General features: G+C 44.5%; 1 long non-coding RNA gene across 1 annotated transcript; it reads left to right on the plus strand.

Moving 5' to 3' along the window:
* The first annotated feature begins 44673 nt into the window (after window positions 1-44673).
* LOC147707038 (uncharacterized) lies at window positions 44674-186651 on the plus strand. The gene is made up of 3 exons (XR_015296437.1): window positions 44674-44813; window positions 62698-62841; window positions 185925-186651. It is a non-coding gene; the product is annotated as an uncharacterized LOC147707038 (long non-coding RNA).
* Window positions 186652-288358: the final 101707 nt, after the last annotated feature.

Genomic DNA, 288358 nt, shown 5'->3' on the forward strand with positions numbered 1-288358 from the left:
GTTTGACACTTTTACCCTGGCTGGACACACTGTAAAGTCTGACTCAGTGGAGGTTAGGGTTCCCCTAGTGACCCTACGTCAATTCCTGCCTGTCTCGCTTGATGCAGCCATACAGGAAATAAGTAGATGCAAATCAGGATCACCGGATGACCCCTGCCCACCAAAGCTATGGAGTTTGATGGCGGTTTCAATTGCACCCACTCTCCAACATATCTGGAATATGTCCATCTCTACGGGAGTGTTCCAGGAGAGTTGGAAACATGCCACCATCATTCCACTGAGAAAAAAGCCGAACGGTGCTCCTGAGGACTTAAGAAATCTTCGTCCTATCTCACTTCTGGCGGCACCAGGCAAAATGTTAGAGAAACTAATTCAACGGCAACTAAACAAATTCACAGATGATAACAATATTCTACATGAAACTCAATCGGGTTTTAGACCCGGTTTCAGCACCGAGACCGCCCTGATCGAAGTCAGTCAGGTGGTCACTGGATTCAGGGGCATCAGCTATGCTGGTGCTCCTGGATCTGTCGGCCCCCTTTAATACTGTAGACCACGGCAGGCTACTACAGCGACTGGCGGGGATCGGCCTCCAAGATCAGGCGCTCGGGTGGATTCACTCGTATCTGTCCAATAGATCTCAGAAGGTGGCTTTAGGCGCCTTTTCTTCTAAACCTAGGAGACTGAACTGCGGGGTCCCACAGGGGTCGGCCCTCAGCCCGCTGCTTTTTAACATCTATCTAGCCCCGCTGTTTACGTTGATTGCCAATTGGGGAGTCACTGCAATTTCTTATGCTGACGACACCCAATTGGTCTTCCCGTACTCCGAGGTATTGGAGGTAGCCTTTGCCAATTTCAAGGGGTGCCTTCGTGATGTGGCGAGTTGGATGAACACAAATAAACTGAAATTGAATGCGGGAAAAACGGAGGTAATCTTTTTTGGGAAAGGCGCCCGCCCTCCTGCTGAGCTTTGGTGGCCTGCTGAGATGGGTACAGCACCTCTCCCCAGCACAAAGGCAAACAACCTGGGGGTCATGTGGGACGATTGTCTATCCTTTTCTCCCCACATACAGCAGGTTGTTGGTGGCTGTCTAAGCAAATTAAGGAACTTACGGAAATTTCTTCTACTGCTCCCAGTCGGATGCCGTAAAACGGTCATCCATGCCATGGTCACCTCTAGGCTTGACTATGCCAACGGCCTCTACTTAGGCCTTCCGAAATTTCTGTTGCAACGGCTGCAAATTGTTCAAAATACGGCTGTAAGACTGATAAAGCACGTTCCTTTCAAACACCACATCTCTCCACATCTACGCATGCTACGGTGGCTGCCAGTGGCTAGCCGGATAAAATTCAAGGCTCTCACTCTGGCTTATAAAGCCTTACACGGAACCTGCCCGAACTATCTAAAAACTTGCCTGCCTAGATATTTTCAGGCGAGACTCCTACGCTCCAATCGCCTAGTTCAACTACTAGTTTCTCGAGTTAGAAGGGCACGCTTGGGCGGGAGGATCTTTGCCGCAAGCACTGCACTTCTTTGGAACACTCTGCCGCCCAGAATACAGCTGGCACCCTCTGAAACCAGCTTTAGGAGATTGCTGAAGACCTGGCTTTTTACGCAATAATCACAACTCTATCACTCTGGTTCTTGCCGCACACCTAGCGCCGGTACACTTCCTTGGGAGGTAACCGCTCGCGCTTTACAAGACACTGTATTAAATGAAGCACTGCACCGCTACTTCTGGCCTTTCAGCACCAGGTCTGCAGACATGCAATATGTTGTTCTTAATGTGTGATTCATGCAGAGCACATTACTGTATAGCTGACATACATTACATACTGTATTAAGTACAGTATTGTCCTCCTAGAGTTGGCTAGCAAGGCATGCATGCGAACTGGACACTGTATTGTTCTAGACAGGCATGGTTTATACTTCTATACTGCAGTGGATTGTACAATACCTTGCACTTCTCTCCCTCCATGGATAAAACAAGCTGTTTTAGTTACACTAAATCCTCCTCTTTGAGAGAGGAATTATCAATGATTAATCCAATGCATTACAAGAACACGGAATCAATTTGAAACATACCCAGTGCCTTTCCCATTGAAAACAATAGCAAATAATTAGTATGCACCATTCATGCTTGAGGCTTTACTTGAGGTCAGGTAGTACAGCTCCGCCATTGCGAAACATGTCTCTTATACTGTGAAGAATAAGGAGTGAGCTAAAAAGAAGCACTGGCAAAGCCAATTGGTGTCACCTTTATAATGTATGTGCAAAACTGTTGGATTTTACAATATTTGTCTATAAGGTATTGTTCAAAATATACATGTAAATATTTTAAAATACTGTAGGAAAAGCAAACACATCCCATGCTATCTCAAAGCTGTAGTTTGAATGAATTGTTTTCAATATTTATAAATTGCATGGTGTATTTTGCAAATGCCTTTCACTCAGGAAACTCTAACAGAATTTAAAAAAGAATAAGGAAGTGTCAGGATGTAAAGGAAATTGCTTCCCAAGGCCTAATATACTTTCCACAGCATTCAACCATTTGCTCCTCTACACTAGCCCCTTGATCGGATTTAGGAGCCTCCAGGTGAAGTGTTATGCTAGGTACAGCTCCGACCTCAGAGACCAGCTGAGTGAGGGCAGATGATGGCCCATCTCCTATCACCATGAAAGCCTTTGTGTGCCAAAGGTTTTGCTTAGTGGAATGCATGAGATAAAAAACACAACCCTTTCAGCCATTTCCGAGCAGAAACTTGTTTTACAGTTAAGCTGGGGGGGGGGGGGGATTGGAGCGCAACATAGCAAGGGGGAGTTTATTTGAGAGTTGAAGCAGCACAAGAGGGATAAAGCTAGCAAACACATGCAGTCTCATGAGGTCCTGCATGAAAAAGAATAAAGTAGTACCTTAAATGTGAGTAGAGAAAGGAAACAAGCGAGCCAATCAAAAGGATTAAAAGAGACTATGCTCCAGAGGAGGGTAAACTACAATAGAAAGACGAGCCATCAAATGAGAAGCAATCAAATAAGACTGAAAATAAAGCCACCCAATGGTAAACAATGGGCGAGCTGTAAGCCCACTGTACTCTCAATAGATCTTTCAAACCAATCAGCTTGCGCTGTCTGGTTTGCTCCATCTAATACAAGATTCTAGAGTATGTGATGTCACAGGGTGGGAGGGCATTGCCAGATCATAGCATGCCATTTACCACTGAGGTTTGTGTGATGTCCTTGACCACCGGACCAGGAAGCAGACACTTGTAATTTTAGTGATGTCAGCTTAGTTCTAATAGGCAAACCAGGACCCTCTGAAGTCTTTCTAACTGCTGCAACATGCGCACTGTGATTTCAGTGTAGCGCCAAAATAAGCTGATTATTTTAGAAGGAAACTAGGGAAGAGAACACAACTATACACAACTATCTGAAGCTGCCATATCATAGGCTGCTTACCCTTTCAGCACAACTATTGTTGGAGAGAATGTGGCTGTTAGAAATGGGATTCCGAATTGGCTAAGGTTTGCACGGAAGTCAGGCCGGGACCACCACTCTAGTCAGGATAAGGGAGTTACACTCCTAAAATAACCCCTGCTCACCCCCTAGGTAGCTTGGCACGAGCAGTCAGGCTTATCTTAGAGGCAGTGTATAAAGTATTTGCACATAACGAACAGTAACACAGTGTAAGCACTACCAACGGACACCACATGAGTTTATAAAATATTTAATATTTGTATATACTCAAACAAGACCAAATACAATAAAAATCCACAATACAGTACTTTAAAAATAGTTGTGTTGCAAAATGTCTTTCACTTGCAAAGTTACGTTGAAAACACAGTTCGTACGAGTCTGTAACTCAGTCTGAGTCTTCCGTGATGCTAAAAAAAACAGAGTCTCACAGTTCTAGCTGACCGCATCGGGCCAGCAACAGCGGGACAGACTCGTTTACAGTACCTTTCTTAGGGCGGCTCACACGGAGGTGTGAGTAGGTCTTGGCATCCGTCATGTTTGCGATACAAAGTGGCAGCGGTGTCCCTCGATGCGGTGCAAGCAGCGGCTCGGTGACAATCATCCAGACGGGGTCGGTGAGACCAAGAAGGGCGGTGCAGGGCGAGATGGTGCTCGATGTGGTGTTGGCAAGTTGCGGTGCAGGTGACAGAGCCGGTTGGCGGGTATTGGTGCCAGCTGAGCCGTACAGCTATACGTGACGAGGCGGTCATGGGTGTCGAGCCAGCAGCGACTGTGTCGGTGAGCCCAGGCCAGCGAAGTGAAGCGAGGTGATGCAGGATGGGGTGCCCCTCGATGCGGTGCGAGCAGCGGCTCAGTGATGATCATCCAGGACAACATCGGTGAGACCAAGGTGGTCGGTGCAGGGTGAGAGGGTGCTTCGATGCGGTGCCTTCAGGACACAAGGCCAGCGGCGAAGTCGGTTGACAGAGTTGGTCGCGGTTCCCTCTCCTCTGTGGCAAATGAAACAACGGTTCCAGAAGCGGTACCCAGAGGGTGGTGAAGTCTTTGTAGTCCCTGAGACTTCTTAACAGGAGGCCAACTCGGTTTCAGACCCTTGGAGATACTCAGCACAAGTAGAGAAAGTTCAGTCCAGTCCTTTCAATGCCCAAGGCAGAAGCAGCAGCTGCAGGTCAACTCAACAAAGCAACAACACAGCAAAGGGGCAGTACTCCTCCTGGCAGCTCTTCCAGCTCTTCTTCTTGGCATGTACCTTGATTCCAGCGAGATCTAAAGCCTTGAGGTTTGGGTCCCAATATTCATACCAGCAAATCCTTCGTCCTCTGAAGGCAGAGGGGCCTGGACCCAGTCCAAACCAGTTTGGGGTGCGTCCTGACAGGGGCATCTTCTTCCATTGTCAGTGTGGTCCAGGGTCCTCAGATACACCACAGGAGGTGGAGCCAGCATTGTGGAAGGTGAACCCAGCCCTATTCAGACCTAGGCACTACTCCTCCCACTCATCTATGTGTAGATGTGCCTATTCAGCCTGGCTGATTCACCCTGTCTCCCCGGCCCTGTCACTCACAAACCAGACAGCAAACACACATGCTAGCAGAGGCAGGCTGGATGATTAGGTCAGAAAATAGTTACTTTCTAAAAGTGATATTTTCAAGTTCAAGTTCAGGGATTTATATAGCGCACTACTCACCCAGAGGGTCTCAAGGCGCTTGGGGAGGGGGGTTCAATTTTTGTCGAATAGCCAGGTTTTAAGTTCTTTTCTGAAGGAGATGTGGTTTTGAGTAAGGCGGAGGTGAGTGGGGAGTGAGTTCCAGGTTGTGGAAGCCAGGAAGGAGAAGAATCTGCCACCCATGGTGGATTTTCGGATGCGCGGGACTGCGGCGAGGGCTTGATTGGACGATCTAAGTTGGCGGGTGGGTGTGTAGAAGGACAGTCGAGTGTTGAGGCATGCGGGTCCTAGTTTGTAGAGGGCCTTGTGTGCGTGGGTGAGAAGACGGAATGTAATTCTCTTGTTGACGGGAAGCCAGTGGAGGTCTTTTAGGTGTCCGGTGATGTGATCTTGGCGAGGGATGTCCAATATGAGTCTCGCTGATGCGTTTTGGATGCGTTGGAGTTTTTTCTGTAATTTTGCTGTGATTCCGGCGTATAGTGTGTTACCATAATCCAGTCGACTCGTGACCAGTGCGTGGGTGACAGTCTTTCTTGTTTCGAGGGGAATCCAGCGGAAGATCTTTTTGAGAATACGAAGTACATTGAAGCAGGAGGAAGAGACTGCATTGACTTGTCTGGACATCGAGAGAGAGGAGTCTAGGATGAAGCCCAGGTTGCATGCGTGGTCTGTGGGTGTGGGTGCTGTGCCCAGAGCGGATGGCTACCAAGAGTCGTCCCAGGCAGAGGGGGAGGATCCTAGGATGAGCACCTCCGTTTTGTCTGAGTTGAGTTTTAGGCGGCTATGTTTCATCCACTCGGCTACTTCTTTCATGCCTTCGTGAAGATTGGTTTTGGCGGTGTTAGGGTCTTTGGTGAGGGAAAGGATTAACTGGGTGTCGTCGGCGTAAGAGATGATTTTAAGGTTGTGTTGACGCGCGATGGAGGCGAGTGGACTCATGTAGACGTTGAAGAGGGTGGGACTGAGTGATGATCCTTGTGGTACTCCACAGATGACTTCAGTGGCCTCTGAGTTGAATGGGGGAAGTCGGACTCTTTGAGTTCTCCCGGCGAGGAATGAGACGATCCAGTCCAAGGCTTTTCCTTGTACGCCGATGTTGCTGAGGCGTTGAATAAGGGTGCTGTGGCAGACTGTGTCGAAGGCGGCGGAGAAGTCGAGTAGGATGAGGGCCACTGTTTCTCCGTTGTCCAGTAGCGTTCGGATGTCGTCTGTAGCTGCGATGAGGGCGGTTTCGGTGGTGTGTTTGGCTCGGAAGCCGGACTGTGAGGGGTCGAGGGAGTTGTTGGATTCAAGGAAGGCGGCGAGCTGGCTGTTGACGGCTTTCTCAATGACTTTGGCGGGGAAGGGGAGGAGGGATATGGGTCGGTAGTTTTTAAGTTTAGAGGGGTCTGCTGTGGGTTTCTTCAAGAGGGCGCTGAGTTCGGCGTGTTTCCAGCTTTCTGGGAAGGTGGCAGAGTTGAACGAGCAGTTGATGACATCACGGAGATGGGGTGCGATGATGGAGTCAGCTTTGTTGAAGATGTGGTGGGGGCAGGGGTCGGTTGGCGAGCCAGAGTGGATTGAGTTCATTAGGCGGATGGTGTCTTCGGTGGTGATTGGGATCCAGGTGCTGAGGTTGTTAGTTGGCGGTGTAGGATCTGAGGGGGGTGGGGAGGGTTGTTCGCAGGGAGTGTTCTCGAAGCTGTTGTGAATGTCGGCAATTTTGTTGTAGAAGAAGGATGATAACGCATCGCAGAGGTCTTGGGAGGGAGTGATGTCGTTAGATGCTGCGGCAGGGTTGGTGAATTCTTTGACAATGTTGAAAAGTTCCTTGCTGTTGTGGTCGTTGTTGTCGAGACGATCCTTGAAAGCTGATTTCTTGGTGGATCGAATCAGTTGGTGGTGTTTGCGGGTGGCCGCCTTGAGGGTGGCCATGTTGTCGGTGGTTGGGTTTTTTCTCCATGTTTTCTCTAGGGTGCGGCATAGCTTCTTGGATTTTTTAAGGTCATCATTGAACCAGGGGGCCTTTTTGCTTCCTGAATTGATCTGGTGCTTTTTCAGGGGTGCTAATTCGTCAGCGCTGTGGGTGATCCATTGCTTGAGGTTGTTGGCCGCTTGGTTTGGGTCCAATGAGAGGGTGGGAGGGTTTTGGTTGAGTGATGTGAGGGGTTGGTCGGAGGTGATTTTGTTCCAGTTTCTCCGAGGAATAGGTTGTGGGCAGTTGTGGGTCAAGGTGGTTTTGTAGCTGAAGTGAACACAGCTGTGGTCCGTCCAATGGAGAGCTGTGGTGCGGTCGAAGGAAATGTGCTTGCTGGAGGTGAAGATAGGGTCGAGCGTGTGCCCGGCTACATGGGTGGGGGTGTCCACAAGTTGTTTGAGTCCGAGATTGGCCAGGTTGTCCAGAAGGGAGTTGGTGTTGCTGTCGTGTTTGTTTTCAAGGTGGAAGTTGAGGTCTCCTAATAGAATGTAGTTCTCGGAGGCGAGGGCATGTGGGCTGACTAAGTCATGATGTCATCGCTGAATTGAGTGCGGGTTCCTGGAGGCCTGTAGATGAGGGTGCCTCTAAGTGTGGTCCTAGGGTCGGTGTGGATCTGGAAGTGGAGATGTTCGGCGGTTGCAAGATTATCGTCGATGCTGGTCGTGATTTTGATGGTGTTCCTGTGGATGATGGTGATGCCTCCTCCTGTTTGGTTGGTGCGGTCTTTTTCGGATGATCTTGTAAGCGTCCGGTATGGCTATAGCGATGTCGGGTGCTGATGATGTGTTCATCCAAGTTTCTGTAAGGAAGGCGATGTCCGGTGATGCAGTGTCGAGTAGGTCCCAGAGTTCAGTGGCGTGTCTGTGGATCGAGCGGGTGTTTAGCAGGATGCACTTCAGGTGGTTAGAGTCGGAGCTATGTTTGGAGGAAGTGGATTTGGTGAGGGTCCTGGAGCAGGTGAACTTGCAGGTGTGACAGGCGAATAGGCCGTGGGTCCATCCTGGGGTGGCTTCGCAGCATTGTGGTGTGCGTCCGGGGTTGAGGGCGAAGAGAGTTGTGGCATCATATGTGAATCTAGTGGGCTGGGTACGGTGGGGTCCAGGGGGTCTGGCGCTGGGCGCGGTCCAGGCGCGGACGGGCGTAGACGGGCTTACCTTTGGCGCACCTTCGGCACGACCGCAGCGCGTGGACGCTGCGCGTAGGTCCATATGTCTTAAATGGAGAGTGGAGGGGGGCGGATCGTGGGAAGGGCAGCTGGGAGGCGGGAGCGAGGTGGCGGGGCGGTGTGGGACGGCCCAGCAAACAAAATGGCAGCAACAATAACAAAAGCTGCAGGGCAGGGCGAGATAGGGCTAAAGTAGTATCAATAATGGAGCGCTATGGGGGAGAATAATGCAGCAGTGGCAGGCGGTTCAAAGCGCAATAGTAAGCTAAGAGGCGCTACGAAATTTGACAGCAGATAGAATAAAATGCACTCAACAGTCAATATTTTACGAAGCAATGCGAAGCCCAGCAGTGCGCAAATGAGCTACAGAGGCTAGCGGTACGAAGGGTGCTTGGTAGAGTCAGAGCGCTATCAGTCAGTCAGCAGTCAATGATCACTCAGCAAATGTAAATGCAGTCAGCTGCACTAAGCAATCAATAATACACAGAGCAATACAATGCGCAAATGAGCAACAGAGCCTAGCAATACAATGCGCAAATGAGCAACAGAGGCTAGAGGTAGAAGGAGCACATTGTAGAGTAAAAGCGCTACGCTACTATACCGGGTGAGGAGGCGGTGATGGGAGCGACCACAGATTGTTAAAACCAACTTCACTAAAAGATGCATTTTATCATTCTGAGTTCAGGCACACTAAACGAATTTCTACCATGTTCTCTGAGTCAGTTAGGATCATAGGATTGATGAGTACAGGCCTCAGCAAAGCCTGTAAATGCAAAGGGTTCGCCCTTTTGTGCACGGAGTCCTTAGACTATACAAAGAAATTGGCACAGAAACTGGAAATACAAAGACATAGTTTAATAAACCTTTAAAGGTGGTACTACAGCCCACACAACACTCTACAGTATTGTACGAGGTAGCACAAAGAACTCAGACACACAGTCCCCTTTTATACACAAAGAAGGGGCTCATAAGTAGGCGGATACAACTCAAGACGTGATTTACAACCATATATGGACATTTCTTGAACATGATCGATACATGGGTGGAGTTAAAGGTTCTTGAGACCCTCCGAAATACACTTCCTATCTACGCTAATCAGAGACAGATGTGTCTCCTACTGAGCATGCGCTAGACGCACAAAGAACTATTTATAGCTTGTTGCTGGGCAAACTTCAGAGGTGACTAGCAGTGAGGTAGGACTCACCTCATGTCGAGCACATGGCAATGTATGGCATACAAGATGGAGGCCAGAAAACAAAATGGAGTCTGGCCGTATTTAAAGTACGAGCGGGAAAACTAGCAGAAAGACACAATACCATGTCTTCAGCTAATGCTTATTACTATCGCTATTTTATTTACAACAGACGACCCTTTCAGCATTTGCTGAAGACATTCGGTTTTCTTGGATAATCTAAATACTCATCGTTTATATCGATGCTCATCATTTCGGCTATCTCTTTAGTTATAGTTTTCTGATGGACAGCCTCAGCAATGGATTGTTTATTAGGCACACAAAATGAAACACATAAAGAACATATCATTGGACTACATTGGATACATACACAGCACGTAAACATGATTGCAATAACTATGCAAAGTCCAGTAGAACTTTCCAACCCCATGTGGATATCAGAGTCCAGAACCAACCTGAGAACGTCCAAGTCCCATTTTCAACATGTATATCAGCTGCAATCTTATGCAGTTTATTGATGGCTTTGTACACAGAAGGAGTATGGTCGGGGATGAAAACACAACAACTACTTCCAATAATTCTACAAGCCACGACTCTATCTGCTAACATCACATCCAGCACCATCCTGTTTTGCAACGCAACAATCCTAGTAATTTGTAGCTCTTCGGTAAGATTGCCAAGGGCTGCGGCAGTTTGATTAGTAACAGCTTCTACTACTCTCGTTAATCGTCGTATCTTTCTACTATTCAGAGCAGCTCCCACGAAGAAAAACAATCCTAAATTAAAATCTATATGTTGCTGCAAACTGGTGTCTGTCTGATCTATGTCATCAACAGACAAGGTTCATTTGTATCTGTTTACGGTCACATTATTCAGTAATTTCAAATGTTTATGATACGATGCAGGTGCCAAGAATACAGGTGGTAGTAAAAATTATACATAACATACTCCAGACCATCCAGCTGGTAATTGATAATAGCCTCTATTTCCACATACAAGGTAAGTATTATGAGAGGCAAGAAATGTACTGTTGTTTAACCCATCAATATTCAATACAACAATACAATCACTAACACCTACAGGAATATGGCCTACACTTTGTACACATAAATCTGCTTGTGCTTGGGCTACTGATATTACAAATTTTTCGTTTCCGACAGTGTCTCTAATGTTCGTAAAAATATAAGGAGTTGAATCATTGTCCGGTCGATATTCTTCCCACTCCCATATAGTTCCATTGGCTTGTGGCTAGCCTTCCTTATCTTGATGGCATTCTTTATTCAGTCTGGAAAGCAATCTACCCACTGTGGGTTTTCTCGTATCAAAAAGCAAAGTATACCACACTCGACAAGAGCCATTATGAGAGAAAGGGGAGAGGTATGAATGGTGTTCCCCCTTTCTTTTGGTGTGCCGGCATCATCCCACATATCCAACAATTCGTGGCATTAGTAGCAACGTGGGTATGATGCAGCATCTGAATGAAAGTGTTATTCAAATATGACTGTCGATGCTTCAACTCTTGATATGGGAGTCTATAGAAGAAATGCTCATCTGGGACTGGAGTAGAAACAACATATAATTCACAGGCAGGAACTTTATCCTCTACAAACCACGTGATTGTAGCAACAACTGCTACAGCAGCGATGAATCCTACAGAACAAAAAATCTTCTTCTTATCCATTCGAACAAATGTACAAATAGTATCTTCCTGAAACTAAAGTGTTGTCAGAAGTCTTCCCCCTAGGTAGCCGTTGATTTCTTCACCAGCGGGCCAAGACAGGTGTCACTACACTAATGCAGGGCTGACCCCCCCCTTGCCTCATCGGCTCTCCGTTTCACTGACCTAGGGACCGTTCTGACAACTTCTCACACAATTGCAGGTTCTTTCCTTGGTCGCAGATTATATCTTCTTGATCCAGGGATTGTCAGGTCTGGGAAGAACTCCTCAGATTCGTCAGGTACCACAGCGCGGCCTCTCTCCGCAGTCAGGATTTGTCGATGGTCGGTTAATACAGCAGGCTCCACCAGGCCAGGTTGCACCTTCCAACAATGAATGGAATGGGATTTTCTGGTTAGTGACCCGCACGCTGTTCTTGTGGTGAGAAGGACTTGCTCAGGACCGCACCACCTCTGCTCTAGACTGCTCGACCTCTCAAAGGACTTCACAAGGACGAAGTCACCAGGCCGGAGGTTATGGCCTTCTCCTGTGGACAGGTCCGGGAGTGCTTCTCGAACCTGTTGATGAATGGAAACCAAACTATCAGTTAATTGTGCCAAATAGTCATTCATTAAAACACAAGGTACATCGTACACTGAACTTGGTTTGGGCACCCCCCCATATGTTCATGGGGCACCCAAATACAATCTCTTAGGGCGTAAGGCCCGTACGAGAGTGCGGTACTGATCTGATAGACAATAATGCCAAAGGCAAGGCATCTGGCAAAGTCAGAGAAGTAAAGGCCTGTATTTTCGCTATCTTGAGTTTCAGCGTGCCATTGTACTTTTCCAACAAACCTGCTGATTGCGGGTAGAACACTGCATGGAACTTCTGCGTTATCCCCAATCCTTTCAGGACATACTTAACAACGTCCACTACAAAATGAGGCCCGTTGTCACTCCACCACAATCTGCAAACACCATATTGAGGAAAGAATTCCTTCTATAGCACCTTGGCAGTAGTCATTGCAGTATTGTTCTTCGTAGGGTATGCTTTAATCCATTTGCTGAATTCAAAAACCACAACCAGGACATATTTTAGATTATTACAGCGTTCCAGCTGAATATAATCCATTTGCAATACTTCAAAAGGCGCAGTAGGTGTTGCAAATCCTCCTGCTGGAGTTCGTGTCCCTTTTCCTGGATTGTACTTAAGACAAATCATGCAGGTCTGTACTACTCTCTTAGCCGTGCTAGCAATCTCTGGATTCTCCCAAACTTGCGTAAGCAATTTCACAATTGCCGAAGCTCCAACATGTGCTAGCCCATGTGCCATTTGAACCATAGGTTGTACAAAGGCTGTGGGTAACTTCCTCTTATCCATCTGCTTATTCCTCCAACAACCTTCATCATCCAATTCTCCATCCTTGGACCATTGCTCCGGTTCTTTATCGGAAGCGGTCCTTTGTATCTCTAGCACCTCTTTCCTAGCATCGTGCCACCGCTCAGCTTGTGACTTCACAACATACATCGGAGTGGAGTCAAGCTGCATCGCAGTTTCACGTGCTACTCGGTCTACAAAAGCATTTCCTTGTCCCACTTTATCTGTCACTTTCTTGAGTGCGCTACATTTCACTATAGCTATCTTCTTTGGATAGGTCAATGCAGTCAAGAGGTTATGTACTAATTCTCCATACATTATCTCTGCTCCATGTGATGTCAAAAAGCCCCTTTCCTTCCAGAGCAGGCCGAAGTCATGCGCTACTCCGAAAGCATAGCGGCTGTCCGTATAGACATTCACGAATAATCCTGCACTAAGCTCACACGCTCGTGTCAACGCTATTAGTTCTGCTGCTTGAGCTCATTTCTGCGGTATGCGTGCTGTCTCCCCTATTGTGTTTAGTGTAGTAATTGCATATGCTGCTGAGGTAGTCCCATCTGGTAACTTCAAGCAAGACCCATCCACCCACAGCTCTCAATCCACATCTGTAAAGGGCGTATCTTGCAAATCAATACGACCCTTTGTCTGTTCCTCTGTCACAAAGAAACAGTCATGTGTCTCTTGCGCCTCAGGCCGAGACACCGGAAAGGGCAACAACGTGGCTGGGTTTAGTGTCACACATCTCTTCAGTGTAATATGAGGAGCCAACAGCGTTAGCTCGTATCCTGTTAGACGAGCACTAGTTAGATGCTGCGTCTTTGCTTGATTCAAAAGGGCATCAACAGCATGGGGGGCCAACACCAACAGCTTATGAGATAACACAATCCCCTCACTCTGACGTATTGACACAGCTGTTGCTGCAACTGAGCGAAGACAACCAGGCAGTGCTCAAGCAACAGGATCAAGCACTGCCGAGAAATATGCACAAGGGCGCTGTTTGTCACTGTGCATCTGCACTAACACTGATAATGCATATCAATCTCTCTCATGTACGTACAATGTAAAAGGCTTCGTGTAATCAGGGGTACCTAACACTGGTGCTGAACAAAGAGCCTGGCGTAATTGTTGAAAAGCATTCTCACACTCATTTGTCTAGGGAAGGGGAACTGGAGTATCCTTTGTCAAAAGTGCTAACAGTGATTTAACTATGTGTGAAAACCCTAATATCCACTGTCTACAAACGGAAGTGAGACCCAAGAAAGCTCGGACATCTTTCTGCGTGGAGGGTGTTGGTGTATCCAAAATTGCTTGAATACTATCAGGTGTAAGTACACGCCCCTCCTTAGACAAAAGGTGACCTAAGTAGGTTACCTTTAGTCTACAATATTGCAATTTCTTTTTCGATACTGTGTGATTGTGCGATGCCAAGAACGCAAGCAAAGACAATGTACACTCCTCACATTGTTTGGGGGTATCGGCTGCCAACAAAATATCATCAACATTTTGTGTAAGCGCCACACCTTCAGGCAGAATGAAAGAATCCAATTGTTGTTTCAACGCTTGGCTATAAATGCTGGGACTCTCAGTATAGCCTTGAGGAACTCTACAAAATCTGTACGATCTATTATTCAAAGTGAATCCGAAAAGATATCGGCTGTCAGGATGAATAGGGATCGAAAAGAAAGTGTTTTTCAAGTCTATAACAGAGAACGTGGTCGCAGTTGGCGGGACCAGAGTAAGAAGTGTCATAATGTCAGAAACCACTGGGTATTGAGGTATCACTATCTTATTGACCTCCCTCAGATCGATAATAAATCAAGAGTTTCTAGTGTCAGTGTCTTTCTTCAAAATCGGTAATATAGGACTGTTACACACATTGTATAGAACTTCTTCAACAACCCCTACTTTAATTAGATCCTGCACTGTCTGTGTAAGCGCTTCCTCCCCCTCCTGTGAGATTCGATACTGAGGCAGGCGTGGCAACACAGCTCCCTCCTTTACACTAATGTGTACCGGGGGATGATCATCTGTCCCACATCAGTATCTGAAGTAGCCCACAAGGTACGAGGTAAAGAGGCCAATGCAGTATCTTCTTTAATCGTACACACTCTCTCCATTGTCGGATAGTTGTCATTCAAAATAACACGTACTCCCTCAGGGGAGCATCGTATTGTGGCCTGGAAATGCTTGAGCATATTTAAACCCACAATATTATCAGGCGTGTTTGGGGAGAGCAAAAATGGACATGGTGCAACAAACTTATCTATATGAAGTGCAAGAGGTTGTGATAGTGGGCTAAGAGAAGGTGTTCCATCGAACCCTCTAGATGTAATTGTTAAGCCAGACAGGGGAGCCCTCGGAACCAATTCTTTAGACAAAGCGCTATGAGTAGCTCCTGTATCAACCAGGAACCGATCAGTAGAACCCAAAACATGTGCTGTAACATAAGGACCCCTCTGATCTACTGGCACTTCGACTGATTCCTTACCCCATCCTACGCAATCCTATGCATACTGTGAATCGTGATGTTCAGGAGGTGCATACTCAGACATTTGACATTGATTCCGTCGATCAAAGACATTAGACCCATCTTGCTGTCGCATACCAGAGTCAAACCTAGCACGATCATTCGTGTTGCCCCTAGGGCCTGAAGAACTTTCCCTATTCCTCATCGGTCCCTGCCCCCACTCTTGCCGCTGTGCGCGCAGCAATGGACACTCTTTCGCCCAATGGCCTCTCTGCCTACAATATGCACATTGATCCCGGGCCACATCAGGTTGGCCCAAGGAAGAACCAGAAAAATCTTGACCGCCCCTTTCAGTACCTCTACGAGGCGGCCCATACACTTGCGCTAACATAACCTTCGTTTTTAAATCCTTAGATTTCTTTTCTTCATTACCCTTCGCTTCTAGTTCCTGACGCTCATAATACTGAGCCATCGTCAGGAGGGATGCCGGTGACGAAGTCGTCCAGGAGCTTTCACTCGCTTTCAATCGGGCTGCCACTCCTGGCAATAAATTTGAAACATACTTATCAACAAAAAGATGTTGGCCCGTGTCGTCCGTAAGCGACTGGCCGCTAAAATCATGAAAAGTTTCCTCGAATCGTGTAAAGAAATCTGAGACCGATTCATCTACCTTCTGTTTACACGATGCTAACATAGTCCAATCAATCTTTTTAGGGGGAATAATCGTTTTTAGTTTAGTCAAAATGGCAGCAGGAAGATCTAAAATTGTCTGGGGCGGTTTTTGTGCAGGCTTCCTGCCTCTATCCTCATCTTCAAGATCCGCCCATTTGTCCTTAAAAATTACAAGATCGTCTACTCTCCGCACACATCTCCACATATCTTGAGGCAATATAAGTCCGAAAAACAAATCAATATCGGCCAGGGTCATAGTACAGGAATTTAGGGCCCCCTCAACTTCCTCATAAAAGGCGGCAGGATTCTTTCGTGGATCAGGTGCCATAACATCCACTCTATTCCAAGGAGTATAAACCCAATTATCGATAAAATACCCTTTAGCATCAGGAGACCCTCTATCCGAACTAGTACCCGCTCCTTTAGGAGGAACGTACAAAGGCGCTGCCTCCCGCATCGGTTTAACATGCACTGCATCGATCTTATAGGAATAAAAGATGGATGACTGCTTCCCGCCGCCACTCAGATTCGTTTTCTCATCTTCCACCTTCCTTTTTCGCGCCTCATCCCGTAGCCGACACATCTCATCCCGCAACGCAAACAGCCGTCGGACCGCATCAGGCACCTGAGAAGGAAGAAGAAGACCTTTACGCAAATCTTTAGAATCAGCCACCACATCATTTGGTTCAAGAACATCGGAATATTTCCGAAAAGCTGTAACAACTTCATCAGAAAGAGTCTCGGCAAAGTATAATTTCTCCCTATCCTGCCATCCTTCAAGATACTGCATTAGCTCAGAAAGAGAAACAGTAGCTTTGATAACCCGATAAGCCATCTTTCGGAGGTCAGCCATACGATTGGCCGATAATATGGACCGCGTATCCACCTTCTCTGCGGGCGATCCAGAATCCTGACCTCCTCCTCTCGGAGCGGACGGACCAGAGTACGGGGGCAGAGAGCGATCTAATAACAAAAAATCATCATCACGTTTATTAAGGACAGGATAAAGAGGCTGTCGAACAGCATACTGGCCAGATACCTGCAACCGACGTTCTTTTTCCTGTTTTTCTACTAACTCCTTTGCTTCACACTTTTTCGACTCTTGTGCTCCCTCACGCTCACTCTTTCGTTGCTCTTTCTCAATCAGTGCCTGCTCACGCTTCTCATGCTCGCGCACCTCTTTCACCCACATACGTATACATTCAAACATGTCTTGCCTCACTTGTCGCTTACACATACACTGCTCCACATACTCAACTTTCTGCAAATCAAACGATCCATACAGAGACCACCGTAACTCAGGATCCTTTTTGGTATATTTCCTCCATAGCGTGCTGTACATTACAGGGGAAAGACCAAATTAAACGTACATATTCGGCGTCCCTCCCGGGGGAGCCGGCTGTGATTCCTCAAGTCTTAACCGGTCACTTCCAAAACAGCAGCACCACTTAGGGAGTGCGCCGAAAACAGGCATGTCAAAAATAGTGCAGAATATGCAATATTATAATTAAAATGGCACTTAAAACATTGCGCCGCTCAAATCCAAAGTTCAGGAGAAATATCTCCACATTGCCAGTCTATATGTGTTGCAACGCATATATCCCAAATTCAAACCAAACATATGACTAGTCACTTCAAACAAACAAATTAGTCACGGCAAGCGTATCCTAAAACTGCCTTGCCAATCAAGACTACCAAAAGCTTGCAGCAAGTACCGTACAATGGTTCTTACCAATCAAGAGCGTCCAGATTCCAACTGCCAAGTTCCAAATTCGCCCAAACGGCCACTACGCGGCAAACCGACAGAAGAGGTCTCAGTCGAGGACCGGCGCCACCCAGATGGTCAGATCGGAAGGGAAGGAAGAACACCTCGGGATGTCAGGACTAAAGGCGCCGCTGGCAGTGATCACGTCCCCGGCAAGGTTCCAATCCTTCGTCACGACCAATCCTTCGAGCATCCGAGTCGCCAATGAGCCCCACGTGACGGGTGCCAATTGATGAGTACAGGCCTCAGCAAGGCCTGCGAATGCAAAGGGTTCGTCCTTCTTGTATAGCCCTCAGACTATACAAAGAAATTGGCACGGAAACTGGAAATACAAAGACCTAGTTTTATAAACCTTTAAAGGTGGTTCACAGCCCACACAACACTCTACAGTATTGTACAAGGTAGCACAAAGAACTCAGACACACAAAGAAGGGGCTCATAAGTAGGCGGATACAACTCAAGACGTGATTTACAACCATATATGGACATTTCTTGAACATGATCGATACATGGGTGGAGTTAAAGGTTCTTGAGACCCGCCGAAATACACATTCCTATCTACGCTAATCAGAGACAGATGTGACTCCTGCTGAGCATGTGCTAGACCCACAAAGAACTATTTATAGCTTGTTGCTGGGCAAACTTCAGAGGTGACTAGCAGTGAGGTAGGACTCGCCTCATGTCGAGCACATGGCAATGTATGGCATACAAGATGGAGGCCAGAAAACAAAATGGAGTCTGGCCGTATTTAAAGTACGAGCAGGAAAACTAGCAGATAGACACAATAGCATGTCTTCAGCTAATGCCTAATACTATCGCTGTTTTATTTACAACAGGATGTAATGATCAAACTGCCCAGCCTGGCCTATGGAGAACAGGTAGCCTTGCAATAGGGAAAAACGAAGTAGGCTGTAGGCTGTAATTCACTACCAGGATATGCCACAGACACTAGGGCATGTCCTGCCTTTTACCTACAATGCACCCTGCCCATCGGGGTATGTTGGGCCTACCATAGGGGTGACTCATATGTAGTAAAGGGAAGGTTTCGGGACTTGCGAGTGTGTGCACTCGCCAAGTCGGCACAGCAGCCCTAGGTGGCGCACAGGCTCTGCGCTGGCAGATCAAAGTTACATTTTGCTGGCTCTTTACGTGGGTGGCACAATCCAGTGCTGCAGCCCACCGACAGCATTTGATATATAGGCCCTGGCACTCGCAGTGCACTTTACTAGCATCTGACACATAGATCAAATAAGCCAAACTTGGAAATACCAATCCATAACACATTTTATACAGGAGCATTTGCACGTTACCACTGGATAGGAGTGTGAAAAGTGCAGAGAGTCAATACACCAGCAAAAACAGAGTCAAAACCGGGAGGTCAGAAAGTAAAAAAAAAAGGGGGAAACATACCAAAAGATGCCAAGTCTAACAGTGGCCTAACGGCTAGAGAGGTCTACCTCGAAGCTAGGGAACCGGGTTCGAGCCTCAGCAAGGACACTCAACATTCTTTGATTCTGGACAAATCACTTAATCTCCCCGGGCCTAACAAAAATGAATGTGTCAGTCTGTACTGTAGCTGGTGCTTATGTAAACCGCTTTGATACCTTGGGTTTGCGCCATATAAAACAAAAACAGTTTACTTGGTGGGCTTACCTTTCACTGTGTACTGATCAAGTCTAAAGTGTAATCTCTTCACATGTTGCCCTTCGGTATACGACAGTATTCTGCTGTTTCACCCCATTATTATTCACAATTAAAATTTTAATTTCGGCTAATGAGCACCCTCCGTCTTCGGCATGCGTTGCGTTAAGGCTGTAATATCACCTGAATGCAACACAGAGGTTTTATCAAGCAATTAAAAAAGCATTGACGTACATCAATCATTAGAGAAGTCTTGATTTACCGAAGCGTCTCATTTAAAGCATGACCGATCCCTTTTAACCTTCTATTAATGGAGGTGAAATTATGTATTAATTTATAGAATGAAGCAACCTTGCACGACAGAAAAATAGATAATTAATATTGGAGTTCTAATAGGAATTTGCATACCGGCAATTGAGAAGGATTTAATAAGGCAGAATGTTAAAAGTCAAAATAAAAGTAGAGCAGTGGGTATTTTCTAACTAGTAAGAAAAATAAATAGTAATTTCGACAAGAGAATTCTAATATGCGAGTAAATCACCTATTTGGGGATTCATGGTCTCTGGGTAGAAATATCATACACATAAAACACTCTTTGAAATGCAGTCAGAGTGCTTATGGTTTGTGAAGAACCTTTCCATTTTTAACCCATAACCAAGACTAATTTTTAACAAACATTTCACCCCACCCGGTCACAACTATGACTCCTTTCATACATTGCTCCATGACCGATGAGTGTCAGTGGCAGGCCAAGTGCTAAGGGTGGGGGGTAACCTATTTTGTTCTGAGAAATATGCATAATTATTGTGACAATACAGATATGACTTATTAGATTTGTCAGCCTTGTAAACTGTATTTTTATTGCAGATATATAGTAAACATACAGACAGTTATTTCGAGTGTCTCATCAATTAGCAATGACCTACACCAGTTGTAAAACAAGTTTTACACAGCCGTGTAACCCGCATCCCGGAGGTCGGGCGGCAATAGCTAGTAAACACCGGACCAGGAAATCGTACAAGGAAACAGTGACATCTGCTCGACAGAACGATCTGGTATATGCTTTTCCGTTTCTCCCCCACCCCTGACCCCAACAAAGAACTGGCCCTACTGCCCAAATGAATTTCTTTTTAACCAAACAGATCATTATTGAGTCTGTGTAGCACCTCGCAGTCACGCTTCATACGTTCCTCCATCGCGCTGATGCTCAATAATGCAGCGTCTCAACATCCCCAACCAAGAAAGCCCTATCCATCTCTCCTACCACCCCCCCTACCCCCACCCCCCCTTGTCAGTGTGCCCTCTACTGTCTCTCTCGTGACATACTATAGACCTCCATAAGAAAGCGGGCGACTCCTCCTGAGCTTCTCCAAGTTCGGCCCCCCAGCCAAGCGGGAGTCCAGGCGCTGCCCCAATCCGCGCACGTTACCCCTTCCATCCTCCATCTCGTTCGGCCCATGCCGTCAATCTCGCCTGCTGCAGGTTACGCGGTCTAGCATGCCACATCCTCAACCAATGTCCCCGCTCTCTCCCCCTCTGTCGCCCCCTCCTGGCTCGCCGGCACGTCAACCTCATCATCCCCATCAGCTTCTGACAGTGCCTGTAGGTCCACCACTAGCGCGCTCCATGCCCTGGCCGCATCTAGCGCTTTATCAGTAGCGGCGCGTCTGGCTAATTGTAATCTAAGTGTCCCTTCACTAGTCGCCCATTGCTGGAAACACTCCCGCCACCTCAGGAAGCTGGGTCCCCCCCTAGATTTCCAGTGCAGTGAGAGCTCCCTTTTGGCCAGGATTAACCCCAGGTCAAAGAACTTACTGGTAATTTTCGTGGCTGGAGTATGTGGAAACCAGAGTAAGAGGCAGGCCCCCATGTCCGTATCGATCTGTCGTTCCGTAACCTCATTCAAGCAAAACATAACATCAGCCCAGTATGTGCCAAGCCCCGCGCATGCCCAGAACATATGCCCAAAATCAGCGCCCTCCGTATTGCAGCGAGGACATACCGAGTGCGCGCCTCCAAAGACCCGTTGGATCTTGGCCAGCGTCCAATGTCAGCCTTAGGGTGGTTTTACCTCAAATTTTTTGCCTTCTCCCCTGTTGTTTTGTTGAATTCATTTTTGTTGGCCTTAGCCTTATGTGCACTTTACCACTACTAACCAGTGCTAACGTGCTCACTCTAAAACCTGTAACATTGTCTTACTCCTAATTGGTGTCTTTTATTTATTTATAAGTCCCGAGTGAAGAGATATACCATATACCCATGGCTAGTAAATTAAATGCTGCTAGTGGGGCTGCAGCACATATTATGACACCCACTTGCGTAGCCCCTTAAAACATGTCACAGGCCTGCCATTGCAGCCTGTGTGCAGTTTTAAACTGCTAAATCAACCTGGCAAAATAAACTTTTTGTCAGGCCAAAACCTTCTTTTTTAATAACATATAAGTCGGGTAGGCCCTAAACAGCCCATAGGGCAGGGCGCATTGTATTTAAAAAGTTGGACATGCATTTCTAAGATTTACCTGTCCTAGCAGCGAAAAACTCATAATTTGATTTCCACTACTGTGAGGCCTACCGCTCCAATAGGATAACATTGGGTTACCTTGGTACATTTACTGATTGATAACTTTTGTTTAGGAGCAGGTGTTCTAAGGAATTCTAATTTAAAATCCTCATAAATGATAAAGTTGGATTTTGAGTCACAATTCTGAAAATGCCACTTTAAAAAAGTTATCATTTTGTGCCTGCAGCCTATTTCCTGGGCCATATGACTAGGTGTAGTTAGCAGTGGCCTTTTTGTATTTCTCCCAGACTGTCACACAATACAGGGACTGGAGGTTGGCAGAATGGGCCATCTAAATAGGATGAGAGGAGCAGAAATGTGCACAGCCCCAATTGTACTTCAAAGACACTGCCTCAGCCCACACACAAAGAGCTTCACACCAGCCTTTAGCACCCCAGACATCCCGGTACCAGGCCAGGAAGAGAATATATTCCTTCACAGTTGGCCATAACTTTTGACTCTTTGATCTTTTGGGTGCTATTTTTCTCTTTTAATTTAAAAATTCATAACTCTTCTATAGATTTAGTTTTTTGTCATTTTGGTGTCAAATTATTGATTACATTTTACTTTATTTTTCTACATTAATGTGAGAAAATATTTCCCAACTAGATATTTTATACTCTAACTAGTCTTCCACATGCAAAACTAATGTTACATTTCATGTTCTTCTCCTACCCAATGTTAACCACCAACAACATCACTCCTTCACAGGACTTTGGCAGCAGCCTCTCTGACTTCTTCCACAACGAAATGCTCAAGCGGTACAGTAACTTCGAGCCTCAACCTACCACAGAAGACCTCATCGGTCAACTTCCCATCACCACCAATAATGTATATCAACTAATGAACTGGAGCCCCCTCACCACAGAAGACACCTTCAGAATTATAAAGACCATCTGTACAGGGCTCCCACTCACCCTTGCCCCCTCCACATCTACAACCTGGGAACAACACTGATCAGCGTCGCCATCATAAATGCCTTCATTCTTAACGGAACCTTTCCAGATAACTGGAAACTACAGACCCATCCCGGTCCTACCATACCGGTCCATAGTCATAGAAAAAGTGATCAACAAGCCACTCTCCTCCCTTCTAGAACAGCACCACTTCCTGGACATCACTCAGTCAAGGTTCTGCAGCAAATACAGCACAGAACCGGCCCTCTTGGCATCAACAAAATGACATCCGGACAATCATGGACAGAGGGGCAAACCCACACTATCATCCCTTCCGAACCCTCAGCAGCTTTCAACTCTCTATACCACTGTACCCTCATCACCAGACTCCATGACTCAGGAGTCCAAGAGTCAGACTCCCCGCTACACCTCTGAACCCAAGAAACTTGAAACGGAGTCTCTCAAAGATCTTAAATCAACCAAACCCTTTCCACAGTGTAAATGGCACCTATCCCTCACATCCTAAGAGCCTGTGACATCAACATAGTCTCCGACAGCACACAGTTTATCCTCCCATCACCGGCTAGAACAATCCCCCCAGGACCAACTTCATCTCCTGCATGCCCACTGGCCTACTGGATGAGAGAGAGCTGCCTAAAACTCCACACAGGCAAAATGGAGATCCTGATCTTTGGAAACAAGCACTCCCCCTGGGATTGCCCCCTGGTTGCCAGCCAATCTGGACCTATATGACAAACGCACAGTGAATAAACAGGAAAAAGCAGTGACCTCATCCTGCTTCTTCCTTCTCAGAATTCTTTGCAAGATTTTCATACGGCTCCCCATATACTCAGGACACACACAGGCCCTCTAACCAACAGACTAGACTATGCAAAGCTCTGTAAGTTGGCATCTCCTACCAGCTCACTCAAATACTCTAGACCCAAAACACTGCTGTCAGACTTTCCCTACACATCCCCAGAAGCACTCACATCACTCCCTACTTCAGAGAACTACACTGGCTACCCAACCAGGAACAATGCCAGTTCAAGCTGCTCGTCCATGCCTGCAAGACCCTCGGCAACACCTGACCTGCATACCTCAACAACCGTCTTCAACTCTACCAACCAACCTGCAGCTACACTCAGCCTCACACACCCTTGCACGTGTCTCCAGCATCTGCAGAAGCAAGTCAGAAGGTCGGTCCTTCTCCTACATCATGCCCAAGACATTGAATAAACTTTCTCAATACATCATGATGCACACTTTGCTACTCAACTTTTTTTCAACTAGGAACAATGGGGCTCATGCATCAAACTCCCGTTTTGCGTTTCCAAATTTGCGAATTTTACCGAATCGCAAATATGGATTCGCAAAACGGGATGCATCATGGAAAGTGCAAAATATTTCCGATTCGGTAAAATTCGCAATTTTTACCGACTCGCAAATATTTTGTGACTTCAAAATTGCGAATTCGCAATTCCCATTGATTCCTATGGGCCAAAAGGCCCATAGGAATCAATGGAAATTGCGAATGGCACTTAGAAAATTTCATGGGTGCAGGGGGGGGTCCAAAGGACCCCCCCCTGCACCCCCGAAATGTAATTTGAAATGGATGTTTCACACACACATGTCCTAAGGACATGTGTGTCTGTAACATGACATCGTTTAAAATGTAAATTAGTACATTTTAAACATTTTTCGCAATTTACCACGAGGTTCAACCTCGTGGTAATTTGCACTTCCAAACCTTGTTCTCGCAATTTCATTTCTGAATGATGCATTGCATTTAAGGAATCGCAAATTTGCGATTCCTTAAATGCATTCGCATTCTGGAAAGTCGCAAAATCAGCGAATTCCATTCAGAAATGATGATGCATCTGAAAAAGCACTTTTGCATTCGCAAACGGCCGATTTTAAGGAATCGCACCGTTTGCGAATGCAAAAGTGCTTGATGCATGTGGGCCAATGTCCGACCTACAATCCTCCTCCAGCGCCTGGATACCCTCACGGGTGATAAGTTGCGCTATACAAATCGACCTAACATAACATATGTGAAATAATAAAAAATGTGTTAATTTTACGTCAAATTAAATCCAGAAACTCTATGAGATTACACTGGAGTAACAAATATTTCACAGAAACTCAGTGTACATTGCTTGTATGATGCAAATAGATAAGAACTGAAGAATATCTAACGTTTATCAGTAGCAGCACGCTGGAGTGCAAGAGAGTGATGGTCTATCGGCAGGAGTGTAAGAGAATGCCAGCCTATTGCAAGGAGTGTAAACATGTGAAGGCCCATTAGTGGGAGCACAGAAAGTGACAACCTACCAGCAGTATTAAAAGTAGACCCTCGTATTTGTCACAAAGTACTCCATGGATACTACATCTCGCACTGCATTGAATAGAGAAATATTTTGACCTGCATAATAATAGCAGGTTTTAAAAGCATATAACTCAGAGGTACTCATTTTATCAAATTCTCAGATTTGATCATCAACATTGTGGTACTTTGCTGTATTGTTGAGCTTATATACGTCATAGTAACCTATAAATATAGTACAGAGGATGTGGTGTTAACTAAAAATGATGTACTGACATTTGTCAATCCTTAAGGGACCCATATTAAGCTTCCGGCTCGGAGGTGGGTATTTAGCCATGGCTGAAATCTCCACCTCTGGGCCGGAAGCTCCACCTCCAAGCCGCAAGCTCCGCCTCCAGCCCAGAATCTCCGCCTCCGGGCCGTAAGCTCCGCCCCTACACCGGAAACTCCGCCTCTGGCCCGAAATTTCCGGCCCGAGTGCGGACGAAAAGTTAGTAGTCTTAAATCTATTCTGTGAATACCGAAAGTATTAAGTTCATTCTGTGAATCCCGAAAGTAGTAAGTTCACTCGGTGAATCATGAAAGTACTAAGTGCATTCTGTGAATACCAAATAGTAGTAAGTTTAGGATTTAGTCTTAAGTTCGTTCTGTGAATCGGGCCCCTATATGTTTGGCAGCCCTTTTGCCGCTTTTGAACGTGTTACTATATGGCTTTATTCTCATGGATAGACTGCTGGTGCATTTTCGCATGAGAACTGTCTGACTTTCACACATTTAGCTGTACACTGTGCTCCTCGTCTGCACAGCGTGTTCAAGGTCGAAAAACAATGTATGCTGTTCATTCACTTTGGTCAGTCCCACACAGATAGAAACAACATAGAACACAGCTGCACTCCTGAAAGTTGAGTGCTTTTAATATGGCATTGCATGCATGAATAGGCACTTGGAGAGATTCATTCCAATGAAGAAGAGCTGTGCTTGTCCTGAGATGTGATTCCTTGCATCTAGACATGGGGTCCCCCTGACAAAGCCCAGAGATCTTCTATATTTATAATAAACTAGCTAAGAGCACGGGGAGGGTAGTAAGGCGTTGTAGCCCTGTTTCCACTGTCATTATAATATGGTTTACCCTTTTGTGCTTTATGGAATTGTAACCATGCTGATTATATTGTTTTTATGCATTGTGCTGCTAGTATTGGCTTGTGTACTGCATTATAGAGCATGTTAGTTAAGATAAACATTTTAAACTGTACAGTGTCTCTGTTTATCATTTTGTGGACAAGTATGAGTGTTTGAACGAAAGATTGTTCTTCTTCCAGCGATTCCTGAGAGTACGGAGTGACATGCTCTAGGATGTCTACTCATTGGTAGCTTTGCTGTAGTATGGAGAACGAATGATACACTATAGCTAGTTGGATTGGGGTTCTGGACACTGAGGTGGGTTTTCTGGTCCACCACTGCACACCGAGGTCCTGGTTTCCTGCATATAGTTCTTTGGATGTGCAGAATCCCTGCAACATGGTGCACTCAACGTTTGGTCTGGTTCTTATTTACGAGGCACTCAAGTGGTATTGGTGCTTGTCCACAATACAGTTGCTTCTGTTTTCTGGTAAACTGCATAACCTACCTATATTGATGTTTCTATAGGTTTTTTCAAGCTTGATATAATTAAACGGTTTTCTTTTGAATTACTACCTTATATTGTACTGCTACGCATTAAGTTGTTTTTCTTTCTTAGTCCTTATAGCTGATGTTGATATTGCGGCACATAGCCACGCACCTCTCAGTCGTCATTTGCACGCATATGGACCTCCAGACGCAGGTATCAAACTTATTTTTGTGGTTGGAGCTGATCCAGCTTTCCACTTTGAGGTGTTTTATTCTTGGGTAACCTTTCCAGCAGTGAATGGAGATGATAACTTGTTCCATGTATACACTCCCACTGCAACACCTTATGTATATCGGCCTTATAGAACTCTTGAAGTTCCGATTTCAGCATGGCAACACTGTATTTGGTTTAATGGCGCCCTGCCCCACACAGTGACTCCAGTCCGTTTAGGACCTTTATCAATTCCAGGTGCCATTTGGCCAGTTATGGCCGGATACACACCACATCAACGTTATTTGGCAGTAACAGTAGCAGACCTGCATGTCTTGCATGCCTCCTTGATTGAGGTGCACAGGGCTCTAGTACAATGCGCCTAATGCAATCTCCAGGTGGGAGCACCTTGGCCTGCTTCACAACCAGCTGGACCTTGCGGACTAACTATTAGTCCTGTCATGGTTAATTTGGTTATGGGCAAGTGTCCACAGAATAAGGATGATTTACCGTATTGGCTTGCAGAGAAATTTGACCAGCTGAAAGCGGTATTTCTGAATTCAACTCCTGTGGAAAAGCACAGGATTTTAACTATTAGTTTGCAGAAAGACCTAATACCCAAAGTAGGTGATTGTGAAAATTGGGGTAAAGTGTTTGCAACAGTATATGCGAAATGTTTTGGCACACCTTCTATGACAGTGCTCCCCTCCATGATTAAACGTGTTCAAGATGAGCACGGACCGGAGGCGGCTGTGGAGTTGGTGATGAGGTTAGTTAGAGTGTGCGACGTAGTTGCTGATCTAATCCTTGCTAATGTCAAGGGAGATACAGTTAACTTTCAAGTGTCTAATGCCTTACGCCTTGTCCCGGAAGAAGAGAAACCCCGCAAATTACCAAACATCATTGCAGATGCCTATAAGACAATTGGCCGCAATAGTTTGGGTGTTAAGCCTTTTGCTAGAATACCAGCACAACAGCAAAGACAGACGGTGCAGTCTGCAAAAGACGACCATCCAACATTTCCTAAGAAAAATTGGAAAAATAAAAAGCAGGGGAAGCAACAACAGAAACAAGGGTTGCATGCAGCGTCACCAATACCTGAGTCTTCTGAGCGTACTTATGATTTGCGCAACCACGAGAGATTTAGGTCTCCTGACAGATTTCAGGATCCTGATCAGCATTCTCCTCGTTATTTACAGGACACATCAGGCTCACAGGCTGATGGCAGGAAACGCCAGGAGCGTGGAAGAGGTTGAGGTGCCCCGCAAGGACGTGAACAACCTCATCAGACTGACGGAAAAGGGTAAGAGGACGATTTTACTTTTCAGCGGCTACAGGTTCAGAAAAAGAAAATTGCTGCTTTGACAGCGAGATATGCCACAGACGGCTCCAGAACCTAACATGGGCAGTAACGCTGCTAGCGGAGGTTACCAAAGTGCAGCAAGCACTGCGTCCATTTCTGGAGGGACAGCAACGGAAACATTCATCAAAGTTAAAAAGGCTGACACCCGAGTGGCTCCCTCCGACAGATTATATGATATGGTCCTTATGATTGAAGGTGACATACAGCGGTTAATTAAAGGGATTTGTTGGTAAAATCTGACTTCTTCCTATGTAATGTAATGTAAATATGTTTTTATAAAGCGCGGCTATCACTCCAAGGAGCATCTTGGCGCTGAAAGACCAGAAAAGATTAAAGGTCTGGCCAGGCTGATATCATTAGTAGGCCAGGGTACTCATATTAAAGCTCTACAGCACGTATCAGGAAGGCTAAATATCTAAGTCTTCAATGATTTCCTAAACTCTGATTCCAAGACCATAGCACGGAGATGTGGAGGGAGTTTATTCCATGACTTGGGTCCTAGAACCACCAGGGATTTCCCTCCCTTCGAGATGAGTCTGAAGGTGGGGATGGCCAACAAATTTGCATTAGAGGATCTAAGGTTGCGTGATAGATGGTAGCGCAGGAACCTCTTTTGTAGGTCCTTTGGTCCTCGTAAGTGAAAGGCCCTAAAGGTGATCACTAGGACTTTGAACAATACCCGTTTGTGAATTGGTAGCCAGTGAAGAGTGTCCAATGCAGCTGAAGCCGAAGATTTCCTAGGCCACTTCAGCACAAGCCGTACCCTTTGCAACTTATGTATGACTACCTTGTTTGTTCCAGCATACAGACTGTTGCAATAGTCGAGTCTTGATGCTATAAGGGCGACCGCTACCATTTTCCTGGCTGATAGTGGGAGCAAATCAAAAAATTTCCTTAAGCCCTTTATAACATTAAAACAGGTACCTGCTACTGCCAAAGCCTGTTGTTTAAAAGAGAGGGAGGCGTCAAACTTAATGCCTAGGTTTCGTGCTGCATTAATCGTGTTTGGAGGCACCTCCGCATCTTCAGGCCACCATTGTTTGGGCACAAAGTAATTTTGTGGGCCCAACGGCAAGATTTCAGTTTTTCCAGCGTTACATTTCAAGTTTAAGTTTAAGTTTAATAGTTTATAAAGCGCTCACCTCAACCTGGGGCATCGCAGCGCTATCCAGAAAAGACAACCTACCTAAAGGGGATGATACGAAAATACTCCAAGTTTAAAATAAATAGGCTTTCAACTGTTTCCTAAAACCGTTGTAGCTAGTTGTTGTACGTAGTCCAAGCGGAAGTTGGTTCCAGTACTTTGGGGCCAGGTATAAGAAGGCTTTGCCTCCCGTCCTGACCAGTCGGATGCAGGGGGTCTGTAGCAAATGCTGAGTTGTGGATCTCAGGTGCCTACTTGGAATATATTTCTGTATTTTATTCCGTAGGTACACTGGGCCAATCTCATTGACTGCCTTGAAAGTCAGGCAACAGATCTTAAAGAATGACCTTTTTTTTACTGTCAGCTAGTGAAGTTTCCTAAAAAGCGGCGCTCAGGGGGAACCCGTCGGTTGGTTAAGGATCATTCTAGCGGCGGTATTCTGCACCACCTGTAGCTTGGCAAGAAGCGTCTCCCTGACTTCCGCTAGTATGGCATTCCCGTAGTCCAATCATGAGGTGACCATTGCTTGAACTAGGGGTCTCCGATGGTGGAGCGGAATGTAAGGTAATATTTTCCTCACAAGTCGGAGGGCATAATAACATGAGCTTGTTATTGCCGAGACTTGGGCTTTCATGTTTAGGGCTTGATCCAGCTTTTGTCCCAGACTTTTCACTGTCCCTTTAGGTGATGGTGCTGTCCCTAGCTCTTGTGGCCCCTATTCATATGACCAGACAGAGTGATGTAGTGAAACACAATATAAAATCTGATGATTGGGATGTACATGCCATACAAGCTTTGTTTTCAGATTTTAAATATTATGCTGCATTTGATGCTGAAGATTTGTATTTAAATACTGCAAATTAATGCTGATTTATTTTGCTACCAGCATTATGGCCATCATTACCTGCATAAAGCTAATACATTTAGACATTTTCCTGGTCCATTGGAAGGTAGCTCAAAAACGTTTATGAAATAATTTACATATTTTACAGATTTTGAACAATCCAAACCAGAATCATTTTATTTAAAATTAAATGTTGCATCCAATCCTAAAGTGATGCTCACCCACACCAACTTAGTGTATTCCCAATCCTTTATTAATGAGTTGTCACTGGGTGGCTATGATCTGTTGAAGACCACAGTAGATCTTAAATCTGTGTGGGGTTCTAGATCCTGGCAGGTGTAGGGCACTGAAGCTTTACATCCTGCGTGCCTCATCCTGACTCAAATTTTGTTTTTGAATGAATCGGTCTATCAGACTACGTGTTTTGGAATGGCTAGTTCAAAGCAAATGACATTCCTGCTCTGGCTTTATATCTGAACTGGACCAATCATACTGATTATTCCATTGACAACTTGCAATCCTTGTTTCAAAATGTTACTTTTAATATTTCTGCTTTTGACCCCCTAGGTTGGTTGGCTTGGCAGACCAGCTCAGATGCTTGCCAACTCCGTTTCCATGACAAGGCCCCTGGCTATACAAAGGATAGGCCTGATCCAGCTTTTTCTAACTCCCATTCAGTTACTACCTACTCTGTTGGTAAATTATGTTGAAACTGGTTAAAACAGTCGACACTGTTGTCAGTAAAACAACATTTGTTGCTATTATCAGGTGATATTGATTTGACAGATTTTATAAAGAGGCCTGCTGGGGCTAGATGGAAACGATTTATTTACGCAACCTATAATGAAATATAGCACCGTCTCAAATTGAGGCAGCTTCCCGTTTAAGGGCCATAGACCAGGCTAATTTAGAAAAAGCCCTTGCTGTCATTGATAATAGTATTAACACACTTTCTTCCCGCATTTACACATTGGACAGTATTGTTTCATCTGTTGTTGACATGGTACAAGATGTTGTGTCTGTTTTGTATCATGGACAGAAGCAATTGCATTCAGTAATACAGTTTGCATTGACATTACAAACTCTTAAAATGGGGAAAGTTCCTTGGGATTATTTTAACGCGTCATCTTTGTTTTTGCCTTTTAACTTAACAGACAAACAGTGATTTATGTCCATGAAAGATGCTACAATAATGCTTTTACATATTGAAAAATTAGAACCTTTGCCTTTTTCTGTGGCCGAAACTGAAGCAGCTATCTGGCTCATACATGGGGTGATAACCTTACCATTTCCTTTGTTTAAATTTAGCTCCTGCATGAAACATTACCCCCTAGGCCGCTATGAACCCTTAGGCAGTGCTTTCCTTCATGAGGTGTGGTCATTACCATTCGCTTACAGATGCTTGCGGGATGACTAAGAAGTTTACCTAACTGGGGAATCATGCGACTCAACCATAGGTCATTCTCTGATTTGCAAAAATATACAGTTGGACGGAGCCTGTAACCTTACGGCCTGAATCTCGCATGCATTCTGAAAGGTATTCCAGTACCAGTTATTACACCTACATTCACTCTGCTTGCAAACAGCAGTTATCTGCTTTTAAATAAGGAGGAATGCTGCGGTATGCTTACTGGCATCCCTTACATTGCAACAGTTTCGCAACGTGTAGTTTGCTGTGAAAATTTACTGTTTATGCCCCCACACGGGAGACTCGATAACTCGGTCTTGGCTTTCATTCCGACCTTGAGGGCAGACTTCGATAAGTTGAGCAGAATTAGAGCATTGTTATCCCAAAAAGAAGTTTCTCTCACATCTGCACGTGAGACATTTGTCCTTCATGTGGTTAATACCTGATCAGAGTTACAAGCCCTTCTTAATACCGACCTCCCACTGCATTTTGGTGCTTTGATTCATACCATTTTCAATGCCTCGCATACTACCGGCTTGGCCCATTATTTAAAAGTTGTGGGCTCTGGCCTTGTTACTACTTTCCAAACTATGGGGGTCATTAGGATGGCGGACGGACCTGCGTCCATCCGCCACCCCCGAGGAAGAGGGACCGTCTGCATGGGCCGCGGCAGTCCCTCCATGCAATTTAGGATGTGACCGCCACCCTGGCGGTCACATCCTGTTCCTTTAACCTTGCGGCGGGTGCAGCTTGAAGCAGCACCCGTCGCAAGGTTAAAAATGCATGTTTAACATTTACATGCACAAAGCGGCAGGCTGCTGCTTTGTGCATGTGAATGCTGGGGGTACCATAGGTACCCCCCATGTGAACCCCCCACCCCGACACCCTGGAGGCCCGCAACGGGCCCTCAAACACCAAAGACCATGTGCTTTTCCACGGCGGAAAACCCGCCGTGGAAAAGCATGTTTCCGCATGAATTCTAATATGGTTGGCGGTGTCTGATAGACACCGCCACCATATTAGAGCTTTTTCGCCACGGGACCGCGGCGGAAAAGCGGTGGACGGTCTTCACGTCCGCAGATGACCCCCCTGCCATCCTAATCTGGCGGGGGGTCTTTGCAATCACCGCAGCGGTGAATCCGCATCCTCCGGGCCGGCGGTGGCTTCCGCCGGCCCAGAGGATGCAGATTCACCGCAATCCTAATCGGCCCCTATATTTGGTGTGATACCTGCATTTATTCATTCTATTTATTCCAGCATCTTCGGTCAGTTGCCACTATTACTTGCCTTAGCTGCTGGAGAACTGCTGTTAATTTGCCTGCTGTACAGTGGCTGCTTTTCCTATGGCTCCACCCAGCCAAGACCGGCTGCAGATGCTTCGTAGCCATATGCGTGAATGCTATAGTACTTTGCCCCTGGCCACACTCAGCGTGGCTTACAGATTGTCCTTTTATTTTTGCATATTAAACATGCGTGCAACCTGTCTTCACCTGCTTGGAATGTTCATTTGAATGGGCATTGGACCTTTGCCTCTCCAATACGGTGTCTCCTGCCCCGGACTTTGATCTCCTGATGAGTCCCTTAGTGTCCCATAAGCAGGAGTATTCCGGTGTTGGGATTATGGCCTGCGCAGCTGCACTTGGAGTTTTGGCACAGTGGGATATCTGTGCAGCGGGACAGGATTTCCTACAATGAAGTTATATCGAGTATCATGTAGGTTGTCTACTGATGGTGCTGGAGGCACCTCTTATTGGGGAACATGTTTGTTCTTTCAGTTTGGTGAGTGGATGGCGTCTCTTTTATCTGACTACAACAATGTCTTCCTCTTGGAGGCTGTTGCGACTTACTGCTCATACACTTTGATGGATTAACCTGGCTAGCACCGATCATCTGCAGGATTTTATTTTTGTTTCTTTCTTTTCTCTCTTTCCTCTTTGTTGATATTTTGTATATGTCAACCTTATTGAAAGAAAAAAGATTTTTTTTTTCGTCCCAAATTTGTTATGCCGGAATCTCAAATTACTTAAAAGATCGATGCTCTAACTTCTTACTCAGACTTCTTGAACTCTGTGTTCTCCATAAACCTCTGTCCAATGGCCTGACCAGGGGAGGGTGTAGTAAGGTCATGAAATTAACTGCAGACATTGCTAAGTTAGCATTAGTTAGTATATGCTTGGCAGCCATTTTGCCGCTTGTGCACGCTTATTGGTGGAGGAGTGTGGCTCAATTGTTAGAGCGGCAGACCCTGATGCAGAGTTCTGGTCCGGGACCAGGGTTCAATTCCCGCCTCGGCGGGTGTTGGGCTCATAATTCCTCGGACCTGATTTCTCGCCTTGGTGCCTATTCTAATCATGGGTCCCACGCTGCAACTCTGGGCAATAGCTTGCTTAACCTCCACACCGGCCCCAACAGCGCTGTGGATGGCTGGCTTCACCCTGGGGGTGCCCAGGAGTGGACACTTCACAGGGAAAGCCAGGAGGGGTTCCACAGCGGTATGAGTAATAGCGCCAGGAAACCGCTTGGTGACAGTGCGCTCTACAAATACCTTGACATTTACATTTAACTAAATGGCTTTATTCTCGTGGAAAGACTGCTGGTGCACTTTCGCATGAGAGCTGTCTGCCTTTCACACATTTAGCTGTACACTGTGCTCCTCGTCTGCAAGGTCGAAAAATAATGTTATTATTATTATTATGTTTCTTATATAGCGCCTGAATCGACCCCCGAAGGGGTATCTCCGCGCTTGCCTAGGGAACCCGTCCTGGCTTTTCCCTGTGAGATAGCCCCTACAGGGCATCCCCAAGGTGAAAGCCAGGCATCCCACCGCGGGGGGCCGTTGTGGAGATTAAGCAAGCTTAATGCCCAGAGTTGCAGAGTGTGAACCCATGATTAGGTCAGGCACCGAAGCGAGAATTATCGAGTCCATGGACATTTGAGCTCAAGACCCTGCCGCGTCGGGAATTGAACCCTGGTCCCGGGTCTGACCTCTGCTTCAGGGTCTGCCTGCTCTAACCAGTGAGCCACACTTGTCACCACAGCCACACTTCTCCTGTATGCTGTTGATTCACTTTGGTCAGTCCCGCGCCCATAGACACAACGTAGAACACAGCTGCACTCCTAAAAGTTGGGTGCTTTTAATATACCATTGCATGCATGAAAAGGCACTTGGAGAGATTCATTCCAACGAAGAAGAGCTGTGCTTGTTCTGAAATGTGATTCCTTGCATCTAGACTTCGACGTATGGGGCCGCCCTGACAAAGCCCAGAGGTCTTCTATAATTATAATAAACTAGCTTAGAGCACCTGGAGGGTGGTAAGGCACTGTAACCCTGTTTCCATTGTTATTATAATATGGTTTCACCTTTTGTGCTTTATGTGATTGGAACCATGCTGATGATATTGTTTTTATGCATTTTGCTGCTAGTTTTGGCTTGTGTATTGCATTATAGAGCACGTTAGTTAAAATAAACATTTTAAACTATACTGCGTCTCTGTTTACTTATGTAGTGGGCAAGTATGAATGTTTGAACGAAAGAGTGTTCTTCTTCCCACGATTCCTGAGAGGGACGGAGTGATATGTTCTAGGATGTCTAATCCTTGGTAGCTTCGCTGTAGTACGGAGAACGAATGAGACACTAAAGCTAGCCGGATTGGGGTCTGGGCACCGAGGTGGCTTTTCTGGTACACCGCTGCACACCCAGGTTCTGGTTTCCTGCGCATAGTTCTGTGTATGTGCAGAATCCCTGCAACAGTTTTAATGAACACATTACATAATTATTTTATCGTTTTAAATAAAATCACATTCTACATATGTAAGGATGAATTCTGTCCAGTTATCTTAACTGTCTGAGCTATTTAAAATGTCAAAGCACACATTATGAAAGTCGAATTTCATTTTTATAGTGAGTACACCTTCTACTAAATGAGGCTGGATTAATTATCACAATCAGTATGGTAAATGTCTCGAAACCTACAGTGAATGCACTCTTTAATAATGATGTCAAGTGCAACATTCACATTAGTTCGATAAGCTGTACAAAAAACATGTGCCAAGCGCACTTTCATACTGTGTGTCTGTTAAGTATCTGTGACGTATAAAGGGTGGCCAACATTTGTGCTGCACTACCTTCCATACGTGTCCCTGTTGTGTATTCCCAACATATGGTGTCTGAGTGCTGTTAGGATTCACTATATGCTATACAATATCTCAAAGCAGAGGCGAAAGCACCCTATCATGTATGCTGCTGAAGTTTCTTGCTGTGCTTGACATTTATTTTATTGATGTATTGTTTAAAAGCCCTTCGGTGACATGTGCTGTCTCAATGTACAGGGTCATTGTATACTGAGAGCAAAGTGGACTGACTGTATTAATAGTCACAGCATTCCATCTTTCTTCGTGGCCTCACTTTGCCTTCGCTGGCACAATTTTTCTGCTTGACTTGCAGTCACAAAAGCATAAGTACCGGGAACAAATTTACATCATCAATTGTCATTTACAAAATGTAACCTCTAGGTATGACAAAGTTAAACAAAAAAAGTGGTAGGGAAATGCATGGAATTATTTTTAAGGGCACGTGAAGATGTATGCAGGATGAGTTAGCCTTTCTTTTTATGAATGAACAAGTGTCCTTGGGAACCGAAAGGGCAGCCATTCATGTGTTGCAAAGATTAACAAAACACAGTCGTATGAGCTGCAAACAACTTATCAATCAATCATCTCTCCTTTTCAAATGCCTGCTCTTAATATATCAGCTCCTTCAATCCGCACTCCTCTACTGAAGCCTGCAAATATGGAATGAGGATGGGTGACATCACAGTTCCAAAGTTGCCTTACAACTCTCTCTTTTCCCCTGTATTGCATTGCATTGCATTGTATTGTATTGTATTGTATTGTATTGTATTGCATTGCATTGCATTGCATTGAACTACATTGCATTGTGTTGTATTGTATTAAACAGCAGCATTCATATTGCGCCTACTACCCCTATGTGGGGCATTGCAGAGCTTGCCTACATGGGCAGCATGCATCACTGTGTAGGTTGTGTAACTGAAAGAGTATTGCCTTTGTGGTTTTCATCCTATGTGGGCAGTGTCTCCATGCCGTGCATGATGGCCATCGAGGTGTGGTTATCACGTGATGGGAAGCAGCATGTAGTAGTATGGTGTATAAAGAGGCATGAGCGACAGACACACAGTTTATGGTATTCTGCAGACTGGCGTCATTGAGCAGCTCTGCAGGACACCTTGATGGTATTTTTTATGATCATAATCTACTTATGAGATATTTTCTTTAAAAGGTTATAGTCCTTAACAGGCATAGGTTGGAGAGAGGAATGGCACAGAGACCTGTGGGGATGGGCTCTGAAACTATCATTTCATATCTGATTGTGTTTGTGAAATGTAAAGAAGAAGTCATAGTATGTAGCTAATTGGGACCTGCAGTGGTGGACTGTATTAAAGCCCTGTGGTTGGCCATCAGTAAGTAGCTGATTTCATCATTTATTCCACGCCTGTTCAGTTGGTGGCAGCTGGTTTTGGGCTTGTACAGTACTGGGTGATATGTTTTATGTGAGTGTAAGACAACTAAGCAGTATTAGCGAGTTATTATGCAGCCAGCAAGAACTACAGTTAGCTGCTTACTGGTTACTGTTATGGTATCAGTGTGTGCCAAAAGGATTATATATAAGTTGACATTGCAATATAAATTACAATATAATACCAGGTTATCGGTAGGTCAGCCCATCATAATTTACATTAATCTTGAACGTAGTGTGCTAGTTGGACTGTTCCCCAACTATGGACTGTAGACTCTGCTTAAAGGTGAGTTTACCATTCCAGGGTCTATCCCAGGGTTGCTGCATGATGTAGTCCTTCATCGTTGCTGTTTTCCACAATATACTGCATGTTCTTTAAATATGCCAGCCTTTTCAATATTATAGGCCAAATGTTTTCACACTATATCATGAGAACTTGTCCAGAAAGACGAGGTTTAATAAATTATATCAATCTAATCAGTAGGTAGAGAGTGCAAATGTGACTCAGGTAAAACAAGTGCAAACTGTCTATTTTGCATTGTAATTGGATCTCAGAGGACCACGAAGAAGTATGCGTGAACCCGAAAAGAAGCATTGGGGGTGAAAAGCAACAACAAAGTGTTTGGGGAGAAAGCTGTTTTAGACACTCACAAAAATTTGTCCCTGGAAACATATGTTTACGTATGCTTATTTATTTTTTATAGTTTTATATAGCATGAGCGTGACTCTATGGTATTGGAGTGCTTTACATGAGCACCAGTTACATTATACAAGGACACATTCAATTTAGTTAGGTACAGGGAGATAAAGTGATTTGCCCAGAATCACAGGATGTTGAACCAACGCCGAGACTTGAACCTGCTTCCCCAATTCCAAAGTCTGCAACTCTGGCCATTATGCAACATCCTCTATTAATGATGGTGAATAATGAATATTGCAGTACCAAACTGCTAGTTTTGTTGTTTGGTTACCCTTCGGTCAAAATGACATGGGCATTCCTTATAAAATGTATCATAAAAGCCCACCTAAGTACCTGTCTGAATATATGCAACTACATCTAATCCAATGTGCAATCACTCTACTGATGTACATCCAGGGGACCAAGTGTAGATTTGTTGAAGCAAATATACTTTTGAAATAACAAAAAACATTTTAATGTACAACTGCATCAAAGAATGAATATTTAGACCAATAAATGTGCATGTTAAAAACTCAAATGTGCATTTGCAGGGTAACCGCACATCACAACTTAATGTAGCAAGTAAACCAACCATATTAGAATCTTTATTTATTCATCAAAACAATACTGTATGTACAATATATTTTCTCTACTAAACAATCCTAAAAATAATACATACTGGGGGGATCAGTGAAACAATATTGATGTAAAAAATATCGAGTTACAAAAATATCGAGGTAAAAATATAGAATACCAAAATATCGACCTCCTATCTCCAGACATGTAAGTACAAAAATATCGAATCAAAAATATCGATGTAAAAAATATAGTTAGTCAAAATATCGAATTTGTTATTAAATTAATAAAAAAATAATTAAATAATAAATATAATTAACTTAAACATACTTAAACTACCTAAATAACCTTAAAATTAATAATTAATTAAAATAATAATTTTTTACAAATTAATTTGTTAATATATATATATATATAAACATAATATTAATAAAATATTTACAATATTTTTACCGTAGGATAGCGAAAGTGTAAAATTTACTATAACCACTCCATTAAATGCAACAGTAGAGAAAGCGTTGGATAGCGTAGGGGTTAAAATAAGTGGGCCTCATTTATGAGGCCTTGCGTCAGTTTTGCGCTTCCGATGCGTCACTTTTTGTGACGCATCGGCGGCGTAAAACATGCATCCGCTTGCGCACTATTTACAAAGTGACGCATCTAAGCAGATGCGTCACTTTGTAAACCCCTGCGGTACATTATACCTGCGTAAGGTATAATGTATGCAGAGGGGGTGTTCCCCCGCAAAAAGCCTTGTAGAAACAGCGCAGTGAAATCTATGAGATTTCACTGCGTCACTTCTAGGACGCTGTTGCGTCAAAATCTTGCGCCTGCCTCACAGCAGGCGTAAGACTACCTCAGGCCCTTTCACATGGGTGTTGCCCCATGTGAAAGGACGCATTGCTGGAGTTGCGTCACTTTTGTGCTTACAGATACGTCAGAAATACTGACGTATCTGTTACTCCTTGCGACATGATGCGTCATACATTAAATATGACGCATCAAGTATGTCGCAAGGAGTGCGCACTGAGAAGTGACGCATCGCTGCTTTCACGCAGCGATGCATCATTTCTCATAAATGAAGCCCACTATTCTCACTCCAGAGAGTGCAACAGTAGGGAAAGCGTTGGATAGCGGAGGGGTAAAAATTACTATTCCCACTCAACAGAGTGCAACAGTAGGGAAAGCGTTGGATAGCGTAGGGGTAAAAATTACTATTCCCACTCCAAAGAGTGCAACAGTAGGGAAAGCATTGGATAGCGTAGCGGTAAAAATTACTATTCCCACTCCAGAAAGTGCAACAGTAGGGAAAGCGTTGGATAGCGGGAGGGTTACAATTACTATTCCCACTCCAGAGAGTGCAACAGTAGAGAAAACGTCGGATAGCGTAGGGGTAAAAATTACTATTCCCACTCCAGAGAGTGCAACAGTCTAGAAAGCGTTGGATAGCGTAGGGGTAAAAATTACTATTCCCACTCCAGAGAGTGCAACAGTAGGGAAAGTGTTGGATAGCGTAGGGGTAAAAATTACTATTCCCAGTCCAAAGACTGCAACAGTAGGCAAAGCGTTGGATAGCGGGAGGGTTACAATTACTATTCCCACTCCAGAGAGTGCAACAGTAGGGAAAGCGTTGGATAGCGTAGGAGTAAAAATTACTATTCCCACTCCAGAGATTGCAACAGTATAGAAAGTGTTGGATAGCGTAGGGGTAAAAATTACTATTCCCACTCTAAAGAGTGAAACAGTAGGGAAAGTTTTGGATAGCGTAGGGGTAAAAATTACTATTCCCACTCCAGAAAGTGCAACAGTAGGGAAAGCGTTGGATAGCAGGAGGGTTAAAATTACTATTCCCACTCCAGAGAGTGCAACAGTAGGGAAAGTGTTGGATAGCGTAGGAGTAAAAATTACTATTCCCACTCCAGTGAGTGCAACTTTAGGGAAATCGTTGGATAGCGTAGGGGTAAAAATTACTATTCCCACTCCAAAGAGTGCAACAGTGGGGAAAGCGTTGGATAGCATAGGGGTAAAAATTACTATTCCCACTCCAATGAGTGCAACAGTAGGGAAAGCATTGGATAGCAGGAGATTTAAAATTCCTATTTCCACTCCAAAGAGTGCAACAGTAGGGAAAGCGTTGGACAGCGTAGGGGTAAAAATTACTATTCACACTCCAGAGAGTGCAACAGTAGAGAAAGTAAATACGTCATATATGAATAAAAATAAATTAAATATTAATAGCAAATACAAATTAATTAACAATAATTATCAATTTTATATAATATAATAATTAATAAATAAAAAATGCCAAAAAAATAATTATTACAAATAATTACCTAATATTACAAATTATTTACCAATTATCAATTAATTAATTAACAATAAAAAATGTATTAATAATTACAACAAAACAAAACCAAATAATAAATAACAATATTTATTTATTCACATTTAAATTACTTCCCACCCTATTCCCCTATAAACCCACAACCCACTACAGAAAAAAAAAAAAATTAATATAATTAACAATTAAACTTTTAACTAAAATTATTTATCAATTATATTTTAATTAATTACCAATTAAAAATGTATATATCAATTAATTCCAAATAAATACCAAAAAATAAATTTTAAATGTAATTAATTATAATTAATTTACTTCCCACCCTATTCCCCTATAAACCCACAACCCGCTACAGAAAAAAACATTATTAAAATTAACATAAGTATCAATTAATCAATTAATTAAAATAATTAACAATTATATTTTTATTAATTACCAATTAATTATCATTTAACTATTAATTCTAAATAAATACTATTACGCAGAAATTAAATACCATGAAATTAATTAATTATAATAATTTATAAAACAAAATATACACTTTTCACACATATACTAAAATAAAAAATACTTTAAAAAATGATTATTAACTTACTTACCTCAAATTCGATATTTTTGTTGTCTATATTCTGTCATTCTATATTTCTGCTGTCTATATTCTCTCATTCTATATTTTTGTTTTCTATATTCTGTCATTCTATATTTTTGTTTTCTATATTCTGTCATTCTATATGTTTGCTGTCTATATTCTGTCCATTCGATATTTTGTCCATTCTATATTTTTTGATTCAATATTTATGCTATTCTATTCAATATTTTTGTAGTCTATATTCTGTCCATTCGATATTGTGTCCATTCTATATTTTAAACTCGATATTATTGTAACTCGATATTAAAAACTCGATATTTTAACTGTATACCATACTGGGGTTATGCAAATGTGTACTGTGTGCTACAGCTCTGTAATGTATTTCATGCATGGTCTTCAACTGGAGATATGGATGCAATACCTGCAAAATTCAATAATTAAAAATATATTTCAAAATTACTGACATACATTAGTGAAGTTGTGTTTGAAAAAAACCAATAGTGCTATACCAAATTCTTAACATATTCAGTAAGATCACCAGCATTCCATTACATGACTATCTGCATTACTTTTATTTTCCAGGTGACTAGCTGCATTACTTTTATTTTCCAGGCGTTTTCAAGGGATTATAGCCTGTTATTTTTATGTGCGACATATTTTCATTTTATAGTATTTACCTGTTGGAACTTTACCCACTTCACTTCCCTATTGACTGATATGTATCATTACAAAATGCACACAGTACACCCATGTCACATATGCACATGTCGTGGACATAAAGCACAAATGTCAATGCTCAGTGCCTTTACAAATTGTATACAAAGTGTGGCCAAACATTGGAGTAATTGTCTGGATGTTAATCTTTTCACAATGTTAGTGACAGGGTTAACTTACATTGAAATGTTTGTTTTTCCAATGACATGCATAGAGCAGCTTAAGATTGTAGAACTTTCTCCTGCATGTGTTCCATTTTGTTCTCAACGTGAATTCCTTGTTATCCTTTCGCTTGAAAATTGCACTTCTATGCCACATCCATGCCTTGGAATTTCAACCCCCAAAGAAAACCTTAAGAAACTGACCCTCTCCAGACAATAAACAATGCCAAATATCAAACTCCAAGTGAATAATTGCATGGTTGGGAATGTTCAGCATCATCGGAAGTCTAGAAATTGACCTATTTCAAGCCATTTAAGCAACTGGTGTGAGACCACCTCTAGGTGATACCTAAAAGAGAGTATGATTTTGGCTTTGACTATCAGAGAAAATGGATTCAGTGGTAAGACTTAACAATTTGGCATAAAGCCATTAAATTCCTAAGACAGGTTTGATACTTTTACTTAAACCGGTGCATTCATATTTATAGATAACCCAGAACCATGTGCCATATCATGAGCTAATTCTCAGTGCACAGACATTGACCTATTACTGAGTGATCGGTGCCTCACTATGAAATGTTCACATCACAGAAAGTACCACTACCGTCCTCCATAATTGTTATGTTTTCATTTGCAGTTTTTAAACAGACGACTTGTGACTTGGGTCTAGTTAGTTTGCAGGCCAAAGACTGTATCAGGGGCCAACATTTTAGAGGCACTGAAAGTGATAAATCTAGGGGAACACCTTGGATTTCACACAGATTGTACTATTTGTTTGTCTTTTTTTAGAAATTATTACTTTGGCTGCGAACACTACAATTGACATATTATAATGGACTTGAAAGGAGAGTATCACACTAGCTGTGGCCTCAAGGATTCCCACTGATTCATTCGATGAGGTATGTTTTCATAGTCAGTCAGGTGTGCAGCGCTTGCATTGATGTGGAGGACTTTGATCCTGAAAGTTCCATGTTTGCTGTGGAGAGTAATTGTAGGCCTGGTGCAGTCCAAGGGACCCCTTAGTCTTGTGTGGTTAGCAGTGACTTTATGAAGGGTTGGCATGGCAGAGTGCACAATGGGAGAGTGGGCTCTTGTGCTGGGAGTCTCTCTTGTGCCCTCTAAGTGTATGCAGTACCCTACTCTGGTCTTAAGGATTCTTGCAGCTTTACCTACCAAGGTACATCTCAGTTGGTGGCTGAGTGGCGAGGCTTGCAATGATACAGAGGACTCTGGTCTTGAGAGTCCCTCATTCGCCAATGGGGGTGCACTCTTCACTCACACTCAGGTCTCAAAGATTCACAGTTGTATGTGCTCCATATGCACATTTGTAGTATTCTGATTATATGGGTATTGAAATTCAGCATATGCATTGTTACCACTTTAATGCACACATTTATCATATGCATCAGTTGTAATTCCTCACGATAAATCCTACCTATGACATAATCATGGTGGTGACGATATTACCTTGCAGATTTTTGCAGGACAATTATGGTCTACTTTAAATAAGGGCAGTGGTGCTCAAAAGAATATATGTAGTGTGTTTGTGTGCAAGCGAAGGCTGCAGCGCCTACATACACCAGGCGTGTATGCATGTCTGGCATTTGCAGAATTTGTAGATTTCTGATTCTATTGTGTTTGCATAAATTCCATACATAACGACAACATTTGAATTTCAACTGCTTCTCGCTAACTGGAAAATCAGAGGAAGCAGGGTTGACCCCCCACTGATCGATTCCGTAGGTCAATCCCACTTAGAACCTTTCAATTTTGGCCGCATGTTGTTGCTTTTCTGGGGTGGATAGTCATCATAAAATTAGAGGTGTCTAAACCCATCATTTCCGAAAGACTATGGGCCACATCAGAGGGAGTGCTGTGAGGCGGTGGGGTGGGGGAGGGGCAGGATGCTGGGGTAGTGGACTTGAACATACGACAGAATGGAGTAAAGTGAATAAATAAAACAATTTACCTTGCATTCGCTGCATCGCCGAGTTGGCGATACAGCGAGCGCAAGGTCAATAGGTAATAGTATTTCATTTGTTCCTAAAAGCCCATAAGTGCGAATGGTTTTGCATTACCTAATTTGCGATTACCTAATTGGCAATCGCAAATTAAGTAATGTAATACCAAGGGTGCCCGGGGGCTAAGGCCCCTCTGAAGCACCCCCCAAAACAAAATGTGCACATGTAAAGTGCACAGATGCCCTTTGTGCACTACATGGCACTTTGAAATATAGATTTTTGTGCATTATTAATAATTTGCACATGGTTAATTACCACTCTGCAAGGTTACGAGGTATCCATATTCGGAAAAACACGTGAAGTCGGCCGGTAATTCTGGCACATGCACGTTATTCCCCATTTCTGGCAATGAACTTGTGATGTTGTTCACTGGGGTGGAGATACTGGGTGAAACTAGTAACTCCTGGACCAGCATCCCCAGTAACTGACTGTCTAGTAAGGGTCCCTATGATCTGAATGTGTTATATTTACAATTATATAAACCTCCAGGGGGCAGAGAGCCAGCGATAAGGACTTGCAGGGAGCTCCGGCCGTGAGGGCAACGACGGCGGAGCTAACTCCCGACTCACAAGCGCCGTGAGGGAAACGGTAGTGAACTCCATCCCCCAGGTGCCCCAGCAAACACAGGCGCACCGGTGATGCGACAGCCTGCGCCTGGAGACGCTACTTCACAGCGGAACACCTCCCGTCCCTCGGAACGCGCGCTGGCGGCGCCAGGCTAAGCCCGGGCAAAGGGTGGGCCATCTGTGGCCGTCCTGGGCAGGACGAGGCTGGGCTGGGCCACCCCTCTAAACCCTATCAGAAGGTGAGTGTCATCGCAATACCATGGGGAAACGTACATTATTAACTGGCCCCAACCTCCACCTGTGCCCACCATCGAAAGCATGCTTGAGGAAGCAGTTAATATGGTCACAACTGAGATCGAGCTAACGGAAAGAAGACTCTCTATGAGCCTACCTGCACCCAGTCGGCATTCACTGGGCGAAGTAGAACAGACTAATACATCCATCCCTTTTCCGCTGTCTCCAGAAGTTCTGATTACCACCCTTAGACAGCAAGACATTTTTTCCTAGGGCCCTGAGATTGAGCCTGAAACTACTGAAACTCCTGATGCCGATACAGTTAACATAGCATGTCAACTGGGGCCCAATGCCAATGCCAACAGTGGGACTAGTCCAGGGATACAACAACAGTGGGGGGCAAGAGGAAGAGAGGAGTAACCCAACCTACCAATTGCAAAAGGAAACAGCCGGTTCGCTCAAAAACCCAACCTACCCCGCAAAGTATGTGGAAGCAAGGCCCTAGCGCTGCTACAACGGGTAAAACACAGTTAGCACTGAATAATACTGTGGACTTGACAGTTGCAGATGGCATCAATTCAGTCCACACACAAACTGACCATATGATTACATGCATACATGGCAGGCAGGGGGATTCTCCAATTGATTCAATAATGGACTCTGTTTATGACTGATTAAAAACATTAATTGATAAACAATTTAATGCTTTGTTTAAACGGCTAGACGGATTGGAAAATCTGGTTAAAAAACCAGAGACTAACAGAAGTAATGTTACTATTGCTAAAAAAATCGTGGGGGGCAATAATCAGTTAGGAGTATCCAACCAGGGCATATCACAGGCGAGTGGTACATGTATAGCCCCAATTGTTAATACTGCTTGTGGTTTTAACAATTGGGGCTATACAATTGTTAAATACTGCTTGTGGTGGGGCGTGACCAGAGGAACATGGCGGTAGGCTGACGCCGGCCATGGGAGCTCCGGTCCGGTCAAGCAATTTTCACCGCGTAAAGCAGCCTTCGAGTATTCACCAACGGTAAGATGATTAAAACCATCATCCATCAAGATCAGAGGGGGTTCATCCCTGATAGGCAACTCAATGAGTTAACTTTTCAAGCTATCGCAGCGATAGATGTTGCAGTTAGCAAGACGCCCCCCTGACTTTGGCAGCGATCAATGCCGCTAAGGCATTCAATCAAGTCGATTGGTTATACTTGTGGAAGGCCCTGGCTGGTTTTGGTTTTCCAAACAACTTCATAACAGCAATAAGATCTTTATATTGCTCACCACGTGCAATTTTTTTTTTTAATGGTTCCCTTACCAACTGGGTAACTATCGCTCGTGAGACCAGACAGGGCTGCCCTTTATCGCCTTTGTTGTTCAATTTATATATTGAGCCTTTTGTTTGTTTGCTTAGATCCGATTTGGTATTTAAACCTTTTAAGATAGCTGATTTGGAGTTAAAATTTGCATTATACGCTGACGACCTACTTATGTTCACTCCAAACCCGGGAGATACCATCCCCAGATTAGTAAATCTTGCTGAGGAGTTTGGAGAGGTCTCGGGATATACCATCAATAGAGATAAAACCGAGGTCATAGAGGGGAATCAGGAAAAAGGGACAGCGGCAGCAAAGACAAAAATTAGGTATCTAGGGGTTTATTTGGCCCAAAAAATCGAAGATATTTCAAAAATAAATCTAGATAGAGTCTCAAAGCATGTTTGTGCCCTCCTTCAAAGATGGTCATCTCTCCCCTTAAACATCTTTGGGAGAGTAAATTTAATTAAAATGATCATCCTACCGAAAATAACGTTTTTATTTAATTCTATCCCCCTATCATTCCAACTACCATCCATCAAAAAACTACAGGGCAAACTGGGATCTTTTATTTGGAGCTCTAAATCACCAAGAATAGCTTGGAAAAAGCTCAGGAGGACCCTAAAAGCAGGAGGGCTGGCCCTTCCAGATCTACTTGTCTATTACCACGCTTTTCACTTTAAAAACTTTAGACCACTTGCTGGCAAAACTGATGCATTGTCTTTAGGGTTATTATTTAAAGTACTTTTACAAGACATACCACAGGGTGAAGCTTACTTTCTTTTTAAGTATGGGGACCCAAAGTTTAAAAAAAAAGTCAGGCTCAAGATTTTAGGGGCTGCCTTAAGAAACTGGGTATTTATTAGGCAGCGACTGGATATTCCTTACTATGCAACGCAGGCCCCCATTTGGGAGTCCCCAGGAACCCCTACCTGTCTCGACGACCAGCTATCTTGGCCCTTGAGGATGGCAGGGTTAGAATGTTGGGGGGATCTACAGGAGGACTCGCAGCTCCTAAGCTGGGAGGCCTTATCCAGTTTAACCAGAGGTACACTTACCAGATTTAAATATTACCAGCTGTCTGGATGGTGGTCAATGAGATCATGGAATCTTAATAATCCCAATCCAAAATTCGATCTAATCTTTAAGAGTGGCAGGTGGAAAAATCAAATCTCATATTGGTATACAGCTATGTTAGATGTTGATAATATCACTGTGTCAGAGATACAAAAACTTTGAAACAAAGCATTAAATCCTGACAGCGAAATCATGAAAGACCTGTGAACTGATTCTTTTACCATCCTGCAGGAAACGGTTAAGCCCGCCTCATTGAAGCGTAACCATCTTTATACCATGTACAGAGCATATGTAACTCCTAAAAAATTTGCTAAGTTTTCTGACATAGAATACTATTGCCCAAGATGCAGATTCCCTGGTGCAGACGATGTACATGTGTTTGCTGTTTGCCCCGAGATAAGAGACTATTGGGTCAAGATCCAGGATTTTTTGAAAGATGTTCTTCAGTCACAGCTGGAAATTACTACTAGAACCGTTCTCTTTGGTCTGAGTCATGGCTATAATGTCAATGTCCCTCACACAAGATTTATTTTCTATGTTATGTTACTTGCAAGGCACAAAATATGCAGAGCATGGAAGGATCCAATCCCTCCTACTTTTTCGAACTGCCTAAAACACATTATTCTGACCAGTAAATCTGACATGGCATGCGACCCCACAAGTTCTGTTAAAATCTGGGCGCCCCTTGTGGCATGGCAAGATAGGTGAAAGTGGAAAAAGTCTTCCTATGATTTATCCTGGGCCCTGTTGGTCTACCTTATCTCCCAAGTAACCCAGGGTGCCAGCTAAAGCGTGAACTGGAGTGGAATGGGAAAGCAGTGGCAACCTGAGGGACCAGGCATGTTCCGTTACGATATTGGTCTCTAACATCAGGACTGGAACAGATTGACCAAATCGGAAGGAATAGCCTAGTTTCCCTTCAGGAATCTCCAGATTGGTATATGAGGAAAACCCCCAAAAAATAAAAAATACTGCTTGTGGTAAGGGCAGCAATCTAAAGGATATCCACCCCCGAAATCTAACCCAAGTATGATGCCCACTCCAAATGTAGTAACAGTCGGTGATGGGTCAAGCAGTAATAGTAATAGTCAGCCACAGATTCCGGTGTCAGCTTCTTCCGCATTACCTGTTTGTGTGCCCATAGGTGAAAGAACTGCCCCTAAAGATATTCCTAATATGGCCAAAGATGTCCTTAAATTACCCCCAGAAGCCAGTCCTTACGTTGTAATTCTAGTTGGCGTCCCTCCCTTGAAGAGAGACCAATCAGAATCTTGGGAACAACTTAAAAACAAGAGTAGTGATTGGCTAACAAAATATAAAGGCTTAGGGATGGAGCACGCCAATGATATCTTAATGGTGCGACGTGTAGGCTGGGGGGGTCTTCTGAAAAAAATATCCCCGGTGATTGCATAATCATAAATTTTAGACACCCCCTTTTGGTGAAATGGATATTGCAAACACAAGTCAACTATAACACAGTCCCAACCCATATACAATCTTTACCATTGGGCTTTTTCTATAAACCCCCATTTGGACCACATATTCCTACTATACCTATATGGAACACTCAGAATAGGTTCACTGATTTTCCTTATCCAGAGGGCCCTCGTAATCTTTTCACGCCAACTTGGAACCTACAGAACCGGTTTGCCCTGCTGTCTAGCTTAGAGAGTCAGGACTGACTATCGAACCACCAATTTCCTACTATATCCGAACAAGCAGATCCTGTATTATTATGTATAGATCCTAGCAAACCCACAACTCTAGATCTAAACCTAAATGTTTTAGGCTGGAATATAGCAGGATTAGGATCTAAATTGAATTGCATAGAGTGGGTTGACTTGGTTAGCACCTATGACATTCTGATGTTTCAGGAGACGTGGTGTACTAATGAATTGTTCCTGGAAGGGTTTGTGTGTCATAACTGTATTGTAGATAGACCAAAATTAGGCCGACCATGCCGGGGGTTATCAACGTGGTTAAAAATATTGGCAAAGGGCAGCATAAAACCTGTAACAACAAACAATGCAAATTTCCAAGCCATTATCTACACACGGAGGCGTCGATATGTTTCATTAATTTTTATAATAATGATTTTATGTCACTACAAAAAAGAAATTTTATTAAATTGTTCGAATTTATTGATGGATTGAATGATGAACAGAGGTATGGTAAAATAGATGGCATACTCTTAGCTGGAGACTTTAATGCCCGAATGTCTAGTGATATTGAGAACACTTTTATCACCCCAGTTGGTGTAACCTCATGCAGAAGAGGGGAAGAACTTTGTAATTTTCTATCACCCCGAAATATGATTAATGTCATAGAAAAAGCTGGTGTACACCCAACTGAGGGGTCGCTGCCTACCTATAGAGGACACGGATGCTCATCGATCATAGATTATGTTTTTATATCATCTTCATTGGAATTTGTTTTGGGTAAAAGCTTAGGTTTTATGCACTAGTCAAGGTGACCATAATCCTATTTTAACTACTATTAGACTTTGTTCTAAATTTATTACTGAAAGGGAAATCAGGGCTAAAAATCTGGTGATATCTACGGACAAGCTCAGGTTGATATGGATGGGGATAGACAATAAAGCCCTACTTGAACGTACGATAAGGACGTATCCCTCACTTGTAGATATATCTTTGTCAAGCAGCTCCACAGGCGGGGAGATTATTGAGGCTTTTAGTGGTCTTTGCATTGGTATTAAACATATAATCTCCAAACCTACCACTAACATAAGCAATACTCCCAGGTGGTTTGATAGCTCTTGTTCACAGGCCAATAGAGATCTGCGCGAAGCATTAGCGGCTTCACCCAGGGATGTAACTCTAGTAAGATTATTAAAAGCCTGCTACAAGAAAGCCACTAAAACACGCTCAGATGAGATACTGAAAGCACGTTGGGACAATCTAGCTAGGGCTGCTTCCCTAAAGGACACAGATGGTTTCTGGAAGGAAGTTAAAAGCATGAAGTCCATGGATACAAATATCACCCCCATAAGCTGTAATATATCTAATGAGCTATGGGAGGAGCACTTTGCTTGAATTTACACCGCTTCTTTAATAACTACCAGCAACAATATTTGTTCCCAAGTCCTAAAGGTCATCATAACAATATCTGAAGTTGAAGAGGCCTTACATCAAAGCTTAGGGAATAAAGCACCAGGTCTAGACAAGTTATCTATTGATAGTATTAAACAAGAACCAGACTTTTGGGCTCCCCTTTTATGCAATGTTTTTAACAACTTGACTAATGCAACCATCTGGAGCACTTGGTCGACTAGTATTATCGTGGCCATTTTTAAAAAAGGGGACAGTTCCAACCCCAGCTGCTACCGCCCTATTTCTTTGATTGACAACACCCTGAAGATCCTGGGTAGGGTCGTTTTTAACAGAATCAGGCTTTGGGCGGAAGATAACAAAATTTTGAAATGTTGCCAGCTAGGCTTTAGAAGTACTGTTGGAACTGTTGAACAGTGCTTAAATTTGAATCTTATTTTGGGGAAATACACGGTTGCAAAAAAAGTTCCACTTTAATTAGGTTTTATGGATTTGTCCTCAGCATTTGATTTTGTTAACAGATCACGTTTATGGTAAATTCTTTTAAATTATGGGTTGGATGAGGCACTGGTTTGTTTTTTGGCCTATTTGCACAGGGACCTGAAGGCACAGGAGAGGATAAGTAATGACGGGGAAGTTTCTAGGGACATCACCATTGGCCGAGGGGTCAGACAAGGTTATGTTCTGGCCCCTCTGCTTTTTATTCTTTACATTAATTAATTACATAACTCCCTGTCAAAAATGTCTAGTGATGTTCCCAAAATCAACCATAAATTATTACCCGTGCTTTTATACGCAGATGATGCTATCCTTATGGGTCGCACGCCCAATGCACTTCGCACTTTAGTCAAGGGATTTGTGTCCTTTATGGCTGATCTCGATTTGTGTACAAATTTTAAAAAATCGTATATAATGAGCTGCTAGCCGAAAAAACATTGTATTAAATTAATTTCAGTGGGCAATGAATTGTTGACATGCACCAGCACTTTTTCCTATCTGGGCTTAGTCTTTTCAGAATCTGGCTCATGGAAAGCCCACACGGCCCATGCAAGAAGTAAATTTACTAAAGCAATAAATTCCATTTTCAGTCTTCGGCAACCAAGACAATCTGAGGTTGTGGTACCGTTGATTCAGATTTATAAATCGCAATGTGTACCAACTGCCACCTATGGGGCCGAAGTCTGGGGGCATACAAATTGTAGTGGGATTCAAATCGAAGAGAACAGATTCTGTAGCAAAATCCTTGGTGCGCTAATATCATCTCCTAATTATATATGCCACAAGGAATTGAACTTACAATATGTGGAGGATTTCATCAGCTATTTTTTGGGGGAAAATATGGCAGAATCCAGCGGCAACCTTAACTAGAGAAATAATTACAGATTGCCTCAAGTGTGACTAAAGCGGCTGCATACCCTGGTTAGCTGTTGTAAGAAACATTTTAGCTAGTGTGGACATGGAGCATATCTTTCGATGTCCTTTAGTGGCGGAAGGAATAAACATAAGATCAGTCAGGGGGGCATTTTACGACCTGTATCGCAAAGAAAGACAAGATACTGAGCATCTTAAACCATCTATTGCTAGATACATGCCCCTTTTGGAGATTCCTAGTACCCAACATCATATGCCACAACAATACCTTAGAAAGGATATGGGGAGATTGAAAAGGAGCCTACTCTATCGCCTCAGGGACGGAAGCATCAAATACTCACTTTGCTTCCCAATAGGTTTCAACAAAAATTTAGAGCAATTGACCTGTCCTTGTGGCACTGGTAGCAAACAAACTCTATTACACTTTTTACTTTTTTGTAACTTTTATGTAAGATATACCAAATGGTTCCTCGCCCTACATTTCAAAATTCGGACTATCATGGACTTTGAATTTGCATATTTTGAAATATTAAAGCTAGGAAATAACGATCTGATTTTTAGAGTAAGTTCATTCCTCCAAGCTGCAGTACGCTCCAGCGCTTCAATGAATGAATCCTAATGTGGTATGCACTTTTTATCTTGTTTTTATATATTTTTAATCATTAGTGAAGGTTGTATAATATTCTTAGGGACGCATTTGGAAGATATTTTTGTTTTGTTGAATATCTATGTATTATCCATGTAAATTATTGTTGACGTTGCACAGATCTACCTAAAATAATTTGCACAAATCGTTCTTGACTCTCATTTTGCACAAAGCCATCTATGCTCCTAGTTCTTAGGCCCATCGAACCCCTCTTATTGTGTTTTTATTCCTGTATTGTGTATTTGTGTCAGATGATACTGTATATTTATTTATTGTAATATTTTATTGTATCTGTTTTGGTGGTGACGAACTGTACTTTTATGGATATTCTCATCTGAATAAAGATTATTCATTCATTCATAAACCTTTACATCTAAAAGTAGCTTTACATGTTGGATTTAGGCTGCTCTATGAATACAGAGAGCCAAATAGAAAGTGTATAAAATAGCCTTGCGAAAGAAAGCCCTGTATTTATCTTGCAGCAGTGATATTGACACCTTAATTTACATTTTTAGGCTGGGCAAAGAATGAAATTGGATTGTTATTATTTCTTTTTTTTAAATCAATTCCGCATCCCTCATGAATATATGTGGATCAGAGAATATGTTTATGAAAGACGACACATTCAATATTATCGGCCTGGCTGCTGCTGGGAGCCTTGGAATTCGCTTTCAAACCGTGAAGCTAAATGTTAAGATTGTACGGGCTCCTTTGGGGGAGGAATTGGGTACAGGGATGAAATCCTGAGCGGCGAATATGGTAGTTAATGAATAATTGTGCATTAAACTAAAGTAAAGTGCACGCAGTATGTATATATGCTTCAATGTATGTATATGTATAGATGGAAAGCAATAGAGCCCTGAATAAAATCAGAACCTCTCTCATATAAATCAGAATTATGTGCAATGTCCATAATTCTCATTCCGTTATGAGTGGTGTTTACGAAAGAATGTTTACATGCCTTAATACTGAATAGATCCAATTTACAGAATCACGGTACAGAAACTCAAGTCTGATTTAGAGAATGGTGGTCATTTATACTCGCCTGAAAAGCAGCGGGAATGTTATTGCTCCGGGAGTGTAATTGTGCAGCTTAAATTACCATTGGTCAAGTGGTAATACCTCCAGCAGAGAATACAGCGAAAATTACCACCATGGAGTATATTAGAGAATGGTGACACATATAATCCCCCAAAGCAGTAGTAAAATAACGTCCCAGATCAGTGCAACTTCCTCAGAGAACTCTCCCGACTGTGGTAATTTCTCCACTTGGATCATCCTCCGGTTAATATGTGGGGGAAACAATGTACCTCACTTGCACTTTTCTGAGAGCCAGGGGCCATATGTATCATCATGACCATTTGCGATTTCTAAATAGTGATTTTTATGGAAATCGCTATTTAGAAATCGCAAAATGGTATATATGTAGGAAATCGCTTCTTTTTAGCGATTCCCATTCATTTCTATGGGGCAGGAGGCCCATAGGAATGAAGGGGCAATTTGCGATTAGCAATTTGCTAATCGCAATTTAGGAATATTTTCAAGGGTGCAAGGGTGTCACAAGAACATCCTGCTGCACCTGTGAAAATGACATGTGCGTCAAATGGCACCTTTGGATTTTTAATAAATTGTTTTATTAAAAGAATTCGCAACTTACCACCAACTAGAAGTTGGTGGTAATTTGCGAATCCTTATGGGCATTTTTGCATCAATTTTCCTTTGATACATTGCACTTAAGGAATCGCACAATTTGCGATTCCTTAAGTGCAATCGCAAAATAAGGAATAGCAAATTTTGCGATTCCTTGTTTTGCTGCCAAATGTTTCATACATACCATTTAGCAAATTAGCATTCGCAAAGGCCGAAATTCTGCGAATTTCGGCCTTTGCGAATGCTAATTTGCTTGATACATATGGCCCAAAATGTTACCGCTGTTCTATACATCAGGATTTTGTTTGTGCTCTAAACGGTGAGGAGCACAGTTGTAATTCCCTGCCTAGAGGCATTAATGATGAATTAATGCACAATTTAAATCCAGCGTCTACTTTCTGCAGATGCTACGGGGGAGAGAGCGACCCCCAGAGTCTGTGCCTAACGACACATGCCTTGTGACTAATTCGTCATGATGGGCTGCGGGATAAACGATGAAGCATCGCAGTGACGCAAGGCCTCGAGGGATGATCCGTCCACATGGAAAAATACACTGCCAGAGAGCACCCGTTTATTACATGTCCGAGGGCACCCGAAGGGAAAAGTGAGACAACTCTCAGACGAATGGCAAGGGCCCCATGAATAATGAAAGGAACGGAGACTTAGTCGCTGTTACCCAGGGATGGAAGCTGAGAAAAGAGGACACTCCTGACATGTCACGTCTTCATGAACAATTCATCTGAAATCAAGTTCCCATGCAAATCTGAATCTCTCTAGCTCCTTTAAAAAAAATGTCAACACTAGTTTCACTGTAACTCACTGGAGGAAGGCGTGCAACCTATTTTATTTGGCCACGGTGTGTCTTGCAGCCTTACCTAGGAATGCAGCAAAATGTCTCTGATCTCAGCCGCCCATTCACGTACTTGCATCCTTCTGGCGTTTAATTATATTCTCATCAAGCCTATTTTTATACCTTAAGTTTATGGTTTGGTCTTTCATAATACAGAGGGGATGCCTGCATCTGGATGGCACATACCCACTTGGACATACCAACATCTGGTCCGCTTATAATGGTTTTTATTCATATTTTACTATGATACAAATGACTTACATCTGGGCGCTACTGGTAAAGACAGAAGACTTTGATCTCGATTACGAGTTTGGTGGTAAAACCACTAACCTTGCACACAGGGTAAATATTGATTCCGTTGGGTTCGGTTAATAACACGTGTTAAATACCACCGATTATGAGTTTTTAGTACTGTATACCACAGAATTGTTATTTGACCCATGTGTTATATATAGAATGGTTGTTATTTAGTGCATGTGGTAACTACTGCCCTCAATAAATGGCACATGTACAAAATATCAGGAAGTGCCCCTTTTTAGGCATTGGAAGTTCCTGGAGTAAAGAAATGAATTCCTAGAGAACAAAAGCAGCCAGAGTAACACATAAAAGAATCGTAGGAAACACAGAAAGTACACAAACAACTCCTTCTTGTGTGAGAGTGTGAAGCAGTGCCAGACTGGGAACAGCAACCAGCCCTGGTTGGTTTGCTAGCAAGAAGCACTGCTCCTGATTTTGTTACAGGGGGCCAATATTGCAGCACTGCTGCAAAATCGACCTCCAGTGACAAAGGCGGCCCCCATGGGCAGAAAACCGGCACCGCCCCTCTGGCCCACCGGGGAAATGCCCGGCCCAGCCCTGGATTGAAGGAATTCATTTTCAGGCAAAGAGAATGCGCTGCCATCTTCTGATATCACTTGTTCATCACAAGCAGCAACCTTCTACACTTTTCCATCATAGACCCAGGCAGGAAAAGGAAGTACAAATGTATGGATGCTGCATTGGAGGTCTTTGCGAAGGAGGTGGTAAGACATCATGCTCATCTAATGTAGCATCTCATCCTAGAGATGCCACCAAAACATACCTATGGAAGGAGATATTGGACATAATAAACTGAATCAACATATCATCATTATGTTGAGAACATTAAAATTAAGTTCCAAACCTTGAAATTTTAGGTACTTAAGGGAGTTGTCAAGGACAAGCACTACAGCATGGCAACTGGTGAAATTTCTCTACCTCAAGCTGTGGGAACAAACAAATATGACCACCCTCAACATGTCTGACGTAGAACAAAAAAAGAAGGGCTCAGAGGTCAGAGAAATCCAAGGTAAGAGATATGAGAGTTGTATGGCAAGTACATATAGTTGTTAAAATATTAACTTGGCTTAGCTACAGATATTCAAATTGATGTGTGAATGTGATGTCATAGGCAGTGGCGTAGCAAGGTCAGGTGGTACCCAGTGCGGATAATTTCTTGCCACCCGCAGCTTAACAAAATGGCAAAAATATGTGTTTAAAAAACATAGTTTTGCCATTTTGTCACCCCCTCAGTGATGACACCCAGGGCGGCCCGCACCCACCGCACCCTTCTTCCTGCGCCACTTGTCATAGGAGCTAACAACTCTCTAATTGTACTGATGACATGTATTGAGATTGGACTACAACAATCATAATGCATGGTAATCTTAAAGATGAAGGGTAATCTTAAAGATGAAGGGTTGATTTGTCTGTGAGGCTGATGTCTTACTACAGTATAACTAATGTTGGTTCTTGTTAGACCTGGCATCCTTGTCATGGTTTCCCCGTATCTTTTTGCCTCTACCTCCTGTATTTTTGATGCTGTGCTGGATTTGGTTTTTGCTGGTTTATATGCTTTTGACACTCTGCCCCTGCTGATCAGTGTCAGAGTGTAAGTGCTCCCTGTGTAAATTGCTATTGTGATTCGATATACATGATTGACAAATTTGAATCACCAAGAAGTCCCTAGTAAAGTGCACTGGGTGTGCCAGGGCTGGTGATGACAAATGCTACTAGTGGGCCTGCAGCACTGATTGTGACACCCACATGATTAGCCCTAAAATGGTGTCTCGGGCCTGCCACCGCAGTACCTGTGTGCAGTCTGTGAACTGCCATGTCCTCCTGGTCAGTGCCCCCACTGACCTGACCAGACCTAACCCTTCCCTTTCTGTGCACATTGGTCACCCTTATGTAAGGCCCAGGGTACCCCCCTGGGCAGGGTGCAGTGTATGTGAAAGGTAGAGCATGTAATATTGTAGGTGACATGCTCTGGTAGTGAATGGCAGCCATTTTTGTTGTTTACTATTGTAAGGCTACCTTGCCCATAGGCGATCATGGGGAATGCTGGCTACAGTGGCTACCAGCATATCTTCCCATAGGAGCAAGGTAGGACATAAAAGTCTGGTATCCCTGAACTCAGAATGTATTAACACATCTTTTAGGAAAGGTGGTTTTTAACTCCTGTGTTTGAGAACAGCACTTTTAGAAAGTTGATGTTCTCTTGTCTGACCTTTCTTTGTGCCTTGGCCTGTTTGTGAATTGACTGTCTGGTTTGAGAGTGACAGAGGCTGGGGAGCCCCCAGGAGGCTCGCTGGGTGAGCCCTGGACTGAATGACTGCATTTGCAACTTGAGTGGTGGGAGGAGATGGCACCTGGGCCTGAATAGGGCTGTGCCTGCCTTCCATAATGCTGGCTCCACCTCCTGCTGGGCAGGTGACGACCCTGCGCCTCACTCCGAAAGGAAAGGAGAAGCCAGGAAAACAAAGTGCTCAAGGAACACCCAGAACTGGTTTAGACCGGGCTCAGGGCCCACGTGCACAAAGAGAACAAAGTCATTTAGGGGTACAGGACTCCTGACAACAGAAAATTAAATCATCCTGGAATCAAGAAGGAACCTCTGCCAAGGAGAAAGCTGAAATTGAAGAAGGAAGACTATCCTGCTGTTGCTCTGCTGGATTGACCTGCTGTTGCTTTTCTGCCAAGGAGAGGGGAAGGACTTTGCTTTGTGCTGTGTCCCCTTGCTTGAAGGAATCTCCAAGGGCCTGAGAAGAGCTGGCTCCCTGTTATGAAGTCCCAGGAACCAAAGGGTCTCACCCCAGCTTCCCTGAACTCTGCTGAGAGAGTTCTGTCCTTACTGGAGTGTGTGGCCCATGTGTGGTGCCTCTGGAAGTTGTACCTGTGTTGGGTAGCTGGAAACCAAGCTTTTAAAAACTTTCGCTTGCGGAGCGCATCCCCAACAGTGCGAGGGAATTCCCGCCGCTACGAAGGCCGAGATCGTCGCAGCGCCTGCTGCCAGAGCCATCGCATACTTCATTTGTGGGACGCACTAGACTGGTGCAGGAAGATTGCCATCGCTGCGAGTGTCGTCGCAGAGCCTGTCGTCGCTGGGTGAGATCGCCGCACCGCTTGCTTGCGGACCGCATCACGTCCCTGCGAGTATCATCGCAGAAGCCATCGCATCGAGGAGCTGTGAGAGAGTGATCACCGCTGGTCTGCGCATCGTCACCCCAGAGATCGTCGCAACTCCAAAGATCATCGCATCGTGCCTTTGCGAGAGAAAACTTCCTACCGAACCTACGCACCGGAATCCATACAAGTCTACCTTCCTCCCCATACAGACCGGATTTGTCGCAACACGCCTGCTGCTGCAGCAGGGTTGTCGCATCGCCTCCCCAGGGTCTCAGGAGCAACACATCGCTTGTTTTCCACAGCACCAGCTTCTGCTTTGGAACTTTGCCGCTTTTAAAAGGTACTGCTGGCAAAACGTGATGCAACTGTGAACTTTTCACTCAACTGTGGATTATTTTATCGCAACCTTAAGAACTCTTTTGCAACCATATTCCTGAACTGTGTATGTTGGATTTTTGTCATTTTGGTCTTGTGTCGTTTAGATTAAATACCTTTATTTTTCTAAACTGTTGTGGGGTCAGTTTATGGTGTTTGCACTGTGCTAATGTGAGTGTTGGTACAAATACTTTACACATTGCTTTTGGATAAGCCTGACTGCTTGTGAAAAGCTGCCAAGGGGGTGAGCAGAGGTTATCTAAGAAGTGTTTCCTCCTTACCCTGACTAGAAGCAAGGGTCCCTATTTGGACAGTGGTACCTACCTCTGCCAACTAGAGACCCCCATTTCTAACAGTTCTTGTCATTTGCCCATAAATAGTGTTCCTCATTTTACAGTTTCAGCACACTTGTTCCTGTCTACATGAGCCTCCCAGGTGTAAAGAAGTGTCGTCAATTGAGGCTAAGTTGTCATGAAATCCTGCTGCAGCATAGATGTTTGCTTTGCTGGCATTAGCTATGCGGGTATCCAAGGGGAACTGTATGCTGCTCACCCACTCTCTACAAATCATCCATCACTTAGATGTCTACATGTCATGCACCAATCTACTGTCAGTTTTGTGGTGTCTCTTTATAGGAATTCGAACTGGGCTGGCATTTTTGGGAAGGTAGGATGGCAGTGGACCCCTACGTTGGTCTCAAGAGTATCCATAATGATGAAAGTGTATTTTGTATGGGGCCCATATCGAGCCTGTTTATCCTTTAGATCCAAGCTGATGCATCTGATTTGTGTTTATGGGTTCCAGCCTTACTCATTTCAATCCTGGCTCTTATACTGTGTTGCTACATCATTTGAGGTAATTGATTGGCAGCCCAGATTCCATCCTCATTTTACATGGTTTGTTATTGCATGATATGGTGGCCTAGCAGTGCTACATTCATGGTGGTATACTGCAGAATAGAAGTATGAGCTTCTGCTATAAACACGTGAGAGTTTCATCTTTCAATGGCTGCTTATTTAGGTCTAGCCATGTGTACAGGTGTGTGTAAGATTTTCTTTTCTCAGCTCACAATGTATACATTGTGTTTGTTTTTTGTAGTGGGCTTAGATTTTTTTGTATTGTTTAATTTCTTTTCTTTCATTCCAATAACTTTCAGGAATTTTTACCCACTGATTTTGACGAGAGATATTTTAAGGTGATATTTTCCACTTGTTTTTATTGACCTGTCATACATGCAATTGGCTGTTATTTGACACATGTGTAATTTTCCACATGTGGTAAGTATCACATGGGTAAATTAGCAAATTCATTAAATAGTGCATGTGGACCTCACACATATGGTTTTTAGCACATGTGTTAAATAACACATGCAGTTTTCAGCTTCTGATCAGGCAAACTGTTAAAGTCATGTGTTATTTACCCTTGCATAACCACTACGCCGAACCGGAATAAGGGGCTTTTTGAATGGCTGTGAGACAGAGAACGTCACGCAGGGTCTTTGGGGAAAGAAGGCACAGACTTCAAGACAGAGAATAGAACGGTGCTCAGATATAGCAAGAGTGTAAAATGCCAGAAAGAGTACTGCAGATTGGCATACTGTACATATGTGCACTGCTGTTTTCTGCCAAAAAAGGTCAGAGATGTTTGAAAGACTCATAGTCGGAGGTTTCAAGTTTACCGGGTCCAGGCATGGGCAGCCCATGCTGTCCAGAAGTTTTCATTGCATTCAGGAAATTGTAGTCCTGGTTTTGTAATGAGCCACACTGGACTACAAATCACAGAAAGCAAATAAAAAAACATGTACTGGGTGAGTTATGCAACAGGGGGCATGGCTATCAAAGGTGCAGCAGATGCCGTGGCACAAAAGCTCAAGAGTTTGAGGGGCCCACTGGACCACTACCAAAATAAGGCACAGGAGACCCTATTCCTTGCTTGCATTAGTGCCCATGAAACATTTGCTATACTTCTGTACTCAAGCATGGAACTGGGAAACATGAGAGGTCTGCACAGTCGGTGATTTCAAAGATTTGACCCGGTTAACATTGAAATATTGGGGCGTGGCTTAGCGCCCGGCGCGGACGGCAGCTCTGATGTGAGTGCTCCGCACCGGACGGGAGATTCGTCTACTTTCTCCTTACCCAGCCGCACTTCGGGAGAAGGCTTCTAGAACGGAACATGAGGGACGTGTGCCAGCTCTGCCTTTAGAGCGCATTTTGGCATTTTCCCCTCTTTTTCGGCGAGTTGCTGTGCGGCCGGGCTCCCGGTCGGCCGCGACCGCCATTTTGTCTACACAACGCGCGTCTGACGCGCTATCGGTTCCCGAGCCTGCTGCCTTCCTGGGATGCCCTGTGCCTGCAAACATGCTCGTGGTGAGCTAATTTCGTTACTCCTCTTCTTTGAATGCTCCTGACTTGCTTATTCTTGCTTCCACAAGCTATTTTTTAAATATTACAATTTTGGCGGCCATTTTGCATTTAGTGAGCTCTCTCCACACAGTTCACCTACGGAAGGACTCTATGTCTCCTCATTGACAGGCATACCATACCTCTTCTGCACCTTCTTTGTTTGGGCTTCAACCCGCTTCTTCAGTTTATTCGCGCTAATTGAGCATTTGCTTCAATGGACATCCATTTCAGTCATTTATCACCTAACTGAATGCTGTGCTTTACCTATTGGACTTCCGGCTCTCTACACTTTGCCACCTTTTTCTCTTTTGCCATAATGCTCATCCTGCGCTGTCTCTTTTATTCTCACATAAGGCCTTTTGACCGAGGAATATGAACTTTCTTATGTGACTGTCTCTGACACATAATCACTATTATTTGCATTTGAGGCACGCTATATCCAGGCTGCTGGATTTTTCCTTTGCTTCCTATTCAGTGGTGGTTCCCATCATATGGAAAAAAGTACAACTGGTCGTGTTTCCAAACCTCCACGGCGCGTCTTCATCAAAAACTCGAAAGTCTTCTCTGCATTGGCACGCTTAGAAGCCTCTCAGGAAACTGTTCTCCAAATGTCGCAGTCTAGTGCAGAACGCCCTGTGCAGCCTCCGGGGAAAACTACAACAAAGCGTCTTAAAAAGGATCCTCAACCACCGACGGGCTCTACCTCAGCGTTATCTATGGAATTACTGTTGGAAGAGATGCGCGCTCTATGACCTTTCATGGAGGAAACTAACTCCAAGCTGCAGATCCTCACAGATAATTGGACACAAATAGATGCAAGAGTGACGACTGTGGAGTGCACCGTATCTTACCTCCAGGAATCATCCTCGAAGGTGACACATATGCAGTCGTAGATCTCCTCTCTTCAGAAGCAAGTTGAGGAGCTTGAAAATCGTAATCGCCGCAACAATCTTCGAATCTACGGCCTGGCGGAGAATTGTGAGGGGAATGACCCTGTTGCTTTCTTCAAATCTTTCCTGCCTAAGCTTCTGCACCTACCTGAAGGTACCACGCTCAATATTCAGCGAGCGCACAGGCTTGGTCGTATATCTTCTCCTGCTTCTCCTTCTCCAAAACCAAGAGGTGTCATCATGTACTTCCTGGAATACACCGATCTTCTTAAGGTCCTCTCAGCAGCCCGTGCTTCCCCTCGCCTCACGTGGTCAGGATCTACCCTCTTCTTCGCGCAGGATTACGCCAAAGCTACAGCCAGCCGTCGTAAAGCTTTCCTGGATATGCGACCGGAGTTTCGCTCTCTTGGCGCTAGATATGGCCTTTTCCACCCTTGTCTTTTCAGAGTCACCTATAATAACAAAACAACGACCTTCGAGGATCCTGTTCGTCTCCGGAGCTTTCTGAACGCATGTCAAACGCCGGATATGGATCTCTCCAGCTCCTCATCAGCTTTTCCTCCATGACTCTCATAACTTGGTGTGGATTAATATATCAACACATTCAGTGTCGATGTCATCTTTGCTCGTGTTTGTTCTGCTGATATACCCCTTATGTATGTAATCCTTCTCGCTTTTATCTGATCTCCTATAGTTCCATATGTTGCTCTTCTGTTTTTATGTTTCTGTTTCATGTTTTGTTCTTCCTATAGCATTTCCCATTGTCTTTTTTTTTCCTCATGTTGTTTCTCATATTATCTCTTCTCCCCTACAGGTTTTACAGTTCACTGTTGTCTCCCCTTCGGTTTGAAGGTTCATTTGCATCGGTTGTCCTGCCTCCTCCAGTTGGCGCTCCCCCCTCAGCTTTTTCTCCTCGTCTCTTCTCCCTTTTGATCATCCCTCCCCAGTTTCATCCTCCGTAAGTATGTTTTCCTTCCTCCCCTCGTTGTCTGACACTTCCCTCATATCCTTAACCTTGGTTTTTTACCTTGCTCTCCTATGTTCCAAGGTGTCTTTTTTTTCTAGTTGCCATCAATTTTCCTGTTTTTCCCTTTATCATGTCCTTTTTTTTATCACCTGTACTCTTCCACTTTATCTACTTCCTCGATTGGTTTTCATCATCACTTTTTTCTTTTATATTTGCATTCTCCATTTATGCTCTTTCCTTCTCTTCTTCTCTGTCCTCTTCTCACCTTTTCCTCTAATTTCTACTATTCACTCATTCTGGGCTTGTTTTTTTGATCTCTTACTTCCTTTTTATTTATTCTTTCTTGCATTTTCAATACTCTTTCTGCTACCTTTCTTGCTCTCTCTTCTTCTCAGCCCTAAATTTTATATTTTGTTCCCTCTTTTTGATTCCCTAACACTTTTCTATTTTTTCTGCTTTTTTTCTTTTCTGGACTCTTATCTTGCTTTTTTCCTTTTTGTTCATTTCTTTTCATCTCTTCTAATATGTCCTTAAAAATAGTTACTTGGAATGTTAAGGGCATAAATTCTCCCATCAAACTGCAGAGAATTTTATCGCATTTGGCCCGTTTAAATGTTGATATTGCTTTTTTGCAAGAAACCCATTTGTCTGCTGAAGAATCTGTTAAACTGAAGAGAGGTTGGGTGGGTGATGTTTATTATTCTCAGGGGGATGGTAAACGTAATGGAGTAGCTATTTTATGTCACAAGAATTTATCACATTCATTGCTTGCTCAAGAATCAGATGATTCTGGTCGCTGGGCATATGTTAAACTATCTATTAAGAATGTTCCAATTTCACTTTTGAATGTCTATGCCCCTACTACTGGTGATCCTACCTTGTGGCATACCTTCTCTCACCATATCACCAGATTTATTGACGATAATTTTATCCTAGCGGGAGACTGCAATCAGCCTCTTGACCCCTTTTTAGACAGATACTCTAAGGCCCACTTTATTCCTAACAAATCCCATAAACTTTTCTCCCAAGCTATTTCTCAACACAAGCTCACTGATGCCTGGCGGTTGTGTAATCCAGATACGCGGGAATTCACCTTTTATTCTCCTTGTCACCATTCCCAATCCCGAATTGATTACATTTTTTTTACCCACAACATTGCCCAAACCCTTACTCGTGCAGAGATTGGTCCGATTCTACTTTCGGATCATGCCCTCACTTTGGTTCAACTTGACATTATTCCCAAATCAGTCGGACCCAAACGTTGGCGCTTCAATAACGCCCTTCTTCTAGACCTCAAGTTCACCGCTTCTTTCACTGCATTCTCAGATGAATTTTTCTTGCTTAATGATACTCCATCCATTCCCGAGCACACCATTTGGGATGCCTTTAAGGCTGCGGCAAGAGATTTTATAATTGGCTTTGTGGCAAAGAAGCGAAGAACTGCCCGTAAATTTACAACAGACCTTCTCCTAGATATTAAGAAATTGGAGCATTCTTATTTTACTTCCCGTTCGCAAGACAGTTTAACAGCCCTGGTTAATGCCAAAATGAAATTCAATAAGAAGTCTACGGAAGATGCGGCTTTATATCTGCTGAAATCAAGTGCAAAATTCTATGTAGGCAAAAATAAGGCTGGGAAAATTTTAGCTAACTATTTGAAAGTAAAACATAACAAGTTAAATATTGAATCAATCTATGACACACACTCTGTTCTCAAACATAAAGATGCAGATATTCTTGCCGAATTTTCTGCCTTTTACCACACTGTAGTATTTACTGTGTTGTGCCTCCCAGGCACCTGTAGTTAGAATCTCTGTGCTTGTATGTTCTATGCTTTGTGGTAGAATGTTGCCTTCTGGCAGTTGATAGCTGTCCCTGCCCCTTGTCGCTGTGCTTCTCCTAAGCTGAATAAACCTAGACTACAAGCTATCCTGTTGTGGTGCCTACTTCAATACTACACACACCTTATATACTTTTGAAACCCATCCCTCCTCTCAGTCTTTGGATCGTTTTTTCTCCACCATACAGAAGCCATCTCATTTTCCCCTTGATCTCTCTCATCTGGAGTTTAGCATTTCCCAACAGGAATTACTCACAGCACTTCAGAGTCTCCAAAAGGATAAGGCCCCTGGCCCGGGTGGCTTCACTGTTGAATTTTTCCTCCATTTTTCGAAGCTTCTCATTCCAAAATTGCACTCCCTCATTGATGCTTTCCTTACCTCAGGTGCCTCCTCAGGTTCCTTCTCTGACGCACACATTTATCTGATACCCAAGGAGGGGAAGGATCCTCAATACTGTAAAAATTATAGACCAATTTCTTTGGTTAACATTGATTACAAAATATTTGCAAAGTCTCTTGCGGCACGTCTTGACCTTCTTCTCCCTGATCGTTTGGGTGAGGAACAGTCAGGCTTCGTCAAGGGTCGTTTCATTACTGACAACACCAGATTATTATTTAATGTTTTAACTCAATCTCGTCATTCGCATCACTCTCTCGCAGCCATCGCCCTGGACGCTGAGAAGGCGTTTGATAGGGTTGAATGGACTTATCTATTCCATACACTCCAATGGTTTGGCTTTGGTCCTAAATTTATTTCCTTGATTTCCTTACTCAAACCCGCGTGCAGCAGTGTGTGCCAATGGTCAAATCTCCTCCTTTTTTGACCTAAAAAGAGGTGTCCGTCAAGGGTGCCCCTTATCTCCTTTTCTATTTAATTTAGCTTTAGAACCCTTCCTCTCCAAACTTCGTCAAAATCCTAATATACAGGGCTTTCAAATTTCAGGCTCCCAGGTTAAGTTGGCTGCCTATGCGGATGACATCCTTCTTTTTATTTCTAATCCCACTGATTCAATTCCCGCTTTCCTTGCTGAAGTGCATGACTATTCTCAAATATCGGGTTATAAACTTAATAATGATAAATGTGAGATCCTACCCCTGACAAAATTTATATTTAAATCTGACTTTGCCGCCTCACACTTTACATGGAAATCCTCCCATATTAAATACTTTGGCCTACACATTACTTCTTCCATTCCAGACACTGTCTACCTCGGTTTAGCCAAATGCACTCAAAAATTAGTGGATTTAATTCCCAAGTGGCACCCCCTTTATTTATCCTGGTGGGGACGTCTTGATACTATTAAATGATGTTATCTCCCATAGTCCTCTATACCATTTCTAATATTCCGGTGTCCATTCCCTCTAAAGTTTTTTAAAAAGATCACCTCTATTTTGACATCCTTTCTTTGGAATAAGAAAAAACCCAGAATGTCCCTTGCTCGACTGATTCGGCCTAAAGCAGAGGGCGGAGGTAACTTCCCAGATTTTCCTGCTTATCATAGGGCGTTTCTGTTACGACAAGCTTCCTTTTGGTTGCAAGATCCCAGTGGTTGATGTCCTCTTTGGACTAAATTCGAACGCCTTCTTCTCTCCCCCTTCTCTTTCTCTGAATATCTCTCCTTCTCACGCAAACCCTCTTCCATATCTACCCCCATTCACAAATTCACTACTAAACTGCTCCTTTCTTCCTCCCACCCTCCTCCCTCAACGCTTGCGGACTTTCTCTCTTCTACCATTTGGCATAATACCACCCTCCTTATTCACAACAAACCCTTCTTTTGGAAGACGTGGCATCACAAGGGGTTGCTATGGATCTCCCAACTCTTTTCTCAATCCTCTTTCTTACCTTTTGGTTTACCTGCCTCCTTCTCCCGTAACTATCACCTGCTCAGAGAAGCTGTTCTGGCAGTCTACACTCGACTGTCTCGGCTACCCTCCTCTCCCATTACTCCTAATTCCGCCACTTTATTTCATTCTTTTTTACGCACTAATCCTAAGGCCTCTTCCGTTTATGCATATCTTCACGCCACTGATTCTATTAGGCTTAAATCCAATGTAGAGGAATGCTGGGAGCAGGATCTCTCCACCTCTTGGCCAATCTCAGTATGGGATAAGATATGGAACAAAATCCGCAAATCATCGAGGGCAGCCACTTTGACGCAGTCCTTGTTTTTCATTTATAACAGACTTCTTTGTACACCCTTTGCCCTTCATAAACGTTTTCCAAATACCTCTCATACATGCTGGTCTTGCTCATCCTCGCAAGCAACATTATTTCACTTGTTATTCTCATGTACCTTTGATCATGATTTTTGGTTACAGGTTTGGGCTCAAATTAATGTAATATAGCATACATGCATTCCTTTTTCTAATGTTAACATTTTCTTAGGAAGCCTTTCCCCCTGTTGGGATGATGTTGAACTGAAACCTCAAATTATTGACTTGCTGTTGGCTGCTGCATTCCAGCAGATAACGGTAAACTGGAAAGACTTCTCCAAAATTTCTTTTAAGGCATGGTGGTTCAACTTTTGCCACAATCATAGACTCGATACTGCCTTTGTTTTCCCGGCTAACATGGCTATAAAACGTATGGACTTATGGTCTCCTATCACGCTTTATTTGGATTCTTGTGCTGCTCGCAAGTCTGATCTACTGCCTTCACAACAAGACGTTCTTAAGCCTCCCTAATTGCTCAATGCATTCCATTTTTCTTTTCTCCATTGTATTGCTTTTACATTTCTTTTAAGTACTTCCATGCTTTTATGATTACTGTATGTTATTCCTTCTCTTTTCTCTTTCTTTGAATCCTCATGTCCAGATTTTGCTTCTGTTACTACTCGCAATTTTATGCTTGCTTTATTTATCACAGTTTTTTTAATGTTTTATACTTTTACTGTATTCTGTGTTGACACCTTGTTGTTTCCCCTTTAATACCAAATAAAATTTTTCTTGAACTTAAAAAAACATTGAAATATTGAGCTAGCCTGCCTTTAGTCTTTACCAAACTTTTAACACATATTATAAAAAGATTTTAAAAAGTAGGGTACTGTAGGAATGTTATAGAAAATCAACATACAATGAGTGTCAGTCAGGTTCTCAAGTTCATAGTACTTTCACATTTATTGAGAAGGTGTTCGCCATGAGGGGCTGCATACTGGTTTGCTAACTTTAAGTTTCTGGTGTCTTTATTAACATTGGGATATATAGTTTATTTACAAATCCCAATTGTTGGACCTGACGTTCCTAGAATGGTTTTCCCCCAAACATTTTGCATTCGCCCCTCCATGTTTTGGAAAATTGTTTTTGTTGGCATTAGGACTCTGATCACTTCACTACTGCTAACCACTGTTAAAGTGCTTGTGCTGTTTCCCTAAACATGGTACAATGGGCCTATTCCTGATGGCACCTTTAATTTACTAGTACACCCCTAGTAAAGTGGTACTCTATGTACAAAGGACCTGTACATTAAAATGCTACTAATGCACCTGCAGCACTCATTGTGCCACCAACTAAAGTAGCAATTTAAAGCTTGTTGCAGGCCTGCCATTGTAGCCTTATCTTACAGTGCAGTTTTAAACTATCATTTCAACATGGCAAAAATAAAGCTTTTGTCATGCCTACACCTTCTTTTTTAATATCTATAAGCCGACTGCCCATATCACAGGATGCATTGAATTTAAAAAGTAGGACATGTGTTTTAAAGTTTTTTCCTTGTCCTGGTAGTGAAAAAACACAAAATATTTTTTTTTACTAATGTAAGACCTACTTCTATCATAGGTTAACATTGGGTTACCTCATTACATTTAAGAAGTGCTAACTTTTGATTGGGTACGTTAGATAAGGGTCAGTGCTTAGACAATATCAAATGTGAAGCAAAATTATTTCAAACAACTTATACAAAAAGTTCACCATAGTACTATTTCATATGTCGTATTTAATGAAATGGCAAAACCTGGAAAGTCACTGACATACATTTTATAATTTCAAATAGACGAATCAAAATGTGTTGAAAAGCAGTTGTGGGTTTGAAAAAGCCCAAATGCAAATATAACTTTCATATATCAAAGTTGTCTATCTCATATTCATATGTGAACGTGCTCATAGTGAGAGAGAGAAAAGTGGTAGGGTAGGATGGGAGTGATAAGGTAGTACGGGACTGGGTAAAGGTGGTGTCACCATAACACAATCACAAAATCAATAAGGTAAGACCTCTACAGTCTGTTCCGATCATTAGTTCCCTATTTGGCTTCACATATAGGATGGATAGCTCAACATATTTTGATCCTAAAATGTGAGACAGTGATAAAAAACAGTCAACGCCCAATAATATCAGGGTGTGGCTCCCTTCTCGAACCGTTGAGCAAATATGTGGATATTTTCTTCAAACCACTGGCCGAAACCACACCAACTTACTTACGAGACACCATGCAAGTTATAAATCTAATGGACCAAAGACCTTTTGATAAAGAAAAACAGCTACTGGTCACAATGGACATCGTCTCGTTGTATAAGAGTATACCACAAGCACATGCTCTGGAGTCCATGAGGAGAGCACTACTGAGGAGACCGCAACCCGAAGAAGTACCTACTGAATTCATTATAGACTTGTTAGAGATTGCAATGCTTAAGAATTTTTTCATATTTCAGAATCAATACTATATTCAGTGCAAAGGTGTGGTGATGGAGGCAGCCGTCGCCCAAGACTTGGCCATTCTGTTCATGGATGACTACGAACAGCATTGCATCCTTTCCCAGATTAATCCCTACCGGGGGTTATATTTGCATTTTCAAACCCACAACTGCTTTTCAACACATTTTGATTCATCTATTTGTAATTATAAAATGTATGTCAGTGACTTTCCAGGTTTTGCCATTTCATTAAATACGGCATATGAAATAGTACTATGGTGAACGTTTTGTATAAGTTGTTTGAAATAATTTTGCTTCACATTTGATATTGTCTAAACACTGATCCTTATCTAACGTACTTACATTCAGACCCAGGTCAGGTAGTTTTTCTGGGTACACCCCGTTGATACTCAACACAACTTTTGATTGGGAGCAGTAAGAAATATAATTTTGGACTCAAATGAATTGTAATTAAAAATCCGCTTTAATGGTAAAGTCGGAATTTTTAGAAAGCAAAAGACACACAAATAATGGACGGAATGTGGAACAAATCAAACATTCATCCCCAATCAAGAAATCTGGGCTAATTCCATTGTTCTTTTGCTCACCGTGCCACCCCAGTTTAGACCCAGCCATATAGGTTGAGTCCTATACTAATCTACTTAATGAGGTCATTAGTGAACACTTTGAACGTATCAGCTGTACAGTATCTTCCCCTGCGTGCCTATGGTCAGCCCTCAAGACAGTGGTACCCAGCAGGGTTTTTGCCACGGGGAAAGGTACAGGATGTGTACAGAGATTAGGAGATCACAGATTTGGAGACCCAGATTCCTAAGCTTGAGCAAAGTATTGATCCTCAGCTCAACAGGGCAAGGCTGTTTGCAGTCAGAGGGTGTTTGTGAGGTCATGAGTGGTAAACTGTTCTCTAATACAAAATTAGCCTGGACTTTATTCCATTATAAAATATACTAGTACAGGAGTAAAACTGGAAAGTTGATTTACTGGCTGGCCCAAAAGGAATCTAGCCCCTAGATAGTACCTCCCTTTTGGGCAGAGGATGCCACATGGTCACAGGTTATCTCTAGATCATAGCTTACTTCACAAAGTACTGCAAGCAATTTTAACAAGCCAAATATCCCTGCAGCTAGAACAGACATATCCCATCACACAAGACTTGGTGGTGTGTTCTTTTTCTATGGTGGAGCGTGTGGATCTCGATCTGATGTTAATCCCAGAAGTGATCCACAGACCTAACACTCCCTTCCCTTCTGGCAAGACTGTGGGCCCCAAAAGTTCTCCCCATCAGATTCTGTTAAAGGTTCTCCTCTTTCCTGGCTCCTCACTTACTGACTCTTTTTGTAGAAGTGAGATGGACAGGGCCATTGCCTGATGATCTTCAGAACGTGACAATCAACACAATCCTTAAGGCTAATAAACTGCCTGAAGAAAATGCTTCTTATAGGCTTATTTATTTGCTTATTATGGGGGGTAAAATCTTAGCCAAGATTTTGACCACAAGACATGTCACAATTATTCGACTCCCTATTTCAAAGGGACCAAAATGGGATTATGCCAGGAAGAAGTACAATGCACTGTCTTCATAGTCTCCAGGTGGCATTAGCCAACCTGGATGATTTACAAAACCAAGCTGCACTGCTCCTAATAAACTTTGAAAAAACAATCAATATGGTGCTTTGGTCATTCTTGAAACAGCTGCTGGATTGAATGAATACTGGCCCTAGATTCACGCCACTAGAGTCGGCCCTGTATTCCTCCCAGCGGGAAAAAGTCAGGGTGAATAGGGTTCTTTACACTTCCTTCCCTATTTAGTGTGGGACTTGTCAAGCTTGCCACGTGTCCCACTCCTCTTTGCCCTGGCTATCGAGTCATGGCAGAGTGGATCAGAATAGACACGCACATATCAGGCTTCCAGTGGCCCTGTGTTCAAGAAGATTGAGGGTCGCTTTACATGGGCAATATGTTCCGGTTTCTCCAACACCCACAGCACTCTTTTACAATCATGACACAGCTACTCCGAGTGTACAGGAACGCATCTGGACTTGTGGTTAATTGGGACAAATCTACATACGATCACTGTCTGAGAACAACACTTGGCATGGAAGTTTCACTACAAACGTGTACTGGTCTGGACTCTTGGACACTGCTGCCCCTTAATTTGCTAGGTAGATTATCTCTGCACAAAAGCTTCCTTTCTATTCTACAAAGCTATCTGTATATCCACCTGTTTTCTGTTTTCCAAGAGGTACAGTCCATCGCTTTGAGGTTTCTCTGGGCGAGGAACCTCCAGTGGATGTTTCTCATTAAATGTTCTATCCCAGTATTTGATGGTGGACTGGGAACCCCAGATCTTAAACTATACTATTGGGCCTCTCAGATGTTCCACATTACTGATTGTCTTTTGAGAGATAGGCATATGTCTGCTTGGTACCTGAAGATTGCAACATTTGAAAAAAACAAAAGTTTTTCGTCAAAAGTCAAAGTAGTAATGGAACTACTGGACAGAAATGAAATATCTCAGCTAAATAGATCCCTCAAACTTAACGCTCCCAACAATTTGTGGAAGATACGATCAGCATGGAAGGGGATATTGTAGAATTAGATGAAGATGACTGGAGAGATCATAGAATAGCAGCCCAGCCTTTGGCTACCCCGTCCAGCGTATGAGTGGTACAGTTCACTATTTTCACAGAGTATATTATAACCCACAGAGTCTTTGGCAAATGAGCAGGGCACCCCATCCCACTTGCACAAAATGTGGCTTATTTAGGGAAACCCTCTATTGGCTGGTTTGGGAATGTCAACAGGTAATAACCTGTTTGTAGCAAGTAAGCAACACCCTGGCATCAGTTCCCGACACTCCCGCTCTACTGGATCCAAACGTGGCCCTTTGAAGTTTTATGGATGGATAACTAAATTAAACCCTAAGTTAAAGGAGGGCTCATGGCAAGGAAATGAACAGCATTGACATTAATGCCTTTTGTAGTTCACTGGCGAACACTGTTCCCACTAATCAACCATCCGTCATCCTAAGTGAGGAAAACATCACTGCTTGGTTAACAGCAGCTAGTAACAAAATTGCCCGTATCAGGACAATAAAAACAGCCACGAGTCATGGGTCCCAGAGGTGGTTCTACTCTCAGCTGGATTACATCCTTCCTGGAGGATCGCTACCAGTCTGTTCGCCTCTCCCACTTTACCACACCTAACATGAATCACTGTTTGATACATTCTTCACTGTATATTGCACTGTATGTTTAAGTTTTTTTGCACTGTACATAATTGTTGGGCACATTGTTTCTTTGTAAACAAATCTTTATTGTGTATCGTGTGTATATACTGATAAGAGAAGGCAAGCAAGCCATGGCCTAGCTTGTTCAGTGACAGACATGAATGTTTTGTAAATCAAATATGAAAAAACAAGATAAATATAAATTAATATATCCCAAAGATAATTAAAAAATCGCTTGGGAAAGAATTATGCTTGTTTGATCTATGGTGTCAGAGGTAATTTGTTTTTCGTACATGTCTTAGGATTCCAGCCTCTGTCTAATCCGAAACTGAATCATTCCCAGGTTTTATCCCCAGAAACAGGCTGCATGCATTAAATGGCCAAGACATTAAGATGCCAACTTTCTAAAAGTGATATTTATAATTTCAAATCTGACTTCACCATTATAGAGTATTTGTCTTTACAATTCAAAAGATACCAAACATGAACTGGTCACCTGCCCCTATTTGGAATTTATCGCTTATTAAATGTAATCAGGTGGCTTCAATGCCAGGACTGACAGAGGGGTTATACAAAAAAGAATTCCATTCCACGAAGATACATACTCTCATCGAAAAAATAGATTCATATAGTAAGATATACAATTCTGGATTGTAGTGCATTGGACTCCCAAACACAAAAATAAACATATAAAATAAGATATTTACATTTACTTAATCAATCCCAAAAGTTCTTCTTGATTTCCATTCCTTCCTAAGGCATGTTAATAGAAAATACCTATGAGAATATTCACAACAAATCCTACCTAGATGACACTTATCACAATCAATCATTTTTATAATTTCGAATAAAATCCAATGGCAATTCACCAGTTCCCTATGAATAATCAAAACACTAAATAACATTATATATAATCTAGATGTGTAATTCATAAAGTTAAAACGTGATTCACTAGTTTCTCATACCTGTCTATATTTCACACAATTTGTGTCCTCATCACATCAATGCATGGCACATAGACTCCTTTCAATATGAAGTCAAATATATGAGTTCTTAAAAAAGTCAGTGTATGAATTTAAAATAATCCATAATTCACAATGCTCAAATACTGATGCAGCTATTGAACAACCCATATAGTTTACATCACTTTCAGAAAGTCAGTGTACTAATTTCAAAGTAATTTATAATTATTGAAATCCAACATGTTCTCAAATCACAGCCTTAATTATGGAAATTTAGGTTGTATCAGATGTTAAGCCAAACATGAATCCAACAATTAGTCCACAACATGTATTATGTTTATACATTTGAAAAGACAAGTATTATCTAAATTTTGTCGGCCCATGCCATCATGTCACATTCAGGCCAAAATATTCTGCATAGTATCAGCATACCAATTAAATCCATGGGGTATCCAAAACAGAAAGCCATATTAAACAAAATTGATATAAACTGCCCCATAATGAACCCCAAAAAATCCAGGCATTGTTTAAATGTTATAAACCCATACCATCATGGCGTGTTCAAAACAAACTGTACTGAAAATTATTTGCACAGTATTTGAATCAATGCTGCATCCAAAAACGGAATGCCATATTAGACACATGTAGAATAAACCATCCTGTAGGTTACCACTGATTGTTAGAGACACGTAATGCCATTTTGAACACATTCACCTTAACATGCTCTAATATGATCAAATTTAGATATTTAGACCCTACATACCAAATGGCCAGCACCCAATGCAGCATTTATTCAAACAACTAATCGTAACATATTCAAAGATAGTGTGCCATAATACACATTCTTGTTCATGTTAAAGCCATCTAAGACCTGACCTATTTCAAGAAAAAAATCCCTTGATGCTTCGGAATGTAGACCTCAATGTAGAGATAATAATATTCATATACACCAAATTAAACCATTTCATACCTCCATAGGAAGCCAAGTGGCGTATTACTTTGTCAATATGGCGTGCCTCATTAAACCTATGTACGCTCAAAACCAGAAACACTACAGCAGTGTCTTGGCCATCTTTAACTGGCATATAAAGCACTTTGTGCATCTAACAAAAGAACTTCTTTTTGACAAGTGTATCCATCTATTTGAAAAAACAAAAAAACTCAATAATATGTCGCCATCTTTATGGGGGGTCAAGATCTACTTTTCAATAATCCTACAGGCTATATAGTATGTCACCTTACCTTAACTACACTGGCTCCCCATCAAACAGAGAGCGCAGTTTAAGGGTCTATGTATTTCCCACAAGGCAATCTACGGTCAGGCACCCAATTATATAAAAGATCGCTTGGAGAAATATGTTCCTGGCCGGACTCTGCAATCATCTGAGGCCTGCAGGTTAGTTCACCCCAGGTACATCTCTAAATCGTCAGGTGGTAGAGCGTTCTCTGTTTTCCTCCCGCAGATCTGGAATGATCTGCCAGAGTACCTACGTAGGGAACCGACTCTGCTCACTTTGGGGAAGCTTTTAAAAACGTTCCTATTCAGAGAGGCGTTAACAACCGCGTAATTCCTGCCACCGACGCTGCCATTCTATTTCTGCCCTAGAGACTTGCTCACTCTTCTCAAGAAGTGCTTAGAGACCTGAAGGTGATTTGCGCTATATAAAAGTCATATAACATAACATAACATGTCAATCTAAAGAACTATGGACCATATTAACCCTTTAACCGCGGCAGAAATTCCGCCGCAGTGCAGGTGATTTATGGCGTGGGCGTGGTTCAGACGGCCCCCGGCCATCCTCCGCACACGCCCACCATGACGTCAGACAGCCAGCGGCCGTCCAACGCACGCAAGGGGTTAATAGATTTTAGGAATTTCCTACTTTGGATTCATACGGAATACCAATTAGGAAATCTCTATTCCAAAAGCACAAAAACGTACAAGTGATAAATAGCGATACCTAAAGGGTCGCAAATCAACCTACCTCACGAATATTAGTGAGGTAGGTCACAAGTTGCAACCCATGAGGAATTGTAGCCATCACAATGATGGTGGCTTGCTAGGGTCAGCACAGCACCATGTCTGGGACTCGTTTTTAAAAAAGCATTTTTTTTTTTTTTAAACGCAGCCCGTTTTTCTGAAAAGAAAAAGGGATACTTTTCACACAAAAAAAAATGCACCGTTTATGTTTCATTCATTTTTAGGAGCAGACACTGGTCCTTTAGACTACACCATGCTCTTGAAAAAATATTTCTTTCAACATCCAAAATGGGAAAGCGGTTCCGCAGGTACCCCTTCCCATTTGTGAATAAGTACCACCATCTTTGAGGTGTCAGTAAAAAAATTAATGTTTTGTGACCCTGATCTGGTCACAAAACATTCATACATAGCACTGCAGTTTGGTATTTAGAAGGGATGCCCCAAACATGTCCCTTCCAAATATAAATTTGCCAAAGACAAACTGCAATCAAGTATTGTTACCAAATCCCAATTTGTACTCCTTACATAAGAAAAAGCATTTAAGCAGTTGGAAATGGCCCAATTGTGTAAATTGAGCCATTTCCAACTGCAAAAATGCGTTTCTACATATGACCGAAAGGTTGTTGTCTCCATTAACAAACTCTACAGATCCCAAATGGCAAATCAATGTCGCATCACGTTGTTTCAGACATCATTACCTATCTCCACCTTTCGCATCACTGGGTATATAATCAATCTCATGAAAATAAAAAGGTTCTCGTCATTAGCAATGCAATTAAGGGTTGCAAACTGGTAAGTATTATCCTTGTTCCAACATACTCTTATATGTTCCTTAATTCAAAATCACAGCTGTCTGGTGGTGCTGACCACATAGATCTTATTAAAGCCAAAAATAATTACACAGACTACATATTTTAGTGCAACAGTTAATAAACTTTCTGATTTTATGAGGCAACAACAATCATATTTGAAACAAGAAATTCTATTTATACCAAATATACGTACAGAACACATGGTAAAGGTAAAAAAAACAGTTGATCTGGCTTTCCAGTTTTTATCAACATTTGACATTAACGGGATAAGGCTAAGACTTACTATCTCTTTAGAAGTGCGCCCTCTTCAGAGGTTTGTTAGGAAGCACATTTTCTAAACCTGGTCTAATTGAGAGTAGATCCCAAGGCTTACTGAGAATTTGATAGATTTGCTGACTCTTGGAGTAGTATGTCTTGATAAAAGCCAAATAGCCACCTTCATGTATAATCCTAATAGGATTCACCCTAGGAATTGCTTTCACCCTCTCTTTAGTCATCTGTAAATCCATTAGTTTATAACCCCTCTCTATAATTATTTTATTTTAAGCATGAGATCAAGGTTTTGTTCAAATTTCACCTCTTCACAACACATCCTCTGGATGCAGAGCATTTCTCCACACGGGATACCCATGACTGTGCTAACTAGATGAGCATAAGTAACTAACAGAATGCTATTGCAAGTTGTAGGTTTCCTAAAAGGAGTGCTCTCTTTTATGTTATCTGAGATATACAATACCAAGTCCTAAGATGGTATTTGTGTTTTAGGAAATGTCACACGGTTCCAACAAATGTAGTTAGACCATGGATTGTATAAACAAGACTTCATAATTCAGAAAGTGAGTCTTCTTATATTATCAGTAAATGTTCGTCCGGCTAGATCACAGTACCGCATATAAACTCTTAAACATACAGAGTTATAGATGGTGTTGGCCACCTCAAACATGACAACTCTTATTCCCAAGGACTTTGTGGAAACATGTCTAACCCTTTCATATATCACTTTTGCAGGCCCATGGTTTCACAAAGAGAACATGCAATAATACACTTTCAAATGTTTATTGAAAATATCTAATTCTTGTAATTAAAAGATGTACTGCAATTATTAGACAGATGAAGTATTGTTATACGCATTGTTAGTATAGTGAAAAATATGAATAATTTGACCGTGTTGATTATTGTTAATTTTACTCCTATCTATCACTAATACCCTTACAATAGCGAGAGCATAGTGAGAGTGCACTTCTACCAGATGAGTTAGAATGATCTAACCCCTTACCTTAATGTAATGTCTCTGGAAGCCAGCATCAGTACATTAACAAAGGCACTCCGTCTTAGGGCCTGATTACAATGCAGTTAAGAAGGCCTCCTAGCGGCATTTGCTCCATCTAAACCGGATCAGGAACGTGTCTTTCCTACCAAGGGCCAGAATATGATCTCATTAGGAAGGGATCTTGACGGGTACCCGAAGGTGTAAATCGGATTCGGGGCCTATGTTTCCAACTGAGTGGTCACCTGTTCCGAATGACCAAGTATGATGCGAACATCTCGTCTGCATCGACCGAATCATTTCCAGAACCCAATCCTGTCTGACGACCGACTCTTTCACAGACGAATCCTGCTGCACAATGGAGCCGGATTCCGACTGGGCGAGTACAATGCACTATCCGGTCAGCTGTATTGCCTTGGCCTGTGACGAAACGGCTGTCAGAATTGGACTTTTGGTGGCCATAGCAGGCCCCCTTCACCTGGAGCCCTTTGAATCGGTCACAGGGGGTGCCCATGGGTTCCCCCAATCCATGCATGCACAGTGTGGCGGGCAACATGGGGTGACCGCCACAGGGTGTACGCTTTTCCCCACTCACCACTTTTTGCTATGGGAGCCTTTGTACGCTTCGCTAAACGGACTCCCATAGAGTTCAATCGGAGTCGGAGCAAAACAAGTCTGTCAGCATAAAGCTTCATCGCACTCGTTCGTCGGACATGCACAGCGCGATTCACTTGGAAAGCCCTCCGGATCAGAGTCGTAGGGAGGGCTTTACTACAAGATCGTAATCTGGCCCCAAATTGGCAAGGTTTCTGACCGACCAATTACAGAGCAAGTTAGCATTAGGAATATCCTAACCTGAACCCCAGGGCATTCAGAATGAACGAGCCGTATGAAGCAGACTCGTACATCTCTACGGGCTATGTTTCTGAATGACCGATTATGATGCTGGATTCGGAGAGCCTTTACGAATCGTGCGGTCTGACTCGAATCAGCGGTCAGAATCAGACTTTGGGGCCCCATAGAGGGCCCCGCTGCACCCGGGGCCTTCCCAATCATGCATGTGGGGGTACCAATGGGTCCTCCCTTACCAGTCATGCATGATGTGGCAGTCACCAGGGGGTGCCCGCCACAGAGTGCCCGATATGCCCTAGCCACCCCTTTCTTCAAAAATAGGCTCCCATTAAAGTTAATGGGAGTCTGACCCAATCGTATCTGGTAGCATCCAGATGCATGGTAATCGGTCGGTGGGACTCTCCCGATCCGAGTCAGTCAGAAACCATTCCAAAACCAATTTGGTGGGAATGCTTTCTTGACCGCAACGTAATCTGGCCCATGGTGTGCAAGCCTACACATCTCTGCTTGAGCTGATAACTTCCTTTTTAGAAATAGTGTTGGGGCCTGCAGAGCTGCATCTCATTCACAGCTCTCTGCAGCATCCATGATAACTCGGGTGTGAAGTGCACCTCACCTGAATTAAAAAAGGGTGCTATTTAAATAATAAAATACTGGCCTTATCTCATTCATGAAGAGACGCAGGTCTGGGTAAAAGAGTTGTCTCCTACGAGCATAAAACAAAGCAAGGACCTTGCATCCAAAATGTGTACCTGATACTAACAGTGCAGACTACAGATCAACAATGTCTTACTATAATAAATGTGTACGTGTTCAAACCACCATTTTGGAAAGATGCTAAGATAAAAAGGAAAAAAATTTACAAAATGTAATCCTCATAACAAAAAGTAATGGTCAACTTCACATTATATCTGTTCCTATTTAAATATGCATGATAGGCCTTCATTTCAGTATAGAAACCTGCCCAGATAAAAGTGATGTCATCTATAATTTTCCCCCTTAGTGGATGTGTGGCACCCATTCTGGTGCCTCTCGGGAGTAGGCATGTAACCTCTCAAACCAACCCATACATAGGTTGGCATAAGAAGAAGCAAACCTGGAATCCTTAGCTGTGTCTTGAATCTGATGGTACCACTGTCCATCAAAAAGAAAGAAATTGTTGGTCAGAATTATCTCAACAGCTATAACAGTATATTGGTATGTTCAAACAAATAAGCTCATCACGTAGACAGGTGGCGCTCAAGAGCTATCATCATACTATACTCCTCATATCCATTGTCACAAAGCTCATCCGTTCCTAAACTAAGTCTTCAAACTTACATAGCAAATATATTGTGCCTCTTATGTAAGAGGGCACATTTACAGCAAAATGCTTTCAGAATGTATCTACAAATTCTGACAGATGTTCTGTGGGCTACTCTATTCTTGAAATGATCAGTTTTCCAGGTAGGAAAGCAGCTTTCTTGTGAATTTTGGGAAGCATATATAAACATGAACATCTATGTGACTCCGTTTTGTGATAGCTATATTCAGCCTCTGAGAGAAGACCAATTTCATGCCAATGATTTAGGCATGGGGTCTGCAAACTTGGGGCAGGGCCCACTAGAGGGGCCTTAAGTGATCCCAAGGGACGGGCCAGGATCTAGCCAAAAGCATCCTTAGCATGATAACAGTGCTTTGTTTTCAGCTGAAAAAAATGTGCACCAGTATGCTGCTCTGTAATAGGCCATAACTAACTACTTTTGTCACTTATACCCTGGCTGAGAGGAGGTGTGAAAACGGAAGGGACTTCAAATATTGTTCAAAACCACCCCTATTTCTCATAAACATACTGTGGATACTTTTACACATTAGCAAGGCCTGCCTGACCAGAATAGCATGTTTCGGTATCATATATCTGATTGCATTTTGAAAATGGTACCAGAATGTACCTGCAATGTTTGAGTCAAGACATATTTGAACATTGGCAGTTTAATAGCATAATGGTGAAAGGTTTTTAGGGGGGGCCGATGATTTTTATTTTGCTCTGCGGGGGCATGGCATTAAAATGTTTGAAGATAACTGACTTAGGCGAATATTGTTAATAGTAGTTGTTTGTTTCATTGGATTGTATTTCACCATTCTATAGCACTCAGTTTGTGCAAGCTGACGTAGTCCTTCATTGTAGTAGTCTGAACAATTAATAATCACAGCATTTTCCACCCTTGTCAGCTTCTTTGATTACTATTGAATCTTCAGAGCGAAACATTTGCAGGGCTTTGAATATTTTATTTGTAACATTTCTAGAGTTGGTTTTGTAATGTTTTGTTGACTCTATTCTACCCTCTAGTATGTAAAACTATTGTGCTACACATCTAGCAAAAAGCTCAGTTCCCTGAGATTTGGCATTTTGAGGAATAATAAACTATAAACACAGCTTCAAGCCACTGTCACATTGTAAATTTGGCAAAACGTCATGGGCATCCAGTAACTCTTCAATTCCATTACCATAGTCTTGATCCAACTATAGAAGACGTGTATTTATTTTTTATGTCAGAAACAGTCATATTAGACAATGGTACCCTTTCTTTTGTGTCATTAATTTGGCCTGAATTTGTAGCAATGAAACTTTGCAATTTGAGAATTTTGACAAATTTTAAAAGATCCACATTTACTTCAGAAAACATACATTCATTAGTTGGACAGAAAGTCAGTCTTTTATTCAATATATTAATTTCATTTGAATTTAAATCATAATCTGGCAGATTCACAATTAACTGTAGTCTCCAAAGTTTGGTCACCAGTGTTGTTGCCAGTTATTGTCTCTTTTTCAACTGGTTCTTCGGTCTGACTATGTTTGATTTTGTTTTTTCATATTCTTCCACCCCCTCTGATTTTTTTACCTTTGATTTTGATTGTAACTCGTCTCAAATCATTGATATTCCTCTAAAAAACTAGAGGAACCCACTGCACTAAAGTGACGATTGTCAGAGGTAGAAGGTGTAACTTCATCTATCGATTGCACATCTGACCCACTACCATTAACAGTTAATTTTCCTGCTTCATTCCCAGGAACTTGTTTTTGAATGGAAATGGTTTTATCATATTTTTTACAAAAGGAAAAACCCTGCCATTCCTATAACCATGAAAATCTCTAGTGATTTTTCTCATTTCACTTTCTTTAATAATAGCTTGATGTTTTTGAATTTCAATTTTTAAAATAGCATATTAATTTCAATAACTTCAGTTTTTCTATTTCCTTTTCAAATGTACGAATTCCCTATCTATCTTTAACAGAATTCCTATCAGCATGTTTGAATAGAATGTTCATCGTAAGAGTCGAACTGTTATAGAGATTCTCGTCCCATTCCTGTAATAAGTCACTAACTTAGCCATCAAAGTATAGGAAAGTCAAAATACATAATTCTTTAGCTATCTTCTTATTTTATAGATTTTGTTTGTGTTATCTCATTCCACCAAATGGAGAGTTCTTGTTTTTTTAATTTTTCCAGTTTGATACAGTTACTTTGCAACCCCTCACTAATAGTGTTTTTGAAATGTTATCTTTATTAATAACATTGGGAGTAATGCTGAAGAGGTCCTTAGCCATCTCCTCTCTATCATCGTCAAAGGAGGTCATGTTAAGATCTAGGGAGTGTGATCCTGCAGACTCCCGGCCATGAGTGGCACTGATTAATTGTCATTCTCAATGGGCGTGCTGTCCTCCTATTCCTATGATTCTCCTTTGCTAGTCTTATAACTTTTACCAATAGATCATTCTGATCGTCTGGTAACATTTGCTTCCTTTTTGCATGCGTGTGCATGATTTGTTACATGTATGATTGTTAGAAAATCAATCAACAGATTAAGAAAAAACAAATAACCCTGATGAGCTAAATTAAGAAGAATGTAAGGAACTGAGTCCTCCCTTATTGTAGGCGGAGCAGTTGAAAAATCAGCTTCCACCAACTTCTGAACATTTAGAAGCAGAAGATCTAAAATTCAGCCTCCTGGCCGAATAGTCACTCCAGGAGCATAGCAGCAACAATCCTGTGAAAAACAGCCCAACGGACCATGAGGTATTCAATTTTGAACTAGCCGCCCTTTGGTGGCATTTCCAGGGGCCAGTGGAAGAAAAACCAACTGTAGTGAGTGGTTTCTACAAAGTCCCCCGAGGGAGCCCATTTCTGCTTGGGCTCCCCAGAGGGCACCTGAAGGGACAACACATGATGCCACATGCCTGATTGCTAATGTACTCCAGGGAGGGCTAGTAATCCAGGGGGTAGAAGTGTCTAAGGAGTGTGATGATTCCAAGTCTCGGTTTCTTAGCTCCCCCAGTGAGGGCAGGTGTACCAAGGGCTTTGTGGAGTGCCAGCGCTGAAAGACAGCACTGCAAACTATATGTACGCTCCATAAGGCATTGGGGTTGAATTTCTAAAATTAGCATATTCTGCACATGGTGCCACAGAAGGGGCATTGCTTGAGGAAGCTGTGACCTGCTCTTCCTCACTACCCTGAGAGTCAAGTGCTAAAAAAAATACTTGGTTCCCAGGTGGGGGCTCTCCAATGTAGGTCCCCAGAGCTCTATTAGCAAAATACTCCAGATGTTACAAATTGGGGCCAGTAGCTCCATCTACCCTGGGACCCTCTAACCCAGATTCTATACCCTTTCTGATTAGAACCTACTCAGCACTGAATCTCAGAAAGCTGGAAGAGGAAAAGATGAACACCTTCATGTGCCAGGGACCTAATGTGGATATTGTTACTCCCTGGACACACCTTTCCCATTCCTTTTGCAACATCAACAACAACTAGCTCAATTCTCTTTTGCTCACATCATCAGCTCTGATCACACGCGCTCATAACTTGTTTTCTCTCATTGAATTGATTTGGTGGTGACTTTCACATCTGTTGGTGGCCATTCAGCACTGTTTGAGGTGGAGATAGGACTGAGCAAGATCACACATATCGAAGGCAAATATGTTGTTTACCGGATATGTGTCTGAACTCTGGAGGGAAAATATGATTTTTATTCATAGGTTTAGTCTCCATTAAGTCATTGTTTTTTTTTATTTTTCCACTTGCTCCTCTTATTTTTGCCCATTCTCTATCGTTATATGTTACCACCTGTCGTATTTGTCTATGGCATCATGTAATTTTTGAAAATGTATGTTTTCCAGTTTTCTTCTTCCCACCCATTTGCGTGTATCCAACCATAAAAAAATAGTTTTCTATCCCTTATTGTGTGTGTCCGTCTGTCAAACACTGTGAGTGTTGGCCCTGGCAACATGATGGGTGTAGCTGAAGAAGGTCACATGCACAGCAAGTTAATAGAAGGGACTGCACATCTTACCAGGTCTTTTTGAAAGGGTCTAACAGCTGGAAGTTGGACGCCCCCGGGCAGCAATCGCGCTCTATAAATCGACATACAAATACAAAATACAAAAGATGCCTCTCCATCTTCTGAGTCATCCTGCCTACTGATGGACACCTGTTATGCAACAATACTACCGCTACTAGATTGAGCCTGGGGGTTGAGTCATACTTCAACTGGAGGTAAAGGGTAGATGTAAGTGCTTATTTAAAACTCTTACTACCGTGTACATAATTACCACTGCACATGTTTAAATTAAACCTTTGGAGAGGAGTTATTTGCCATACATATTTTCAACAATTAAACAAGTTAGATTACCCACATCATGCATGTCAGTATATGATTTTGAGGAACACATAAAAATTATGGGTGGAATGCTTAAATTATTCTGATTATGGCTTGTTCCTATCTCAGGAGGCATGGCGGGCAACAAAACAATGGACTGGAGTGTGGCCCGCGTAATTACCAATGGCTGGGATAAATTGGAGCAAATCCACCCATTTCCTTCCAGGTCTGGCAACACAGCACATCTGTTGTCAATACTTATTGTTATCAATTTATGTATTTGTATTTGTCTTTGGCTCCACCCAGAGGAGTGCTGTTGACGGTTTGGTATTCCATTCCATCCTCAGGGAAGTACTTTGATTTCAATGCATGAGGGATTATTTTATATGTGAAAGTATACTTAATTATCACATTTTGTCATATTCAATTTTTTATCTCTTATATACCTTCTATATAAAAAACAATACCTTTTGCTAATTATCCCCAGTTTTGACAAAGCCACTGTCTGGCTGTTACATGATAAACAACATTCGTACATGCAGGACATGCACCTAGCATCTGTGCTTGCCTGTATTTCAATGGAGTATCACATACAAACCCAGACATATTGGTTTTGCCAAAGCTTCCTTGTTTATGTTAGTAAGACACCCAAAGCATCAGAGGCATGCTATTTAAAGTCAAGTGGGTGGGTAGCTGGTGGTTAAGTGGCACAAAGAGATGCTTGTTAGCAGAAACGTGGATGTATCTGACAGATGCATAGGGACCGAATGAGGGATGAAAAATTGGAATATAGACATAGAGAGACATATCCAATAGAGCTCAGGTGTCTGTGATATTAACATATCATGCTTCTAGTGTAAGTAGTTAAATTATTTCTGCTCTTTAGATGATTGCACATACATGTGTGATTGTACCTCATCATTTTTGCATTATAGGAATACTTCCACCATATGGAGGGTTTTATGGATACTTCCTCATATGTAAAGGTTAACATTGATAGGTTCTCCAGTATGTCCCGGTAGACTTCCAACTAGCAAGATGAATGCCTCTGGTTCTATGTCCAGACTCCACTCCCATAAAATCCCTCCTTGATTCAATTGATAGAAGTACTTCTGCACATGCAGGGAGTTATGCATGCATTGTTTGTAAATAACAGCTCCTGTGGAACTGTCTTATGGCATTTTTTCTTGGGTGCTTCTTGAGACTTCAGTGATGTGGAGACAGCAAGGCCTTCGTGATCATACAACAGCCACTAGTTACAATGCTGTTCGCAGTCGCAGGAGAATGGCTCCAAGTCAAAGGTTTTGGGATAAAGTAATGAATTAAAACAATTCACAGAAAACACAGGGCAGGTTGTGCTTTTCCCTGAGGAAACGGGAAAAAACCATTAAGCAAACTATAAAGAAACTTATGAATGCTTGATACCAAAGACAATCCACAGAGGGAGTCTTACTTGGGCATGGGGAAAACTACGACCTGTGTAGAAAGTGGTGAGGAGAGATCCTGCTCTACCCCAGTTGAGTTCTGGTGCCTGTCAAAAAAAGCACAGGAACAGTCTTTGAGTCCTAAGTTACATTGGATAACTAGGTTTCACAAGATCACCTTACGTCCCCCATGCTAACTTATTTTAGTGTAAGTAAACAGAAGGCAGGGTACCTTTTTAAGGTGTCCCTGGAGATTGTTTCCCTGCAATTTGTCATGCTTCCTCACTGTTGAAGGCCATCGATCTCTCTCCGAAGAAGCATGCTGCCTTGATTCAGCAGCTGGCCCCAGTTGACTCAAGTGGGGAAATGTACAACTTGAGCAACTGAAAAGCACATGTGGCAAAGCCTATAATGAAGCTTCCCTCCAGCTTTCTAGAACAACTTAAGTGCTTATGAAATGTAAAAAAATGAAGTCTTCAGTCCTGGAATTCAAGAGAATGTCTGATGTCATATATGTCAACGCATTTAACACTACCAAATTCAGAACCTAGAAATATCATTAAGTTCTGATTTAGTCTAAAACTTTGGAGCGGTGTGGGTCAAGTAGCTCAGAATTTGGGGCTCCATGATTGGAACTGTTGGAATAATGAATTGGGGCCCATAAGATACTTCTGAAACATTCTCATAGAATGACAGACATTCGATCCTTTTCAAGTTCTTTATTTCAATATTTAGTCAAAATACAATATGTGCCATCAATAAATAAGCAAAAACAATAATTCATGGACGGAATGCTGAATAATGTCAAACATTCACTCCAATACAGAGATCAAGACCTAAATCCATTGTTTTTCTGCTCACCACGCCATTCCAGTTTGGACATACCTATATTCAAATCAGTCTTGACCCTTCTCCCCATGAGGAGCAGGGTCTAGACTCATTTGCATATGTTCGGGTCCAAACTGGGGTGCCGTGGTGAGCAAAACAACAATGGATTAAACTCAGATCTTTGTGACTGGAGGTGAATGTTTGCATTGTTCAGCATTCCGTCCATCATTTGTTCTTTTTGCTATTGACACCCTAAGTGGGCAGGGTATGCCCAGATGATAAGCTAGCATGGCTGCTTAGGGGTGCAACTCCAATACCAGTCCCAGGGTGCTTATTTCCAGCCGAGTGAGAACCTGACTTGGCAGTTCAGGCTGGGCAGTTCCCATGAGAGGCAGGGTCATGACTGATGTGCATTTGGCTGGGTCCAAATTGGGGTGGAGGGCTGAGCAAAAAAACATTGGGTTAAACTCAGATCTTTGTGATTGGGGGTGAAGGTTTGCATTGTTCAGCATTCGTTCTTTTTGCTTTTGTTGCCCTACGTGGGAAGGGTTTGCCCAGACGTGGGACCCAGGCTCACTGTGCCACCGTATTCAAGCTAGAGTGGATGATGGGGGGTGATATCCTGAAACCAGTCCCAGGATGCTTGTTTGCGGTCCAGGGAGTACCTGGCTTGGCAGTTTGGGCTGGATTGTTCCCTTGGGAGCAGGGTCAGGATTCATTTGCACATGGCTGAGTCCAAACTGGGGTGGCTTGTTGAGCGAACCCAGATCTTTCTGACTGGGGGTGAATGTTTGCATTGTTCAGCATTCTGTCTATCATGTTTGTTCTTTGTGCTTTTGTTGCCCTAAGTTGGAACAGTATGCCCAGACATGAATTCCATGATCACTGTGCCACTGGGTTCAAGCTAGACTGGCTGATGAGGGCTGACACCCCAAAACTAGCCCCAGGATGTTGGTTTCTGGTTTAGGGAAGATCTGGCTTGGCAGGACTGTCCCCATGAGGGGTACGGTCAAGACTGATTTGCATATGGCTGGGTCCAAACTGCGGTGGCATGGTGAGCAAAAAAACTATGGATTAAACCACATCTTTGTGACTGGGTGTAAAAGTTTGCATTGTTCAGCATTTGTTCATTTTTGTTTTTGTTGCCCTAAGTGGGAAGGGTATGCCCAGACATGGGTCCCATGCTCACTGCCTACTGTATTCAAGCTAGACTGGCTGATGGGGGTGATACCCCAAAACAGGTCCCAGGATGCTTGTTTCCGGTCCAGGAAGGAAATGGCTTGGCAGTTTGGGCTGGAGTTTTTCCTTGGGGAGCAGGGTCAAGATTAACTTGCATATGACAGAGTTCAAAGTGGGGTTGGCATGGTGTGCCAAAAAAACCAATAGATTAAACCCAGATCTTTGTGACTTAAAGTGAATGTTTGCATTGTCAGGATTCAGTCCATAATTTGTTCTTTTTGCTTTGGTTGCCCTTAGTGGGAACAGTATGCCCAGACATGGGTTTCATGCTCGCTGCACAACTGGATTCAAGCTACACTGGCTGATGAGGGGTGACACCCCAAACCACCCCAGGATGTTTGTTTCTGGTTTAGAGAGGATCTGGCTTGGCAGTTTGGGCAGGACTGTTCCCATGAGGAGCAGGGTCAAAACTGATTTGCATATTGAATATGGCAGGTTCCAAACTGGGGTGGCATGGTGAGCAAACTATGCATTAAACCCAGATCTTTGAGACTGGGTGAATGTTTGCATTGTTCAGCATTCTGTCCATCATTTTTGTTCTTTTTACTTTTGTCCCCCTATATGGGAAGGGTATGCCCGGAGGTGGGTCCCATTCTCACTGCGCCACCTCATTCAAGCAAGCTCGGCTGATGAGGGGCGATACCCCGAAATCAATCCCAGGATGCTTGTGTCCGGCCCACAGAGGACCTGGTTTGGCAGTTTAGGCTGACTGTTCCCATGAAGAGCAGGGTCAAGACTGATTTGCATATGACTAGGTCCAAACTGGTGTGGCGTTGTGAGCAAACAATTGATGGATTAAACAGAGATCTTTGTGACTGGGGGTGAATGCTTGCATTGTTCAGCATTTCTTCAATCATTTGTTCTTTTTGCATCAGTAAATTAGCAGCAAAGCATATACATCATAAGTAAAATAACTCAATACAGTTCAATATGAAATATGTTATAAATTTACCTTCTAAGAATGGGAGTAGAGGCTTTTTCTTACAAGAGAAATGAACCCTCTCATATAGGACTTTAAACAGTTGGGTTCATACATTCGATGGGAATACATGATTCACTAAACTTGAGCAAATAGGAAACAGTTTTAAAGAAAAGATTTCAGATAGATAATATTCAGAGATTTTCCTATCAATACTCCATGGTTCGATTACTCTTACAGTCTTGGCTGTACAGTTTTGTTGATAAAATGTCAACGGAACTAGGATGAGCAGTTTGTCTTTGACTTGATACATTCATGAAGCTTTCTCTAGAAACACTTTTTGCTGGTTTGTGTGAAACTATTAGTGTTTATTTGGTAACTGAAATCGGTAATAAAATCATGTAACATAGTACGACATTTCAACAAGATGGAAGACAATGTAAGCAGGATCCAGCAAAAATTCTGCCACGTGCGCAGATCGGACGGCCCCCGGCCGTCCGACGCACACGCCCACTGTGACAGGAAGAGGTTAACATTAGTTCCAATTATAGCGCATAGTTTTTATTTGCAAGAAAATATGAACTTGAAAAAAGCAGGTACCAGCTCATCCCAAGCAACTGTGTGGTGCCCAATTTTCCTATTCACAATTCTGCGCTCCACTGCTGGAATCTCACCCTGACAACAACTAACTTGATGTATGCACGTCCTGGTCTAAGACCTGAGACTGGTTTCTTTCACCAAGTGCCACTTAACCTTGTCCTCTGATAGGTTTCCAAGCAATAAGTTGGCTTGTCTTCCCTTGTGGGGTGGCAAAGTGTACTCAGACTGATCCCTTTAGGTCCTCAGTGGGAAGCATCAAGAACCTGAAGGGTTCAGTGTTTATAAGTACAGTCCCAAAAACGGCCACTGATACTTCTCGGTCTTGCAAGAGCAGTAATCCTTGTGAGAATTGGGTCTTGGAGGACGTGGGAACCACATGAAGTCTGGGGATCCCCAGCTAGGAGGCTAATGTGCTTTAGTCTGAATCCGGGAGGGGCAGGGACTGCAAGAGATGTTTTAAAGTCAAGGAAATTAAAGAAATTGCTACAAGTCCATTGCTCGCATTTTGCTGGTGGGTGCCGCCACAGATTGCTACAGGGTAAGTGGAGATGGGGGAAGAAAGTTTGAACTACAAGCTGCTAGGGAGATGACTCGTGGCTTTGCTCCAGCACCCAGGACCCATTGTTTTATGACCCTCGTGCACAGGTATTTACAGTAGGCTTAAGCAAAGCATTTCTTTGTAAATTGCACTGCTTTTTCCTTCTGTAAAATTGGTAAATTTTACCTCTGAGCAAATAATTCATTTAAAGTTGGTGTAAATACATTTAGGAACAATATGTGTGCAACATATTTCTGCATTTAACTGTGCATGCCTGAATACACCAAGTTAATCTTACTTAAAGTTCCCATTAGTTTCATTCTAAGTTCTTCTATCCATGAATAACGTGCACCCCCTTTCATTTAAAGGCATATAAATGCATGGGAGTCTGCAGTGCCCTGGGGGAATATATCCATATAATTTGCTGAAACACATTCCTTACCGGCTCCTCTGCTCTGGCTGTTCATAACTGCTGCTTTGTCTCGTAGCGAGTTGGGATATGCCTTGGCAGACCTGCAGAGCTCACAGGAAAATAAATTAGAATTTCCATATCCTAGGTAGTTCTATTATTATAATGACAGAGGTGCAATGCAAAAAAGAAAGAATCAATTTCATAGTATGTAGCGTTCAATTTGAAATGTCGCTTTGCCAGCATGGTCCCTGCTTTCTGGACATTTCTAATATTGAACGTGCTGTGTCATGTGTCTGGAAAGCTAGGTGTCCTACAAGGCCCTTTATGTGTACAGGGACGATTTACTTTAGACATAGGCCTCTAATACAAATATTAAAAAAATGAAACTATTGTGCTTTTTACGTCAGTTCCTTGGAGGGATTTCACATACCTTGAACAGTGGAATATTTTCTGATGAAACTAAGATAACAGGATTAGCAAAGAACCAGGATATGCTTAACGTTAGATAATGATGAAGCACAATTTAAAAAATCATAATACACCGTGGGGGGGGAGGGGTTGGCTTGTGCCTGACGAAGATGGAGGATCCAACAGCGGAGCTTCAGTCTTAGGCAGAACTAAATTGTGGTTTCTGCAGGGGCGGCTCCTCCAATAGGGCAGATGAGGGTCGGCTCACTACTTTCTCGCAGTGCGAGAAGCAGAAACAAATGGCATTTTAAATACCATTTTATGTTTCTGCTTCTCGCACTGCAAGAAAGAAGAAGGGTATGCCTGGTTGGGGTCGGGCAGGTGGGCTGGTCGGGGAGGAGTGTCTTGCCCAATGCTGTGGGCTTTGGCTGTTTGGTCGGCCCTTTGGAGCCCACCAAACCAGTCATGCAGCCTACATAGAGAAAATGGCCTCCCGTCTGGGCGCCGTTCTCACCGATCACAGCGCTGCCATTGCAGCGTTGTGATTGGCTTAGGGGAGTGCAGGGAGCTGCCTTGTTTCTGTTCCTGATGGAGGCAGGAGAGGAGAAAAGCTGCAGGAAAACGTGAGAACCGGCCAGGAGCGGAGGCGGCATGGGTCCCGGTAAGGTACGTTTAAAAAAAAAAATGTAAATCCCTCCCGCGGAACCCTTGCGTGACAACCCCCACCCATGAGTCATACCGGCCGCAACTGGGTATCTGACCTAACTGAGAATTAATCACATTTGGAAAAGTCTGCCCACACGTTTGTGATGCTCCTGTGAAGAACGTGTGAATTTTAGAAGACGCTGGTTAACTGCAGCATGCAATTTATCGTACCTACACACCTGGCCCTCCATGTGTAGCTAAATCGCCCTTCAAAATGGTGCCAGCATTTCCTCAAAGTTTCCTGAGTCCACCACGTCATTCAGACATCCACTGTCTTTAAATGTCAGACTGATAACCTGTATGTAAATGAGACGCATCTAGAACAACCCTTGATATGTAAAGTTCTTTTCAAAATGGCGGCTGCAAGCACTATTAAAGCTTTATATAAGCCTCGCTAAAGCGTTTCTATCTGGTTTGAGCCACTTTTCCTTAAGGAGCTGTGTGTCTGCGTTTTACAACTTTGGCAATAAGACAGAGTTTGGAAGCGTACTGCCGGTAGCTTATGGAGCTGTAAAATAACTGATAAGACACAATACTAACAAAGATCTGCAAGATATGACAAAAGTGAAGGATAGCAGTGGCTTGCAGGGTCAAGGTGTATTGTTTGAGTCCGTTTATGAATATATGACTTTGCTCAGCTCACTGCAGGCTACATAACCCTGAGGCGCTTTACACTTTGTGCTTCTTACTGTTCTGTGTCACTGGTGAGGATACTGGTAAGGATGTGTTATCAAAAGAGACTAGCTTAAATATGACCAATATTGTTAGGACTCTGATTAGATTTGTCATGGGCACCTCGTTGGTGAGTTCATGAAGCCATCACCCACCAACCTGGTTGGTGGCATGCTTCATCATCGGGCCCACCCAGTGACACCTAATGTGTCCCGGGTGTGCTGCGACGCTTGATTACAGCGGAGCTGGTATTTTACTGAGAGTGCAGTGTGAGGTGTAAAGTGAAGTGTGAGTTAAAACGGCTTGGGGAGGGTCCCAGTACCCAAGGGTAAATTACATTTTAATAACTGGGCCCCCGTCAGCGGTTAAAATAAGGCTTGGGGATGTTTAAGGGAGGCGAGTTACTACCTCCTACATCCCTCAGTTGGTCGTCATGTTTCAGCCAGTGCCTTAAACTAAATCTGGCTTTCCTCAGGACCTTTTTAAAATAGAGTGTAGTGCAGGATAAAAAGGAGTGTAATCCAGGCTATGTGTTACACTCACTAAGGTGTTTCTCTAAGTGTGAGAGGGGATTCTCTTCTCATATATGCTTGTACTGACAACATTGAAGACATAGACAAAACATGTAAGAAGAGGAGAGTCAAATAGGCGTCTTCGCCACATAGTCATATACATAGAATGCCGAATCTACAGTACTCAGTGGGTAGACTACAGTCGGCAAAAGTGTTATGGCACTGGTGGTACCATTATTGTGATTATCGCAAATAATTGGGGGTGGTGTCGCTAAAACACGGGTATCACACATATGCATGAGATACAAAGTGTGATGGGGCGTAAGTAAACACTCTTACGCTTAGATTTTGCAGCCAATGCTTCCAGGAGTGAAGCGGTAAGGGGTTGACCCTGTAGGGAAATAATGTTGGCCACTGGGAGTTAGAGACCTGTAAGGAGGGAAAAGCGCCTACCCAGAGATTGTTGCTTGGAGGTTGTCATACTCACAGCTTTTCTGGTCAGAGCCTGCCTTGTACCTGTTGCACCGTCCTCGTACTCCGGTAGAAAGTGCTGGAGTTTCTTGTTTGTTGTTTGCTTGCTAATTGGATTAACTATCGGCAACTGTAGCTGGGAGTAAGAGTAGAAAGACTACCCCGGGCGTGTTCCTAGCTGTCTGCTCATGGGCGGTTGAAAGACACTAGTCTCTAGCACATGAGCGGTGCTGCTTGTGTCTATTGCGCATGAGCGGGGGTGAGACACTAGTTGGTGGAAAGACACTAGTCTCTTGCACATGTGCGGTGCTGCTTGTGTCTATTACGCATGAGCAGGGGTGAGACACTAGTTATTAGTGCAGGTGCGTGTGCGGGTCTAACACAGTAGAGTATGTGTTCTGTTGAAGTATGCAATCTGCCACTATCAATAGTGCGGGCATGGAGTTTCAAGGAGGTGCATTTAGCTCAGGCATAGTGTAATGAATCATCACAGGTTGCTGTAGGAGTGGAAGACTATGGCTGGGTATGGAAAAAAGTCACCATCCGATATGGGTTGGGCATGATTAGGGGTGGTAGCCTCAGCTGAGTTGGAGTTCATAGGTCAACTGGATTGAATGGGTACTAGTAAAGACCTCTGTATAGAGGTTTACGTCAGCATGTGACTGAGTTCCAAGGGATTGCATCGTTCAGGCCATTGATGTGTGAGGAAAGGCGATAGATCCAACGCTGTTCTTTGCTCATCAGTCTTCTTTCATTGTCTAATGCCTGCTCAGGGATTTATTTGATGACTGTCCCTGTGAGGTCATTGGGGGTATGGCCATGGGTGATGAAGTAGTTGGTTAATTTACTGATGTTTTTCTTACACCTAATGGTGCTTATTTACTCAGTGACCCTAGTGCGTATTTTGCGGGTGGTCATGCCGATATAGCGGAGTCCACAGGAGCAGGTGAGAAGGTAAATTACATTACGTGAATTACAGTTGGTGTGGCTGCGTTGTGTCCACACCTTGTTAGGTTCTAGGATTAGAGTTTTGGTGTGGGTGGTTAAGTGACACACACTGCAATCATTGCAGGGGTAGTGTCTAGTTACTTTTGGTAGGCCCCATACATTCAGAATGGTGTTCGGTTCTTGTGTGTTATGCGTTTTAGGACGGGTGTTAACTAGTTGGTCCTTCAAGTTATTGCTTCTTTTGTAAGCAAAACGCGGTATGTCCCACTGCCTCTGGCCAGAATTCAAGATCTTCCAGTTCTTCTTAATGAGTTTGGCTATCTCATTGGAGGCTGTGTTGTATGTAGTGACACAGATGATAGGTTGTTCCTGCTTCTCTTTAGCTGTGGTTTCAAGGAGGGCCTCTCTATTCTGGTTCCTGGCCCTCTTCCTGGTTTTGGAGATGATGGCTGGTGGGTAGCCCTGGGCCTCCAGTTTCTTGGATAGTTCAGTGGACTGTTTTTTATAGTCTGCTATATCACTGCAATTCCTGCGTATACGTAAGAATTGTCCGAAGGGAAGGTTCTCCCTTAGCGGGTGTGGGTGGAAGCTTGTGAAGTGGAGTAAAGAGTTTCTAGTCGTGGGTTTATAGTAGGTTGTCGTGGTGAGTCTGCCATCTTTGACTATTATATTTAGGTCAAGGAAAGCAAGTTGGTTTGCACTGATAGTGCTGGTGAACTTCAAGTATGGGTCCCTGCCGTTAAGCCAGATGAGAAGTTGATCCAGGGTTTTTTGTGGACCCTCCCATATCACAAGGATGTCGTCAATATAACAGCGCCATGCGAGGATGTGGTTGGCATAGGGGTTTGTGCTGTCAGCAATGTGCGTGCGTTCGAATTGGTGGATGTAAAGACCTGCTACGCTTGGGGCGAAAATGCTGCCCATGGATGTTCCATTGGTCTGGAGGTAGAGGGTTCCCTCATATTCAAAGTAATTTTCCTTTAGTGCCAGTGTGGCGCATTGGAGGATGAATCCTCTGGGGGTGTGGTAGGGCCATGGCGACTCCCTGAGGATGTCCCTGAGTACTTTTATTGTGGCTTCTTGGGGTAGGCTGATATAGAGGCTGTCAATATCCAGCCCTACAAGAAGTTGGGTCTCAGTGTTAAACTCCATGTTGTTGATCACTTGTAGTAAGTTTTTTGTGTCCTTGATATAGCTGGGCGTTTGTTGCACTAGCGGATTGAGAAAAAAGGCGCAGTAGAGTGACAGGGGCTCTAAGAGCGAATTGATACCAGACACTATGGGTCTGCCTGGTGGGGGGATTTTGCCCTTGTGTACCTTGGGTACAGTGAAGAAGTTTGGTATTTTGACTTTCTGGGGGCAGAGGTACTCTGCTTCTTGCTTGGAAATATGTTCAGCATGGCAGGCATTCTTTATTAGTGTCTGAATAGTGTTTTGAAGAGTGTCAGTGGGATCTTGTTCCAATCTTTTGTAATTTCTGGTGTCGCTTAACAGTCTGCGGCACTCCGTGTCATAATCTTTTTTGTCTAGAAGGACAATACCTCCCTCTTTGTCAGCTGGTTTAATTATGATTGAAGGATTGGTCTTGAGACGTTGGATGATGTCTCTTTCATCTTTGGATAGGTTGTTGAAATGATTAGTTGGACTAAGATTTTCAACGTCGTTGTAAACGGCCATCTCAAAAGTGCTGATCTCAGGGGGCACTTTGGATGGTGGCGGGTTGAAGGTGGATTTAGTCCTTAGGCTTGTGGCATTTGGGTTCTCATTGGTAGGTTGGTTGTCCGTTGTCAATTTCTCAAAAAAGGACTTCAGTTTGAGCTTGCGGAAGAACTCAGCCAGTTCCACGTGTAACTTGAATTTGTCAAGTCTGGATGTGGGGGCGAATGATAGGCCTTTTTCCAGTACTGCTTGTTCTTAGGGTGTCAGGGACGTGCTGGATAAGTTGAATACCAATGATGTTTGATTTGAGTCTGTTATTGTTTGCTGGTGCCCGGTTGGTCTTTCATTTTCTGGCGGGTGTTGGAGCTCAGTGGATTTTCCTCTTCGGCCCAGTGTACCTGCGGTTGTTGTTGGTTTTGTCTTCTCCTGTCTCTTGATCTTCGGCCCTGTCCTAAAAAAGGAATGTGGGGGCCAGGATTGCCCGGGAAGAGTGGCATTGGTCCCGGGGATACATGGGTGGGAATCCGAAATACGGGTTCTATATGGGGCCAAAATTATGGGGGGCTCCATAGTATTGTCCTTGTTGGACTCCTTGCCACTTGTTAGGCCACCGTTGGCCACGTCGGCCTCTGCCGCCTCGTTTGTATGAGCCAGTGCTTGAGCCACTGGAAGCGGAACTGTCATCAGCCGATGAGTCTGAAGCGTTCGGGGTCTTGGGTGGTGGGGTGGAGTCATCTTCAGAGTAGGGGTATGTTTTAGCGTAGCTAAATTTTTTAAGATCTTTGTCAAACTTCTTAATTTTTGCTTGTCTCAGATGCTCCTTGTATTCGTTCATTTCTCTGTTCTGATCATCGAGTTTCTTTTTGTAGGCGGTTATTGTAGCTTTAAAATGGCTTTCTGTTGCTTGGATCTCAATGACGATGGCGTCAGAGAGACGTTTGGTCGTCTTGATGATCAGTACCATCCAGTCCCTGGTACAGTGCCAGGCGATCTGGGCCCAGTCTTTTCGGAAGGTGGGGTCATCTAGGAAACTCCTGGGTGCATTAGTAACGATGAGGCCCCTTGGCGCTGTGTTGGTTCTTAAGTATTGGGCTAGGATCACTCCATGGAGGATGGTTCGTATTCTATTACGCTTTTTCTCGGTTAAGGTCTCCCAATCAGTGGTCTGGGCTATGGAGTTAGCAATATTGAAATCTGCTTGGAAGGAGGGGTCTGCGAGTATGTCACTCACATCATCCTCGCTGAAGGTGAGGCCATGGTTCTCCGCCATGGTCCTGGTTAGAACTCTTGCAGCTGTGCGCTGCCTAAGTATGCGCGTATCAAGAGAGAGAGAGAGGACTAGAAAGCTAGTCCGAGTCCCCGTAGTTTATATGTATTATCAAAAGAGACTAGCTTAAATATGACCAATATTGTTAGGACTCTGATTAGATTTGTCATGGGCGCCTCGTTGGTGAGTTCATGAAGCCCTCACCCACCAACCTGGTTGGTGGCATGCTTCATCATCGGGCCCACCCAGTGACACCTAATGTGTCCCGGGTGTGCTGCGAGGCCTGATTACAGCGGAGCTGGTATTTTACTGAGAGTGCAGTGTGAGGTGTGAAGTGAAGTGTGAGTTAAAACGGCTTGGCGAGGGTCCCAGTACCCGAGGGTAAATTAAATCTTAATAACTGGGCCCCCGTCAGCGGTTAAAATAAGGCTTGGGGATGTTTAAGGGAGGCGAGTTACTACCTCCTACATCCATCAGTTGGTCGACATGTTTCAGCCAGTGCCTTAAACTAAATCTGGCTTTCCTCAGGACCTTTTTAAAATAGAGTGTAGTGCAGGATAAAAAGGAGTGTAATCCAGGCTATGTGCTACACTCACTAAGTTGTTTCTCTAAGTGTGAGAGGGGATTCCCTTCTCATATATGCCTGTACCGACAACATTGAAGACATAGACAAAACATGTAAGAAGAGGAGAGTCAAATAGGCGTCTTTGCCACATAGTCATATACATAGAATGCCGAATCTACAGTGCTCAGTGGGTAGACTATAGTCTGCAAAAGTGTAATGGCACTGGTGGTACCATTATTGTGATTATCGCAAATAATTGGGGGTGGTGTCGCTAAAACACGGGTATCACACATATGCAAGAGATACAACGTGTGATGGGGCGTAAGTAAACACTCTAACGCTTAGATTTTGCAGCCAATACTTCCAGCAGTAAAGCGGTAAGGGGTTGACCTGTTAAAGCACGGTTTTTAAGGGTAAGTAAGATAGACACACACAAAGGCTTCAAGAGTGGGTCTTTATTGCCAATGAACTGCAGTTGAGACAATTTGCCAGTAGGACTGCAAAGAGATCTAGTTGTACAGAAAGGAAATCAGTCCTTATATACATTTTACAGAACCTGGACACATTAATCATTAATAACAACATCATGGTGTGAGCATTTCACAAATATGTCCACGTGTACATTTACCTTATACATGACGCACATGACCATGCTAATATTTAGCCAATCTCTTACGCTACTGCCTCCTGACCTAGAGCCTAAGTCTGTTATCTTGTTTTTGTCAAACATGCACTATTTGATGTAGTCAGCAGATGCTTGTGGTCTCTGCTTTCTACGCACAATTTCCACACATGATATTTGTCCTAAGCAAACACTTTACCCAAGCAGGGGCAGAGCAGATTGACAAGTCCCAGTTCAGAGAGCAAGTTCTAGGAATTAACTCTCTGAACCAGCTTCTGTAAACAGGTGAAGGCTAGTGAACCATTACACATTTTTGAGTTACAACAGAAGGGACACGTACTCTTTCATTTGCAATCCATTTGGTTTTAGCTGAATTTCAGACAATTTAGTTTAACCATCTGTGCATCATGGAGCTGCCTTTCATTATGATTAGTGGGCTCATATTATTTGCAAGCAGGTGAAACACAGAAATTAATGTAAAACTATGGTTCACTTTAATGTATCCCTTCATCAAAGTTCTAATTATTTTTTCATCTTTCACAAATGACCCTTTGAACCTTAGTTTAAAATAATTTCATCTTGAAGCATATCAATATTCAATAATTATATTGTCTATCCTTATCATTGTCAGAAATGTCTATGTGCATCAATTCAGTAGTGACTGTTTGCATCATTATTCTATCATTTTCCTTTGATCTCATCATTGGGCATTTTTTCAGCTGTCCTAATAGTTGACAGCACATTGGAAGGCAATTAATTAATAGACAACATCCTATTATTAATAGGAAAATTGTTATGAACGCCATTCCTATCTTCCAACCCCATGTGCTCAACCAGCTCCAAAGTGAACCTCCTATATCCCATGTGCCGGAATCCTTATGTGCTTCTACACCTATATGATGCAGTCTTTTTATTGCTTCCCTGACAGTAACAGAGGAGTCAGGGACATAGGTGCAACAGGACGCCCCTATAATTGCACAGACTCCTCCCCTCTCTGCTAGCATCATGTCAAGAATCATTCTATTTTGTAACAAAATTAATCTTACAGCTTGAAGCTCTACTGTAATATTTTCAAGTATACTTGTTGTTTCATTTATTGTTGCTTCTAGTAGTCTGGACAACCTACGTATATCCCTGGAATTTATAGCTGGACCAATCCATGGTATTACTCCTTTTAATATATCACCCGTTATTTCTGCTGCTGTATCTCTTTGATCCACACTTCTCCTGCCTCGCCGTGGTGCATGCCTTTGCATGTCCCTCCGTACTTCTTTTGCGTCTTTTATCGCTATAGCAGTTAGTACAAAACCTAGGTGACAACAACCATTCCAATCTGTTGGAAGCCATGTATAAGCCTTTTCTCTACAAATAAAATAAATTGAGTCACCTAGGTAAAGTGGAATGCTATTATTTCCGGACGTTATTTCAAATGTCATGTTACAATTTGTACTGTGGCCCACCTGATAGGTCCCATTACTTTTAATACCAATACTCCCTATTGCGTTGTGTTTTCTTAATTTTAACTTAAAAAATTGTATATTCTTATTTGCCTCTTTTGATGGGCCTGCTATCCCAGTGCTTGTATTCTGAGTTGGAAAGAGCGGAGTAAAGATGTCAGACAGGGGGAATGTTGCATTCTGTTCTATTACTTCTGTGCAGTTCCCCAGTGTCAGAATATCTGCCATATATTTGTTATATAATGTTCCTGCATGCGGAGCCATAGTTGTTCCTGCACCAGAAGTACATTTCTTTAAATTCTGCAAAACAGCTATTGTCTCTATTTTTGCTATTGTTATGTAAATGGCGTAACAGGATGCTGCAAAAGGCAATGGAACTTGAACCAGGGGCAAACTTTGGTCTACAGAAGCTGGGAATTGCAAACATATCCAGCAATTTCCCCTTGTTAATACCTTATTGGTATGATGCAACAACGTCACAAAGGAATTGTGGTGCATATCTTCTCTGTGGGCTATTTCCTCCGGTTGACAAAGTGTATGCAGGTATGGTAGCAGGGGGTGTTGGTGTTGGGACCAACTGTTCCATGGGATAGAACACATCCAATAGATATACAGTTATTAATGCTAGCAATAACAGACAGAATATCACCCCAGGTATGCACATTTTAGACTTGTACCATTTTTTCTCAATTTTTAGAGCTGTATATTCCCTATCCATACATATCTATTCCTATACTTTCTTTAATTAGATGTAGTGCTATTGATGACACTATGTTGTGAATTATCACAGTGAATCTTTACTATAATATAATCTAAACACACTAAAAGCATGAACACATATAAGGTGAGGCTGTAGTACACAATATATTGCGAACAGCTATTCGTTAATATTTCAGATGGCCTCTGAGAATTTCTTGGTACTTCCCGCCTCCCAAAGATATGCATGTAATTCTTGTAATGCACGACCCTTTGATCATGTATATCAATCGTTAGTGCAGCCACACTTAATTTTACAGGAGTGTCCACTGTACCTCACCCCAAAGGTAGCTTTCTAAAGCTGGCTGTCTTGATGACCTGGAAAAAGTAATTTGCTGGTTGCTGCAGCAGCACGGGTGCTCGCAGTGACAGAAGGACTCGCAAATACCTCCTGGATCAGTTCATCTACTAATTGCTGAAGTGGCATGGGCACTTTGCAGTGGCAGGAGGACCCGCAAATACCTCCTGGGTCAGTTCATCTATTCAATGCTGCAATGGCACACTCTTTGTTACTCAACTTTCTTTCTAGACTAATCATTCCCTGATGAATTGTTGTAGACTCTACTTGTTATGCAGACAGGCTATTACCCCTGGTGGTAGTGTGCAATATACCCTTTTTGAATTTTTTCTCAGTCTGAAAGTACTCTATTCAAAGCTTCTTGTAATGCTATACCATTTAAATCTCGCATTAATTGATATTCTAGCTGATCAAATACTTCCTGAAGGTAAATGAGTGCTTCTTCGTTGTTTTCTTCACCGCTATTCTCAAAGTCAAAGATTGTTGTCAAAATATCTGTTAGGATAATATCTAGTAGTAGTCCTTCATCTATTTCCTGTAGAAGATCAGTTACTGGAATTACTGACATTTCATTTCCTTCTTCTTTGTGGACCTCAAATTGTACCTTTATTCCTCTTTGATCAGTTCTGGTGTTGGCATGTGCTGCTGACCTGGGTCTTGGCTGGATGCAGTCTCAGGAGGTGCCCTCTTGATATGGCTGGTGTGGATCCAGGATTTGTTGTTGGTGCATTTTACTGCTGTCTTCGTGGCGAGCAGGACTTGCTGTGGACCCTTCCAGCAAGCTTGGAGACAGTTAGACCTCTAGAATGACTTGATGAGTATCCAGTCACCGGGCTTGAACTTCTGCCCCTTGACCTGCATTGGCTCTGGAAGGGTCCCCTTCACCTGCTGGTTGATAGAAGCAAGAGTACGTGTAAGTGACATGCAGTAATCATTCAACAATTCATTCGTCATCATAGGCAGAGCATTTTTGTCTGGAACTCCCCAAGCTACCATTGGCAACCCAGTGACTATTTCATGTGCACTGAGTTTTGTCTTGGCATTGGGTGTGCTCCTTGTGCTCATTAGGGCACTTGGTAAGGCATCCATCCAGGTCAATTTTGTGTCAGACCATACTTTCGCTATTTTGTTCTTTAATACGCCATTTTTCCTCTCTACTGTACCAGTAGCCTCTGGATGATAAGCACAGTGCAGTTTCTGCTGTATTCCCAGAGCCTTGCATATTAGTTTTATTATTTCATTACAGAAGTGGCTGCCATTGTCTGAAAATATTATTTTTGGGACCCCAAAACATGGGATCAACTCTTTTATCAGGCACATGGCTGTTGAGATGGTATTGTTATGTTTTACTGGATATGCCTCTATCCATTTTGAGTACATACACACTACCACCAGGATATACATATACTTATTTGTAGGTGGCATCTCCACATAGTCAATTTGCAGGGCTTCAAACGGCATTGTTGGTTTTTCAAAGTGGCCTTTAGGTACTGGAGCAGTCTTACCCACATTGTACTGTGCACATACCATACATGTTTGACATATCTCCTGTGCTGTTTTTCTTATGTTCTTGTTCACCCAGAATTTGTCCATACAATTTACTATGCCATCCCTGCATATGTGGGCCGGGCCAACATGGCCAAACACATGGAGTAGACCATTCTGTCTGGCAACATGTACTTCTCCTTGGTCTCATTCATCCAGCATCCTTAAACAAATGACCCATTCTTTGACCAACTCATCTGTTCCTCTGCTGTTGCTCCTTGTTGCATTAGTCTCACACCTTCAGTTGTTAGGTCTAGTGACTTCACTTCTAGAGGTACTTCTTGGGCTGTTAGTACTAATGCTGAATGACTTTGTGCTGTCTGTTTTGCTGTTGTATCAGCAAATGCATTTCCCTGGCCTACTTTGTCTGTAACCTTTTTGTGAGCACTGCATTTAACTATGGCCAATTTTTTTGGAAGTGCCAAGGAGTTAAGTAATTTGGTGATAAGCACTCTGTGCTGTATCTTTGTGCCTTGTGAGGTAATACAACCTCTTTCCTTTCAGAGTCTTCCAAAGGAATGTGCCACATTAAAGGCATATTGACTGACTGTGAATATGTTAACACACCTTCCTCAGATAATTCGTAAGCTTGTGTGAGTGTCACAAGTTCTGCTGCTTGTGCAGACAACTCAGGTATCTTACAGGACTCGACTACAGTTTTATTTGTTACAACTGCATAGACTGCTGATGTATTGTCTTCTTCTGTTCTAAGGCAGGACCCATCCACCCACAATTCTCCTTCAGCATCTGCATAGGGTGTATCAGTCATATCTATTCTACCCTTTGTTTGCTCCTCAGTTAACAGAATACAATCATGGTCTGAGTTCACTAAATCATCAGTGGGAACAGGTAACAGAGTGGCAGGGTTTAGAACATTACACTTGTGAAGTGTTACATGTGCTGCAAACAAACAGATCTCATATTGCATGAGCCTGGCATTTGTGAGGTGCTGAGTACGTGTCTTATGCAGTATCAGCTCCACAGCATGTGGAACATAGACATCGACTTCATGTCCCATTATTATGCTTTCTGCACGTTGTAGTGATAGAGCAGTTGCTGCAACCGAACGTATGCAGGAAGGTAAAGCCTTGGCTACAGTATCCAAGGTGGCAGAGAAATATGCGCATGGTCTTTTGTGGTCACCGAACTGCTGGCAAAGAACCCCAAGAGCACACCCGTCAGACTCATGAACATAGAGTTGGAAAGACTTAGAATAGTCAGGTAGGCCTAAAGCAGGAGCAGAGCAAAGAGCTTGCCGAATGGCACGGAAGCTTTTTTCATGTCCTGGGAACCACTGAAGGGGTTCGGGTGTGTCCTTGTGGGTCAGGGCCAATAAAGGTTTTGAAAGCAAGGAAAAGTTAGCAATCCAATGTCGACAATAACTGGCCATGCCTAGAAAGGCTCGCACCTGTTTTTGGGTGTGTAGCACTGGTGTCTGTAGAATCAATTTAATGCGCTTATCATCCAATCTTCTCTGCCCTTTCGACAGGATGTGTCCTAAATAGGACACCTCCTCTTGAACAAATGGTATTTTCTCTGGGGAAACCTTGTGACCACGTTCAGCTAGGAAATTTAACAAATTAACGGTGTCAGTTGTACATTGTGTCTCAGAGGTGCTACCAATCAGCAGGTCATCTATGTACTGTATTAGCACAGAATTGGGTGATATATTGAATGTGTCTAGTTCTCTTTTCAAGGCCTGATTGTAAATGCTTGGGCTCTCTGTGAACCCCTGTGGAACACGTTGAAAACAGTACGTTCTTCCATTTACAGAGAATGAAAAGAGGTACATGCTACCCTCATCTACTGGAATTGAGAAGAAGGCATTTTTTAAATCGACTACTGAAAAATATGCCATTTCTGGTGACAATGTTGACAATATTGATACTACATTTGGGACAACCGGGAACTGTGGCACCACTATTTTATTTATTTCTCTGAGATCAACTATGAATCTGTAATTCTTTTCATCAGTATTTCCATCTCCCTCTTTCAGGCCCAGTAGAATTGGGCTGTTGCAAGGACTGCCTGTTATTTATTTCACAATCCCTTCTTTTAGTAAGTCAGCTACTATATCCTGCAACCCCTTTAGACCTCTGGAGCTATTTTGTACTGTGGTATCCTTGGTAATTTCACATTCTGTTTGACTGTAATTGTTACAGGTGTGATGTTCATTCTCCCTTTGTCATTTTTATGTTTTGCCCAAATTCTCGAATCTATCTGTCCATTATTTGTGCTGGTATATTTTTTATTCCTATTGACATTAAACAGTTGTCTATTTCCTCTGTCATCGGCCCATCTACTTCTAAGAACACTCCATCTGCACTACATTTTATTGTTGCATTCATTTTTTTTAGCAAGTCCAATCCCAACAAATTAAATGCACATTTGTCTGATATTAGAAATAAATGGGTGTCCTGTATTGGGCCTATACTGTATTTTCAAGGGTGCCGAAATTGGACTTGTTACAGGTATGTTGGTGAATCCCACTGACTTATTTATTTGTCCCGAGAGAGGAACATCTGGAAACTTTTTCTTTGTCAAGGAGAAATTGGTGGCCCCAGTATCTATTAATAATTCCACAGGTGTACCTTCAATCTTTCCCCTTACATATGGTCCAGTGGGATCTACAGGGATTACCATCCTCTGTATTAACTCTCTCGGTCCTCCCTATCGAACATAGTAGTCCCACTCCCCTTGGGGCCCTTCTTGATAGATCCCATCATAAGGGTGATGCACCTGCATTTTTGGTATTTCTGCATTATCAAAGAAATTTGTGTTGGGGGGATACTGTGTTGGGTCAAGTTGTGAGTCATGTCCTTGTTGTTTATATCCAGTTCTTCCCATACTCCTTCCCCGGGCTCTTGATCTCCCCATCCCACCCCCTCTTTGTGACTGTTTGACGGGGTGTGTGCATTGAGCTCTCCAATGATCATGTTCCCCACAATTAAAGCATCCCTGTGTGTGTGTTTGTTCATTTGTGGTGGTATGCTGTGTTGGGGAAGCCGAAAATGGCCTTTGTGGGGCCCCACGGCCTCTTCCTCTCCCCCTGCCTCTTTGTCCTCGGCCGCTGTACTTGTTTGCCTGCTGAATCAAAACTTTTGTTTTTAACTCCTTTATTTTGTTATTTTTACTTTCCAAGTCCTTTTTCCCTAGCATCTCGTAATACTGTGCTAATTGCAAAATCTCTGTCAGAGGTTTGCATGACCAAGTAGGGTTGTAATCCCTTTCTTTATTGTAGGTTTTAAATTATTTACAAAACAGGAGACAAGTGTGCTTTGTGTTCCCTCTTTTGCACTGTCTAAACCACTTGAAGCTGTGAACACTTTCTGTATTCTAGCGAAAAACGCAGAGACACTTTCTTCAGTATCTTGTATACATCCATTTAGTTTTGACCAGTCAATTTGTTTTCTTGGTACCAGTATGTTTACTTTAGCCATTATTTTGGCGGGTAATTCTTTAATATCATCTGAAATATCCTCTCCTTGTTCCCTTTTTTCTGAAGTTATATTTTCCCATTTTATCTTTAAACATTCATCATCCTATCTCCTGATTTTTCCCCAAATGTCTGGTGGCAATATTACAGAAAACATTTGTTCTATGTCATCCAGGGTGAGAGTGCCAACTCTTAGTATTATTTCTGTCTGTCTATACCATTCTTCTCTGTCTTGTCTAATATCTGGAAACTGAAGTGCAAATCTGTGTAACTCAACGTTAGACCATGGTGTGTGCACTTTAATAGTAGTGTGTCCTGGCTGACCTTCTGGTACTTCTCTCAAAGGCATGGTATCATTAGGTGAAAGAACATAAGACTTGGATGGCTGTTGTAGTTCCCCCTCCTCTTTACTTTTCTTCAACCCTTCACATTTTCTTTCTACTATTATCTGTGCGTCCACCCATTCAGTTAATATCTGTAGTGCTTCTAATCTCTCTTTTTCTGTTGCCGCGGTGTCTTCTAGTACCGTTAGTAATTTGTTATGTATTTTATTAGGCACATTTTCAACACGTGGGTATCCCTCAGAAGAGGGACAAAACCTCTCCCAATTCTTAAATCTGTGAAACACCTTGTTGTCCAAATCTATCAAAGCAAAATGTTGAAATGCTGGTGTGTAATGTGCTGGGAATTCGCACCTTTCATTCAACCACAATGAGGACCCTTTCTTCATAACTTCATCTATCCATGCCTGTACCTCACTCTGTTCTTTCTGTGAAAGTACTAGTTGTGATCGCAGACCCCTTTTTTATATAAGGTTAGCAGATGTCTCTTTCTGTTTTATAGTAGTTGTGTATTTTTGTATCTGTGATGCGTTTTGTGATGTTTGTGGGCTATATGGAGGAGGAGTTGTTAATAATGCTTCTATTACAGGATCCTCTGTATCTTCCTGTTCTAAGGGAGCATTAGGTAGAGTGGGGTAAACATCTGGTATTGGTTTGTGAACTGTGAAGCATTTGTCTATTTCCATTTCTTTTTCCCTACAACTTGTTACACATCTTTCTTGTGCCTTCTCCCTATCATGTGCCATAGCTTTTCTTTTCGTTGTCCTAGGTTCCCTGTCCATCTATTAGCGGCATATGATCACCATGCATGAAATGCATCCCATTGTAATAAACGTACTTTCTTCCCTTTCTTTTCACGTTCCCTTAAACAATCTTCTAAATAAAGCATTTTAGCTCTATCAAACGTGCCATATTCTGGCCATTGTAAATCAGGATTTTTCCTGGTATAATGAGTCCATTGATCTAGATGAACATCTGTAGGATATCCTTTTTTTCGTGCCACATACCATGCTGGTGTACCGCGAGGAGGCGTCGGTTGAGTGACATCTAAGGCTGTCTTACGCCCTTTGGCGGTACTTAGAAATAGTTTACTGAGCATTTTATTTTATTTTATTTATTTACTTATTTTTATACTAGAAAAACACAGTTGTACAACCTATTTTACCATATGCATATATTTTTAGACGTCTTTCAGAGCTGAATGCATGGGCATGCTCTGTTTGGAGGCAACCACCCTCGGTCCCCCCTGAGGCAACCACCCACGGCTCCTCTTCTGTCCTTGGGATCTTCACGATCTTTCACAGACTGGACAGCCTTCCTCAGGCACCTATCTTAAAGGCGCCCATCTTAAAGGCGCCCTCAGACCTCCCCTAGGGACCCCTAAAGAATCCCAGTGTGTACCCTTTGAGGTATCAGAAAAACAACATTCAATTTATAAAATTGAGTTCAGTGCATTAAGCACTGCCTACCTGATCATCTGACCAGTAACGCCGTTGTATACATCCTTCTTGTTGTGGCAAAAATCACCTGATGGCTCGAAGGGAGCTGCTGGTGTCTGATGTCAAAGGCTTATCAACGAGAGCCTTTTCGTCTGGGCCTTGCAGGAAACCAGATCCAATTAGCAGCTGCGCAGCATACACCGAGACTGGAAGGCCCCCGAAGAGTCCTGAGACCGCAGTACTTTAACTCCTGCAGAGACCAACAGTCCCCAGCGAGTCAAGGCACCATCTGTTAAAGCACGGTTTTTAAGGGTAACTAAGATGGACACATACAAAGGCTTCAAGAGTGGCTTTTTTATTGCCAATGAACTGCAGTTGAGACAATTTGCCAGTAGGACTGCAAAGAGATCTAGTTGTACAGAAAGGAAATCAGTCCTTATATACATTTTACAGAACCTGGACACATTAATCATTAACAACAACATCATGGTGTGAGCATTTCACAAATATGTCCACGTGTACATTTACCTTATACATGACGCACATGACCATGCTAATATTTAGCCAATCTCTTACGCTACTGCCTCCTGACCTAGAGCCTAAGTCTGTTATCTTGTTTTTGTCAAACATGCACTATTTGATGTAGTTGGCAGATGCTCGTGGTATCTGCTTTCTACGCACAATTTCTACACACGATATTTGTCCTAAGCAAACATTTGACCCAAGCAGGGGCAGAGCAGATTGACACGTCCCAGTTCAGATAGCCAGTTCTAGGAATTAACTCTCTGAACCGGCTTCTGTAAACAGGTGAAGGCTAGTGAACCATTACACATGTTTGAGTTACAACAGAAGGGACACGTACTCTTTCATTTGCAATCCATTTGGTTTTAGCTGAATTTCAGACAATTTAGTTTAACAATCTGTGCATCATGGAACTGCCTTTCATTATGATTAGTGGGCTCATATTATTTGCAAGCAGGTGAAACACAGAAATTGATGTAAAACTATGGTTCACTTTAATGTATCCCTTCATTAAAGGGCTAATTAATTTTTCATCTATCACAAAAGGTGGAGAATGCAGGCATCTTTCACAGACCATGTAGGGAAATAATGTTGGCCACTGGGAGTTAGAGACCTGTAAGGAGGGAAAAGCGCTTATCCAGATATTGTTGCTTGGAGGTTGTCATACTCACAGCTTTTCTGGTCAGAGCCTGCCTTGTACCTGTTGCACCGTCCTCGTACTCCGGTAGAAAGAGTTGGAGTTTCTTGTTCGTTTTTATATGCTTGCTAATTGGATTAACTATCGGCATCTGTAGCTGGAGTAAGAGTAGAAAGACTACCCCGGGCGTGTTCCTAGCTGTCTGCTCATGGGCGGTGGAAAGAAACTAGTCTCTAGCACATGAGTGGTGCTGCTTGTGTCTATTGCGCATGAGTGGGGGTGGGACACTAGTTGGTGGAAAGACACTAGTCTCTAGCATATGTGCGGTGCTGCTTGTGTTATTGCGCATGAGCGGGGTGAGACACTAATTATTAGTGCAGGTGCGTCTGCGGGTCTAACACGGTAGAGTATGTGTTCTGTTGAAGTAGGCAATCTGCCACTATCAATAGTGAGGGCATGGAGTTTCAAGGAGGTGCATTTAGCTTGGGCATTGTGTAATGAATCATCGCAGGTTGCTGTAGGAGCGGGAGACTGTGGCTGGGTATGGCAACTAGTCACAACCCGATATGGGTTGGGCACGATTAGGGGTGGTAGCCTCAGTTGAGTTGGAGTTCATAGGTCAACTGGGTTGAATGGGTACTAGCAGTGGCGGTTTCTCTGTTAGGGCGTCGGGGCTCCGCCCCGTTACATATTCTACATTTACAAAGGGATTTGAAAACATTAATTTTAATAAATAAGTATGTGAATAATTCACAAAAACAGAACACGAGGGTGGCGGGGCACTGCCTGAGTAAGCAGCAATCTACCGCACTCACCACCATTACTGCCCCAGGTCCACTGTCACGTCACATGACTAATTGCTTGCTCCTTTGCTCCCTGGCGGCCGGGCCCAATAAAGCCTGCTATGTGTTTGCCGGGCCGACACCCTCACAGCCCTGAAGGCTGTGACGTCATCGGCTCGTCAAAAACATAGCTGGAAGGCCCAGTCTCCACCCCCTGATGGTGTGGAGGTTAAGTTAGCCCCGGGCATTTAAAATGCAAGCCCGGGATAACAAAACCTTCACGTCCATCAGAGAGTGGAGAGGAGAGTTCGTAACTGGTCACCACCCCTTTCCCACTCGTCAGAGGGTATGGTGGGAGGGACCCACCATGTGAGCAGTGGCCGGAAAGGGTGTGTCAGACTGTCAGCCAAGTTGAGTTGAGTCTGCACAGGCTCGATGCTTCCCGCGCGCGTGTCTGCATTTTGAAATGGCACTGTGGCAGCCATTGATTTTACACCCAAACTAAGGGTCGGACTCGGACCGGCAGACTGCATCGGTGAGCCGCAAGGAGGAAGGACTGGACTCACTGTGTGAACTCGGGTCAGTTCGCCAGGTAAAGGCCCAGGCGGGCACTTATTAACTTCGTTTATGGTGGAACATTTTAATGCATGTGTGCTGCTGTGATTCACCATCAAACTCTACTTTTTGTTTTGGTTCTTGGTTGCGCAGTATTTCGTTGGAACGCAGAGGCTTTGTGTTCCTAGATGTGAACTGTTTTGTTTACTGCAGAGAGCAGTTTTTATCATGACATTAATTTGCAGTTTGCACGGTAAATTGTCCCAAAGCCGGACCCCCAGCCAAAGAATACAGTGTGCAGCTGATAGCTAAGCTAAGGGGCGCTGGGCTCAGGTCTAAGTATGATGCGATCATTGTGATTGTTTCCCTGTGTTTAAAATTCTCGGGCCCATCAGACAATTGTTGTGTGCTGCGCTGCGTTCATAGCTGCCAACTTTTCAGATTGCTATGTGTGACATTTTGATAATTTCAGTGTAATTATGACCGACATTTCAATGACATTGAGTGACACTTTCTTACGTGCAAAATCAAGCAATGAAGACAAAAGAAACATTTAAATATCAGAAAGTACAACACCCATTTGAGCAATGAGAAACTCTTGTTAAACTAGTCATACTAATGTACATCTTTTACCCAGGCAGCATTAATTCGAGTCAAAATTACTAAATACTGCCCCTATATGCGAGGCCCCATACAGGAAGGTTTTTAAATTGCTATTACCCCTGTGATTGGGATTACTGCTTGATATATTATTTTACCAAATTCATATTGTGCATATATTTGTGGTTTCTATGCAAAGTATTTAGCTTTGTGTTCATTAAAGTGCCATTCCTTTTTTGAAGTAAAAGCACCGACTGCACTTTACAATTTATTGTCCATCTGATCGATGCAGTGATAGTCTTACAAACGGCTGGAGAGAGGGTAATACCATCTAATTCACCATTTTCCCTGTCTGCGCTAAGTCCTTGTAATATGTTTGAGCTGTTACTGATATTGCAAGGAGTGAAAATGTGCGGATTGAAAGAAAACTCTGCATAAGTTTTACTAACCAAACAATATTGCTGCCCTGTTATACTTTATCAGCGGCCAGACCAACCTCTTTTTCTAAGAGGAACGCTAACTAAGTAATTGTTAAACTCCTTCAAACTATGTGTGCAACAGTAAGCACAGTATGAGAAAAAAATAAACGCAGACGGTTTCTCGAGAAATGATTGGCTGATACTTGCTTGGGCGTCAAAACCATCCCAAAGACACTTCACAGCTCTCCACATAATGGAATCATTTCTTATTAGGCACATAAAAACTGTAAAATTCAAGGCGCAGCGAGCATACAATTATGTGCCCGTGAAAAAAAAAATGCTTTTCATTTGCAAGAGCAGACGTCGCATCAGCAGGCACATTCCAAACCACTTGCCAGGCAGCTGACTCTATTCGGTGGTCTTAAGGAGCACGAGACGGAAGAGTTACCTGGGGGCCTTAATCAATCAATCAATCAATCAGGAGTTTGGTAAAGCGCAACTACTCACCCGTAAGGGTCTCAAGGCGCAAGGGGTGGGGGGTGCAGGTTCCATTCCATCAAGGAGGGGGTCTGTCGAAGAGCCAGGTTTTGAGGTTTCTTGCGAAGATGGGGAGCAATGTTGTCTGTCTGAGGTGGAGCGGAAGGGCGTTCCATGCTTTGGCCGCGAGGAAGGAGAAGGAGCGGCCTCCCGATCTGGTCTTTCTGGTGCGGGGGACCTCGGCGTAGGACAGCTGGGCTGATCGTAGGGTCCTTTGGGGTGCGTGGAATTTAAGCCGGCTGTTCAGGTATGCTGGTCCGGTGCCGTGGAGGGCCTTGTGTGCGTGGGTGAGCATCTTAAAGGTGATTCTCGCCTCGACGGGGAGCCAGTGGAGTGTGCGCAGGTGCTGGGAGATGTGGCAGTGTTTTGGCAAGTTGAGGACCAGTCTTGCGGCGGCGTTCTGGATGTTCTGTAGCTTGCGGATGAGGTTTTTGTTTATTCCGGCGTAGAGTGCGTTGCCGTAGTTGAGTCTGCTGGTGACCAGGGCGTGAGTGACTGTCTTACGGTGTTCGAGGGGGATCCATTTGAAGGTCTTACGAAGGAGGCGGAGGGTGTGGAAGCAGGAAGATGAGACAGAGTTGATCTGGCGGTCCATTTTGAGCTCGGAGTCCAGGATGATTCCCAGGTTGCGTGCATGGTCTGTGGGGGTTTGCGGGTTTCCGAGGGCGGTGGGCCACCAGGTGTCGCTCCAGGCGTAGGGGTTTGGGCCCATGATGAGTAATTCTGTTTTGTTGGTGTTTAGTTGTAGGCAGCTGTTTTTCATCCATTTGGCGACGGCTTCCATGCCTTCTCGAAAGTTGCGTCTGGCGGTGTTGGGCTAGTTGGATAAGGAGAGGATGAGCTGGGTGTCGTCTGCGTATGACACGATGTTGAGTCCGTAGGTTCTGACGATGGGGGCAAGTGGAGGCATGTAGACGTTGAAGAGCGTCGGGCTGAGGGAGGAGCCCTGGGGGACTCCGCAAGTGGTAGGTGTGGGGTCTGAGAGGAAAGGGGGGAGTCTGACCCGTTGCGTCCTGCCGGAGAGGAAGGAGCAGATCCAGTCGAGGGCCTTGTCCTGGATTCCTGCGTCGTAGAGTCTGCGTATTAGAATGCGGTGGGAGACTGTGTCGAACGCCGCTGATAGGTCTCGGAGGATGAGGGCTACTGTTTCTCCTTTGTCCAGTAGGGTGCGGATGTCGTCTGTTGCGGCGAGGAGGGCGGTTTCCGTACTGTGGTTTTTTCTGAAGCTGGATTGGGAGGAGTCGAGGATGTTGTGTTCTTCAATGAATGTGGCGAGTTGGCTGTTGATGGCTTTCTCGATGACTTTTGCTGGGAAAGGGAGCAGGGAGATGGGTCTGTAGTTTTTGAGGTCGGTGGGGTCCGCTGAGGGTTTCTTCAGGAGGGGGTTGACCTCGGCGTGTTTCCAGTCGTCTGGGACGGAGGCGGTTGCCAGGGAGCAGTTGATGGTGTGGCAGAGCATGGGTGCGATGGTGTCAGCGGCTCTGTTGAAGATGTCGTGGGGGCGGGGGTCCGTGGGGGCCCCTGAGTGGATTGACTTAATTGTCTTCAGTGTGTCTTTGGTGGTGAGGGCTGTCCAGTCATCAATCGCTGGTTTCCGGGTGCCGGGGGTGGTTGGTGAGGGTTCAGTGTGTTGGTTGTCTTCGTCGAAGTTGTCGTAGATGCTCATGATTTTCTGGTGGAAAAAGGTGCTGAGTTTGCCGCAGAGGTCTTGTGAGGGAGGGATGTCGGTAGACTCGCTGGTGGGTTGGGCGAACTCCTTGATGATGCTGAAGAGTTCCTTGCTGTTGTGTGCGTGGGTGGAGATTCTGTCTTCAATCGCTTTTTTCCTCATTTCTCTGATGAGTTGATGGTGAGCGTTGGTGGCGGCTCTGAAGTTGTTGTGGGCTTCTGTGGATTTGGTGTTTCTCCAGGCCTTTTCGAGGCGGCGGCATGTGCGCCTGGACTCTCGAAGTTCGGTGGTAAACCATCTGGCTTTCTTGGCATGGGTATTGTTGTTTTTCTTGAGGGGGGCTATGGTGTTGGTGCTGTCCGAGATCCATCTATGCAGGGTTCGGGCTGCGGTGATCAATGGTGATCAATCAGGTCATATTGCAGAGAGTAAGCCACGAATCTTCGAAAACACAGAGACCTGAGTTTCCCAGCCAGTTCCTCTCTCAGCAATTATATTTGCGGCGCCGCCCTGGGGTCAAATTTACAGCAGTTTCTCAATCTCAGCTGCTCACATAGAGAAAGCTGAGCCACACGGACCTGACCTGGTGCGAGCCCAGGACCCCCGCCATGATGATATGCAGTAATGCCTCTGCCTAATTCCTTCAAAAACAAATTCCCCGCCTTCGGCACCAGGACATGACGTCACCCGGCGGGCGGCACCAGGTATGGCTTTATCTGACTGTGGCCCTCTGTTACGTTATTACCCTTTGTAGCCTTTGCGCAGCCGCACTACTGAGAGCCATGCAGCGCACATTTAGGATACATTGCAGCAGCCAGTGAGCTACACCAAGCTGGTACTGCAGGACTAAGGAGCAGCGCCTACTGCTTGCTGCCACACTCATGATATATTACCGTTTTAGGCAGGGCTTCGCTGACGCTCGGGTACTATGCAAATGCGTGATAATGCATTTCAGTGCGGTGATGCGGATCACCACACTGAAATGCGTTCGAATCACGCCTGGTGCGTGATACTTGGCAGGACTGTGCGCTGGATGCCGCCTGTGGGCACCTCTGCGCTCCTTCTGGCATTTCCACCGGGGCCTGGCCTTGTCTCCAGCTCTTGCTCCTCCTCCGATGTTGTTCCGGCCACTGGGTGGGTGCATACTGCAGAGCTTGAAAAGACACACCTGTGACCTGTTTGTTTCAAGTTGCGAGATGTTGTAAATCGTGAGCTGTTAGCTTCGTCCGTCCCACAGATGTGGAAACTAAATTGGGTCTATGCTGGTAATGGAAGAACTGGAAGGCACAGACACAATGACATTTGTAGCCAGTCAATACATTGTTAGCTGTAGCCTATATACTAATAAAAATGGTTAGGACAGCATGGCAACCAAAACAGACATATATATAGTATATAGTACTCTGCCACAAATGTGAACATGTCTGCCAAAATCTAAGTAAGTCCATTAATAATATGTTTGGCAGATGTTGCATCAGGCAAGGAAATGTGCAAACCTGATGGGGTTGGTAGTCAAAGTTCCCTCTATTTTTTGTTGCATGTTTCAACAGCACTCCAGCGGTCACACCATTTCCCTTTGTGTGCAAATCTGAGAGTGGCAGTGAGCCCCCTATTTCCACAAAGAAACCAGTCAAGCTACTGGCTCCTTGAGTGGGGTTTGCGACTGGAGGAGGAAAGTTTCTCACAAAGGTTTTCTCTGCTGGGAGTTTGTAAGTGATACAGATTGTCTTGAAGATGACATGTACCTTAGGTGGGAGCCACAGAACCTCCTTCGAATTCAGGGAGATGTGGTTGAGACTTGAGAGATGTGAAAGACAGGAGTTGATTGCACTAGTGACAAGACCCTGTTAGCTTCCTTAAAAACGTGTTCGCCTCACTGCAAAATATGTTGCACTGATTGTTGTTGTGGAGCAGCATGTTTTACTGATGCAGTGTGTGTTAGTGTGTTACTTGTATTTATTCTCTGATGTGGTGGATAACCTTGTGTGCTTCGGAGGCATAATTCACCTTGCAGTAAAATAATATTATTAGCGTCAATCAGCTTGTGAGGTTTGATGTGACACTCCAGAGCAAAGGTTAGAAGTTATTGTTGAGACGTATAAAGCATAATTTATTCATAGGATGCAAACGTTCTAAATCCGTTTTACATTGCTTCTGTTCTACTGCCTTCTTTTGAAAGATTCCACCACATTTGACTGTGAAGAACATTTGTACCTTTAATTATTAAAATAGAGAAAAGGAATTTGATTTGGCCGTGCAATACAAGAGGGTGGTTAATAGTTACCCCATTCTCTGAGTGAAGTTTTATTTCAGGCACACCCTTCCCTTTTGCCTTGAAAAACTCCTCCAATACCTCCACTTGTCAGTGGCATACCTCCTCCATCCAGTGCTTACATGAAGTGTAATTCACAATTTGGAGCAGCTAAAAGAACAACAAGGAGTGGGGCAATGATTACTTCCCTTCAGCTTTGGAAGTTATCTTGAATGGTGGAATGTGTGCCTCTTTACACGTGGGAGCTTTTGGACAAATTTTTTTTTTTTACTACACAGTCATGCATGCAAAAATGTAATTAGGTAGGATGTACATTCTGGCCCAGACATTTCCTTTAGCAATGCAGTAGTAAAGCTCATAGCACTTAACAAAGTACCCGTCAGCAAATATAAAAAACAACTTTAAATAATGGAAATAAACATTTATTTATAAAGCAATCAATAAGTCATATCTTGAGCTATCTAGTCTAGGGGATGAGTTACCTAAAACCGAATGTAACCTAATCAACACAAATGCATGAGCAACTGTAACCTATTCTTCAGGGGCGTGTAACACTAACCAATATGATATTCAATTCTATGTGAAAAAAGTAGGTATTTTACTCTGATGGGCTATCTTAATTGCCACTTTATCTCACGTAGGCACTGGCTAAGTAGACAGAGCCAACCTCTTTATGCAACATTGATAACAATAATTGTGGTTTATTGCAATTTAGAATGGTTTATTCATGAGGCCTTGGAACTGATGATAGTTTTAGGGGAGGCAGTGGCCTGTTTCTGTTCAGCACAGTGGCTTCCAAAAGTCTTGAAAATCCACCATTTGCCTACTAACTTTTCAAACTTTTCTCGGGGGGAGAACCCCCCCCGAACCCTCCTTAGGTGGTTCAGGCTCGCTCGCTGCGCTCGCTCGCACGGTGTGCTCCACCAATAATTTTACGCCTCACCACTTTCAAATATCACCAGCCGCCACTGGGTACTAGTAAAGACCTCTGTATAGAGGTTTACGTCAGCATCTGACTGAGTTCCAAGGGATCGCATTGTTCAGGCCATTGATGTGTGAGGAAAGGCGATAGATCCAACGCTGTTCTTAGCTCAGCTGTCTTCTTTCATTGTCTAATGCCTGCTCAGGGATTTGTTCCATGACTGTCCATGTGAGGTCATTAGGGGTATGGCCTTGGGTGATAAAGTGGTTGGTTAATTTACTGATGTTTTTCTTACACCTAATGGTGCTTCTGTGCTCAGTGCCCCTAGTGCGTATTTTGCGGGTGGTCATGCCGATATAGCGGAGACCACAGGAGCAGGTGAGAAGCTAAATCACATTACGTGAATTACAGTTGGTGTGGCTGCGTTGTGTCCACACCTTGTTAGGTTCTAGGGTTAGAGTTTTGGTGTGGGTGGTTAAGTGACACACACTGCAATCATTGCAGGGGTAGTGTCCAGTTACTTTTGGTAGGCCCCATGCATTCAGAATGGTGTTCGGTTCTTGTGTGTTATGCGTTTTAGGACGGGTGTTAACTAGTTGGTCCTTCAAGTCATTGCTTCTCTTGTAAGCAAAACACGGTATGTCCCACTGCCTCTGGCCAGAATTCAAGATCTTCCAGTTCTTCTTAATGAGTTTGGCTACCTCATTGGAGACTGTGCTGTACGTAGTGACGCAGGTGATAGGTTTTTCCTGCTCCTCTTTAGCTGTGGTTTCAAGGAGGTCCGCTCTATTCTGGTTCCTGGCCCTCATCCTGGTTTTGGAGATGATGGCTGGTGGGTAGCCCCGGGCCTCCAGTTTCTTGGATAGTTCAGCGGACTGTTTTTTATAGTCTGCTATATCACTGCAATTCCTGCGTATACGTAAGAATTGTCCGAAGGGAATGTTCTCCCTTAGTGGGCGTGGGTGGAAGCTTGTGAAGTGGAGTAAAGAGTTTTTGGCCGTGGGTTTGTAGTAGGTTGTTGTGGTGAGACTGCCATCTTTGACTGTTATATGTAGGTCCAGGAAAGCAAATTGGTTTGCACTGATAGTGCTGGTGAACTGCAAGATATGACAAAAGTGAAGGATAGCAGTGGCTTGCAGGGTCAAGGTGTATTGTTTGGGTCTGTTTATGAATATATGACATCGCTCAGCTCACTGCAGGCTACATCACTCTGTGGCGCTTTACACTTTGTGCTTCTTACTGTTCTGTGTCACTGGTGAGGATACTAGTAAGGATACATGAAGGCTAATATTGCTGTGCACCCCTAGAGTTTTTTCACTTGTTTTCGGGATTCATTACTATCTATGTATACTGAAGTCACTTTCTAAGCAATGCCTATTGGATATCAGTGCAATGTATACATGTTGGAAAGTAAGAACACATTGTTCAATTAGTAACAGATAAAGGTGTCTGCTAACTATATGGTCCAAGTGTCGATATTTAGTCACAAATTTTTTGGCATAATTACCAGCGCAATGTCTCGCTACATCAAAAGTAAGAGCCACAAGGGAATAAATTCTGTACAGTTTTGCACACGTTCTCAGGTGGTGTCTATGTTAAAGGCCTGCATGTATATACAAGGATCTACAAGTATTTACAGATGTCTGTAAATGTACCATTGAACTATCTTAACCTTGACTCAAAGTCTCGCATGTTTCAGCGACTGATGTGTCCAATGTTACCTGCTGCACACAGTCCAGGTGTTGTAGTGCAGTCTGCTTACCAGCGCCTGACGTAGGTTCACTTTTGCTGTTTTCTGGATTTGTCTTTTCTCCACAAGTGGCTAAGTACCTTATTGACGCACATTACAGATCCTGTTTACTCCTCCACTTTCCTGGTTAACGCCCTGTCTCTCAACATGGTTTGTTTGCATTTATAACATTGCAACCCTTCACATCAGATAATACCAACTTCCAAACAATAATACATTCTTCTCCGCAACCCACACTGCATGACAATGGCAGACTCTAGGAAGAAAGATCACAGTGCTGACTCACGAGGTTCAAAAGAGCATAAAGATCCCAAAAACCAGGACAAAAAAGAACAGAACAAGAGCAACCGTCAGCAGGGTCCCAAGTAAAAGGGAAACAAGACTTTGCAAATGGAACGGACATTATATTAGTAAACCTCAATGCTTTCCATGATTGTACTCAGTTAACTAAAGCAAATATTGAGTGCCTTCAAGTGGATTTGGGTGGCCTCAGGGACGGGATGTACGGGCACTAACTAACAGACTGCAAGAAACAGAATCTTCCATCAGCAAAGTTGAGGATAAACAGTGTTCTTTTACAAAATCATCGGAAATAATGTCCCAGAACATATCATCTCTAGAAAAAGAAATATCAGCCTTGGAGGATAGAAACAGGAGAGACAGCCTCTGAATGGTTGGTTTAGCAGAAATGTCGGAAGACTCTGCCAAATCTTGCATATCCTTCCTAGAAACATGGATTCTCCAGATCCTTGTTCGTACCTTTAACCATATATTTGAGATTGAACTGGCCCACAGGGACTCATAATTTGGCTCCTCTATCCCACAAAATGTACCAAGGGCACCCATCTTTAGACCTTTAAGGTACCAGCATACTGAAATGGTCCTTGACCGTATGAAAAAAGTCATATTTCTCACATGGAAAGAACAAACATTTGGTATCGCACAAGACTATGCAAAGCCTACAGTAGAGCGAAGAAAAAAGCTCCTAGCTCTTCACCAGTATCTGGGCTCTCTCAACATACCCTTCTCTTACATTGGCCCGGCGAAGCTGAAAATCCTATTTGAAGGTAGCCCACGTATTTTTGATGAACCAAGAAAACTGGAAACTTTCGTTCACCATATAATTGCTAATCAAATGTTACACTGACTGTTTTCTTAGTTGATATGTTATCCTTTTCTTCTATGTAATGTCTCTGCTGAGACAATTTCCTTTGTGTTCTATTCTATACTGACACCCATGGTATCACCAATATGTTGGATCTGTCAGCAGATTCAATATTGTAAAGTTCCACTTACCAATCCGTTTTATGTCAGCTACTCAGAAAAACCTATGTCTCCTCATAACCATGGGCGATCAAACATTAAATGTTCTTTCAACTTACCTCTACTGCTTTGGAACATTCTGTTTATTTCAAGTATACACATCCACAAGTGATTATCCATGCGTAATCATATATTATATATCATATGTGCTTAAGCTAACAATGTTATCACACCATATTATCAGTATTTTCAATGATCTTTTAGGACTTTCATCTCAGCATCCTTGAGTGTTTAAATAAAGTTTGGAATTACATCTCACTAAGGTTTGCTTCTTATGCCTAATATTTGCTCAACCTATGTTTGATATTGAGGTTCTGTGATCAACATTCTAGACATCATCACCCATGGTTTTAATTTTTGGATTACCATGTTCTGTAATGTTATCACATCAACACACTGTTGTTCATATCAACTTCATAGTTCTGCTCAGGCCCGATTTCAATGTCAGGCGGCTATGTTTTGCTCCAAGGCATTCATAGCCCCTGTTCTTGCTTTGAGGGTGGGTTCTCTTGGTTGGGGGTTGGTTGGGATTTTTGTGTGAAATTTTAAGGTATTGTTTTCTACAATGAAAGTTAGAAATAATTGCTTTATTTTCTTATGTGACGTTGTAATGCTATTTATACACAGGAATAAACTTTTCCTTCTCCTTTCTCTCCTCCATTTTCTATTCCCCTCACTCTCTTTGGAGTCCCCGTCCTTTTAGGAGATGAATACTCAATCTAGCCCAAACTTCAAATATGTCTCAGGTCCCTCTTAAGATTGTCTTTCTCAATACCAGGGCGTTAATTCATCCTTTCAAAAGGAAAAAGTTTCTAGACTATTGGCATAAATTGAAAAGTGATATGCTGCAGGAAACAAGAACAGGTCTAACTGAAGCCCAAAGCATGCAATATAATTGCATGTTTGAGTATGCTTGTTCTCCAGCTTATACCAAGAAAAATTGGGTTTTCACTTTCATTTTCGAAGCATGCAGATTGCCAACTTGATACTATTGCCCACGAAGACTAAGTTAGATGGCTCAAAATTTTCAAAATCAACAGAAACAACTCCTTCTTTTACATTGCAAACATCTATGCCCCAAGGATAAACAATACGAAATGTCAGACCTCTCTAGAGCAGAGACTTTTCAAAATCCCATCGAATAAAAAGCTCATCCTAGTAGGAGACTTTAATTTACGTTATACCACCACAGGTTATCACAGTATAGATATAGACCCACCTGTTCCCATACCTTGGTGCACAAACTTACTGAAGATAATTAACTTACCGACATATGGTGCCTTCACAACCCAACTGGTAGCAATTTTACACTTTATTCTCATACTCACAATTCCTTATCCAGAACAGATTATGTGGATATTCTCTAGAACGTGTGATAAACATTGCAAAATTAACATAACACAACTTTCAACATTACAGTCTATTGTGGGAAAATTATGCTGTGTTAACTAAGTATTCACAACACGGAGGCACCATGCGATAGACCCCTGACAATGCGTCGAAAATCTGCGATAAAGTCAACACGACGACGCAAAAATGCGAAACACAAACGCCCAAAAAGTTGCGATGAGGCCAATCGCGATACAAAAAGCAGGGAACACCAGCAGCAGACCTGCAAATGCCACGCCTCTGGCAGAAAAATGCACTACAAAAAACAACAAAAAGAACACAGCATAAACAATCACAAGTGCGTAGCAACATGGATGCACCTGGACCACGTGCAGAGGCCAAAGCGAACCCCACAGACCACCAGCAACAAACAACGGGGTCGGGGAAGGCCAAGGAGAAGAGGGAGAGGAAGCTGGGGTGCAGTCCGTAGGCAAACCAGAACAGCTTCACGGAGGTGACAGAACATTACCATCAACTGACCCACAATTGGACTATCGTGAATGCAGTTGGAGTGTCGAGGAGGTCAATGGAAGAGGCCAAGAGGCGCTAGCATGATGTGAAAACCAAACCAAGGACAAAACCACTGCCAACAGGAAGGCAGCAACGGCAACAGGAGGTGGGAGTCCTGCATCACAGGAGGAGCTGGAGGAAACGGGGGCCACAGTCATCAGTGTGGAGACGGTGCAAGGAGCCCAGACACAGCTCCAGAGGACCTGACACAACATCAACAGGGCGAGTAATGACCAGGGACTGGGGGGACGGGGAAGATGGCCACAATGGCACACATGCACAACGACGTGTGGCACACTGCACACCCACAATGACTTTGGATCATGTGTATGATCCCTGTGGCACACTGCAGCACACATACCGCAAAAACAGCACATCCACATTGACGACAATGTGGTACAATGTGCAACCCCAACACTGCAGAACAGAGGACACAACTTGGTCCATTCATGCGCAGAAACAGGCCAATCACATCTAACATTGCAGGAAACTGTGAGATGGAAATGTACACTTACAAGCTCACCTCCGTCATGTATTACAAATGTTCACTCTCCACCATCAAAATCCAGCACCTCTCAAACTGTCACAATGTACATTGCCATACAGTCTGCATGTAAACAAGAACAATGCACCAACATACATGTCAACACAATGTCAACATGCATCTCCCCTTCACATTGCAGAGGGACAAATAACACCTCAATAGAGCAGACCAGACAACTCATCAGTGATGCTGGAGCGGGCCATCACACCTACAACATTGTCGCCCTACAAAAGCTCATGGACATCCCAGGTAACCCACCACCAAGGCAGCTAAGCTAAGCCAAGCTACATAGAGGAGAACCCAGCCCTTGCACAGACCACACAGCAGGAAGCACCCGCAAGCACAGCTGGCTCACAGCATGTCCCCATTCTAATGCTAGGTGTCAGAATGCCAAAAGGAGGTGACCATACAGGTTCAGGTGGGGTCCGAACCCATGGAAGATGAACTAGATCACATACGTGGGTGTCTAATTCCCTTCAGGGACCACCTAAACCCCACAAAGGAGACACTATTACAGAGACACATTGTAACGACCGAATTTTCAGACCAGATAGAATCAGACTAGAACACCACTAACCCAGCCAAAATGTAGCCATCTCCCTCCTCAGGACCCATTTATCCAGGCACCTGGGTACCTACCTGAGGATGGGGAATTAGCAATATACAAGCTCATATCATCAAAAACACCACTAAATCTATAGGGTTACTAGGAATACTCACTGATTACTAAGGACGTCCATGCTCTACACCACACTCATACCTTATAGTCTCGCAGCAGCAGGGGCCCAGACTAGACTACCCTGAGGCAGTCCCGATTATCTACCATTACACACTGATAACCATCAGTGCTCACGAAGCCACAATCTTGTGGGTATATGCACTGTATCCTCCCAGTGCTCTCACTATTTCATACAGACACAAGCCACAATCCTGTGGGTATACACATTGACCACAGTCAATGCTCTCATTCATTACACACCGTATCCCCCCGGTGTTCTCGCAAGCCACAATCTGGTGGGTATAAAGCCGCTACACAACTACGATCACTTTCCAATGAATACCTTCAGCTCTCTCTCTCTCTGTTGGGAAGTTTCTCTCATACATCTAATATCTACTGGGGAAGTCTCATATGCAATTGTTATATTTTATGTGGTACGCAAGAATGGCCAAATCACAATACGCAAAGGTTATTATCAAATAGAAGTGCACCTCTACTCCCTTTTAATCCATCAGTTACCATTACAGTATCTGGCTAGAAGAAAGGTTAACTTTATTATAAATAATAACAGTTACACACTATATGCAAAGGTTATTCCCTGATTTAGGCGCTCCTTCTCCCTTTTGATCCATCAGTTACCATTACAGCATCTGGCTAGAAGAAAGGTTAGCTTTATCGTATGAACAACATCTGCACAGCTGTTCATTAAGAACTGGGGTTCCTTTATTCACTAATAACATCAACAATATAACACTACAATATCACACATAGCCTGAAAAGTAAAAGGGGAATAGACACATACACAGATCTGCGGGGTCACTTTATTATAATGGAGAGCTTTATTACTATAACACATCCACATATAACTGACAGGGACTGTAGATAGCTAAAAAGGGAACTGGATTCACACCGCTGAAAGAAAAGGGGTTAGCAATACAGGAGGGAATCTAGCCTAGGAAATAAAAGACAAGATTAATGTATATGGGCACTAATATAACAGGACAGATATCACCTGATTAGTATGAAGTCTTGTTCTAGCTGTCATCTGGGTTCCTCTCTCGTCTGTGCCTTGGCTCATCTTAGATTCTCCCCTGCACTCTTGAACACACATCTGCGCTGATCACTTTGCACTGGATTCCTCTCCCCCACGAACTGTCTTCACCTTCAAACTTCAGTCTAATGATATAGTTTCTGCCGCTCTGATAACCGTCTGCTTCACTAGCTTCTTCACTCTGTCTGATTATCCCAGTTCCAATGTCCAACTCACTCCAGCTGCTCCCACAGACTAATCCACAATATAACTTCAGTCTCTTCCAAAAGGCATCACTCCAGACTCCAGCTGTTAACTGCCTGCTCCAGCTGATCAAAACTACTTCTAATAAGTAACTGCTTCTGACTGCTTTCTTCAGCTCCAAAAATCATCTGACTTCTCTCTTCAGCTCCAAACACCATCTCACTTCTCTCTCCAGCTCCAACTGACTTCTCTCTCTGGTTCCAACTCACTGACTGACTTCTCTCATTCCAAGAACCAACTGACCGCTCTCTGTTCCAAACACCAACTGACACTCCTCCTCTTCTGCACTTCGCTAATATGGAATGCTCTCTCCTCATGGAAAGTTCCAGTCATCAGCCTGCCGCCCATCAGATCCCTGCACCACTCCGCGTCAAGGACACACACCCAGCCGGCCAGCCTTTTGTGGTGTCTTCGACACAAAGAATAATACAGTCTACCGATAAGGGCCGGCCCAGGCCGGTTCTCTCCAAGTGAACAACACCTCATAACTAAAACATCACCTTTACCCTGCAAGCATCTCAATCTGCAGAGGCAGGAAGCAAAATGGAGTCTCTCTAGTTCTGGGCCTTGTAGGCCCGAAAAGGATGAAATAACACTTAACTCTATCAGAGTACATACACAAACCATACCAATATGTAATATAAAGTCAGGACTACAGGATCCACCCTCTACTATAGGTAGGATGATGAAAGGACACATAATTATGTCAAAGCCAATAGGCAATAGATGGATTAGAGTCAAGAATAAGGGATCTGTCATCATATAAAGCAGCTATCCTCTAGTTTATGCTTCTAGGTCTGAAAAGAGGCCTAAAAGGACCAAAACAAGCTAAGAATAGGGATCTAGGGTGGTAGCAAGCTTAAAGTCACCATCACTCAGAAATAGAGCCAAAAACCCGGTCAGAACACACATGCATATTCCGATTTCCAGTACAGAACCACGTTCAGAGGCACGCAAAAATCATTCCGACACCCAAGCTGGCTCTGTGTACGACGGCCCAGTTCACTCCTCTTACGTATTGAGTGGGTGACAACAAAGCCACATGTCCAAGCTCTAACCCCCTGCCTGCAGTGACATGTCTGCATCCGCTGTACACAGCACAATGTAATATTGTAGCGCCCAGGGCCCTCATGCATACAACATGACCACAGGGACACACGCAGACAATATGTGGAACTGGCTAGGGGCACGTGCGCCCAGCCCCTTTAATGGCAGGACCACATGTACAGTGACGCCTGTGCTGGATGTGTGTGGGGTGAGTGTAAGCACCAGAATTACAGAGACAACTGCTGAGCAACATGGAGGTAGCCAGAGCAAGTCCAGAGGTCACCCAATATACAAACAGAAGTGTCCGTGAGTTGCATTCCACTGAGGTTGCGGCACTAGAGCTGAGCGCGTTCATGTGTACAAATTGTCTAGGATTGTGTCCCTTCAAGAGATACTTGATGTAGCTGCAGTGGGGTGTGTTACACCTGCATCATCTTCCTCATCGTCGTCTGAGGTCTCCCACACTGCCTGAGGTGACATTGCTGTGCAACCTCTCCACAGCACAAAACTCAATCATTAACGGTCCAAGGGTTGTGGTGCACTGAATCAGTGGCACCTGGAGTTCTGAGCAGGGTATCAGGCAGATTATGGCATCCATGATAGGTGTAAGCAACTCCGTTAGTCTGCCAGTACCACGGTTTTGTCTCTGGCAGATGGCGGTTGGAGGTGGTCCTGGCGATGGTGGCGTGTGCCTCCTGCGGTGATGCGACGCCAGGCCCGGTCAAGACTCGATTTGATGTGTGAGCCCTTGTGACCCCCAGGGCCACAGACACATGGCGTTGATGACCCCAAGGCCATTGTGTCAGAGACCATCCAATTTTAAATCAGACAGGGTCCCTGACCTGAGCTGCACAGAGTTAGTGGCCCCGGAAGTACAGCGTCTGGCACAGACACACCACCACAGGAGGGTGACTTGCGGTCCACTGAGGTAGGGCCATGCGGACTGAGCGGGTCCTCGACGATCTCCAAGGGGAATGTGGCGGAGGGTAATGGGGGACAGTGGAAGGTGCAAGATCCACCACCGTATCAGCTACGTGAGGATGAAAACGACTCCCTAGTCCATAGACTCACACGCCACCAAAGTTCAACCAGAGAGTGTCAATGAATGTCGGGCACAGACTTAGTGGCACTGGGGCTGATAGGGAGTGCAGTCTGTGATGATGCTGGTACAATAATATGTACTCCGCCATTGCTAAAGCAAGACTCAGTCCCAAATGTGTGACCTACTCGACGGCAATGTAGGCCAGAGGCAGCTGTCAGCAGTTTTTGATAGTGTTCGATCAGCTCAGTAACGATGATCCTTTTTTCCTCCTGACTGCAAAGCATCATCCTCTTACACCTCTCCTTGCCTGCAATGATATGTGCTCTGGCATTGAAAAATCGATACTCAGTTCCAATTGTGTGACCTACTCGAGCGCAGCATAGGCCGAGGGCAGTAGTCCACGTGGGCCCACAGACACGTGTTGTTGTAATGCTATGACAGACTTGGGGGCACCATATCGAAGGGAGTATAGTGATATAAACTCAGCCATAAATAATGTTCTCTGCCATGGTGTAATCTAGACTCAGTTCCAAATGTGTGACCTACTAGTCTGCTGTGTAGGCCGGTGGAGTACGTCAACGAGAATGGAGTACTGCGGGCCTGTGTTGCGGAGGCCGTGATGGTCTGAAGAGGCTGCCAAGGAGGCGGGCCTCGGGCTTGGAGCTTGCATTGGCACGTGGTGGGCATTGGCACACGCCGGTGTCGGCAGGTGGGCATTGAGGCCTGGGTGAGCAGGGGCGGGCAAGACTGGTGCCGGGGTGCAGCAGGTGCACAAGATCACTGCAACAGCGTCAGCCTTGTGGCGTGGTGAGAGGCGCCGTCTTGGCAGACACGTTGGGCATTCCGGAAGAGGACCATGCCCAGAGTTAGATGCCTTTTATTCACACCCCTACGCTGGCCTGGTGCATGCCCGGCCAGCACCCTTTGCTCACGCTTATGGGGGGGACGTAACTAGCTACATTACTGTGATCTTCCCCACTGGCTGGGGTGACTTGGTTGCGTCCACTGTCCACTACACTCCAAACACCAGCGGTGTGTGTCGACATGGATATGTTTGTGGTGTGCATACTGCAGTCTGGCCAGCACATCCACGCCACACTGGGCGTTGTGTACATTCTTATTCTTGTTCACTTGCCTGCTTCACACATGCCTTGGTCCCCACCTCTTCACACATTCTGCTAATGTGTGGCTGAGGTGCCATGCCGTTGATGGCTCATGTACATGGCTATCCCAGGTACGTTGTGCTGTCGTGTCTGGTGGGTGTGCATGTTGTTTGGCATGTTGTATGTGAGCTTGTGACATGTGCATTCCCAGTGTTGTGAGTTGCATGATTGTGGAGTTGAGGTGTGTAGTGTGTTCATTTATTATTTGCCAATGAGCAGTGCATTTCCGTGGGTGCCTTCTGGGTAGCGCTGGATGATGATGGACTGTTGGAAGATGTGGGGATCATACACACTGCCTGGGTGGTGGGCGATGACGTTGGTGGAGATTCCCCGGTGGTCCGCAATTGCCTGGTCATTAATGGAATACGTTCACTTTCTATTGCCACTATTGTGTGCAGTGTTGCCAGGAGGCACAAGTTGGACATGTGTGCAGTCAATTGCCCCATAAGACGTGTGGGAAGCCAGCTGTGGCGACAACTCCTTGCTTGGTCTCCAGCTGTTCCTCCGCAGTGTGGGGGATGTATAGATAGTGGGGTACCAAGCTGATGGTGTCATCCATGTCCGTTGTGAGGGACTTGGATTGGGCTGGCTGTGTGACTCCTCCGACTCAGGCGGTTGTTGGTTGGAGGGTACCAGAGGCCAACACGTGCAGCATGGCAAGCAGCTTGGTGGGATGTTGGTTGTCCGCAGTGTTGGTACCATCGGCCTGTGGACAGTGGTGGTCACGATGCGGAGGGTGGTTGTCCCTTTGAGACTGTAGTGGGCAATGTCATTCTCTGGTGTTGGGTCTGTGAGGTTGGTGTGTTTTCTGAGGGTCGCTGTCTTTGTCTGCGCTACCTCGATGTTGGTCAGGGTGGTGCTGGGGGGTGGCGGTGGGTGTTGTGGACCAGTTGGGGCTCCGAGCTGCATGATCTTTGGCTCCATGGCATCTGTTGTTCTTCTGGCATTGCTCTGTCCTGGGCTCCATTATTTTGGTGCAGGTTGCCGTCCGACTTTACATGTTAAGTAAATCATTTCCCTGGAAGACCGATTAACATTTGCTGCATTAACAACTAAATTCGCTCTCCAACCAATTGACCTTTAGAATTTTCTGCCCCTTAACGTTACTCTTAGGGGTTTTAAGAAACAACAGGAAGCAGACTGACTCAACTTCATTCCTTGGTATCTAAAACCCATATAGTGATCTATAAAATACTCAAGAAAACTTCTCCTATTGTCACAAACAATATCCAAATACCATGGGAAGTTTCATGCATTAAACATAATCTATACACCATACAACCATCGCAATGGCCAGATATATGGACATTTTGCCCCTAATCTTACAATGAAAATTGGACAACATGTACGGCTTCTGGACTCCAGAAAGGCTCTTTAAACATGGTCTCCTTCCTTCAGCGCTTGTTGTGTTGGCGCATTGCCAACACCCCTCAGGTGATGTAGAACATCTGTAATTCTACTGCAAACACATTACTCCCTTCTGGCAATCTATTCAAGTGACACTTACAAATATATTCAAAATACAATTTTCACTATCACACAACACAGTTTCCCCGGGTATACATTCAACATCAGACTCATATACACTAAACTTATTGTCATCTTGGGACTGTTTCCTTATTGACATTTTACTAGCAATGGGTATCAAAATGATCCTTGCGAAATGGGAAAATTAGGATAACATATCATACCACAAATGGGAGGCATGGGTATGTTTTTTCAGGAGTGCTGATAACCTTATACACAACCAACTATTTAACAAAAAGTCTTCTCATCTCACCAGACGCGGAATACGCCTTCCATTGCGGCCTGGGACTAATGGAGTCCGTTCCCCCGAGGACACGCAACTACAGATAAACAAGGTTTAATAGAACCTTCAGAATCAAACAACAGTGAGTAGAATTTGAACCACTCACATACCACACAAAAAGAGTGTGAGTATAACTTTTAATGTGTATTTGTCCTGACGAATGCTCCATAGACCCGGCTGGGCCAAGGGGAGCAGAAACATGTTGACAGTTTGTCTTTAAGTGACATACAAGGACCCAGTAACTTGGTCGAATTGTATACCCATATGTTATTTTTAACAGCATACCACATCCCCTCTAGAATAAAGTGAATTTTTGGTGTAGGTGTGTTTCTTAATATTAACCCTCCCATGTGGCTTCACCTTTTCTCTGGACACTACTGTGCTACTCCAGAGTTGACCTCAGGCTTGAGGTAGGCATACAGCACAATAGATGACCCAATGATAAATGCCATAACGTCTATGTGGGGCGGAGAATCAAGATAAACCGCATCACCTCAATACATAGCGTTTATGAGGGTTATCTACAAGACTGTGTGTAACGCAGTTACAAGTGTCTTAGTCCACTTATGATAAATAATACAGTTTCTGATAGGTCTGGAACTTCCCTTATGACATTAGCAGAAGAAAATGACAGTGGCCTTGGGACAGGCTTTTTTCTTATACGTCCAGCTCCTGCCACCCTATCTGTCTTCTTGTTTCAAGCTCATGATTCATGCCTTACTGGTTCCAAGAGACAGTGTTGGAGACCTGTCTTGCTGATGCAATGAAGTAATCATTAAGAGAAGAATCAAGATAAGTGAAAATCAGTGAGAGTGGCTAAAAGAGTGAGATTGTGTGTGAGACAGAGAGTGAGTGAGAAAGAGTTAGTGAGTATAAGTGTGAATGAGTGACTGAACGAGAGAAAATGAGTGAGAGCAAGAGAATAAGAAGGAGGGTGTGGTTGGGAGTGTGAGTGAGATTGAGTGAATGTGACAAAGTGAGTGAGTGAGTGAGTTAGTTTATGAATGTGGATGAGAATGCGTGACTGAAAAAGTGTCTTTGTAAGTGTGGGTGAGTGAAAGTGAGTGAATGTGAGTGACTATGTATGTTTGTGTATTGAAGCGAGAGTTTGTGGGAGGGAAGATGAGTGAGAATGGGAGTGAGAGAAAGTGAGGGTTGAGGGAGTGAGTTGGAGTGACTATGAGAGATTGAGTGTGTGTGCATGTGTGTGTGTGCGTGGGTATGTATATGAGTATAACCCACGCTGTGAGAACCGTACCTGCAGTGGGGGTAAACCCTGACAGAACCTTGGAGGCCATGGTGTACTCAGCGTAGTTTTCTGCTTATGGAGCCGCCCTTAGCAACAGAGGGCCCCTGATATGCTGTAATGAAAATTGTAAATTGATACTTGTATAGCGCACTACTCACCCGCAAGGGTCTCCAGGCGCTTGTACGAATACCGCTGTGGGACCCATCCTGGCTTTCCCTGTGAGGCGTCCACTCCTGGGCACCCCCAAGGTGGAGGCCAGGCATCCTTAACGTTGTGGGGGCCGTTGTGGAGATTAGGCAAGCTATTGCCCAGAGTTGCAGAGTGGGACTCCATGATTGGAATAGGCACCGAGGCGGGAATTATCAGGTCCATGGAATTTTTGAGCCCAAGACCCGCCGAGGCGGGGAATTGAACCCTGGTCCCGGGCTAGACCTCTGCATCAGGGTCTGCCGCTCTAATCATTGAGCCACACTTCTCCATTTCTGACAACATGCTATTGCTGGCAAACTGGAGGTAATTCTTAACCTCAAGTTGGGCAACCAAAGCTTTTGGAAGGAACCTTTGAGAAAATGCTGGTGCTGGTGTACTGAAGGAATTCTTTGACATTTGAAACACCCATGGTATATGGGTAGCTTCAATGTTAAGTTTCTGGTACTGACATATCACAAGTGATTTATGGCCTAAGGGGCACCCACGGCATATACGAGGAAACGTGACACAATGTTGACAATGGCACACTGGATATAATTCATAAGATATAGGACGACACCATGACAAATGTTGAGAAAATGGGGCAAACTCCTAGTAAGTGTTAGGCTTCATTGGCACTCTCTGAAAGTACTGTCATATTTCATAAACCCATTTAAAGTATATCGATTTGTATCAAGTTTAGCTGAAAATTGTGCTTTGAAGTGCACTATGTTATCCCATTTTTGTCACGTTCACTTCTTGACTAAGTCGAGCTTGCCCTCTTTCGTTCACTGGAATTCCTGGCAAGTGTATTCCACCACTTTCAAAGATAAAGCACCACTGTTTTAAATGTAGATTTTATCATGTGTAGCATTCACTATGTTATTCAAAAGTCACAGCTTTACTGGTGGTCTCTATCTTTTTGTAAATTCTCATTCACAAGAATATGTAGCCAATCCTGCATGCATAATTAACATAGAGATTAACTGTGGATGCAAACATGGCTTGACATTAGTGGAATTGTACGTTTAATAAAAATAACATACAAATCTCCATTGGAAAAGTATGCTTCCTTGTGGAGAAACCCCCTTCCTCTACACTCCCAATAATTATCAGGTGTTCCTAACCCCTTCCCATTGTGGAAAGAGATTTACTCCTACCTTTTGGCAGGAGCAAATCTCATAGAAAAGTATGTGAATACCCACAAACATATTAATCTGTTTTTGTGTACATAATGTCAATGTCGGTTCCCCTTTGGGGCTTCTATTCATGGGGCACCCACTCGCCAGCCGAAGGGATTAAATGTACTAAAAAAAACGTTTTTTTGAATTGCTCTTTAAACAGTTGTAAAGTTACGTTTTGTTAAAATCAAAAGTGCTCTTCGGGCTTTGGACGGAGAGGAGAATGGCAGCATAGCCGTTGAGCTCCCTCCTGAGTGGACCATATTCGGAATATAGCGGCCAAGCATACTCCATTTCACGACACCTGACCAATTCAGTGGGCATAGGAGAACCTAACGTGATGTTAATGCAGTATATAATGCTGGTTTAAAGGAGGAAGCTCATTTACTCAGTCCGTCTCTCGTCTAGAGCTCTTGGGCCTCATTTACGAAAAGCAGCGATGCACCACTTCTCAGTCCACTCAGTATAACTGACATATCTGTCAGTGCAAAAAGTGGCGCAATGCTGGAGTTGTGTCAGAAGCCTGAAGCAACTCCAGCAATGTTCCTTTCACATTTGTGAAAGGGCCTGTGAAAGGGCCTGTGTCACACTAACGCTTGCCGTGAGGCAGGGTAAGGTTTTGACGCATTGGCGTCCTAGAAGTGGCGCAGAGAAATCTCATAGATTTCGCTGCACCACTCCTACGACCCTTTTGTTGCGGGGGGAACATCCTCCCTGCATACATTATACCTGGCGCAGGTATAATGTAGCTGCAAAGAAAAGGGGCCCACTGGTACTATTGTGAAGTTCACCTGGACAGGGAAATACATAATGTAAATAGTCTATGGCAACTTCAAAACAATGAAATTCTCAGAACATATCAGAATAAAAGATAGTGACACTAGTGAGTGGAAAAATACGTAATTTATTCAAACTTCATGATAAATCTAGTCCTACAGAGACCGATATTTGTACAACATCCTAACTGCACTCATTCATCACACATTCATACTACACTCTGTTATTCATATTGATATACATGATATATTTGAAAATTAGTGCGGATCATAATTAGATCACAAATGATATAGCAAAACATTTCAATGAACATATGATTATTAGGGTGGTTTCCAATATATCTCGAATATGCGGGATAGACTACGGACCGCAAAACCCATAGCCACTCCACATATTAAAAGAACGATGTGGCCATTGTAAATAATACATCCCCCCAGATGCCGGAAAAGCACATACCATACTTAGGGTGCTTATAATGGATGCGTAGTATGAATGTGTAATGAATGAGTGCAGTTAGGATGTTGCACAGATGTCGGTCACTGTAGGACTAGATTTATCATGTGTTTTATATTTATTACAATAATCATGAAGTTTGAATAAATTACTTTTGTATTTTTCCAATAACTAGTGTCACTATCTTTTATTCTGATATGTTCTGAGAATTTCATTCTTTTGAAGTTGTCCTAGATTATTTACATTACATTACAGCAGGTATAATGTAGCGCAGAGGTTTACGAAGTGATGCATCTACCTAGATGCGTCACTTCGTAAACATGGCGCAACTGGTGGGTCACAAAAAGTGACACACCTGTGGCGCAAAAGTGACGCAGGGGCTCATAAATGAGCCCCCGTGCTTTTAAATGGCTACGCCAAATGCTTCCAAATGGTGACTACAGCCTCACAGTGCCCGGACTTCGAGCCATGGTTCTACATGAGCGAGTCCTCTGATTTCCATATAACAGTGTCCCTGGGAGCTCTGTGAGTTTTTAATTGCAATCCTACTTAGCAGCCCTTGATATTTCCTCAGCATTTATAGATATCCCGTTGCTGATCTGCTTGCTGGCTAAACGACACATGCTTGTGAGCTTTTGGCTGAATTTTATGTCTAATCCCTCCCAGGAGGGCTATTGCCCTCAAGCTTGCCAGCTGCTAACTGCACCCCCACCTTCCTTTTTCTGGTACAAATGAAAATACACCCTGTATGGTGCATAACAGCAGCAGCTCCTCTTTATTGCATATTGATATGCAAAATTCACAGATCATTATTTTAAAACATGCATTATATCAACATTGCCCAAATTATCTGTATATCAACAACAGTAGCCCTTAGTCTATAACAGCATCTTGTGACAGCGCCCTGAGCGAAATCTCTTTCCCAGCCATAGTCTAGGACCTCTCCTGCAGCTTCTAGGCTACGCCTTGCTGCCAAGTGTTGTGGACGGCCCTTGTGCCTGGCCCGGGCTGCAAGTGGTGTGTCCAACCTCTGCTAACCCCATGCTGTCCCATAGCCTGCTACCTGTGCCCTAGCCGTAAGGCATCTCAAGGGCACGTGCTAGAGCGGCTCCACCTTTGGCTAATGGGCTCCTTGTGCTGTCCCTTTGTGCCGTCCCCACCTAGTCTGAGCCCATTTGCAGTCCACGGCTGTGACGCCGGCATTACCAGTGTGGGTAGGTTGTTCAACAGCAAAGGTACATGCATTTTTGATGAGAACCCCCACGCCCTTTAACCTTGTGGTGCACCCACCGTGTCCCCCAACGTTTGATCAATTTTAAACCATGTGGACCAATCAGCATCCAGCATCTTCCAAGGCTCAGCTGCTCGGTTCCCGTCTCTGGTAAGGGTTTGTCGCAGGCACCCTACTGGTCCTGCTGCATCTCTCCTTCCCACATTCCAACCTCTCCCAGGAGGGGGAGTGCCCTAAAGCTTTCCAGCCGCTAACTGCCTCCCCACCTTCCTTTTTCTGAAAATGGTGTAAAACGGCTGCAGCTCTTCTTTATTACACATTGATATGCAAAATTGACAGATCAATATTTTAAAACATGAGTAATATCTACATTGCCCACATTATCTGTAGCTTACCAACAGTAGTCCTTAGTCTATAACAGCACCTTGTGGCAGTGCCCTGAGCAAAAGCCCTTTTCCAGCCAGGGTCTAGCACGTCTCCTGCGGTGTCTAGGCTACATCTTGGTGCCAAGTGCTGTGGGTGGCCCTCATGCCTTACCCGGACTACAATGCTATGTCCACTAACCCTGGGCGAAGCACTACGCTACGCTCACGGAGTTTGCGAAGTTTGCGCAATTCGCACTACGCGAGATGCACGTAGCACAGTGCGAACACGCGTAGTGCAGCGTAGCGTAGTGCAGCGGTCATTTTTTGCTTGTTCGCGGTCCTCAACGTCATGTTCGCGACCGCGAGCAAGCAAAATGACATCCCGGCGAGATTCTCAACGCGGGGAGGTCAGGTTTCTCATTGTGAGTGGTTGCGCATGCTCGCGACCACTCTCAATGAGAAACTACCAGTTTGCGTTGAGAAAGCTGCAGCTCGAGTACCAATCTACTCGAGCAGCAGAAAACTACAGCTCGCACTGTGCAAGATGCCATTTTCAATGATTGCACAGTGCCGGATGCTTGTCCGCACTGTGCAATCATTGAAAACGCATCTTGCACAGTGCGAACATGCTACTACGCAGCTCGCGTAGTGCTACGTGAAGTTCGCGTCGTACGAAGTGCACTTCGCGCAGCTTCGCGTAGCGCTACTTCGCGAACTACGCCCACCCCTAATGTCCACCCTCTGCTGACCCCATGCCACCCCACAGCCTGCTCCCTGTGCCCCAGCCATAAGGCAGCCCAAGGGCACGTGCTTGAGTGGCTTCTTCTGCTGTCCCTTTCTGCTGTCCCCGCCATGATGCCTGTGGTTTCATGACCTAAAGTAGCTCTCTCACCTGCTCGCCTCCTGATGCTCCCTGGCTATATCCAAAGAATTCAAGAGCCCCTCAATGTCAAAGAGGAACAGGTTCATACATATTTCAGCCAAATGTTCACAGTCTGGATGTGGTATTCTCTCATGTTGAGGTTGATAAGGCCATGCCTCGCGACACCCCACCCATTCTCCCTGCTCAATCGGGACATGGTAATGTTCAACTTCTCCCTAAACCTATCATCATCATCATCATCAATTACTTTATTTCATTAACTTGTATCATAAAAACATTGTGCAACGTTTGTACAGTGAATAGAAAGAAGTAAATCAATGCAAATAGTTGGTTAATACATAATTGATCAGGAGATTGTGCTTACACAGTATTTTTAAACTTAGCATTGCACCACAAAACGTAAAAACAGTTATCTAAAAAGCTGCATATACGAGTTTCTACAAGTTCATACCTAAAAACATGCATGAATTAAAAATGGATATTAAAAAAAAAAATTTAAAAAGGGATAAAACTAGTACGGTACTACCCAGCGGGTTTGTATAAAGTGGCAATGCTTTAAATTCTAAAAATACTTTCTTGGGTTAAGGTGATGTCCCAGTGTGGCCTAGAGTATGAAAATTAAGGCATCCCTCACAACGCTTTTTGCCTGACTGTTCATGCATAGATTAGGATTTAGTTACCCCACAAGTAGAAAGCTCTTCATTTAGATTTCGGTATGTGCAGAGCAATCCGAGGGCCTCCAGTGTCACCCAAAGCATAAGATTTTTGCCTGACTATCCAAGCAAAGAAACTTAGCCACCCCGCAGGTAAAAAGTACACTTGGGTCGGATTTCAGGATGTGCAAAGCAGCTTGATGGTCGCGGGTGTCCATGTGTCTGCGGATCGGTTTTAGCCTTTTTTGACCTTGCAATGTCATAGGCTGGGCAGGCAAACATAACATGGGCAACACACTCCAACAGGACTGCACAGCAGGGGCAACCTTCTGTTATATTTTTGGATGAACGCCACGTTGATGTTAGTGCATGGACTGGGAGAATGCCGAGCCTAAATTGGACATACAAAGCCCTGTCTCGTGGGACCTGGATTATATCAAGGTAAAGCTTGAGGCTTCTGGTCTGCTTGCAATTAAGGAATTCGTCTGTTAGCCTCCCCACGTTGGACCTGCTATGCTCCTGGCTGTCCATCCAATCCCAGTATATGCGCTTGAGCTCTACCCTGCTTGGGGGCTTTTGGGTTTCCCATGATTCTTTAAGACCCAGTAGTGTCATCATTTTCCTAACATTTGATATCCATTTGACCCTATGATCCACATCTAGGTTCATCACCTCCGTTAGCGCTGCAGCATATTTATTGAGCTCTGGGGTGCGCCTTAGGCGTAACCAAAAGAGCAATGGGCGTAGCTTAGCAATATCTCTAATCGGCTGCCCATGTCATACATTAGGGGTGTTAGTTAGTGGAGCATCACCAAATCCCACAAAAACTTGCCCCGACCACACGTTTGTGGTTCATAAGCATTTTGGCTAAATGGGGCCTTCAGAGAGTCGGATGCCACTATATTCAAAGTTACTGACTCTCTAAGAGGGTGCCATTCAACGTAAGTTTGTTCCTAAAGGATTTGTGGGGGTTGAATACCATGAGCTTTGTTTTAGAGGTGTTGATGACTAAACCTAGAGAGTCACAAAAAGATTGATATCTATTCATTAGTTTTTGTAGCCCAGCTGGGGTCTTGGACACCAGTAAGGTGTCGTCAGCAAATAGTAGGTTTGGCAGTTCGTCGCCCGCCAGGATTGGGGCATCAGCAGGATCTTCATGAAGGAAACTCACCACCCCATTCACACATAAAGACAACAGGGTGGGGGCCATGATGCAACCCTGGCGGACTCCCCTGTCAACAGGGATCTGTTCTGTCAGCTGGCCATGGGTCCCCCACCTCACCTGAGCATAGTTTCCCTCATGAAGGCGGATCAGTAGATTAAGGATTAGGGGAGAGATGCCCATATCTGTAAGGGTCTGCCACAGCCTGATCCTATGTACCAGATCAAAGGCAGTCTTCAAGGCAATAAATGCAAGGTAAAGACTGCCCTTGCCAATTACCAAAACTTTCCAGTATATAAGGAGTAGCCTAAATACGTGGTTGATCATTCCACTACTGGCCCTAAAGCCATCCTGGTATTGGGAGAGGACATCGTCCCCTTCAGACCATGTTTGGGTTCTCTGTAAGAGCACCCTACCAAGAACCTTTTGCATTGCATCAACCAGGCTTATTGGCCTGTAATTTGAGGGGTCTTCTTTGGCACCCTTTTTATAGATTGGGACCACTTCTGTGCCTTTCCAAGATTCTGGCACTGGACAACCCCCGACTATAGCATTGATCAGTAGCTAGATGTACCCTGACCAGCTTCTGGGGTCAGCGAGAAATAAATCTCCTGGATGCCATCTGGTCCAGGATCTTTGGCAGGGACTATCTTCTTTATTGCAGCTTTCATTTCGACCAAATAGAAGGGATCAATAGCATTCCCTGCTGGAGGTGTGTCTATGGGGCCGCATTGCTCCTCCAGACATCCGTCCTCTGCAGCGGAATACAGTTTCCCAAAATGGTCATGCCGGTCTTGGCTTGTGATATGATTGGGAGAAGTGCCTAATTCCCTGCTATTGCCCCGTCTCACTAGTGTCTAAAACTGGTTAGGTTTTTTAGCAAGGCTTGCATTCTTCAATTCCTGCCAGTGCGATTCGTGCCACTCGATCTTTGCTTGGCGCAGGGCAGCACTATATTACTTTCTTGCTGTCTTGACCAAGGGGCCATTCTTGCTTCTGATTGCTAGGGCTGGAGCCTGTCATCCTTGGTGTACCATGGGTGCTGGCTTTGTTGAGGCATGCATGGTTTGCTATGCTTGCTAGGTTCTTGAAAATGTAAGAGCTCAGCTGTTCCATTGCATGCGAGTGGATGGTAGGGACTGCTGCCCAGTCACCTGTATCCGCGACTACGGCCTGGAGCTCTAATGTGTTCATGGAAAGGACTTCCTGGATGCCTGCTATTTTGGTATCTTGCAAGGAAACCTTGCGCCACTTCAATTTAAGTACCTGTTGCAGTTAGAGGAGACAATATCATTAGTAGAGTTTGGGGCCCCAATGGTTCGAGGGTGACATGGTACATCCCACTGGATCTTCATAGTCATGCAGAGGGGGTTGTGGTCGCTGTCAGTAGTAGTGCCCACAAATATGTCAGTCATTTTACCCAAAATTTTATGTCAATTAAGGTGTAATCAATGTGTGAAGGGCAGCTAACTCTGTTAAAGGTGTTTGCCCCCTGGATGTCCGAAGGGGTTCTGCCGTTGGCTGCCCTTAGGCCGAACTACGTGGTGAGCGCATTAAGTTGGATTGCTAAGTGGGTCCATCTTTTGACAGGGGGTGTGTTGAGTGGGGGGACAGCCCATTTTCTATCAACTCTCTCATGCCCCACCGTTTCTTCTGAGCTCAAAGGCTCAAAGGTACAATTGAAATTGCCTGTGACCAGAATTCTTGCGTGAGGCGAACAGCTAGATAAAGCTTGTTATAATAGTGTAACAGTGGATGATGGGTTGCCCCCCTTAGTTCCTCTGATATGGACATTAAACAGGTCTAAAATGCCCCTCCCCTGGGGCCCTCGATGGTAAGTCTCAATATATTGGGGCTCAGGATTGGCTGCATGATGATTCGGCAGCCCAGGGCAATATTCACCCAAACAGTCAGTCCCCCTGAAGGACGCCCTCTCCCCATGTTGGTAGCTGGAGAGCAGAAGTCAACATAGCCCAATTGTCATAGTGGGACCAAACCCCAAGTCTCCTGGAAGATATAGATATCAAATCCCTCTATCAGTTCATTCCAGTGAGGGAGTAGCAATTTACATTTTAATCCTGCTACGTTCCATGATATATTCTTCAATTTATGGGGGTTTGGGGCCAGGGGGAGATGAAGATTTCTGCTCAATGTTTGTTGGCTTTGTGACACCAGGGGATAGGACATTGAGGTGGAATCTGAAGGTATGCAAGGTCCTGCCTCATGAGTCCTCTGAGCAGTATCGAGGTGGCTGCTTGGGCACTTCATTCCCGGATTATATATCGGTGGTTCGTGTTCATCGGGGGAATAAAAAGTTGTGAGGGCTACACTTAATGCTTAGGGGAGTAGTGCTTTGATCCATGTGTGGATGAGGATCATATTGTAGTCAGTTGACTGCTTCTAGGGATGTCGCTCCCTCTAGGGTAGCAGGTGTCCCACCCCCTGTCATTGTTTGTGCTCGTCTGAACTGTATGGATGGAGGGAGGGGGGCAAGTTCAATAGTCCATTGCACGAAGATTCTCTGCCAGATCGGCGGTGGAAAAAGTGAGTTCAATGCAGTCGTGAGATTGTGCAGGGGAAGAGCATCTTTGGACCCTGATGATGTCCTCATGTATCACTGAACGGCAACCTCTATTGTAGCGAATCCAGTGTATGACGTTGTTTGTTTGTGATAAACTGTCACTGTAAATCCTACCTTTTTCACCCCGACTGCACTAAGACTGGGGGCTTAATTTCCACCTTCACCGCCTAGCAGCAGAGCTAAACGCTGCAGCGGGAAACGCCCAAATAATTGCCGCCAGCAGCGAGTGAGCCGGTCCTGTGGCCACGCCCACTCGCTCGAGGCCACGCCCACTCCACCTACAAAAACCGAGCTGATTGGAAGCTCTGGTTAGATTGTACTCCTGAGGCACAGCCGGGAGCATTGTTTTAACGAAGTTGCGCTGAATTTTAATCTTTGTGTGTGATAAACTGTCACTGTAAATCCTACCTTTTTCACCCCGACTGCACTAAGACTGGGGGCTTAATTTCCACCTTCACCGCCTAGCAGCAGAGCTAAACGCTGCAGCGGGAAACGCCCAAATAATTGCCGCCAGCAGCGAGTGAGCCATTCCTGTGGCCACGCCCACTCGCTCGAAGCCACGCCCACTCCGCCTACAAAAACCGAGCTGATTGGAAGCTCTGGTTAGATTGTACTCCTGAGGCACAGCCGAGAGCATTGTTTTAACGAAGTTGCGCTGAATTTTAATCTTTGTGTGTGATAAACTGTCACTGTAAATCCTACCTTTTTCACCCAGACTGCACTAAGGCTGGGGGCTTAATTTCCACCTTCACCGCCTAGCAGCAGAGCTAAACGCTGCAGCGGGAAACACCCAAATAATTGCCGCCAGCAGCGAGTGAGCCGGTCCTGTGGCCACGCCCACTCGCTCGAGGCCACGCCCACTTCGCCTACAAAACATGTGCACTTCACGTACGCGCAGCGGACGGGCGCAGCGGGCGCGCCGTCAGCGCGCCGAAGGCGCGCCTAAGGCAAGCCCGTCTTGGCCCGTTGGGCCCAGCTGGACCCAGGCCCAGGAACTCTGCCGGATTTGCCTCATGATCGTTTGGTGTACACAAGTGACATGCTCCGGGCTCTTCACCCGAAAAAAAATCAGGAGCGTCGTTATATCCACGTTGAAGGTAAACCCTATGTCAACTGTGTACGCTGTAACCCAGTCGCTCAGATCTCAGGAAAGCCTGGACTACAGATGGGCCTCCTTAACTGCCGTTCCCTCCCCAAGCATGCGCATGAAACCAACCTGCTGATGCAAGACCAAGGCCTGGACGTACTGTTTCTCACAGAAACTTGGCTCTCTGCTAGCTCAGATTCTGACATTGTCAATGTCCTACCCCCAGGCTATCTTATTCAAACCCTGCATAGACCTAAAGGGAGAGGAGAGGGGCTGGCAATAGTCCATAGAGAACACCTTGTTTATAGAACCAGCAATGCCAACATTGAAGATTGCAAAAGCTGCCATTTTGCCCTCCAAAGTTCTCCGGCACACTCCCTCTCAGGACTGTTGATTTATCGCCCTCCGGGTACACCAGGGAAATTCCTCAACGCTCTCACCGATACGGTGTCACAATTAGCTTCTTCCGCCCCTAACTTCCTCCTCGTGGGCGACCTCAATCTCCACCTTACAGACCCCACAGATTCTATAGCATCTGATCTCCTTCAGGACCTTATGTCATTTAACATCCGGCTGGTCAATAACGGACCCACCCACGACAAGGGACACCTCTTGGATCCCGTCCTTACCAATATCACGGACATCACTACTGGACCCCCCCTCCCTCTTCCATGGACAGATCACTTCCTAATCCCTATCTCCTGTCATCTATTCATAGCACCCCCCCAACCCTCCAAAATCCGGGTTACCGACCGACGTTGGCACAAGCTTGTACCAGCTGAATGGGCCATTATTCTTTCAGATTCTATACCTACCCTCTCCACTGATCCTGTCATTGCCGATGAACAGTTTAATTCCTGGGTCACATCCTCATTGGATAAACTCCTCCCCAAAACTACCACTCTCAAACATACCAAACGAGTGAACCCCGCTCCTTGGTACACTCCGGAGCTTAAGTCTCAGCGACAGGAATGCAAGAGAACGGAACGTTCCTGGAGGAAGGATAAGTCTAATGTAAAGAGGGACGCCTACCACACCGCATTACAAATTTATAAAACCGCCCTTCGCAAGACCAAAAGTTTATTCTTTCAAGAAAGAATAGAAAATTCTGCTTGCTCCAGCAAGGAATCTTTTACTATTTTAAAAGAACTCCTTAAGGTCCCAGACCCCGGACCTAGAAACCCACCAGACCCCAAGGCAGATGAGGAAAAATGCTATAAATTAGCTAACTTCTTCAAGGAGAAGATCCAGAAAATCCTCGACTCTATCCCAACCACAAACTCAAGCGAGGAAAAAGAGATCAATAATATTCCTACCTCCCCCTGTCTCACCTCTTGGGGACAAGTGACTGCAGAAGAGGTCGAAAGCACGCTTAATATCATCAAAAGCGGATCTCCCAGGGACCCTGCCCCGCTACGTATCCTCAAGAGAGTAGCACCCACAATCGTTCCCCCTCTTACCCATCTTATCAACGCCTCACTGCAACAGGGAGTTGTCCCCTCTAGTGGAAGGCGTCAGTCGTCAAGGCGCTACTAAAAAAACCTTCCCTGGACCCTGTGGACCTGGCCAACTACAGGCCAATTTCTCTTCTCCCGGGAACTAGTAAGATTTCCGAAAAGCTTGTGAATAGAAAACTTTCACAATTTCTGGAAACCAATAACCGGCTGAAAAGCTCGCAGACGGGATTCCGCCCAGGGCAGGGCACCAACATAGCCCTCCTTGTGGCGGTGGAGGAGGCCAGAGCACTTCTGGACGCGGGAGGGTCAGTGGCAGTGATCCTCCTCGACCTCAGTGCGGCCTTCGACACCGTCAACCACCAACTCCTTATCCATCGACTCAGGAGTGTCGGTGTAGAAGGAACCGCACTGTCCTGGCTATCGTCCTTTCTGGGTCATCGCTCCTTTCAAATCTGGGAGAATAACACCCGCTCCTCCGAAACACCCCTCCAATGTGGCGTGCCCCAGGGCTCTTCCCTGAGCCCCACATTATTCAATATCTACATGTCCCCATTGGAGGAGGTTGTCATCACGTTCGGAGTGAGTATCGTCAGCTATGCTGACGACACACAACTAGTGGTGTCCCTACTAGTGGTGTCCCTATCTCACCCAAATCAACAACCTGCGGACCTATACAACTGTCTGGCTCAGATACAAGGATGGATGAACAGTTCATCTTTGAAACTCAACGGTTCAAAGACTGACATTCTCCTCCTTGGTCAGAAGGGGCTCTCCCTTTCACAGAACATCTGGCCACCCTGTCTGGGCTTGCCTCCAGACCCGAAACCCAAGGTTAAAAGCCTGGGTGTGTGGCTCGAAAAAGATCTATCGTTTACAACACAAGCAAAAAAAGTAGCCGGGACGTGCTTTGGGCTCCTCAAATCGATTCGAAAGATCTTGCCCCTACTTCCTCCCACCTCTCAAAAACTGTTGATCCAAGGCCTGATACTATCTAGGCTCGACTACAGTAACTCCATCTATCTAGGCGCTCCTGAGGCAACCTTGAACAAGTTACAAAGGATCCAAAACGCAGCTGCCCGGATCCTCACCAACACTCCTGCCAGAGCTTCGGCCAAACCAGCCTTGAAGCTTCTCCATTGGCTCCCGGTAAGAGAACGAGTGAAGTTCAAAGCCCTCTGCTTGGCTCACAGACTGCTTCAAAACAAAGGCCCCCCGATCTTAAGAAAATTCATCAAACCATATAAAGCCCCAAGATCCCTCCAATCCGATCAGGAATATCTCATCATCATTCCCAGAGTCAAGAAGGCACGCACAGGTGGAAGGCGCTTCTCGGTCCACACCGCACGCCTATGGAACGCCTTACCCCGCGACCTGAGAACAGAACCTAACTATCTACGATTCAGAAAGCGGCTGAAAACCCACCTCTTCCCTTAAATACTGACCTCCCCCCCCTGCCCCCACTGACCCGCAGTTGTATTGATCTTAGCGCTGGGATACTCATGGGTGACTACGCGCTTTATAAAAATGTTTAATAATAATAATAATAATAATCACTTTCTGGGACATTTTTTTGGGCCAAGCCAAGGGACGTTCACCATGAAAATCTTTGGGCCATGCAGCAGGGGGGAGGTGCTTGGATAATAGTTCTGCTGGAGAAATTTCTCTGGAGGGCGTGTTCTGGATAATGTGCTGGAGGGTCGAGCATGATCTATGGGGGCTCAAAGGGCAGCTGGATTACAACGATCTTTGGGTAGGTATATTGGCCTTTGGGTTGCAAGGATCTTTAGGTGTATTGACCTTTGAGTTGTATGGATTTTCGACTTTTGAAGCTTGGGGGATGGAATTTGTGGGAGGTATTAAGGGTAAAGAAACAACACCTCCTGATGTGGCCCTTTCGGTAGGAGGCATCCTAGTCCTAGTCACAAACAAAATACAAGATCTTCCTGCACTATCTATAGCATTATTGGTGGTACATCCATAATATAAATATAGTTGTCCCGCAGACTTAAACCATCAAAACATATTATTTATTCATATTTTATTGATATCAAAACAGTAGAAAATGTACGCATAACATTTAAAATGGTTGTTTACATTTCTCAGAAATTTTTTCAAGTAACAAGAAACAGAGGCCCATAGTTAAACAAACAAGGTATAATAAGTAACACTACATATAATACCCAAAACCCATACTCCAAATCATCAAACATGTGATGGAAAAACAGTGTGATACAATAATACAAATTAATTAACAATGTAAAAAAAGACTACAAAAAAATAACAAAGCTGACAAAAATGCCGACGCGCGTTTCGGAACACAACAAACACATATACGGTTCCTTATTCAGGGCGAGAACAAACTTAGACATTTGTATGGCCATCAGTGAACAGTAGAGCAACCACCGGATATGTGGTGAAAGCGCTCACAACATGATAAATCTGCATGAACAACGAAGCAAAGTTTTGCTCAATGGTTAGAGCGGCAGACCCTGATGCAGAGATCTGGCCCGGGACCAGGGTTCAATTCCCTGCCTCGGAGAGTCTTGGGCTCAAAATTCCATGGACCTGATAATTCTTGCCTCGGTGCCTATTGCAATCATGGAGTCCCACTTTGCAACTCTGGGCAATAGCTTACTTAATCTCCACAATGGCCCCCACAATGCTAAGGATGCCTGGCCTCCACCTTGGGGGTGCCCAGGAGTGGATGCCTCACAGGGAAAGCCAGGATGGGTTCCACAGCGGTATTCGTACAAGCGCCTTGAGACCCTTGCGGGTGAGTAGTGCGCTATACAAGTATCAATTTACATTTTTTAAGAACACTTTATAGCAATTTAAAAACAATAACAGTTCCGAGCTTAACAAAATTTTGAGTGATATCCATCCCAAGATCAGTGGGAGAGGAAACAGACAGAGACCGTGCATACCAATTTATGTAGAAAGACCCAAAGACTCAAATACTGCCACCATCTGCATAAGCAGTCACAAGTAGTGTGTGCAATAAAGATTTCAGGTAGAAAAAAGGTAGAAAAGAAAGGAGGAAACAAGAGCGGAATTGCCCAGCTACCAGAGGTGCACATAAGAATTGTAAGGTACTGAAATGTGCGAGTTATCATACGGTATGGCTATTCAAGGAACCTACTTGAGAATCTCAAAGAAGTAAAGCCTCAGACTTCCTGTTAATAGTGTCCACAGATGTCCATATACGAGAGGATATATGTATACTATTCGGTAGCCAAAAATAAAAACAGAAGCAGAAGTAAATAGGGACTTGATATAAAGACAAATACAAATGTTTTTACGAATTATTGAAAGCATGACACATGCAGCGAGGAATGGTCCCAAAGTGGAAAAGCGATAATCCAGTCACACTGCGAAATATAACAAATCATGGGACATTAATAAAATGGAACCAGGTGCTAGAGAAAACAGAATAATACCTGTAAGCACCTTTCCAGATAGTCTCCACGTAGGGAATCAACAGATCAAATGGAACATAATCCCCACTTACTCTGTGTTTTGCAGTCCCCAAGACGAGATGTAGGAGGGGAAAAGATTGCCAAGGTTGTCAGGAACACAACCTAAAGATTAGGTGTCATTCTACCAAAGGTAAAGTTCTGAAACTAAAAAGAGGACGGGCAAATAGGGAGGAAATGAAAACGTCCCATACTAACAACTCTCGAATGGCAATACGTAAGAACCTATGCGAAAGTTAATTTACAGATAGCATGTCTATCAAAGCCATTCCATAAGTAATAAGTACACTGACTCATACTAGGTGAATTAATCTGCATGCAGTCTATATAAAAACAGAAAAAGAAGAGTGTCCATGGTTCACAAACACGCTTACCCATATTACGGGAGTTGCAGCCTGATTCATGAAGTAAAATTGCGCCCGCAATCGCTGCGAAAATGCAATTGCGGGCGCAATTTCCGTAATCGGCATTCAACATCAAAAAAGCGAACTCGCAAACACATAATAGCGAATTCGCTATTACATTTGCATAATCCCGGCAGGAGAGCATTAGCGAATCGGAAAATGCGAGAAACCACGGATTCTGCGAAAGAAATAGCGAATTCGCTATACTATCGCAATCGGTATTCAAGAAAAATCGTTAATAGCGAAAAACCCAAAAATCGCATTTAGCGCCGCGCAAATTAAGGACAACTCAAAGCAGGTGGTAACCATAAAAGCTGTGCAAAAATTACATTTAAAAAACCGTTGTCCAATCACCAACAGGTTCAGGCCTGACCAATCACACATAAGGACAATCATCAGCAGCAGCATTAGGAGTTCCACAATGCCAGGAATGTACATGGTGGTGAGGCGTCGAAGGCTACAGCGATTAGCACGGAGGCGACGCAGGATCCAGGACAGGATATTCCGCCAGCGGGTTACCTTGCTGGGCCAAACCAGAGAGCAGATATATGCAAAATACAGGCTGAATGGGGAAATGATAATGCAGCTAATACAGGACCTTGACCCCCTGATGCAGCACCCAACAAGCCGTACCAATGCGGTGCCTACACATGTGCAGGTATTGTGTAGCCTGCACCTCCTGGCCTCCGGGAGTTTCCAGGGGATAGTAGCGGCTGCTGGGGGGATATCCCAGCCCACCATGTCACGCTGCCTCCACACTTTTGTTGACGCCATGCTCACCCAGCTACACCGTCACATCAAATTCCCCGCCAGCCAACAGGAATTGGACATGACCAAGCTACAATTCTACTATGTAGCCCATTTTCCACATGTGCTTGGATGCATAGACTGTACCCACGTCGCCATCTGCCCACCAGCTGCCATGGAGTATATGTTCCGCAATAGAAAGTCCTACCACTCCCTCAACATCCAGATGGTCTGCAATGCTAAGACATACATCACTGACATTGTCACACAGTACCCAGGGAGTAGCCATGACTCCTTCATATTCCGGCACAGCGGCCTCCACACACGACTGGTCAGGGGAGAGTTTGGGGAAGGACACCTACTTGGTAAGTACACTTTGTCGACAATGTCACATTGCTAAGATGTAACAGCGCAGCACAGGCAATCACCATCTGCTCCTCTCATTCAGGTGACAGTGGCTACGCCCTCTGTGAATACCTCCTGACCCCATACCTCAACCCTGCTACACCCCAGCAACGGCGCTACAATATTGCACACATACGGACAAGGAATTGCATAGAAAGGACATTTGGCCTGCTCAAGAGCAGGTTCCGCATACTGCACAAGACAGGTGGGGCCATGTATTACAGTCCTGCAGTGTGCTGCCGCATTGTGGCTGTCTGCGCAATACTACATAACATAGCAACCAAGCGCCGGATACCTGTCGACATCTCTGACAGTGAATCTGAAGGGGACAACCGGCCACCAGCACATGCGCGCCATGCACGCAGGGAGAACCCAGCTGAAGGCCACAGACGTCGCAACCACATCACAGTGAACAGTTTCTAGTGCACCTTCTTCCATCACCCCACAAATCAATAATGCATGCAAAATGTAATGATGACACAACGCTAATGTGAGTAGCAAAATAAATGTATTTGTTCAAATCACAAAAAAGGTATCAGTTCAACTATCTCCCACTAACAGTATTACAGCATACTGCAGTGTCATAGGACATGGCAGGCTTAAAGTCAGCCTGTGCCTGTTATTGTCTAATGTACTCAAGTGCGCCTCCTGCGCGTTTCGCCCAAGCGCCTCTGAGGCGCATCCTCTTCCGGGGCTTCTGGACCTGGCGTGGGCCTGCTGCTGCGGCTGAGTGGCGGGATTTGTGAGGCTGAGTGGCTGCTGATGCTGGATGCCCCCTCACTAACATCATCACCCCCACAGTGGCTGGTATTGCTGGAGGGTGTAGTGCCGTAACCGCCGTGGTGAGGTGCTCCAGGACCCTGGTCATGTCCTCACAGCACTGGACAAGTTGGTGCTGCTGTGCTAATGACCGCCGTGACAACTGTGAAGTTGCATTGGCAGCAACATAATTCGACCTGCTGTAGGAGGCCAGCCGGCTCATGAGTTGATGGTGGCGGCGGCGTGCTGCACTGCGCTGTGTGGTCATCGCAGCAGTGTTGGCCTCCATGGCTGCAGTCATGCGGGCCATCCCCTCACCCACACCTGCCATGGCTGCAGTCATGTTGTCCATGCGCTCCCCCATACCTGCCATGGCTGCCGTCATGCGGTCCATGCGGTCAGCGACTCCGGCCACATTGCGCCCTATCTTATGGAGCTGGAGCTGAATGGCACCTTGCTGTCGTGCCTGGCGCTGATGTATTCTCAACATGCGTCTTTCGACGCTCAAACGCGCCAGCCCCTGTCCATTGCCCCTCCTGCTTGCTGGAGTGGTGTGCTGGCGAGACCTGCCACGCCTGCCCTGCTGGCCTGACACCGTGGCTGGCCGCTGTGTCGCAACTGCCGCGGGCCCAGATGTTGTAGCGACAGCTGCTGGTGGTGTGACAGCTGGCGTTGCTGGTGCGCCAGATGCAGGGGGCTCAATAGTCGCTGGCCTGGCTGCGGCTCTACGTTGTGCGGCAGTTGCAGGGGGCACAATAGTAGCTGGCCTGGCTGCGGCTCTAGGTGGTGCGGCAGTTGCAGGGGGCACAATAGTAGCTGGCCTGGCTGCGGCTGTAGGTGCTGCACCAGTCGCAGGGGGAACACTGCTGGTGGACCTGTCTGCTGGTGTTGTAGCAGCGGCAGGGGCTGGTGCCTGGGTTGGTGGTGGCACCTCCTCCTCCTGGACCTCCTCATCAATTTGCAGCCTTTCACTGTCGCTGCTTTCGCCGCCACCTGTGAGGGTAAGTGGAGGATCATTAGTTGCATGTATCTGGCAGACGTGCAGTTGCTACATGCATGCTGGGTGACATTCCCTGAATGGCTGTGGCTTTGCGAACGTTGGAACCTGTCTGGCTGCATTGTGGTACTACTACATTGTGGCCACACTACATCGCCCACAATGCTTCAGGGCATTCCCTGATGTGCAACTATGGCATGCCTATGGGACATTAGGGGAGCCTATTTGGTCATGGACATTCATAGGGGGCAGGGTCGCAGTCGCATGCCACTTACCTTGGGTGTCTTGGGTGGTGCGGGATGAGTCGAGACGTGTGAAGCCTATGCAGGCCTCCCTCTCAAGGGTGTCCTCCACCTGGTCCTCCATGGGTGTGTTGGGAGGGACTGTAGGTCCGCCACCTCCAGTGCCCGACGACTCTCCAAGGCGCTCCGCCACCTTCTCTTTGGCACGACCTCGGAGGTCGTACCATCGTTTCTTCAGCTCCTCTAGGGACCTATCGGCCACTCCCACGGAGTTGACAGTGGAGGCAATCCCCTGCCAGATCCTCCGTTTTTCTTGCTCCGGGACCCTCCTGGAGTCTTTTCCAAAGAGTTTGTCGTGGTTGGCCACCACCCCCTCAATCAAATGTTCGAGCTCCTGCTCGGAAAATTTGAGCTTCCTTTTGCGCCCTGAGGTGTTGCTGGGGCCAGGAACAGGTTCCTCTGACATGGCAGCAATGTAGTAGATGTGTTCAAATCACCAGAATTGCAGCAGCTCTCCCACTTGCTCCCTCGAGGTCTGCCTCACTGTGGTGAATGGGGGTGGGAACTGGCTGCTTCCTGGTTGTGATGTCATCACTGGGCTCGAAATGCGACTTCCCGTTTTCCCGATCTCGCGAGTTTGCGATCTCGCAAATAGCGATATCGCAAATAGCGATATCGCTATTTGCGAGTTTGCAATCCCGGCGCGGGTAGCCGGAAATAGCGATTTTTCTGCGATTATCGGTAATCGCAAACGGAATTTGCGCCCGCGTGCGATTCGCTTTTTTTAATCGCTAATCTTCATGAATTCAGATTTGCGATTTCTCAATAGCCATTCGCAATTTTTCGCTATTACAGATTCGCAAATCCCGTTTTTCATGAATCAGGCGGTTAGTCTACAGACAATATGTATATAGAAAAATATCCATAAATCGTACACACGTGAGCCCCTCCCACAGTTCCCGGTACGTGGGGGAGTCCATACGGCAAACAGAGAAATTATATAACTGCAAGAAGAGGCATGCTTACCCAGTCCTTACCTTAATGAGACTCACAGTATAAAGTGAAACAGTACAAGATAAAAAAAAAGATAACAAATGATAAAGTTAATACAAAAACGTGAAGAGGCATGCACAGACATCTTCAGCTGTGAAACCAGTTACCAAAGTTCGTTCCCATCAAATGGCATAAAAGTTAGAATAAATATAAGCACACAAGGACTAGGATAGATAAATCAAAAATGGATAAATGATAACAAGGAGCACATTCAACGTAGACTAACTCTTAAAAAAGACGGAAAGAAACAGATAACAAAAAAGCTAGACAGTAGCGTGGAAAACGGAAAAGATAACAATAAACAATATTGCAAGAGAAATTTTAATGAAGGTCTCATCTAATAACAGGAAGCGGAAGCTACTGTAGGGGCAACAGATCAATTCAGAAGTGCTCATAGGAGAGCATTCTCCCATGGAAGATGGTCATTGAGTCCAGACGCCACCGTTTGGAGGGTATATATCTAGAATACCTCTATTTTGCGTCTCATCCCATCAATGTTTCCATTGGTGGGATGTATGATTCTCTCCAGAATCATCCATCTGAGGTCTCCTTGCGAGTGGCCATGGGTGCTCCAATGCTCAACTATTGGTGCCCCACTGCATCTATTTCTAATGGCTGACTTATGTTTACTGAATCTAACCCTGAATTCTCTGCCCTTCTCACCTACATACCCTTGGTTGGAGGGTCAGAGAATCGGGTAGATAACATTAGATGTTCTACAGGTATTCATTTGTTTAAAGGAATATTTCTTGTTGCCCCGCTGTAGTTCTGCTGTAACCATCGCAGTCCCAGTCACCAAATGGGATTGTTGGCCATGATAGGGTGAATGATTAGCGTACTGTTGTCAGTGCGGTAAGTTCTTCGATCATGTGTCCCACTGTTATTATCTCAGACCTGAGAGTATTAATAAGCTGGGAGGTGTCATGTGGTACAGCGGTTTGCTCTTCATTTCATTCTATTTGCAGTGAACTTAGTGGCTGGGGCACTTCATCTATGACGGTGTCGTGCGCAACCGCCAGTAGTGCAAATCCATAAGCCTGGAAAAAATCAAATGCTTGCTCGTAAGTTCCTCAAATGACTAAAATGTGCACCTCGCGTGTGTGAGTTCGTATCTCTTGAATATGATTGTCCAACGTTTTTCCTCTGTGGGGGCAACTGGCTGGTAGGGTAGACTGAAACGTTTACATTGCACAAGGATTGCCGTGCACACCTTTCTTTAGCGTTTGCATCTTGCTTATGGACATGAACATTCGACAAATCTTTAAAATACCGTATTTCCATGCAATAATATGTGTTTTTTCTGTACACTTACGTGTCTAAATGCCATACTTATGTGTTTACAAGTCATTGTAGAAATAGCGCAACAGATAACATCAAAAGGGAGGGCGGGTATAGATTTGAAGTGCTTTGAACACTGCGAGTTGAGTCAGAGAGATTAGATAAGGATTATTGAAATGAGGGTGTTGTGCTTTGGTAGCTTAAAAAGAGATGGATTGTGGGATATGGAGTCATCAGTGATAACCTAGTTATTACAGGGAGGTTGTGATAGGTCAAATCAAAGAGGCGGGGTAACGCCACTTGAGTTTAAATTGGTAGGGTAATCACGCAGTTAGTTTAACATCACCTCATGAGGAGAAAATGGTTTTGAACGGGAGCGTTTGGAATAAAGCTCCTAAAGATACGAGACGCAGTAGATTTCATATGGGGTACGAACTATGGGTGAGGAGTTTGCTGGGTGAAAAGAAGGGTGAAGATCAGGGGACTGCTCATATGGAAGGAAAACAACTGGCAGCTTGGAAAGTGTTTCAGGCATAATGGCGGGAGGAATGTAGTTGAATTGAATTGAATTGAATTGATTACACATTTGTACTGCGCATTGGTACCCTGAGGCATCCCAGCGCATTCAGACGAGCATTGCGGTTCATCATTTAAGGGAAAAGAAAGGTCTTCAACAATTTCCTGAAGGTGCGATTCGAGCTAGATAGCATCGGGGAGCGGATTCCAAAATTTCGCTGCATGAAATGAAAAACGACGTCCACCCATATGTGTCCGTTTTACCCGTAGTTCTGCTTGTAGAGGGAAAAGCGCTACATAACAACAGGGCATGGACTCGTTAGTATAACAAATGTACACAGTTTGTAACAGTGGTTACAAAATGGAATCCTAACAGCAATGTTCTTTCATTTGTAGAAAACCTCTGAAGAAGGACTTTTAAATAGCCCCAAAGATATTAGGTGTAATGAGATCTGCAGCTAACAATGTTTTATGTTTTTGCTACGTGCCCGGAAAAAGGCTTGGATTAGCATATCCGCGGCATGAGAAGCTGTTAAAGTCATATCCATCTCACGTGTGTGGAAAAAACAAAGAAATAAATTAACTATTTCAAAAGTTTGGGAGTATATGGATTCATTGTTGCTAAACATGGAAGAGTTAAAAAAGTGCAAAAACCACTAGAGAAGCTGTGCGCCGGGTACAAGGAGTGTAACTTCGCTCCTTTCTTGGTGTCTTCACTATGTACCGTGAAATCTGGGTAGATCACGTGAAAACCAGGAAGCACGTAAATCAACAAATTATTGGCATAAAAGTTAAAAAGAAGCAAACGCTAAAGAAAGGTGTGCACGGCAATCCTTGTGCAATGTAAAAATGACCCCAGTACCTTATCAAGTTGCTGGGAGGCTGTAATGAACAGAGACACAGTTCAGGGATGAGATGAAAGAGGAGTTGCCCTGCCCTGCCTCTTCCTGGCAATGATGGGTTAAGTCTTTTTTCATCTCATTCGCTCTCTGATACGGTTTCTCGTAGCACCCAGTTTCCCATTTCAAGCCAAACCATGGTGCTAAAGAAGATCAGAAATACTGCCCTACGGGCAACCAGAAAGCATCCAGATTCTAATGATCGACTGAATTACTATAAAATTGCACAAAAAATCTTCAGACAGGCACCAAAAGTATAAACAATCTTACCATGAACAGTTTTGGTGTAAACTTCTCTTGGAAAGTAAAAATCGCAACTCAAGAACATTTTCGGCGCTAATAAATAGACAAATCAATGGAACAATTAGCCAGGGGAGTGCAAACATCGCAGAGGCAGAATGAGTCTAATTTCTGACTGGCCATTTTAGGGCCAACGGAGGAGCAGATCCTACAGCAATGAACAACCCTACACTGATCAAAGACGGCCCTATGGAGTGGCAGGACTGTTCACACAAGTTGATGCAACCTCAATGCGAGAAAATCTCTATTACTTACCGCAGCGACATCTCAATGAAAGCTATGGCTCTCAGAGTGAACCTTTCAAAACTCTCAAAAAACCTAACTCCAATGTTGTAAGTAATGAAAGCCAAAATTGTCCCCAAGTTGTCATATGGCTTTGGATTTTCCCAGGGGAAACTGAGAGCAATATGAAATCAACACGTGACTAAGATCTATAAAAGAGTCTTTCATATGCCGAAATCCGCTGTGGCTGCACAGATACAATTAGAACTTGGCTTTTTAAATTACGAGATCATAAGCGCAGGAACTTATTTAAAATTGTATCATAAGTTAAGGCAGGCTGGAGCTGGGTACCTTGAGTCACTGTTGTTGTCAGATATTACCCTTAATAATCCAGGTGGGTCCTATAGTCAGTTCTTCCATGAATGCGTACAGCAATTATCTGTAAGTGAGCTCTGGAATCTTAACCCTAGTAACTTAGGGCCATATGTATGAAGCAAATTCGCATTCGCAAAGGCCAAAATTCACTGAATTTCTGCCTTTGCGAATGCGAATTAGCAAAATGATATGTATGAAGTAAAATCTGGTGCAAAATAAGGAATCGCAAAATTTGCGATTCCTTATTTTGCAATTGCATTTAAAGAATCGCAAATTTTGCGATTCCTTAAATGCAATGTATGAAGCCAAAAAAATTTGCTAAATGCCCTTAAGGAATCGCAAATTACCACCAACTTCTAGTTAGTGGTAAGTTGTGATTTCCTTGAAAAATGCACATTTCAGCATTTTCCAAAGTGCCATGTGATGCACATACATGCCCTTAGGGCATGTATATGCGCCACATGTGCACCCATGCATATTTCAGGGGTGCAACAGGGTGTCCTTTGGACACCCCCGCACCCTTGAAATTATTCTCAATTTGAGATTTTCAAATTGCTAATCGCAAAATTGAGAATACCTCTTGGCCCATAAAAATGAATGGGAAAGTATTCCTTAATTGCGATTCGCAATTTGCTAATCGCAATTAAGGAATACTAAGAATTTGCCAAAAAAAGCGAGTTTGCACATACATACCAATTTGCGATTCTAAAATAGCAATTTCTTAAAAATCGCTATTTCAGAATCGCAAATCGGTACCTTCATACATATGGCCCATAGTCTTTAAAACAAGTATCAAGAAGCGCATCCGTATGTGGTCTCATAATATCAACAGTAATCAACTCTCACCAGCTGGCTTCTCTTCCATCATACCGAGCCCTGCACATACCCCCTGTACTTAAAATTGTGGTTTATGGCACTTAGATACAGTGCATGGACTGGGGGGACTTGGTAGAGTCCTTGCAGCATGTTGTATGCCTTTGCCCTGCATTGCTTGCCCAGCGCAGACTAAAACTGAAGCCAGAGTGGAACAGATTGGGAGTCCGGTCCTGTAGGCAGGCAATCATTGCGGCATTGAACCCAGAGAACACTGCTTTAAACATGAGGGTCACAATCTTTATTCGCTGTGCATATTGCAAATGTAACCAGAAAATTGCAGGCCCGGTAACAATCTTGAGGAAGTGCACAGGTGACTGTGTATAAAACCTATGTTCTCTGCCCCTGCAATATTATTGAATGCGATCCCGATGCCTCTATACTGACTATTGACAACTGATAGCTGCTTCACTGAACTGTTCTTATCCTTTGGGTCTCTCTGCAACTCAGTGTCTTACTTGTAGTTTTGAGCAGCAACATTCACTTCTTTTTATATTATTAATTGTTCTTAACGATATTCTGCTGCTAATACAATAGGCAGTTCTATTATATTTTGGTCATTTTAATCTCTCAGTTTTGTATACGTATGTATGTTCTACTTTTATGATTGTATTATTTTTTTATCAAATAAAGTTCCTTGATCTGGACAGGCCCGCCACTGGCCCAGGCTTTGCCCAGGCGGGTCCTGCGTGTGCCCCACGCCGTGGCTTGATACCAGCACTTTCAATCAATCAATCAATCAATGACATTTATAGAGCGCACTACCTACCCGTAGGGTCTCAAGGCGCTAAGGGGGGTGGGGGGGGCCGTTACTGCTCGAACAGCCAGGTCTTGAGCTTCTTCCTGAAGGCGAGGTGGTCTTGGGTCAGGCGCAGGTCAGCCGGGAGGGAGTTCCAGGTCTTGGCGGCCAGGTAGGAGAAGGACCTTCCTCCTGTTGTCGCTCTACGGATGCGTGGGACGGCGGCGAGGGCGTGGCTGGCTGATCGGAGGTGGCGTTTGGGAGCGTAGAAGTTGATTCGGTTGTTGAGGTAGCTCGGGCCTTGATCGTGTAGGGCTTTGTGTGCGTGGGTGAGGAGCCGGACGGTGATTCTTTTGTTGACGGGGAGCCAGTGCAGGTCTCTCAGGTGTCCGGAGATGTGGCTGTTTCATGGGATGTCGAGGATGAGTCTGGCTGAGGCGTTCTGGATCCGCTGGAGTCTTTTCTGGAGCTTGGCGGTGGTTCCGGCGTAGAGGGCGTTGCCGTAGTCCAGTCGGCTGGTGACGAGGGCCTGGGTGACGGTCTTCCTGGTCTCCGTGGGGATCCACCAGAAGATCTTCCGAAGCATGCGCAGGATGTTGAAGCACGACGAGGAGACGGCGTTGACTTGCCTGGTCATGGAGAGGGAGGAGTCCAGGATGAAGCCCAGGTTGCGTGCGTGGTTCGTCGGTTTGGGTGCGGTGCCCAGGGCGGGGGGCCACCAGGAGTCGTCCCAGGCGGAGGGAGAGGAGCCCAGGATGAGGACCTCCGTCTTGTCTGAGTTCAGTTTCAGGCGGCTGGTCGTCATCCACTCGGCTACCTCTTTCATCCCTTCGTGCAGGTTGGCTCTGGCGGCGGCGGGGTCGTTGGTCAGGGAGAGGATCAGCTGGGTGTCGTCGGCGTAGGAGATTATGTTGAGGTTGTGTTGGCGTGCGATGGCCGCGAGGGGGCTCATGTAGACGTTGAAGAGGGTAGGGCTCAGCGAGGATCCTTGAGGGACGCCGCAGATGACTTCGGTGGCCTCTGACTTGTACGGTGGTAGGCGGACTCTCTGCTTTCTTCCGTCGAGGAAGGAGACGATCCATTCCAGTGCCTTCTCCTGGATTCCGACGTTGCTGAGGCGCTGCACTAGGGTGCGGTGGCAGACCGTGTCGAAAGCTGCGGAGAGGTCTAGGAGGATGAGGGCCGCTGTTTCTCCGTTGTCCATCAGGGCTCGGATGTCGTCGGTGGCGGCGATGAGGGCGGTCTCGGTGCTGTGGTTGGCTCGGAAGCCGGACTGTGAGGGGTCGAGGGATCCGTTCGTCTCGAGGAAGGCGGCCAGCTGTTTGTTGACGGTCTTCTCGATGACTTTGGCTGGAAACGGGAGTAGCGAGATGGGGCGGTAATTCTTGAGTTCGGTGGGGTCTGCTGTGGGTTTCTTGAGTAGAGCGCTGAGTTCGGCGTGCTTCCAGCTCTCGGGGAAGGTGGCGGTGTCGAAGGAGGTGTTGATAATGTCCCGCAGGTGGGGTGCGATGATAGCGCCGGCTTTGTTGAAGACGTGGTGAGGGCAGGGGTCGGTCGGAGATCCGGAGTGGACGGAGTTCATCATGCGGACGGTGTCTTCTGTGCTGATCGGAGTCCAGGCTCGGAGGGTGGTGGTGGGCGGCGTTGTTGTGGTCGTGGCGTGGGTCGGTTGAGTGCTGAAGCTGTTGTGTATGTCCGCGATCTTGTTGTGGAAGTAGGAGGCGAGGGAGTTGCAGAGGTCTTGCGATGGGGTGATGTCGTTGTTTCCGGCGTTGGGGTTGGAGAGCTCTTTCACGATGTTGAAGAGTTCCTTGCAGTTGTGTGCGTTGTTGTCCAGTCGGTTCTTGAAAGCCGTTTTCTTGGCGGCGCGGATCAGTTGGTGGTGCTTCCGGGTGGCGAGCTTGAGGGTGGTCCTGTTGTCCGGTGTGGGCTCCTTTCTCCAGACTTTCTCGAGGGCTCTGCAGTTCTTCTTGGAGCTCTTGAGTTCGTCGGTGAACCATGGGGCCTTCTTGCTGCCGGGTCTGCTGGGCGGGGTCCTCAGTGGGGCGAGTTCGTCCGCGCAGTTGCTGATCCACTTCGTGAGGTTGTCGGCGGCCTGGCTGGGGTTCGCTGAGCTGGCCGGAGGGTGCTGGCTCAGGGAGGCGGCGAGCTGGTCGGTGGTGATCTTGTTCCAGCTTCTACGGGCAACCTGTTGCTGGTGGTGGTGGGTCGTCGTTCTTTCGAAGGTGAAGTGGACACAGCTGTGGTCCGTCCAGTGGAGTTCTGTGGCGTGGCTGAAGGCGATGTCTTTGCTGGATGAGAAGATGGCGTCGAGTGTGTGTCCGGCGAGGTGGGTGGGGGTGTTCACCAGTTGCTTGAGTCCAAGGTTGGCGAGGTTGTCGAGCAGGGTGCCGGTGTTGCGGTCGTTGTTGTTCTCCAGGTGGAAGTTGAGGTCCCCCAGGAGGATGTAGTCAGCGGAGGGGAGGGCGTGCGGGCTGATGAATTCGGCGATGTCCTGGCTGAATTGAGTGCGTGGCCCCGGGGGTCGGTAGATCAGGGTGCCTCTGAGGGTGGTCTTCGGGTCGGTGTGGATCTGGAAATGCAGGTGTTCGGCGGTGGTTAGGGTGTTGTCGGTGCTGGTTGTGATACGGATGGTATTCCTGTGGATGATGGCGATGCCTCCTCCCACCTGGTTGGCGGTGCGGTCCCTCCGGGTGATCTTGTAGCCCTCTGGGATGGCGATGGCGATGTCGGGTGCTGAGGAGGCGTTCATCCAGGTCTCCGTGAGGAAGGCGACGTCAGGGGCTGTGGTGTCGAGGAGGTTCCAGAGTTCGATGGCGTGTCTGTGGACGGAGCGGGTGTTGAGCAGGATGCACTTGAGGTGGTTGCTGCTGGTGTTCGGCTTGGCGGGTGCTGGTGCAGGGCAGGTCCGGATGCAGGTGAACTTGCAGGCGTGACAGCTGAAGGGTCCGTGGGAGCGACGTGGGGTGGCTCGGTAGCATCCTGGGGTTCGGCCGGTGTTGAGAGCGATGAGGGTGGCGGCGGTGTACGTCAGGCGGGTCGGTCGGGGTCCTCGTGGGCCAGGGGTCCTGGCACAGGGCGCGGTCCAGGCGCGGACGGGCGTAGACGGGCTTACCTTTGGCGTGCCTTCGGCGCACAATCGGCGCGCCCGCTGCGCGTGACCGCTGCACGTTCGCACGGTCGCCATATATGGCGAAGTGCGCGGGTGGGCGGAGCAGCTGGGAGGCGGGAGCGGGGAGGGTACAGAAAGAAAAGGGGCGGGGTTAGCAGAGATGGCGGGAAGCGGGGAGCGGGGAGGGATGCGACGAGGGCGGCACAGGGAAGGCAAAAAACGGCACAAATGGGGCGAAAAATACAATACTACAGGAAAACTTACAGAGCTAATAGACAAAACAGAGACAGGGACACAGGGCAGCAATCTAGCACAGACCACGCCGCTCGATGGCAGGGGGCGTGGTCACGCGGCAGAGCCGGGGCAGCGAGGCACAAGGAGAGGGGGCACACGCAGCAGCTGGTGGCCGTGCGGCGCGGGGGAGTCCTAGAACTAGGTCACACTCACCTGCGCCGCACGGTCGCCATATATGGCCAAGTGCACGGGTGGGCGGAGCAGCTGGGAGGCGGGAGCGGGGAGGGTACAGAAAGAAAAGGGGCGGGGTTAGCGGAGATGGCGGGAAGCGGGGAGCGGGGAGGGATGCGACGAGGGCGGCACAGTGAAGGCAAAAAACGGCACAAATGGGGCGAAAAAAACAATACTACAGGAAAACTTACAGAGCTAATAGACAAAACAGAGACAGGGACACAGGGCAGCAATCTAGCACAGACCACGCCGCTCGATGGCAGGGGGCGTGGTCACGCGGCAGAGCCGGGGCAGCGAGGCACAAGGAGAGGGGGCACACGCAGCAGCTGGTGGCCGTGCGGCGCGGGGGTGTCCTAGAACTAGGTCACACTCACCTGCGCCGCACGGTCGCCATATATGGCCAAGTGCACGGTGGGCGGAGCAGCTGGGAGGCGGGAGCGGGGAGGGTACAGAAAGAAAAGGGGCGGGGTTAGCGGAGATGGCGGGAAGCGGGGAGCGGGGAGAGATGCGACGAGGGCGGCACGGTGAAGGCAAAAAACGGCACAAATGGGGCGAAAAATACAATACTACAGGAAAACTTACAGAGCTAATAGACAAAACAGAGACAGGGACACAGGGCAGCAATCTAGCACAGACCACGCCGCTCGATGGCAGGGGGCGTTGTCACGCGGCAGAGCCGGGGCAGCGAGGCACAAGGAGAGGGGGCACACGCAGCAGCTGGTGGCCGTGCGGCGCGGGGGTGTCCTAGAACTAGGTCACTTTGGAGCGCGTTCATGGCTCCTCCCCCTCCTGGGTGTCTGAGTGGTTGGAGAAGATAGAGTCTCCATGCTGACAACACCGGCAGAAGAAGTGTCCCGCGCCACGGGTTGAAAACAGCGCTTTTGAGCGCATTCGCGGCTCCTCCCCCTCCTGGGGGTCTGAGTGGTTGTGAGAGATAGAGTCCCCATGCTGACAGCACCGGCAGAAGATGTGCCCTGCGCCGCAGGACGAAACCAGTGCTTTTGAGCGTGTTTGCGGCTCCACCTCCTCCTGGGGGAGATGGAGTGCCAATGCTGATAGCACCACAAGAAGAAAAGTTGCATTCCCCGGGCTGTCCTCATGTTATGATCGCAACCATGTCCCTAGCTCAGTCTCCCTAGCATATTGCAAAGACCCAGGTCCATACCCACCCCAGTCAAGAAGACCCTGCCTGCTTCGTCATGATCTGGTATTGGATCAATGAGCCCCATTCTCTTCACACCCGGGAGGTGGACCTTGTGCACTTTCAGCTCGTGCAAGAACCGGACCACTAAGCTGTGCAGGAACTTCTCCACAAACATGCTAGCTAAGGTTCTGAAGGCCCGGAGCCAATTCTCGATGTTACGCTTCACTCTCTGTTTCGGCCTCTCCCTCTTATCCTCCTTTTTCTTATCCTGTGCACTTAGGTCCAACCCTTCCTGGCGTACTTCCAACAGTGAGAAAAAGTCTATGCACTCCTTGCGCCAGATCCTTTCTTTGACCGCTAGTTGGATGAGGCTATACAAACAAGTCTGTCTGGTGATGACTGGTGGGTCACCTGGTGAAGGTCTTAAGCACTCTCTGACTGGCTTACCTTCACCACCAGCTGCTGCTCACCCCAACTCATGCCTTGGTGTGATTGGTGGGCATCTGTCCCTCTGGTTATTTGCCTGCTGGGTCACCAGTCTTCTCAGTGGGATCCCCTGATGCTTTTGAGGTACCTTGTTGCCCCTCCCTGCCTTCCTGAACTTGCCGGCTCAGAGTTGCCTGCAGACAGCACCATCATGCTTGATGACCCGCTGCCCTGTCCTAGCCAAGAACCCAAGCTGTTCCAAAGATATGGGTGGCTAGGTGGCACTGGTGTGCTACCAGGTCCCGGCCACAGGCACCGTGGTGCATAGGCAAACGAGGGAAGCTCTGACCTGGTCCACCCCGCCATTGCCCTGTACTGTGTAGCCCTACTGCCCCATGGTACCCTGTCCCAAATTGCCTCTGTGTCCCGAGGCCCCCTGTGCTGCTGCATTCAGTACCCCTACATGCATGCCTTATTTTGCAATCACCCCAGACATGACCACAGCGGGACTCTGCATGCTACTATTGCTAGGCAGCCCCTTCCCCCTGCCATCCCCTTGGATACTGAAAAGTCAATCGATAAGGTAGACTCCGCTTGTATCCTGAAACTAAGTTGCTTTTTGTGTGCCGCCCCTGGTTTGCAACATATTAACAAAAAATACGTGGGAGCATCGAACACGAGCCCCATACCTTAAGATATCTTATTAGAGGTATCCTGTCATCAAATTTAAAATAAAGTTTACTACTTACCTATTTTGGCAACCAGGAGGCTAAGCACATTGTGTTGTATTTCAGCTTGCAGATTGTAACGTTCACTCTATTATCATTGTCACTGCTTCTATAAATTGAAATATTTCGCACATTTTTCCCAAAGATATTTGCAAACAAATTGTTACCTAGAGTGAACACTATCGACCTGACTATACAGGAGCTCATGACCAAAACATTCCATATGGATTTATTTAGAATCAAGACACTTTTTTAATTAAAAAAACATATTACGTGGCTACTCCAGAAGAAGGCGCTGGTCGCCGAAACGCACGTCGAGAACTTATCTATGCCACTTTTTAAATTGTATTTGTTTTCTGTTTATTGTATTTTACAGTGTTGATTTAAATGTATATTTTTTTATTTGATCGCAATAGGATTTTTCCTCTTTTTTTAAATATATTAATACATTTCTTGTCTTTGAATTTTCTGGTATTATACATTCTTTTCCCTTCCTTGTGTCTCTTACTTCACAAATGTTAAGAATTTGTTGCCTAGGTTGTTATATTTCATATGTTGTTTTCCCTGACCTAGGAATTACTGTATCTAATTCTCAGGGGGTCCTTTATACTTATAAATTATTTTGCAATCACCCCAGACATGACCACAGCGGGACTCTGCATGCTACTATTGCTAGGCTGCCTCCTGCCCCTGCCATCCCCTTGGATACTGAAAAGGCAATCGATAAGGTAGACTGGATCGATCTTAAAGCAGTTCTTAGGAAATGTAATCTCGGAGACTCCTTTATTAATATGATCATGACATTGTACTCAGAACCTAGTGTGGAACTAAGAGTTGGAGGAATTATATTCAACTCTTTCCCACTTAAGCAAGGCACTAGGCAAGGCCGTCCTCTTTCTCCTTACATATTTCTACTATACTAGAAACTCTTTTGCACAACATTAGATCAAAAAGAAGTACTACTGACATTAGATTTAAAGATCTGACAGGTTAAACTGCTGCCTATGCCGACGATATTCTACTAGTTACCGAAGATGCCACCAAATTGATCAAAGCCTTAATGAGCATGATAGATGATTTCTATAAAGCCTCTGGATATAGTCTCAACAGAGACAAATCAGAAGTAAAACAATTACATAACCTAGGTACTAAGGTTATATTGGGTAATACAACCACATAAAATATTTAGATATAGATTTCAGGAATAAACTTACAGATACCATCAGACATAATGAAAGCGGGACTATCAACAAAATTACATTCCTCTTAGAAAGTTGGTTGCCAAACATTTTTTTATAGTGGGAAAGCCTTTAAACTCTAAAAATGATAGCACATATAGTAAACAATCTAATAAATATGATACCAAGAACTCTTTCAAATGACTTCCTGAATCAAAAAGACATATTTAATCATTTTCTTTGACAAAACGTAACATAAAACACCTCTAAAGAAGTAAAGACTGCCAAAAGAACTGGGCTTTGTTATTTTGGCTAATTGTACAAGTATCCAACAGCCTTCCTTTTTGAACAAGACCCTTTCTGGCTGCCCGGAAAGTCGATTATTGTCCAGTGTGGTAAGATATTGAAACCTCAGTTCATCCAATTGGTAATTTAACGTTGTATCTCTCTATGTACAAAATCAATCTCCTGCACTCTAAACATATCCTACTAGATACTAAAGTGGCCGGATTAAAAGTTGAATCTCTCTGCAATAACAAAATACACAACCCTAATATGCCTCCATCATGAAAAACCCTAGAATTAAATTGGAGGGACAGTCTTTGCACAGGCCTGATTGGGCTGCCACAGGACTCGTAGTGATAAATCTTTTGGTCACATTTACATACCAGCTGTCCTTGACCAGTTTATATAACATGTATGCCTTGAAAAATATTAACTGTTATAAATTCTTGAAATTGAAGCGTGTTTAAGCAAAATACCAAATATTGACAGAGATCCTTCACCATTTCAATTTGTTCATAATTTAGTTAAAACTGGACATGAGGTTTCTAAAACCTATATGTTTTTACACCCCAAATCAACAAAACTTTTGAGAAAACCTACAGGCAAAAAGGGTAGGTAGAGCACCTGCCTGAAGATAAACCTTTTGCTTTGGTGCAAATATTGAAATCCCCAAATGCTATCAAAATTATGCCTTACTTATCACATACTAAGTACATGCTACTGCAGAGAATATTTTGGACCTCTTATCGATTATCTAAATTGAAACTAAAACAGGACCCCATGTTTTGGAATTGCAATGCCTATATTAGTAACCTTTCACATATGCCTATTTACAGCCATACACTAGACAGGTCTGGAGTTATATATTTGTTTCATTAAGAAAGTCTATAAAATCCACACAGAGGAAGAATTTACATAATTTGTGTCTTATTACTAGTTTGGCGGTCTTGCAGTGGGCCGCCACCCCAGTGCCCTGCTGTCAGACTCCAAGCCTGTAATTACAAGTTATCCTGTGCGGTGGTCCTACTGCTGCGGGCCCACGGCGGTGTGTATCTAAGGCACATAGGTGTGCCTTCGACGACAACCAAACTCTCTTCAGGTACGAACAGAGTGCGACACAGCTCCGGGGTAGATTAAAAAGGGCTTTATTGATTTCTCTCATGCTCCGTGTGCAGAGTCCAAAGAAACGCTTGGCAGACACGTCTCTGCTTTTAAATTAGCTTCATCAGTGCCCGTTGCTCTGGCTATTCTTTTCCTTGGGGGGTCAGTTAAAATAGATGTCGGCTGCGAGCACTTCATGTCAGGTGACTTCTTGTCCCTCCTCCGCCATAAGGACTGCTGGACACATCACATTACTCCTCCCGGGCAACTGCTTACTGGGTGTTGGGGTTCTCTGTGGAAGCCCATCCAGTGACGGGCCTCTCAAATAACCAAATGAAGTCCCAATAGTGTTGGCAGCTGAGTCCACACCTTCCACAGTTGCCTGAAGGATTCCAAGCCCCTTCCAGTCTCCCCGTATCAGGCAATGTAATATTGCTGGGACACTTTTCGGAGTAGCCGAGCGCTATATAAGACACCTATAACATTAACATTAACAATAACATATTGCCTCCTCTCTCCCCATGTGCCGGATACCTCCTTGTGGAGAATTGTAGCCTTGGGGGGGGGACGCGTTGCAGACAGTGCTCCAAACCAACTTTGCAGGTGTCCTGCGTAGCTCCTGAACGGGATGGCATATTGCTGGCCTGTCCCTGCTGACTGGCAAAACACGACAACCAAACTCTCTTCAGGTAAGGACAGAGTGCGACACAGCTCCAGGGTAGATTAAAAAGGGCTTTATTGATTTCTCTCACGGTCCGTGTGCAGAGTCTAAAGAAACGCTCGGCAGACATATTTTTCTGCTTCAAAATATGCTTCATCAGTGCCCGTTCCTCTGGCTATTCTTTTCCTTGGGGGGGGTCACTTAAAATAGATGTCTGCTGTGACCACTTCCCGTCAGGTGACTTCTTGCCCCTCCTCCGTCATAAGGACTGCTGGGCACATCACATTACTCCTCCTGAGCAACTGCATTCTGGGTGTTGAAGTCCTCTGTGGGAGCCCATCCAGTGACGGGGCCTCTCAAACACCATGCCTTAGACATGCTCTGCCATGAGACTACCGCAGCCCGGTCCTGCACGGAAATAAATGCACAATGTTGTGCATTTCTTTCTGTTCAGGAACAGGGGATGCATAAATACAGGGGGGTACAGCATGTGCCTTCCTGCATGCATTCCCAGGCCCGAGGCAACACGGGGCTAGTTACTTCACCACCATCCTTTCCAATGGCGGGCTTACCACCATGGCAATGATGGTGGTGATGCAACTCCTAATATGCTTGGCAGTGCTGCAGTGGCACTGCCAGCATATTGCTGCCTCTGACCGCTACACGGATCCCTGGCAGTTGTAGCAGTCCTTTGGCGGTCCAACCACCCAAGTCGTAATATGGAGGGTGGAGCACCAGTCTGGCAGTCCACGAGATCACCACAGTGATTACGGAGGTCCTAAGGACCACCGCAGTCGAAATTAGGCCCTTATTCACTGATCCACTCAATGCCCAAATTATACATGATACAGATTAAAATTTGTTGGACCTCAAAAGGATTTAAGCACACACAATTATTCTCATACATAAAAGAAATTGGTCTCATTAATGATGAAATGTGAAAAAAAAGAAAGCACCTAGAAAACCTGTCTTGAGTGCTCTGGACGACGTTACCACAAATAAGAGCCCCCCTGTCTCTTAGAATAGTAATCTTATAATCTTCCTATTTTTTGGTTTATTGTAACTATAGTCGGGTTATCTCACAATATTGGTCCTTTACAATCAGATTACAGATTATTTAAATTGAACATAGTGTCTTGGCTAATATGTAATGCTTCAAAGTATGCTTATAATAACATGGCTCTATAAATGGATTTGGTTAATTGTTTAGTTACTTCTTTATTTCCGAGTGCCATATTCATGATGTTTGTGAGTACCTATAATGATTGTCTTTGTGCACTCACTGTACTTATTTTTTTTAATTTGTCTGTCAGTATGCATGTCTTAAATAAATAAAACTCCATTGAGCCCCAAAAAAAAAAGTTAAATGTGCTTTTTCATTCTTAAAACTGGGGTGCACCGGCAAAACTGTTGGAGGCAATAATCAACCTATATTCCAACACATGGGTACAAATCATGATAGAGGATGCCCAAAGAGTTACAAATAAAATTTACATGAATATGTGCTTAAAACAGGGTTGTATTCTGGCACTGTGTTTATTTAATATTTACATGGCCAACCTCGACAGGCTCCTGGCTCTAGTACAGGGGGATCCTCCCAGATTCGGCACGGCACAAGTTAGAAGCCTGCTATATGCCGACGACATCGTCCTCCTTAGTAAAACCCCAATTGGGCTGCAGCAGTCAATAAGTCAGTTACTCGGGTATACAAACAATTTACAACTGAACCTGAGTTATAGTAAAACAAAGGTTCTTTGCTTTAAATGTTGAGGTAGTAACAGTCAGCCTAAATTTACTTTGGGGGCTGACGGCAACATATTAGAACTGGTCAACACCTATAAGTACCTTGGTGTTCACCTAGATTCCCATCTAACCTACTAATATTTCATTTACAACAAGATGTTCTATTGCATATAATCTGCTTTTTACTTTTAAAACCTTGAAACATAAGACTCACCTCAATGCTTCATCTCCCTCAGGTTGTGGGAGCCACACTCATGCCCCCAATATCTTATGGCTCAGAATTGCTCAAAGGAAAAGATGCTGCAATCTTAAACATCCTACAATGGAGCCTCTTTAAAAAACTCTTTGCAATTCCACAGTGCATTTCGCAAGCCCAAATCAGACTTGCATTTGGTTTAGTCCACCATGGTCCATCCAGGCAGGAAGCCCTGGCAAGATTCTGCTGGGGAACGCGGGAAGCCGCTGCAAATTCACTTTTGTATTAATGTTGGGTGGAAAAGGAAAGATAGGCCCACATAAAGAACTCTGGGGCATATTTACAAGGGCATTGCACCACAAGAACATAATTTTTTCCAACGTTCCAGGGGCGCAATGTCCTGCTCCATATTTTCAAAGTGCCATTAAGCCGCTTTGTATGGATTGAAGCTGCTTTGTAAATATTGTCCCCTTTCAAGCAGGTACCTCCTTGAAAGGATTGTGAAATGGGTGTTGCTGTGGGCATTCCACCGCAACACCCATTTTTTTTTTACGCTGCCCCAGATATACAAGGATGTGTAAATCTGAGGCAGCGTCAAAAACTAATGCCACTGAGTAGCAGTTGCTAGATTGGCGCAGTGAGGAGAAATACTTTTATTTCTACTCATTTCTGCATTCTGGAACACACATAAAAAGTGCAAATCACCGTGAAAGATTGTTTATGTGCATGAAGGTGTCCCTTCCTCTACATAAAAAATCATCCCTGCAACGCAGGCCCCCTTGCACCAAGCACACTCCTATGGATTACGCCACTTTTAAACGTATCACAAACAAAGTTGCCAAACTTTCATCGTTTGTCATGGACAAGGCACTGTAGCAAGTAAAGGGCATGTGTGGGCCGTCATGCCATCATATGCAGCTTGGGGTTCTCAGCCGTATCTATCTGCGCACTTCCCAGATGCCACAAAACACAAACTCCTGCTAATATGTCCTGGCATTTTCGCATCTAAGGATTTTAGTCCCTCTGGAAACAACACTGAGCAACTTCAGAGTGCAGGCTCTGTGGCCAAAAAAATGACTCTTTGCTTCATCTGCTGGGCATTTGCCCTGCCTTGTTAATACATAGGCAAAGACTCTTGCGTCCCACTCTATGAGCTCTGCAAATTAGGTCATGTTGACCAGCAGTTATTGCCTTATTGGGGGGAGCGTCTGTGAAACTGGCATGTAAGACGGTACGTGTTTGTAACCTAGCTGCTGCGGAGCTGAAGAAATCTAGCATTTGACATTTTGATTTATGTTCCCATTTGAGACTAGATCAATGGCTCTCACCTGAGGTAGTAGGCACACAGCCTCTGTGTATTATGTGGACTAGTCAGTATTTTAAAACTTTTTGGTGGCCTAGATAACTAGGTCGGGGACTCATTAAAACAGCAAGCCCTTCGATTTCCTTAGACGTTATTTGAGGAAAACAGAAATGTACTTATTATCAAATCAAATCATTTCAGTTTCATTCCAGACCGACGTTGCCGGGCTATCCAAAAATGTACTTTTCACTGCTTTGAATGAATCATATATCAAGGGGAAACCTCAACCATATTTTCACTATTCCCTTTATCCCCAGACTTGCAACAAAATACTGTACATGAGGCTGCTAGCCCTACCAATCTTTGACTTCAATCCGCAGTGGGCCTGGTGGAATGAGCAGGCCATTTGCAGACTTTACAATTACATACATGAGTCCTGGCTCCACCTATTATGCTACTGCCCATTCTTTGCTACCAACCGACGCCGCTTACTGATTCCTGTTTTCTGGGAACAGTCACTGAAACATTGTAGGGAAGCATCGGCTTTGTGTTTTAGCAACAATTCAGCCCAGGCCCTAGCAAGAGCTGGGAAGTTTGTTAAAATTATTTTAACCGCACTGCATAATGCTTAGCACTAAGAATCTGACCATGATTTTATACATTTAAAAATGTTTTATTCTATCATGTATTGCTATGTTTGTACATTACGGTTTTTATTAACTGTATAATAAAGTAAGTAAGTAAGTAAGTAGCGGCCTGATTCATGAAGCTAAATTGCGCTCGCAATAGCTGCGAAAAAGCTATCGCGGGCGCAATTCACATAATCGGAATTCACCATGAAAAATGCGAATTCACAAACACAGAATTGCAAAATCGCTAAAAGATAAGCAGAATCCCGGCAGTAGACCATTTGCGATTCGGAAATAGCGAGAAATCACGGATTCTGTGAAAATAATAGCGAAATCCCAAATTCCTCGCAATCGGGATTCATGGCAAATCGCAATTAGCGAAAAACTTAAAAATCGCATTTTGCGAGGCACAATTTAAGGACAACCCAAAGCAGGTGGTAACCATCAAACCCATAGTAAAAAAAAATTTGAAAAACCGTTGGCCTATCAGCAACTGATGCTGGCCTGCCCAAACACACTTAAGGAGAAGCAGCATCAGCATAAGGAGCGTCACAATGCCAGGAATGTACATGGTGGTCAGGCGGCGAAGGCTACAGCGAGCAGCACGGAGGAGACGCAGAATCCAGGCCAGGATCTTCCGCCAGCGGGTCACCCTGCTGGGCTAAACCAGAGAGCAAATTTATGCAAAGTACCTCCTGAATGGGGCAATGATCATCAAGCTAATTCAGGACCTTGACCCCCTGATGCAGCACCCAACAAGGCGGACCAATGCCGTGCCAACACATGTCCAGGTATTGTGTAGCCTGCACCTGCTGGCCTCCGGGAGCTTCCAGGGGATAGTTGCAGCTGCTGGGGGGATATCCCAGCCCACCATGTCCCGCTGCCTAGGGTGTTTCCTTGACGCAATGCTGACCCAGCTACACCACCACATCAAATTTCCAACAAGCCAACAGGAATTGGATGAGACCAAGCTTCAATTCTACGTGATAGGCTGCATTGACTGTACCCACATCCACATCTGCCCACCAGCTGCAACGGAGTACATGTACCGCAATCGCAAGTCCTACCACGCCCTCAACATCCAGATGGTCTGCAATGCAAAGACATACATCACGGACATAGTGGCACAGTACCCGGGGAGTACACGACTCATTCATATTCCGGCACAGCGGCTTCCACACACGACTGGCCAGGGGAGACTTTGGGGAAGGACACCAACTTGTACACTTTGCCCACAATGTCACAGTGCGATGAAGTAGCTGCGCTGCACAGGCACTCACCCTCTGCTCCTCTCATTCAGGTGACTGTGGCTACGCCCTGCGTGAATACCTCCTCACCCCATACATCAACCCTGAATCACAATAATGGTTCCAGTTGCCATCCTTCCAATGCAAACAGTATTTCAGCATACTGCTGCTTCCAATACACAGGGCAGGCTTATGTTCAGCCTGTGCCTGTACAAGTACAATTCAGTCAGGTGCGCCTCCGGCGTGAAGCACCTGAGCGCCTCTCGGGCTCCTCCTCAGCCACAGCATGTGTCCCTGCAGTGGGCCTGGTGCTGCGTCTCAGCGCCCCTACGTGTGAGGCAGAGTGGCTGCTCACACTTGATGTCCCCTCACTGGCATCGTCACCCCCGACAGAGGCAGGTAGAGCAGGGTGAAGTGCCGTCACGGCAGTGGTCAGGTGCTCAAGTACCCTGGCCACATCCTCGCAGCATTGAATGAGCTGCTGCTGCTGCGCCAGGGACCGGCGCGATAGCTGCGAGGTGGCATTGCCAATAACATAGTTTGACCGGGTGTAAGCCGTCAGCCGGGTCAGTAGCTGACGGTGGCAGCGGCGGGCCGTGTTGCGCTGTGAAATTATCGCAGCTGTGTTGGCCTCCATGGCTGCAGTCGTGCGGGCCATCCCCTCCCCCACACCTGCCATGGCTGCCGTCATGCGGTCCATCCGGTCCCCCACACCTGCCATATTGCGGCCAATGTTATACAGCTGCAGCTGTATGGCCCCTTGCCGGCGTGCCTGCAGCTGGTGAATCCTGAGCATTCGACGCTCGACACTCATGCTCGGCAGCCGCTGTCCATTCCCCCTCCTGGTGCTGTGAGCATTGGTCTGCAGGCGAGCCCTGCCACGCCTGCTCTGCTGGCCTTCCACAGTGGGTGGCCGCTGTGTCGCCGCTGTCACGGGACCTGATGTGGTTTCGCCAGCTGCTGGTGGAGTCAAGCTAGGCATTGCTGGTGTGGCAGAGGCTGGAGGCACAGTGGTAGTGGGCCGGGCTGCAGGGGTTGGTGCTATGGCAGAGGCTGGAGGCACAGTGGTAGTGGGCCGGGCTGCAGGTGTTGGTGCTGCGGCAGAGGCTGGAGGCACAGTGGTAGTGGGCTGGGCTGCAGGGGTTGGTGCTGCGGCAGAGGCTGAAGGCACAGTGGTAGTGGGCCGGGCTGCAGGGGTTGGTGCTGCGGCAGAGGTTGGTGGCTGTGTTTGTAACGGCACCTTCTCGTCATCCTGTGCTTCCTCATCTATGTGCAGCCTCTCGCTGTCGCTGCTGTCTGCGCCACCTGTGAGGGGAAGTGGACGTTCATTACTTGCATGTATCTGTCACACGTGCAGTTGCTACATGCATGCTGGGTGACATTCCCTGACTGCCTATGGCATTGCGTACTTTTGAACCTGTCTGGCTGCATTGGGGTACTTGTACATTGTGGCCACACTACATGTCCCACAATGCTTTAGGACATTACCTGATGTGCACCAATGGCATGACTTTGGAACATTATGGGAGGCTATAGGGTCATGGCCATTCTTAGGGGACAGGGTCGCAGCCGCATGCCACTTAACTTGGCTCTCTTGGGTGGGGCGGGATGAGTCCAATCGGGTGACTCCAATGCACGCCTCAGCCTCCAGGGTGTCTTCAACGCGATCCTCCATGGGGGTGTTTGGAGGGACTGTAGGGCCTCCCCCTCCAGTGGCCAGGGACTCTCCCAGCCTCTCGGCGACCTTCTTCTTGGCACGACCTCGGAGGTCGTACCAACTTTTCTTCAGTTCATCTAGTGACCTGTCGGCCACACCCACAGAGTTCAGTGCGGCCGCTATCCCGACCCGGATCCTGCGCTTCTCCTGCTCGGGCACCCTCCTCGACTCTCTCCCGAACAGTTTGGAGTGGTTCTCCACCACCCCTTCAATTAGGTGCTCCAACTCCTGCTCGGAGAACTTTAGTTTTCTCTTGCGCCCAGTGGTGTTGCTGGGCCCAGGTACTGCCTCCTCAGCCATTGGTGCAGTGCAGTTAGAAGTGGTAGTCCAAGGTGTCCTTGCAGGAGCTCTCTCTGTTGCTGACTCGAGGTCTGCCTCACTGTGGTGAATGGGGGTGGGAACTGGCTGCCTCTTGGTTGTGATGTCATCACTGTGCTCGAAATGCGACTTCCCGTTTTCCCGATCTCGCGATTTTGCGATCTCGCTTTGTGCGATCTCGCAATTAGCGATATCGCTATTTGCGATATTGCAAATCCGACACGGATGTTGCCGAAAATTGCGATTTTTCTGCGATTTCCGACAATCGCAAACGGTTTTTGCGGCCGCGTGCGATTCGCTTTTTTTTCTCGCTAAACATCATGAATACCGTTCTGCGATTTCTCAATTGCGATTCGCAGTTAATCGCTATTTGAGAATCGCAGATTCCGGTTTTCATGAATCAGGCTATAAGTACTTAGTAAGTTATAAAGTAGAACAGATGCACATTAAGGCAAAAGTTTGCACAGCACGTCCGCACTATATTATTACTAGAGGAAGGCTGTGCCTGGAAGTAGGCTTCAGTCAATTTTATGTTATATTGGGCATAGCATTTTAATTGATTGTATTAAATGACTATTGGGTGAGTCAAAAGCAATAGCGTGCACTGACTCACTATTTTTCTTAAACATGATGTTTTAGTGGTTTTATTGTATTAGCATGGTAATATTATAACATGCTTTTACGTACATGTAATGAATCTTATTAAGTATGCCTTAATCTAGGGATAGCCTGATCATATTCTTGTCTAGATTATGACAATATGATTATTGCCTTCTTATTATGTTGTTACCTTTTCTGATCTATCTGTATTAACATTGTTGAGCCACTACCCTCTTCGGGAAGGGGGGGAGGTTGCCTCAGCCTATACTGCTCGCTCTGAGAGACATACAGTAGTCGAGTATGCTGTGGAAGCTTCACGTTCTCTCAGCCCATATTTTTGATTGACTGGTGTCCTTGTCCTTGGTAAATGCTGGTTTTCGATTAATAATGAGGCGTGTTGGTCCCTCCTTGTTACCGCCCTGTTGCCAATTATTACCTCCCATGATTATTTGCAGCACGTTCCGCTTTCACTTTAGTGGCCACGCTTGTTTATTTAATTAATTTGCCGCACAGGCCTAAAGGGAGCGGTTCAACTCACTAATCTAACAAGCATTTGCAATGCAATAGGTCTCGCATTTAAGCAAAGTTTCAGCTATTGACATTGCAAATACCAATTCCTTTTATTTTTGTTTACTTTTTTAAAACATAAATAAAAGGCATTGTTATTTACAATGCCAATAGCCTAAACTCGCATAAATGCAAGACCTATTGCATTGCAAATGCTTGTTGTAATTATTATTATTCGCTTGTCATGTTATTGTCTTTCTTTTTAGTTTAGAAAGCTTTAATGAATAAAATATACTGAGTAGAACATCAGTACAACAGAAGAATTAGTGATAAATTGCAAAACATAATATATGAGAGAGTAGCGTCCAAACAAGAAAGTACTGACTATACATACTACAAAAAGCATTTTTGGGGGGGATTTTTGTTTAAAGAAGAAGAAGGAAAAAGAGGAAGAAGGAAAAGAAAAGGGGGGAGGAGAGAGAGAGAAGAGAAAGGATGCAACATATCATCGACAATCAAGTGTAACATTTGAAAAATAATACATTCATCAAACAGTAATTCTGGAAAGAAAATCAGTAAGTAGTAACCATAACAAGTCCTTTTTGCTTAATAAGAGTAAAGTGGTGGCATACACACAATCAAGTCTGTGATGATGACATAGTAAATTCCACCAAGCATTATATGAAATATTAGAAGTGTCCTTCCAGTTAGTTGTGATGATGTGAAAGGAAATGGCTGTAAACAAATCTATAAACCTTCGTACATTACAGGAAAGATTCCAAAGAGGCGAGGAGCCACCCAAGAAAATATGCACAATGTCAAAATGTATATCTGTATTTAAAATATCATTAAGCTTAGACCATATATGAGACCAAAGGGAATTAACTAGGGGACAATAAAAAACATATGAAGAAAGTCACTATTAGCATGTGGGCAGAACTAACAAGACTTAGAATCAGTTAGTTTAAATTTGTAAAGATCAGAAGGGGTGAGAAAGAGTCTATTATAAAAGAAATACAGAATTTTTGTTATGCTTGCAGTACGTGAAACTGTCTGAATTTTTAACCAGATAGAATCCCAGGTTGGGAGGGAGAACTCCTGAGCCAAATCTGTTTCCCATATGAGGTCTAGTTTGGATTTGACCCTAACAACCTGCGGGGAAGAAAGAAGCTTATATATAGCAGCAGCTTTCAGAGGAGTAGAAAAGTCTGGCGAGGGAGAGAGGGTCGAACCAAAAGTGGGCAGAGGGGTGTATTGAGAGAGCACTGAAGCAAGGGCCTTTTTAACAAGGGATATTGAGAGGAGTATGTATCAGAGAGCTGAAAGGAGTTGTGAAGGGTTGGGAAATCTATCAATGAATTATTCTCAAGTAAGTGGTTGAAAACAATAATTCCTTTGTCAATCCACTCCTTCCAAAATAACGCTCTGTTGTTAATTTTTAGAGATTTGTTGTACCAAATCGGTGTCTGCAAGTGAGAATCAGTATGTAAAGTGAAGAAGTGGGAGAGTAAGAAAGCAAGTCCTTTAGAATGTTTAAATATGGGGGGTGATAAAACTGTTCGGAGGTTGGGATAGACAAGTGGCCGTGAGAAAGGAAAAGGGTGATAATTCTGCTAGTTCAATTGAACTCCAAGTGGTTGAGGTAAGGCAAGAGGAGTCTGAAGGGAAGGGCCAGATATGTTTTAATGTAAAAGCAGAATGATATCGGCTAATATTAGGAAAGTTAATTCCACCAAGATCCTTGGGTTGTTGAAGTCGGGATAAAGAAATCCTAGCTTTGCGATTGTTCCATAAAAACTTTATAAAATTCGGTTGATGGGTTTGAAAACAAGAGTGGAAGAGATATGGGGAGCATGGAAAGATAGAAATTGAGGATGGGGAGAAGCATCGATTTGATAGTTGGGAGCAGTCCCCACCAGGATAGAAAAAAGGGGGACCAACTATCAACAAGATTAGAGAGCTTTTTTAGTATGTCTGCATGATTTATGTTAATAGTTTCTCTAATAGTATTGGCATAGAGGACACCTAGCCATTTGATGTTTGAAGGATTCCAGTAGAAACCAGAACCTTAAAACATGTGAGAGAGGCAACATTTATTTAAAGGTAAAACTTCAGATTTATCAATATTTAACTTGTAACCAGAAACTAAAGAGTATTCATTTAATAAGGAAAAAAGGGAAGGCAAGGAAGTAGATGGATTGGAGATATAAAGAAGAATATCGTCAGTATAGGCAGTATTTTTAATATCAATAGTCTGAAATGTAAAACCAGTGTAAGAAAAGGAGTGCCTAATTTTTCCAGAAAAGGTTCTAATGCAAGGATGAAGAGAAGAGGTGAAAGGGGGCATCCCTGTCTGGTACCTCTTTGGAGAGAAAAGTAATTAGATTGAGAACCATTAACCCAAATGAAAGTATAAGGGGCAGAAAATAATAGTTGAATAAGCTGAATAATATGGGGACTAAAACCATCCCATCTCAGTGCACCAAACATAAGATCCCAGCTCACCCTATCAAATGCTTTTTCAGCCTCTAATGTGATAGCTGCAATCAGAGAATCCAACTTTGGAGCAAGGTGAATGATATTGAGAAAAGTTCTTGAATTGTCAGTCATTGATCTACCCTTAACATACCCTGATTGATAAATATTGATAAGATCAGGAATAACTTTATTAATCCGAATGGCGAGAAATTTAACAAATTTTACAGTCAGCATTAATTAAGGAGATGGGTCTATAATTTTTACACAAGGAAGGATCTTTGTCTTTTTTAGGGATCAAGCATAGCATTGCTTGAGTGAAAGAACCATCAGATTTACCAGTAGTTAAAAAATAATTAATCAGTGAGAGTAAATGGGGAATTAAAATTGATTTAAAGTGAAGATAAAAGTGAACAGTAAAGCCATCTAGGCCAGGAGTTTTATCCTTGGGCAACTGAGTAATAGCATTGAATTTCTTTATCTAAAATAGGGGTATCTAGAGATGTAATATCAGTAGAGGTTTCAGAAGATTTAGGAATGGTCCGAAAAAAGGAATCAATTTGCGCAGATGACGGAGTACTTTCTGGAGTGTATAGGGAGGTGTAGTATTGAACAAAACAATCAAGTATTTTATCATTTGAAGAGTGCCCAGATTATCTTTATAGCTATAATTTTAGATTTTTGTTTCTTAATTTTAAAAAAATGTGCAAGAGATTTACCTGCCTTATTTCGTCCACCATCCATCTTTGCATTAAATCTAAGAAGAGTATTAGTGGCAGAGTCCCATGAGTGTTCATTATATTGCATTTTAGCTTTAGTAGGAGAAGAAAGTATGTCAGCGGAGTTTGTTGTGAAATATTGATGCTCAAGGTCTTTGATCTGTTTGGGAATAAGAGAAGTCTGTGAAAGTGCTTTCTTCTTTTTCTGGGATACATAAGCAATAACAAATCCTTGTGCGGCAGCCTTAAAAGCATCCCAAACAGAATGAAATTGGGGAGTAGAATGAAGATTGATGAGGAAAAACTCATTCATAAAGAGAGTAAACTGTTCAACAAATAGGGAGTCTAAAAGGAGGGAATTATTAAAACGCCAGCGACGAGAGGTGGGAGTGGGTAAGGGATAGTCCATATCTAAGATGATGGGGGTGTGGTCAGAAATGAGAATAGAGCCTATTTCTGAATTGATAAAATCATTTTCAAGTAGCGAGAAAACCCTCTCTTACGAGCCGCGGCCGTTACCAGAGAGGCATCAGGGATTTGCTCCCCATGACCTGCAAGCGTGGATGTGCTACAGCGTGTCCCCCTTTTTTTGACTCAACCATTCCATAGATGCACACCAGCAAATTGAAGACACTGGCCTACTGAAGAGTGTCTAGAAGCCCCCTTCTTTTCAAATTGAATGCGACGGAGGCAGGTCCCTGTCCGTTCCATCAGTGTTCCCCTTGTCCTGAAGAAGACCCTACACCAAGGACCACCACCTGTCCTGATTAGAGGGCTCGAAACGTCAACATTTACCACTGTACAAACTCTTGTGACACCATATGATTTATATATGGGCACCATTTAGTTATGTACAATAATGGGAACATTGTGATATCTCACGGAAAAGTATACAACAAACTCTATTGATGTATCTATGTCACCATCACCTTTCCCTGTCCCCCCTTCCACACTTGATCACCTTATCCCGATTCCTTCTCTCTTCACCTTCTGATCACTGTATAATAGTGAATATATAGTAGAAATTGAGCAATTTTGTGGCTTCGCTGTCAATAATTTGGTATTAACTGCATAGACCCATTGTATGAATATATTAATACAATAGTGGAATGAACAGCCGCCTTATGTTTTTGTTGGGTTCTCTCGCTACTTGAATGTGAATTGTGTGAACTACCGGACCAAACACTTTTTTGATACCGTATTAATTGACCCAGGTCAGGTGGTATATATGGGCTACCCCTTTTATATACACTATTTCTGAATTGGTCATGAATTGCAAAGCGTGTTGTGTAAGGAAAATGTAATCAATTTGGGAGAGAGATTCATGAACAGGGGAAAAGAAGGAAAATTCTAATGTGTCAGGATGGTAAAGTCTCCATGTGTCTATAAGGCCTCTGGAGGAAATGGTTCTATAAAAGGATTTTTGCATTTTATCAGGAACATATCTGGTTTAAGATTTCCGATCCAAAAAGGGGTCCATGAGCTGGTTACAGTCCCCACCTACAATTAGACTGCGAAAGGGCTTTCTTCTTTTTTTGGGATACATAAACAATAACAAATACTCGTGTGGCAGCCTTAAAAGCATCCCAAACAGAATGAAATTGGGGAGTAGAATGAAGATTGATGAGGAAAAACTCATTCATAAAGAGAGTAAATTGTTCAACAAATAGGGAGTCTGAAAGGAGGGAATTATTAAAATGCCAGCGACGAGAGGTGGGAGGGGGTAAGGGATAGTCAATATCTAAGATGATGGGGGCGTGGTCAGAAATTAGAATAGAGCCTATTTCTGAATTCATCATGAACTGCAAAGCGTGTTGTGTAATCAATTCAGGAAAGAGATTTATGAACAGCGGATAAGAAGGACAATTCTAATGTGTCAGGATGAGAAAGTCTCCATGTGTCTATAAGGCCTCTGGAGAAAATGGTACTATAAAAGGATTTTTGGATTTTATCAGGAACATATCTGGTTTGAGATTTCCGATCCAAAAAGGGGTCCATGAGTTGGTTACAATCCCCACCTACAGTTAGACTATCAGCTGGGTGTGAAGAGAGAACAGTAGAAAATGTGTTCCAAAAAGTTAAATCAGTGCCAGTAGGGCCATAGACATTACAAAAGGAAAGTTGTATATCATTAACAGAGGTATTTAAAAACAACCATCTACCATTATTATCATGAAACTCATTTTGTAATTGAACATTTAACGATTTGTGAAACAAGATAACAACACCATTTTTATTATTCACTGCCGGAGAACAAAAGATTTCTCCTACCCAATCCTTACGCAGTGAAGCCAGATCTTGTAGTTTGAGGTGTGTTTCTTGCAGCAGTGCAACCTGACATTTCAGCCTTCCTAAATGCGATAAAACTCTCTGCTTTTTAACAAGGTTGCTAATCCCTTTAATGTTCCAGGAAATAATGCGAAGACCCTTCATAAATATATATTTAAAAAAGATAAGTGTAAGAAAGAGGAGAGTTGAACTACAGAAGAAAGTAGGGGATCAAGTAGCAAAGAAAAGAGTGAAGAAACAAAAGTGTTAGAGAACAACCCAATGACAGGTAGTCGTAAGAGAACATTGCAGCAGGAACAAGATAAGATAAGAGTAGGAAACCAAAGAATGAAGTAAAAGAGATGGAGAAAAATTGATGGAAAGTGAAGAAAAGGATAATGTTGCTGGAAAAGCGATAGAGGGGAGAAAAGAAGTGTGAAAGAATTTAAATAAGAAGAGATGACAAAAAGCCAAGGGGCTTTAGTCATAACGAAGAAATATAAAGGAAAAAGAAACATTAATGAAGGAGGGGGGAACTGCAAAACCAGAACAACCACACCACTGGGGGGTACCGAGAATATATACCACAAATACAAAATCAGATGAAAAGGAAGGGATAACATAGTCCAAATGGGGAAAGGAAAAACTATTAGAACATATGAGACAAGAAAAACGGGTGCTTACTAGAGACAGGGGAACAAGTCGACCGGAGACATCAAACAAATAGACAAACGGAAGGTATATGCAGGAGTCTTCGATCACAGCACAAGAAGACCTGAAGACGGATAAAAGGAAAAATTAACAATAACAAAAACCAAATGCAAAACCTAAGGAAGGAAAGAAAGGCATATTAAACAATCAATGTTTTCCAAGGTCCATATGTTCCTCTCGATGTGTATGGATGAACTTCCGTAGATCAGCAGGGTCCTCAAAAGAAAAAGTTCTATCCCTGTAGGTCACCTTAAGGAAACAGGGATGTATGAGGCCATAGCGGGCATTCATAGATTTTAATGCCGGTCTGAGGTCGAGAAATTCTTTGCGTCTACTGGCAGTTGGTTTGGAGACATCCTGACTGAAAAAAATCTTGTGACCTGACCAGTACATTTGTTTATGTTGTTTAGCAGCCATTAGGATTTCCATCAGATCAGAGTATAACAAAAACTAGGCGATGATACCTCTAGGTTTAGTGGAGGAAGTTGCATTTTGAGGCCCTAGTCTATGTGCTCTTTGAATATTAAAATCTGCTGATTTTGAGAGACCGACAATCTGCAAAACCTGAGTTTTCAGGAAGGTGATCATGTCGAAGCCTTCAGATCCCTCCGGAATGCCATAAATTCAAAGAATATTGAGTCGGTTTTGATTTTCTAAATCCTCAGAAGATTTCTTAAGTTGATGAACCTCCTTGGTAAGGTTCTCAACTTTAGCTATGACATCCTGTGCATCAGTCACTTTTTGTTCCACGTCAGATAGTCTCAGATCAAGGCCGGACCATTTTTTTTCAATTCATTGGAGGATAGTGGTAGTTTCCGACATGAAGGGGCAAAAGAGATGCTGTTCGTCCATGATATCTTCCAATGTGATGGGGAGAGGGGACTTAGTTGGAGAGGAAGGATCTTTTTTAAGGCGTTTACTGTTGTTGACTGGAGAGTCCTTCCGACTGCCAGAAGAAGTCCCAGCATTACCATGTAACTTAGTAGAGAGCGAAAGATCCATGTTGAAGGTTTAAGCAAAAAAAAAAGTCCAAAATTAGGTAAGAGATGCAATTACAAGCCAGCCAGAGTAAAAAGCTGTACAAAATCAGATATAGTGCTCATATGAGGGAAACAACTTTGATACGCTCAGCGTGATAATAGTAGAATACAGAGTATAACAGTTAAATACGGGAAAAAGCAGGCGGTAATATTATGAGAACCACAAAGAGAGGTAAATGCCCAGTTAAAATTGGTTATACAGTAACAGCAACAATAATATCAATGGAATGCAAGGTATTTTTGTTGTTATAACAGCAAACACCACAAGTTGAAGTAAAAGTAGCTGTACTTAAATAAGTTCACACGTTGTGGAGGGACACATCAGAAGAGAAAGTTATAAAAATGCATCGTTGATGATATCCTCCAGGAAAACTGAGAGATTAGGCGTATTTGTTTATACTATGAAAATTGTATTCTGTATCAGTGGCAATCCGGGTCATTCTGAGGAGAATCGTAGTGCAAAGTGGCAACTGCGGTATCAAGGAATGCCATGGAGACCAAATTCCAGAAAAAGCGAGCTAGTGCATATGTGATTTAAATCAAAAAATTTGCACAATAACTCCTGGCGAATTCTAAACTGCGCACAGAGCTAAGCAAAAATAAATGTAAAACTAGAAGTGTTCACTCAGCATTGCCACAGCAGTATTAAATGAAAGCGGAGACCTCCAAGTGCGAGCAAAGCAAAAGGCGGCAAACTGAGGTAAACAGAATTGCACCCAATCAAAAGAACATGCTGTGGGTAGAGACCCCAAAAGAATAAGCAACAGAGGTGAAAACTGCCAAGCAGCTAAGAGATGAGGCAATTTTACTGGTAGTGTGGAGATTTCATTCCGTACCAGACACGATGTGATTCACTCCGACGAGACACGCAAAGCTCCCATGTCAGCAGGAGCAAAATGGCGGCTGTAGCGTCGAGGGTCAACAGGACATACCCGAGTCCATGAAAGACAAGTCACAGCATCGCTGGTGAAAGTCAGAAACTCACCCGACAACTCCGGGCGGTTTCCGACGGAAGCACATGCATTTTCGGCCAGCTGCGACACCCTTCGTGAGGCGGTAACTCTTGGCACCTCGGAGCCTCCTCAGGATGCGGCCATCTTGCTGCTGCCACCCATGTTATTGTCTTTTTGACCTACCTGTTTTGACATTGAAGGTCAACACCCTCTTCTGGGTTGTTGCATTGTCATCTTCCTGTTTATGACACTATGGGTTCCATACATCTCTGCACCTTATCATCTATAAATTGCTTTGATACCCGTGAGGGTCATGTTCGCGCTATATAAAACTTTTCAATTAAATATATACATAAACTGAAAAAATTCTTACAACTGATATTTGAAGGTGCAAATACCTTTGTGAGTCGGCCCCGTCGTTCTAAATCTGGTCTTGTACTTGAGCAATGACTGTAAAATTCGTGTCAATCACAAAACGTTTCCTGAGTTACTTACTGTTCGAAATGCAACAGAAAGTCAGCTAAATCTGGAGTAAGTCACCCTTACTAACTAAACAAATCTATCGTTCATTGAACGATTTATTTCTCGATTTCTCAAATTGTAAAAATGTGAATGTTAATTTTTAAAATATTGTGACTGGTATGTGTGTTGTACGCCCTTCTGTAACCGTAGTCTAAACCAGATGTTACATTCACTGCACTTTCTACTTGAGATGCTTCCAAAGCAATCTTAAATCAATTCAATATTTAAATGCATTAGCACTCAAATGTTACATTTTTTTCTATAACAATTTTCCAGTACTGCGTTTGTGTATCAGAAAACGTTATCAACCCAGTACCCAGAGTTGTTAATCAGCGCCCTGGCAGCACATAGCGCTATTAAAAAATACTTAATATATATACAGATAAATAAACAGCGACATTTTAATTATTTTTGTAGCAAATGTTCCATCAAGACAGTAACAAAGATTGCCCTTCGTTTACGCACTCATCCAAGCATTTGACATGTTGCCATTTTGAAGTTCATAGTAAAATGGTTTCCGACAGCGCCTGGTTTTCAGGAATCTGCTTGATGCACAATGCCAACGCTCAGGGGGAGATTGTCAATCTTAATGTTCCATCTCTCTTGGCAGATTTAGAGCGGGAAGTCAGCAGGTCAATTTTATTCTATTTAATTTAGGGGTTCTTTGAGTCTGAGCTTTTTTGTGAAGCTGCAGGCGGCAGTGCAAGTCTTCTGAATAGACTGTCACCAAAATAAGTTATGTAGACCAGGAGCAGCTTTGAAACTCGTGAAACTTGAAAGAAAATCCGGGGCATTTTACAGTGCTATTAAATGGCGACGTAGAGTCATAAAGATGAAATGATTTACTGACACTAGACGCTCCCGTCCATACATGCACATCCACTGCACAACAAACCTCAGGGCTGCAACTTCATGAGGTAAAATTCTTCCTTGAGCAGTCATTAATACACTGCAGGAAGAATTGCCACTGCCATGTCCCTGGACTAAATGTCCAGGAACAAAAGCGGAGGGGCAAACGAGAGATTCATTCACCATGCCTTGGAATTCGAATGCATGCAGACCCCATCGCCAGAATGTTAATCAGGTCTGGTTCCACCTCAGTCGAGAAATGCCACTCTAGATGGTTACAGCCATTCACCTAACACAGGCTTCACTGGTAAAATAAGTAAGTGACCTGATACAGGCCAGCACTTTTAGTGTGTCCCATGGTATTATGACATAATAAAAAAAACTGTATAAATTGAGTTACTGCATACGGGTACAACTTCTCCTGACCTGTAATACTTCACCTTCCATGCTCATGACGAGCTCAGCTCGTCATGAGGCACAGTGGAGCTGTACGGGGTAGCGACTCCCCAGAAATCAAAAGATAATATCCCACACGATTAAGAAGGAATGTCCAGGCCAGCTTTGCAGTTTAACGAGCTTTAATGCTTAGCTCCTACTCAACGCGTTTCGAGGAAATGTTCCTCTTGGTCACGAGCGTGAGTGAGAGTGACTCAGTGGTTTAAGTATAGTCACATGACTTACAGTGAAAATAGTGAAAAGACTCGTGAGAATAGTGAGTTGCATTGCACGAACTAATGGCAGTACATCTAAATGAAAAAGACAATGCATTACAATGTTACATGCATATTAAAACACTCAATGTCTTGGAAGGTAACAAAGCAAAAGCAATTCCGTGTTTGTCTTAAAGTATAAAAGGAAACAATGCATTGTGATCATCATGCAAATTCCTACACCCATCATGACACGGGCCCAAATGCATCAGAATACTCTGCACGTATCAGGCACAAATAAATATTATGGACTTCAGGCATGGGTGATAAGCCGCGGGGTGCCATAAGGAATGACATAATTAAATCTCATTCAGCCAAATCCTAAAGTTCAGAGCGCCCTTTGTAGACAGACCCCCCGAGAAGCCCGGGCCTACTTAGCCCAAAAGATCAAATTTTAAAGGAATTCGTGATGATGGCGCAAGTGCGACTGGAATCACAGAACAAAGGCAACGCCAACGTTCAAAGAGGACGTGGTCGAGGAGGGAGAGGCGCCGCAAGATCAAAAGTAATAGAGACCGACAGGAGCAACGTGTCAAGCCCGGTGGGATCCAGGACAAGGGGCCAACAAAAGAGGAAATAATGGATACCAAGACCATAATCAATCTTTCGGAGCGCGAACTCAAGGAAGCAGAGAAAGAGGTACTGTCCCTGGGTCTCTCTTTTTGCCCATCTTCCACTTTTGACTATGCTAGAAGCAGAGTGGATCTTTTTCATTTTACTCGCAAACTTAGACTGCGCAAATGGTTCAGTAGCAAAGCTACCCATGACATAATGAAAAGTAGCAATGAACCAAGCAATATCCGTGTTGATGATTTAGAATGTTTTAGAACTATGTATGAAATGGGCAACGATTCTAATCCGATAGTCTACCCATTGCTTGATTTCATTATTGATGACACAGACATCGATCTAAGCACACGCAGTGGGTTTAAACCGAAGTCTGTTTTTCTCCCACAGATTATCAATGACTCCATTGATGTGTTTGAAAGAGGTGTGATCAGGGAACTTGACAAATTATCGAAAAAAGTGAGATTTGGCAGAAAGAACCTTTCTAAATCACAGTTTGATGCAATTAATACGTTGAGTAAAGACAAGAGTATAATCATTAAAAAATCGGATAAAGGAGGAAACATAGTAATTCTACCACTCCAAATGTACATAGATGAGGGACTCTCCCAGTTGGGAGACACTCTCAAGTATGAGAAAAGCAACAGAATGTCTTATAGAACTAGCTGTAATAAGTACCAGGAACAATTGGGAGATTGGAAAGACAAAGGTCTCATAGAAAAAGACGAATTTGAGTTCTTGCGATGTAAGAACCCCAAACTGCCAGCACTTTACCTATTACCTAAAGTGCACAAAAGCCTCACCAACCCCCCTGGGAGACCTATAGTATCTTCCAGAGGCAGTTGCTGGGAAAATACCTCTAGGTATGTAGATTTTTTTCTGCAGCCTTTGGTTCAAAACTTACCTTCATACCTTAAAGACTCGAGTGACTTCCTGAAAAACAATAGAGCTAGTCCAGTGGGAGCAAGGATGGCAACTTGTTACCCTAGACGTCAACAGCCTGTACACCTGCATCCCACATCACCTGGGGATACAGGCGTGCAGACATTTCTTGCAAACCAGATCTATCTCATACATTTTGCACACTGAGATGATTCTGGACATGGCCCTCATGTGCCTCACCCAGAATTTTTTCACCTTCAATGGGGAGATCTTCCATCAACTCCTCGGGACCGCGATGGGTTCTGCTTCGCTCCCAGCTTTGTCGGATTATTCTTAGGCTGGTGGGAGGAGCAAGTAGTCCATAGGTCCCAGGAGTTCCAATCCAAGGTTATTACTTGGCTGAGATACATAGATGATATTTTTGTCATCTGGAATGGTACTGCTGATGAAGCTAAGGATTTCGTTGAATCCCTCAACACTAATGACCTCAACCTCTCCTTTACCTGCCATGTTAACAATGAAGAAGTGGATTTTCTTGACCTTAAAGTACGAGTAGTGGACAATACCCTCACTACCGTGCTCTATAGGAAAGACACGGCTGGCAACAGTCTCCTCCATGCTAGCAGTTGCCATCCACACTCTCTGATTAACTCCATTCCGTTAGGCGAATTTTTAAGAGCCAAACAGAATTGCTCAAGCGAAAATGACTTCAAGAAAGAAGTAGAGGTCATGACCCAAAGGTTCAAAACAAGGGGATTTAGCAACAAAAGCATAAAGGCGGCTATTTCCAAAGTCAATATCCTCAATCGAACGGATCTGCTCAAAGAGAAGGATCAGATCATGAAAGACTCCATCCCCACCACCAGATTTATAACTGACTATCATGGTCAAACTAGGGAGGTGAGGAAGGCCCTGGACAAATTCTGGAATGTCCTTACACTTGACAAGGACATCGCCACAGTTATCAGCCGACACCCCCAAATCACTTACAGAAAGGCTAAATCACTTAAAGACATCGTCTGTACCACGTTAGTTCCCAAGAAAACCAGCATCAATCCAGTAATGGGATTCTATGTATGTGGCAGATGTAAAGCCTGTAAGAACAGCGTGAGCACCAAAACCATCAGACTGTCCAAAAACCTCAAACCTTTCAGCATTCGCATGCACACATCATGTCATACTGACCATGCGGTGTACGCACTCATCTGCCCTTGTAAATTGACCTACATAGGCAGCACTAAACTCCCTGCCAAAGACAGAGTGCTACAGCATATGAGGGCTATTAACAATAAAGACAAGAACTATCCCATAGCCAGACACTTTGAATCCTTCCACAAAAGTAACCCCAATCTCTTGTCCTTTTGTGTACTGACATCCGTACCTTTAAAGGAAAGGGGGGGCAACAGGATTCAGGAACTCCGAAGGTTGGAATCCATTCTAATTATAAAATACCGAACCATGCAGCCTGAAGGGCATAATCTGGATGAAGAACTTGAAGTACATCTGGGTTAGCTGTTGTGCAATAATACCTGTAACTATTAGCATATGGTTAACTGTCAGTTCAGCTATTAACATCATTTTGGTTTGTGAGATACTTGTGTTGATGCAATTTTGCGATGAATTTTGTCACACATGCACAGTTAATCACTGAATTTTTATTTTCTTCACCAGATGTTTGTGAGAAGTCACAGGAGATGGCAATGCACGAGCACTTGATCACTTTATCACGTATGGCAGTTGGCACGTATGGTCGGAAGCACAGGCGATGACGTCCCAGCAGGTCCATGATGATTTCCTTATGTTCCTAACGAGATATATAAGATTAGCCTGTCTGACTCTGCCCACTGGGGCGTGAGATGGACGTTTGAAAGTGTTACTGACTTTGTTTTGCAGAGACTGACTGCCCACTGGGGCAAAACTGACTGTCTACAAAGGGCGCTCTGAACTTTAGGATTTGGCTGAATGAGATTTAATTCTGTCATTCCTTATGGCACCCCGCGGCTTATCACCCATGCCTGAAGTCCATAATATTTATTTGTGCCTGATACGTGCAGAGTATTCTGATGCATTTGGGCCCGTGTCATGATGGGTGTAGGAATTTGCATGATGATCACAATGCATTGTTTCCTTTTATACTTTAAGACAAACACGGAATTGCTTTTGCTTTGTTACCTTCCAAGACATTGAGTGTTTTAATATGCATGTAACATTGTAATGCATTGTCTTTTTCATTTAGATGTACTGCCATTAGTTCGTGCAATGCAACTCACTATTTTCACTGTAAGTCATGTGACTATACTTAAACCACTGAGTCACTCTCACTCACGCTCGTGACCAAGAGGAACATTTCCTCGAAACGCGTTGAGTAGGAGCTAAGCATTAAAGCTCGTTAAACTGCAAAGCTGGCCTGGACATTCCTTCTTAATCGTGTGGGATATTATCTTTTGATATATATATATATATATATATATATATATATATATATATATATATATATATATATATATATATATATATATATATTACCTACTGGCGATAGCCAGTAGGTATATACAGTTAGGATCAGCTACCATAGGAAATCCGCAACATTCTATTGGGAATAACTTTGGCGCCGGTTGAGTAATTTGTGTATAATTTTCTGAAATTTTGGCCAGCTCCGCACCGCTCCTTCCCTGAAAGTTTCGGGGGGATTCGTGAAGTGGGGGCTGAGAAAAAAGGGGGGTCCCAAAACGTGTTTTCCCCATGTTAATTTCCATAGGACGGTCTGACAAGTCTACAGCCTGAACCGCTGAACGGAATAACGCCAAACTTTGCAAAATTGTAGGGACTGGTACGCAGATGTGCCTCTGCTATGTTTGGTGAAAATTGCTCCAGTGGTTTTTATGAAAATTAACTTCAAAAACACATATATATCTGGCCGGAGCCTAACCACACATCTGATCTGATTGGCTGTCAGCACTTCATCCAAGAAGTGTTGGCAGCCATCTTGGGACCAATATACATGATAGCACCTCATGAAATAGCATTGTAGTTAATAGAGGGTTTTAGGACTTTCGTTACATTATAAATCATTTGTTGATGGTACCAAACTCATTTTAGGAATTGTGGTGTGTTCTAAGGTGATTTTACCATGTGAAAAGCCTTCTGCTGTGATAGCATGAATCATGTTTGAAAGAAAACTATTATCTCATGCTTTTACCACAGTGGTTTGGAAGGGGATCTATAAGCTAAACTGAAAGCTTATTTTCTGTATATTCACATTATATTTCTCAGTCAAGTGAGAATGGAGTCTGACATTCTCACTAAAACATGTACATCCAACAAGGACAGAGACTGTCAGTTGATTCCTTTGTGTTCTACTGCAGCCTCCTAGAGTGTTCTAAAGAACAAGTAGAGCGCTAACAGTCCTACTTATTACAAAGGCATAGCACACCTGAAGCCATCTTGATTGGAATAAAGTGGTAACTCCTAAAACATTTAATTTAAAAAGGAACAAAATGAGGGGGTATATTTTGCCATAGAAAGTATTATTAGTGCTGCAGAAAGAAAAATGTGGGCACATTTTGAGTGACTTCTCAAATCCTCTTCTATTTCATTAAAAAATTCTGACATGCAGTCTCCCAAGATGGCCACCAGAGACAAAAGAGCCCAAATGTAGCCCAAATATCACCCAGATGTAGCCCAAGTGTAGCCCAATGACAGAATGTCCCAGAGTGTTCTAAAGAACAACTAGAGCGCTAACAGTCCTACTTATTACAAAGGTATGGCACACCTGAAGCCATCTTGATTGGAATAAAGTGGTAACTCTTAAAACATTTAATTTAAAAAGGAACATAATGAGGGGGTATATTTTCCCATAGAAAGTATGATTAGTGCTGCAGAAAGAAAAATTAGGGCACATTTTGAGTGACTTCTCAAATCCTCTTCAATTTCATAAAAAAATTCTGACATGCAGTCTCCCAAGATGGCCACCAGAGACAAAAGAGCCTACATGTAGCCCAAATATCACCCAGATGTAGCCCAAGTATAGCCCAATGACAGAATTCCCAGAGTGTTCTAAATAACAACTAGAGCGCTAACAGTCTTACTTATGACAAAAGAATGGCACACCAGAAGCCATCTTGATTGGAATGAAGTGGTAAGTCTGAAAATATTTAATTTAAAAAGGAACAAAATGAGGGGGTTCATTTTGCCATAGAAAGTATGATTAGTGCTTCAGAAAGAAAAATTAGGGCACATTTTGAGTGACTTCTCAAATCCTCTTCTATTTCATTAAAAAAATTCTGACATGCAGACTGAAACATGCACTTTGAATACCAGCAGCAGACTTCCCTGGTGAGCAGTAGCTTTACTACAGTGATCTAATGAGCAACTAGAGTGCTAACATTCAGAATTTATGGCAAATGTGTGACACATCTGAATGCCTTCTTGATGGAACCAAAGTAAACAAGCATTGAAAATGCAACAGATCTCGCCCTCGTTTAAGTGAAAGCCATTCTGTTTGTAATGAGGTGGCTTTTTAGCTTTGCTTTTATTAGTGTTTTCTAACCCTTTGAGTGCTGATGACCGAACCGCTCCGTCATCAGCTGCGGTGGCGCTGTGCTGATGACGGAGCGGTTCCGTCATGGCCCGACCGCCGCTCATGCCCGGGGCGAATTCCGCGCCTGCGCTAAGCGTTCTATTGAGCGGGCGGGCCATGACGGAACCGCTCCATCATAAGCACAGCGCAACCGACGCTGATGACGGAGCAGTTCCGTCACCAGCATGTGCCCGCCGCTCTTCTGCCCTGCCCCCTTACCACTGCGGCGGAATAGCCACCGTAGTGAAGGGGTTAAACTTTCATGTAAATAATATGCATATGTATGCATATATGTATATGTATGCATGCATTTATATTTGTATTTATATAGATATACAGATTATATATGTTTATATATGTATGTATATATATATATATATATATATATATATATATATATATATATATACACATACATATATATAAATGCATATGTATATATATATATGTGTGCATGTAGAGTGAGGTAGAAAGGTAGAGGTGTAGAGGTAGAGAGGTAGAGGTTGAAAGGTAGCGGTAGAGAGGTAGAGACTAGTAGAGAGAGAAGTAGAGAGAGGTAGAGAGGTAGAGAGTAGAGAGTGAGTAATAGAGAGTAGAGAGTGAGTAGAGGAGAGTAGTAGAGAGCAGTAGAGAGAGTAGCAGAGAGTGAGTAGTAGAAAGTAGTCGAGTGAATAGTAGAGTGAGTAGTAGAGAGTAGTAGAGAGTGAGTAGTAGAGAGTGAGTAGTAGAGAGTAGTAGAGAGTAAGTAGTAGAGTGAGTAGTAGAGAGCAGTAGAGAGTGAGTAGTAGAGAGTAGTAGAGAGCGAGTAGTATAGAGTGAGTAGTAGAGAGTGAGTAGCAGAGAGAGGGAATAGGAGAGAGTAGTAGAGAGTGAGTAGTAGAGTGGGTAGTAGAGACTAGTAGAGAGAGAGTAGTAGAGAGTGAGTAGTTGAGAGTAGTAGTGAGTGAGTAGTAGAGTGAGTAATAGAGAGTGAGTAGTAGAGAGAGAGTAGTAGAGAGTGAGTAGTAGAGAGTAGTAGAGAGTGAGAAGTAGAGAGTGAGTAGTAGAGAGTAGTAGAGAGTGAGTAGTAAAGAGTGAGTAGTAGAGAGAGAGTAGCAGAGAGTGAGTAGTAGAGAGTAGAGAGTAGTAGAGAGTGAGTAGTAGAGAGTAGTAGGGAGTGAGTGGTAGGGAGTGAGTAGTAGAGAGAGTAGTAGAGAGTAGTAGAGTAGTAGAGAATGAGTAGTAGAGAGTGAGTATTAGAGAGTAGTGGAGTAGGAGAGAGTAAGTAGTAGAGAGTAGTGGAGAATATTCCAAAGTTTGGCACGACACCACTTGCACAATAAGTCCAATCAAATCATATCACTTAGAGTCCTTATTGAAGCTCTGAATCTTGGTGTATATTCAAATGCTTTTATTTTGCGTAAGTTTATGTACCACAGCCAGCCGAAACATTTCGTTCTGTACAACAGAACTTCTTCAGGGCGTTCTTATTTCCTTCAAGTTATGTCGGTATCCTGTTGTCATATAACTAGATATTTCTTCCAAATGTTAGACGAGACGTAAGTACATTCTTATTCAAAGTGACTAGGTATCAATTTTACCCACACAATTCGGGCAGACTTGAGTAATTTATAGCATCCTCAAAGTCAGTCTTTCAAAAATATCAAAGTATAGGACATGATAATCTAAATCCAAATGTTTCTCAAGAAAAGTCATTTTTAATTGTTCGGAATATCGGTGTTTGGGCAGATATGACCCAGGGACCCCCAGTATGCAAGGGGAATTAGTCCCCCCCTGCAAACGCGCCAGTGGCCTGCATTGCAGAGAGGTGTAAAAAGGGGCATAGTCTCATTACCCCTCTGTGCAATGCAGCCCTCTGGCGCATACTGGAGGTTCCAGGTGGGCTAGTTGGCCCCTAGGGACCCCTAGTATGCTAGGGGAATTAGTTCCCCCTCGTCAGCCATGCACGGGGGCTGCGTTGCAGAGAGGTGTAAAAAAGGGTGTGGCCTCATTACACCTCTGCAATGCAGCCCCCTGGCGCATACTGGAGGTTCCAGGTGGGCTAGTTGGCCCCTAGGGGTCCCCAGTATGCAAGGGGAATTAGTTCCCCCTCTTCAAACATGCACGGGGGCTGTGTTGCAGAGAGGTGTAAAAAGGGGCGTGGCTTCATTACACCTCTCTGCAATGCAGTCCCCTAGCGCATACTGGAGATTCCTGGTGGGCTTTCAGGTCTTATATAGTTAGGAATTAGCATAAAAAAAACCTTTGAAATTCACTGAAAAAACCATAGGTTTCAGGCCTTATATAGTTAGGAATTAGCATTTAAAAAACCTTTGAAATTCACTGAAAAAACCATCGTTTTCAGGCCTTATATAGTTAGGAATTAGCATTTAAAAAACCTTTAAAATTCACTCAAAAAACTGTGGCCCGGCTACCGTTCCGTAGTGTGTGTAAATGTGCGCCTGTCACTGTTGCTGAATAGCAAACTGAGAAAGAGAATCTCTATGAACAATTGTATTTGTTCTGTTCATCACTGACTGGCAAGGCATTGGCATTACTCGGTTCGATGTACTGCCCAATGGTGTATACTGCAAGATTTGCCCAAATATATGTGATCAAGTCCCACGCTTGGGATGAAACGCGTAATGGCTGCCCCATCTAGCTGCACTATGGAGTGAAACTGGTAAAAGAATAAAATTGAAGGATTTGCACTTTTGTGGTCCGTGCTCTTTGTTTGTGCCCTACGGGAAAGGGTTTACGAAGTTGAAGAGTTTTACTGCACATATACATATATATATACATATATATATATATTCACTGAAAAAATGTATGTATGTATGAGTGAATCTACAGGTAAGTGATTAGATGTGTGTATACATCTATGAATCACTGAGTGGGTTTTTAGATACTTGTATTGCTGTAACAATGGATTCAAATATCATACTCTGTATTTTACAAAGAGTGATGAAAGATTTTACTAGTGTATGAAAAGGTGTATGTGATTGTCACGTGGATGATGTCATCAGTGATTTTATCAGTGATGTAATTTGAGATGTCATCAGTGATGTCACTGACCTTGTCATGAATGATGTAACATGTGACATCATCAGCAGTGGATTGCGAGTGCGCGAAATATATTTAGTACAACTAACTATATAGGAGCAATTTCAATGGTTTTGTATGAGTGAAATGTCCAGCTAACTATAACACCCCTAAAACGTATAGTTTTTTGAGTGAATTTTAAAGGTTTTTTAAATGCTAATTCCTAACTATATAAGGCCTGGAACCTATGGTTTTGTCAGTGAATATATATATATATGTGCAGTAAAACTCTTCAACTTCGTAATCCCTTTCCCGTAGGGCACAAACAAAGAGCACGGACCACAAAAGTGCAAATCCTTCAATTTTATTCTTTTACCAGTTTCACTCCATAGTGCAGCTAGATGGGGCAGCCATTACGCGTTTCATCCCAAGCGTGGGACTTGATCACATATATTTGGGCAACACTTGCAGTATACACCATCGGGCAGTACATCGAACCGAGTAATGCCAATGCCTTGCCAGTCAGTAATGAACAGAACAAATACAATTGTTCATAGAGATTCTCTTTCTCAATTTGCTATTCAGCAACAGTGACAGGCGCACATTTACACACACTACAGAACGGTAGCCGGGCCACAGTGGCATGCATCACAATAGTGGAGAAGTGTGGCTGAATGATTAGAGTGGCCAACCCTGATGCAGAGGTCTAGCCCGGGACCAGGGTTCAATTCCCCGCCTCAGCGGGTCTTGGGCTCAAAATTCCACGGACCTGATAATTCTCGCCTCGGTGCCTATTCCAGTCATGGAGTCCCACTCTGCAACTCTGGGCAATAGCTTGCTTAATCTCCACAACGGCCCCCATTAACGCTAAGGATGCCTGGCCTCCACCTTGGGGGTGCCCTTTACCATGCTTGTTGGTTGTGCATGACACTGTCTAGAGGTGACAAACATAATGGCTCATGATGCAAGTCCAGTTGGTTATGGTACAGATGAAGGGACACGCACTAACGCCGTTCTAATAATAATGCTAGATGGTATATGATGATCCTGGACATATTTCTGGAATGCTTTAAGTCACTCATGTTTATGATACTGAAGCCATTAATGTTATTTACTCCCAACTGTTAAATAGACAAAAGGGAAGCGGTACTGCAAGATATTGTTATATTGATTCAACACGGGGGCTATTGTTGTAATGTGATACACCAATCTATTTCGCAAAGTAAACGTCTATATATTAAAGTAAAGGTCTGCCCCCATCCATTAAGTTGGATGGTGTAGTGTACCCTCGGTGGACCTCCACATGGGTGATCCCCATACAAGTTATGTTATCAAGGGATGTTCCTTCGGGGCTGGGGCTTTGGCAGGATTGGGATGCCGAAGTGGGTAGGGATGGGTGGAGTTTGGGTTTTGTTCCAGTTTAAAGACCAGAGCATTTAAGATGCATTGCTGAAATTCATGTTGTATTGCAGGTGCATGAAAAGGGTACTGTGCTACCGTGGGGATATGTAAGCATTGAGAATAAACACTATTGCACTGTTATTGTTATGGAAATGTTACACAACACTGAATGGCTCAGGGTGTAATGCCTGCAGGTAACACAGGTTTAAACCTCCTCACATGGAATGTGCGGGCTTCACATATCCGAAGAAGATATTTGCCTGTGCCGGTGGGGAATCGATATAGCATTCCTACAGGAGACCCATATTGCCCCTATCAGGCATAAAACTATTGGTGTGAAATGGGCGGAATCAACGCACGCATCTAACTACTCATCAGATTCTAGAGGGGTCATAACACTGGTGCGGAAAGGCACAAATTTCAAAATAAGTGAGGTAATTCTGGATCCAAATGGGTGGTATGCCATAACCACGGGGATGTTAAGGGGACAGCGGATCACACTGGCTAAAATATATGGTCTCAACATGGACGCGCCAGATTTTTTCAAGGAACTGTGGAATTACATGCATACCCTTCGTGATACGCAAATATTGTGGGGAGGGGACTTTACCATAGCTCTGGTAGATCAAATGGATCATTCTGCGACTTCCACAGAACCACACAAGAAGGCAAGAGCGAAAGTATTGGATATAATGGCTGATCTACCTATGAGAGATATATGGCGGGAGCGACACCCGGGTGTGACAGGGGCAACACACATTAATGTGGTTCATAATAGCTGGTCCCGAATATTGGCTGGGGTTAGATAACACCTTACTATGGACAAGGGACCTGCGTACTCTACCTAAAATCTCCTCGGATCATAACCCGGTTTTATTGTCGCTCCAGATACCACATTATATCCCGCCTCCATTCAAGTGGAGATTGAACGCTAAGGCTCTCACGGACAAGTATACGCTGATACAATACACAAGGCAATAAGGGATTATTTTCAGTTAAATGAGTCAACAATGGAGGATCCGGGTATTTCGTGGGAGGCGTTTAAAGCCACTTTACGCGGAGTCTGTATAGGTACATCAGTGGGGATCTTACGAGATATAAGGCAACAGATATAGCGGTGTGAAACCCGCATGAAAGAGCTAGAGACAAACTTTGAACACACACATGATCCAGCCTTACTGGGGGAATTACGACAAATACATACTGAACACCAAACTTTTCTCGAGGATTAGCTCAAGTATATTACCAAAAGATACACTGCTAGGCACTTTGGTGAAGGGGGCAGACCGGGCAGAGTCCTGGCAGCTAAGATTTGTGAAGGGACAGGCCCTCAGGCAATATTACAGGTAAGGACGGAAGATGGCACGTTGACTACACACAAGCAGGGTATATTACAATGCTTTGTGAGTAATTACAGAGAACTGTACAATCCCAATCCACAGCGCCCCCATCAGAAGTACTTAACTATTTAGAAGATGTGGCCATTGCATGGCTGTGGGACAATCAGAGGGAGTATTTGTCGCTGCCAATAACTGTGGAGGCAGTGACAGAGGTGATACAATCATTACCAAATGGGAAAGCCCCCGGCCCTGATGGGTTTACTTGCGAATTTTACAAAAAATATGTTGATATACCTGACCCGCATTTGGTGGCAATGTATGGCAACGCCTTCGATCAGTCAGAACTACCCCCAACACTTAGAGAAGCGGTAATAATAGCCCTCTTGAAGCCAACTTGGGACCCGGAAGTATGCAAATCATATAGACCTTTATAGTTGATAAATGTCGACTCTAAGATATTGGCGAAGATCCTCGCAGTCTGGTTACAACCATTGATGAGAAAATCTGGTCCTTCGGATCAGGCTGGTTTTATACCCACTAGGGCCACCTCCCATAACACTAGGACCCTCTTCGCCCTTTCCCACTATTTAATACCCCTACCAAGGCAGTGGCGGTTATGTTGGATGCCACCAAGGATTTTGATTCAATAGAATGGCCATATATACTAACGATACTGAAAAGGATGGGCTTCCCCCCGATGTTCACACAGTGGGTGAAATTACTGTACACGAAACTGGTAGCCAGAATTAGGATCAATGGGTATATCTCAGACACGTTCACCATTGAAAGAGGGACAAGGCAAGGGTGCCCGCTATCGCCTTTATTTTTCACTCTAGCGCTGGAGCCGCTTGCCTGCCTTGTTCGACAGAAACACAAGCTCTCTGCATTGCAATTCCCTTCCAGGCCTCTACACATATCATTATACGTAGATGACATGCTTTTGTATGTCTGAGATCCCGCACAAAATTTGACGCCTCTGTTGAGGGAATACATAAAATTTGGGAGGCATTCTGGCCTTACGATAAACTGGTCCAAGTCGTCAATCATCCCCCTGACAAACACAACTACACCGCATGACACTGAATTTCCCTTGGACTGGCAGACCGATCCTATCAGGTATCTGGGGGTGTGGTACCATAGAAATCCCGAAGTGGTCATCCGCATGAATTATGGGAGAGTAAACTCTACTTTAGAGGACAAAATTAAACTTTGGATACAGCTACTGCTTTCTCTCGCCGACCGTATAGCGATTGTAAAAATGAATGTACTACCTAAATTCCTCTACCTATTCAATAACATCCCCATCCCTCCCCCGAGTGCAGTTTTTAAAAGTATCACATCACTGGTGCTAAAATTAATTTGGGCAGGCAAGCAGGCACGCATTAACACTACCCTATGAGAGAGGGGGATTCTGTGTACCAGACTTCTTACTTTACTACCTGTGCGCACAAGCGCAATATGCTGCTTACTGGTACCATAAAATACGGTATCTCACCCACACTGCAGTGGAGGAGGGTGATGCAATGCCAGTCCCACTGACAGCCATAATCACGCATAAACGTCCACCCTTACATGCAGAAGACATAAACACTGTTGATACTACTGCGAATGCATGGCAAAGGCTAGAACAACTGGCACATAAGGTACCATTATATGCACCGGCCTTGCCTTTTCACGTTCATTCAGAGATGTCGGTCACTGGGGAGGCTGTGGGCATGGATCTCCTGCAACAGGTGGGATTCGACATGATGGGGGATCTATTTCGTGAGGGACAATTTCGTTAGGTAAGGGACTTGACTTACATTCAAAACCAAACCTTATTGTTCCGATTCACTTACTATAGGCTGCAAAGACCAGTACAAAAGTTATATCCGGACTACCCAGCTGAACCAGCCTACTTAAATACACTTCAACTTATCTTGACGTCATCCAACACTACACACCTAGTCTCACGGCTCTATTCAGTCGCGCAGGCAGAAATCCCGTATACTACTGATAAAGCCATGACGAGATGGAATGCATTGCTTAGTGACCCACTCACTGAGAAGGAATGGCAGACCTCATGTACACTAGTCCATCTGCTCACGCCTAATGGCAATCTGCGTCTTATACACTTCAAATATCTCCACCAAACATACTGCACGCCGGTTAAACAACAGCGCTATGGGTTACAAGAAGAGGCAGCATGCAAAATGTGTGGGGTATATGGGGCTGATTTTATCCATCTGGCCTGGAACTGTGTGAAGGTATGGGCGTATTGGGAAGAAGTGACGTCCAAAATCACGAACATGATAGGAGCTGAAGTCGCTTGTACAGTAAAAATGTGTTTATTGGGTCTACTGATGAATGTGAGAGCAGGGAAGCGTGCGTTCTGTGCCATATCGTTATTGTTAGAAAAACACCAAATTGCGCAGTTTAGGGGTAGCACAAAAGTCCCCATTGTGATACAATGGTTCCGGGATATGACTTATTGTAGAGATCGTTTATTGACATATGAAGAAGAACTACCGGCCTGATCTCTTCCGAAAGATTACTGGCGATTCTTTACTGAATATGTACCTAACATCGAACTGAATGAGCTACGGTAATTCACGTAATGTCTATCAATTAGTGCATGGTAGTAGGTGGGCACAGGCTACCCTCAAGACATCGTCTGATACTGTTCATGTAATGATTACACATGGATAATGAATGCAGAAATGTAATGGTCTGAGTTATAGTTTAAAATATGACTTTGTTTTGTATTATTCGATGAAAATTAATAAACAAATAAAAAAATGTTAAAACATGATTTCAACAGTTTGTTATACATTTTATAAAATGGTATAGTGCTGCACGCTAAAGCAGAAAAGTCAGCACAATTATGATAGAAAAAATATATATATACTTCTACACTCAATAAACTCATAACCAGAGTACACAGTTTAATTTAAAAAACACCCTACCACAACTAGATTTTCAAACGCATTGTACAATAAAATGCGTCACAAAATAGGTCACATACATGGTGACTCTATAACATCACATAGAAAAAAGAAGGCCACTCTTACGCTACTAGGAAAACACAACAAAAGTGCAAGGCCCAAACTTCCATCGTAGTGATTTCTTAGTTGCAGGTCTAGTTGTCAGATCGACACACACACTCCCTCATGACTGGTATACACCCACACCACATCCACTCAGCGCATCACTAACTATACACGTGACCCTATCTATAAAAAAGACAGAGCGCACGTGTTGTACGCCATTTTAGAGTTGTTCCCAAAGACCGAGCAAAGGGCCCACTACCACATGCCTGGCCTCTTTGGTCACTGAGTTAGTAGTGCCCGAAGCACAGACGGGTGAAGAACCTGCGATGATGATGATGATGGGAGCACGAGTATGTCGTGAGCCATAGAGGTATCAAGAATCGGCAACAAGTATGAGACTTCTTTGTTGAAGATCGCGACTACATCATGAAGAAACTCGTTTCCACAAAAGGTGAGCAGTGACACTTGGGTATGCATCAGAAGGAGTCAAAGGGTTGTAGCTGACTACATACAAAAATGCGACTTAATATTTTAGACGAACGCACTCCTATATAATGTATTAATTTACATATTTAATTTTTTTCCCAATAGCAGTAACGTTTTTATAATCGCTGAAATGTCCGGAATATATTCACGCAACTCAGTTTACGATGACTAATCAAAATGTCCTTTTGTTTCCTTCAGCAAACATCCTTCAGAAGCAACCACGGCCTATCGAGCAACAGCAATGGAATTGTCTGCAACGTATTGAATATACTTTGACGTATAGAAGAAAAGTTCAAGTCGAGTGGTGAAGTTCGGTGGCCGCACTGTTTATACAAGGTAAGCACAGCAGCCTACATATACAATGCCATCATAGCAATGCATTAGAAATAAATCAGCATATTTACAATACTGTTATGCCACTTTTGCGTCAGTAACGCAGTAGGCACTTCCATATAGACACCACTTGAACACGGCACTATAACAAGTAAAATGTTACAGGTACACTGCACTCGTAAAACTGTAGTGTTACCTTTATTTATGAAAGGACAGAGGGCCATATTATCAATCCTTGGTGACAAAATTATCGCCACTTTATCAGCAGGAAAGTACTGCTAAAGTGGCGATAATTGGTTTGATAATATGCTCTATGGCAGGGGTCTTCGGACCTTGCTAAAACCATCAAAGCACATGAGATGAGCCTAACCTCTTACGCCGACGATACCCAACTAGTGTTGGCAATCAAAGGGGACGGAGATCAAGTGGCCGAACAATTCAAGAAAGGACTCCTAGATATAGGAGATTGGATGTCAACCAACTGTTTAAAGTTGAACTCTGACAAAACAGAGGTACTTATTTTTGGAACCCTTCTGCCAGCATGGCCTTCGAGTTGGTGGCCTGACACCTTTGGTATGCCTCCTATCCCCGTTACCAAAGTCAGGAACCTTGGCATCATCTTCGATGACGCCCTAAATTTTATGGACCATGCCAATAAAACGGTGTCTTCGGCACATCTAAAGCTTAAGATGATCAGGAAAATACACCCTTTTCTACCTGAATCAGCCATTAAGACACTGGTCACATCTCTTGTTTTGTCCTCCCTGGACTACTGTAATGGTCTCTTTCTAAATGCTCAAGCCAGAGTCATTACCAAATTGCAGACCATTCAAAACGCCGCAGCACGCCTGCTTGCTGGCAAAACCAAATTTGAATCCATCTCCAATAGCATTAAAGACCTTCACTGGCTCACTGTGCAGAAAAGAATCCAATTCAAAGCTTTATGCATTGTGTTCAAGGCACTTAACAACCAAGGCCCCCAGTTTTTAAGAGACCAACTTCAATTGCACAAACCTTCCAGAGCCTTAAGGTCAGCCACCCTAAACCAATTAGTTACCCCCGTACCAAAACTGTCACCTGGGGCGATCGCCGCTTTCTGGTGGCCGCCCCCAGGCTTTGGAATACTCTGCCTCTCAATATCAAGCGAAGTCCCACCCTCCTTCAATTCCGTAAGCTTTTGAAAACCTGGCTGTTCACTCAATAGTCAATCAGCTCAGAGGCATTTACAAATAATTGGTTTACAGCGCCAAGACGCCCACGGGTATAAGCAGCGCTTTAGAAATGTTAAAAATAAATAAATAAATAAATAAACTGTGGGGCGCGACCCCCAGGGGGGCCGTGGAGTGATAGGAAGGGGGTCGCGCATTCCCTTCACACTTCTGCCCAGGCCCATTGCTTCAGCCCCCCTCCTTCCCCGTAGTGTCTCTCAGCCTGGGCTGCTGCAGTGCAGCCCATGCTGCTGGGGGCTCGGCTGGGAGGTGTCTGGAGTCTTTTCTCCGGCTGCCTGAGCTTTTCACAGGTCTTTAAAGACCATTTGCATATTTACATGCCTTTGTTAACTGGTTATCTAGGCTTAGTTTTTGTAATGGTTCCAGTACCCCCTGGGCCCCCACTCTGCCTATTCCTTACATTTGTATGTTTACACTTACTGCTGTCTTGTGAGAATGCATTTAATGAAAAGAAATATAAAGTTGGGTAGCCAAAAGAAAAATGCCTGCTGTGTGTTGTTTAAAGAGCCTGCAGAGACCTGCTCTTGGCACTAAATAGAGTTATAAATAAAAAAGTATGTATTAATTAGCTATGTGACTTTTCTGTCTTTGCTCTATTTAATTATCAGTCATGGATCATTGAGGCAGCCCTAGAACACAATTAAAAGGGCTTTCTATTTATATTTTTTTGTTCTAAGTATTCACAGATAAGTGCTAAAAATACAGCTTTAGGTGACTGCTTATTTCTGGGCCATCAAAATAATGAGCTGTATCAGCACATTATTTATTTCCTCCACCCTCAATCCCTGATTAATGCCATTATAGCAAAAGTTTAACTTATATCTGAAACCCTACGCTTCAAGTTTCTGGGAATGCACCCTGCATTCAGACAACTCACTCCTCATTCTCGCCTTCACTTTCACACTCTCCCTGCACTCACAGCGATCACAATGCTCACACTGATCACCATGCACTAATAATGATCACCATGCACTAATAGTGATCACAATGCACTCACAGCGATCACAATGCACTCACACTGATCACAATGCACTCACACTGATCACCATGCACTCACAACATTCACCCGCTCACCCTGCACTTACAGTGATCACAATGCACTCACACTGATCACAATGCACTCACATCATTCGCTTGCTCACCCTGCACTCACACTGATCACCATGCACTCACACCATTCACCTGCTCACCCTGCACTCACAGTGCACTCACACTGATCACCATGCACTCTCAACATTCACCCACTCACCCTGCTCTCACGGTGATCACTCTGCACTAACAATGCGCTTGCGTTGTTCACCCTGTACCTCCTCCTGCAGTCACTTGAGCACACTACTCACCCTGCACTCATGTGACACTTCACTCACCTGTCCCCCCTCACTGTTCAATCTGTAGCTCACTCAAACAAGGCCATCACTAACCATGCATTAAGTTGTCCCACTCTGCACTTACAGCCAAATCCAAATTCATATGGTCACCTCACTCACCCTGCAGTCACTCCTTTTACCCTACTCTCACACTGTTGCATCGCTCACCGTGCAGTCACTTGGGTACTCTTGTCACCCACACAGGGTTTAGAAATTTTTGTCAAGCGGGGGTCCTTACGCCTGAAAATGTTGACAGGGGGGTCTTGGCATCCAAACGTTTGAAGACATCTGCTGTATGGAATTCCAATCGAAGCTCATGTGGGGGGTTATAAACAGAGGAATCTGGATGATTGCAGGTAAGTAAATAATTAAATTAATAAAATGAATTTCGTATCCTGCGCCCTGCATCGCAAAATGCAAAAAGGGGCATATTATCAACAAAAGGCGATACATTATCGCCGCTTTTATCGTCAGGAAACTGATACTGAGTGCATAGATCAGTGGCTGTATTGGTGAGTGACTAGATATATGATTAGCTGTATTGGTGAATGAGAGTCTGTGTGCGTAGACCTATGAATGAGTCAGTGGGTATGTACCTACTAGTATTGGTGTGTCAATGGTTTAGAGAATATTAGTCTGAAATTTGGAGTGGGTGCATGAAAGCTTATATTGGGGTGTGAGTAGGTACATCGGAGATTGTGTAGATGATGTCATCAGTGATATCATTTGAGATGTCATCAGTGATGTCACTATTCATGTCATGAGTGATGTAATATGTGAAGTCATCAGCAGTGCATTGTGGGGTCGCGAGTTATAGTTTGCTCAGCTAACTATAACGGCTGAATTTCTCTGGTTTTGTATGAGTGAAATGTCAGCCTCACTGTAGCGTCCCTGTAACATGTGTTTTTTCCGTGAATTTCTAATGTTTTTCTAATTCTATTTTTATAATTATAACATCCGTGAAACCTTTGTTTTTTTGTGAATTTCTATGTTTTTTAACTAGCAGTCACACATCTAGAGTGGTGGAGAAAGGGGGTTGGGGCTCCAACCAGCTCTCAAGAATTCCGCAGCTTAGGACTTACAGGAGGTAGCATCAGGGCTTCTTGGCTCCAAAGTCCCTCTGGAGCCAAGGTGATTTTATCCCCCAACTAGTAGTGCGCCAGAAGGCACATTTGCAGAGTGGTGGAGAAAGAGGCCTTGGCCTCTTCTCAACAATCCTGCTATGTAACATTTTCAAAACTAATGGCCATCTCATTTCAGCACCTATATTGAACGTTTCAGAGAGATTCATCAAGGGGGGGGCGAGAAAAAAGGGGGTTCCAAAACGTGATTATCTGTGTTAATTTCCATAGGAAACTTTAGACACGGCTACAGCCCAAACTGCTGAATGGAATTACACCAAATTTGGTAAAAAGGTAGCTCTTGGTTAGGAAAGCACCCTTTTTAGGTCGCGCCTGCGAATGCAGGGGCCAAAGCCCCTGCTGTCGCAAAGCGATCTATTGTGATCATTTCAGTCATTTCCCTTTCAAGGAGTAGGCAGAGGAGACAACAGACTGTCACGCGCACGCAGCCGGCCGGAATCGGATCAGGTCACGCGCTCCGATCCCGGCCGGCTGTTCACAACACATGCACACATGCACACGCAGGCACAGGCAGGCACACGCACAGACAAGCACACACGCAGGCAGGCACACACGCAGGCACAGGCAGACACACACGCAGGCACAGGCAGGCACACACAGACAGGCACACACGCAGGCACACACGCAGGCAGGCACACACGCAGGCACACACACAGACAGACGCACGCACGCACCCCCCCCCCAACTCACCGGGCTCTTTTAGCGTGTTCCGTGCACCCGCGTAGCTAGGGGGAGGGGGGTTTAGGGTCGGTCTGTTCAAATGGTATTCTGGTGATTAGTGTCTCTGACGTGACCTTACGCTGCGTCACGTGAGTGCTGTATCTGCGCTTCTCCTGGAGATGAGTATTTCCCGTTCTGTGCATGAATATACTCTTAGTTCTACAAAAAGGATTGTTTATAGTGCATTGTGTACATAGAGCAAGCTGCATACTTTTCTAGCCTATACGTCACAATCGCTTCCCTTCTGCCTGGGAGTTTATTAGAACCAGAATTTCAGAAGACATCACTGCAAGGAGTCTTTGATTAGGAAAGCCATCTTCCCTGTTCAGCGGAGAATAATATCTGTGCATCATGGAGACGAGGTTAGTTATGAGGTTTACGATTTTCTAAACGATTGCGAACAAAAAATTCCGATTGGAGGAGTTCTGTGCTATTCCGTACCTCCTGTTGTCGCCCCAGCCTGACACCTACCTCTCCACATCCTGCCCAAGTTATGTTCCAGATTCAGAACTCTAACGTTTCCCAGTCCTATTATTCGTTGGATTTTGGGACGATTCTATAATTAAATAAACTGGAATACAGATCCCAGAATCCAAAGTAAAAAAAAAAAAAGATAAGCCACTCGTGCGTGGGTCATGTTGTTTTACCGAAACATGTCAATTTACAGAGAACTCTTCTTGGCCCCCATACTTGGAAATGCTCCTTTAACCCTGGGCTTCCGCAATCGCGTATTCCTGGGGCTGCCACTATTGTTATATGACCAGGGCGGTTATATTTTTATGTGAAAGCAGAAAGCAAGTAAAAAGGCAGAATACGATCCCTTTTAAAAAAACATCAAAGTCGAGAAGAAAACACTACAGAAGTGTTTAAGAGCTTTCCCAGAATGTTTAATAAAGCGGACAGGGGCAGAATTGCCAAGCTAACCAAGAATCCCCTGCGATTTTAAAGCAATTCTTAACCAGGTACCTATGCCTTGCCTTTTTACAAACTAAAGACCTGGAAAGGTCGGTATTTTTTCCCCTGAGAATGTGAAGATCTAACACTGACAACCAGAAACCCATTACTTCTGTTCTTCACCCCTCTTTCTTGTTACAGTCTTACAAGTCAGGATTTTGGAAGCATTACAGCCAGGTCCAGCCAAAAGGAAATAATGACACAGGGAGCTGCAATCACACGTGACATTTTTAATGAATATTGGCATTATACAGCAACCAAATTGGAGAACTAATGAAGCAGAGGAAGAAGCAATGCCCAAGGCACCTGCCCCAAAACAAACAACCGAATATGTCAGTTGAAACTGACACTGGTGTGTGGGAGTCTTGAACAGACATGAAATGGGCAGATCGGTTGACACTAGATGACACAGTGTCACACACATCCAAGTAATGGGAAAACGGCATATGATTACCAGCCTTATACATTGGGAGGAGATGTAGCTTAATGGCCGGAGCTCAGAGAGCTGCCGATTTAGAATTTTGGGAACCAGGTGCGTGTCTTGACATTGGTTGAACATCCGCCCCACAGCTTTGCAGTTGCAGATTCAGAGTGCAGATTCAGAGTGCAGATTCAGAGTGCAGAGTGCAGATTCAGAGTGCAGATTCAGAGTGCAGATTCAGAGTGCAGATTGTGAGTGCAGATTCAGAGTGCAGATTCAGAGTGCAGATTCAGAGTGCAGATTCAGAGTGCAGATTCAGAGTGCAGAGTGCAGATTCAGAGTGCAGATTCAGAGTGCAGATTGTGAGTGCAGATTCAGAGTGCAGATTCAGAGTGCAGATTCAGAGTGCAGATTCAGAGTGCAGAGTGCAGATTCAGAGTGCAGATTCAGAGTGCAGATTGTGAGTGCAGATTCAGAGTGCAGATTCAGAGTGCAGATTCAGAGTGCAGATTCAGAGTGCAGATTCAGAGTACAGATTCAGAGTACAGATTCAGAGTGCAGATTGCAGATTCAGAGTGCAGGGTGCAGAGTGCAGATTCAGAGTGCAGATTCAGAGTGCAGATTGTGAGTGCAGATTGTGAGTGCAGATTGTGAGTGCAGATTGTGAGTGCAGATTGTGAGTGCAGATTCAGAGTGCAGATTCAGGGTGCAGATTCAGAGTGCAGATTCAGAGTGCAGGTTCAGAGTGCAGGTTCAGAGTGCAGGTTCAGAGTGCAGGTTCAGAGTGCAGATTGTGAGTGCAGATTGTGAGTGCAGATTGTGAGTGCAGATTGTGAGTGCAGATTGTGAGTGCAGATTCAGAGTGCAGATTCAGAGTGCAGATTCAGAGTGCAGATTCAGAGTGCAGATTCAGAGTGCAGGTTCAGAGTGCAGGTTCAGAGTGCAGGTTCAGAGTGCAGATTGTGAGTGCAGATTGTGAGTGCAGATTGTGAGTGCAGATTCAGAGTGCAGATTCAGAGTGCAGATTCAGAGTGCAGATTCAGAGTGCAGATTGTGAGTGCAGATTCAGAGTGCAGATTCAGAGTGCAGAGTGCAGATTCAGAGTGCAGATTCAGAGTGCAGATTCAGAGTGCAGATTCAGAGTGCAGATTCAGAGTGCAGATTCAGAGTACAGATTCAGAGTACAGATTCAGAGTGCAGATTGCAGATTCGGAGTGCAGGGTGCAGAGTGCAGATTCAGAGTGCAGATTGTGAGTGCAGATTGTGAGTGCAGATTGTGAGTGCAGATTGTGAGTGCAGATTGTGAGTGCAGATTGTGAGTGCAGATTCAGAGTGCAGATTGTGAGTGCAGATTCAGAGTGCAGATTCAGAGTGCAGATTCAGAGTGCAGATTCAGAGTGCAGATTCAGAGTGCAGATTCAGAGTGCAGATTCAGAGTGCAGATTCAGAGTGCAGATTTAGAGTGCAGATTTAGAGTGCAGATTCAGAGTGCAGATTCAGAGTGCAGATTCAGAGTGCAGATTCAGAGTGCAGAGTGCAGATTCAGAGTGCAGATTCAGAGTGCAGATTCAGAGTGCAGAGTGCAGATTCAGAGTGCAGAGTGCAGATTGTGAGTGCAGATTGTGAGTGCAGATTGTGAGTGCAGAGTGCAGATTGTGAGTGCAAAGTGCAGATTGTGAGTACAGAGTGCAGATTCAGAGTGCAGATTCAGAGTGCAGAGTGCAGATTCAGAGTGCAGAGTGCAGATTCAGAGTACAGAGTGCAGATTGTGAGTGCAAAGTGCAGATTCAGAGTGCAGAGTGCAGATTCAGAGTGCAGAGTGCAGATTCAGAGTGCAGATTCAGAGTGCAGAGTGCAGATTCAGAGTGCAGAGTGCAGATTCAGAGTGCAGAGTGCAGATTCAGAGTGCAGAGTGCAGATTCAGAGTGCAGATTCAGAGTGCAGATTCAGAGTGCAGAGTGCAGATTCAGAGTGCAGATTCAGAGTGCAGATTCAGAGTGCAGAGTGCAGATTCAGAGTGCAGAGTGCAGATTCAGAGTGCAGAGTGCAGATTCAGAGTGCAGAGTGCAGATTGTGAGTGCAGATTCAGAGTGCAGATTCAGAGTGCAGATTCAGAGTGCAGATTCAGAGTGCAGATTCAGAGTGCAGAGTGCAGATTGTGAGTGCAGAGTGCAGATTGTGAGTGCAGATTCAGAGTGCAGAGTGCAGATTCAGAGTGCAGAGTGCAGATTCAGAGTGCAGAGTGCAGATTCAGAGTGCAGATTCAGAGTGCAGATTGTGAGTGCAAAGTGCAGATTGTGAGTACAGAGTGCAGATTCAGAGTGCAGAGTGCAGATTCAGAGTGCAGAGTGCAGATTGTGAGTGCAAAGTGCAGATTGTGAGTGCAGATTCAGAGTGCAGAGTGCAGATTCAGAGTGCAGAGTGCAGATTCAGAGTGCAGAGTGAAGATTCAGAGTGCAGAGTGCAGATTCAGAGTGCAGAGTGCAGATTCAGAGTGCAGAGTGCAGATTGTGAGTGCAAAGTGCAGATTGTGAGTACAGAGTGCAGATTCAGAGTGCAGAGTGCAGATTGTGAGTGCAAAGTGCAGATTGTGAGTGCAGAGTGCAGATTGTGAGTGCAAAGTGCAGATTCAGAGTGCAGAGTGCAGAGTGCAGATTCAGAGTGCAGAGTGCAGATTCAGAGTGCAGAGTGCAGATTCAGAGTGCAGAGTGCAGATTCAGAGTGCAGAGTGCAGATTCAGAGTGCAGAGTGCAGATTCAGAGTGCAAAGTGCAGATTGTGAGTGCAGAGTGCAGATTGTGAGTGCAAAGTGCAGATTCAGAGTGCAGAGTGCAGAGTGCAGATTCAGAGTGCAGAGTGCAGATTCAGAGTGCAGAGTGCAGATTCAGAGTGCAGAGTGCAGATTCAGAGTGCAGAGTGCAGATTCAGAGTGCAGAGTGCAGATTGTGAGTGCAAAGTGCAGATTGTGAGTGCAGAGTGCAGATTGTGAGTGCAAAGTGCAGATTCAGAGTGCAGAGTGCAGAGTGCAGATTCAGAGTGCAGAGTGCAGATTCAGAGTGCAGAGTGCAGATTCAGAGTGCAGAGTGCAGATTCAGAGTGCAGAGTGCAGATTCAGAGTGCAGATTCAGAGTGCAGAGTGCAGATTCAGAGTGCAGAGTGCAGATTCAGAGTGCAGATTCAGAGTGCAGAGTGCAGATTCAGAGTGCAGAGTGCAGATTCAGAGTGCAGATTCAGAGTGCAGAGTGCAGAGTGCAGAGTGCAGAGTGCAGAGTGCAGAGTGCAGATTCAGAGTGCAGATTCAGAGTGCAGAGTGCAGATTCAGAGTGCAGATTCAGAGTGCAGAGTGCAGATTCAGAGTGCAGAGTGCAGATTCAGAGTGCAGAGTGCAGATTCAGAGTGCAGATTCAGAGTGCAGAGTGCAGATTCAGAGTGCAGAGTGCAGATTCAGAGTGCAGATTCAGAGTGCAGAGTGCAGATTGTGAGTACAGAGTGCAGAGTGCAGAGTGCAGAGTGCAGAGTGCAGATTCAGAGTGCAGAGTGCAGATTCAGAGTGCAGAGTGCAGATTCAGAGTGCAGAGTGCAGATTGTGAGTGCAGAGTGCAGATTCAGAGTGCAGATTCAGAGTGCAGAGTGCAGATTCAGAGTGCAGAGTGCAGATTCAGAGTGCAGATTCAGAGTGCAGAGTGCAGATTGTGAGTGCAGAGTGCAGATTGTGAGTGCAGAGTGCAGAGTGCAGATTCAGAGTGCAGAGTGCAGATTCAGAGTGCAGAGTGCAGATTCAGAGTGCAGAGTGCAGATTCAGAGTGCAGATTCAGAGTGCAGATTCAGAGTGCAGATTCAGAGTGCAGATTCAGAGTGCAGATTCAGAGTGCAGAGTGCAGATTCAGAGTGCAGATTCAGAGTGCAGATTCAGAGTGCAGATTCAGAGTGCAGATTGTGAGTGCAGATTCAGAGTGCAGATTGTGAGTGCAAAGTGCAGATTGTGAGTACAGAGTGCAGATTCAGAGTGCAGAGTGCAGATTCAGAGTGCAGAGTGCAGATTCAGAGTGCAGAGTGCAGATTCAGAGTGCAGAGTGCAGATTCAGAGTGCAGATTCAGAGTGCAGATTCAGAGTGCAGATTCAGAGTGCAGATTCAGAGTGCAGATTCAGAGTGCAGATTCAGAGTGCAGATTCAGAGTGCAGAGTGCAGATTCAGAGTGCAGATTCAGAGTGCAGAGTGCAGATTCAGAGTGCAGAGTGCAGATTCAGAGTGCAGAGTGCAGATTGTGAGTGCAGATTCAGAGTGCAGATTCAGAGTGCAGATTCAGAGTGCAGAGTGCAGATTGTGAGTGCAGAGTGCAGATTGTGAGTGCAGATTCAGAGTGCAGAGTGCAGATTCAGAGTGCAGAGTGCAGATTCAGAGTGCAGAGTGCAGATTCAGAGTGCAGATTCAGAGTGCAGATTGTGAGTGCAAAGTGCAGATTGTGAGTACAGAGTGCAGATTCAGAGTGCAGAGTGCAGATTCAGAGTGCAGAGTGCAGATTGTGAGTGCAAAGTGCAGATTGTGAGTGCAGATTCAGAGTGCAGAGTGCAGATTCAGAGTGCAGAGTGCAGATTCAGAGTGCAGAGTGAAGATTCAGAGTGCAGAGTGCAGATTCAGAGTGCAGAGTGCAGATTCAGAGTGCAGAGTGCAGATTGTGAGTGCAAAGTGCAGATTGTGAGTACAGAGTGCAGATTCAGAGTGCAGAGTGCAGATTGTGAGTGCAAAGTGCAGATTGTGAGTGCAGAGTGCAGATTGTGAGTGCAAAGTGCAGATTCAGAGTGCAGAGTGCAGAGTGCAGATTCAGAGTGCAGAGTGCAGATTCAGAGTGCAGAGTGCAGATTCAGAGTGCAGAGTGCAGATTCAGAGTGCAGAGTGCAGATTGTGAGTGCAAAGTGCAGATTGTGAGTGCAGAGTGCAGATTGTGAGTGCAAAGTGCAGATTCAGAGTGCAGAGTGCAGAGTGCAGATTCAGAGTGCAGAGTGCAGATTCAGAGTGCAGAGTGCAGATTCAGAGTGCAGAGTGCAGATTCAGAGTGCAGAGTGCAGATTCAGAGTGCAGAGTGCAGATTGTGAGTGCAAAGTGCAGATTGTGAGTGCAGAGTGCAGATTGTGAGTGCAAAGTGCAGATTCAGAGTGCAGAGTGCAGATTCAGAGTGCAGAGTGCAGATTCAGAGTGCAGAGTGCAGATTCAGAGTGCAGAGTGCAGATTCAGAGTGCAGAGTGCAGATTCAGAGTGCAGATTCAGAGTGCAGAGTGCAGATTCAGAGTGCAGAGTGCAGATTCAGAGTGCAGATTCAGAGTGCAGAGTGCAGATTCAGAGTGCAGAGTGCAGATTCAGAGTGCAGATTCAGAGTGCAGAGTGCAGAGTGCAGAGTGCAGAGTGCAGAGTGCAGAGTGCAGATTCAGAGTGCAGATTCAGAGTGCAGAGTGCAGATTCAGAGTGCAGATTCAGAGTGCAGAGTGCAGATTCAGAGTGCAGAGTGCAGATTCAGAGTGCAGATTCAGAGTGCAGAGTGCAGATTCAGAGTGCAGAGTGCAGATTCAGAGTGCAGATTCAGAGTGCAGAGTGCAGATTGTGAGTACAGAGTGCAGAGTGCAGAGTGCAGAGTGCAGAGTGCAGAGTGCAGAGTGCAGAGTGCAGAGTGCAGAGTGCAGAGTGCAGAGTGCAGATTCAGAGTGCAGAGTGCAGATTCAGAGTGCAGAGTGCAGATTCAGAGTGCAGAGTGCAGATTGTGAGTGCAGAGTGCAGATTCAGAGTGCAGATTCAGAGTGCAGAGTGCAGATTCAGAGTGCAGAGTGCAGATTCAGAGTGCAGATTCAGAGTGCAGAGTGCAGATTGTGAGTGCAGAGTGCAGATTGTGAGTGCAGAGTGCAGATTCAGAGTGCAGAGTGCAGATTCAGAGTGCAGAGTGCAGATTCAGAGTGCAGAGTGCAGATTCAGAGTGCAGATTCAGAGTGCAGATTCAGAGTGCAGATTCAGAGTGCAGATTCAGAGTGCAGAGTGCAGATTCAGATTGCAGATTCAGAGTGCAGATTCAGAGTGCAGATTCAGAGTGCAGATTCAGAGTGCAGAGTGCAGATTGTGAGTGCAGATTCAGAGTGCAGATTCAGAGTGCAGATTGTGAGTGCAAAGTGCAGATTGTGAGTACAGAGTGCAGATTCAGAGTGCAGAGTGCAGAGTGCAGATTCAGAGTGCAGAGTGCAGATTCAGAGTGCAGAGTGCAGATTCAGAGTGCAGAGTGCAGATTGTGAGTGCAGAGTGCAGATTCAGAGTGCAGATTCAGAGTGCAGAGTGCAGATTCAGAGTGCAGAGTGCAGAGTGCAGATTCAGAGTGCAGAGTGCAGATTCAGAGTGCAGAGTGCAGATTCAGAGTGCAGAGTGCAGATTGTGAGTGCAGAGTGCAGATTCAGAGTGCAGATTCAGAGTGCAGAGTGCAGATTCAGAGTGCAGATTCAGAGTGCAGAGTGCAGATTGTGAGTGCAGAGTGCAGATTGTGAGTGCAGAGTGCAGAGTGCAGATTCAGAGTGCAGAGTGCAGATTCAGAGTGCAGAGTGCAGATTCAGAGTGCAGATTCAGAGTGCAGATTCAGAGTTCAGATTCAGAGTGCAGATTCAGAGTGCAGATTCAGAGTGCAGAGTGCAGATTCAGAGTGCAGATTCAGAGTGCAGATTCAGAGTGCAGAGTGCAGATTGTGAGTGCAGATTCAGAGTGCAGATTGTGAGTGCAAAGTGCAGATTGTGAGTACAGAGTGCAGATTCAGAGTGCAGAGTGCAGATTGTGAGTGCAAAGTGCAGATTGTGAGTGCATAGTGCAGATTGTGAGTGCAAAGTGCAGATTGTGAGTACAGAGTGCAGATTCAGAGTGCAGAGTGCAGATTCAGAGTGCAGGGTGCAGAGTGCAGATTCAGAGTGCAGAGTGCAGATTCAGAGTGCAGAGTGCAGATTCAGAGTGCAGAGTGCAGATTGTGAGTGCAGAGTGCAGATTCAGAGTGCAGAGTGCAGATTCAGAGTGCAGAGTGCAGATTCAGAGTGCAGATTCAGAGTGCAGAGTGCAGATTCAGAGTGCAGATTCAGAGTGCAGAGTGCAGATTCAGAGTGCAGATTCAGAGTGCAAAGTGCAGATTCAGAGTGCAGAGTGCAGAGTGCAGATTGTGAGTGCAGATTGTGAGTGCAGATTGTGAGCGCAGAGTGCAGATTCAGAGTGCAGATTCAGAGTGCAGATTCAGAGTGCAGATTCAGAGTGCAGATTCAGAGTGCAGATTCAGAGTGCAGAGTGCAGAGTGCAGATTCAAAGTGCAGATGCAGAGTGCAGTTAAAATGTTGCTAGGCTAGGGCTTTAAAGACACCCCAAACGTGGAAAAGACTGCTGTTTTTCTTTGGTTTCGTCCAATCTTGTCCATACGGTCACGCCTAGTATTTTTTTGCAACTATCTTTTCTCCTAAAACATTAATATGCAGGATTGCTGAGGGGCCTCCCCTGTCAGTCCTCGTGGTTGTTTTTTGTGAAGCCCCTGCAAGAAATGGCCATAAAACAATTGGCTGTTTCAGTTGTCTAGAAACACCACAGATTCTACTTGACCTGGGCGTGCTCCATGACTTGCAAGTGGAAGTTCACAGACAACTACATAAAAAAAAGCATTTGCAATGCAATAGGTCTCGCATTTGCGAGAGTTTAACCTATTGTAAATGACAATGCCTTTTATTTATGTTTTAAAAACCAACACATAAATAAAAGACATTGCCATTTACAATGCCAATAGCTCAAACTCTAACAACTGCGAGACCTATTGCATTGTAAATGCTTGTTGTTAAATGGTGTCAATCCGATCAGTAGTGTCTGAGAAATTTGAATATTTACAGATATCCATATATCGCAATGAGGGATCCTGTCAAGACCACAAGCACTCTTACCTGTGAGTTGCTTGTAGCTGGATTTCGCAGAGACGTTATGGACCGACTTCCCAAATTCCTAGGCAACACCTAGTGACTTGTAATAAAACACCTAGGTAATTAAATAGAAAATAGGGAGGAGGGCCGGATACTGGACGCTACCTGGTTCCTGAGTCGTCGACCTGCGAGGCAACAAAGAGACCTATGTAACTAAAATCCTTATCTCCAACACTCGCCTATTTCTTGTACTTTTCCAGGAAGGCTTCTTGTTAAACTTGTAAAAGGCCTACCTGCGACAATAAGTATCTAGGCGTCGCGTCCGTGTCTTCTTCGAGGGGTGAAGTGACGTGGACTCTTGAAGTTGAGGAGTTAGAATTTTCAAAAGGAGAAATCTGTTCTTTCTCCTAGGAAAAATAATCACACAAGAATAAGTTACTCCCTTCACTTTTACTTCTCTGTTTAACTCTCTAACTCTCCCCCTTCTCCTTGTACATATCACTCACTTATTGTATTCTGTGATATCTCTTCTCACCTTCACCTCCTAGATGGGAACAATATTTTACAAGAAAACACAATTTGCAAACACGATATTCAAACTATAGTTCTTCAATCACCAAATACTTTGATATTCCTCTCAAAGCCTGGATTACTTTATTTCAGGACGTAATATGTCCCCTTCCAGAATGTCTCAAAAGTCTCAGCAATATTGCCAGGTAAGTTCAAGTCTTTAAATATTTTGCTGCTCGCTTGCGTTGGGCGCCTTAATTTAAAAGTAGAAGTTTTTCACTTAGCTTTTCTTTTCCTTTCTGCAGCTGCGCGCGCTGAACTCCAAGCGGGAAGACCTTCGGAAGCCTTGCAAGTTGCTGCGGTCGTCCAAGGGCAGAGAGAGAGCTTCAGGTGCGTTGTCCTCTGGAGCGTTGCGGAAGACGAAGCATCGAGAAGTCCTGGGTGTGGCTTTTTATAGCTGAGCCACACCCGGGAGAAGAGGACGCCTTGCGCACCGTTTACCTGCGTGCGTGTGCGTCAACAGCGCCCAGCCCGTCCTGACGGCAAACCTCTCCTGATGCTCCTGACGGCAAACCTCTCCTGATGCTCCGTACAATAATAACAAGTTTGCGAATGAAAATAACAGAGCTTGGAAACTAAGTTGCATCATTTAAGATATAGCCTATCTCTGAATACACGCTACAGTCAAAATAATAACCAAAGCAAAGAATCATAAACCAAGTCATTATTTACTCATGAATACCTCAGCAAAACGTTTCTGCACACAAAGCACACACATTGCATTATACACATTCTATGGCGTGCTGGGTGCACGGGACAGGGGTGGGTTTTCTGATGGGGAAAACATCTCTTTGCTGCTGCGCAAAGGGGGCATGGTTGGTGAATCATGACAGATCCGCAAACCCTACTGATCTCGATCCTGAGATTTGATTTGCTGCCAACAATTTAAACTAGGAAGTGTTGGCAGCCATTTTGTGACTCGGTTGAACCGAGTTACAAGAAAAAAAGTTAGAAATTAAGAAAAGGGGGCAGGGTAGACCCCAGGGCCAAAAAAAGCATTTAAAAATAAAGAATTTGGTGGGATTTGTGCTGGTTGCATGAATCCCGCTGGGCAAAAAAAATTAAGCACGGTCTCCTGCACTTCATTTCTTTTAAGCGTCTGGGTGGGCAGGTCCCGGGCCAATACAAAATTATAGTACCGGGCCCGCGGGGGCCCTGGCTGCCCCGGAGACTGCCACCTCCCCAGAGCTATAGCTATTAAAGCTGGGAAGCCACGCAGCCCCCTGCAGCTCTGGGGACCGCCACCTCCCCAGGGCTTTGTTGTTGTTGGAGGGGGCCACAGGGTCCCCCTCGTTGAGCCCTTTATGGCCCTGGGGACCGCCACCCCCAGGGCCAGCTCCAGCAATGTCTCAGGGTGCCCACCTCAGACATTGCAGTTTGCTATGGGATGGCAGGAGCACTGCTCCCACTTTCCTATAGCAAACACGTGCTCCACTGTGAACAAGGGAGAGCACTTTGCTCTCATTTGTTCACAGTGGAGCACTATGCTTTTTGCATCCAGGGAGCTGTATGTCAGCAGCTCCCTGGAGGCAAACAGCAATGCTGGCCCTCGGAGGCGGAAGGTGGCCGGGACCGTGGGGGCCTTCAGGCTCCCCCCACGGACCCTTTAAAGATGGATGTGCCCCGGGGGATGGGGTTACCGTGGTAGAAATGGGCTTATGGAAGCGGGGAGCATTATTTTTTTTTCTTCTTGTTGTTGGAGTCGCAACCCTATCGCAGCTCTCAAGGCGGCCCCCTCTGTAACATTGCGGTGGATTCACGGTTCCACCTTAAATAGATAATTAAATAATTTCTTATTCAGAAGGTGGTGTTACAGCTGTGGACTTTTTTATAGATGTACTGAGATTGAAATTCATAATGTCAATAAAATTGTCAGAGTTTGATAGAATATTTAAAATGTAAATTAAAAGTAAAAGATGAGTGGTTATAGCTGTTGTAGTACATTGAATTTGTGCTTTTCTTTTGCTAATTCGCGATGAGTTCCAAAATCCCCCCAAAAGTACATATGTTAAAAAATATATAACTTTCACTGCTGGGTTATAGGGTGGCTCTCAGAAGAGCAGTTTTGTGTTTATTATGACTCTGTTGGCTTTGGTACAGCTACATGTAAGTGTTGATGCACAGCTTAAGGTTGTTGAGAAATACTCTGTTCCCTTCATCTGTGAAGTGAACTCCATCAGTTCTGCAGATGTTATGCATGTGAAAACATTGATTGTTGTTATAGCTAGAGCCCATTTTATGGTCTTTGAGGACAGCAGAAACAGCTTTATTGACATTCTTCCTAGCCTTCTCAATCTGTGGGCAGAATTGATTTGAGCACTTCCCCTTCTGTCTTTAGCATATGTGAGAGAATACCAAGACAGTGTGAGGGAAATGCGAAATCAGATGTCCAAAGGTATCCTTCATTGTGATTTCAAATTCTACCCAAGTCAATATGCTTAGATCATTACCAACACAGTGCACAATCATGAGGTCAGGGGGTTAGAGATGCAAGAAGGTTTTAACCAAAGTCAGCAATTGGTGCTAGTTAATTGCGATTCTCCTATTAACATGACCAGAGAATCTGGATTTCATTAAAGACACGGAGGCTGACATTATGCATTATCCTTTAATAGCAACTCACAGCAGCTGCACTACATCATAAAGGATAAAGCTCTAGAGTTTACACAACAGTGAACAAAGGATGTATCCAGGAGGTGATCTGCCTCTTTTAAAAGAATCGCAGCAGGAAAGAACTTCATAAACTGAGAAATCCAAGTAGAGCTTGAAAACATCATGGAATAAACTTCAGTATCTCAATGGAAAGGATCAGACGGTTAAACTGAATTACCTGAAAGAAAGAAATGATTAAGAACCAAATCCATAGTGAAGAAACTTTGAGAGCCAAAAGACTTCATTACATTCAGTAAAGATGACAGAAGCATAGGCATAATAATAGAGTAACAACAATTGAAGTAATCAATAAGTTCATAAAAGACATATCAAAAGTTGTAAAAGGGAGGAGGGAGGGATAATGTCAGCCTCCGTGTCTTTAATGAATTCCAGATTCTCTGTGTTAGACGGACCGGGAGGGTCGGCCGAGGATAAGGGGAGCGGTCTCCAGGGAGAGCCGACTCCAGTGACCGTACAGACAAGTAACTTCCCCCCCACAGACGGACACCACACAAGGGTAAGGTTCAACGAGATTTTATAGGCGATTCTTAAAGTACGATAAAATGGTACAAGGAGGTCTGGACTCAGGGGTCCCCTCGATTCTGGTCTCTGGTTTGGGGAAAGGGTAGCGGGACAGTCTTGGTTACCAAAAGATGGAAATAGCTCTCAATCCTCGAGCTCGGCGTTCTAGATGATCGGGCCGCGGCGGAGCCAGCAGGTCCCGAGATGGACGAAGGAAGCGACGGTCCGCGGCGGAGCCAGCAGGTCCCGATGAAGTTGTTGGTTGCAAATGGTCCGCGGCCACGCCAGCAGGTCCCGACGACGATGAAGGATTACGAAGGTTACGAAGGTTGCGGCAGCACCAGCAGGCAGGGTGATGGTGCACAAGGCAGAGCTACGGCAGCGCCAGTAGTCCGTCAAGGATGAGTTCTTCTTTACGTCTCTCGACTCCAAGATACAACTGCCTTCCTGCTCTGGAGCTGCCCCAGTTATAGGGCTGGTGTTCTTTGATGTCCGGACCCTCGCACTTGGAGGTCGGGAGGTCCGGGATGGGGGAGTCCAGACACCCAGCAGGGGGGTGGGGCCAGCGCCCGGGGAGGCGATGGGCGAGCGGCACTTGGCGGGGAGAGCCATCGACACCTCTTTCTCCCATTGACTTGCCAAGTAGCCCGCTCACCTCCTGGGTGGATGGTGGTGCCGGGATGTCTGAGGCCTGGCCAGGCCCAGGGTTGAGGTCGATCGGGGGCCAGGCGGCCTCGTGGTGGAGTGTCCAAGATGGCGCCCAGGATGGGCGCGCGGGCCAGCAGTGGATCGTGTCCACGAGGTCGATATGTTCGAAGGCAGGGGTCCCTGAGGGGACGGAGGACGTGCAATGGTGGTGTGTGGTACCTGTGTGACCGGGCTCGGGCCGGTTTGGGCCGGGGGAGAGCGGCCCTTCATGTGGCCTGTCCAACATGCGTCCCCCCCAGCTGAAGGCGGGGAGAGTTACCCATCCTCTTGGGGACTCTCCTCGTCGAGGCGGAAGAACCGGGACAGGCCATCTGCGTTGGCGTGATCCGGCCCAGGCCGGTGTTCAACTGTGAAGTCCATCCCTTGTAGGGAGATGGACCAACGTAGTAACTTCGGGTTTTCCCCCCGCATCTGCATCAGCCACTGCAGGGGTCGGTGATCGGTCTGCACCTGAAAGTGTGTGCCAAAGAGGTAGGGCCGGAGCTTCTTGAGGGCCCATACCACAGCGAAGGCCTCCCTCTCTATGGTGCTCCAGCGTTGTTCCCGTGGTAGGAGGCGCCTGCTGATGAAGGCCACTGGCTGATCAAGGCCTTCGGTGTTCACTTGAGACAGGACTGCCCCAATGCCATGGTCGGAGGCATCCGTCTGGACGACGAACTCCCGGTTGTAGTCGGGGGCCTGGAGCACCGGGGCGGAACACATGGCGGCTTTCAATTGTTCGAATGCTGTTTGGCACTCCGGGGTCCAGTTGACTTTTTTGGGTTGATTTTTTGACGTGAGTTCTGTGAGGGGCCCCACGATAGTACCATAGTCTTTCACGAACCTTCGGTAATAGCCCGTGAGGCCCAGGAAGGCTCGTACCTCGGTCTGGGTGATGGGTGGCTGCCAGGACTGGATGGCGGCAATTTTGAGCTGCAGAGGGGCCACCAGGCCGCTTCCCACCTGGTGCCCGAGGTAGGTCACAGATCCTTGCCCAATTTGACATTTGCTGGCCTTGATCGTGAGGCCAGCTCGCTGAAGGGCTTGTAGCACTGCTCGGAGGTGGTGGAGGTGCTCGGACCAATGGTGGCTGTATACAGCGATGTCGTCTAGGTAGGCGGCACTGAACCCTTCGAGCCCCGCCAGGACCTGATTGACGAGCCGCTGAAATGTTGCTGGGGCATTTTTCATGCCGAAGGGCATGACCTTGAAATGGTAATGCCCATCGGGGGTGGAAAAGGCAGAACGTTCTTGGGCCCGGGGTGTGAGGCCGATTTGCCAGTAGCCCGCCGTCAGGTCGAAAATGCTGAGGTAGCGGGCAGCTCCCATGCGGTCGATTAGTTCATCCGCCCGGGGGATGGGATGTGCGTCTGTTCTGGTGACCGCATTCAAGCCCCGGTAGTCGATGCAGAACCGGAGTTCCGGTGGGGTGCCAGGGGCGGCCGCTTTGGGGACCAGTACTACAGGACTGGCCCAGGGGCTGTCTGAGGGCTCGATGACCCCGAGTGTGAGCATTTTGGCTACCTCTTCCTGGATGCAGGCCCGTACCCGATCTGGCACGCGGTAGGCCCGGTGGCGGATAGGGGGGCTGTCCCCCGTGTCCACATCGTGCACACACCAGGAAGTGACCCCTGGGGTGAGGGAGAACAGGTTGGCGAACTGTGACAGGAGGACTCGACACTCCTGGTGTTGCTCTCGGGTGAGGGCCTCCGAGAGTCGGACTCCATCCACGGAGCCGTCTTTCTCCTGAGTCCGTAGGAGGTCAGGGAGGGGCTCGGAGTCTTCTTCGACCCCATTGTCGGTGGCCATCAGGAGGCCGAGTTCGGAGCGCACAAAGTGGGGTTTCAGTCTGTTAGCGTGGAGGACCCGGAGGGGGTTCCGGGAAGATTCCATGTCGATGAGATAGGTGGCAGGACCCTTGCGCTCGACTACTTTGAAGGGCCCCGTCCACTTGTCTTGCAGGGCGCAGGGTTCGGTGGGGGACATCACCCATACCTGTTGCCCCGGTTCAAATTCGATGGAGGAGGCATTCCGGTCATACCACTTTTTCATGTCCTCTTGACTGGCCTCTAGGTTGGCTTTTGCCAGCTCTCTGAACCGCCGGGTCTGGTTGCGGAGTGTTAGGAGGTACCGGAAGACATCTGGTGGGTTCTTTAGAGGGGGCATCTCCCAGCCCTCTTTGACTAGGCTGAGCGGCCCCCGCACTGGATGTCCATATAGCAGTTCAAACGGGCTGAAGCCCAGGGACTTCTGGGGAACCTCTCGATATGCGAAGAGGAGGCACGGCAGCAGTACATCCCACTGGCGACGGAGGGGTTCTTCCAACCCCCCGATCATCCCTTTGAGCGTGCGGTTGAACCGCTCAACGAGTCCGTTTCCTTGAGGGTGATAGGGGGTCGTGAATCGGTAGGTAACCCCGCACTGTTGCCAGAGGGACTTCATATATTTAGAAATAAAGTTCGTGCCTCTGTCGCTGACGACTTCTCGGGGGAAGCCCACACGGGAGAAGATCCCCATTAGAGCCCGGCCGACTACCGGGGCTGTCACAGTTCACAGGGGAACAGCCTCGGGGTAGCGGGTGGCGTGGTCCACTAGCACCAGGATGAACCGATGACCTTGTTTTGTGCGCGGGTCCAGGGGCCCCACGATGTCTATCCCGACCCTCTCGAACGGGGTGGTGACCACGGGAAAAGGTTGCAGGGGGGCTTTTAGTTTGCGGCCGCTCTTTCCACTGGCTTGGCATGTGGGGCAAGATCGGCAATGCTGGTGTACATCGTTCCTCATTTTGGGCCAGAAGAAGTGGGTCACCAGACGACTGTAGGTTTTATCTTGACCCAGGTGTCCCGCCAGGGGGACATCGTGGGCCAGGTTTAGCAGAAAGTCTCTAAAACGGAGGGGCACCACCAGTACTCGGCTGGCCCCCAGCTCCGCGATTCTTTGCTCACTGTACAGCAGGTCATTGTCCCAGTAGACCCAGTGAGTGCCGGAGGTATCCCCTGCGCCTTGGGCGAGCGCTTGCTGGCGGAGTCCCTCGAGGGAGGGACAGGTCTTCTGTTCTTGGCGAAATTGTTCTTGCGTGGGCCCCCCCTCTTGAGGCCACTGGTCGAGGTTAGTGAGGTCTGGAGGTTGAGCTTGTTCTGGGGGGACGTCACGGTCGGTGGTTTCGGCTGGGGCGACCGGAGGCGGTGGCGCCGGCCATTCGGGTTCCTCTGGGCGGGGGCTGGCACGGGCGGCCATGGACCGGGTGGTGACGCACGCCCAGTCCGGGACGCCTAACATCCCCAGGTGTTCTCTTCGTTCTACGGCGGCCCACTGGGAGCTTTCAAGGTCATTCCCCAGGAGGCAGTCTACGGGGGCATCGTCTCGGACCGTGACTTTCAACATGCCGGAGACCCCCCCCCATTCGAAAGGGACGCAGGCCATCCGACACAGACTTTCCGAGTTATCGGCTGAACGTACAGGGCAGAGAATGTTCGGTAGATACTGTTCCGGGGTCACCAGGTGACAGCGGACGGCTGTTACACTGGCCCCAGTGTCACGAAGGGCTTCAGCCCGGCGTCCATTGATGCTCACCCATTGGCTGTACTTCTGGGTGTTAGCGGGTAGGGGGACCCGCGGGACCATGTCTTTCCCCCCTAAGCAGGCTAGAGCCATGGCGGCGGGCTCCCATTCCTGATGCTCTTGCTCATATTCTTCTTGCTCCTCGGAGATCTGTTCTTCCCCCAGGGCAGCAGCAGCCACCTGGCGGGGTCTTGGGCTCTGGTACTGTGGGCAATTTGGATCGTTGGCATAGTGGCCGACTCGTTGGCATCGATGGCACGTAACATTGGCTCGGTATCCCGGTCGCGCCGGTGCGCTGCCCCGGTTGGCCGGGGGGGTGGTGCTGACCGCGGGGGCGACCGGAGCGTTGTCTCTTCCGCGTCCTTGGCCTCCTCCTCCTCCTCGGGGACGGTGCTGACCATTGTTGTTCCGGTTCTGTTCGTAGGACCCATTCCGGCCCACTCTGGTGATTTCCCATCGGTCAGCTTCGGCTGCGAGCTGCCGGGGATCGGTTAACTTGCTGTCGAGGAGGTGCTGGCGGAGTTCAATAAAGCAATTGTTCGATAGGTGCTCCCATACCATGAGATTGAACAGTTGTTCGTAGGTTGTAACCTTGCTTCCTTTGATCCAGTCCTCGAAGGCTCGGCTAAAGTAGGTTACATAGTCCACCCAAGTTGTACCCGGGATGCGGGTGCAGTCTCGGAACCTCTGACGGTACATTTCGGGTGTGAGGCCATAGCGGGTGAGGAGGGCAGCTTTCTTATGGTCATAGGAGGTCATCTGGTGGTCCGGGAGCTGTAGCAGGGTGTCGCGGCCCTCATTGAGGAATCTCCCCCATAGGCCGGCTCCCCAGTCGTTTCTATCGATCCGGTGTGCAGTCATAGCGATTTCGTAGGCTTTAAACCATTGCTGGATGTCGTCCTCTCGGAAGTATTCTCGAACGACATCCTTGGGGATGTGTACCTTTTTCTCCGTTGTCCCTGGGGTGTGGGGTTGCTCGAACACCCCTATTTCTTTATTCTGCTTGCGTAAATCAATCTCAGCTAGTCGTCGCTCGTGTTCATATGCCAGTTTCTTTTCCTCGAGCTCCCTTTGTCTCTGTTTCTCCTCTCTTTCTTCTCGGAGACGCAGGTGCTCTAAGTTTATTTTCTGTTCGGCCAACTTAAGTTCAACGTCCATTTTGAGCCGAGCCATTTCTAGCTCGTGTAGTCGGGTTCTTTCTCGTTCCTGGATCTCGTCTTGCGAGAGACCCGTTCTTTGCTCTTCAGGAGCCATGGTGGTTTTTGCTGCGATGCTTAGATCGGGGGTTCCGGCGACCCCGGTCTCTGCCCAAGACTCTAGGGCATGCTTGAAATCGTCTTTGGTACTTAGTCCGGTGGTAGCGATACCTAGTTCGATGCAGAATTGTTTTAGTTCACGATGGTTGTACTCGTCCAATTTCTCCATCTGGAATTTCTCGGTGGATCCGCTTTCTTTAGTTGTCATCTTGATTTCGTCGTGGGGTGAGCTACTGTCTGTACGATTATGCGGTGATTCGGATCGCGCCGCTGGCCACCAATGTTAGACGGACCGGGAGGGTCGGCCGAGGATAAGGGGAGCGGTCTCCAGGGAGAGCCGACTCCAGTGACCGTACAGACAAGTAACTTCCCCCCCCACAGACGGACACCACACAAGGGTAAGGTTCAACGAGATTTTATAGGCGATTCTTAAAGTACGATAAAATGGTACAAGGAGGTCTGGACTCAGGGGTCCCCTCGATTCTGGTCTCTGGTTTGGGGAAAGGGTAGCGGGACAGTCTTGGTTACCAAAAGATGGAAATAGCTCTCAATCCTCGAGCTCGGCGTTCTAGATGATCGGGCCGCGGCGGAGCCAGCAGGTCCCGAGATGGACGAAGGAAGCGACGGTCCGCGGCGGAGCCAGCAGGTCCCGATGAAGTTGTTGGTTGCAAACGGTCCGCGGCCACGCCAGCAGGTCCCGACGACGATGAAGGATTACGAAGGTTACGAAGGTTGCGGCAGCACCAGCAGGCAGGGTGATGGTGCACAAGGCAGAGCTACGGCAGCGCCAGTAGTCCGTCAAGGATGAGTTCTTCTTTACGTCTCTCGACTCCAAGATACAACTGCCTTCCTGCTCTGGAGCTGCCCCAGTTATAGGGCTGGTGTTCTTTGATGTCCGGACCCTCGCACTTGGAGGTCGGGAGGTCCGGGATGGGGGAGTCCAGACACCCAGCAGGGGGGTGGGGCCAGCGCCCGGGGAGGCGATGGGCGAGCGGCACTTGGCGGGGAGAGCCATCGACACCTCTTTCTCCCATTGACTTGCCAAGTAGCCCGCTCACCTCCTGGGTGGATGGTGGTGCCGGGATGTCTGAGGCCTGGCCAGGCCCAGGGTTGAGGTCGATCGGGGGCCAGGCGGCCTCGTGGTGGAGTGTCCAAGATGGCGCCCAGGATGGGCGCGCGGGCCAGCAGTGGATCGGGTCCACGAGGTCGATATGTTCGAAGGCAGGGGTCCCTGAGGGGACGGAGGACGTGCAATGGTGGTGTGTGGTACCTGTGTGACCGGGCTCGGGCCGGTTTGGGCCGGGGGAGAGCGGCCCTTCATGTGGCCTGTCCAACACTCTGGTTATGTTAATAGGAGAATTGCAATTTCATTACAAGACCGGAGGCTACATTATGCATGTTCGTAGCCCCGAAGGACAACATCAGACATATGCTCGATAGGCTTACAATAATGACGAGCAAAGGTGTTAGCATTAGACCAGTCAGCAGCTTTAAGGATATCATCCAGCTTACCACCTGACCAGAAGGATTTACTGGCCATAGCTCCTCTGATAGAATGTGCTTGAAACTTAGAGAGGTCAATACCAGCAAGGCTCATGGTAGACTTAACCCATCTAGCTATGGAGGTGGAGGAAACAGGTTTTTAAAGGTTTAACAAAAGAAACTAAAAGTTGATTTGCATCGTTAGAACGTAGGAGAGACATCCTCGCGTCATACTCTTTCATACAAGCAACCACACAAAGTTTAGGGAAGCTGTCAAAACGAGGATAAAAGATAAAATCTGACATGGTTTTAGTTCTTCTTAGTCATTCAAACTTGGCACCAAAAATATCGTAACATCTGTTTGAAATATCTAAGCTTCTGATGTTAGATACTCTCCTACAGTAGATTAAACACAAGAGAGTGGCGAGTTTGAAGGAGAGAAATTTTCTATTAAGGGAAGAGTTATCTGGACCAGAACAAAAAAAGTCTAGAATACACTTGACATCCCAAAGGGTCTGATACTTAGGTCTAGGGGGTCTCCTTAGCCTTATACTCTTGAGGACTCTACAAATGATAGCATTTTTACCTACCGATTTACCGTTGATAGGGGAATGGCCCGTGGAGATTGCAGATCTAAAGCAATTAATAGAACGATAGGATAGGCCTCTGTCAAATTGTTCGACCAGAACATTTACGATATTGACGACAGGAGCCTCCACGGGATCCAGACTCCTTTCCAGGCACCAATGAAATCATTTTTTCCAAATGTTGTTATACCTAAGGTGTGTTCCGGGTGCAAGAAGGTTTTAAGCAATTGGTAGTAGTTAATCCTCTCTGGGCAAACCATTGAATATCCAGATTTTGCAATACTAGGTTTTTCTTAATACCTCTGTATTCAGCATATCTTTTGCCCCAGAAAACATAGCTGCGTCCTACAATCCATACTGTTAGCATTTTGAGAAATGAGCGGAAGGCCTCCAAAAATGTCAGTAGCTGAGTAAGTCACTTGGTACAATGAGACGTATCTAAAATGGAGGTTAAGATGCTGTTTTTGAAAAAGCAGATAACAGATTGGCTGTTCATAAACATTGTATTTTTTAAAAAATGGATGCATCTTACTAAGAAAAAAAAGCATCTTTGTGATTGGTTATAGAAACAACTTTGAAAGGTACAATGGACAGGATAAGTTAGTACTTGCAAGAGTCAATCACGCCTGCTATTTGCATTTGTAAGCTAGTGTCCTGAACTTTTAAATATATGAACTTGTGACCTGACAGGACAGTTGAATGTTGCAGAAACTGTCACTATAGAAACTATGGTTAAGGAGAATGGGGGATGGGTTGAAAGTTAACTGTGGTTTCAAAATCTGAAAGGGTAAGTTATTTATAAGTGAAATGCTTTTAAAGTAAGTCTTCCCAAATCCATACTATGTTTAGAAGTGGTATGTTTTCAAAAAGTAAAACTAGTATTGTCGGAAATAGTTTTTTTAACTCTTGTAAAGGTAGGCCGCTCCATCGAGACGCTGAACTGCGGCACCGTGGTGGCGTCGCGGCTCCAGTAAATTACAGAAGCATATTGGGTACTTTTAGAAGAGAATTAAAGGGTTAATATGTGTAACCAATAGAAATGTGTTTTATAATTTCAAAAACTGAAGGGAGCATTTTGATTTATTACTTACATTAATTTGAGTGCAAACAGAGATGGAAAGTTTGCCATTTCTGGTTTTACCTTGTTGAGAGTTGTCCTTCCAAGAGTCCATCACGCCTGCTATTTGCATTTGTAAGCTAGTGTCCTGAACTTGGAAATATATGGAAAGGGGCGAATACTCGGTCCCCCCGAACGTATGGTTGGGTGCCCCGATCGCCCCGGGAAACCATCTGGGGCGGGAGGCGTGGCTCGGCTGGTATGCCCGAAGTGGCGTAGCCGGGGCGCGCCCTTTCCCGCCCCAGGAGGGGTTGTCCTAGACACCCGCAAGAAAGACCACGCCAAGTAGGCGTATTGGAGGAGGGTCCCCGCCCTCCCGCAGATGGATAAAAAAGAGCGGGAATCCGAAGAAGCGTCCTCTTGTTCCTGTGCTCTGAAGGCTGCACCAACTCGTTGCTCGTGAGCCCTCGACGGAACAAGCGGCAATTTTGACCCACCCACCAGCCCCTGATGGCAATGTTTGTTTAAATAAAGTTTGATTAGAGAAATGTATAGGCCTTTTTTCCTTTGTAGAGAAGTAAAGGAATGTTTCATATAATGATGTGACTTCTGCCTTTAGGATAATGTTTCCATTTAGGAAAGTACAGTGATGACTCATCAAGGCTATGTCAGTAATTTTTCTTCCCTTAGTAGGTAAACAACTGTTGTATTTATTTTTTGGTCGGGCGGTAAGGTCATGATCGGTGAGCAGTAATTTCAAGGTCTCTAGAGGGGGGCGCCACCCAGAATGGATGGGAGCGCCCGGGGGGAGGCGGCCATTGGCCCCTTCCACGGGGAGGCGGCACCCACTAAGGATGGGTCGCCTAGGGGGAGACGGCCATAGGCCCCTCCCAGGGGGGAGGCAGCTAGATGCCCCTCCTACGAATTTCCCGGGGGCCGGATATCCGCAACGGCGGATAGAGAGTGTGGGGATGGGGGGAGTCCACGCTGTCCTTCCTACAGATACCTCACACAGGAACTCAGACGACCTTTAAGATGGCGTTGAGTGAAAAGGGTGCCCCCACGACAAGGGAATTTACGGTTGGCAATGAGGGTAGAGTCCTCTGCGCATGCGCCACTCACACCACGAGGGCGGGATTTTGGTAGTAGGGATCTGACACCGGTTAAGACCTTGCCGTTGGCCCTTAATGCTAGGATGTACAATTTTAATTTAGAATGTATGCATTTTCAGGATGCTAGACTCGGCTAGGAAACCTTTGTATTAGAGATCTGTTAAGGTTAGCCAAAGAACATGTCTTCATCGAAATGTAATAAATGTAAAATTGTACATAATTCATGAAACTTTTATTTAATGTTTTAAATTTTGTTTCATATTTTAATAAATACGGCCGGGGGGGTAACTCCCCCCCGCCTTACAAAAGTTCAAACCTGTGTCCGTCTTCTCCCATTGGGAATTGGTGTTGGGAGGGGGTGGCGGGCATCCCGGCCATATGAACTTGTGACCTGACAGGACAGTTGAATGTTGCAGAAACTGTCACTATAGAAACTATGGTTAAGGAGAATGGGGGATGGGTTGCAAGTTAACTGTGGTTTCAAAATCTGAAAGGGTAAGTTATTTATAAGTGAAATGCTTTTAAAGTAAGTCTTCCCAAATCCATACTATGTTTAGAAGTGGTATGTTTTCAAAAAGTAAAACTAGTATTGTCGGAAATAGTTTTTTTAACTCTTGTAAAGGTTGGCCGCTCCATCGAGACGCTGAACTGCGGCACCGTGGTGGAGTCGCGGCTTCAGTAAATTACAGAACCATATTGGGTACTTTTAGAAGAGAATTAAAGGGTTAATATGTGCAACCAATAGAAATATGTTTTAAAATTTCAAAAACTGAAGGGAGCATTTTGATTTGTTACTTACATTCATTTGAGTGCAAACAGAGATGGAAAGTTTGCCATTTCTGGTTTTACCTTGTTGAGAGTTGTCCACCATAAGGCAAAGGGTTCATGCGCAAAAATAATTGGAGGATAACATCACAATCCTTACACCTGAATACATATCCCACAAAAGTTCTGATATGCTAAACAGGGCTAACATTCTACAAACCCTCCAACATATCCCAGAGTTATCATCCACCACGACTGAAGATCTAATTCAAGTATAATTGAAGGTACTGAGAAGCAACACAATAAGACAGTCAACAATATTAACATGGACAAACAACACAATAGTCCAAAAGATCATGAAAGAAAAGGACCAATTTGCAAATTGGGGGATTAGCGTATACAAATCAAAAGAGGAAAGCCATCCATACATGCTAGTAGGTGGACTTAATGACAAAAATACACAGATACCAAGAAAGTCCATTTTAAGAGGGACAAACTCAGTTTCTTGTCTGACATCATTCCTTAATTTAAGAATTCAACTTTTGCCTAACTAACGCAACAGGGCGCACAATCTCAGGAAGAGATAAAATCGATCAATACAGATACCCCCAGGATGGACTCGCAATGAGTCTATCAGGTCAACAATCAAACTGTTCCTAGCACAAAGAGAAACACCTGCCCTGTGAGCAGAACGAGTGATATCATACAAGTAATTTCATGGAATGTGTATGGACGAAAAACCACGCTACAGATCAGAGTTGCATTCGAATTTTTACCAACTGGGGACCTGCTGTGTCTCCAAGAAACTTGGCTGCTTGCTCCATTGGCCATCCCAGGTTTTAAGGAATTCCAACAGCCATCAAAAAAGCTCAATGAATTTGGAAGTCCACCAGGGGGCTTATCTATATATGTTATGTTATGTTATGTTATGTTATGTTATGTTATGTTATGTTAAAAAAGTTTTCTAGAGTGCTTGTACACCGGTTGACTTCATGGCGCTGATTCTAGGAGGGGCTGTAACTGGGAAGGTCACAGTTTATTCAAAAGCCTGAGTATAAAGCCAAGTATTAAGAGATTTTCTGAATTTCAGTAAATTAGTGCTAGACCTAATTTCCAAAGGAATGAAATTCCAGAATCTTGGGGCCAAAATAGCAAACCTACTACCCCCTAGTCACTTCAGCTTAAAAGCGGGAATTGTCAAGAGTTGGAGATGGGCTGAGCGAAGGTTGCGTGATGGGGAGTAGCGTGATATAAGGCTATTTATGAAACCTGGGCCCTGGCCGTGAAGAGATTTAAACAATAGACAGCCAACTTTAAAGGCACATCGCTGTGGGATGGGAAGCCAGTTCAGCTTCTTTAGGAGAGGGAGGCCTGATGCCATCTAGGTTGATGGTGAATCAATCTAGCTGCCTGGTTTTGAACCATCTGCAGGCGCTTTGAGAGACCGATAGGGACTCCAAGGTAGATTGCATTGGAATAATCAATGCAGGAGAGGACCATGGCTATTACAACTTGTATTAGAGCTGCTTGGGTTACTAGCCTACTTAATTTTCTGATCCTGCGTAGCTGGAAAAAGCAGGAGGAGATCACTGAGCCTACCTGTGTTTTCAAGGATAGATCATGGGATATAATGACTCCAAGGCTCTTAGCCGAAGTAGAGGGAATAGGAGGGAGACCTAGTGTAGCAGGGTTTCCGTTCTCCCACAGAACTGTGCACAGAGATCTAGAACCTGGGTGAGTTAGGGTGACCCAAAACTCACCTTTGTTTAAGAAATCCCCTTACCAAGCAAGCTACAGTGTCTCATCGGTAGTAATTACTTCCCAATGACTTAGACAATCCAGAACATGAACTTAGGGTACCTCAGGTATCGTGGAACACATGAACACTCTTTCATAATATAATCATTACAAACCGAAACTGGGAGGCAAAGAACACACGTGCAAGTTTGAAATGTTTATTTTTCAATGCAAAGTTCTCAAACGCAGTATCTTGTATAATACCAACATACATATTATAAAAATCAGAGTTAGCAGCATAGTCACTAATCCATAATAAGCAAAAGGTGATAGCATGTTATGATGCAAAAATCTATAGAATTCTGTATCACCTATATTTCACGCACCCTATTCAGTATATTATATTACATCTAAGAAGGTCTCGTTTGGGTTCTAGCAGGGCGGGCCCATACCTCTAATTCTCAGTAGGAGTAGATCACATCAACAGCTACCAGCTCTCTGCATGCGAAGCATCAAGTGTGTTCTTTCATTCCCTGTAACTCTATCTTAAACCCACGTAAAGCCCAATGCTGGCAGCAACATTGTTTGTGTTATGTCTAATGTGGTGCGAGGATCAGGCCTTCCAGCAACCTTGTGTTAGGTTATTCTTAGAGTGCGCAGCTCTCAGTGTGCAGACAGTTGTACCGAGTGTACCAAGCAAAACTGATATCATAGTAATAACATATTATTCTCAAATAAATCACATCGCCGCTTCTAGGTTGAAAGCTAAAACAACAAGTAGGTGTCGTGTGCAAAACTGAAGCCGAAGGAAAAAATGGCTGTTAGACATGTTATACACTCATGCTAACTTAACGCAATATATGTAATGAAGTATCCATATGACACCCCCCCCCCCAATGATCCGAGCACCGTCAAATACAAGGGAAAGGCAATACTAAATCAAAGGCATAACATGAAAGCAAAGTTCAATAATTTTGAGCTAAGCTAAGCTAAAAAATATGTATGAATGCATATGTATGAATGCCTATAGTGGCCTCAAAATTTTTTTTCGAGATCAAAAAGTTATTTGCCAGGTCACAAAAGTACAAATATATAGGACCAGGCTGCATCAACTCAAATGTCTGTAAGAAAAAGAGGCACTTATCCGATACCCAAAGTCATGTGCCATATCAATGTCATTCTCTACGACATCTCATGATTGATATCTTCATCATCCGAACACAGTTCATCCCTCCAATTCAGCAAGGGGAAAGTCACGTGTCATAGCAAAGAAACCCTCCAAGCCTTCTCATGATTGGACAGTATATGCAAAGTAAGCAGCAACAGCCTCCAGTATGAAATCACTGCCATCATCCGAAAATAGTTCAGCAATCCAATTCAGCAAGGGGAAAGAACATACGTGCTCTTCCAGCATCGGATCCTCCTGCAACATCAGAGGACAACTCGGTGGGTTCACCAGAACGCTGTGTGTCAGAAAGTCATGCGCCGCTGCAGAGATCTCCCATTGACCCAGTATTCCATGTATCGCTGCCAAGGCCATAACTCTTTCGCCAGAACAAATCAACTCGTGAGCCACTACGGGGCCCATTAGCTGATCAAAATCGACGTCAGGAGCGGTCTTCAAGCATAAACACAAATCAATGGCCCAATCGAACTCGCAGCTCAGGCAATGAAACACAGGTTGGACACATGTGAAGTCGGTGAACCGAAATGATAATCTATAAGCCGTGCTCAACGCTGCAAGCGGCAATGTTCCATAGTAATTAAGCATCCGATTACGAAACAGTGTCAGGAGGTGTTGAACGGCTTCTTGCGCAGGATGGGCATCCATGTTTTATAAAGAAAAACAATAACAAAACCCCCGCAGCCAAAGCCAGTAAAACAGGTAGTCCGCCAAACAAACTTGAGAATATAGAATGGCAAAAAGTGGGGATGATACTAAAAATCTTCTGAAATGTAGTCACGAGGCCACTGCTAACTAATTTAAAAAAATGTGCGAGCCCAGTCGTGGAAGAGGCATTAAAGATTTGGTGTACCAGCTCACAGAAATGAAACGGCAAGTCAGTATTTAAAAGTGCCTGCACCTCTGTGCATGTGTTAGCTATGTGAAGGACATAATTTTCCCGGGCCGAACTCAGGGTCACTTGTTTTTGAGACAAAAGGGCCCTTATTCTGCTCAAACCATTGAACTTCGCTTTCAAGGTTGGTATTCGTGGCCAGATGGAGACATCTAAATACCCATGCGTGGGTGGGTATAAAACGTTCTTGCAACACACCACGCGCTCTGATACAGTTACCACATAAGCAACACCAATTAATAACCCACAACATACCTCGTTATTTAAAAGGAAATAACTACCATTTGTCAATAATGTAAATGTGGGAACTACTGCTGGAACCGGCGTGCCTTTTAAAACACACGCCAAATTTGGCCGGTCCTGATTACAAGAACCGTGTAACTGGATGTGTCTGCATATTAATGAATGGTCAGGCGACTGTGTGCATTCTTCACCATTAAGATTGACTTCCCTTCCATCCTTCAGACATCTGTATGTGTATGGTAATGACCACGCCTCATGGAGGAACGCATTGCCTAGTGGTTCATATCGTCCTATAGCAATATACCGCATACAATTAGTGAATTTGTATAAAGGAAATGGTAATGTAATCAAACCATGAATAAGCCATGTAGCAGTAGTGGCTTCAGCCACAGAGAAAGGTAAGGATTCTAGCCTCTCAATATGTAACATAGAAAAAGATGCATCACGCATTGAAAGCATGCGTTGCTTTTCAGTCAAATTAAAAGGGGCAAAAAGAGACGAAACGTTCAATGAGCTCCAAGGAACTCGACCAGATTTAAGTGTCTGTAGGGTCCATGCAAACTGCATTACAGAGCGTAATTGATTCTGACCATGGTATAACATGGACACTTCATCATGCACAATATCAACAACAGAAGAAACAATATTATCCAACGTGTAAATTCTGGAAGAAAGCATGTTAATACTGTTATCGACCACTGCAAGCACTTTTTCCAAATTTGCTTGATCAATAGCCCTTAGGCGTTTAGCTGCCTCAATCTGTGAAAATTTCCAAATTTCATTGTAAATCGCATATACCCAGCGTTTAGATCTACCCTTAGCCAGGCCTTTTATAAAATCATTTAGATCCACATTATCATTCAACTGGGACAGATGTAGTTTAACTGCAGTCAATGTGGAATGTTGTAACCAGTTCTGACACAATTTGCCCACTGAATAAGTAGTAACAGTGTGATCTGTCTCAAAACGGGGGTCTGGCCTGACTTGTGTAAAACCTTCAGACAAACCCAGAAAACGACGTTGGCAAGAATCAGAGCTTCTTTGCCACAAAAGCCACCCCTTCGGATCAAAACTGGTAATATTAAAGGAGGAATTGTGCAATAGCGTTTGTATCTCACGAATGGATAATGTAGTGAAATTATTCCAACCTGAATATTCTCCCAATTCGGGTGCAGTTGGTGTATTCAATTTTTTAGAAGTAGCCAATCCAAAGCATGTTGTCTGGGAAATGGTAGAATTTAAAAACAACATGTGATTCGGGATGAGACATGCACGATGCAAAGCCTCAGTGCCTTGTACCTGCCAATCTTTAGTACCCCAAACCGATTTAAGGTCAATAACCTCCTTCCATAGCTCGTAGTCATCTACCGCTAACTTGTCTAGAAAGGACTTTGAATACAGTAATTTTGTATCGGTAAGTCTAACTTTGGACATGAACTTCTGTGTCACTTTAAAATAAAACGACTCAGGATATGATTGATTAAAGTCTGTAAAATAAGTGTATTTTCCCAGAAACGTACTAGAGCTCCCTTGTAAAGGAGCAGGGCAATGTTCCCACTGTGTGTAATTTACAGGAACCCTCCTGGAATTTGTTTTGTGTAAGAAATGATTTCCATAATGTTGAAAGCAAAACAAATCACCATAATTAACAGAATCTAAGTACAAATCCTCAGCATCAAAGGCCGCATAATATTTCAAATCAGAGAATAATGCTTCTACGGCCTGAAGATCCCAATCATCAGAACGAATATTTTGTTTAATCACATCCCCCATGTTTACTCTAAGCACATTTGGAACATTAATAACTTCTGTGGGGCCATGAATCTGAAACCTAACCGCATCCCACACAATCCCATCAAGGACAGGCCAAGCAGTAATATTTACTGTATTTAAGTCTCGTTTTAGTCTGTGTGCTGAATGTGAGGAGGAAAGAGGGGCCAATGTTCCATTAAGGTACCGAATTCCTGTTCTCTCCTTGACATAATGCCCATCGATCAGGCGGAAAAAATAAAACACAAAACCAATTGACATAAAAAGATAAAATGAAAATAGTATCAGCCAAACATATGTCCAAGGGGGAATTAAAAAATGTTTTTTAAATAAAGTGGTATATTTCGCAATAGTCGATGGTTTCTTTGAAAGTTCCGAAACAGAGTCAAAAGAGAATCTGGACTGGTTAGCCAAACGAGTCTGCAAATCAGGCATTGATAAATCAGCAGGATAGGCGTAGGTCAGCTCATCAAAGTTAGTAACAGGAGCAGGAATAGTATTTAATAAAGGACTGGATATAGCAGGCATCTCGAGGGACACCTCCTGTTCTGCACCAGATGTAATAGCCAGCACAGAATGCCTCACCATGGAAGGACAGGAAACAGCCGGTGTCATGCTATGAAGAATCGGCCACCCTGTGTGTCTTGACATTGTCAATTGAGATAAATCTGTTTTCCTTACGACCTGGAAGTGGAGGTTAAATGACTGTTCTTGTGCCCTTCACTCCAAGAACTCGAACCGGTGCACGATATGAGGGACCAAACTCTTTCTTGTTATCGATCTTCTCTCGAACCAGTTCTCCAACTTGGGGTAGCCAGCCAACTACCGGGATCTGCAACGCATCATCCGTGGAGGGCAAATGTCCCTTTGCAAGACTGTCTCTGGTCTTTTGTAGATTCTGTAAAACATTGCAATGTTCATCTACGTCAAAGTCACAACACAAGGAGGGAGGTACCCTTAAGACCGTTTAGGGGACAGGGTAAGTAGTACACAACAACAAAAAGTCCCTAGTTGGAGGAAGTATATCCTAAGGCGTAAGGTAACCTAGGCCCAGTGGCTTGCAGGTTATCTACGCTAACAGAGACTACAAATATGTCAAGACACCCTATTACAAATAATCAGTCAGTGTAAACACCCTATCTGTACGTCACACAACACTTGAGAGACATAAATTTCTGCTAGTGTAAAAACAACAATTTATTAAAAACATTATACAGAATCAATTTGCACCAGAAAATACATTATACAATGAAATACATATTAAAAAAACCAAAAGTCGACGCGGCGTTTCGGTGTCTTTTGTTGATGCCAACACCTTCTTCAGGACAGGGGTTTTTAGTTAAAAATCTCTCAAACTATATGAGGGATTTGAAGCAGTTGATATCATTTAAACAGGCTGCAGATTTTTTTAAACTTTGATCTGTCTCCTGTAAACTTTATCTTCAGTGGCGGAAGGTTATCGTTAATTGTTCCACCTGAATGAATATATTCGAATGTGTGGTCTTTGCTGTATCTGGGGCGACCACCGTATATCTTTGGGCTTTACTCAGATATAACTTTAATAATGTTATATCAGAACCGATTCAACTTTCCATCTTGGATAGAGGCATGTGTTTCTTTAATGCCTTCTGCCGGCTTATCTTTGCTTTCCTTCTTTGAGGTTTTCCTTGGGGCCAATTGGGATATCTTCCCTGCTGGTATCGGCCTCCCCGTCGCCTTGTTCCAGATACAGCTTCCTCATGGGCCTCAAAGAAGGGAAGCAAAGATAAGCCGGCAGAAGGCAATAAAGAAACACATGCCTCTATCCAAGATGGAAAGTTGAATCGGTTCTGATATAACATTATTAAAGTTATATCTGAGTAAAGCCCAAAGATATACGGTGGTCGCCCCAGATACAGCAAAGACCACACATTCGAATATATTCATTCAGGTGGAACAATTAACGATAACCTTCCGCCACTGAAGATAAAGTTTACAGGAGACAGATCAAAGTTTAAAAAAATCTGCAGCCTGTTTAAATGATATCAACTGCTTCAAATCCCTCATATAGTTTGAGAGATTTTTAACTAAAAACCCCTGTCCTGAAGAAGGTGTTGGCATCAACAAAAGACACCGAAACGCCGCGTCGACTTTTGGTTTTTTTAATATGTATTTCATTGTATAATGTATTTTCTGGTGCAAATTGATTCTGTATAATGTTTTTAATAAATTGTTGTTTTTACACTAGCAGAAATTTATGTCTCTCAAGTGTTGTGTGACGTACAGATAGGGTGTTTACACTGACTGATTATTTGTAATAGGGTGTCTTGACATATTTGTAGTCTCTGTTAGCGTAGATAACCTGCAAGCCACTGGGCCTAGGTTACCGTACGCCTTAGGATATACTTCCTCCAACTAGGGACTTTTTGTTGTTGTGCATCTACGTCAAAGGCCATGGCCTGGGCTTTGCAGTCTAGCCCATCGAGGTCAGGGACATACATCTTGATACCAAAGAGCATTTCGTACGGGGTCCGCCCACCCAGAGACCTTCTAGGGAGATTATTAAGCGCACGCTGCACGCCTATGAGGTGGGCTAACCAGTTTCTACCAGTGCCTATAACTCGAGCTGTCAAAGATTGCTTTAAGTCGCGGTTCATTCGTTCAACTACACTATTGCCCTCGGGCCTGTAGGGACTCGAAAATTTGACTTGGACCCCCAACGAGACCATTGCATCCTTATATGCCTTAGAGGCGAAAGCCGGACCCTGATCCGAATAGAAGGTACCACAGGCAAAAATTCCCACAAAGACTCGCAAATCCTTAATGACAGTACGTGAATCAGCGCTCCGATGTGGCCACACCCACACAAAGCGTGTGCATGAATCAACTGCTACTAAGATGTACTTGTATGCAGTATCAGAAGAAAACGGACCGCAGTGATCTAAATAAACGCATCCAAGCGGTTTATTCGAGATGTACAACTGTGTCTGAGGCGGACGCGCAGCAGTTGAAGGCTTAATCTGCTGGCAAATGTCACATTGAAGGACAAAATCGCGCGTCTGTTTGTACAGTCCCCGCCACCAGAACCTTTGTTGTAGCTGAGTTACAGTGGCTGAGACGCCCGCATGCGCAGACGCCACACCTTCATGGGCCGCTGTAATCAAAGAAGCCCTGCGATCCGAGTTGGGAACTAGACGTTCGCCAACTTCAGGGATTTTCACATAAGGAACCTTATCGGGACTTAAGTGGTATGTGTATTTAGAAGGGAACCCCGCAGGATATTTACTCCCTTTCTCTGTTGCAGCAACTGCTGCCAAGATGTCATCATCTATTTTGCTTTTGGACCTCGTGACTGCTGCAACTAAGTATTTTGATACTGCTGACTTCGCTGCTTCATCAGCAAGCGAATTGCCAACAGCGTGGACCCCCACGCGCTGATGACCGAGAGTATGAATCACAAACACGAGTGGCAACTTCTCTTTAAGTTCCGCCACTCGGACCCAGATCATTTTATGTTTTATTGTGCTACCTTTGGAATCACAAAATTCATTCTGAATCCAAAAGAACAAGTTTTCATTGTAAGACTGGACACAGTAGTAAGAGTCACTTACGATCAAAGTCGTCACACTAGGATCAGCGTACTCCAATGCAAGCATCAGAGCATGAAGCTCTGCTAATTGTGCGGTGCAGTCCCCAAGCGTCTGCGTGGGCACGACACTGGACTTGAACTCATTGTTCACCATGGCACCGACCACAATGGCGCAAGGGGAAACGTAGGCATGTTTAGAGCCATGCGCAACCTGCGCCGAACCATCAGTGTAAATGATGCAATGGAAATCCTCCAACGGCCGCATTGCTAAAGGAGCAGGATGAACAAATTCATACTGTAAATACTCCTGCGACCGTAAAGTGGCGTCAAAAATAAACGTGACATCTTGTGACGTCAAGGATGCAGCCCATTGAATCCACCGAGGGTGCAAAGCTTTGGAATTAGGTACACTGGCTTTCGTAACCGCCTCTAAGGCAGGACACGGGGTAACAACCAACAAGTCTTTCCTTGTGACAGGGCACGTTCCTTAAGAATTGCCATCTGCACAGCCGTTAAAACCTTCTCTACAGTGGAAAAACGCAATTCAGCCGAAGTGTACAAGTGTGACTTGTAAGCGATAGGTACTGTATCCCCTTCATTAAAAGTCAGGTACGTGAAACCCACCGCCCCAGGGATAATTCTTATCACCAGGTTGGTTTGGTTATCACGAGTCTGTAAGTATTCAGAAGCGAGCAAATCAGCCTGCAAAGACTGCAGAATAGCTGAATGCTCAGGCAGCCAGCATGATTTGGAGAAAGATGGTTGTATCAAAGCATACAAAGGCTTGATACGCTGGGCATACTCCGGAATGTAAGTTCTTCCGAAATTCAAAAATCCCATCAAAGACTGTAATTTTTTCAGTGTTGTCGGAGAGCGCAACTGTGCGCATTTCTCCAGGAAGTGAGGGGCTAACCCTTTTCCCTTGTTGTTAAGCTCGTAACCGAGAAACAACACTGTGTACTCTGCAATGTGTGACTTTGCAAAGTTAAACTTGTAACCAATGTCAGCAAAGTTACAAATAATGCTATTTACTCGACACAGATGCTCCCAAAGATCGTCGTCTGTGAGATAAATGTCATCCACATACGAACAAGCAACCGGGTCGATGCCCTCCAGAAGAGAGACAATGCGGGCGGAGAATACTCCTGGACTGTTCTTATAGCCCATTGGGAGAAGCCTAAACATTTTTTGCACACCGCCGCATGTAAAACTGGTCCATTGGGAACTTAGACCGTCTAATCTATGTGCATAAAAACCATTGGAAATGTCGAGCGTGGTTTTGAACCGTTTACGCTCAAGACTATTCACTAGGGCAGAGCCGTGAGTATTCTGTACTGCACAGTTACGGCAATGCGAGTTTAAATGCCTATAATCCAAAACCAAACGATGTGAGCCGTCCGGCTTGTTCACAGTAAAAAGGGGGTTATTCATCGGTGACACACACGTTTCAATTACACCTTGATATTCCAATTGTTCAAGGATAGCTGCGACTGAAGCTTTGGCTTCACGCCGTATGGGATATTGAGGTTGAGGCTGCGGCTGAGACCGTAACGGAATCTCATGGCTTGGAGACAATTTATCCCAGCCACATTGATTGCGGTACACAGCCGGCGCAAGCGCCAGAGCCCACTCTTCTGCAAATTGCAGCGCTTCCACTCTCGATACAGTGTGCGCGAAACTGGGGAGGATCACCTCCTCCCCTCGCGGAGCTGCGAGAACAAAAGGTGGGGGCCAGTCAGCCTCCGAAAGCAAAATGTCATACGTAGACGAAAGATTTTCCCAAAATACCCCTTTGACTGTTCGCTGCATGTCACCTTCAATTAACAGGACAATTTCAAAAAGACGTTCAGGGGGAGCAACATGCGTATCAGCAGTTTCAATCACAACATAAGTGTCAGTCGCTGTCACCTTCAACAGTGGACGGAGGGCCTCTCTCACTATGGTAATCTCCGCTGCGCTGTCCAGTAAGGTCAGAGCCCACGTCAGATTCCGAAGCCGCGTTCTCACTATCTGGGGCATATCGATGCGCTGTCAGGGCGGCGACTTTCTTCGTGGCAAACTGTGGTCTCTTGGGCGTAGCGCCTTCCTGCTGTTCTCCACCGTTACGCGGACGGGGCTGACCACGTCCTTGCTGGCCACCCCGGCCCCTGCCGCCCCCTCCACCACCGGTTGACTGAGCCGATGAGTCCTGAAAAGAACGAGGAGAGCGTTGGTCAGAAGCCTGAAACCTCTCAGGCGATTTAATCATCGCGCGGTCGCGCAAATCATAAACACGATCCGACTGCGCAGGCAACGGAGACGCAGGAGCAGGAACCTGTGTTTGTTGTTGTTGTTGCTTACCCTGATTCTGCTTTTTAGGCCAATTTTGTTTCTTGGACTTTTGTTGACCACTAGTTTCCAATGTCTGACCCTGGGGCTGCTTTTTCTCTCTATCAAGGAAAGCCTTAAGCCGGAAACGGGAATGAAGGGGTTAAGGTTTGAATGATAAACTACTCGAGTGTCATGATATAAGGCCAACCAACGTATGGGCGCCATGTAGCAGGGTTTCCGTTCTCCCACAGAACTGTGCACAGAGATCTAGAACCTGGGTGAGTTAGGGTGACCCAAAACTCACCTTTGTTTCAGAAATCCCCTTACCAAGCTAGCTACAGTGTCTCATCGGTAGTAATTACTTCCCAATGACTTAGACAATCCAGAACATGAACTTAGGGTACCTCAGGTATCGTGGAACACATGAACACTCTTTCGTTATATAATCATTACAAACCGAAACTGGGAGGCAAAGAACACACGTGCAAGTTTGAAATGTTTATTTTTCAATGCAAAGTTCTCAAACGCAGTATCTTGTATAATACCAACATACATATTATAAAAATCAGAGTTAGCAGCATAGTCACTAATCCATAATAAGCAAAAGGTGATCTATAGAATTCTGTATCACCTATATTTCGCGCACCCTATTCAGTATATTATATTATATCTAAGAAGGTCTCGTTTGGGTTCTAGTAGGGCGGGCCCATACCTCTAATTCTCAGTAGGAGTAGATCACATCAACAGCTACCAGCTCTCTGCATGCGAAGCATCAGGTGTGTTCTTTCATTCCCTGTAACTCTATCTTAAACCCGCGTAAAGCCCAATGCTGGCAGCAACATTGTTTGTGTTATGTCTAATGTGGTGCGAGGATCAGGCCTTCCAGCAACCTTCTGTTAGGTTATTCTTAGAGTGTGCAGCTCTCAGTGTGCAGAAAGTTGTACCGAGTGTACCAAGCAAAACTGATATCATAGTAATAACATATTATTCTCAAATAAATCACATCGCCGCTTCTAGGTTGAAAGCTAAAACAACAAGTAGGTGTCGTGTGCAAAACTGAAGCCGAAGGAAAAAATGGCTGTTAGACATGTAATACACTCATGCTAACTTAACGCAATATATGTAACGAAGTATCCATATGACACTAGCTCATTAGGACGATAGTATGGACCCCAGGGATTCTTGCTACCACTCGTCAGAACCAGTTCAGTTTTTGCTGGATTCAATTTCAGATGATAATAGTCTATGTATGCAAGATTTGGCAGCAATATAACATCAGAAAAATCTTCAATAAGCATGGATACTGTCCAAGCTATATACCTGCAAGGTTTGACATTGAATGGCTGTCTAATAACGATTTTACTCCTGAAAGTCTATTTCAACAGCAAAGATATACCGAGACATAGCGAGATGAGGGTCCTGGTGGAAACACTAGAAGAGCTGTTCAGCAATAACCTGAATTGTGGGATTATAATAGCGGGGGACTCCAACACTCATAACTTGGGGATAGTAACAGATGCTGCACCTCCCAGGGACTGCGCTGGAATTCTACTGAATACATTCTTAATCACTTACAGATTGAGGTCAATACAAGAGATACAATTCCCCAACCTCAACATGACTAAAGACTTACAAGGAAAAAAAAAAACTTAAATCGATTATATCTTTATATGTAATCACTTGCATGTGCAAGTGGTAGAATTCCAAAAACCAGTTCAGCAGACCAGTGACCATCTCCCTCTGGCCATAGTCATCTCTCTGCAAACGGTCAGTCTTCCGCACACCACCCCCCTGTGTTTGTCTAACGAGGAGAAAATACATGCGCTCTTGAGAAGACTAAAGTGGAACAAAATGGACATATCCGGTATAGCACCCTGGAAAAACTGGTCTTCACTTGCTAAAAATTTCACTGCAGGTAATATATCTGACAATTGGATTAAATTGGCGCGGAGCCGTATCGCGAGAAAATCGAACTAAGCAAGCCGGGTCTGAGACAAGCCAACCGCAACTACATGCAAGAGAGATACGAAAAAACACTCCAAAATCTGCTGACAGCAAGGAAAATACACAGAAAAAACGTAGGGGACCATAAAAGGCAACAGGAAGACTCCGATGGTTGCACATTTTCAGTCTGTTAACTCCAAGCAGACAGGCTGAACTTTGGTTATATATCAATCGGCTGTCCTGGCACGGCCATGACTGGTGTAATGGGGTCGCCTGTCACACATGGTTTAACCATGCAAACTCATTGTTCTGCAGATCTAATGATAATATCCTGCCACACCGCAAAGGACTCTTTGCTAGCATTAGTACGTCTAATGCCAGTCACACAATCACTGAAGAAACAACTAAAACTTTTGATGTGGGTAGCGAGCCAATAAACTCAAACAACAATGGAGAATGAGCAAGTTGAAAATAGCAACAACAACTAAATATGATTATCTGGGGGTGTGGATCATGAGCAACGGGAAGCCCACAGCACACACCGCATCCATAGAATTAAAAGCTACGGCAGTGACGTACGCCCTATGCAAACTGAATTCCAAACTGTGCAGCCCGACAACGGAGCCCATCCGAAAGGTCATAAGAGCTAAGTTACTTCCTTCAATCACATATTGCCAACTAGTATTTCCTGCGGTATTAATTAACACCATGGAGCTTGCCAACTGCTGAGCATTCAAACAGATCTTTCAGATACCTGCCTATGCCCAGAATGCCTTGGCACGGCTGGAATTCGGGTTAAACAAACAATGCTATGGACATTTGGCATCAATTGTTTGGTACTATCGAGGGGCCTGTGCAGCGCCACCAAATACACTAAAAGCAATTTTAAAGGAAATGTTTGCGAAAGGTAAAAATTCCTGAGCCAATGGCCTCCTTACTGCCTGCACTGAACTGCCCCTTGACCTGTCCAACTGACAGGATCTTATCCACCAACCCAGAATTTCAAAATCCATTTTAAAGAAACAAGTTAGACTACTATCTAAGGAAGAAGACATGAAAGTAATAGAGTCCTCCAGAAGTAACATTGGGCTCTTAGATAGTTCTTTCCAATAAATAAATCCATAAAGTGCAAACTACTCACCCTTATGGGTCTCATGGCGCTGGGGGCTGTTGTGGAAATTAATTGAGCTATTTCCCATAGTCACGTGGTGTTGAGCTGAGCTGCTGCTGGAGCCCGGGATCGAACCATGAACACTGTGGTCTGAAGTCAGCTGCCCTGGCTGCTGCACCACACCTTTCCACAAAGACAAACTGAGACAAAGCAGTGAAGTAACTGCGAAACGCGTCGGGTTTGCCCGAAAGCCTTAATAAATACCGTTTATGAAATCGTGGCCACGGCACCAGTGGATTTATTTCTCCTAAGACTGGGTTAAGTTGGAATATTTGGGAGTTCCCTGCCGTGTTGCCCGCCGTGATTGTGGCTTGGTTATTTTGCCAAAACTACGTTGTGATATATATATATATATATATATATATTACCTACTGGCGATAGCCAGTAGGTATATATAGTTAGGATTGTTTTCCATAGGAAATCCGCAACATTCTATTGGGAATAACTTTGGCCCTGGTTGATGAATCTTCGCAAATTTCTCAAAGAAGATGGCTCGCTCCGCTCCGCTCCTTCCCTGAAAATTTGGGGGGGATTCGTCAAGTGGGGGCTGAGAAAAGAGGGCGGTCCCAAAACGTGTTTTCCCCATGTTAATTTCCATAGGACCTTTAGACTCGGCTACAGCCCGAACGGCTGAACGGAATTACTTGAAATTTGGCAAAATGGAAGAGACTGGTTCGCAGATTACGCTTTTCTTTAAATGGTGTAAATCCGTCCAGTATTTGCTGAGAAAATTGCATTTAAATTCAATTATATATCTATAAGCGCGCACGCGTGCGCGCACTGTCCCCGCCTGCCTGCCTGAAATTGAAGCGGCTAAGTGCCCACCTCGTTTTTGTCTCCGCCTGCCTGCCTAAAATCGGGCCGCCGCGCTGCCCGCGGCGACCCGGAAGTGCTGGGGCTGGCCGGCCAATCCCAGCGCGGCCGGCCGGGAATGCCCGCCCCCGCCGCGAGGGGAGAAGAAGGAAGACGGCGGCTGACTCTGCAGGGCTCCCGTGCACGGTACCGAGGCCGGAGCTGCTGAGCCAGTGGCGGTTCGTCCAAACCCTCAGGCACGTTTACTTTTATAATTTTTTATGCTGATAAATTTGTATTCGGGTCGCGGGTGGGAGGGGGCCTCGCAGCTGATGGAGCCCTGAGATGCAGAGCCAGGCTCCTGTTCCCGAGCGCCCATCAGACGGAGTCCGCTTCCTGCAGCGCTTTTCTTTGTTCTTTCTTAACTTCTTCCTGTCTCCGCGGGTCTGCTCGCTAAACGGGGGGGGTCCGCGCCGGGTGGGAGGGGGCCTCGCAGCTGATGGAGCCCTGAGATCTTCCCGAGCGCCCATCAGACGGGGTCTGCGCCTGTATCTGGATCTGGGGGGTCCCCGAGACACTGCTGGACCCTGGGGACAAGGGTGCGCGTCGGTACCTGGCAGTGTGGGGCACGGAGCTGCTGTCGCGTGAACTTTTACCTCTGGGGAAGGTACTGAGTGGGCACATAGCTGCTGTTACATGCACTTTGACCTCTGGAAAAGGTACTTAGGGAGCACGGAGCTGCTGCCCTTTAATTCCCGGCGTGGGGTCTGTTCAGCTGCCTGGTACTGTGGGGGCACGGAGTTGCGGCTCTCAGGTATCCGTCCATGGGTCCGAGACTGTCTGTCTTCTCCTACAATGGACGTGCCTAAAATATCATCAGAAACGTGTGATCCTGAACAAACTGTGCACTTCTCTCAGTGACCCACTGCCTGCTTCTGAGAGGACCTCGGAGGTGACCGTGCACCTGTAACACCCAGCGCATCCACCCTTGCCCTCCGTATCTGCTCGCTGCCCCCCTCTTGCTTGTACCACCAGTCCTGACCCTGCGCACCGGTCCCTGTGCCTGCACCCTGCTGCTGCTTTCAGGGTTCCCAGGTCCATGAGAGGAGTTCAGCGTCCTTGCTTTCTAGGTCTCTGATCACACCCTTATTAAATCAGGACTACAAGACAATCAAAGCGATGTAAAGCAGAGCGAGCAAAATAAGAAACTGCACAGAAAAAAAGTTCAGGTAAAGAGTAGTAGGGAAGAGAGAAAGACAGAGGGATTAAGAGTAGAAAGAGAATAGTGCTATAAAGTCAAAAGAGCCTCTACAGAGCAAGAGAGGTGAGGTTTACACAGTGATAGAAAAGTGCGAGAAAAAGAGATGGAGAGCTAGTGAGATCTATAAAGAGAGAGTGTGAGAGAGATAGGTGAGGTGGAGAGGGTGAGTTGAAATGGAGAAGGTAGTCCTATGAGAGATACGTGTATATATATGAGTGAAAAAGAGAGACAGCATTAGAGGAGGTGATGATGGGAAAAAGGTGCATAGGTGGAGAAATAGCGCTAGCCAGATAGGAGTATAACACTCACCCACCATTTACTACGCACAGTCTTCCTGACATTGTGCAGGCAGTCTGATACTGCTCACCCACCACTCACACAGTCCACCATCCAGCCACCCATCCATCCAGCCTCCCATCTAGCCACCCATCATACCATCTATTATTCATTAATTCATGCATGCATGCATCCACCCATCCATCCAGCTATCCACCCAACATGCATCCACCCATGCATCCATCCATCCACCCTGCATCCAACCATTATGCATCCACCCAGCATTCATTCATCCACCCACCCACCCATCATGCATTCACCCATCATGCATCCACCCAACAATCATTCATCCATCATACATCCACCAGCCATCCATCCATCTTCCAGCCAACAATCATGCATCCATCTAACACCCAGCCACCCTCCCACTCACCATTCATGCACCCCATCCATCCACCCACCCATCCATCCATCCTGCATCCATCCATCATTCATGCATCCATTCACCCATCTATCATGCATGCATCCATCCATGCATCCACCCAACAATCATTCATCCATCATGCATCCAACCATCGTTCATGCATCAAAAATCTGATCCCTAGTGCTGCTCACGTGGTCCCACAAGGACATTAACATATTTAAACGTTATCCGCTAATAGAATTAGCATTTTCAAAACCTTGCAAATTCACTGAAAAAACCATAGGTTTCTGGCCTTATATATATATATATTAGCTTTTAAAAAACCAATGAAATTCACTGAAAAAACCATAGGTTATACACTATATATAGTTAGGAATTAGCCTTTAAAAAACCAATGAAATTCACTAAAAAATACCATAGGTTTTAGGCCTTATATAGTTAGGAATTAACATATAAAAAACCATTGAAATTCCTCCTATATAGTTAGCTGGACATTTTATTGACATAAAACCCAATGAAATTCCATATATATATATATATATATATTTTTTTTTTTTGTATGTTCTTATATAGCGCTCGACTACCCGGAGGCATCTCGGCGCTTGCCTTGGGAACCCGTCCTGGCTTTTCCCTGTGAGATAGCCCCTAACGGGCATCCCCAAGGTGAAAGCCAGGCATCCCGCCGCGGGGGCCGTTGTGGAGATTAAGCAAGCTTAATGCCCAGAGTTGCAGAGTGTGAACCCATGATTAGGTCAGGCACCGAAGCGAGAATTATCGAGTCCGCGGACATTTGAGCTCAAGACCCTGCCGCGTCGGGAATTGAACCCTGGTCCCGGGTCTGACCTCTGCTTCAGGGTCTGCCTGCTCTAACCAGTGAGCCACACTTCTCCACTGAGCCACACTTCTCCAAGTATTTGTATGGAAGACTGAGTGTGTGTGTAACTGGCTGGGAGGCGAGTGACTATGTGCAGATCAATGTGTACTTGTATCAGTAATTGTATAAGAGAGTAAGTATGTGTTAGTATATGTTTGGAAAAGTAAGGTGTTCTGTGTTTAACTGTATAGATGAGGAAATTGAAGTGTGATTGATTCTTTACAGGACTGACTAGGTGTGTGAGTAACTCCATGGATGAGTGGCAGTGTGTGAGTGTCTGCATAGGTGTATGAGTGCATATGACAGTGTTGTAAAAATGAGTGACTGTATGTACGAGTGATTGTATGTGTGAATGAGTGAATGTGTGCGTAGACGTAGGAATCAGTGAGTGCATATGTAGTATTTGGTATTGGTGTGTCATGATGTCATCAGTGATGTCATTTGAGATGTCATCAGTTATATCATCAGTGATGTCATTTGAGATGTCATCAGTGATGTCATCAGTGATGTCACTGACCATGTCATGAATGATGTAATATGTGACATCATCAGCAGTGGATTGCGGGTGCGCGATATATAGTTATTGCAACTAACTATATATGGAATTTCATTGGGTTTTATGTCAATAAAATGTCCAGCTAACTATATAGGAGGAATTTCAATGGTTTTTTATATGTTAATTCCTAACTATATAAGGCCTAAAACCTATGGTTTTTTAAGTGAATATATATATATATATATATATATATATATATATATATATATCATTTTATTTTTCTCTTAATGTCATGCATTGTGATTATTAGACTTGCTAAACTAAATGATTAAGTTTTACTCATGATCAAAGAAGCTGCGCGGATGGAGACACCTCGTCCAGTCTTTTTGTAACAATTTTAATTGATGCAAACAATACATAAATTCATTCAATCATTCACTCGAAATAGGCCATATAAATTAAGGTGTCTGTTTGAAATGGGAAGAGAAGTATGTCATTTTCAAAGATCTGTGTGCTCTTTTGACTGAGGCATGTGTCTACTTGTATGTGTATTCTCTCATGTGATAAGAATCTGAAAATATTAGAAGTCTGAAACACAGGTCTACAACTATTTGTATGTTTCTTTTATGTATAATGTCACTAGTGAAAGGCACAGACACATGCATGCATGCTTTCAGGAATATGGTTAGACTTACAATAGTGACATGGCATGGATTGCTGTTTTAAATTTGGCTAGGCCCAACATTCTCATCTGCTGGTGAAAACTGAAGCTGCAAAAGAAAAGTGAGCTTCAAGATATGTTGGTAGAAAGATTAGTGATTAGGGTTCTTTGTATAAGTCTCTGAAAAGGTAGACTAGAAAGAAGGCCATATAAATTTAGGTGTGTGCTTGAAATTGGAACAGCAGTCTGTCCAGTTTAATGGTCTGCGTGCTCTTCTGACTGACGTATGTATCTTCTTCTACATATATTCTTACACATGTTATGCATCTGAAGATGTTACACATCTGAAACAGAGGTATTGAACTATTTGTATGTTTCTTTTTATGTCTATTGGCACTTGAAAAAGGTAGAGACAGACAATGAATGCCTTGAGAAACATGGTGAGAGTTGGAACAGTAATGTAAATAACAAGGACCCCCTGATTAGGTTTGATAATTCGTACTTCAGGGACAAAACTATTGTGTACATAAAATTCATGAAACAATAATGAGGGTAGTTGCAAGAAAAGGAATCCTAACAAATTATTAAAAAAATATATATATCACTTTTAATAGTTTTTCAAGTTAAAAAAACAGATATTATACATTAATGTTACATAAAATAAACATCATACAGTAATTAAACATATATCCACATTATATAGAAAGTTATTACATGGAAAACTTGAACATTGATACATTACACAATCATTAAAAATTCAAAGAAAAGAGTGGCAATTAATTAAAAAAAAACGCCATCTTTCCTAACCGCCCGAGACGCCAGCAGTTAATAAACGCAGCGTCCTTTGCAACACGTAACATGTTAAAGGGAGCACGGATAAAAGAATAATCGAGCCAAAATATATTGATAGAAACTCCATTGGGAGACGATCGGTTCAGTGTTCAACTATGTTTTATCTGAATCAGACGCGAGGCAGTTTTCGAAACGGGAATTAGTCACGGTCAGAGTCCCACATTGCAACGGATTCTTACACCACGTTTAGTTAGAATTTTTGTAGCAATTGTATCTCTGGTCTTTGAATCGCTAAATACAGAAAGAGTTTAAGATACCAAAAGTGTGACCAACTATTAGTATAGATTGTGGCTCCTGAGGAAGGTGCTTTTCAGAACGCCAAAATGCGCGTCGAGTATTAATTGCCACTCTTTTCTTTGAATTTTTAATGATTGTGTAAGTAATGTATCAATGTTCAAGTTTTCCATGTAATAACTTTCTATGTAATGTGGATATATGTTTAATTACTGTATGATGTTTATTTTACGTAACATTAATGTATAATATCTGTTTTTTTAACTTGAAAAACGATTAAAAGTGATATATATTTTTTTTAATAATTTGTTAGAATTCCACAAGAGAGTTGGAACAGTAACTTGGGATGGGTGGCTGTTTTAAATTTGGCTAGGCCCAACATTCTGAGTATTGGTGAAAACTGAAGCTGCAAGAGAAACGTGACCTTTAAGGCATGTTGGCAGCGAGATTAGTGATTAGGCTACTTCATATAACTCTGTGGGAATGTACACTTGAAGTAGAAAAGATAAATGTAGGTGTTTGCTTGCAATGGGATGTGCATTCTGGCAAGTCTAAAGGTCTGTGTTCTCTAGTGACTGAGATATTTGTCTACTTGTACATGTATGGTCACGTGTCATGCATCTGAAGATGTTACATGTCTGAAATATAGGTATTGAACTACTAGTATGGTTCTTTTTATGTCTCATGCCACTAGCAAAAGGCAGAAGCAGACACATACATGCCTTCAGAAACATGGTAAAAGTTAGAACAGGGACTTCGGAAGGGTTGCTGTTAAACAGAAGATGAAGATGTTACAAGGGCTAGATCCATGTAACATGAGAAATATACTAAGTTACAAGGTCATTCTCTGGCTTGTCTTTCAAAAAAAGTGTGCCAAAGTACTTTATATCATTTAAGAATGTTAGCTGTACACCACTCACAAATGCAGAAGTTAGTAAGGAGCTTGTATTATGCAAAAACACCTGCATTATGTTTAAATGAAATGAATACAGCTCATTTGCATCGTTCTAGGTCAGATATAGAGAAAGTTTGTGATGCTATAGTTTCGTTTTTTCAGTTCCGAAGACTAATGTAGAGAAACTGAAAGTTTGATAACTGTAGCTGTTGAAGAATATGAGAAAAGATGAATATTGATGAGTTTGCAGATTACTAAATTTAACACAGTTCCAGTTGAAAAACAAAACTATATTTGTATTTGTTGTCGACGTACTCACTATAGTGAAAAAGATAACAATGACAAGTGGCAACAATTTGGTGTTTATTTGTTGGTAGAAGGTTAGTTTCAGGTGGGTAGTGATCAAGTTATTTATAAGTACTGTCACAACAAAATTAGAAGACAACAAAATGCCAGCTAGATCAGCATATAACAACTTAAAGTTGTGTTGGGTTTTGTACCTTTTAATACTAGCACATGCCACCATGACTACAGGTTCTATGTTGGAATGGTGGCATGTGGAATGGTCAGAAGCAGCACTTGGTTTTGTTGATTGCTCTGACCGGTCGTTTCCCTTGGACTACAAAAAAGAAACATAAACTTACTTGTTGAGTCCCGTACTTTCTTTCAACGGCAGAGCACACTCTTATCACTTCGGAGGGATCCTTTGTTTTTCACTTAACACGCTGCCTGTCCAGAGCTGGTAGATCTCTTTCCTGTCTCATTGGATGTGGTGAGCATTATTAGTCTTCCGCCTGCAACTCCTGCTGTTTCCTGCTTTCCTGAAGCCGTCCTGCTAACAGCCTTTACTCAGTGATCTGAGTTGGTCTTCTCAACATCTGTGTGCTGCTCCGCCCTTCCTCTTTGCTTTGGACTGGTTCTGGTGCATTTTTGGCATTATTTTAGACCAACTTGATGTCATCATCAGTGCTTCGGATCCCAGCGTGCAACTTCCACTCTGTAGACTAGCAACCAACAAGCACAAGGACGCTGTTAGATCTGGGGGTCTCTAGTTGGCAAAGGTAAGTACTAATGTCCTAATAGGGACCCTTGCTTCTAGTCATGGTAAGGGGGATACGCTCTTAGATAACCCCTGCTCATCCCCTTGGTAGCTTGGCACGAGCAGACAGGCATTATAAAAAGGCAATGTGTAAAGTATTTGTACCAACACTCACAGTAACACAGTGAAAACACCACAAATGTACTCCACACCAGTTTAGAAAAATAAAGTATCTTTATCTAAACTACACAAGACCAAAAGGACAAAAATCCAACATACACAGTTCATGAATATGATTTTCAAAGAGTTCTAGGGTTTGCGTCAAAATAATCCACAGTTGCGTCACGTTTAGCCCAAAGTACCGATGCGACAAAAGTTCCATATGGAAGTTGCAGCGTTGAAAAACAGGTGATGCGTCACTCCTGAGACCCTGAGGAGGCGATGCAACAGCCCCGCTGGATGCAGCAGACATGTTGCGATGAATCCGGTCTGTATGGGGAGGGATGCGATACCTTGTATGGATTCCTGTGCGCAGGTTAAGGAGGAAGCATCTCGCACAGGCACGATGCGACGATCTTCGGGATGGTGACAATCTCCGGTGCGGCGACGATGCGCGGCGCAGAGTTGATCTCCTCCTCTCGCGACCCCTCAATGCGTTGGTTCTGCGACGATGTTTGCAGCGACGTGATGTGGTCCGCAAGCAAGCAAGCGGTGCGGCGATCTCACCCAGCGTTGACAGGCTCTGCAACGATACTCGCAGCGACAGGAAACTTCCCGCACCGGGGCGATGCGTCAGTTCTTGCAGCGGCAACAGGTGATGCGAAGATCTCAATCTTCGCGGCGGCAGGAATTTCCTTGCACTTTCGGGGATGCGCTCCTCAATCGAGCGATGCGTGAAAATTTCAGATTGTCTTTTTTCTCCTTGTCCAGCTTCCCAAACAGCAGGCAACAACTTCCAGAGGCCCCACAATTGGATCAAGCACTCTAGGAAGGGCAGAACCCACTCAGCAGAGTTCAGGGGGGAAGCTGGGGGTGAAGTATTTTTGTTCCTGGGACTTCTTAACAGGAGGCCAGCTCTCCTCAGGCCCTTGGAAATCTCTTCAAGCAAGTGGACACACAGCAAAGTTCTTCCCCTCTCCTTGGCAGCAAAGCAACTGCAGGTCAGTCCACAAGCACACAGCCGGACAGTCCTTCCTCTTCAGTCGTCCAGTTTTCTCCTTGGCAGAGGTTCCTTCTTGATTCCAAGAGGATCTAATTTACTGTAGTCTGGGTAGCCCTTTTGATACCACTTTTCTCTTTGTTCTCTGAGGGCAGAGAGGCCTTGGCTTAGTCAGAACCAGTTCTGGCCAGTCCTGGGCAGGGTCATCAGCCGCCCAGCAGGATGTGGAGCCAGCATTGTGGAAGGCAGGCACAGTCCTATTCAGGCCCAGGTGCTATCCCCTCCCACCACTCAAGATGCAGATGGAGCTATTCAGCCTAAGGATGACTCACTCAGCCTCTGGGAGCCACCCCAGCCCCTGTCACTCCCAAACCAGACAGTCAATTCACAAACAGGCCAAGGCACACAGAAAGGTCAGACAAGAAAACAGTCACTTTCTAAAAGTGCCTTTTTCAAAACACAGGATTTAAAACCCATCCTTCCTAAAAGATGTGTTATTAAATTCTGAGTTCAGGGATACCAGACTTTTATTTTCTATCTTGCTCCTATGGGAAGATATGCATGTAAGCATTATACACAGCATTCCCCATTGTAGCCTATGGGGAAGATAGCCTTTCAATAGTGAAAAATTAAAATGGCTGTAATTCACTACCAGAGCATGTCACCCACACTAGTACATGCTCTACCTTTCACATACACTGCACCCTGCCCATGGGGGCACCTAGGGATTTCCATTGGACTTCCGTGGAGGTGTGTGGCTCATTGATTAGAGCGGCAGACCCTGATGCAGAGGTCTAGCCCGGGACCTGAGTTCAATTCCCCGCCTCGGCGGGTCTTGGGCTCAAAAATTCCACGGACCTGATAATTCTCGTCTCAGTGCCTATTCCAATCATGCAGTCCCACTCTGCAACTCTGGGCAATAGCTTGCTTAATCTCCACAACGGCCCCACAATGCTAAGGATGCCTGGCTTCCACCTTGGGAGTGCCCAGGAGTGGATGCCTCACAGGGAAAGCCAGGATGGGTTCCACAGCGGTATTCGTACAAGTGCCTTGAGACCCTTGCGGGTGAGTAGTGCACTATACAAGTATCAATTTACATTTTTTTACATTTACATTGGGGTGTCCAATGTGTACAGAAAGGGAAGGGTTAGGCCTGGCCAGTGTGGACACTGGTCAGGTCAGCATGGCAGCTAGCAACTGCACACAGGCACTGCGGTGGCCGGACTGAGACACCATTTTAGGGCTACTCATGTGGGTGGCACAATCAGTGCTGCAGGCCCACTAGTAGCATTTGAATCACCAGCCCTGGCACACTCAGTGCACTTTACTAGGGACTTCCTGGTAACACAAATATATCAATCATGGATAACCAATCACAATAATAGTTTAGACAGAGAGCATATGTACTTTAGCACTGATCAGCAGTGGTAAAGTGCCCAGAGTCCTATTGCAAAGAACCACAGGTCAGGAAAAACAAGGGAGGAAGAAGCCAAAAGTTTGGGGATAACCCTGCAATAAGGGCCATTTCCAACAGATGCGTTCTACCAGTGCTGCAGATTTTACTGAGTAATTGTTTTCCAGCTGCCTTAGCAACTACGAAGAATCGAAGGGCTGTGTAGATCACAACTCACTCTGCAGGCTAGCAGCTACAATGCTCTTGGACGCTTCCTTCATGTTGTGTATCGGGGATACACACACCTGAGCAGTTTTTTCCTCTTCATCACATTTGTGCACGTCAGTCATGCACACATCAGGTACTTTGTTCAATTCTCTTGTGCTGCTCTCTCTAATTTATCGTCTTCAAGTGCACGTCGGTTAGGCGCACACCTGGTACTTTGGTAAATTTTCTTCTGGCTTTTTCTTCTTTCTGCGCATCAGTGATGCACACTTTAGCAATTTTGTTTTGATGTCATTGTATTATCCTCATCTCCTACAAAAGGGTGTTACCATAATCTTTCTCAACTAATTTGTTCTATTGTATATCGGAGCACTCCTGATTATTGTTGCCAGTATATTGTGTATATTTGTTCCTCATTTGTACTACTAATTGATCATTAATTTTCTAAAATGCAACAATCTGTCCTTCCTCCATCTCCTTTCCTCTCCACTCCTGGAAATCCTCCTGTGGAGTGCAAGTTGTGGTTAGAAGGTTTTGAGGCTGATCTAGAAGCCATTGAAGCAGAGGTTTTTACGCAAAAGAAAAAACTAGCTTTATTGCGCCTCTCTTTGGGCACAGAAGGATAGAACGTTTTAAAACATTTACCTCCAGCTGTAGTTATGGGGAGGGCGATGTTATTGATGAGTACGCCTTTACCATAATTATGACGGATGCCAGGTTTTAAAAAGAAGTGCAACATCATCATGGAAAGGCATAGGTTTTACATGAGGAAAGAATTGCCTGGTGCATCTGTTGAGGCCTTTGTGAGCGATCTTAGGGTTTTAGCAGCTACTTGTGATTATAAAACGTTTGAGGATGAAATGTTGAGGGACCAGTTAGTTGAGAAGACCAATAGTAGAAAGAGTCAAGAAAAAACTTTTAACAACAGAGAATTTAACTTTAGATAAAGCTTTGGGCATAGCTAAGATTGTAGAAACTACAGCTATGTACATATACCAAATGGCTTTGGAGACCAAGCTGCATGCAGTCACAGTAGACAATGTTTTGAACAAGAAGGAGATCAAAAGTGACAAATGCAAAACTTTAGAATGTTACAGGTGCGGTAGCAGGAATCATTTGGGGAATGCTTCTTTCTGTCCTGCTGCTGATAAATATTGTGCGAAGTGCAAAAAGAAAGGGCATTTTGCTAAGGTATGGAAATCCAGACTAGCTAACGTCAAAACCTCAACTAAAAAGGTTCTGTCTGTTGATACCATATCTGAAGTGGATTCTAACTAAGACAATGAAGATGGAAATCAACTTATGTTGATATCTAATGCTGGTGAATCCCAGGTTGAAGAGTCTTTAAATGTCTTATGTGATCCTGACAATGCCAGTATTACGGTTACTAATCCAATAGTTTTAAAGCTTCAGCCTACTAGTCTCAGGTGACCATATTGTCAAATTGGGGTAAATGGTAACAATATTTCCATGATGGCTGACTCTTGTTCCTTTTTTACCCTAATTGGTCCCGAGGAATAGAACAGAGTAGTTGATGTTCCTTTAAGGAAATCCCTGGTTAAACCTGCAGCCTATGGTAAGCCTATTCAAGTCTTAGGGAAACTTGATTGCTCTCTAACTATTAATGAACACTTTACTCCTGCCACTGTGTATGTGGCAAAAGATGGGTCTTCACTTCTTGGATGGTTGAAACAGAAACATCTGGGCATCATTTTCGATCCCAATAGTCTAAGCAGGTTTTCCTACAAAAGCCTTGGGAAAATAAAGGGTTTTCTCATCAGATAATTTTGAAGCAAGGAGTTCAACCTGTTGTGCACAAGGCCAGATGGGTACCTCTTACCATGAGGAAAATATTGTCCCAAGAACTGGAGTCTCTTCGCCGCCAAGGCATCATTAAGTCTATAGAAAGCTCTGAGTGGTTGGCCCCTGTGGTTTTAGTTAGAAAAGGTAATGGGACCCTTAGAATGTGCATAGACTTCAGGGATCTAAATGACAGGATGTGGGTGGACAGACATCCTCTACCCAACATCACAGAGATGTTAAGTTCGTTGAAAGATGCAAAAGTTTTTACCACTTTAGACATGTCCACCGCTCACCATCAGATCACGCTCAAGAAAAAATGTCGTTATTTCACATCATTTATGACTCCTTCTGGTGCTTACAGATTCAAAAGAATGCCTTCAGCTGTATTTCAAAGGGTCATGGAGGCAATGTTTTCTAATGTTCCCAATGTCAAGTGTGTTCAAGACAACATATTGGTTTACGGCAAAGATGTGGAATCTCACGACAAAAACTTTGTCCATGGTGGTATTGATTCTAACTCACCAGGGTGCCACTTTGAGGGCAGAGAAATCTAAATTTGCAGTGCACGAGGTAGATTACCTGGGTTACAAATTGTCTGCCAAGGGGGTTGAACCTAAGGGAAATTTGGTGATGGCCATAAAGGGTTTTCCAACTCCTTGGAACAAGGACCAACTCCGATCCATTTTTGGCATGTTAGAATTCTATGCCAGATTTATCCCCAACTGCAGTGATAAGACACATAACATGAGGTTCTTATGAAGAAAAATCAACAATCCCAATGCTCCCCTGACCTAGAGAAATAATTCCAATTGATAAAATTAGAATTGAGTAATGCCATTCCCTTACAAGTTTTTGACACAAATGATGAGTCTATTGTAGTCACAGATGCCAGTCAGTATGGTTTGGGTGCCGTGCTTCTCCAAAGTAGAGAGGGAAAGGAAGAAGTGCTGGCTGTTGCCTCTCGTAACTTTAAGAGGTATGGAGTCCACCTACTCTGTGGTGGAGCATGAGGCTCTGGCTTGTTGGTGGGGTGTGGATTATTTTAGGCAATACTTATGGGGTTCAGAGTTTGTCATCCGTATGGACCACAAGCCTTTGGTTAATTTGTTCTCAACTAAGGAAGCCAGTAATGCTACCCCACATTGCCAAGTGGGATTAAAGGTTGATGGAATTCCATTTTTATTTGGAATGCATTCCTGGTGTTAAAAACATTTTTGCGGATTGTTTATCCAGGTTGCCTCTCTCTAATGAGCAAGGAGGGGAGCAGTTGGAGGATGAATTTGGTACTGTGGCTTCATTGATGGATTCTGGTTTTAATTGCATGTCAGAGGAAGAATGAAAGGTTGCGGTTCAAGAGGATGAATCAATATAACAGGTTATTGGCATGTTTGATAAGGGTTGGATACCTAGGGACGGTGAAGTGAGTTCATTGAAACATTTTTTGCCAGAGTTAAGTATGCATTCAGGCGTTTTGAGAAGAAGGGATTTGCTGGTAGCGCCAGTTTTCATTGCAGAACAAGGTTTTGGTTCTAGCCCACGAAGGCGACGTCGTTATGAGGGCCATGAAGAGAAGAATTAGAGAAGTTTTTTGGTGGCCTGGGATTTATTGGGCAGTTGAACATTTTGTGAGAGACTGTATTGCATGTGCTGTCAGTGACAAGACTCAAGACACTTTTCCCATTCCTATTGAGTTGGGGCCTGTTCCTGACAAACCATGGTTCAAGTTAGGTTTAGACATCATTAGAACCATGTATGCTTTGGATGAACGGGACAGGTATGGTTTAGTGGTGGTGGATTATGGTTCTAGGGGGCCTGAAGTGAAATTTGTGAGGTCTGCCAACTCTGAAGAGGTTATGGATTTTGTTCAGTCTCTATTTTTGAGGGAGGGTGCTCCAATTGAACTCATCACTGACAATGGGGTGCAGTTCATGTCTAAGGAATATCAAGGGTTTTTGTGTCATTGGGGCATCAAACACATCACTACTTTGTTATATCATCCCGCAGTAATGGATTAGTAGAATGCTGTAACAAAGTCATAAAAGACAGCATTCAATTGTCCGTGGCCAATGGGTTGAATTGGAAAAAGGAACTAGTAGATTTGCTCTGGGCTTTGCGTACTACCCCTAATGCTGTTACCAAAGTATCTCCCTTTGCACTATTAAAAGGTAGATTGGCTTCGACTAAATTGGTCAGACCTTGGATGCGGGATTTAAATATTGCTAATGTGAACCCGAGTTTGTGAAAGATAATTGTGACAGGGCTCAGAGCAAGTATGTTACTAACGAGTCAATCAAAGGAAGAAAACAGACTGTTTTCAAAGCAGGGGATTGGGTTAAAGTGAGACTTCCTGGTTTTGTTGCCAAAGGTAATTCCAAGTTTTCTTGTCCTATGTAGATAATTGCATTGAGAGGGAAAACAGTCAAACTCAGTGATGGGAAGTGATGGAACAAGGAGAGGTTGTCTAAACAGAGATTTGTTTGTGACCATAGCATTAGTTCCACTGCTTGAAGTGGGCCCAGTTCCACCACTCAAGGTGAGCTTCTGCAAGAGAAAGGAGACCTCCTGTTCGGCACAAGGATTATTTTAAAATCTTGATGCACGCTTTTAGTTCTTGGTCTATGTTAAATCTCATTGTATATTTTCACTTTTCTTTTGTCTGGTTTTTTTTTCCTTTTGATTTGTTTTTCAATTGTGTGCATAGTCTATAATTATTATTTTCTCGTTATTGTAAGAGTTGGGTTCTGTACCTTTTAATACTAGCACACGCTACCATGACTACGGGTTCTATGTTGGAATGGTGGCATATGGAATGGGCAGGAGCAGCATTGACCTGTTGAGTCCTCTACTTCCTTTCAAGTTGGTACCTCTTCCTCGGGAACTGGCATATTTAAATGCATATGAGTCTATTCTCATTCAATATGTACATCCATTTCAGCCCATAGTTTGTATGGTGCCTAAAACAGGTAGGCTGCCACCAACAGATGTATAAAAAGGCCTCAAAGGAAGAGTTATGTACTTACTTTTAGGATTTAGGAAAACATTGAAACTGTTGGTGTAGACCAAGAAGAAAATGAGCTGGTAGTTATTCTAATAAGTGGTGTACCAACAAAGAGTCAAAAAATCTTGCAAGAGTTTGTATATGTTAATAAACTCCAAATGCCTACATTATACCTAGTATAGAATAACATTTATTATCAAAATGTAAATGTTGAGGAACACGTAATATACTTACAAGATGAACCAGAAATTTCAAATGGCCAAATTAAAAAAGTGGACAAGTGCAGAGATGAAGAGATCTATGAGCATTATACAATACATCCTCTACATTCAAAAGAAATAATTGGAAACAGTGTTGAATTATTTCAAATGAAAGAAGCACAGGGAAGTCCCATGAGTGTATGGGAAAAGTATTTAGAATCTCGTTGTTTTCCCCAGCTATTCCCCACTGGAGAAGGTGGACGATTTGATGACCGAGATGTACAGATTCCAGCTTCAGAATACTGATCAACAAGAATATATTGTGAAGATCCAAAGATTTCAGCAGTGCATTCCATATATATTTCATCTTCTGCTTGAATGTGATTGGTCTGTACTTTCATATGCAGCCAAACACATATTAAAAACAGGACTTTATCTTCAACATGTTTGTTCAAAAGAGTTCATGGACAAATTTTAACAAAGAGGTGAGATTTTAGAATCACCTTTAATTAATTTGATGGCATGCCAACGTGGTAGCATTGAATATTGGTATCATTGTCATGGTGAACTTAAATGCATGTTAAGAAACATAGGTACACCTACATGGTTTGTAACATGTAGATATGGGTGTGAAGATTTACTTGAATTTCTACGACAAGCAAATTCAAATGTTAAAAACATTGAATTGAAGACAGTTGGAGAACATTGATACTTGGATCCTGTAAATATGTACATCTATTTTAACCATAGGTTTTAAGCTATGTTGTAATTTATCTGCAACAAAAACATTCCACCTCATGGACAGGTAACAGATTTCTTTTGGAAAAAGGAGTACCAAACCAGAGGTGCTCCTCTTATGCACAGGCTATTATGGATAAAGAATACACCAAAATTTGGAACAGATAGTGATGAAACTGTTTTGTCTTTCATCGAACTGTATGTTACATGTGCCATTCCAAGAGATAGTGGAGAAAAGAGCCTGAGAGAACAAGTTTTATGTTTTCAAAGTCATCGATGTGGGAAATACGGCAGACAAAAATACAAATGTAAAGGGAAACATTATGCAAAATGTTCTTTTGGATTCCCACGTCCTATAATTTCTGAAAGGAAGAGTAAATACTATTTTGTCAGCAGTAAGACATACAATACCTCAGAAATGTCCCAAGAATACATACAACTTAAAACGAACAGAAGCTTCAAAGTACATTAATGCCTACAATCCAGTTATTTTGAAAATGTGGAATGCAAACATGGATATTCAATATGTTGCAGATAATTCAATTGCTGTTGCTCGCTGTGTTACATCATATATACCCAAATCTGAAAACACAGAGATAAAAAGAAATGTTGGGAGAAATTTCAGCAGAGAAGAGTCTTAGCAAGAAATTGCTTTAGCTTTAGCTTTAAAATGCTTTCCCATCGAGAGATTGGCTCCTATGAATGTTTGGGTCGCCTGAGATCTGCCAGTTTATATTCAAAGTCAAGAGGAATCATTTGGGTAAGTCTACGTCTTGCCTCCACACAAAATTAAGTATTAAAATCTTTACAAGAAATCGATTACTTAGCACAGAATGAACCAGAAAATACGGATATTGTTAGAACGAATATGTTGGATACATACTATCCCAAAAGGAGTCCACATCTCGAAAACCTATGTCTGTATGAAATACTTCAACATTATAGGTTTAAAAGAAAAGTTACAGAAAATATAAAAGAGAAATATGCAGTAATTAGAAGTGATCGATGTTTAGTGAAACATGCCAAAGGAAATCTTATTAACCACAGAAAACTCAGTTGCCAAAGTCCAGATAAGAGGGAATTTTTCTATTTAGCATTTCTGCAACTGTTCAAGCTTTGGCGTAGTTAAACAGAATTACTTGGAGATTTTGACTGCTATGAAGATTCTTTTAAGGCAACTAAAGATAGCATTAAGTACACAGTTTTTCCAACTAATACACAAATGTTAAATGATGAGATTTACCAAGAAACTACTATTGCAGCTGAAATAACTAGAGAAAGTTCACAAGGCAGTCAAAGTTCTGGCCCAATAGTCAAGATCCACTGGGACAAACAATTATTGAAAATGAAGCAGCAATAGCCATGAAAGAGGTAGAAACTTCAATGCAACAACCACAACAGGATATTATTCAGTTGGAAAAGTTAGAAGAACTATTAAATATTGAGCAAAAAGAAATATATCCACAAGTCAAAGAGCGGGTACAACATGGTTTGCTGCATGAAAAAAAGAATGCCAATGTTCATCATTTAAACCTATTCTATTGTACATTAGTGGTCAACCTGGATCAGGAAAAAGTTTCTTAATTAAAGTTTTGACCAGTTATCTACACAAAACTACAGAATTACATTTATCTTGTGTCGTAACAGCTCCAACTGGATTAGCAGCACACATCTTTAAAGGGATTACTTTACATTGACTACATATGCTACCTGTTGAATATGATAATAAATTGGAATATCAGAAGCTATCTGGAGAAGCTTGTTATGAAGTCTCAAGTGTACTGAAGAAAATAAAAGTTTTAATCATTGATGAGGTAAGCATGATCTGAATCGTAATGCTTGCCTTTGTAAATTTAAGAATGCAAGAGATTTAAAAAACATTTTGGAGATCTACTACAACTCATCCTGTAAAAGGACAACCTGTTTTTAAAACACTTCTCCATGAAGACACAAGGAAATCTTAGGGAAGTATTGGAAATGTAAACTTTTGGTTAAACTTTGAATATAAAGAATTTGTTAAGAATATGCAACAAGCAAGTGATGAAGATTATGGAAATATTCTTCAAGACATAAGAATTGGTGTCTTGACGGAACATGGTAAACAAACTTTAGAAAGTCAGCTGCTAAGGAATCTGTTTAGAACTGGAAAAATAGCAGCAGAAGTAATGTACAATATGTTTGTAGAAAATAAGTCTAAAGTTTGTCTAATACCTACACTGCAAGAGTGTTCAACATGTAATCAACATTTAATCAACAACTTCTCAGACTGGAAAAAACGCAAATTGAATAAATTGAAGCTATTAATAAAATAAAAAACCAGGTAGTGTCAATTCTTCTAACAGAGAAACTACAGACTAAAGGGTACTCTTTGAAAAAATTCTGTATCTAAAACTGCAGGCTTAGAAAAGACTTTACATGCACGTATAAACTGTTTTTTGAGGCGTAATAGGAATAGTAAATGGAATAATGGGAAAAGTTGCTGATTTAGTGAAATTTCAGAATAGAGAAGGAATAGAATTGTTGAATATAAATTATGATCAGATTAATGAGGTAAGAGATTAGGCGTTGTGTTGTAAAATTTTTGATTGTAAAAGATTGGTAAGTTTGCAGACAACAGTTTCCTCTGTCTTTAGCATATTCAGAAACTATTCATAAATCTCAAGGTTTAAGTACAGACAGAGCTTTTTGTAAATACTGGAAGTACTGTGTTCAAAGAGGGAATGGCATACGTTGCATGGTCTCGAGTAAGAACATTGTCTGGTTTGTATTTGGTAGATGTTGATGACAAAAAGGTTAGTGCTGAAGCAAATTGTGTAAGAGAATACAATAATTTAAGAAGACTTTGTGCTCCTGATTTAGGTAAATATCCTATATATGAGAAATGGATAGTGTGTCCAAAACGGAAATATGTCAAAGATGCACCTGAGGTTCAAAAAAGGAAAGCAGCTAAAGAAAAAGTTGAACGCATAAATACAAAAATAGAAAGTGTTGATGATATTGTATGATATCATTTAGAAAACTGTTCAGGTACCAGCTATTATGCTAATGTGATTATGAATGTTGTGTTTCATTTACCACATCTTCATCATGAAATCATGGGAAATCGTGAAAAAAGATTCTGTTCCTTAATACATTATGTATTTCAACAATTGATAAGTGACAGAAGTAAAATGCATAATGCTGCTGGCATTCAGCATCTTTTAAATACATGTAGTGGTTCATTGACATTTACTCTCAACATACAACAAGATGCACAAGAATTTCTAATGCTTTTTTCTTGGAGTATTAGAACATGAAGGAATACACATTGAAAACGTATTTGGACTAACTTACAAATGGAACCATAAGTGTGAAGAGTGTTCATTTACTTCTACCACTGAAATACAAATAGAACAATTCCTGTATTTGACAATACTAGACTGAGAATCAGTACCTTTTAAAAATTGATATAAACAGCAAATCAGGATATGAGATGTTCACATTGTAGAACAGAGATGTTTTCTACATCACATATAGAAAGATTTAGAAAATATCTCATTTTAATGTTACAATGATGTAGAGCAAATTGAAGAAAATTGGAAACAAAAATTACAAATTTTAAAGCAAGTCAAATATCTATTTCAGGAAGAACCTATACTACACCAGCTATTATTTTTCATGAAGGAACATCTGGACACTATACTGTTTATTTAAAGTGTAACAAACAATGGACGCTTTGCAATGATGCCCACTTGGAATTCAAACCTAGATTGCCTTATGAATTACAAAATTCTTACATGCCATTTCTGCAGCCAAAGTTTGGAGTACATCATTCGGTCTATTGCAGAATATGTCAACATAAAGTAGGCAGCACTGCAAACTATTAGTGTTTATAGTTAGTGTTTGGATTATTATGTGCGCTAATTGATATTTCATTTGGAAAATTGTGTTTAAAAGCAAATAGTTTATATATTTGTTGTCTAGATTGTACCAGATGTAGATGAGAGTGTACATTTTGGCAAATGTATTTGAGAGAAAAAATTAAGTTTATGTATATAAAGGAAGTAATTAACAAAGTGTAGGTAGGAAAATGCATAGGTACACATATTGATAATGATGTTCTATACTCATTTTTTTATCTATAATCAAATTGATTGTCTTTTCCCAAGGAAAAATATTTAATATTTAATTATATGTTATTTGTTTCTAATAGAAATATTGTTAATCCTTTCGACTATTTGAAAAGTATCATCATATTTCTGAGGAGCAGTCTTACACTTACTTTTTACAAAAGTGCACAGACCAATAAAAATGCTTTTATTGCAAGTTATTTAAGTCTTAATATACAGCACAGGTGTTTATTTAACTCCCTATTCAAGGACTTCTCAGACGCATACATAGATAACAGCTTCTGTGACTCAATACTCTAGAAGAGCTGACAAGATTTGTGCACTTCTATGATAAACTACATAGTTTTGAAGTTAGAGTCGTCAGAAGCACAATACATATCAGAATACATGTTGAAGCCTACATATAATAGAATATGTCTGTTTCACACCTTATGTTTACAAGACAGGTGGGTATTGAAGGTGCTTTTTATTGTATTTGAACATTTGACAGTTTTGAAGTATGATGTATCTTCTTACTTGAAGAAGTATTGTAAGACATATCATAGAGCTAATAGGACTAAGGATAGAATCTACTGTATACAGCTACATTCATGCACTCATCCAATCATTCAAACACTATCCTTCCACTGATTCATTCATTCAGGCACTATGCATACATCCATCCAAAGATCTAGATACTACTAATGCAGACATTCAATCACCAAAACACTACTCTTACACTGTACCAACTTATTTCATCTTCCCCTTGACCTTCAAGTCGACGCCGTTAACACCTGGCTGTCCACTTCCTGTGACCTGGTCGCTCCCCTTAGGAGAGTCAAGGCTTGTGGCCTCCACAAAGCCAACAAATGGTTTTCTAGTGATCTTAAAGCCCTCTAATTGGCTCTTAGACAATCAGAGCGTCAGTGGAGGTGCAATTACTGCCCCCTCCTGAGGGATTGATATAGGTCTCTCCTAAACAGCTAAAAGAGAGCTATTCTCTCAGCCAAATTAGACTACTTCTCTGGTAAAATTTTACTAGCGGCTAACAAATCCAAGGAGATCTTCTCCATCGTTCACAATCTAGCCGCATCTGACAGAGTCAATCCCAACCCTGTCCCCTCCCAAGCCCTCTGCCTTTCTTTGAACGATTTTTTTCTTGAGAAGATTACTAACATCAAATGGAACATCTCCCTGCCATCTTCTCCTCTTCCCTCCCCTTCCCTCCCCCCTCTGTCCTCCTCGCTTAATCACTTTTCACCCATTTCGAAGGAATCCTTTCTTGCCCTGCTCAGGATAGTCAAGTCAGGCTCCCCTGCTGACTGTGCAACGGCTCGCATCTTAAGGGAGTTATTTTCTGGTTGCCCCAACCCCCCTCTATCCCTTCTTAATTCATCCATCTCTCAGGGCATAGTTCCGTCCCCCTTTAAATCGGCCATAGTCATTCCTATTTTAAAAAAGCCTGTCTCTGACCCTACTCTCCCTGTTAATTTCAGGCCCATTTCCCTGCTTCCTTACTTAGGCAAGATCCTGGAGAGCCATATTACTTCCTGCTTTCGGCCTATATTGAGGACAACCATCTTTTGGCCTCTCATCAAGCGGGCTTTCGTCCGGCCCACTCGACCGAATCTGTGGTCCTCTCCGTCCTGGATGAGCTAAGGAGCAAGGCGGACTCCAACTCGCCTCAAGCCTTGGTGCTTTTTGATTTGTCCGCTGCCTTTGACACAGTCGACCACTCCATCCTTCTCCACCGTGTCAGGGCAGCGGGCATCCAGGGCACCGCTCTTTCCTGACTCGCTTCATTTCTTCAAGGCCGGACGCAGGCTGTCCGTCTCTCTGGCTTTTCTGCCCCACCCCCGTTCGGTGCCCTGCTGGGTTACCCAAGGTTCTTCTCTCTCCCCTCTTCTTTTTAACCTTTATATCTATCCCCTTATTATTTCTCTGCTCAACATGGAGGTCTCTGTGCACAATTACGCTGATGACCTTCAGCTTTTTTTTGATCTCTCCCCCTCTCCTGACTCCCTTATTAAATTTCAAACCACTCTTATTTTTATTTCTGATTGGATGAACCAAAACCATCTCAAGCTTAACCCGGACAAAACTGAGTTGGTCCTGACTGGTGGTTCCGCCAGCCCATGGACTTCTGACTTCTGGCCTTCCAACTTTGGTCCTCCTCCGGTTCCCTCTGCCTCAGTTAGAACCCTGGGAATCAAAATCAGCCAGGACCTCTCCATGCGCCCTCAGGTGAACTCTGTTGTTTCATCCTGCTTTCTGTCTCTCAGGATTATCCGCAAGACCTCTCGCTTTTTCTCCCTTGACGCCCTTAAAATTATTCTTTTGGCTATGATTCTCTCACGGTGATGTAAATGTAAATGTAAATGTATAGGCATTTATATAGCGCACTACTTACCCGGAGGGTCCCAAGGCGCTTCGACCGCTGCGAAACCCTTCCTGGCTTCCCTGAGAGATGGTCCCTTAATGGGTACCTCCAGGGTGAGACCAGGCATCCCCGGCGGTCTGGTGGGGCCGTTAGTGAAGATGAGGCAAGCTAATGCCCAGAGTTGCCGAGTGTGAACGCTGATCAGAGTGGGCACCGAGGCGAGAGAATTATCGAGTCCGCTGACCCTGGTCCAGAAACCTGCCGCTCCGGGAATCGAACCCTGGTCCCGGGCCGTCCTCTGCTCTCGGGTCTGCCGCCTCTAACCAGTGAGCCACACTACTTCACTGAACTACGGTTCAGACTACGGGAATTGCTTGTACATGGGCATTCCTGCCTGCGAGCTGCGGCGCCTCCAGACCATCCAGAATCAGGCCGCTCGCCGTATCCATCATTATCACAACAGAAAACACCTGGGGGTCAAAAATAAGTGGTGGATCATAAAGCCAATTGCAACACAAAAGACACCAGTGAGTGAGCTTTGATGGTAAAATGCCGGCCAGGTTAAGGCTCAAGAGCAAATGGAGAAATAGTTCCCATCAGAAGCCGCTCTGTACCGCCCTTATTCTCATCATCTGGGTTCTCCTTACCCAGGAGACTGAACGGCCGGTCAGTTGTTACCGTAGCCGATATGTGCGAGATAAGGGAAGTGAATGAAGTACAAAGAGTTAAGGTGGCTACTGTAGAGGCAGTGTTGTGGTGAGAAAAGTGTTAAGTGAGGGGAAAGAATATAAAATTAGGTGATAGGGTAGACGAACAACATTTATTAGTGTCTCCCAATCCCTAAGGTTTAAAAAAAGCAAGTGTAAGTGCGGGTTTCAACTAATCACCGTACTATATGGTGGTCAACATGTTTCTGCATAGTTTTGAACAGAGTTTCAAATGCATTCTTCAGGACCGAAATTGTAAAACACTGCTACTTAGATTCTGTGAAAATTAAAACCAATATCACCTGATCTTCAGGTACAAACTCAACCGAATACTGTTGCGTCGCACGACATTAGATCCACACAAAAAGACAGACAAAATACAAAAGAGAACATGGATGAGTCATATTCCCATGATTGAAATACAATGACAAAAGTACATGTATCAAGACAGACGTTGTCGATCAGCAGACTCACCCAAATCTCGTGGTTGAGAGGCTTCACCCCACCTGGCCACAGCGCAGGTTTGAGGAGCACCGCTCTATAAAGAATTCATAAGTAATGTCTTTAGAGCAATGAATCAAAAGTTTAAAAATGAGTATACATGGTGGTTTAAAAGTTTGATAAGTCCTTCCTACTCCTCATTGAAAATGCGGAGCAACCAACTAGTACTCAACTCCATCAATCCAAAAATGGCTGGCCAAGAGAGGGATAGCTTGGTCATAGAAAAGATACTTGTTATATAAACCACGCTTGTCAGCGTGTGTGTTCTCTAGTAATCAATACCCCTCCAGAGTCAGATGCCTATAAACCACACACTGTTAGTGAAGAGTCGAGCCTTGTGCATTTAGGACAGCCAAACTATAGGGCACATGATTCTAGCGCGGTCGTTATCAATATTACTCAAGTAATAGTGTTAACCGGGTAAAAATACCCGTCTTACTAATAACGCGCAGACAGAGAGTACTGGAGCGCGATAGCTACACCAGCGCGTGTATCAGGTAGCGCGATCTTTGTCTGACAGCGCTGCATTGGTTTAAGCTTCGCGCACAGAGAGCTCGCTCGCTTACCTAATCCGTCGATGTCTCCAGGCAGTCAGCTGTACTGCTTGGGGGGGCAGCGACGTCACTGTGGACAGGGCTGATATGCACTTCCTCGTTGTGCAGAGGAAAGTAGCGGTCACATGGTCAAGTCACATGACCACAGGAATGCTGGGAGATGTAGTCCCGACTGGAAACCGTGTGTAATGTAGACAACCATTAGGGCAGATATGTGCACCAATGAGTATCTGGGGGATTCAATAGAGTAGTCTATGGCCCGAAGGCGCCGAGGCAGAGTTAAAGAGCTAGTGAAAACCCAGTGGGTGACTTTTTTACTCTGTGTGTGTTATAGTAGAGGGTCATAGGGACATCCACGGGATAGGTTCATTTAGTCCCTCTTTGTCACTGTTAAGACGGTATACCCACTTCTGTTCTATTTTGAACAGGAACCGGCTGATGTCAGTGCAGGACAGGGGTATTAGTGGTTGCTCAAGAACGGTCCAACAGAAATCTTCCGGGCCATGTCCCTTTTCCAAAAAATGCGCAGTGAGGCGGGTGGCTTGTTTTTTACACCGCACTGTGCTTTTGTGTTCCTGTAGCCTCGTCCTGATTTTGCGGGTCGTCATGCCTACGTATCGCAAGAGGCAAGGGCAGGTAATCAAATATATTAGGTTGCTGCTGTTGCAGTTGGTAAATCTCTTCTGTATCCAAGGGCGATTAGTCCCAATGTCAACCTCGGTAGATTTCCTGGTTTGGGGACAGACACTACATGCCCCGCAGGGGTGGTGTCCAGATACTGGAGGTAAGTCCCACAATGTGCCAACTTGCCTGGGTTCTTTGTTGCGTGGGCGTGTGTGGACCAATTGATCCTTGAGATTTTGTCCTCTTTTGAAAGCAAAAATAGGGGGGGCGATGTCATCATTTTCAGTTTTTAGGATAGACCAATGTTTTTTTATGATTTTCTGTACCTGGTTTGAGCGTGTGTTAAATGTATTCACAAAAGCGATACGGTTTGTCTTGTCTTTGGGTGGCTGTATCTCCAAAAGGGACTCCCTATTATTGTTGGACGCTCTCTTCTTTGATTTCCGAATGATCTTTCTCGGGTAGTCTTTTTCGCTCAGTTGGGTTTCCAGATTCTTAGAGTGGATTTCAAATGCTTCTTTACTGGAGCAGTTCCTTTGTACCCTAAGAAATTGGCCAAAGGGCAGGTTGTCTCTCAAGGCACGAGGATGACAACTGTCGTACCTTAATAGTGCATTTCTGGCCATAGGCTTCCGATAAAGTTCCGATTCAATCCCATTGGCGGTTGCGTGTAACCTCAGGTCCAGAAAAGCTAGTGAGGTTCTACTATGTTCAATGGTGAACTTCAAGTATGCATTCTTGCTATTCAACCAGCCGTGGAATAGTAGTAGGTCTTCCTCTGTGCCGCGCCACACCACCAGAATGTCATCAATATATCGTTTCCATACATGTAATGACGACATATATGGATTGGTGGGCGTCAGAACCTCCTGCTGTTCAAAATGATGAACATAGAGGTTCGCCAGGCTCGGCGCGAAAACACTGCCCATGCTGGTCCCGGACGTCTGCAGATAGATGGTCTCCTCAAAGCGAAAATAGTTTTCTTTCATCGCGATTTCGGCAAGTTGCATAATGAAACTCGTGGGCGTGATAGATTGATGATCACTCTGTTCCAATAGGGCACCTACTACTTCAAGGGTCTCAGTCTGAGGAATAGACGTATATAGAGACTCCACGTCAAATGACACCAGGATGTCTGTATTGATGTCATATTGTATTGTTGGTAGTAGTCTAAGGACATCTTTTGTGTCCTGCAGGAAAGTAGGCATGGCCTTGACCATAGGGTTCAAAAAGTGATCAACAAAAGTTGATAGGGGTATCCACCAGCTTCCTAAGTTTCACCACAGCACCCCTCTACTCAAAACCCTCCATTGGCTTCCCATCCTGCAAAGAACCCTCTTCAAGATTGGGTGCTTTTTTTCATTAATTCTATGATTACCCATTACCTTCCCTGCCGTAACCTTCGTTCCTCTAACCAGGCACTTCTCAGTGTTCCTCGTTTCCGCAAGTCCAGAGCAGGTGGCACTAGGTTCTCCACCCTTGCCCCCCGCTTCTGGAACAGCCTCCCATTGTCCATCAGGTTCATCACTGTCTATCTGCACTTCCGTAAGGCGCTCAAAACCCACCTGTTCGCTCAAGCCTTCTCTACTCAGTAATCCCCTGGTGCTCCCTCCATCTGCTGCTGTCAATCACCCAGCGCCAGGAAGCCGCTTGGACCAGTGCGCTCTACAAATCCTTTCAACTTCAACAATTTCAACTTCTACCAATCACTCAGGCAGTACCCATAAATGCAACCATTCACTCAGACACTACTCATGCACTACTCTATTCGCCCAGGCACTACCTATGCACTCATGGCATTACCCAGGAACTACCCTTGCACTCATGGAACCAAATATACACTATCCATAAACTCATTGAATCACCCAGGAACTACCCATACACTCACTCATTCGCCCAGGTTCTATCCATCCACTCATGCCATCAACCAGGCAATTTGCTCATACTCGACTATTCACTAAGGTACTAACCATGCATTCATACATTTACTCACGCACTGTGCATGGACTTATACAGACATCAAGACAGTAGTCATGGATTCATGCCATCACTCAGGCACTACTCTTGCACTCAACCATTCACTCAGGCACTACCCATGCACTCATCTGTTCTCTCAGCCACTACCCATGCACTTATCCAATCTCTCAGCCATTACCCATGCACTTATCCAATGACCCAGGCTTTAACCTTGCACTCATCCTTTTACTCAGGTACTACACATGCACTCATCCAATCACCCAGGCTCTATCCTTGCATTCATGCAATCATCCCGCACTACCCATGCACACATGCAATCACTCAGGCACAATTCTTGCAATCAACCATTCACTTAGGCACTATCCATGCAGTTATCCATTCTCTCAGGCATTACACATGCACTCATCTACTGATCCAGGCAATACTCTTGCAGTCATTCTTTTCCTTAGGCACTAACAATGCCCTGATCTAAGCAACCAGGCATTACCCTTGCACTCATGAAGTTATTCAGACATTATGCATGCACTCATCCAATCTCCCAGGCAGTAACACTGCCCTGATGCAATCACTGAGGCACTATCCATGCACTCATGCAATCACTCAGGCAGAGCTCTTGCACTCAGCCATTCGCTCAAGTACTACCCATGCACTCATCCATTCTTTCAGGCACTACCCATTTACACATCCAATGAGCCCATGCACTGATCTGAGCACCCAGGCATTACTCTTGCACTCATGAAATTACTCAGGCAGTACTCTTGCGCTGAATCATTCACTCAGGCACTACCCCTGCACTCATGCACTCCCCCAGGCACTACTCATGCACTCATGCAATCGCTCAGGCACTATTCTTGCACTCAACCATTCACTCAGCCACTCCGCGTACACTCATTAATTCTCTCAGGCACAACCCAGGCACTCATCCAGTGACCCACGCATTACCCTTGCACTCATCCATTCTCTCAGGCACAACCCAGGCACTCGTCCAATCACCCAATCACTACCGCTGCCCTCATCCAATCACCCAGGCAATTCTCTGCACTCATCCATTCACTCTGACATTACGCATTCACTCACCATTCACTCAGGCAGTACTCATGTACATATCAATTCACCCAAGCACTACTCTTTCACTCATTCATTCATGCACATATTACAGATGCAGGTACTTATGAGCCAGATACAAAAGAGAGTGAGACAAGTCACCTTTAATGTTAGTAGCAACACAAATGGTGAATTTGCCACATCGTATTCCAGTGTTTCCATCCTGAGGAATGACACAGACTCACATGAACCACAAGGCAGAAACACGTTGATGATATAATGGTGATGGGGTACTAATTCTCCTTGTCCCCACAATTGGTTTTAATACCGAATGTTATCTGTGGTAAATATAAAGGTCTGTTTAGGATGACACACTGTTTTCTAGCTTATTTAGGTCATGGGTCCATTCTCAGATAGAAGTGCCCCCCTGACTCTAGGCAAGGGCCCGGTCTCCATCAACCATGTATTATGGAGAGCATCAGTTGTCCTATGATGAAGCACGACACTTAATGGTGTGTGAGGACATCCCATCACATTTGTGTGTGTGTCTGGCAATAGATGCCATGATGAGTGGAATGGTGAGGGATATATAATTTAAAATGTAAATCTCGGGTAGCTATTTTGTGTTAAAACATTATGTTTGGAGACCAGCTCATCCTTGCAGCCCCATAGCTTCTAGTTCCCTTCCTTGAATATACTGTGGGAGTGTGTTTGTGTGTGAGAGAGAGAGCCTATGTAAGTATGAGAGTGTTTGTTCCTATGTATCAGCATGTTTGCGACAGTGAAAGTGAATGTGAGTGAGTTAGAATTAATAAGAATGACTGTGAAGCATGTTAGAGAGAGTGAGGGGGTGTTAAGGGAAATTAATGTGAGTGAGAATTTGTGAGAATGAGTGGTAGTGAATTAATGTAAATATGAGTGAAAATTAATGTGTTTGATCGAATGAGAACAAGTGAAAATGAGTGGCTATAAGTGAGTGCAAGGGACTGTGACAGAGAATATATAAGTGAGTAAAGAGAGTGAGTGAGAGTGAGTGCACACAAATGAGGGAAAACGAGTGAGTCTGAGGGAGTGATATTAAGTGAGGCTGAGTGAGAAAGAACATGTGAGTGAGGGTATGAGTGAGTGGAAGAGAGTGAGTGAGAACCTATGAGTGAGTCCAAGTGAGAGTGAGTTTGAAAAAATTAGTAAAAGTAAGAGTGAGTAGGTGAGTATAAGTGAATGCAAGTGATTGAGAATGAATGGGTTTGAGTGAGAATGAGTTTGAATGAGTGAATGCATGTGAGCTTGAGAGGGAATGTGGTGTTATGCTTGCAAGTCTACAGTTGGCCATGGCCCTGTTTGCACTGTTTGTCGGAGCGAGAGGAGCGAGGATCACCCGACCTACCCTGACTGCTTGTCATCCTTCCAGCAACTTCATCAACTGTTCGCCGGTCCCGCTTCGCGGGACCCGCTTCACCAGGTCAGCGAGTGAGCGTGGGCTGTGAAGGCTGAACGGGGCTGCGAGCTGAAAGTGCAGGGACTCCATTGTCCAGGAGTCCCTGCGAGGCCAATCAGAGTCACCTGGCCCGCTCTCCCCGGAAGCCACGCCCCCAGCGCCTACGTTAAAAATCGGCACCTTGCCCGCGCTCGCGGGACGCGCGCGGGACGAAGCGCGGAGCGAAGCCCGGGCAAAGGGCGGGCCGTTTGAGGCCGTTCGAGAACGTTAGAGACTGGACTGGGCCACCCCACTTACATCAGGAATCTCCCCCTTCTCGTTTCTATTTGGTTATCTGTCCTTTCCTTGTGTCCTCTAGCCATATTACTCATTATGAGCAAAATGGAGACGAGGCGCAAAGCCAATTCGGCAGTTAATGGACCTACGACAACCGCCCCTAAGCAAGGTATAATTGATAACTATTTTTTGAAGGCAGGATCCCTCTTGATAGATGATATCACTCTTTTAGAAAGACGCATTTAGCAAGAAATAGAGTGGGTCAGGAGGTCATCGATGGGCGTTATAGCGATGGCAAAAACTCCCGAGGACAGGCGGAATATAGATAGCTCACAGCTCTGTGCCTGTGGTGGGGCCCAACAAACCACTAGTATAGACCTCTCTCAGGGAACTCTAAGTGATCTAGAGGACATGAGCCTTCTCTCATTGCTATTGACACAAATCGCTCAACCACCAAATACAACAAACATGGGAGAGGATACTGATCTAACCACCCAAAGCCTTATTCCACCGAGGGAAGAACCTCCCTCAACAATTGACACCCCAAACTTAGCAGGGCCATCAAATGTAGATCGGGGTCTAAGGGAGGGTGCCATACAAAAAAGGAAAATAGGGAAATAGAGCAACAAGGAAAGGAAGGCAAAAAAAGTGAGGCAAAAGACAGGGGCAACACACAATACACCTAGTACAGACCATACTATCCAGGTTAAAATTTCACCCGTGATATCGATTGACCCTTCCCAGGATCCACCCAGTGACACGCTTACCGACATACCACCTCCCACTACTGAACACAATTCTGAGTCATCTGAAGAGGACATAACATTAGCTGATATAGGAAATCTCTTTAAGTCAATCTTAAGCCCCCTGGAAGCCCGCCTGATGAAAATGGAGGCGAGACTAATTAAAATTGAGAAAACCGCATTACAGTTCATGGACTGCTGGAAACCTGGGGCTCCCGGCCCCACACTTTCTAACACTGATCCAAAACATAAAAACAACCCCGATCCTCTAAAACTTGTAAAAAATACTGAGGCTGTAACAACTTCATCGGGTGCTAAAAACGCCAAATCACATAGTAACCAACCACCAAACCCAAAAGCTAAATCATCCACGCCAGCGACTTTTTCAGGTGCCCTTAAAAAGCATCCTCCTACGGCACAACAACAATCATCTTTAGTTAATGATAATATGCAGCTCAATTCACAACACAAAAGTCCTCCTAAACCCCCTCGATCATCAACCAAAATGTCCAAGACCTCAATAATTTAGCGGCAAAACCACATAGAAAAAGTTACTGTTAATCTCCCGCCTGAGGTAGCCCCATACACTGTCATTCTAGCTGGAGTTCCCGAATTAAAATCGGATACAAATGAGACAGAGGAATCATTAAAAAATAAAGTAATCAATTGGCTTTCAACACACAGACCTCTCCCTAGAGGTATGACCAGCGACATTCGCATGGTAAGAAGAGTCTCGTGGGTAGGCAAGAGACCTAAAACAATCAGTGGTGACTGTATACTGGTGAGTTTTAAAGAACCAGGAACAGTCTCATTTATGTGTAGTTCCTTTCTGGAGGACGAGGGGAGTACCATTCATCCAGTCCCTCTCTCGTTCTTTTACCCAGCAAACGAACATACAACCAATGACCAGAGACGAGGATACCACCAGAACTCACAGGGAAATTGGTAGGGTAACCAGGGAAGGAGGAGACTCCCCTTTAACCCAATGCGAATACCCCCTGACCATCCGACTACATATAACAACTTCCAGGGCTGGGAGACTGTAAAGAGAAGAGGAATGGGAATGGATGTATTTGATAGAGAGGTGCCATGGCCCCCAAGATTCTATCAGCCACCATTTCTACCGCTGTCCAACCAATATGACTGCCTTGAAATGGTGGACTGACATCTGGCCGCCGAAGAAGGGGTATACGGGCTAACACTAGGGTTTGATGAAGGCAACTTTGACACCCTTAATTCTAGAGAGGAGATATCTACTACTGGGAATTTAGATCCACCCCAAGAGACAAAAGAAAGGGAAACTATCGTGGAGGGCCCACCCACGGCTGAAGGGCATATTGAAAGGGCATCACGACCAGCCCACACAAGTCAAACGGCAAATCAATCTGGCACGCAGACTGTCCCACAAACCTTAAAATTGCTTTCTTGGAATGTGGCAGGCCTGGCCAATAAAATAGACTCGGACTTATGGGCCGAGCTAATACATCCAAAAAGCGTTTGTCTCCTTCAAGAGACTTGGACAAGGGACGAGACCTCCTTTAGGGGTTTCCAGACATTCTCAATTCCAGCTACCTGGGGTGGGAGAGGCCGACCATCCGGAGGTTTGGCAACCTGGGTGGCTTCCGACTTAGGCTGTTTAGCTTCACGATATATAGTAGACTCGGAAGATATATTGGCCGTCCTACTCGAATGGCCGGGCCCCTTCAAATTACTAGTTATAAATATTTACTCCAGGCCAGTCCCAATAGCGACTACCTCTAAAACCATAGAGGCACTGTCTCGTCTCCTAGAAACCATCCCAGGGGACATGTCATACCTAATAGGGGGGAACTTCAATTCACATTTTGAACCTTTACCTGGATTACTTGATGGACCCTCTCTAGAAGAGGATTCAAGTTGGCAGGTTCCTCCAACAGAAGCACCCCTTCCTAGAGCATGGACGACGCTGGCCGTTCAAATTAATACACTAAATCTCACCTATGGTTTGAGAGCCTGTAACGGCCGCACTAGGTCTGACATCCCGAGCAAATGTACATTTAACAAAGTAGGGAGGGAATCCAGGTTAGAGTACTTCCTGGTACAGATGCAGGTATGGAAAAGGGTAGTGGATTTCAAAATAACACCCAGGCAGGACAGCGACCACAATGCTTTGGAATTAGAGTACGCCATCCCTTGTTTGGAGGCGAATGGTTCAAGTGAGATAGAATTGAGAGAGGGACACCTCCTGGACAACAACAGGAGGAGGACAAGATGGGAAAAGCTTGCCTCAAGCGAAGAGAAGCTAGCCTCTCTCTATGCTGGAATTATCCCTATCCTCGAGGAGGCCTTCGACCTATGGAATCTAGATTCCCTAAAAGATACTAGCGAGGATTTAGCACAGGTACACGAACACCTAATCAGGAAGCTTGAAGTTGATCTCTTTAGCACCAGACGACCTAGAACCCAGGGACCGACCAAAAACACTTGGTTCAATAGAACTTGTCGACAGGCAAAACGAGACCTCCTATCCATTATAAAAGAAGGAGGCCCTAGGGAAGAGATCCGCTCTAAAAGGAGGGCTTACAAAAAACTTATAGCTAACGCTAAAATAGAGTGGGATGTACAGCACTGGGAGAATCTATCGAAGTCCCTAGGGACTCCCGTAGATTCTGGAGAATAATTAACCATGGAAGCAGGGACCTTCCCACTGCAATTGAACCCAACATTGCCGCAAATGTCTGGCAAGAACACTTCCAGCAGCTATATTCCCCCGAAAATGAGGAGTTAGAACCAACATTACTCACTACTTTTGAAACACACACCTCTGACCCCTTTACTATAAAAGATATCAGAGTGGCGATAGTGGGGCTTTCCTCTGGAAAGGCGCCGGGCTTGGATGGGGTGCTGGGCGGCCTATTCAAGCAGGAACCTGGGATTTGGGCACCTTACTTCATGGTCTTATTCAATGCAGTGCTGGGGGGAATGAAAATACCGGATACTTGGCTGGGAGCGGAGGTGGTCCCGATATTTAAAAAGGGGTCGCCCCTGCTCCCCGCCACCTATCGCCCAATCAGCCTCATTGATGTATCCCAGAAGCTGTTTGGTAGATTAATTCTTGATAGGCTCCAAAACTGGATGGAGGAGACTGACATTTTAAGCCCTCTCCAGGTGGGATTTAGAAAAGGAGTCTCAACAGTCGATCAAATACTCAGATTGAACATTTTGTACTGGAAGACGGTGCATCTAGAAGGTGGGTCACTGTATGCTATTTCAAAACATGAAGTGCTACAAGGGACTTGTTTTAAATATGTTGACTCTTAGTTGGTAAGTGGTTTATCGAAATCCACCTATTTGTATCCTCAGGATATCCAATTCATTTTAAAAAACAACATTAAATGCAAGGAAGGGCAAATTAAGAAAAAGAGCTAGAGAAGGTGGATTTGTTCAAAAAACTTTACTTAGAAAAAATGAAAAGGGATGCAGACATAAATCAATTTAAGCAAAACGGTTATGAACTAAGAAAGACAATTAATTTCTCTATAATTCAAAACCAAAATATCATCTCCTTTAAGGCTGTCATCTGACACCATCTCACAACCACATTTGATTGTTAATCTGGGTTGTTTGTCAATCTGGGTTGTTTGTCTGTATCATTTGGAGTATGAATTGGATATCCTGAGGATACAAATAGGTGGATTTCGATAAACCACTTACCAACTAAGAGTCAACATATTTAAAACAAGTCCCTTGTAGCACTTCATGTTTTGAAATATTAATTGCCCAAGCCTACAAGGGTTTATTGGGTTTCCCCTGTGAGAAAACTGGTCACTGTATGCGGTCTTCGTGGACCTCCGCGCCGCCTTCGATTTGGTCCCTAGGGCCAAATTGTGGGCGGTGCTGGCTGATCTGGGTGTCCCTGGAGATATCCTCCAGATTCTAATCAGGCTACACACAGACAATTACGCCCGAGTAAGATATGGAAAGGGCGGTAGGCTGACAGATAGGTTCCCTGTCCGAAGAGGGGTAAGGCAGGGCTGTGTGTTGGTGCCGACCCTATTCTGCCTATTCACGAATGGGGTGATAGAGCACTTGAGCAGGATCCCTAATATTGACGCGCCACAACTGAACAGCAGCAGGGTGCCAGCGATTATGTTCTGCTGTCAAAAACACCAATGGGGCTACAGAGAGTCTTGAATGGGTTCTTGGGGTTCTGCAATGAAAGGGGATTAGAAATAAACCCCTCCAAGACCAAATTCATGATTCTCAATCACAAACCCAAAAGCTGCCCAAATCCCCGCCTGGGATCCACACTCCTAGAAAGAGTCTATGTAATTGAGTATCTTGGCATAACCCTCAATCAGAACCTGACCTGGTTGCCACACAAAACAAAAGCAACCACAAAACTAATTCAGAGGGCTGGTGCCATTACAAGAATCGCCAGAAAATCTCCTTTTCGCCCACTGGTTCCTGCCATAAATATCTATAAAGCACAAGTTCGGGGAGGTATTACTTATGGGGCAGAGTTATGGGGACACACACCGCTACAGACCATACAGGTTGCAGAAAACAACTTCATTCGACAATTGGCGGCTCTTCCACCGAACACTCCTCTTCTCCCTTTAAGAATGGACTTGGCATTACGACCAATTACGGAGGAACTGGGCCTTAAACCCTTGACTTACTGGAGGCATTTGTGGAGCAGCCAGGATCTGGTACACTATAGAAGTGAACTGCAGGAGCTTCTCAGATCAATCCACGTGGCTAAAATCCCATGGCTAAAGTACATCAGGAACATGTGCACGACCCTCGGAGTCCCAGAGCAATGGTCCAATCCGGAAGCAATGTCCGTAAGGCTCACGAGGAAAGAACTTTCTAAAGTGTTTTACAGCTCTATGCTCCAGAAATCTCTGAGTTCTATCCGGGAAGGATCCTTAACGGATACATTCACCAAGGCAAAAGACTCCTACAGTCCTGAGTACATCTTAGACGGTATGACGCCAGTGTTTGTTAGGAAGATCTTCATGCAATGGAGGTACGGTTCTCTTCCCCTGAGGTCCCTTACTAAATCTTGGGACGGCAACTTGGAATCGGGGAACTGTCCAGCATGTAATTATAAACTGGAAAGTGATCTCCACGTGGTCCTGTTTTGCAGAGCTTACAGTAAAATTAGGAGCTATTGGCTGGTCCCCTATTTAAGGAACCTGGGCTTCCGAACTTATGCCCCAGCGTATAGAGTACTCAAAACAGACTTAACAGCCCCAACTGTGTTTGTAATGGCGAAATTTCTGGCGGCAATGTGGAGATTACGTGCAAGAATTATAAGGGACTCTAATGCTGTATGAACTCCTGGTTCTTAAATCAAAAATTCACCTATTTTAATTAGACTGTAATGATGAATTGTGTATTTTATAACTCTGAGTTTATTTCTAAATGATTTTAATGGTGCCATTTATTTGTATATCTTTTATGATCTCCAATGATCAAAATAAAGAATATTTGAATAAGTGAATGCAAGTGATTGAGAATGAATGGGTTTGAGTGAGAATGAGTTTGAATGAGTGAATGCATGTGAGCTTGAGAGGGAATGTGGTGTTATGCTTGCAAGTCTACAGTTGGCCATGGCATACAGAAGGTAATTCTTGGCATATTGAAACAACCACTGCAAAAGGCTAGTGCTGGTATACTAAACACAATTCTTAGCATGATAGGCACCTGTGACAAAATACTGTCATTGCTATATTCTAGAGGTAATACTTGGCATTTGGGAACATCCATGGAAACATTCTGGCACTCGCATACTGGAGCAAATTCTTTGGCATAGGGGGCACCCATGGCACAATGCTAGGACTGGCATGATGCAGGACTTCTTGGTATATGGGAGCTAAATTGTGGCTTATTGCAGAGGAGCAACCAGAATTCTGGCCCTGACATACTAGAGGTAATGTTTAATGTATGAGCCACCTATGATATATAAAGAGCACTAATGGCAAAAGTATATCAGATGCAATTTTTGGCCTAATGGTCACCCATGACAAAATGCACATTTTTAAACAAATTGTTGCTATCATAGGGGTAAATCATGGGGGAAGGATCACTTGTCCTGCATAACCAGGATATGCAAGTTGGTATGTGGTGTCTCACAAATTAAAAGACCCTCATACACATGTATTTAGATGGTCGTAGCGGTATATGTTGTCTCCCCGCTTTCATACACGTGTGTGCATAATCCTTGGGTCAGTGTTTATGCAACCTACGCCTGGAGTATTTACCCTTGGTTAAAAACAGAGGTGATCGTGGATAGACAAGTGCTCGGGAAGTGAGTTAAAATACCCAGACAGCCAGAAGTCGAACTTTATTGGGTCTGGATTTGGGTAGCCCAAGTGAGGGTGGGTAATTTAATATTGTGCCGCTTTGGAATGATAAGGAATTCAAGCGCACTGCATGATGGGTTTTAAAACGGTCGACATGTTTCAGCCTAGTTGCGTGTATAGGTCGGTGGGCTTTCTTCAGGACCAGTGCAAAACAAGGAGAAAGTGAAAAATAAATGGAAGAATGACCTGATTTCAGTCAGTCCTTGGTCGCATTGTACCTGGTGAAATGCATGTGTGCACTTCTTCGGGTCAGGGGCATAGGAGAAGGTGCCTATCTGTGGCGTGACTTCTCCTGCGAAGCTAGTGCTATCTCTGCCTCTCCTCACCCGGATATCGGTGTGAGGAGAGGCAGAGATAGCACTAGCTATGCAAGAGAAGTCACGCCACAGATAGGCACCTTCTATGGGTGGCACAATCAGTGCGGCAGCCCACTACTAGCACTTAACATACAGGCTCTGGGGTTATGGTGTACAACTTTACAAGGCGTCTGCAAGAAAATTAAATTTGCCAATCACGTATACAAAAAGTACACACATATTTAGGGAAGAAGCACATGCACTTTAGCACTGATTGGCAGTGGTAAAGTGCTCAGAGTCCTAAGGCCAACAAAAAGAATCAGCAAAAACACGAGGTAAAAGTAAAAAAGTCTGGAGGAAGACCACCCTAAGGATGCCAGGTCTAATAATCTGTGCTACACAAACAAATGATGGATGGAATGCTGAATAAATCAAAAATTCACCCTCAGTCAATAGATCTGGGTTAAATCGATTATTCTTTTACTCACCATGCCACAAGGATCAATTTTGGATTATCACCTCTCATCAGCCAGGCTAGCTTGAGTTCAGTGGCATAGTGAGCTAGGAACCCACGTCTGGGCAGTTCATGCTGGACTGTTCCCATGAGGAACAGGTTCAAGACTGATTTGCATATGGCTGGGTCCAAAGTGGATGGCGTTGTGCTCAAAAGAACAAAGTACTTTTTTTTATTATTAATGAGTTTATTGCCATTTCAAAAAGAAACAAAAAAAACAAGCACAGTAATCATTAGCATCAATCAGCGATGCATAAACACCAGTCAGGAAGGATGACAACAACTCGGAAGCAATAATCTGTACCTGCACATAAGAAGAACACAGGCACACGTTGCGTACCCAGTAAAAAACTGCGAAGGGCATAGAATTCCAGATACCTATCCCAGCCCAGGGTCACCGTGCCCAGTCCCACATAGTAATCTGACTACTCTCTAGTGTGCGGGGGCGAATCCCCATTCGTCCCCTCCACCTGCACAGTTGTTGCTACCTCATCTACGTCCAAAGTATCACGTTTGGGCCCCTTCTCCAGAAACTTAGGCCAGATGTTCTTGGGCCTGTTGCGGAGGTGGGGGCAGCAACTCATTATATAATTCAGTTTGTGTACAACAATATAGCATTTCTTTAGTCCACTGGGAGAGCGTCGGTACCGGGCCGCGTGTCCAAGAGAGCGCCACGCATCTCCTGGCCACAAGAAAGGCCATGTCTACCAGTCGTCTATGTTCTGTCTTTACGGGATTAGAGTATCCCAGAATGGCCAGCAAGGGAGTTGGAAGTAGTGTAAGTTCCTTAACCCTGTTCACCTCCTCATACACTGCGCCCCAAAAGGCAGAAATGCCTGGACAGGACCATGCCACATGTAGGAAATCCGCGATTGCGCCCTGCATCTTTCACAGCGCCGGCTCTCCCGAAGCCCATATCGATAGAGCCATTCAGGGGTATAGTAAACCCTGTTAAAAAACTTAAAGTGCATCAACGGGTGGCGGCCATTAAGCAATATTATTTTTGTGTTAGAGCAACAGTATTGCCACGTTTCATCCTGTAGATCCACAGCCAGGTCGTTCTGCTATGCTAGGCGGGGCTTAGTGTATTCCGTCGTTTTCTCAGAGAAAGCGATATGATACAAGTTCGTTATCAGCTTCGCAGGGGTCTTGGCATTGATGACGTAATTGTATGTCGTAATCACCAGGGGTTCCGCCATGTCCTCCCCCAATAGGTCTTTAAGTGCGTGTCGTACCCTGTGATACTGAAAGCGAGAGAGAAGGGAGTGAGAGGCGTTGTACGTCTCCAGCTCATCCCAGGTTCGCGCGGTACCGCCCGAAAATAGGTCTCCCATGTGAGTTATATCGAGTGTGGACAGCGCCGCCAACACCCCCTTGTCCTTACATGGGGCAAGCCATGAGCACCAGGCGAGGGATGCCTTCGGGGCATACAGAAGTGTGCAAGCCTGCACATCCATCATGTGGTGCCAGGCATGGGTGACTGCGTTCATTGAGTCGAGGAAACCTGTCCGGCGGGGACTGGGTCAGCAACAATCGACTCTATGCGTATGTGCGGAATATCCGCTGGGCCGTGTATCCAGTGGTATGCGTGCGTGCTTTATGTGGCCCGATAATAGAGTTCCAGGTCCGGGGCATTCAGTCCATCCTCCACGTACGAACGAGTGAGAATTTTCCACGCAACTCTGGGCTGTTTTCCGGCCCATGCCAGCCGGATCTTAAGCAAGTGAGGTTGCTGAAAGAACAGGCTTGATAGGACCACATGTATATTCCTGAACAGGAACATGAAACAGGGTAGCACAATCATTTTCATGAGGGAAGTTCGACCCATCAATGACAGTGGCAGACTAATCCACTTGGTAATATCATCCTCCAATTTGGAAACGGCCACCCTGTAGTTCTCCCAGTGAACCACCTCCGAGTCTGTATGCAAGTGGATCCCTAAATACCGCACGGCGTCAGTGGTCCACTGAATCGGATATTCCAGGTCAAATCTCTTCGTGTCGGGTGTGAGTGGGAACATGATAGATCTGTTCCAGTTCACATGAATACCCGAAAGGGAGCTGAACAAGACCACCTCGCATAGTACAGCAGGCAGATTTTCCTCCGGGTCGCGGACGTATAATAGCGTGTCGTCCGCGTATGTGGACACAATCAGCTTGTATGAGGGGAACCGTATACCACGGTGCCCGTGGTATTCGCGTAGAGCACATGCAAGGGGTTCGACCACCAGCGCATAAAGAATAGGGAGAGGGGGCATCCCTGCCTCGTGGCGCGGCTAATGCGGATGAGGTCCATAGTCAGCGACCCGATACGAATGCGGGCCGTAGGAGATGCATACTAAAGTGTGGGCAGAATTTGGAGGAACAGCTCCCCCACCCCCATGCGACTCAGAACTTGTCTCAGAAAAGGCCATTTGATGGAGTCGAAGGCCTTTTCCATGTCTAAAAAGACCGCCACAACGGAAACCTCTGGGCGGGTATGTTGGAACTCAGCAAACACCGTCCGCAAGTTGTAAGTAAGGTTGAGGCTGGGCACAAAGCCCGCTTGCTCTGGGCAAACAACGAGGTAACTATAGGGCTGAGGTGGTTTGCGATTATTTTAGCGAATATCTTCGCGTCAACGTTTAATATCGACAGTGGGCGGTACGGTGAACAGTCCCCCGGGGGTTTCCCTGGTTTAAGGAACGCGATCAGTATCGCCTCCCGCATTGTGGGGGGCATCTCTACAGACTCTGCTATATCTTCGAAGAGTGTCAGTAATCGAGGCATTAAAAGGTAAGAGTATGTTTTATAAAAGGTCACAGTTGGACCATCGCTTCCTGGCTCACTCCCGGCTCTTATTGTCGATAGAGCCAAGACAATTTCCTCACGTTCGAATGGCTGCACCAAGAATAAACGTTGTAAGTTAGATAACCAGGGCAACTCTATATGAGTGAGATAGTCTAGTATTCGCTCCTCTGGGGCAGGGCCTCGAGAGGCGTACAGAGATGTATAATACTCATGGAAACGGTCCGCGACCTGCTCTTTGAAAAACTGCTCATCTGTCTGCATAGACCTCATGTCAGGAACCATTGTCTTACTCCTACGCTGTTTAGCCAGCTGCGCCAGTACCGAACCAGGACACTCCCCCTCCCCGTAGGATCGTGCAGTGGCGTACTTTCCCAAATGTCTAATTTCGGAGTCGGCCTCCTCATGATACTTGCACAATGTTTGTGCAAGGTCCCGTGTGAGGGCTTTTCTATCGTCTTGTAGGCGTCGAGCCTCTAGGTCCTTGAGCCTGTTCTCCAGGAGCGCCAGACGTCCCCGGATAGATTTAAGCACCCCCACATGTTGGGAGATGGCGACTCCCCAAATATATGCCTTAAAGTCCTCCCACACAGTCAGGAACGAGTCGACAGAGCCCACATTGGTATAAAAAAACTCCTCAATGGCTGTTGCTAGTTCCTCCTTGAAGGAGTCGTCTAGCAAGAAATAAGGAGGAAAGCGCCAAGCAAATGGTGGAATAGGTTTCGCCGGCACAAAAATTGTTATTAGTACAGTTGAGTGATCTGAGAAAGTACGCGGGAGTATCGTGCAGGCCTGCACCTGGGAAAGGAGGTGGGAAGTGGCCAACGAGTAGTTATCCGAGTGTGTATATTATGTGGGGCTGAGTAGTGCGTGTATCCCCCCGGGTTGGGTGCTCCATACGTCATGTAAGCCCAGTCGTGTCATTGCCACTTCCAGCTCTCTGGCAGAGGCCGAGGGGCGATGATCAGGACCGTACGTTCTGTCAAGGGAAGGCTGTCTCATCATATCAAAATCACCGCCCAAAGGACATGTCCCTCACAGTGTTCCCGAACCCTTGCCGCAAGGTCTGTGTAAAAGGCAGGGTGGTCGTAGTTAGGCCCATAAGTGTTCACTATGCAAAACTCCATGCCCTTCCCGGTGCATTTTGTAATTGTATACTGTCCCTCCCTATCTGTCTCTATTGGAATAAACTTCAGCGGTGTCTTAGGGTTAACCCACGTGAGGACCCCCCCTAGCATGCGAAGTAAATCCCGCCGCATTGACATTATCCAGGAAACCTCTATAGTGCAGTGTAGGACTGTCAGGGCGAAGGTGCGTCTCTTGTAGTAGCGCAACATCTACTCCATGTCTCAAAAGGTAGTGTAGGACTTTCCTAACTTTACGGTGGTCATTGAGACCTCTGACATTCCAGGTTAGCAGTGTAATAGTATCTAAAGGATCCCTCAGTGACGTCATCCTGGGCGTACCCGTCGGGGAATGAGTCCATACAATGGAGCCTGTGCATATGTCATCTGTCCGTGCCGTGTAATTTCTGTGCAAAACAGCCCGCTAAACTCGCTCAAACACTGTGAACAGTCCCCTCCCATCCCCAACAACTTTAGGAGGTGTCGTCCCTCCCCCTCCCATGCCTGCCCAACCCCAACTAGGCCGCAGTCTTCCCCCCTTCCCACCAATTCCCACTTGTCTTCCAACCCCATACCTCAGAACCAAGAAAAACAGAAAATCAAAATGTAACCCTTCTTAGGGGAGTGTAATTCACATGGGGCGCAGGTAGCCAGCAGTACAGAAAATAGAAACAGCTTGTCAAACTATATTGTGCTGCCACTCAGTACCCCCCATCCCTTAAACAAAACTAGTGAGCGTGTAGTCCCAACCAGAACCCAGCCATTCTCATGCAACAGCAGCGCTATGTGCCCTCCCAGGTATCCTCACCTTTATTCAACGTAGTCATAACTTAGATATCCACGCATCAATGCGCGGGGAAGCACCCAAGTACCAGACAGCGTTACAGGGTAAAACGCTGTTTAGCAATGCATCTTGGTTATAACTACATTAACTCAAGGATCACACCCCGGCAGAAATCATATTACTATGAGGCCCTTAAACAAGCTCTACCATTCCCTACACCCCCATAGCCGGCAGGAGAGCTAGAAAAGTCACAGCAAACAGTGTCCCCCGGAAGTCAGTCACTGGTCACACCATGTTAGCCTGACTCCCAACAGCAGTAGGTTACATTAAACTTCTCTGCACTTAGCGTCACATTTTAGTCCTTTTCATCCAGGGAGCCTTCCATAGCTTCCACGCATTGCTCCTTATCCGGGGTTGCCTCGTATCTCTGCGCCATTCTTTAAGGGCCTTCTGGAGAGCCCGGGGGTTAGTGAAGATCATGGACTTCCCCTGTCTGTTGATCGGCAACTTTGCGGGTATAGCATTGCATAGTCCGTGCCCATTTCATGAAGCTGATGTTTCATTGGCACAAACAATCTCCGCGCCTCCCGCACCTTAGCAGTAAAATCTGGGAAGAGGGAGAGGACCGACCCTTCATAGCGCAGCGGCTGCTTCTCTCTGGCAAGCCTCAGTGCTGTGTTGCGATCCCTATAATCAAGCAGTTTAGCAATAATTGGGCGCAGAGGGGCCCCCGGCTTCGGGCTATGGCCCAGAGATCGGTGTGCTCTCTCTATAACAAACATCCCCAAAAAGGCCGTATCACCAAGGAGTTTCTTTAGTAGATTTTCCACAAATACCTCCATGTTCCCGGTCTGAGTTGTTTCCGGCAGACCTGTAATGCGGAGGTTACATCTTTGTGAACGGGCCTCTAAAGCCTCTGTCTTATCTTGCAATATCTGGAGCACTCTGCCCAGTTGTTTGTGCTCCAAATCTAGGGACCTTTGTGCCTCTTCCACCTCAGTGAGGCGGCGCTCAGACATGTCTATCCGTTCTGCTTGTTTATCTAGCCTCTCCGCCATCCGGTCCATTCGGTAGGTGAGTGCGTCCATCTTGGATCCCAGAGAGGCGATCCCTCCCTGTAAGCCCTTCTCCATGGCCAGGAGGAGGCTGCGGATATCCTGCTGACGTGGTCCTTGTAGACGGGGGATCGCTAGTCTTGAGCCTCCTGGTGTCAAAGGTCAGTTAAGGCTAGTTCCTGTCCGAACGTCCCATCGCAGTGCCAGTAAGCGCTCCTCCGCCGCCAAAAAACAAGAACGAAGTATTTAACCCAGATCTTTTGACTGGGGATGAATTTATTATTCATTCAACATTCCGTCCATCCTTTCTTACCACAGGTCTAACAATCTGACATAGAATATTAAGAGAACAGGCTCACTAATAAGCATAAGCCAATTATAAGTTTCGGCGCTCTGTTCATCATCTCCTTGTGTTTGCTTTGTTGAAAGGGTATGCCCAGACATGGGTCCCTTGCTTACTTTGCCACTGGGTTCGAGCTAGCCTGGCTGATAAGGGGTGTTACCCCGAGGCACAGGGTCAAGACTGATTTGCATATTGCTGGGGTGGCGAAGTGAGCTAAAGAATGATGATGTATAGATTCAACCTAGATCTGTTACTGGGGTTGAGTGTCTGAAATGTTTCAGCCCTCCATCCATCATCTCCTTGTGTTTGCTTAGAATATATTCATGTTAAATTCATTATGTTAAAATACATTAGTTAATTGATATATTGCTATTTACACAAGTTAGTAGAAGTGACCTTGAACCCGACGTTGTATGCAGGCTTTAAGGTGTTAATTGTTTTCAAGCTGAATGATGTTAGCGAAAGTTAGGAATATTTCTGGTTTCACTTTGCTGGCCCACCAAACGGTGCATGCCTTGGTAAGATATCTTGCAAGGGGAGACCCAAAGTTTTGGCATACAGTGAGGAGGAATGCCAGCCGCTGCGGGTTTCAGTCGAAGATCAAGGTCTTGCGTTTCTTCCAGAAGTCTATCAGCGAGGGTGATGTTGGGAGTTAAGGGACATCCAGAACTTGGAGGCGAGGTGGATAGTGGTGTCTGTGCAAGGGGGAGTTGGGCGGAGTGGAGGTTTCTGGATGGTCTGTGGAAGTTCAGGTGGTGGTTCAGGTATGCTGGTCCTTGGTCGTGGAGGGCTTTATTGGCGTGGGTCAATAGCTTGAACTGGCTTCTTTTCTGGATAGGGAGCCAGTGGAGGTCTCTCAGGTGCTGGGTGAAGTGGGTACTTTTGGCAGGTTGAGGATCAGTCTGGCTGCTGCGTTCTGAATCGTCTTTGTTTTTTTTCAGCATTAAGTATTGTAATTATGGCAAAGGCGATTATTAAGCCTAATATTTTTGTTGTTCTTACTATACACTGGTGCGCCAAGTTTCCAAAGATATTAATTGGATATGCTCAAATGAAGGTATTTGCAATCTTAATCATTTTCTTCTATGCTTGAGCTCAAATGTGTGTGTCAACATGCATTCTATATATATATATATATGTGATAGTAATCTTATCAGCATTACATGCAAATGGAGTTGTTTTGTTTCATATATTGCTGATAAGTGATAAAGTAATAGGATGCAAGTGCCTGTTATATGGAAATTAATCTGGACACTTAACTTAGTTCTAGAAAGTCATGCTTTTAATTATCAATAATTCCCTAAAGTAATAGAATAAATAAACTATCTGTGAATTGAAAAATGAGGAAAGATTGTTACTCTTTTGTGTTTCTTATAATGCAAATTTATATACATTGGTGCAGAGATCCAGCTGATATATTTTTCCTGTCATTTTATATTGTAGATTTTGTGAGGCATGAGGAATGTGACCCTTTGTGAGTAATACACTTATGCCTTTGACTTTTGTTAAGTTACTTATGTTTTCAGTTGAGTGGCTGGCTTCCTTTAGTTAGGTCTGACTGTCCTGAACCAATTAACTTCAGTTTCAATCTTGCAGGTCTAATTGGAATTATTCTTGCTTCAAATTAGAAGTCTCCAAAGAATGTTAATTTTTTTGTAAGGAGGACATCTTTATTTGAAATTTTAGTATTACTTTTAGAAATGTACCTTCAGGCTACATTTGAACTCAAAGGGGGCATGACGTTGCTTTATGTTTACTGTTTCGACGGAGTCAAACTGACATCTTTGGCACTGCTTTTTATGATAGTGAAACAAAGTTGTGGAGAAACTTAGAAATACGTATTCTGTTTCTCAGTGAAAAGCAGTGCTATGAATAGGATGGTAAATTTCTCCTTTTTAAGGGAGAGCACCACACTGCAGGGAAAACTAAGCTGCATCTGCAGCTCCGGGTGCACACATTTCCTACCTAATAGTGTCTGTGCTTAATTTGAGCCAGTAGTTGCTAGTGTACGCTACAACACTCATTTTTGGGAACTAGCACTTATTTTTGCTTATCAGACATGGATCGAGAGCAACAGGGAAAAAAACCTGGGGGCATATTATCAAGGCGGGCAAAATTAAATGAAATTATCGCCGCTTTAGTGGCCGTTTTCGGCCGCTAAGAGGCGATAATTTCATCGCCCTATCAGCAAGCTGTTGCTAACATCGCTAAAAACAGTCGCTAACATCGTTAAAAACTAAAAACAGTCGCTAACATCGCTATCGCCTATTATCAACGCAGGCGTAGCGATGGAAATATTTGCGCTGAGCGCGAATATCTCCAAAAGCTAACGCCTGCTCAGATCAATTCTTAGCCATTATATCCAATGGGAGGTGGATATTATGGCTAAGACCCTATTGGCGTTAATGCGTAAATATCACTGTATTCTCAGCGATATTCACGCATTTCGCAGCTATCCCCGGATATTGTATCGCTTTAGAGATAAACATTGCTAATAGCACGTTATCGCTGCGATAATATCCGGCGATGCTTGGCGATTAAAAAAAACTCGCTAAGCCCATTTAGCAATAAATATCACTAGTTGTTGGTAATATGCCCCATAATGTGGAAAACGTAGGAAAGGAAAGAAGAAAAAAAATTATCACAAAGGGTGAAGGCAGAAACCTGCAAGAGGGTGATAAGGGCACATGAACTGTCTGATCACTGATTAAAAAGCCAGAGGTGGGTTCAGGGCTACATTGCACTGAAATTTAGTAGCACCTGACAAAAGGTTTCTAAGCTGAGCTTTGGGCCCCGGCACTCATTATTTTACAAATTAAGCACTGCTAGCGGGTGGATGTGCTGCAGTGCCTTTGCAAAGACCTTCCATGTGCACGGGAGCGACACGAAGGCTAGGCAGCTGTCATTTTCTTACATGCTCCTATTTCTTCCATGTGGAGTCCTGGGACAGCTATAAATCAGACTCAGAGCCCAACATCACAAATGTCATGCAATGCACAGCAGCCTAAGTGGTTGGTGAAGCCTGCCATTAAAGTCCGATATATATTGCCGGGAACAGACCAGTCCCACTCAGTCCTGTCACACTTCACATGCCTAGGAGAGCATTGCTGTTGGAAAGGAACACTTTTCCCAGCCATCAGGACCAGAAAAATATGGAGGCACACTGAAAAATCATTTATAAGTATCCCAGCCGGTACAC

The sequence above is a fragment of the Lissotriton vulgaris genome, chromosome 6, assembly GCF_964263255.1.
Source record: "Lissotriton vulgaris chromosome 6, aLisVul1.2, whole genome shotgun sequence".
NCBI classification, from domain to species: Eukaryota; Metazoa; Chordata; class Amphibia; order Caudata; family Salamandridae; genus Lissotriton; species Lissotriton vulgaris.